Below are 273,699 nucleotides of genomic sequence, written 5' to 3' on the forward strand. Positions count from 1 at the left end.
AGGTTTAAAGAGGATACATAGTTACAGGTAAGCTCTGTGCCTCAGGACTACAGTGCATTTTGAGGCTTTGGGTATGGGCAAGGAGATTTGTTGCCCTGCTTCAGTTACACTCCAGATACAAATAACCATCTTTCCTCCCAGGATGCTCCCCTGCAGATCATAGTAGAAAGGCAGTTCACTGTGTGTTGCCTTGAACTCACTGTTAGTGGTAAAGCTTAAAGCCATTTGTGTATAGAGCCAGGATCCCACACGGTGTTCTTCCCTCATACTCACTCTTCAACCCATTATAAACTTCTCTGGCAAAGATCACCAGACACCTCCTAATTGCAAAATCAAGGTGTTACTATTCAGTATTTATCACACTCTGTCTGTGTCTGGCCTGTCCTTACTACCTCTGTCATTATGACAGCATTATGATTCCTCTGGCCATCTTTCTTCACTTAGGAAAGTCACCCTTCCTCGTGTACCATCGCCCCCCCCTCCAGTGACTCACCAAATCCTGCTGACTGTACACATCTCCTGATCCCATCACCTCATTTTCATTTGTTTTCAATTTTTTTGTTTAATATGTGTTTGTGTGAGTGTATGCCACCTATGTGCAGGTGTTCATGGGAGCCAGAAGAGGGCGTCAGATCCTCTGGAGCTGGAGTTACAGGCCTTTGTGAACCAACTGATGTGGGTTCTGGAACCTAATTCAGGTTCTCTGGAAGTACTCTTAACCACCAACCATGTCTCCAGCGGATCTTTCCCATTCTGTTTAAAGAATTTTAAATTATGTGTATGTGCGTGCATGCATGAGTGCGTGCATACGTGTGTGTGTGTGTGTGTGTGTGTGTGTGTGTGTGTGTATAAGTGTGCAGGTACCTACAGAGTCTAGAAGAGGATATCAGAGCCCCTCGAGCTGGAGTTAAAGGCAGTTGTGAACTAGCTAATATGGGTGCTGGGAACTGGACTCACGTCCTCTGGAAGAACCCCAGGTGCTTTTAACCATTGGGCCATCTCTCTAGCCTATATCTGTCCAATTCTTATGGGTACTGCTCTTTATGTAGGGATCATTGACTACTTATTCTTTTGTTATTTGTGCTGCGCAGGAATCCAAGGCCTCTTACATTCGGGACAAGTAGCTATAGGCTTATTTTTAACTTTTTACTCGTTGAGTTTTTTGTTATTGTTGTTTTGTTTTTGTTGTTTTGAGACAAGGTCTTAGTGTAGTTCAAACTGGCCTTGAACTAGCTATAGCTAAGCCTGGTCTGTAACTTCTGACTCTCCTGCACCTTCCAGGTGCTGGGATTACAGGGGTAAGACACCACACCCAGTTCCCACAGGTTTATTTTTGATGGACCTCCAGTTTCTTAATGCAGTCTGTTGGCTCCTGGGGTAACTAAAATATATTCCTCCATACCACTCTCAGGTGTGTGTAATTTATGGCATTGTATTTTAATCATCATATACAAATCTGTGTTCCTCATCAGAGAGGGAAATTCCTGAGGGCAAGAACCCAGTCTCATCTACTAGAACACCAGCTTGGGTGCGGCGGCGGCACAGGTAAGGAGTAGGTTTTCTGGGACACTGAACCATGAGGCTACTTTTCCACTTCATTCTCAGTGGCTCAAATGCAACTGTTTTACCGAGTCCAGCATCCTCGCAGAAGGTACCGGGACCCACGTCTTGAAGCTGCAGCGAACTAGGGATTCTCATTTTATTTTAGTGGGGTTCATTGCTGATAGGCTTCCCCTCTGCTCCTCTGCAACTGTGAACTAGGACAGACTTGATAAATGCACAGGAGGACCCTTGGGAGCCTTCTCTATCAATTTGACATGTGCAATTTGAGCTACTTAAACTCCTGTGAAGAAAGGTGCCCTTTCGTGTTAGGGCCTCTTTCCTCAAGTTCGGACAAGGCAGGGCGGGTAGCAGAGCAGGGGAAATTGTGAGAGCCACTTCTGGAGGGAAGGAGCAGCGCTTCAAGGGATGAAGAATAGCAGAGGACGACGCACAGGCGACGCCGGAGAGCAGCATTGCCAGCCAAGCTCGGGTTTCCCCATGGCCCCGCCTCCTTCACAAAGCCCGACCCTCTCTAGGGCGGGACTTTCCCCTCCAGCCAATTCTGGGAGCCGAACCCTGGCGGTTTGTACTCTTTCTTTCCAATGAGAAAAAAAGGAAGCAGCTTGGCTCCAATGACCAATCCGAGGAGGCGGCGCCTGGTTGTCAGGCAGGTTTGTAAGAGTTAGGGCCAATTGGAGGCGCAGCCACCGCTCGGCCCGGGCGCAGCGCGCAGGCGGCGGCGAAGAGACGCCGAGCGGGCCGAGTGCGGCCGAGCAGAGCCGGAGCCGGAGCGGGGCCGCAGGAGCCCGGCCGGGTGTGGACCGGCCGAGATGCCCTATAAACTGAAGAAGGATAAGGTGAGCGTGGCCTTTGCCCTTGCGCCTCCGCCGCGGGGCCTGCGCGGAGCTCTGGGAGGGGCCCGAAGCAGGCCCGGGACAGCCTCAGACTGACCCTCCGGTCTGGCCCCCCGCAGCACTCCCGGGGCCAGCCCCTGGGCCGCGCGGCTGGCGGCACCCCCAGCCCGTGCAGCAGCTGGGACAGCTCTCCCTCTTTGCCCCGGACAGATTCCCCCCACCTATGTCTCTTCCGTTCCTCTTTGCTCCTACCCCCGGCCCCCTCCAGATCTGCTCCACTCCCAGCTCACTCCCTTGCTTTCTCTCCCCGCCTTCCTCTGTCCCCGATCCCCCGCGGGTTTGGGACAGTCCTCATCTAAGACTGCATCTTCCTCCAATACTCCCTCCACCCCTGCCCTCTGCAGCCCCTTCCCTCTTTCCTCAACAGCCTATAAACGGCCTCTCCACAGTTCTGTACGGTCCCTTCTCCCTCCATGACAAGCCCCTGACCTAGAACCGCTCTGCTTTTTCTCTCCTCCGCCCAAATCTGGCCTAGGCCCCTCCCTCGAGTCTTCCTTTACACACAAACTTGTAAGCCAGGACTGAGCCCTTCCTTCTTTTGATGGAACCCCAGAACGTTGGTGCTGGAAGGGCGCTTTTGAGCACATGCATTACAGTCCCTGGTGGTACAGATGAGGAGACTGAGACTGAGTCAAGGGAAGGGACTTATCCAAGGTCACACATCCTGCTGGAGGCCCCGCTGCAATATCAGGCCTCCAGACTTGGAGGGCTCTTCTGTGCAAGTGCCTAACTGGCATCAGCTGGCTTCCATGTTCACCCTAAACCAGACACCGGTTCTGGTCTGCACAGGCTCCTCCCCTTATTCCTTAGGATAACCTTTGCATATCCTTTTTGCACCCGTGCTGGATCTCTCTCTTGAGTTATATTAAAGCAGGACTCTGCCTTGTTCTATTTCGTTTTTTCCTCTGCAGTCCTGCTACCCCTGGACATTCATACTTTGTCACGATGTCCTTCCACAGGCCATTTCTTTATCTTTTGCATTGCTAGAGTTAAACCCAGGATCTTGCACACGCAGAGCTTGTCCAGTACCACTGAGCTACACTCCCAGCCCTGCGGCCCTTGATTGATGGTGCCGCCTTTCAACCTCTTCTGTCTCCATGCCGCCCGCCTTCACCTGTTCCTCATCCCTGCCTTTCCTACCCTTTGTTTCCTGCTGTTGCTGAGATCTGACTCAGAGGTGTGGTTCCTCTGAGGTACAGACTTATCCAGGGATGCTAGGATACCAGTTCCAGCCTCCCCCAGCTTTTCTTGTCTTGGGGCTGGCTCTGGCCTGGTATTATGTCCACCCTCCTGAAGACCCCAGACGCAGGTGCAGGTTGCATTCACCTTCCCCTGGTTGCCTTGCTGCACTACCTCACCTTATCAATCAAACTCTTTATCCTGGGGCTGTTGTGTATTTGCCAGGTAGCTCTGATTATGGGTTGTCACTATAACTTCCCAGAGTCTGGAATTTAGAACATAGGGCTGGTGGTGACATACTAGGTGCTGAACCTCTAAAGGTGGTGAGCTGAGCAGAGTTGTGTGCCCTACCCAGTCCTGTCCTTGGGAGTGAGTTCGCCAATATGGTTTGGGCCATTCACCTGTAGAAACTGCACACTCAAATCGTTAACCTGGGAACTGAGGGTTGTGGAGTTCAGAGGAAGCAGTGAGCTTCTTACCTGTCTGTAGATTTTAGTCTGTGGACCATATCCTGTCCCATCTGTAGAAGACCTTTGTCCACTGGCTGGTTGAGAATTGGGGGTGGGGGGACACACACACATTCTTAGGCTTCCTTAGGCCATGAGTGATTTGGTTGAGAAAGGATGTTGGGAGGATCCGGATACATGGAAGCAGGCGTGCGGCCCTTGATGAGATTTAATCTCCTGCATTGGAGTTTGGGCTGCATTTGGCCTCCTTAAAGTTCTGAGGGGGAGAGAGATGACAATGTGACTGAGGTGTACCAGGATGGAGGCACAGAGACAGGTGGGTGGAGGCTCTTATTGCTCATCCATCACCTGTCCTCTTTCTCCTTTGTCTCTGTGGTCCCGGTCCTTGCTATATCCTTCACTGCTTCCTCTGAAGTCATCCTGAGCCTTCACTTGGGCCCACTTACAGACTCTGTTTGGTCAGTCTTGGGTGCGAATGAACTGGGGACAAGTCTTGTATTCCTCCTTGACTCTTGCTGTTTGGCATCTCCCTTACACATAGTAGGTAGGTGCTGAGTCCGTCTTTGGGGAGATTTGCATCCTTGTGAGACTGGATTTGGGTCTTTTGTTTTCCTGCATGAACCAGCCCTGCTCCCTCCTGTTTTCTTATTCATAATAATAGAACTAACCACTGTTAGGATTTTATGTGCCAGACATCAGGCTAAGCGAAGTGGGTCCTGTTTTTGTTTTTGTTTAGTAGTTGAGGACAGTGAAGCCCAGAGAGGCTAGCTACCTCTTCAGTCTCACAAGACTGTAAGAGTTGAGCGTAAAACAGTGCTGGCTCTAAACCCCAGTGCCTCACAACATGCGACAGCTGGGCCGGGCCCCAGTGTGTGCGCTTCACCTGTTCTCAGAAGACAGAGAGCAAGGCTTGTGGGCCCTGTTCCCCTACACCCACTCACACCCACACACCAAGGCAGCTGAAATCAGGCACATTCCCTGAGATGTTTCTCAGGCGTCGTGCTGAGTGCCATAAGGTGGGTGGAGGGGACAAGAAAAGTAAGCAGCTTATGACCAAGTATAGAGACCAGACTTGAGTGAAGACGGTCAGCTTTGTTGGCGGGCCGTGTCTGTCGTGTGTTGTCAGTCACCTTGGTGTTGTGTCCTGGCTGTATCTTTTCTTTTTTGTTCTCCACCACTTGCTCTGAGCAATTGACTGGAGTCAGTGTGGCCAGCCTGGTCAGCAGGCAGTGGGAGAGTACGCAGCCCAGAGAAGCCCCTTCCCCCTTACACAGAGCATCAAGCTGCTCCCCATCCGAGAATGGCTTTCCCTCTCCACCCCCAGAAAGCCTTCCCCGTTCCAGCCCACACATAACTCTCTTCTCCCTGAGCTCCGTTTGCCCCCATAGTCACAATCCTTTGATTTAACACTTCTTCCTGAAGGGGCTTGGCTGCTGTTGAATTGCAGACTTTCAGAGCTGGAAGTGATTTCCAAGGTCCTCCAATCCAGCTCTCATCTAAGGCTTGAATCCTTTTGCAACAAGCCTTAGAGGAGGTCATCCAGCCTCTGCTCAAATGCTCAGGACTGGGAGCTTTCAGCTACACTAGACACTCTGTTTCCATACAACTGCACTGTGAGAGTATCCATCCCTGCTGGCCTCAGCCTATCCGCTTTCAGTGTTGACCCATTTCTCTGGTTTCTCTGGGTTTGCGAGTGTAAGTTGTATCTCTAGTACACATGGCAGCCCTTCCTCGCTGGTTAAGCTTCATCTTGCTCCCCACCCTTCTCCCTTCCATTCCCTTCTATTGTTAACTATCCCAGTTTCTGCAGCTGTTGCACTTCAGGCTGAGCTTTTGAATACACTGCTAGAATGGGCAGCATTTCCCTTTACAAGTAAGGATTTCTTATTGGCCCTCCACAGGCGCATGCTCATCACTAAACCAGACCCACTCTAGCTTGGCTCTGTCAGGGCTGCCCCTCCACACAGGTGGACGGAAGTTCCCAGACCTCCTGTGGATGCCACAGCATTGATTTGTGCCGAGCGTGCAGTCAGAGTTGCATCCTCAAGTCTCTCACAGTCTCCCCATCCTGTCCCTGTGTGGTTGCTTTTATTTTGGCCCAGAGCATGGGAAGAGATGCTGGACAGGCCAGGGCTCTGAGCCAGTTGCCAGGTTCCCAAGGGAACCTTTAGATTGGTGCTCACAGTTTGTTAACAATTCAGGACTTCACCTCCATCTCTAGCCCACTGCATGTCGCCTGAGGCGTTCTTAACATTTCAGGGAGAACCCTTCTGATCCCTTAGCTTCCTGTTAAATACCTCTAGCACCCTCTTGTTTGGGTGCTGCTGATGACATCTATACAAATGCCTCTGGGTCTGTCTGGATGGCCCTGAGGGGAGAGAAGTGGTTTCTGCTGTGCTTTAACGTAGAAGCCTTTGGCACCTCGGACCAAGTTGCCCAAAAGCCAGTCTGAGCCGCTTGTTTTTGTTATTGATGCTATTCCAGTAAGCCAGCTCACCTTAGTTCTTTCCTGACGGAGGGAAGCCTAACCCAGTAACTAGCCTGGGGAGGAGACAGGGGAAGATGATTGACATTGGCTTCCTAACCAGACTCTAAACTCCTTGGAGGGGTTGAATCTCCTTTGTGTGTCCCAGGGTTGATACAGTAGGATTTTAAAATTTATTTTTTGTTTTTCAAGACAGGTTTCTCCTGTGTAGCTCTGGCTGTCCAGGAGCTTGCTCTATAGACAAGGCTGGCCTCACACTCAGATATCTACCTGCCTCTGTCTCCTGAGTGCTGGGAAGAAAGGCCTGCATCACCATGCCCGGCTGAATCAGCTAGACAGTGTGTAGTTAAAACAAAGACCTAGGAGGGGCTTGGAGATATAGCTCAATGGTAGAGTGCTTGCCTAGCATAGACAAGGCCCTTGGTTTGATCCCCAGTACCAAAAAAAGAAAGATTTAAGAGGTTCAGGTAAGGCCTCTCCTTTCTCGTGGCCTCTACTAACCCTAACTCCGTCTTCTCCCAGCAGGAACCTCCCAAACTTGCCAAAGGCACAGCCAAGCCAAGCAGCTCAAGCAAAGATGGTGGAGGGGAGACTGCAGACGAGGTAAAGATGTAGACATGGCCCGGGGTTCAGTACAGGTGCTGCCTGCAGCTCCTTGGTGGCTGGGGGTCAGGGTCTGAGGGGACAGTTCCATTGGCAAAGGCTCCTGCAGCTAGATTCCTGTGGAAGCTGTTTCCTGCCACTTCCTGTGTTGGGAGCTCCTTTCTCAGTGGCTGGGGGTGTGGCCAGTAGTGGAGCCCGGGCTTAGTGTGCTTAAGGCCTTGGGTTTAATTTCCAGCGTGTTCAAGTATGTGTCGTGCGGATGTCTTTCTTAGGATAAGAACCATGGAAAGGTGTGAGGTCTACTTATATGCATGCCTGTAAACTCATCATTTGGGAAGCTGAGGATCACACGTTTAGGATCAGCCTGTGTGACGTAGTTGCCTGACTCAAAGAGGGGTGGTGGTGGTGGGATGCTGGGAGGCTTGTGGTCCCAGGGAAAGGGGAAAAGTCTACAAGTGCTTCTCAGTATGACAAGTCACTTTGGTATGGATCTGGGTGGGGCAGGGGCTCGGGAGTGGCTGGTGTCCCTGAGTTGGGCAGTGTGTGACCAAAGGACAGTCAAGAACAGAGGTCAGCATAGCTCAACAATCTAGGGCTATAAAGCAATAAACAGGCAAACAAGACAGCCAGAGAGTAGAGGGGCTTAGGGAAGTTGAGGGATGTCCTTGAACATTGGCCAGTGGGGTGCTCTGTTTGCTGAATAGCCTTGTGAATGTGTGGGAGCTGCTGTCATTCTCTCTCTGCTTTTCCTTCCCACTTTTTTCCGGCTCTAATCTGTTCAGGAAGCAGAAGTCTTAGTTATTGGCTGGTCTTGTGCCTTTCCTGAGAAAGGAGATTGATTGACAAGTGTTTGTGGTTAACTATGGATTTAGATTTTCCAGGCTACTTGTTCCTGTCCCCTCTAAAAAGATCCAGTTAATGTTTGCATTGGTGACCATTGTTTCAGGACTTGCAAAGTAATCAGGAGAAGTAGGCTAGATTTCTTGCCTAATTTGCAGACCACAGCAGAGTTGTGACTCCGTCTCGGCTCTTGAACAGTAATCTTCACAGCCTGGACTGGTTCGTGTTCCCATCATGGTCTTCCCACCGGGCTGTGAACTGAGGGGAACAGCTGTATGTTGTATGGCTTCCACTTCATACCTAAGCACTCACTGTGGGTCACACCCTTTCCCAAGTGATGCTATTGATGGTCCCATCAGGACTTTCCACTGGGCAAGTACTTGAGAGTTAGTGACCAGTCAGAGCCAGGACTTACAAGCCCTCCCTTCCTCCTGCCTCATTAACATCCTTCTGGTTCCTAGGCATCCTGGGTATTACCTGCCTAGACAGGCCTGCTTTGACCACTCACCTCCATCCCCAGGGCATGGCGAGGGTCCCTGGGCTGTACTTCACACTGTGAGTTTCAGGAGATCTCCTGGCCCAGTGTGGGCGCCTGCATGCACTGTTACACTGGAAGTCACAGTAATGAAGGGTGGGCCAGTGCGCGAGACAGGCTGCTGTGCTTCCTCTAGTTCTTCAGGAGGCTCTGCTCAGGGACATGGCATTTGTCTTAGTCCCTCTAGAAAAGGGGGCTTCAGGTTCACCCTGGACTCTGTTTTATGAAAAGGGCTTATTTATATGAGGTGGCCACAGAAATTTTCCTTCTTAGTTTTTCAGAAGGTCCTCTTGTATGGATGTTGCAGAGATGCCGTGGCAGCCAAGAGCCAGGGTGGGAGGCCATGATCTTTTTTTTAATTCATGTATTTATTTTTTTTTTATTTTTGTGTATGGGTGTTTTGCCTACATGTGTGTCTGTGTACCATGGGCATGCCTGGTATCGGTGGAGGGACATCAGATCCCCAAACACGAGTCACAGGTGGTTGCAAGCAGCCATGTGGGTGCTGGACATTAAACCTGGGTCTGCTAGAACAGCAGCCAGTGCTCTAAATTGTTGGATGTCTCTCCAGCCCTGAGGCCATGACTTTTGTTTGTTTGTTTGTTTTTGTTTTTGATATTTTGAGATGGGGTTTCTCTGTGTAATATTCCTGACTGTCCTGGAACTAGTTCTTGCAGATCAGGCTGGCTTTGAACTCACAGAGATCCTCCTGCCTCTGCCTCCTAAGTGTTGGCATTAAAGATGTGTGCCATGACTGCTGGGCAGAGGTCATGGTTTAAAAGTACTGTTCACCGTATCTTTCCCTTGCCCCCCTTTTTAAAAATATTTATTTTTATTATGTGTACAATATTCTGTCTGTGTATATGCGTGCTGGCCAGAAGAGGGCATCATACGCCATTACAGATGGTTGTGAGCCACCATGTGGTGGCTGGGAATTGAACTCAGGACCTTTGGAAGAGCAGGCAATGCTCTTAACCTCTGAGCCATCTCTCCAGCCCCCCTTGCCCCTTTTTCTATTGTGCAATTTTGAACTCCTCTGGCCAAAACCTGACTGTGTTAAGCATTTGCCAGAATTGTTTTTCAATTAATCCTAATAATTATAGCACCTAACATTTACTTTATTGACCAGTTATTTTGTATTAGTTTTCCAAAGCAGCCAAAACAGATTACCATATATATAGCAGGTGGCCTCGGACAGCAGAAATGTATTCTCCTACGCTTTTGGAGGCCAGAAGTCAGGGTAGCAAAAACAGGACCTGAGATCTTTTTTAATTACTTGAAATTTCTGTGTGTGACATGTACACGTGTGTGCAGATACCTGCAGAGCCCAGGAGACAATGTTGTGTCCCTGTCATGTCCTCACAGCTGGAGTTAGAAGCCGCGCGCGCTGCTTCACATGGGTGCTGGGAACTGAACTCTGGCTCCTCTGCAGGAGCTTCTGAGTCATCTTTCCAGCTCTTGAGCTTCTCTTGTTCAGAATTTAAAAATCTGGGACAGGATGGTTGTGCTCATTTTAATCCCAGCACTTGGGAGGCAGGGACAGGCAGATCTCTGAGTTTAAGGCTAGCCTGGTCTGTGTTTTTGAGACCATCTCTCAATTTTGTTGTTTGTACATTTATTGTGTGAGTGCCAGTATTTACCAGCGGAGGTCAGAGGATGGGTCTTTATCCCCCATGTAGACTCAGGGATGGAGCTGAGGTCGTCAGGCTCAGTGGCAAGTGCCCTTTACCCCCTGAACCATCTCATTGGTCTCTTTTATTTAAATTTAAAATGTTTTCAATCTACTTTAACCTTTGTGTATGTATTGTGTTGTGTACAAGTATGTATATATGTGTGTTCACATGTGGAGGTGCATGAGAGCCTGAGGCTCTCATCAGATGTCCTCTTCAGGCTCCCCATCTTAATTTTGATGTCTTAGTCAGTCTCTGTGGGCCTGATATATTGAGGTGTATTCTCTCAATATATCTCATCCTAGAGTTGGCCATTTTGGCTAGTCAGATAGCCAGCTTGCCCTAGACCAGCGGTTCTCAACCGGTGGGTGTTAACCCTTTTGGGGTCAAACGACCCTTTCACAGGGATCTCATACACATATCCAGCATATCAGATATTTACATTAGGATTCTTCACAGTAGCAAAATTACAGTTTTGAAGTAGCAGTGAAATAATTTTACAGTTGGAGGGGTCACATCGACACGTAGCATTACAGTTGCAGCGTTAGAAAGGGTGAGAACCACTGGTCTAGGATTCTATCTATGCTCCTGGTTCTCGAGGATCGCAGGTGGGCATGGCAGGCACACCTGTGCTTTTATGTAGGTCCTGGGAATTCAAAACTGTTCACCATGATACTCTGCAAGCCATAGCTCCAGTCCTGTCCTAAGGTTCTAGGGAAAGGTTTGTCCTATGCCTCCCTGCTGGCTCCCCCACCTTCCCGACAGGGTTTCTCTCTGTAACAGCCCTAGCTGTCCAGGCTGGCCTCGAACTCACAGAGATTTGCCTGTCTTTGCCTCCCAAGTGCATCGCTACCACTGGGTGCCTTGCTGACTTTTGACAGTCCTTGACAGTCCTTGGCACCTCAGTTCCTCTCCTCACCCTCACACAGCATTCTCCGTGTCTTGTCTCTCTCTGAAGTTCCCTCTTAAAAGGATACCATTCATTAGGGATATCCTATCCAACTCAGTAATGCTCGTTGTTTTCACTTAATGGTGCATGTTAAGGCCATATTCAGAGATTCTTTGGGACACTGTTCAACCTGCATATATTGTCCCTAAATCTTTTTTTTAATATTTATTTATTTGTTATGTATACAATATTCTGTCTGTGTGTATGACCGCAGGTCAGAAGAGGGTACCAGACCTCGTTACAGATGGTTGTGAGCCACCATGTGGTTGACTGGGAATTGAACTCAGGACCTTTGGAAGAGCAGGCAATGCTCTTAACCTCTGAGCTATCTCTCCAGCCCCTTGTCCCTAAATCTTTGCATGCACACTTAACTGTCACTGCAGTCAGGCTCAGAGTGAACAGCACTTACCCCATGAATAAATGGCAGAGCTGGGATTCATAGGCTAAATAAAGTATTGTCTCTGAGACAAAACAGGAGCCTAGGGTGGAAAGTGGCTGTGAGAGGGCAGGTGAGACTCACTGTGTCGGCCTCTGCGTTTAAGGAGCTCCTCTTTGGGAAAAATAGACTCCAGCACACTGCTGTCTCGAGTCAGAACAGAGTCTGGATGGGAGTGGAGGAAGGAAGAAACATCCCAGTCTCCCCAACTGCAGCTCAGAGGCCACACACAGACGTTATCCTCAAACCACTTTGGTTTTATGGTCTCCTTTTTTCTTTCCAGTACTGAGGACTGAACCCTGGGGGTATCACTCAGGCAAAGCCCGTGTTCTGTCATGAGCTGTGCCCTCAGCCATGTTCTCTACTTTAAAACTAAGTTGAGTTGGATGTGGTGACTCATAGTAGTCCCTGCACTCCAGACGAAGAGGCAGGTGGATCTCTGTGGTTTCTAGGCCAGCATGGTCTATGCTGTCGGCTCCAGGCCAGCCAGGGATACATGGAGAGACCATGTCTAAAAACAAAAACCCACCAAAATCTAATCTGAGCCAGGTGTGCTCATTCGTGCCCTTGGAAGGCTGAGGCAGGATGATTGCTGTAAGTAATTTCAAGGCTAGCCTGGTCTGCACATTAAAGTCCAGCCCAGTTTAGGCTATAGTGTTTAAATACTATATAAGATTAATTTTGGAATTTCCCAAAGTTAAAACCCAACATCCATAGCGAGTCTGAGCTGGCCTCACTTTGTTCTTGTACCATCTGCCCTGGGTACTGGCCCAGTGGGAGTTACCTCCTAAAACAGCCAGCTCCCCTGGAGTATGACCTCGCTCCACTGGTCTGGACCAGCTTGATTTCCCTCTCCTAAACTCACATTAAACTCACATTTACTCCTTTTTTTTGTTTGTTTGTTTTGTTGTTTTTCGAGACAGGGTTTCTCTGTGTAGCTTTAGAGCGTGTCCTGGAACTAGCTCTATAGACCAAGCTGGTCTTAAACTCACAGAGATCCGCCTGCCTCTGCCTCCCGAGTGCTGGGATTAAAGGCGTGCGCCACCACCGCCCAGCATATTTACTCCTTAAGAGCTAAATCAAAACTCACACCTTCAGGGACTGAAGAGATGTCTCAGTCGTTCAGAGCCTTTGCTGATCCTGCAGAGGACCTGAGTTAGGATCTTGGCACCTATAGTGGGCATCTCACAACCACCCGTAATTCAGCTACACACAAACACACCCCATAATTTGAAAATAAATCTTTTGGGGCTGGAGAGATGGCTCAGCGGTTAAGAGCACTAGTTGCTCTTCCAGAGGTCCTGAGTTCAATTCCCAGCAACCACGTGGTGGCTCACAACCATCTGTAATGAGACCTGGCGTCCTCTTCTGGCCTGCATACATGGAGGCAGAATGTTGTATACATAAATAATAAAATAAATCTAAAAAAAAAACAAACTTTTTTTTTTTAAGTCACCTCTTGAGAGATGCCATAATTCTTCCAGGCAATTTGTAGCCCACTCCTCTGTGTTTCCACAGCCTTTGTGGCTTGCTCTGGTATTTCCCTTGTACCTTTAGCTGCCTCTGTGGCTGCCCCACCTATTGGTCTTCAGGCCAGGGCCTTGTCCTAGTCACCTTTTCCTTTGTGATGCTTAACAGGGGTGTTTAGAGAAGAAAGGGAGGATGGGGAAGAATTAAATAGGATTAGCTGGAGCTCCGGAGAGGACCAGGGTTTAAATTAAAGTGATCTTCATTTACTAGACCAGATAATTCGTGATACAGTAGATACAGCACGTAATCTGTGGTTTTTGTTTTTTGGGTTTTTTGTTTTGTTTTTGTTTTTGGATTTTTTTGTTTTAGTTTTTCAAGACAGGGTTTCTCTGTGTAGCCCTGGCTATCCTGGAACTCTCTCTCTGTAGACCAGGCTGGCCTCAAACTTACAGAGATCTGCCTGCCTCTGCCTCCTTAGTGCTGGGATTTAAAGGCATGTGCCTCTGCTGCCCAGTTGTTTTTTTTACTTTTTGCTTTCTTTTGTTGTTGGTTTTTTTTTCAATACAGGGTTTTCCAGTAGCTATGGAGCCAGTCCTAGAACCTACTCTGTAGACCAGGCTGGCCTCCGCCTGCCTCTGCCTCCCAAGTGTTGGGATTAAAGGCGTGCACCACCACCGCCTGGCAAAATTATTATTTTTTAAAATTTTTTTATGATTTATTTAACTTTATTTTATGTACATTGGTTTGAGGTTGTCAGATCCCCTGGAACAGGAGTTACAGACAGTTGTGAGCTGCCATGTGGGTACTGGGAACTGAACCTGTATCCTCTGGAAGAGCAGTCAGTGCTCTTAACCGCTGAGCCATCTCTCCAGCCCCAAAATTAATTTTTTTAAAGATACTTTATTATTTATTATGTATTGTTTATTATGTATTTATGTTCTGTCTGCATGTATGCCTGCAGGCCAGGAGAGGGCACCAGATCTCATTCTACATGGTTGTGAGCCACCACGTGGTTGCTGGGAGTTGAACTCAGGACCTCTGGAAGAACAGTCTGCTCTTAACTACTGAGCCATCTCTCCAGTCTTGATTTTTTTTTTTACATTTATTTGTATATTTGTTGTATGTTTGTACAGTGGTCATGGGACAGCTTGGTGACAGTTAATTATGTCTTTCTACCATTTGGGTCCTGGGGATTGACCTCAGGTTGTCAATCTTGGGGGCAAGTGCCTTTACCCACTGAGCCACCGTGCTAGCCCTTGTTAATTGTGTTTTGTACCAGAGTCTTGCTGTGTAGTCCAGGTTGGCTTCAACCTGCACTAATATTTTTGGTTTTGCCTTCTGAGTGCAGGAGTTATAGGCATGAATCTTGCTTGGTTCCATCTGTGCATTTTGTAATTAATTTTGAAATTAAAGTCTTGCTGTGTAGCCCAGGCTTGTCTCCAACTCTGAATCTTTCTGCCTTAGCCTCCTGCGTAACTAAGAGTAGAGATAGGTACAATTTTGCCCAGCTTCTTTTCCTACTATTTTATGTTCCATCTTTCTGTTAGAATACTTTTTATAGTGGGTCTGGGGATGCAGCTCAGCTGGTAGAGTGCTTGCCTAGCCTGCACAAAGCCCTGGGTTCTAGGCCCAGTGACTCATAAATAGTTTGGTGGTGTATATACTCAGGAGGTAGAGGCAGGAGACGTGGGTTACAGGAACGCTTCCTGAGTGGGTGTAGATTCTGTAGAAAGTATTTCAGATCTCTGCAGAGTCTCAGTAGGACTAGATAGGATAGTCAGGTATCCTTGTGTTGGCTGCTCACTTGTCTCCTACCCACCCAAGGACTGGAGGGTTTGGAATTAATGCTTGAGTGTGAAGTGAGTGGCTGGCATATCCACATATGTGCTTTCTAACAAGCATATGAAGGTAGACAAACAGGAGAAGGCCTCATGGGCCTTGGTTGTTAGGGACTTTACTAGATGGGCTGGCTGTCTCTCAGATGGTTCCTGCATTTGGGGGTCCTCTAGTAGTCCTTATGAAACTAGAATTGGGGGCGAGGAAGATGGTGCAGTAGATAAGGGCTCACACATAGCATGGAGTTCCATCCTTAGAACCATGCAAAGACTGGTGAGGTGCACACACTGGTAATGCCAGGGAACCTCCAGCAAACTGGGGTGGAGACAATTTCTTGTAGCTCCCAGACCGTTGAGCCTGGTGTGTGCACCAGTGAAGAAGAGACCCTGCCTCAAACAAGATGGATGGCAAGCAGCAACACCCTTGTCGTCATCTGACGTCCATGCGCACACTGTGACACTCATGTACTCACACCTGCTCTCTCACACACGGACATGTACATACACATATCGCACATATACAGATACACATAAAGCTAAACAAAAACTGGAATGAAGCTGGGTGGTGGTGGCGCACTTCATCGATCCACTCAGGAGGCAGAGGCAGGCAGGTCTCTGTGAGTTCAAGGCTAGCCTGGTCTACAGAGCGAGTTCCAGGACAGTCAGAACTGTTACATAGGGAGACCCTGCGAAAAACAAACATCCAAACACACAAAGCCCCCCAAAACTAGAGTGATCAAGTGGGATGAGACAGTCCCCTCAGCTGTACAGTCTGGTGTGGAAGGGACCCTTAGGGCTCAGATTGTTGGCTGCCTTTGGACATTTTTTCTTTTATTTATTTATTTATTTAATTTATTCATTCATTCATTCATTCATTCATTATGGTTTTTCAAGGCAGGACATTTCTATTTATTTATTTATTTATTTATTTATTTATTTATTTATTATGGTTTTTTTTCAAGGCAGGGTTTCTCTGTGTAACAGCCCTGGTTGTCCTGTAACTCACTTTGTAGGTCAGGGATCCACCTGCCTCTGCCTCCAGAGTGCTGGGATTAAAGGTGTGCGCCACCCCGGCCTGACCTTTTCCTAATTAATTAATTAATTTATTTATTTATTATGTATACAGTGATCCGCCTACATGTATGCCTGTTGGCCATTAGAGGGCACAAGATCCCATTACTGATGGTTGTGAGCCACCAGGTGCTTGCTGGGATTGAACTCAGGTCCTCTGGAAGAGCAGTCTGTGTTCTTACTGCTGAGCCATCTCTCCAGCCCCTTTATTTATTTGTTTGTTTGTTTGGTTGGTTGGTTGGGTTTTCAAGATGGGGTTTCTGTGTATTCTGTGTTCCTGACTGTCCCGGAACTCACTCTGTAGACTAGGCTGGCTTTGAACTCAGAATGCCACCACATTTTATTTTATTTTATTTATTTATTATATATATAGTGCAGGCCAGAAGAGGGCACCAAATCTCATTACAGATGGCTGTGAGCCACCATGTGGTTGCTGGGAATTGAACTCAGTACCTTTGGAAGAGCAGGCAGAGCTCTTAACCACTGAGCCATCTCTCCAGCCCTTATTTTATTTTTTAAAACGATTTATTTATTTATCTATATACATTGGTGTTTTGCCTACATGTATATCTGTGTGAGGTGTTGGATCCCTTGAAATTGGAGTTACAATTGTGAGCTGCCATATGGGTTCTGGGAACTGAACCCCCAGGTCCTCTGGAAGAGCAGCCAGTGCTCTTAACAACTGAGTCATTTCCCCAGCCCTGGACATTTTATTTTTAATCCATACAACTCTATGTTCTCTTGATATATTACTTAGACAGAGGTTGGAAAATTACTGTCTAGCTAACTTTTTCTTTCTGTGAAATAGGATCTTACCATGTAGCTCTAGCTGGATTGCACTATGCAGACCAGGCTGGCCTCAAACTCACCGAGATCCTCCTGTTCCGAGTGCTGTAATTGAAGGTGTGCACCATCATGACTGGCTGATCTAGCTAACTTCACTTCTTGTCAACAGAAAATTGAGATTCCGTGTTTCCCTCCCTGGGAAGAGCACCTTTTTTTCTGAGTGGCTTCCCAGTATGCGGTTTGTCAAGGTGCAGGAGGCCTTTGTCTGTCTTCCTTCCCCGTACTCTACTCTGCTGCTGCGGCTATACACAGCGTGCTGTGAGACAGCGGTTCTCAACCTTCCCAGTGATGGACCCTTTAGTACAGTTCTGCATGCTGTGCTGACCCCAGCCACTGCTCTAGGAACTTCTGTGGAGATAAGAGAAGGAGGGCTTGCAGAGAGGAGTCTTGGTTCCTGTTCAACCAACCAAACACCCATGAATGCTTGTTAGATGCTACTTCTGAGGGTGCCCAGAGGGTACAGATCAGAGCCCTGGCTTTCAAGAAATTCATCATCTAGTTCACTGGTTCTCAACATATGGGTCACGACCCCTTGGGGGGCAGAACGACCCTTTCGCAGGGGTCACATATCAGATATCCTGCAGATACTTATATTACGATTCATAACAGTAGCAAAATTATTTTTATGAAGTAGCAGCGGAAATGCTTTTATGATTGAGGGTCACTACAACCTGAAGAGCTGTATTAAAGGGTCTCAGCACTAGGAAGGCTGAGCACCACTGACTTAGTTGACGGGAATGAATGACACATGAATAGACTCAGCAAGAGCCGTCACTAGGGAGTAAGTGGTTACAAAGACAGTGGAACAGACAAATGGTTAAAGGAGGCTGAAGTGAGCCCCAAGGGCCACCGTGAGCCGATTCAGCTTTTTGGAAAAGGTACGATTCTCTGAAAGATCAGTGACTTCCTGGTCTCTGCATTTTCAAACAAAGGGGATAGTGGACTCGAAGGAACATTTCAGTGGATTGGCATGGGGAGGCGTTCCCAGGGTGCATTCCTAGGACCCAGGCACAGAAAAAAAAATGATTACAGGTGCAGTAGCAGCAAGAACAGCAAACACTGGAGCGCAGTTGCTGTTGCCAGGTACTCCTTGCTGCCTTTCTTACTGTAGCCCTATAAATGGGCACTGTTGTCAGCCTGATTTTACAGAAGCTGTGTACTCAGCTAGGAAGTCCCAGAGCCAGGGCTGAGTCAAGATAGTCCAGCTCAGGGGCTTTATTAAAGGTGTGTGCAGTGTGTGCAGTGTGTGCGTGTACAGGTTCCCAAGGAGGTTAGAAGGAGAGCTTCAGATCCCCTGGAACTAGAGTAGAGCTGCCTGATGTTGGTGCTAAGCTCTAAACTCCAGTGCTCTGAATCAGAGAGATGGCTCAGCAATTAAGAGCACTTCAGTGTACCCGGGTTCAATTCCCAGCACACACATGGCAGCTTACAACAGTTTGTAACTCCTATTTCAGGGGATCTGACACCTTCATATAGACATATATACAGGCAAAATATCAATGTACATAAAATAATTCTTAAAAAGCAGTGAGTACTCTTAATCCCTGAGCCATCTCTACCACCCCAGTAGTTTTGTTTGTTTTGTTGTTTTGGAAACAGCGTCTCATTCTTAACCTGGGCTGGCTTGGAACTCATGGCTATCCTCCTACCTTAGCCTCCCAAATACTAGCTAGTATTACAACTATAAGCCAACATGCTAGGCTTAATGTGTTGTTTGTTTTTGAGACAGGGTTTCTCTATGTAGTTCCAGCTGCCCTGGAACTCCTACCATAGACTAGGCTGGCCTTGAACTCAGAGTACCACCAGCCTCTGCCTCCTAAGTGCTGGGATTAAAGGCGTGCCACCATGTCTAGGCTTTAGTGTGTTCTTGAACATTCAGAGCCATAGATGAGATGAGAGTTTGGTTGACCTCAGGCAGGGAAACGAGATACAGGTGACCTTCCAACCTCTTCTGGTCTTCTTCCCTCAAGGTGTGACCTGCCCCTGAATGTAGAAAGGGAGACCCCGGAGTCGGCACACCTTACATTGTCTAGTGACACTGGCTCCTACTGGTCACAACAGGAGGTGTATGGTGCCTACTCTGTCGCCCTTCCTTGTGTTACCAGGATCAAACCTCCAGTCAAACAAAGTAGGATTGTTTGATTCAGAGAGAGCCAGATGACCAAAGTGGACTGAGCCACTGGACCCACCGACCTGCCTGAGCCAGACTCTACTGCCTTTCATCCTCTTGTATCCAGATAGAGTTCAGTCGTCTCAGGATTGATTTATTTTTGCTAGACTGGGGATTGAACCTAGGGCTAGGCAAACACACTGCTGTGAGCTATGTGTTTGCACCTTTTAGCTTTGAGTTGGTCTCCTTGGTTGCTCAGGCCTCCTCCTCCTCTGCTGCCACGCTCACTCAGTTTAGTGGGGCTTGTTGTTGCTCTGACAGGGTCTTGCTGTGTAGTCCCAGTTGATCCTCTTATTTCCACCATTCAAATTCAGGCATTAATAGGTGTATATAATACCCAGTTTTTGTTTTTTCTTTATTATTTTTAGGGAGGACAGCCAGAGCTACAGCTACACAGATAAGCAAAGAAAGATTGAATGTTTTTATGTGTGTGACTGTCTTGCCTCCCTCTATGTATATATGTATGTACGTATGTATGTGTACCATAGGCATTTTTGGTGCCATTGGATCTGGAACAGGAGTTATAGGCATTTATAGGCTGTTATGGGGGTGCTAGGCATCAAACTGGGGTTCTCTGGAAGTGTAGCCATTGCTCTTAACTGTTCTATCATCTCTCCAGCCCAGTCATTTTTCCTTTTGTTTGTTTGAGACAAAGTCTCACTATGCAACTCTGGCTTGCCTGGAACTTTGGAACTTGGTATGTAGGCCAGGCTGGCTTTGAATTCATCAATCTACATGCCTCTGCCTCCCAAGTACTGGGATTAGAGGCATGTGCCATCACCACCTGGCTAGGATTTTTATTAAACTAAATTTCTGGTAAGCTGCTAAGACTTAAGAATGAATGTGTCTTCCTCTTGAATTGAAGGGTATAGATATTCAGTAATCTGTAGTGTACTCAGTGAATTGTTAGAGTTGCCACACACTGGGCTACCTCCCAGATGTCCTCAAGACATAGTGTTTTTATTATTCAGAAGGTGCCTCGTGTCTCCTTAGTCAGCGCTTGTAGCTAAGGTTGAATTTTCCCCCACACCGAGGACTGAATTCAGCCTTACACATACTGGGCGAGTGCTCTACCACTAAGCTGGGTCTTTGGCCCTGCTAACTACTTTTCTATCCATCCAACCACTTTGCCTCCTTAAGACGTGAACATTTTGAAGGCTGTTAATAACACAGATAGGAAATCTTGGCCATTGTATTCTGGAGCTATATCCACAGTTACCTCTGTCCCTGGCTGACCTGGCAGGGACAGCTCACTGCCTCTCTACAAGCGTGCACAGACTAGGATGAGATGGCCCAGGCCAGGGTTAACAGATCTCTCTTATGTGCAGGCCCAGCCCCAGCCCCAGCCCCAGCCCCAGCCCCCGTCATCTAACAAGCGCCCTAGCAACAGCACACCGCCCCCAACACAGCTCAGCAAAATCAAGTACTCAGGAGGACCCCAGATTGTCAAGAAAGAACGACGGCAAAGCTCCTCCCGCTTCAACCTCAGCAAGAATAGAGAGCTACAAAAGCTACCTGCCTTGAAAGGTACTCCCGGATGGGCAGGGACTGATGAACTGGGCTTGGAGGCTGTGAAGATTGGTTTAGGAGTCTATCTTTGGGAAAAGAGTATTCTGTAGACATGGGGTTCAGCTGTGACAAGGTGCCAGGGAGCAGGATGGGACCAGGATGGGAGAGGAAAATCTGCACAGGCAGTGGGACATGCATGAAGAATGACTGCTGAGGTCTCCACAGATTCGCCAACCCAGGAGCGCGAGGAGCTCTTTATCCAGAAGCTACGCCAGTGCTGTGTCCTCTTTGACTTCGTGTCAGACCCACTCAGTGACCTCAAATTCAAGGAGGTGAAGCGGGCAGGACTCAATGAAATGGTGGAGTATATCACCCACAGCCGTGATGTTGTCACTGAGGCTATCTACCCTGAGGCTGTCACCATGGTGGGCATAGGGAGAAGATACAAGGGAGAGGGATGGGAGCCCCCGGGGAAGCCCAGACAGTGCTCTAAGTGGGGCTCACCCCTCAGTTTTCAGTGAACCTCTTCCGGACGCTGCCACCTTCATCGAATCCCACAGGAGCTGAGTTTGACCCTGAGGAAGATGAGCCTACCTTAGAAGCTGCCTGGCCACATCTCCAGGTACCAGGGCACTGGGACAGGGTGGGTCTGGCTATAGGACACAGGGTCCTTAGGACTGCAGTAAAGGAATCTCCCAGTCTTTGGGTCAGGTCTCAGTGAAGCTTCTCTCCTCCACAGCTCGTTTATGAGTTTTTCTTACGCTTCTTGGAGTCTCCGGATTTCCAGCCAAATATAGCCAAGAAGTACATTGACCAGAAGTTTGTGCTTGCTGTGAGTCTGAGCTTTCTGCCCTTCCCATGAACTGTAGTCTCCCATGCCTTTACCTGTGTCCTGCCTGTTTTTTCCTGTATTCTGATACACTGGAAGTTCAGCTGTGTCTAGTACAAGGCTTTCAAAGAAACTTCCAGTATAACTGGCGGGGCAGGGGTGTCGATGGCAACAACAAAGTGTCCCTCTCCACTCAGTGGAGTTTAAACGTGCACATCCAGATAGCAGGTTGTCCCTGTCCACTCAGTGGAGTATAAACGTGCACACCCAGATAGCAGGTTGAATGAGAGTAATAAAATCACTCTGCTTTTCAGAAACCTAACCCTACTCCCCAGAGAACTTGTGACCCCAGCCCATGCCTTCCTGGCTGCTGCCTCATTGTCTGCCTTTCCTAACCTCCTGCTCCTAGCTCCTGGATCTATTTGATAGCGAGGACCCTCGAGAGCGGGATTTTCTCAAGACCATTTTGCATCGTATCTACGGCAAGTTTTTGGGGCTCCGGGCATATATTCGTCGACAGATCAACCACATCTTCTACAGGTGAGGCGATGAGCCCAGGCTGGAGAGCACAGCATGCCCCTGCCTATGGTGGGATGGGAACAGGAAGGCAAGGAAGACTGCAGAATGCTGGAGGGGTAGTGTCAAGAGGGCCTTCTTCCCTTAGGTTCATTTATGAGACTGAACATCACAATGGGATTGCCGAGCTTCTGGAGATCCTCGGCAGGTAAGTGGGGAATGCAGATGCCATGGAAGGTTGGGGGGTGCTAACACTGGGCTGGAGCATAAGCCTTTGTCCTAAAAATGTCCCTTGACTTCTAGCATCATCAATGGCTTTGCCTTGCCCCTTAAGGAAGAGCACAAGATGTTTCTCATCCGTGTCCTGCTTCCACTTCACAAGGTCAAGTCCCTGAGTGTGTACCACCCTCAGGTAAGCTGCCTGCCTCTGAAGATCCCTCCCCTGAGACAAAGGGGAGGGAAGGGTTTTCTGCAGACACAGAAGGGTGGTGACAGTAAATCTGCTACACCTCCCCTTCCGTTCTGGGATTTCGTCTCACTGAGTACTCTCCTGAGAGCTGTGTTTTCCCTTCCTCCCTCCACTTTACAGCTGGCATACTGTGTGGTCCAGTTCCTGGAGAAGGAGAGCAGTCTCACTGAGCCGGTAATGTCCTTTCCGGGGCCCCGGTCATCAGCAGTGCTTGCCCATCTCGAGCTGTTGGTTTTGTTTCTGTTGTTTGTGGTACTGGCCAGCAAACCTAGGGCATCTCAAGCAAGAGCTTTATGACTAAGCAACGTCCCTAGCTCCAGTCTGTTAACTACTGAGTAATGCTCTAAGTGGGTGCTCAGGACTGGGTGATGCGGGTTCCTCTCAAGGCAGTCAGAACCTACATACTGAGGAAACTTATGATCCAAGCCAGAGAAGCCATGTGGTTAGCTGAGGGTAGGTGTGGGACGAGGCAATACAAAGGCTTCCAGGGAACTGTGCAGTGTTAGCAACTTTATCCTCACATCTTCTTCACAGGTGATTGTGGGACTTCTCAAATTTTGGCCCAAGACCCATAGCCCCAAGGAAGTGATGTTTCTGAATGAGCTAGAGGAGATTCTGGATGTCATTGAACCCTCAGAGTTCAGCAAAGTGATGGAGCCCCTCTTCCGCCAGCTTGCCAAGTGTGTCTCCAGCCCCCATTTCCAGGTGAGACCAGACCCACTGTCTCCCAAAGATGGCAGCGCAGGTCTTGAGCGCTGAGTTGCACTTCTCCTTGACAGGTGGCAGAGCGCGCCCTCTACTACTGGAACAATGAGTACATCATGAGCCTGATCAGTGACAACGCTGCCCGCGTCCTCCCTATCATGTTTCCTGCACTCTATAGGAACTCCAAAAGCCACTGGAACAAGTAGGCCACTGAGTGTGGGCTGATGTGGGACCCGGGTATTCAAAACTCTGTGGGTGTAGAACTCGAGACAGGGATTTCACCTGGCCACGCAGTAAGCAAAGCTGGTGCCCACCAAATATTACTAAGTGGGTCCTTGAGGAGTTGACTGGCAAGAAAAGGTGCCAATGAGACATCCTTGCAGTACCAAATAGCTGACCTGATTCATACCACAGCCTTGGAGACATTCTAGGCTGGAGGGAACTATGTGATATGCTTAAAGACTGTATAGAGTCCAAGTTGTAGAAAGGCTCTCCTGCAGAAGGCAGGGTGAGTGTGGTGCTGACAGTCCTCGTGCTACTGGGAGGCCATGGGCATGAGCCAAGGCAGGCTTAGGGTGGGGACCGCATTTGTAAAGTCCATCAGCTGCTCTCAAGAGTTGGCTGCTTCTGAGGTGTAGATATCTGTGAAAAGGACTAGTAAACGGAAAAGCTTTTGGCAGAGACGTGAAAACAAGCAAACTGGGTTGTGGCACGAACGGCAGGCTCTGGCCTCCTGCTCACCATCTCTCTCTGGATGGCAGGACAATCCATGGACTGATCTACAATGCCCTGAAGCTGTTCATGGAAATGAACCAGAAGCTGTTTGATGATTGTACACAACAGTACAAAGCAGAGAAGCAGAAGTGAGTCTCTCTTTCCCAAGAGGATCGTTACCTTCTACCTCCGGCTCACTGTCCCCAATTCCAACCCTACCGTTCCCTCCCACAGGGGCCGGTTCCGAATGAAGGAAAGAGAGGAAATGTGGCAGAAGATTGAGGAGCTGGCACGGCTTAATCCCCAGGTGAGGCTTTATGCCACTGCCCCGAACTCAGGCAGTCCTTTTAGAGTTGGGGAGATTCTGGAGGAAGAGTGAGGCAGATTGGCTCTGAAGTGCTCACCGTTTGTCCATACCTCTTGCCCTCTCAGTACCCTATGTTCCGAGCTCCACCACCACTGCCCCCTGTGTACTCCATGGAGACAGAGACCCCAACGGCAGAGGACATCCAGCTTCTGAAGAGGACAGTGGAAACAGAGGCTGTGCAGGTGAGAGGTTACCAGGGGCAGGGGTCAGGTTGGGATAGCAGTAACAGTTCTAAGAGAGAGAGGAGTTAGGCCAGCAGACACAGAGGAGAATCTTGGGACTGGTCACCATTCCTGGCCTTCTCCCTGTTCATACACAGATGCTAAAGGACATCAAGAAGGAGAAAGTGCTGCTTCGGAGGAAGTCCGAGCTGCCGCAGGACGTGTACACCATCAAGGCACTAGAGGCGCACAAGCGGGCAGAAGAGTTCCTGACTGCTAGCCAGGAGGCTCTCTGACCCTCCCCTCCCCACAGGGTTACAGCCCACTCAGCCCTGGGACTCAGCCCGGCCCTCCACCCTCTGCTCCTTATTGGCTGACCTGGGGCACAACAGCACCTCTCTGGCTACTCTAGAGGATGCAGGCACTGGAAGCAGGGATGCCCAGAGTGCTCCCTCTTCACCCCTAAATGTGTTCATGCCTCCCTGTGGCTAGTACAGACAGGCTGAGCACTGAGTGCTCAGTGCTTAGACAACCTGGGGGTGCCTGTCCCCCTGCTCTTAACCCCACAGCTACCTGAAACTGTTCTGAGAAACACAAACACAGGAATCACATGCTCCTTTCCCCTGCATCCTCATCTGAACTTGAGGTGTCTCTCCTCTCCCCTGCAGGGTAAAGCAGGAGATTGTCACCAAAGTTACATCAAGCTCCATTGGCCCTGGAGTGAAGAGCTGGAGGGGACCACCCCCCAGCAGCACAATAGGCCCCTAGCCCTAGCATTATGCAGGCAGGGAGTGGTGGTGTATTATTCCCTTTATCCTCTGCCTAACCAGGACAACACAGAGGCCAGAAAAGTATGTTATGGACACTAGATGAATATAGGGCCCAGTGGACCAAGATGGGGAGAATGAACCATCTACCTTGCCCCTCTTTGGCAAGCAGCAGTCCTGGGATCACAAATACAGAAGGGACCACCCTGTGGCTGACTGCTTTCTTTGTGCTGTTGGTTCCCAAAGTTATAAAGAGGGAAGCAGGAGCAGTGCCCCGAGCATGGCTCCCTGCGACACCTATTTATTTCCTTGTTAATGCTGATGCTGGGCAGGCCCTCACCTGTACCCTTTGGGCACTCAGAAAAGCAACAAGTGGGGAGGGCTGGACCAGGTTTCAGGGGCACAGGCAGTGCGGCTTTTGGCTGTGTACATAGGGTGCTTTATTCTCCACAGAGTGATACATGCTACAGTGGGTTGGGCTCGGGCCAATGTCCCCATATGTACAGAACCGAATAAAGTGGGTCTCTGAGAGGTCTGGTTTGCCTTGATGTGAAAGGGACATGGGAAGGTGTGTGTTAGAGCCCGAGCGGTGTCAGTCCTGTGCTGGTCTTGGCTTGGAATGTAGGGAGGTAAGGCAGCTCTCCATGTGGTTACTTCCAGGCAGGGGAGGCCTGCCGGGCTTGGAGGGCTTTCTGTACCACATCTTCCCACTGAGCGTCTGATATCTCCCGAGCCCAGGCAGGAACCCCTGGTGCAGGCAGGCTTACTCCAGCCATGGTCCTTTTCACCAGCTCTACGTGTTCTGAAAGCACAGCCAAAGGCTGGTTAGAGGATAGAGACAACGGGGCCGTTCCCTCCCTATTCCTTCAATTAACCTGGAACCCTTGACTCATGGAGTCACCAGTTTTACATTATTGCCACGTCTACCCATTCCCAAATCTAGCTAAATAGCATTTCACCTACATTCTGAAGTCTGCAAAAATTTGTTAACACACTTCCTTCTTTTTAAGGGTAAGATGTCCTCTGTTACTTTTCTTACTGGTTTTATTCCAGTCTATTTCCTTCTTAATTATTCCCAAATGAAAGGATGAGCTTTTTTACCTGGGTCCATGGGAATAGAGCTGTGGCTGCTCAATGCTGCAGCCCCCTCCTCATCTTCATCCTCACTCTCTAATGGTGGGTCTGGCAAATGAAGTCCCAGGGCCTGCAGAACCGGAGAGAAGAGAGTTTGCATCCAGCTTTTGGTACATTCTGTTTCACTTGCTCAGGAACAATTCCCTCCACCACACCTGGATCCGATCTTGAATGTCAGCAGCTCCATCTTCTCCTTCACCCACTGGTGCCAGTTCCACCTCTTCTTGTTCAGGGTCTTGATTGAGGGGTTGGTAGGAGTAGCCTGCTGGGCCTGCTCCTGTTTCCTCCTGCTCTTCCTCGGGTTCTTCACTGCTCCAATCCCCAGTTCCTTCTGTAGGACCCTGATGTGGCCCTAAGTCCTCAGTTTGATTGGGGAAGATACGTTCAGGGCCCATGGTGTCTCCCCCTAGAACTACTGCTGCCATCCGGGCAGGGGCTGCAAGGACAGAAAGGCAGGATAGGGACTGGATGAAACCGAGTCCGCTTTCAGCACGCGATTTGCAGTCTCCATTTACATTCATAAAACCCACTTCCCTCTCTCAGGGTCTTGTGTCTTCCTCCCCTCTCCCGTCTCTCACGCCTGCCCGTCTTAAGTTAGGGTTCTCATATTGAACTCGAGCCCACCAGTCTTTAACTTTCCCGATTCCGGGAGGGCTTCGGAAGAGACCCTTTCCAGACCCTCTTCCCCTCCCGTCACGCCCCTCCCCGGCTTAGTAACTGCAGGTCGCCAGACTACCCAAAAGAGCGCGTCCCCGCCCCTCATCCCCTCTCTCCGGGGTACCACAATACCGCCTGACAAGCGCCCTTCAAGCCCAGAGGTGCCCCTTCAATGGCCCCAGCTGCAGCGTCCCCTACCCGCCCCCACTGAGTCTCGGCGTTGGTGTTTCCTCGCGCCTCACCCTCTCAGAGCCCACAGCCGGACCCGCACCTTCACTTCCGGCGGGGCAGGACGTGCTGTGGCTCTTAGACCTCCAGCCCCGCCCCGTGCCCAAGACTGACGCAAGCGAAGACGAGAAGTCAACCTCTTGCCCCGCCTCCGCCATCCCCTGCCCAGACCACAAAGAACTACATTACCCAGTGACGCCCGGGATTGCGACGTGGTCTGCGCATGCGCACCCCCTCCAGGCTCCCAGCCCTGAGGTAACTTGTGGACTACAAGTCCCCGAAGGCGTCGGGCTCAGGGTTCCCACTGCACGTGCGCGTCCCGCTGCCCGCCGGAAGGACAGAGCCTGGCAGTGTTTATCTCGTTGGGGACCGAGGAATCGGTTGGCGCGCAACGGGTTGTAGGCTGCCAGCAGCGCGAGGAACCGTGGCCCCACCCCGGCCCGGCCTGGCAGGTAGCCTGGGATGGGGTGAGGGAGGAGAAGAATTGAGGGTCTGGCGACGCCCATGCCTACCGCTGGAGTCGCGGGGGGAGGGGCTGAGAAGGATGAGATGGGGGTGGGGAGGGAGCTAGGGGGATGCTGGGAAAGAGGAGTGTTAATGGACAGCGAAAGGTTTGGGGAAAATGGCCTGGAGACGGGTGGGAGAGACCTGGTGGCTGGAGGAGGCGTTGAAAGAAACTGGGCGAGTGGGTTCTGAAGAGAATCAGGAAGCTGGGCATAATGGCAGGGGGAGGGGGACAGTGTCGGGCGTTGTGGGGGAGGGGCGGATGAGAAAGGTGGAATAAAACAGAGTCATACTCAGAGAGAAACATCTATGGTTGGAAGGGGACAATGAGCGTTTTCTTCCCTTCGTGGAAGTAGACGAATGAACTCTAGTGTGGGCCTTGGAGTGATGGGAAGAGGAAAAGCATGAGAACCGCAAAGCTCTCAGGAGATGAAGAAGGGAAGAGTTGCAAGTGGAGGGAGTCATTTGCAAGGTGTCACGGAGGGGAGCGTACATCAGTGGATGGAAGGTTGAAAATGTAGTGGTGGAGATTGCGGGAGACCCAGAGATCCTGTTAGCCCCTGCCTTTTGCGTTAACCGTGGGATTCTTTATCCATCTCTCATTGGGATTGATAGTCTCATCTGTGCATTTTCATTTTTTCTGGACTTATTTCAAGGAAGAGTGCAGATGATAGGTTCTCCTTCCCCATACCCCCCCACTTTTTTTTTTCTTTTTTGAGACAGGGTCTTACTATGTAGCTCTGGCCAGCCTTGACCTCATCTACATTCCCCAGCCTCGCCAGTGCTGAGGTATTAAAGGCATGGCCCCCAACCACACCTTAAAGCTTTCAATGTGCTTTCTCCCACAAGCACAGAGAGTAACTTTTAGCGGCTGCTGTCTTAGGTTGAGAGAGGTGGCTCTTTAAAGCATACAGTGTAGGGTTGGGGAAAGTTGGGTAGGTAGCTGTGTCAAGCCAACTGAAAGGCATGTCTGTCTCTTGCAAGGGAACCTTGTTTTTCCTTCCCCCATCCCCCGCCCCTGAGGTTCTGCCTGTTTCTTCTTTCTGCCAATGCTTTTTGAATAGGGAGCAGATGATCTGCCCAAACTCAGCAGATATCTGCTGGCAAAGGCATTGCCAGTTGCCAAAGGATTTAACCTGAAAGAGCCCTCAAATGTGCCCATTATCACTAGGCTGGCAAGCTGTCTTTAAGAGGCCATGACCTGTCTCATGCTTGGGACCTTTCTCTTGTCCTGCCCAAAGGCATTTCTGCTCTCGTCCTCTTTCCAATGTACAACCCACCCCATCCCTCCTTTAGAGACCTTAACAGAGGAAGAGCTGTTGGAAGTGGCTTGTTCTCCTACGATAGACAGTCTGGGCAAGTGGCAAGGGAGAAGCCTCCTCTTCCCTACCCCAACCCCCAACATACACTTTTCTGGCTTCAGTTTCTAGTCCTGGCAGCAGACGAGCCACAGCTGTCAAAGGGACTCCTCGTGCCCGTGGAACCCTGGGTGACCCCAGGACAACGGATCAGCTTGACAAGAACTCCCTGTGAGGGGCTAATCAACCATGGTTACATGGAGTTCCCTGTCCTAGGTAGGGACACTATTCCACTTTAAAAGCCTGAAAGCTTTTTTTACTTTAAAGTACCCCTGCCAGCTCTCAGTGGACTGGCCGTGGCTGGCTGAGCTATTAATAGCTGTGAGGATTTTGAGATTCCTACCTTTAAGAGATGGAGGAAATTCTTAGAGAGGTGGGAATAAGCAGAGCCAGAAGCTAGAACACACCCAGTATGGGCAGGGGTTCAGAGACTGGGGGCTTGGAGCTTGTTCCAGGCCAGGGACAGGGTGGAGTTGACATGAGTAGGGGTAATCATGACCACCAGCTTCTGAGCTGGCAGTCAGGTGAAGGTAGCCCCACCCTTCACTGTGGGAGAACATAGCTTCTTGACCTCTGCAGCTCCCCTGGGACAGAGCCAGCCACCTGAGCTGTGACTAGTGTCCCTGTAGAGGGGTGGTGTGGGAGGGCCACTCGGGTGACACTTGGAGGCCAAGACTGGTCCAGGGCAGCCGCACCAAGCCGAGCAGAAGCCTTGTCTGAGGAACCTGTTGCCCCAACTTGTGTACAGGTAGCAGAGGCAGCAGGCCGTGCCGGGGGGGCATGTTCCTGTAACCAGTGACCCAGGGGATGTTACGGTGGACAGTGCATCTGGAGGGCGGGCCACGCAGGGTGAACCATGCGGCAGTGGCTGTTGGGCACCGAGTGTACTCCTTCGGGGGTTACTGCTCTGGTGAAGACTACGAGACACTCCGTCAGATAGATGTGCACATTTTCAATGCTGGTAAGCCAGTCCTGGTACCTTTGTTGGGTTTCTACGTCAGGGGAGGTAGTGGGCAGCTGAATAAAGTTTGGTGGTGGTCTCTGTGTGGTGGGGGGTTGAATAAGAATGTTTGGTTTATGGGCCGGGAGGTGGTGGCGCACGCCTTTAATCCCAGCACTCAGGAGGCAGAGGCAGGTGGATCTCTGAGTTCGAGGCCAGCCTGGTCTACAAGAGCTCGTTCTAGGACAGGCTCCAAAGCTACAGAGAAACCCTGTCTCAGAAAAAAAAAAAAAAAAGAATGCTTGGTTTGGGATAAGGTGGCAGCCTGGAGGGAGGTTCCCAAGGGCTGAGCAGAACTGTGCCCACAGTGTCCTTGCGTTGGACAAAGCTGCCCCCAGTGAGGCCTGTCGTCCGAGGGCAGGCTCCTGTTGTGCCCTATATGCGGTATGGACACTCAACCGTCCTCATCGATGACACCGTCTTCCTTTGGGGTGGGCGCAATGACACTGAAGGGGCCTGCAACGTGCTCTATGCCTTTGATGTCAGTGAGTATGGGTCTCAGATGATGCCTTGGGCTGGGAGAGTATTGGAGAAGGGAAGGCCAGAATTAAGGTGGGTATGTCACCTGACCTTACTTACTTTTACTTCTTTCAAAAGATACTCACAAGTGGTCTACACCCCGAGTGTCAGGAACAGTTCCTGGGGCCCGGGATGGACATTCAGCCTGTGTCTTGGGCAAGATCATGTACATTTTTGGGGGATATGAGCAGCTGGTAAGTCTGGAAAACACCACGGTTTTATACCAAAAAGAAGAGAGGAAAATTTAGCATGGTGGACTAGGCGGCTTTGAGAGGAAGGGTAGAGGGTCAGGGAGGTACCGTTGACGTGCCCGTTTCCCTCCTTTCTCTCGTCACTCAGGCAGACTGCTTTTCCAATGACATTCACAAGCTGGACACCAGCACCATGACATGGACCCTTGTGTGCACAAAGGTCTGCCCTTTGTTCTGTCAGATTCTTGGAAGTTAAATTATCTTTTCCTCTGTGAGCCCATGTTGACCCTCTTCCCCATCTCTCTGCTCCTGGCTAGGGTAACCCTGCACGCTGGAGGGACTTCCATTCAGCCACAATGCTGGGCAATCATATGTATGTCTTTGGGGGCCGTGCTGACCGCTTTGGGCCATTTCATTCCAACAATGAGATTTACTGCAACCGAATTCGAGTCTTTGACACCAGAACTGAGGCCTGGCTCGACTGTCCACATACTCCAGTGCTGCCTGAGGGGCGCAGGAGCCATTCAGCCTGTGAGTATCTGTTATTTTCTTGTGGACCCCCCCTGTGCAACCCCTTTCCCTCTTGACATGTCTTTGCCCTTCCAGTTGGCTACAATGGGGAGCTGTACATCTTTGGTGGCTATAATGCAAGACTGAACCGGCACTTCCATGATCTCTGGAAGTTTAACCCTGGTAAAAAGCATTACCCTTAGGGGAGGGACAAGGAACAGTTGAGGTGGGAGGGAAAGAAGAATCCTGGGTGAGGGACTGGGTTGGGCTGTGTGTGATGTCTAGATTGGCTAGGTATTGAACCTCTGAACTTCTTTTTAGGGTCCTTTACCTGGAAAAAGATTGAACCAAAGGGGAAAGGACCATGTCCCCGCCGGCGCCAGTGTTGCTGTATTGTTGGTGATAAGATTGTCCTCTTTGGGGGTACCAGGTTAGGAGAGAGGGGAGTACTCAGGAGCGGGCCTACGTCTGTAACAGAAGAGAGGGAGGCATCGGAGTAAGGGATCTTGTGGGTAGTTGTACCATCTCCTTCTTCCTCTTCCTGTCTCTACAGCCCCTCTCCCGAGGAAGGCCTGGGAGATGAATTTGACCTCATAGATCATTCTGACTTACACATCTTGGACTTTAGTAAGTACTTTTTTCTGAAGTGCTCCTATTCTCAGCTTCTCTTTCTGGGTAGTGACCAGGGTAGGACCTTTCCTCTTCTCTGACTGTCTTTCAACGCTTCCATTAAAGGCCCTAGTCTGAAGACTCTGTGCAAACTGGCCGTGATTCAGTATAACCTGGACCAGTCCTGTTTGCCCCATGATATCAGGTACAGCAACTCGTTGCAGAGGAGGGGTTGGTTGAGGGTGCAGGGCCAGCACAGGTGTGACTCAACTAACTCAGTCTCAGTATGCAAAAGACAGGCATTTCTGTTTGCTGGAGAGGAAGTTTTTGTGAAGAACAAGGGCATAAAGGTACAGCCATCATGTGTCAGCTGTATGAAGAAAACCTTTGAGTTTTTTGAGCCATGCTTAGAAGCTTTGCTTCTTTGTGCAGTTTGTTCTGGTGCTGTACTGAGATTGATTGGATATATCTCAGGGTTGACTGCCAAGTAGAAATTTGAAGAGTTGTAGACCCCAACCCCCAACCCCAGTTCCAAAATTGAGAGAGGTCCTGGGTTCTTGCCTCTGAATTCCAGTATTGAGTTCTAACCAAACCCCTAATGTCATTCACGAATCACTTACTCTTGTTTATTTTGAAATGGTCCCTGCTCGAGCCAGCTTATCCGTTGACCTGATGAGTCCCAGGCTGACTCTAGATTGACACAGGTGCAGGTGCTTCCTCCTGAGCACCTGGCTGCGCGTCTCAGAGTAGGGAGTGCTTCCTGAGTCTTTGTGGAGTGGAAGAGCTGCTCAAAGCATACTTTTAATTTGGTGGGGTGGATGGGAAAGTTCCTAGGCCCTAAAGTTTAGGGAGAACAGGAGGGAATCATGTCCTTAAACCAGCAAGAAGGGCGCTCCTGTGGGGTGAGGTAGAGGGGCTGCTGGGCTAGGTCTGTGAAGAGCAGGAGAGAGACGCTAGGATGTTTACTGAGATGGGTACACATAATCCAGGTGCTTGGACTCAGGAATCTGTATAAACATAAACAGGAAATCCACAAGAGCTTGGAGGTGGATGAGTAGGTGGTGTTGGATTTAGGGATGGGTGGGGTCTGGTGGTCAAACCCAAAAGGGCTGTAAGGAAGAGGTAGCTATGGGAAATTGGAGGGGCTGCTGTGTTCATGGCTTTGTCCAAAGAATTCTGGGCTTGCCATAGAGACTACCTCTTCTGTCTTCTCTGCCCGTCTTTGGCCTTCCAGGTGGGAGCTCAATGCCATGACCACCAACAGCAATATCAGCCGTCCCATTGTCTCCTCCCATGGATAGGAAGGTTCTGCTGCCTCCCCTCCTGAGCCTGCTCTTGTCTTCATTGTCCCTGCCCGTCTCACCTGCCTGCCCCTTTGGACCCTGGACTCAGTATACCTCCACGTGGAGTTGATGGACTAGAGGTGTTTTCTGTGCTGTGAATTCAGTGGGGAGTTGTTGGGGGGAGGGCCATTCTCCTCCTCCCTTGGGCCGAGGGCCCCTTCCCTTGGTGCTCTGTTCCCATTCACCTCCCTTCCACTGCTCCTGGACCTTTGCTCTGACCCAGGCCAGCTGGGTAGCCAGGCTGTGCTGGAAAGGGACAAGAGTGGGGAGAAGGAGAAGCCAGCAGTGTCGGAGCCTCAGGAGCTTCCCTCTCCCCGTGACCATCCCTCTCCCTGCTTGAGCATCTGCCCGGGAGCTGAGAGGAGCCTCAGCTGTTGGCATGAAACCCCCCCTTCCCCGGCCCTCGGGGGTGGGGACCAACAGACAGCTTCACCCATCCTCGAGCTGTTGTACCCCCGAAGTTCAGCCAGCTCTGGTTTTATAAAACGCAAAGCCTCTAAACGTGTCGTGTTTCTGGGGACTAAGATGGAATTGGAAGAGGGGCCACTTCAGGTTCTGGCTTCGCAGCCTCGCATTTGAAGAAACCCAATGGCACCAAGTGCCTAATCCTACCCCCTTCCCCCCCCCCCCCCCCCCCCGCTCAGAGAACCGAGATCTGACGTCTGCAGAGCAGCGCTTCTGCCAGGGCCCTTACCACATTGGCTCAGGCTTCCGGAAGGGGTGGGGCTTGGAACAGCGCATGAGCGGAAGTGGTGTCTTCTACGGACTACGCGAAACATGCGAAAAGCTGGTGCTAGGGCTAGGGCCCAAGGTTCCCACGGAGCCATGCAGAGCGGGAGCTTGGCAGACAACCAGCAGAAGGGTGAGGGCCTGGGGTTGGCGGGAGCGCACCGCATTCGGCTGCGGGAACGGAAAGCCACAGAGCGCCGCAGTAGGCGGGTGAGAGGGAGTGCTTCCGGCATTACGACTTCGAGGGAAGTTTCTTGGTTTTGTTTTCTTTAGAGCGTGGTGGTAAAGGGATACGTGGATACGTCTTAAGGTGTAGTCCTGGTCAAGTTCGAACTCTTGGCAGTCCTGTCTTCTCAGCCTCCTAAATGCTAGGATTCTAGGCATAAGCCTCCAGGCCTGGCCTGGGTAGCTTCGTAACAGTAGGATGAGGGCTCTTCCTAGAAGGCTGAGTAGAACGGGATGTAACAAATCGAGCCCTCATTGCGCTGTATGCAGGCACTTGGAGATAAAGAATAATCAAACAGCAAAGCAAAGAGTTCGTCTTATGCCACTTTCCTGTAAGAAAAGGTATTTAGAGCCGGGCGGTGGTAGCAAACACCTTTAAGCCCAGCATTTGGGAGGCAGAGACAGGCGGATCACTGTGAGTTCGAGGCCATTCTGATCTACACAGCGAGTTCCAGGATCAGCCAAGGTGGTTGCACAGAAAAACCCTGTCTCAAAACAACACCAGCCTTTAGCCAGGCGGGATAGCGCATTGCAGCTCTGCTTCCAGCACTCCCGAGGCAGAGGCTACCAGGTTTGTTGCACCAAAATGGCCTGTCTCTATGTTGAGTTTTGGGCTAGCTGAGCAAAATACAAGCCACTGGAGAGCTTTTGAGTTCAGGGGTGACATGATAATTACTGTGAAGTGATACAATCAGATTTCTTTTTGTGTGCAAAAGAAATGGGCGGTGGTGTCACATGCCTTTAATCCCTGCACTGGAGAGCCAGAGGGAGGAGGATCTCTGAGTTCGAAGCCAACCTGGTCTACAAGAGCTAGTACAGGCACCAAAGCTACAGAGAAACCCTGTCTCAAAAAAAAAAAAAAAATAGTTCCATGATAAGACAGGCTCCAAGCTACAGAGAAACCCTGTCTTGAAAAACCAAAAAGAAAAAGAAAGAAAAGAAATGGGCTGTGGATTGATTTACCTCTGTCTCTACAACAAGATATATCAATTAGCCAACATTATTGGAGAGTTGAATGTTAGTGTAGCACCATTACAGGGCAGCACCATTGCAGCCTGTGCTGCTCAGCAGTAGTAATAATGGCTGCTGCGATGGAGAATGTTGGAAAGGATGGGGGTAGAATGAGTCTTTGCTATCTGGGCTTGCATGCATGTGACTGTGTGCGCGCATGTACTACAGTGAGGGTGGAGAGGTCAGAGGACTACTTTAGTAATTCGTTCTCCGCCTAACCATGGTGATTCCAGTTGTCAGGCTTGGCAGGATGCCCCTTCATCTGCTGAGCCCTCTCCCGGCTGGTGAAGTCTGCTGCTGTTGAGGGACTGCCATGAGTTGTGTGACCTTCCCTTCCAGCAGACAGCTCTGACATGTCATTTGAGGAGCTGTTGGCGTTGCAGAGCCAAGGGGGACCCAAGGCGTGCAAACAGTTGGCTGGAAGAAGCGCTCCGAAGCAAAGCCCCCGACAGCCTGTGTGTGTTGCCGATAAGCACCGGTGAGGAGCGTGCCGTCGGAAAGACACTCAGGACCTTGACTGCGAGTCTGTTCTCGGGCGGGAAGACGCTGGTCTTTGACCAGGATTGCAGTGTACTTACCCTGACCTTTCATTGCTCCTTAGGCCTCTGGAAATGTCAGCCAAAGTCCGAGTGCCATTCTTACGTCAGGTTGTTCCCATCAGTAAAAAGGTGAGAGGAAAGGGCAGGGAGCAGCACTTCCTTAGAGAGAGGAGACTAAACAAGCTGTTTATTCTCAAAGGTAGCCCGGGACCCCCGCTTTGATGATCTGTCCGGGGAGTATAACCCCGAGATATTTGACAAGACTTACCAATTCCTGAACGATATCCGAGCCAAGGAGAAAGTGGTATGTAGTATGAAGTGGTTTATCTACTCCTGGGGGTGGGGAGCAGGAGCACATGTCGGACAAAATCTCTTGTTGGCTATACTCAGTTAAGCTAGGCTTAGCAGCACATATCTCTAATCCCTGTTGCTTTGGGATGTGAGGCAGGAAACAAGAAGAATTTGGGCTACCCTGGGCCATGAGACCTCATCTCCCTACCCTCCAGAAAAGAAGATTGAGTTACTTGGCAGCCTTAGTTATCTGATTTTGTGTTAATTTGTGTGAACTTGTTATAATAAAGCTTAGCACAGAATGTTAACTATGCTATTCATTTTCCTCGTGGAGCTTGTGAAAAGGCAGTTGAAGAAGCGCCGATCAGGGGAGGAGCGTGAGAAGCTGCAGCAGCTGCTTCGGCGAATGGTGAGGGTGCTAGTTGGAGGCTGGTGGTGGGAGCAGTCAAAGGCAGGTGTGATTCAGAGTCCCTCCTGTTCATGCCTCCATTGTGCCTCACCTTGGATCCTCAGGAACAGCAAGAGATGGCACAGCAGGAACGAAAGCAGCAGCAGGAACAGCGCCTGGCCTTGAAGCAGGAGAGGCGGGCTCTGGCACAGCAGGGCCATCGGCCCTACTTCCTGAAGAAATGTGAGTGGGGCCACGCTCTTGAAAGCCTACGAGGGGGCCAGTTTGTGTGCTGTTGTCCTGGGGTCCACGAGTCCTTTGAGGAGGACCTGTGATAACTGGAGGAAGTGAGAACAGTGGGGAAGTGGCACTTGGGATCCGACCTGTATTTCCCACTCAGATGATGTTTGTGGGTGGATTGGAGGGTAGCTTAGGTAGTAGAGTGCTTGCCTGCATTTATTAAGCCCTAGGTTTGATCTCTAGTACATAAAACAAGAATAGTAGATATGCTTGCAGTCTCAGTGCTTGGGCGGTAGTGGCACACGCCTTTAATCACAACACTAGGGAGGCAGAGGCAGGCAGATCTCTGTGAGTTCAAGGCTAGCCTGGTCTACAGAGTTCCAGGACAGGCTCCAAAGCTACAGAGAAACCCTGTCTTGAAAACAAAACAAAAGAAACAAAAAACCAGAGTTGGAGATTGTCACTTTTATCTCCGTATCGCTGCATCTCCACTGTTTGCCCATCTTGGTTCAGAAGAGTAAGACTTGAGTCATAAAAGGTAAACTTAGGGGCCAGGTTCCCTGCACCTGGGAGGAAGGAGCACTCAACATCTCTTAAGAGTTCAAGGCCGGGGGCTGGAGAGATGGTTCCCTTCAGTTCCCAGCACGCTCGGGGCAGCTCACAACTGTGTGTAACTCCAAGATCTGACACCCTCACACAGGCATACACGCAGGCAAATCTGCTGCCCATAAAATAAAAATAAATAATTTTTTTTTAAAAAAGAGAGGGTTCAAGGTTACCAGGCAAGGCCAACCTGGTCTACAAAGCGAGTTTCAGGACAGCCAGGACTGTTGCACAGAGAAATCGTGTCTCTAAAAACAAAACAATAACAAAAACTCCAGCCTGGTTTACCTGGTGAGTTCCAGGTCAGGACCAGGCTACAAAGAAAGACCCTGCTAGAGGGCGGGGGGGGGGGGGGGGGGGGGAGAAGAGAGAGAGAGAGGAAGAAGAGGGGGGGAAGAGGAGAGAGAGAGAGAAACTACTTTAGGCAGGGGTATTTGATAGCTCAGGGGTAATGCGACTTGCCTAGGATGAGAAATGCCCTAACTCTAGGGAAAAAGCTTGCTCAGTGGACTGGGGCTGTAGCTCATCAGTAGAGGCAAGGCCTCTACCATCAGCATCCATAGAGCTGTTTGATCACACACAACACAGTTATTGTGTGTCTTGTACACCGTGGCTCTTAACAACACGGCACAGCATAAGGGGTCCCGGATGTGGGACTGAGAAATAAGGTCTTCATCCTTTGCTCACCAGCTTGCTTTCTTTTTATCTAGCTGAGCAACGCCAGTTGGCCCTAGCTGAGAAGTTCAAGGAGCTGAAACGCAGCAAGAAGTTGGAGAGTTTCCTGAGCCGAAAGAGGCGCCGAAATGCGGGCAAGGACAGGAAGCATCTCCCTTTGAGCAATTAGTACTAAGGAACTGTCCCAGAGAGACCTGGGTCTGTGGGACAAGTCTGGGGTTGGCCAGTTCTGGTTCTTCCCTGGTGAAAGGCAAGCATCATACTCCCCCTGAACTAGGCTGCCTCAGAGGACTGGCGTGCTGCGCCCCTGGGTATGCTAGGGCTGTCCAGCCACAGAAGCCCGGCCTTCCGTCATGTCACAGTGCCTTCTCAGACTCGTTCATCATGGTCTCGTTCTCCTTCCATTCTTTCCTTATGACATGGGGTATGTTCATGGCTCCAGGGAAGGGACTTCACGGAAGACCCACTCTGACAACATGCTTGTTACTCATTGTTTTATTGTTATTTTTAATTGTGTGTATGTTTCTGTGTGTAGGGGTATGTGCACATGAATGCAGGGACCTTTGAAGGACACAAGCTTTTACTTCCCCCTAGAACTGGAGTTAGAGATGGTTGTAAGCTGTCCAGTGTGGGTGCTAGGTACCCAATGAGTCCTTTGCAAGAACAAAACACACTTGATCACTGAGCCATCGCTATAGTCCCCCACTTTTATTTACTTACCTATTTTTTTAAAAAATATTTATGTATTTATTATTTATACAATATTCTGTCTGTGTGTATGTCTGCAGGCCAGAAGAGGGCACCAGACCCCCATTACAGATGGTTGTGAGCCACCATGTGGTTGCTGGGAGTTGAACTCAGGACCTTTGGAAGAGCAGTTAGTGCTCTTAACCTCTGCACCATCTCTCCAGCCCTCTTACTTACCTATTCTTATTTTTTTTTTCTTGTATGTCTTTGTGAGGGTGTTGGATTCGGGAGTTATAGACAGTTCTTAGCTGCCATATGGTTGCCAGGATTGAACCTGGGTCCTCTGGAAGAGCAATCAGTGCTTTTAACCACCAAGCTGTCTCTCCAGCCCCCCCCCCCCCCCCCTTGTTGTTTGTTTGAAACAGGATTTCTCTATGTAACAGTCCTGGCCGTCCTGGAATTCACTTCATTGACCAGGCTGGCTTCAAAATCAGACATCTGCCTGCCTCTGCCTCCCAAGTGCAGGGATTAAAGTCTGCCTGCACCACTACCTGGCCCCATTTTGTTTTTACTTGGAGACCTAGAACTTACTGTTTTGGCATGCTGTGTGTGGTCTACAGTGCGAGAGATCAGATCAGGGCTCTCTCCATCTAAAATCTAGGCCCCGAGAAGATGTCTAAGTGTCAGTCAGCCCTACAGTCGCCTGACCTTCGGGAGAGTGGGATGTGGGAGGTAGTGAGTCCACGGTTTTCACGCATCTACCTGAGAAGGGACTTGAGTGTTTAACCATTGCCCCCTTGCCTCTGGGCCCATATCTAGTGAGGCAGAGCATCTGCGGCAGCAGTGTGTCTTGCTTCCTGGTAGGATTACGGGTATGTGTCATCACACCCACCTAGGACATTAAAAAGGAAGTCACCATGCTTGTATGTGTTTGTCTGGTTTAGTTTTCCCTGCTGTGTTAAAGCATCACAACCAAAAGCATTTGGGGAGGAAAGGGTTTATTTCATTAGCAGCTTGTTTGGTATGTCGGGAGAAAAACTCAAGGCAGGAACTGAAGCAGAGGCTGTGGAGGAACTCTGCTTACAGGCCAGGCCTCCTCTGCATGGCTGCTTCAGTCTGCTTGCTTTTTTTTCTTTTTCTCTGTGGTCCTGGCTGTCGTAGAACTCGCTTTATAGACCAGGCTAGTCTCAACTCAGAGATCGATCTGCCTCTGCCTTGCCAGGGCTGGGATCAAAGGAGTGCACTGCCATGCCTGGCCTCAGCCTACTTTCTTATACCACCTGCCCGGTGGCGGCACCACCACAGTGAGCTAGGCCCTCCTATATAGATCATCCATCAGTCAGGACAATGTTCGCCTAAAGGCCAGTCCGACGGATTTTCTCAGTTAAGGTTCCTTCTCAGAAAGAAGATCCTACTTGAGTTTGATAGAGTTTCTGTCCTGCCTGGTCCCACAGCCATTCAGTCCCAAAGAAACACACAGAGGGGGACTGGAGAGATGGCTCAGAGGTTAAGAGCACTAGTTGCTCTTCCAGAGGTCCTGAGTTCAATTCCCAGCAACCACATGGTGGCTCACAGCCATCTAATGAGATCTGGCGCCCTCTTCTGGTGTGCGGGCATACATGGAGGCAGAATGTTGTATACATAATAAATCTTAAAAAAACCACACACACACACAGGCCTGCATTAATTATAAACTTGTTGGCCTATTAGCTCAGGTTTATTATTAACTAACTCTTACGTCTTTTTTTTTTTTTTTTTGGTTTTTCGAGACAGGGTTTCTCTGCAGCTTTTTTTTAGAGCCTGTCCTGGAACTAGCTCTTGTAGACCAGGCTGGCCTCGAACTCACAGAGATCCACCTGCCTCTGCCTCCCGAGTGCTGGGATTAAAGGCGTGCGCCACCACCGCCCGGCTAACTCTTACATCTTAACCCATAATTCTTGTCTCTGGTAGCCACATGGCTTGGTACCTTTTATCAGTGAGGCATTCTCATCTTGCTTCCTCTTGGTCTGGGTGATGACTGCGGACTCTAAACCTTTCCTCTTCCCAGAATTCTATTCTAGTCGCCCTGCTATACTTCCTGCCTGGCTAATGGCCAATTAGCATTTTATTAAACCAATACAAGTGACAAATCTTTACAGGGTTCAAGACCATTGTTTTACAGTATACTTGTGTCAAGTCTGCATAAAAACTAGCTGGTATGATGGATATTTCTCTTAACACATAGAAGAGATTGTTTTTCTCCAACTGAAATTTTTCAGGTAAAGAACCATCTAGGATTTATTTTATTTTATGTGTATAGGTGGAGTTTCTTTCCTTTTTTTTAATGATAAATGAACTGAGAATTTTATTTCAAAATTTGATTATGTATAGTGTTCTGCCTGCATGTATCCCTGCAGGCTGGAAGAGTGCACAATATCTCATTGTAGATGGTTGTGAGCCACCATGTGGTTGCTGGGAATTGAACTCAGGACATTTGGAAGAGCAGGCAGAGCTCTTAACCTCTGAATCATCTCTCCAGCTTTTTTTTTTTCCCCCGAGACAGAGTTTCTCTGTGTAACAGCCCTGGCTGTTCTGTAACTTGCTTTGTAGACCAGGCTGGACTTCCTATTCCTTCTGAGTGCTGGGGTTAAAGGTGTGCACCACCACTGCCTGGCATGTTCCTAACTGTTCAGCCATCTTTCCAGTTCCTGTGGATTTTTGTTGTTGTTGTTGTGGCCAACCTGTCCCTCGAGTCATCGCTGGAATTGAAGGCCCATCTGCTCTCCAGGAATGGGTGATCTGGAGGAAGAGGCTCTCACCTGGTGCTGGTCAGGAGGGTGGGTTGTCCTTGGAGTCAGACCTGATACTCTGGATACAGGCAAATCAGCCAGGCCGTGGACTTAGGAGGACCCAGCAATTCAGGAGGAGTCAGTCATCCCGGGACTCTAAGACCAAAGCAAGTGTTGTGTGTTTGAGGGACTTCCTACATGGAATGAACTTGAGACACAACTGTATCACAGTGTGCTCCCTAGCAGGCGTTTAATACCTAGCATCATATGTATATGTGTGTGTGTGTGTGTGTGTGTGTGTGTGTGTGTGTATATGTTGCTAGATGGAGTGCGCCCACTGCTGGTGAGCAGTGAGTGAGCTGCACTGTGCCCGTGGGGCGGTGGCAATGCCGGGAAGTGAGGCGTAGCCTCGCCTGTGGACAGTGTGCAGGCTTGTGACTGGAGCCCAGAGAGGGACAAAGCTTTGGCACTTCGCCACTAGCTGAAGTGCATACTCTGGGTGTGCCCCATACTCTTGTAATTCCAGCACTTGGGAGGCTGAGATGAGTTTGAGGTTAGCCTAGGGTATGTAAGTTCTAGGGCAGCCTGGGCCAACATTGCAAAGTTGTGTCCAAAAAAACAAACAAAAAAATGATTTGGGCCATTAAACAGCCATGATATCAGGACTGAAGAGATGGCTCAATAGTTCAGAGCACTGGCTGCTCTTCCAGAGGACCTGGATTTAATTCTCAGCACCCACATGGCAGCTCACACCTGTCTGCAACTCCAGTTCCAGGGCTTCTGACACCTTCACACAGACACATGCAGGCAAAACACCAATGGATATAAAAATAAAATGTTATATATTTAAAAAAGGCATGATCTCTGCTTTTGGAGGAAGGCTCCCAGGTGGTAAATGACAATAACCCCCACATACCCTGAACCCAATAATGTTCTGGCCTTTCTGAGCAGTCATGGGCTAACAGACCAGAGGTATCATGGGACCAGGGCAGCAAAGCAAGATAGCCCTCTGCTAGAGCTCAGCCCTCACCCTCATGCCTTTTGTTTCTTCATTCCCAATGCTCTCTCCCAAACCCTGGCCTCCATTCCAAGTCTGTTCTGGGTCACATGCAGTTCCTTCTGTTTGGCCTTTGTGCCCCCCTCACCACCTGTCTCTTCCTGGCCCCCCCCCCCCCAGTTCTCTTACTTTTCCTGTCACTGTTGATCTTCAAGGGCCTGAGACTGCTTTCTCCTCTGTACCCCTGCTAAAATGGGTCTGCCTCTAGACTGTTCTTCCCTGGTCCAATGTGGGTGTGGCCAGGGTAGCCAATCCTGGAAGTACAGGCTTGCCCTGGGGGCTAGCTAGCGGCAGGAGCCCAAGGGCAGCAATTTGTGCAGCTCTGTTTGACTAGAGGAGGAGGGTCCTGTAAAGAGGGCAACCGCCGAACGGCTTGTGAGGAGCAGAGAGACGCTCCAGTTCCTTCTAGGTCCTGAGCCACCGTCAGTGGAAGATGGTCAAGTTTTGGGGTACCTTGTCACCCTCAGGGAATGGCTGTAATTGGCCCTGGGAAATAGTAGCTAAAGCAGATGTGGACGGGCTGGCAGGGCCTTCCTTGTGTTAAAGCTTCCATCTGTTAACTTGCCAAGATCCCTTAGCCACTCCTCTCCAGCTCTGCAGATGAGGATATGGAGCCTTATTTGGTAACCTGCCCAAATTACAAAGCATGTGGCCTAGTGGGCTTGGGTGTCCAACCTGCCAGGTCAGTATCTGTCTGAGCAGGAATGGAGATCCATTCTTGGCTGTTGAATTCCCCCTCCCTGGGCACACCTGGAAACTTCCTTTGCTCTTCAATCTCCCTTCCTCACCTTAACAAGACTCCTGATATGTCAGAATACTGCCTGAATGCCAGAGGACTTCCTCCCATCAACCAGACCCCACCCCCCGTGCCATTCACCTGTCTCTGGCAGTCACCACACAAGTCAGATCATCAAATTCCCAGGTTTTATTTTCTGTAGAAAGCCCAGCCTTACCTACTCTGGACCCTATTGCCAAGGCTACCGGAACGTGGAGAAGCTCTGGGTACCAGTGCAGGAAGCATAAGGGACTCCCCGGGAGCGGATTTGCAGGGTGTGGAAGGTGAGGGGTGGATTGGGGCCTGACGAGCCAGGGTTCAGGGACTCGGTGTGCGGCTCCATCACAGTTATAGGGACTGCATAGAACAGCATCTGCGGCCGGTCGTCATGGCGTCTCAGTGTGCCCTTGCCCAGGAGGTGCAGGATGCAGGAGAGGACATCCGTGCTGCTGCACACAGCTCCCTTGCCAAGGCTACTGACCAAGCCCCTGGGAGGACACGGGCCTTTCTGCCAGGCTTCCAGCACCTGAGATCGGAGAGGAAATAACAGGTCAAAACCACAGAGCCATCTGTCCTCCGTGCCAGTCACATGCAGATCAAGGGTGGCACCTCATGGCCATACCCATCACTGCTTACCAGACAGACAAGCTGGTCGATGTGCAAGCCCTCATCCCCATGAGCTTTGAGGATTCGCACAACAAGGCAATTTAGAAGATTCCGTCTCTTCTCCAAGTTCCGGCCCTCTTCATCTTCAGCTTTCAGGTACGTCTGAGGTGGGATGAGCCACACATTGCCCCTCCTTGGCCTGGGTTCCTCACTGTCGTCTCGAATCTTGAGCACTCCTGAAATAAACATTGGTCACTTGGTTGGGGAGGGCCCTGAGAAGCCTATCCCTGGCTCAGAGCTGTCTTCTTTGACCCCGAGTGTATACCTCCTGGTACATCTTTCTGTTCCTGAAGGTCCAAGGGGCCTCTTGAGGAGGTGAGGGACCCAATTGCCCGATTAAGCACATCTGGAGGGAGCTCTGAGAGCGCCAGCAGGCTCTCCACAGACAACACCTGAGAAGATGTGGGAAGCACTCAGGGCCTCCCCAGGGGTGAACTGGGGACGATGGGGGCAAAGGAATGGAAGATGGGGCACAAAGTGAGTAAGACGGGACAGGCCACCTTCACGTCGTTGAAATACAGCAGCAGCCACATCTGCACTGTGGACACATGGAGAAGCTGGTCACCAAACTGCACTTCTGCCCGGCCCTGCCAGGTCCACTGCAATCGTCTCTGTTCACCTTTCTCTGAGATGGGGTGGCTCTGACCTGGAGAAGTGCCAGGAGAGGGAAGGGGATGCTGCTGCCCAGTGTAGAGTCTCATCTGAGTGCATGCAACATTGCTGGAGGAGCACATGCGACATTGCCGGAGGAGCACACGCCCACTCTCATGTTCTGCTTTTGAGACAGGGTCTCTCTCCGTAGCTCTGGCTGGCCCAGAACTCGCTACACAGATCAGGCTAGACTCAAACTCTTAGAGATCCATTTGATTCTGCTGCCAGAGTTCTGGGACTAATGGTGTATACTCCACCATGCCTGGCCACACACCCACTCTTAAAGCCCTTTTTTTGTGGCCTGTCTTAAAAGTCGTCTTCTCTATCTCCCTAATTGCCACAGATGTTCCTGGGGTCTGGATTCCAACAGCAGCCCCATTTCCAGCTAAAACTTAAACCTCCTCCATTTTCTGTCAGATCCATCCTGTCCCCATAAGGGAATCTTCTCTCTTCTTTTCTGTACCCCCTGCACAATGGCACGCTGGGATGCCATGTTTGTAGCCACATAGGCTTCTAGCTTCAGCACTTACCCCAACTCCAGGTCCCTTTAGTAGCCTACCCTGTCCCCAAAGCCCAGCCCTCTTCCCCAGTTGCTTACTCTTGCTGTAGAAGTTGGAGTAGTGGTTTAAGGTCCCCTTCAGATATGAAGGCAGGCATGTTGTAGGATTGAGCATGTGGCAGACAGAGGTGACAGGCCAGTAGCGTGGAGACAGGACAAGCACACACACTTCTGGCATTGTCCCTTCATAATAGAGCTCCTCCTCCCCGTCCTCCTCCCCATCCTCCTCTTCCTCATCTTCCTCCTCCTCCTCTTCTGCCATAGCCACAGCTGCTCTCTCCCTAGCGGCCTCTTCCTTCTCGCTCTTCTGCTCCTTGCCACTGTCCTCATGGGCCACCTGAAAAGAAATAAAGTTCACAAATGCTGAAGGCCTCCTCCTACCTCCGCCCTGCTCGTCCCTTCCCCGAACACACCTGTATCTTCTTTTCCGTGTCTTCCAGCTTCAGGAGCTCCTGATCGAGCTGCTGGAGCTGGTAAACGTGGAACTGGCGCTGCAGCTCCTCTGAGATGCCCAGGCTCTGCAGCATCAGCTGGGGGAGGCGGTTGGGGAAGCAGAGGCCAATCTGCTCCATCACAGCCCCCTCCAGCCAGCTCGAGCCTACGCTCAGGAGACGGTCAGCCATGTAATGCCTGCAGCACACACAGTCGGGCTGGGTCTCAGTGGGGCCAGCTTGGCCCAGGTTTTCACTCTTGCTGGCCTGTATCTCAGACTCAGGCCCTCCCACCCAGCAGACAACCTGCCTCCTCCATATCCTACTCAACAGATCTAAACTCACTGGTAGTAATGCTCAAAGGTGGTGGCTATCTCCAGGCTAGAGAAAATCAGGACAGACTCCAGGCACCGCTGCAACTGTGCCAGCATCTCCATTCCCCGGGCTCCACCCATCCGACTGCCTTGGATCCGCTGGTCAATGTGCCGAGCAAACTGCTCAGTCACCTGCGTGGAGAGCACAGGAAAACCATGAGGGAGTGAGTCAGTGATGAGTGAGAAGGGCCGAGAAGGCAGGAATGGGTGAGCACCACCTGCACCCACCACCTGCACCCACCGCTCAGCCTCCACCCTCCTTTTAGGAGGTACTGGGGTGGAATCAGGATGAGGAAGCACAGGTATAACAACGGTACAGGCCTGAAATTCCAGCATCAAACAAGCAGGAGGAGCAGAGGTTTTAAGTCATTCTTTTGTTTGTTTTTCGTGACAGGGTTTCTCTGTGGAGCTTTGGAGTCTGTCCTGGCACTTGCTTTGTAGACCTGGCCTGCCTCTGCCTCCTGAGTGCTGGGATTAAAGGTGTGTGCCACTACCACCTGGATCTAAGTCATTCTTAGTCTACATAGTGAATTTAAGGCTAGCCTGGGCTACATGGACCTTTGAAAATGCTGCGTGTGGTAGCTCACACATTTAATCCCAGTACTTGGAATACATAGACAGGCTGACCTCTGAGTTTAAGGCCAGGAGGTCAGCCAGAACCAGAGGTACAAGTTGAGACTGTATCATCTATCTATCTACCTACCTTCCTATCTATCCATCCATCCATCTTTCTCTGTATCTCTCATCTATCTATCTTAACATGGTACATGTAATGATTTTTTTCCTAGTTTTCAATATATGGCCATATACAACTACTGCTGATCACAGCATCGAGACTGAGGTGGTCCACTTTGGGGAGGCAGGAGAAAGCTGAGAGGAAGAGAGGCAGGTGAAGTATGGGAGGAGCTTACATGGGCAGCTCTGAGGAACGGGAGCCTCAGCAAGGCATCAGCACAGCCATTCTGCATCGCTAACAAGAAGGCCGCTCTTGGCCCAAACAGTTCAGAGCTCGACTTCTGCAGCTTATAAAAAAGCTCGCAATAGCGTGGCACAAAGTCATCGTCCCTCCAGGATGAAGTCAGAAAGTTGTTCACCTGCAAGGAAGGAACAGGAGCATGAAGGGGCAGCCGAAATGGTGTGGTGACAGCGCCCTGCCCCCAACGCCACACTTGTTGCAGCCCACCTGTTCCTCTACCACAGCCCGCCAGCATCGGGTCAGGTTTCTCATGATACTGCTCGGAAGGCCCCGAGTGGCCAAGGAGCTCCAGTCATGGCTTCTATTTCTGCCCTCTACAGAGAGAGACAGAGAAGTGGCAGAGTCAGGGCTGACAGACCCTCAACTCCCTAAGGACAAGTCCTGACAGCCTTTCCCAACAGGCTGTCCCTCAAAGTGACCTTCCTGGATGGGGTGGCAAATGGAAGATGGGCAGACTGAGCTTGTAGGCACGAAGGGGGACAATCTCGGGGCTCGTGAGCTGGGTGGAGGCTCCTGCTGGAATCCGAGCACTCACTGGGCTGAGGGATGGCCACCACTGGAGCTGCTGCCTCACAAGGCTCCACGTGAACCAGCAAGTGGGTGAGACGGCGAACCCGGGAGGAGAAAGCAGCTGCGCGGCTCTGGGGGTTGTGGGCGGCGTCCCGGCACTCCAGGTACTGATCCAGCAGCCACCCCAGAGAGCTGGTGCTGTCCTCGTCTGGAGGTTGCAGGGGGGGGGGGAACAAAGCAAAGGATGGCTAGTCTCTGAGAAAGAGGAGATGTTGAGCTGAACAAGGGACAAAGAACAAGCAGACAGAAGGACACGGGAACAGGAGCAGTCCTGGCTGGAAAGAAAGGGGACAAAGGTGACAACAGCCTAAGGGCAGAGCCGAAGCCAGGTGTTTCTCTGGGTTTGCCCTGCGGTGGGCGGTACTGTGGGGTGGTTACCGGGAGAGGTGATGTTCTGCACCAGCGGGCTGACCAGGGCCTCCCAGCAGGTCTTGCCCAGTGCTTGGGCGGCCTCGTCATCAGGGAGGAAGCGATCAGCAAAATTCTGCTCCTGGCGCAGAGCCCCATTTAGTCTGGGGAGAAGAAGGAGGTGCAGGCCTTCTGGCTTACATTACTCAGTGTGCATCCTAACAGCTAGCCCAGCTTCCAACTCTATATTCCAGAAGAGCCCTGCCCTGCCAGGGGACGCCACTCCAGCCCTCAGAAGTCTCTCTCCCATCAGCTCCACACCTCAGAAGGCTTTGACCATCCCAAGCCCTAGACTGGACCTATCTCATGACATCCTAAGAACCCGGCCTACAATTCATTTCCCAAACCTGACCTTCCACACAGACACATGCAAGCTCTCATGTACCTAGAACTCAGGTGCAGGAGGCTCCGGCGGTCCTCTGCTATGTCCTGGCTCCATGCTTGTGCCCGAACCATGTAGAAGAGGCGTGTGTGCCGGCACAGCTGCTCCCGAAATACTGGCCAGAAGGTGGGTTTGGGGCCCAGGACCTCCAGTCCCCGGATGCGTGTGTCAATGCCGCCCTGTTGCACACGAGACCTGTTTTTGCTGGCCCCACACCCTCCTTGAGATAGGCTGGGTAGGTTACACTTCAAGCTTCATCCCTTGAGCTACCCCAGACCCAGGCTCAAGATCTATAGAGGGGGGCTAGAGAAATGGCTCAGTGGTTAAGAGCATTGCCTGCTCTTCCAAAGGTCCTGAGTTCAGTTCCCAGCAACCACATGGTGGCTCACAATCATCTGTAATCAGGTCTGGTGCCCTGTTCTGGTCTTCAGGCAGAGAGAATATTGTATACATAATAAATAAATAAATAAATAAATAAATAAATAAATAAATAAATAAAAAAGATCTATAGAGGAATCAGGGTTCAGGGCTGGTGTGAGGTAGTTTGGTGATAGAGACCTGGGTTTTATCCTTGTATGCTGGGGCTCAGAGACCTGTACCCGGGAGCCACTCCCCACACCCCAGTCCCACCTGCTGACAGCGCTTTATGCGAATCTGGATGATGGGCCAGAATCGTGTCAAGTTCTCCAGAAGGATTACCCGGCTGGCATACGGCATCACGTTGACCTGGTGAGTGGCAGAGAGGGCTGTCACCTCCACGTGTGTAGATGAAACTGCTAAGAACAACCACGTCAGCTCTACCCTCTTGCCAGATCAGTCCCTTCTCCACCCCGGGGACACGGGGCTCCTGACAAAGAGGCTTTAATGCCACTCCCACCGCTCCGTGGCTAATGCCATCGCACACGCTCAAGGACGCTAGACTCTAGTTTGCACAGGACTCGTGATGGGTGGGAGGGGTTAGGAGTTTAGAATGGCACAGGAGGAGAGATCCTGCAAAGGGTGGGCAATGGCATAGGGATCCCTACCGCATTGAGTTCTGTGTTAACAGAGTTGATGCTGTCACCCCCGCACACCACCACCAAGGCTGGCATGTAGCTGGAGTCCTCACCAGCCACCAGGAGAGTCAGCTGCCTGGGAGGGGGGAAGAAGAACGGATGGGAACTGGATCCTGTCATGTCTGCACTCAGGCCCAAGTGGCTCGGGCAGGACGGTTTCGCGTGGGAGCTCACTACCTGATGAGGACACCCTGGCGCATGTGCAAGGTAATGGAGTGAGAGCCAGCACTGCCGCTGGACTCCCAGTAGGTCTTGGGGTTGCGGTCTATCAGCTTGCTGGCCCGGTGTGGGTTGGAGGACACCTCCATTTTCTCCCAGTACTTGTCTTTCCTCATTTCCTCACTGGAGCCTGGGAAGCAGTGGGAAGGGGTGACGGTCTCAGTCAGGTAGGTATAGAGAGGAACATGGCTGACATTAAACGGTTCAGAGACAGACACTAACCCTGGCACAGATATCTGAGGAACACATCAAAGAAAGGGATTTGGATGGGCCGGTGGGTTCGTCTGTGGTCTTCGATCTGGCCCAGGACCATCTGGAGCCGGAACAGCAGAGAAAGGTGGGTGCATGGAGGGACATGAGACGCACGCAAACAAAGGGGGAGGAAAGGTGAAACAGTAAGGGAACGGGTGTCCCCAGGCTTGCTCAAGCCTCTTTCTACCCCCACCCCCACCCCCGCCGCCACTGCTCAGGATCCATGTTCTTCTGCAGCTCAGAACCACGGCTTCACCCTGCCCTTTCTCCTGACCTGGATACAGCCACCCAGGATGTTGGTGGTGAGTTTCCGGTAGAGGTGGGCATGCTTCTCACACTTGAACACCATGTCCCGCAGCTCCTGAGCCAACTCCAGTTTCCCTAGGTGCTTCTCCAGGGCCTTGGAGATGGCATCTCTGGCTCCCAGCTGGTTTAGTATCACCGCGTAGTCCCGGCTCGCCGAGGTCAGGCGATGCAGGAAAAAGATCAGTTCCTGGAGTACCTGGGAGGGGGCGCGAGGGAGCAGAGGATGAAGATGAGAGCGTGGGCTACGTGGACAGCTGTGGCGGTACATGCCCACTCTGCAGGGGGCTGAGCAAGACAGGGTGTGGCAGGAAGTGACAAGATAGGAGAGGCACAAAGTCAGGTGGAGTTAGAGAATCAAGTTACAAACCTGGGGGAAAGAGCCTGCTCGCACCCCTCCCCACCCTGTTCTGGCCCAGTGAGTATGTGGAGAACAGGTCCAGAGAACCCTAGGTTCTTTTGATTTAGGTGTGGTTCCCAAGAACTAGGCCCCAGCCCAGATGCTTTAGGGGGCTGGAAGGAAACGGAGAAGGCCTGAACTTGTGGACCCTCAGTAACTCTGGCTTGGTAACTGAAGGTGATGACTTGGGGCATTCACTAACACATAACCTCTGACCTTCTGAAGTCTACTATACCCAGAACTTCCTGTAGAAAAGTTCTGCCTCCTTCACTCCTCTTCCTCTTTTAAAAGTTTATTTATGTGCGTGACGGTTTGCCTGCATGTATATATTACTCTGTGTATCTGGTCCCGTGGAACTGGAGTTACAGATGGTTGTGAACTGCCATGTTGGTGCTGGGAACTGAACCTGGATCCTCCACAAAAGCAACAAGTGCTCTCAACCTACGAGGCATCTCTCCAGCCCCCTCCCCTTCCTCTTAAAGGAGCCGCTGGAGATCTTGTTTCTGTTTGCACAAGGAAGCACAGGACGAATGTAGAGATTAATAGAGGTTTGTTACCAGCAGGAGTGTGGTGGGGGACACTGAGAAAACAGAAATTAGGTAGAAGTCAGCATTCTCAATGAATACCTTGTTTTATTTTGATTTGTGAGCTTTGTGAATGTATTACCTATTTAAAAAGATAAAATTTCATTTTAAAAGCAAAACTTAACCCAAGAGCACAAAGGCTCTGTTGCACCCCCAGGCCTCGCCCAAGACCTCTGCCTCATTGCTGTCTTCCCCCTCCAGCACCTCTCCAGAGTGGGGCAGGCTTACCTCTCGGTCAGTATTGGGGGACCGAAGGCAGGCCATGCAGGCGTCCATGGCCTCATGCCAGGGTAGCAGCAGCGCCTCAGGGAAGGTCACCAGTTGTGTCAGGATTCTGAGGGGACAGGACTGGGACTTCAGAGATAGAGTTGGCCCGAGGCGCTCCTGTTCCCAAGCCTGCCCCTCCCAGCCCCTCACCTCAGCACAGCCAGGTGCAAGGCCTTGTTGGTGGCCGGAGTGCCCAGGCTCTGCATTAGTGTCAGGAAGGGCTGCGGCTGCCGCTGAAGCTGCAGCAGGCATGGTCTGACCTCGTCTTCCTGGGGAGTCTCAGAGCTCAGGGCTCGCTCCAGATCCACAAGGAGCTTCCCGGATGGGCCCAAGCCCTCCACCAGATGCTGCAGGGCAGGGCTGGCACTCTGAGACAGGGGTTCTTTGGCTACAGGAACAGGGGTGCGGTAAGAATTGGCCAGTTCCCAATACCCGTGTCAGGCAGCTTGTGACTACCTGTAACTCCAGCTCCAATTATCCGACACCCTCATTTGACTCCTAGGATACTCGCACTCATATGTATACCCCTCACATATACATATAACTATGAAGAAAATCTTACAGAAAAAACATGGCAACTCATGCTTGTGATTCCAGGACCGAATAGGTGGAGATGGGTGCCACCTGGGCTTTGCTGACCAGCTGGCCTATTTGGCAAGAACCAGGGAAGGAAAAAAGAAAAAGAAAAAAGCCGGGTGGTGGTGGCGCATGCCTTTAATCCCAGCACTCAGGAGGGAGAGGCAGGAGGATCTCTGGGAGTTCGAGACCAGCCTGGTCTACAAGAGCTAGCTCCAGGACAGGTTCTAAAGCTGCAGAGAAACCCTGTTTCGAAAAACAAAAACAAAAACAAAAACAAAAAAAAAGAAAAAGAAAAAGAGGGGGCTGGCGCTGGAGAGATATGGATCAATGGTTAAGAATACTGGCTGTTCTTCCAGAGAATCCAGGTTCAATTCCCAGCACTCATGTGGCAGCTCACAACCATCTGTTGAACTTCAACCCCAGGAGATCCGATGCTCTCTTCTGGCTGTGGTGGTCACTGCGTGCACACCGTACACAGACGCAGCGTATATTAAGAGGTTTGTTTTGTTTTGTTGTTTGCTTGGTATTTTTTGAGAGAGGGTTTCTGTGTAGCCCTGGCTTTTCTGGAACTCACTCTGTAGAACAGACTGGCCTCAAACTCAGAGATCTGCTTGCCTCTGCCTCCTGAGTGCTGGGATTAAAGGCACGTGCCACTACCCCCTAGCTAAAATAAAATTAAAATAAATAGAAAGATAAATGGTAGCTGAGTACTAACATCTGTAGTTGTCCTTTTGTGTACACACACGCACACTCAAACGCATGGGATTCTGGGTAGGTATGTCTTTCACACAAGATGGCACAACAGTTGGCAGAGACACCCTTCTGTTGCGAGGACACCTTCCTGAAGGCACCCACCTTCTGCACTAGCCAAGTCTTCGGATTCCTGAGGCCGGGCCTCAGCTTTGAACAGGAAAACATCTTGCTGGGCATCTAGCAGATATGGGTAGCCTAGCTGCCCTGCCAGGGCTTCAGGGCCATACTTCCTGTAGATGTAGCAGTTGAACAGGTCCCTCAGGGCACTGTCATCAAGTTGCTGAGGCAGAGAGAGCAGGAGGTCCTGGGCCAGTTCAATGGGTACGGTCAGCTCAGGTAGGATCTCATCGTACAGAACATGCTATGGGGAGAAAGTTACCCTGAAGGTTGCTGAACGGACAGATGCTGAGAGGCACATTGTAGGAACGGGGATCTCTACACACACTTCCGCCACTCTGAATCTTAGCACTAGCTCCCGCCAACACTTGTCTCTGAACACTCCGGACTCCTTCCCTGTGCCTTCCTGATGCTGTCTGACCTCGACTTTCCCCGCCCAAGCTTTTCCAGACCCGCTGGGACACTGCTGAGAAGTGCCTACCTCCCCATCCACGTTGTCCTGCAGGAGCTGCACAACTTGCTGACGGTCTTCTGCACTTAACTTCTTGATGAAAAAGAGGAGCTCCCACCACTCCGCCTGGGTCAGGTGCTCACTCTCTTCAGCGTCTTCCTCCTCAGGTACCACATAAGGCAGAGCAAAGAGCTCAGTCATGGGCTTCCAGCGCCTGGAGGGCGGGGCTGTGAAAACGGGGCGTGGCCATGTCACTGCCCACCCACCTAGAATGCTGCTTCTCTGCTCAGAACTGACCCCTCCCGGAGCTCACCTACGCCCAGTGCGCCACTGACCACTGCCCCCTGGTACTCAGCAGTCTCAACCACAACCTCAATGTCTTCCTCAAAACCCAGGATCTCAAGCATGTGCCAGTGTACCCAATAGGTACGGCCTGTTGACTCCCACAACACCTGGAGAGTGGGGGGAAAAAAGAGGGAAGGGGAACCACAGTCCATAAGGTAAGCACCTCGCAACAGTCAAACACTGGTATACGGAATATAGACAGCCTCAATTCTTCTGCACCCATTTTCCATCTATTCTAATTTTATATATCTTTCAGACTGGGCCTCACGTAGTCCAGACTGGCCTCAACATTGCTAATGTAGCCAAGGCTGGCCTTGAACTCTTCTTCTGTGCCTGGCTCCTCTCTCTGATATCACCTCACTCTATGCCTCCATCTAGCCCCAAACGGCTTATTTTCCTGATTCTGACCTATCAGTTTCTTCCTGGGTCTAAACCTCCTATACCCACATATCCCAAGCTCTCCAAGTAGCCCTCCTTTTCAGCTGTTGACCCCTTTGCCCTTTAGATCTTAACTGAGCTAGCTTATAAGCCCCCTGAACAAAAGCTATGCCCTACCCAGAGTAAATCTTTTGTCCCACTACGGGGAAGCCCTCACCTGTGCAGGGGGCACACCACTGTTGCTCTGTCGGAACTTGCCCTCATCCCCGGCAGTGATCTCTTCGTAATTATCCAGCATCCGTACCCGCATCCCAGGTTGCAGCATGTCCCGCACATACAAGGCATAGGTATTGCCACTTGCGAACTCAGTGCGGGGGCGAAACCGCCTTGACCTCCTGATAAGCTGGGTGTGGGGGCGGTAGAACTCTGAGCTGGCATCTGTGGGCTGAGGCTGGAAAATGGAAGAGGGGGACCGTGCCAACCTCCCTGGTCTGCTGAAGGCCCAGTCCCAGCGCATGGCCTGCACCAGTTCAGAGATCAGAGTGCCCATGGCCATACTGAATTCCAGTTCCAGCCGACCCCTTCCTGCATTCGACTCCTTGGGAACAGAGTTGTTCTGGGCTCCTTTCTCCCCGGCACTGCCACTCAGCTGGTCCAGGAGGAAGGTGACGTGCAGGTAGTGTTTCACCAGGGAGAAGAGCAGCCGTCCTGGGACCTGTAGGATACACTTTGAGCCTCACCCATGTCTTCATCTTTTGTCCCTCTTTCCACAGCATCCTCTGTGACAAGTGCACAGCTCCCACTACCCCATACCCTCACAAGATACCTGCGGTAACTGAACGCCCTCAAAAGACATGGGGTGTTCTGCGAGGGTAGCCTGTGCAAAGAGTGCCAGCAGTGCACAGCGGCTGTCAAAATCCAGGTGTTTTTCAATGGCCTCTTGTTGGCTCAATGACAGAAGGATCTGGGTCCGGGTCCCTGGAACCCACACCTCCAATCAGAAACAGCGCCCGAAGCTCTTTAGTTTTCTACTTAATAACAGTCCTTTGCCAGCGCTCATCGGAAATGACATATTTTGTTGATTCGCTTTTAGAGCCAAAGTTTACTATCTCTCTCTCTCTCTCTCTCTCTCTCTCTCTCTCTCTCTCACACACACACACACACACACACACACACCATGCAATGCAGCAGTCTAAGTTTTTCTTTTGCATAAAAAGCTAATGAATACGTTCTTGCTTAGTCAGTCTCCCCGCCCCACATTCCCCCAACCCCCTCCTCCAACTTTTTTACTTCCAACTTAAAGTGAAGGACAACAGAACCATTTACGTACTGATGAGGTCAGAAGCTCCTGTCACAGTGTCCTGTGAATCCCTGAGCCGACCCAGACCCTCTCCTGTTCTCCCTTCCTCCCCAAACTGCCCCTCACCAGCGTCGTGGGAGGACAGGGCTTGTATCATCCGGCCTGCACTCCAGCGGATCTGATAATCCGGACTTCTCAACATGTGCATGAGCAAGTCCAGGACTCTGGGGTCTTTGAAGACTCCAGTGAGGGGCTCGATGCTGGCATAAGCACTGAGTACATGGACAGTGTGAAGCAGAGGGGCCGGAGGGGCGGTGTCCACACACTCCTGCAGCTGACGAAGAGCCCTCTGAATCAAGGATTTCACGTCTGTCTCCATCTCCCCCAGCACAGATTTGTTGAGGGTCCCAGCCTCTGCAGACTCCTGGGAAGGTCCGATGACTCGGCCATCCTCGCCGAGCATCTTGTGGCAATTGGCATAGATCTCATCGTCAGACATCCATAGCAAGATATGCTCAGCCTTGCAGTCCACTTGGCTAGAGTCTCCGTCCCCATCATCTCCTCGCCTGAGGACTAGCCAGCGGATCTGGTACTCGGGGTGCCCATCGTGGCCTACCCGCTGACGGATTAATTCTTCCGGATATGCATGCAAACCAGGTCCCAGGGGCACCCTGAATTCCCTGTAGCGGAGTTCCCCCACCATCCTGGCACCTGAGACAGAAGGAAGAGAGAAAAGGCAAGCTAGAGTGAGACAGGAGGTCGGAAAACCAAGGGCTTCCAGGAGTTGAGGAGCAAATGAAGCAACAGCTGCTAGCCTGGGTGGGGTAACGCTGGGCCTGCTTCAGGCTGGGTGAGACCAGGACTGGGCAGAACACTGCGGAGATTGTTTTTCAAGAACAAATCTCGGCCTCCAGTGGGTTGGTTTGGAGGAATGACCAGAGGGGCAATGGCATAGGGCAATGTTGGATTTACAAATGAAGCCCAAGATCCTGGGACAGATAAAGGTAACCTAGAGAAAGGGGTGTGTGAAGGCACAGGATTGAGTCAGAGTGGAACGCAATCTCTAAATTTAAGCACTGTGTTTTGAGTCCCAAAGGCGAGAGCACAGACGGTGAAGTAGCCATCAGCAAAGCGCGATGGACTGGGAGAAGGGGTAGGAATGGCGACATCCATGAACACAGCAACTGCAGAAAGGCGCTAGGGAAAGACGCGGCGAGGTCAGGGGAAAGGTGCACCTGGGGTCCGATGGGTAAGGGGCACGGGGCTTGGTGGATGATAAGATAGGGAGCAGTCGCGGCGGGATAGGATGGGGTGGGTGGGGGTGGGGGTTAGGCCCAATACAGGAGAGTCCTAAAGCATGGTGGAGAAAGGGACGAGAGGCTCCGCAGGCGAGCGATCGGAAGCCTAGAATAGGGGCAGGGGCCGCGGTGGGGCTCTGGCCACCTCAGAAGTCCGCCGGGATCCTGGCGCGAGGCCTGTCCTTTGCAGAGCTAGGGACGCAGGACACACGATGGCGGCTGCGGCGCTGGCGAAGGTTTGGGCCCCGCCTGGGCCCCCTGAAGGGGTCTAGGCGCAGAGGAGGGGGCGTGCCTCTGCAGGAGGCAGGCGGGCAGAGGGCGGGGCCTGCGGGGACTTCGCGGCGGCGCCGGCGCACTGCTTGCAGGGCGGAGTCTGGTCCCGGCTAGGGCTCGCTGAAGTTCCGCTGCCAGTACTCCGCCACCGCGCGTTTCCGCCAGACTTAGAGGAAAGCCCGGGGCCGGGGGCCGGTGGCGGGCGGAGCCGCGGGTGCCACCTCGACGCCGCGGCCCTCCAGCCCCGCACCGCCCTTTCCTCTTCCTTTTGGTCCTCCTTCCTGCTGCCGGAAGTACTTTCCTGTTTCCCAAAGCTAGAACTGGAAAGGACCTTGCGAGGTCATTTCTACCCCCTCCCCATGCTGTCTTTTCCTATCTCTTCCCTCTATCCTTGTTTACTCCTCGTCCAGTCTGTACCCGCCCTCAAAAAGTGAAAAGGAAGTAACATTAAAAACAAGGGGCATTTTATTAGAGTTCAGGGTTATCAGCTTTGGGCAGCGACAGAGGGCAGCTTCACGTAGCTCTTCATTGGGGGCAGTGGCCGAATCTTTCGGCCAGCCCAGCCTCCCTTGCGTTGCCACAGCCCACTGTTAGGCCTCTTGCCCAGCCAGCGATTACGTCCTGCCTTGCCAATGATCCGCTGGTTATGATTAACGTTGGAAACCCGGCCTACAGTTGCAATGCATGTCTCCAGCACCTGATGAGAGAAGCAGATGAGAATGCACGTGGTGCAGGACAAGAGGCAGGCATAGCAGTGATGGGATTACAGCTCTGCTTGGTGGCTTCTTACACTCAGTGAGGAACGGGAGAAGACAGAGAACACATTCGAGAATACAAGTGTGGCTCTAACAGGATGAACTGAGTAGTTAAAGAAAAGGACTCCATCCTTTTTTGTTTGTTTCTGAGGTTTTCTTTTGGAGTCAGGGTCTTGGTATCTACTTCTGGCTGTTCTGGCACTTACTATGTAGACCAGGCTGGCCCGGAACTCAACAAAATCGATGAGATTATAAGCCAGTTCCAACTTGACTGTTCAGCCCACATCTCTCCTTCCCTGGTTTCCTGAAAAGGTTTCCTGTAGGCCAGGTGGCTTGACTTTTTTGACTCGGTCAGGAATGCTAGGATTACAGGCATGGACCACCATGCCCAGCTGGAAAATGGCATTTTGACTTACTGAACTAAGGTGCCAACCTGACAAGGCATGCTTAGTCAGGTGGGAAACTGCACAGACACAGCTGGAGGCAGTTCCTGGCATCTCAGACAGGGGAGCTGGTGAGGCACATTCCAGAAATTCCTTCTTTGTTGACCCCTCCCACTTGTGCCCGCAGATACCTGCATTTGCCTCTTAGAGGGCAGCTGGATAATAGCTGTTCCATTCACCTTCCGAAGCAGCACACCACAGGTCCCTAGGGAAGGAGGAAGCGGCTTTACCCTCCACATGAGAGGGAGGTTTCCATGGGTATCTAGGCCACAGGCTGCCCTTTGCCCTTCAGGAGTGCATGACCCACAGAGGACCACACACTAGGATTTAGGTTAAAACAAACACAGCAGGGCGGTGGTGGCACGTGCTTTTAATCTCAGCACTCGAGAGGCAGGCAGGCGAATCTCTTGTGAGTTCCAGGCCAGTGTGGTCCACAGACTAAGTTTCAGGACAGTCTCCAAAGCTAACAAAACAAAACAAAACAAAAAACAAACAAACCACCACCACCAACAAACAAACAAACAAAACCCTCAAAATACCAAACCGAACTAAACAAAAAACACAAAGCACATATTCCACATATTCATTCTTTTGTTCCTTGTGTTTGCCTGTCCGAGGAACAGATGTGATCCTAAGGGTTTGGAGGACAGTGATATCAGGTAACCCCAGGTCTGGGATGTGGGTAGATTCTTTTCCCATACCTGCAGCTCGGATATACTGCGCTCCTCGGCCAGGCTCACTTTCCACATTGTTGATGAGGGTCCCCACAGGTAATGCCCCAAGAGGATATGCATTGCCCTCCTGAGCTGCCACTGCAAGAGAGAATCTCATTAGCACTAGACCGTCTGCAGCTCCACCCCACGCACCTAGAAGTCATCTCTCACCTGCCATTCTGCCTATGTGGTTAGAGTTCAGGATTGTATCTCCTGCCTTCATGTTTTCTGTGGCAATGATCCAGCGTTTCCGGCTGCCCCCAGCAACCAGGGCTATGTCTGCAGACCTGCTCAGGATGATGGGCAAATAACTGGACCATCAAGAAGGCCCCCGTTTTCTGAGACAATACCAATGACAGTTCAGACCACACCACCACCGCCTCACATCCTAAACTTGCCTGCATGGATCATAGCGGACGACGACAACTTTCTCCTCAAAGGGTTCTGGCTTGGTCTCCTTCTCCGGCCGGAACCGCAGGAAGTCAATCATTCTATAATTTTGTTTGTGGCCCCCACCAATACCATGTACTCGGATGCGGCCTGGAGTCAAGACAGTTCAGGGATGGGATTCAGGTTAGTACAGCTTTCAGCATTAACTAAAATTACTAGTCTAAACAGTAGTACTCCTCAATATTATATCACAAACAGAAAATGACAAAAGGCTGGGTATAGATCAGTGCTGGAGAGCTTGCCTGTAAGCACTGAGGCCCATGTTTGATCTACAGCATGTGGATAGATGGGGGCCACGACATCCTTGCAAAAGGGATGGGGCAGCACATGACTCAATAAATATATAATGAATGAAACTGTATAAAGTCTTTTCAAGTTGTTGAATTCAATAAGTTTACACTGGACTCACATAATTTCAACTGTAATGAATTTTGGGAAGGTTGAAAACACCACAGCGCCTCCTGTGTTGAGCGAGTTCACTGTTTCTATGTGGCCTGTTCTTCAGTAATGAACCACATAAGGAGCACCTCAATGAATACTTTCTAATCGTATGTCTGACACATGACAAGCTGTAGGGTGCTACTATAGACACCCAGGATCCTAGTGCACTTGCCCCTTTCTCCCACCTGTATGGTCTCGACCCCCAGACTTCCTCATCTTCACAGGTTTGACTGTGTACTTGGTACGACTTTTCCAGGACACAAACTTGGCATTAAGGTCCACAGACGTATGCACCGAGCGCTGAGAGGGCAACGCCAAGGCCGAGGGCTGCTGAAGGGCATTGCTCAGCGTCTAGGATAAGAAACCATCTCTTCAGACAGACCAAGGTTAGCTGTAGGCCACTTCCTCCCAGAAGCATCTCAGACCACTGCCTTCCAACCTCCAGCTTTCACAAATATCAGCGCATATTTATCCATATATATACACACCATATATATCCAGGTGTGTGAGTGTTGAGCGGTAATCATTTGGTTCTCTCCCCTCTGAGATATTTCTTCTGTGTGATGTTCTCCCTTTCATCATCTTCCAATCTGTTTCAAGCTTTTGTCAGGAAACCTTTTCTGCCCTAAAGCCTTCCCTTCTGTAGAGCTGGTGAATGCCACACACCCATATACCACCATCAGCACCTTCCACCCTCTGCATCTTCCCCATAGTGCCACATATGAATGGAAACGACTTTGCTTTCCCACCTGCTGTAGTCCCAGGGCTTGGGTGCAGTTTGGTTTAGTTTGCAATATCAAATATACATTTGCCAAATTCTGCTACACTCAGCCTGAGAACTTCAGAAAAGCAAGATCGTAATTCCTTTTCTGTGGTTCACCATGGCCTGTTACTATTCCAAACTCTGCATTCTCTAATCTCGGCGACAAGCCATCCTTACATCAAAGTGGTCAAGAGCATTGGCTTTGGGGTGGGAGTGCACAGCTTGACCGAGGTCCGAGGTCCAATTCCCAGCACCATGACAAAACCAGAAGCAAGCTCTGAAGCCAGTCTAGCCCCAAAAGGTGTATGACCTTAGACTGCTGACCAGTTTTCTCATCTGCAAAATGTGCATAATAGCTTGGCTGACAGGAGCTCGTTCATTGCCGCCGTCTATTTTGCCTGGTTTACAGTAGGCACATGGCGTTACCACTGTGCAAAAGCACTTACACGCCAGTATCTGGTCTGACGAATCAGCCCTCTGAGAGAGCACACTTAGAAAGAGCGCCGGACAAGGCAAGTTTACCCAAGGTCACGTAATCGTGACATTACCAGGAAAGCGGATTACCTGGGCAGCCGGGAGCAGAGTCGGAGTCCGGGCGGTAATGACCGGGGATGCCAGGCTCAGAGAGCGCAGAGCACTAGTGAGCACGCACAGGGCCATGGGGACCTCCGGACTCAGCGCGCATTTACCTTTATTTAGAGCTTGGCGCTCTCGGATGACGTTTTATCTGTCACTGTCGCTTTCAGATGACGCAAGAGGCGGACACCTAATTGGAGCGCCGCGAGATACACACACACACACACTTCCTCTCCTCCCTAGACGATCGGGGGTTCTCAGCCAATTATCGGTGGCCGCTGAGGTCGCGTGACTGGAGGCCAGGCCCCGCCCCTCAGAGCCGTCAAAACAATTGCCTCGAGCGGCAGCCATGATGAATTTAAAGGGACAGTAGCCGCCAAGGAGGCAGCCGGACCCACAGACTACAGGTGAGTCTTCGGGAGTACCCCTGGGGCTGAGGGTTAAGATTTTACCAACTCTTATTTCCGCACTCAGGGACAAATGAATAAACCCCTTCCGACCAACCTCACAAAACTCCAGACTGACTCAAAAACTCCGCCCCCCGCGATTCTTCCCCGCCCCTCGGCGTCCAGACAGACAGCAGGACAGCCTGCCCCGCCCCCGGCTGGACCGCCCGACTCTGTGACCTCGAGCTTGTCCGCTGTTGGGTCTGGGTCAGCGTCTCTGCTCTCACCCGTACCTTCCTGCCCCCCAGCCCCTGCCTGTCTCACTCTGTTCGCAACCCGGGGCCCCAGCGCAAGTTAGCAACCTTAGGCAGTCCTGAACTGCAGCCCGGGCCAGGGTAGCCAGCGTTCAGCGCCTCTCCCTGTGACCACACAGTGCTCATCAGATCTGCTATGCTCTCCTGAACCAGCAGGCACTGGAGAGGCATCCTAAGGTACCGGTTAGGTGATCATGACAGACAAAGCCGTGAAGGGAGGCGATTGCAGAAATCCAGGTGGGACTCCTACCTAGGTCTCCCAGCTCAGCCCCTCACAGACACACCCCTGGCCGCAGGTCTTAGATTAAATCAGTCTTTCATTCCCTTATTGGGAGAAACTAACTCCTCGGGCCTGGAATGAGCAGACTGAGTTGAGGAAGAGAGGACATTAGCCCTAGTCTCTGAAGAACCTGTAGGCAGAAGGAGGGAGGGTGTTTGTCCTGGGTGGGGCTCTGTGCCAGGTCCTCTGGGTGGCTGTGAAGTGGCGAGAGAGAAGGGGGTGGGACTGCCGGACTTGTGGACTTTGGGCAGTGCCGAGCTTTCTAAATCTTTAGCTGCAGTTTCGAGTTTCTTCCGGGCTCAGGCCTGGGAGCCGCTTGAAGCCAAGGGCTCTGCTCTGTACTCAGGTAAGAAGACTTCCGAGATGAGTTTGAGGAAGTAGGAAGACAAGGCTGAATCCTGGGGGTGGCAAGTGAGGCCTGAAGGTTAGTTGGAAAGGAGCTAACCAGGTTGGGAGATGTTGGACTTTAACTCCTTTGCTGACGCAGCCTGAAGACCTTCAGCCTTCCAGATCCCCGTTGTGAGGACTCTCTTTCCTCCCCCACCTTTCCCATAACCTTGGGTCCTTCCCCTGTATTGGGACACTATTTTCTGCACAGAGTTTGTTCTCTTTTTGGTTTTGGCTTTGTTTTTGTTTCGAGACAGGGTTTCTCTGTGTATCTCTGTCTGGCCTGGAACTCACAGAGAGATCCTCCTGCCTCTGTCTCGTGAGTGCTGGGATTGAAGGCGTGCCCACCAGTGTCCAGCTGAGATTTTGTTGTCTCTAAGCCCGCTCCTGTAGCAGTTTTCCCGCACGCCCTCTGTGATCCTCAGAATGCTGTAGACCCCGCTCCTCTTTCCCAGCCCATGCTCTCTCAGTTGCTGAGTTGTAAATTCTGTAGCTTGAAGCACACCTGTTCATTCTACAGACCTTCAGTCGTTAATGCCTCGCTCACCGTAGTTTTATGTCTAGTGCTAGAGCGTCCACTCCCTTACTTGGTCTCTCTCATCAGCTTGGCCACAGGCTCTCCCATGCTCTTTTCCCTTCCCTTGGATTCCTGACACTCTCTAACCATGTGTCTTTCGTCTTTATCAGCTGAACTCTGTGGTTTCTCCCTAGCCCAGGCAAGACCCCCGCCCCCGCCAGGATGTCAGGCCTGGTGTTGGGGCAGCGGGATGAGCCTACGGGACACCGGCTTAGCCAAGAGGAGATCCTGGGCAGTACCAGGTTGGTGAGCCAAGGGCTGGAGGCCCTCCGCAGTGAGCACCAGGCTGTTCTGCAGAGCCTGTCCCACACCATTGAGTGTCTGCAGCAGGGAGGCCATGAGGAAGGGCTGGTACACGAGAAGGCCCGGCAGCTGCGGCGCTCTATGGAGAACATCGAACTGGGACTGAGTGAGGCCCAGGTGAGAGTCACGGTGAGGCCAAGGGTTCCAGTGTCCTTCGGCTTACTTGCCTGACGCACATTGAGGGTCACCTTGTCATAGAAACTTAGGTTTGTTCAATCATTAAATGTTTATTAAGTGGCTACTGCGTGCCAAGTCTTCTGAATGCCAGTGACACCTCACAGAACACAACAGTATGATTCTTTGCCATCTTGGATCTGATGTTCTAGCTGGGAGAGACAGCTAGGACACAGGTAAATAAGTAAATGATTGACTGTGGTAATTGCTAAGGACAGAAAGATAAAAATAAAGAAGTAGGGAGAGGCGATGCAGTTTTATGTGGTGTGGTCACAAAAGGCCTTCTCAGAAGGTGACATCTGAGCAGAGATCTGAGGGTGAGGGAGCGAGCCATGGAAGAAATGGGTCCCAAGCAGAGAGGATAAGTCAGAGGCCTTCCTCTGAGTCTGGTGCTGATGTGACTGTCTCCAGAGTGAAGGGAGACAGCGCAGAGAGTGAAGGAGGAGAGGGCTGGCCTTGGAGGTGGGGACAGATCCTGCGAGCTATCCTAGGCTCTTTGCTTTTCCGTCGAGAGAGATGGGAGTTATGTTCTCAGTGATGGGATTCAACCTGAGCGCCTCTTCCTTCTGACTTGAGAGTGGACAAGGGAATAAGGGCGGAAGCTGGAGATCCAGTGAGAGGGTTTTCTCTAGGTGAGAACTGTGGTTTGGCATCTGGTGACGACAATGGAGGTGGTGGAAATGGGGTTCAGAGTATCTTCTTTAAATTTAATTCGTTTATTTTATGAATACAGGTCTTTTGTCTACATGTATATAGATTATGTATGTGCCTGGTGCCCACAGAGGCCAGAAGAGCCCATTGGATCCCCTGGGGCTAGAGAGGTGGTTGTGAGCTACCATGTTGGTGCTGGGAATTGAACCCTGGCCCTCTGGAAGAACAACCAGAGTTTGCTCTTAATCACTGAGCCAGCTTTCCAGCTCAATGGTTCTCAACCTGTGGATCTCAATCCCTTTTGGGATCAAACAGCCCTTTCATAGGGGTTGTTTTGTATCAGATAAGCTGCATATCAGATATTTACATTCTGATTCATAACAGTATCAAAATTACAGTTATGAAGTAACAACAAAATTTTATGATTGGGGTCACCACAACACGAGGAATAATACATTAAAGGGCCACAGCCTTAAGAAGGTTGAGAACCGCTCCTCTAGCCCCTCTGAGTATCTTTTGATGATAGAGCTGTGGCTACTCACTCCTGCTTGTTGCTTCCTTGATGCCTCTCCTGGACGGGCCATCTCTCAGAAGGCCACTGTCCCCTGGGTGCTCTTCTCCAAGAGACTGTAGCTCATGTGACGTTCCCACCTAGGTGATGCTGGCTCTGGCCAGCCACCTGAGCACGGTGGAGTCGGAGAAGCAGAAGCTGCGGGCTCAAGTCCGGCGGCTGTGCCAGGAGAACCAGTGGCTCCGGGATGAGCTGGCAGGCACTCAGCAGCGGCTGCAGTACAGTGAGCAGGCTGTGGCTCAGCTAGAGGAGGAAAAGAAGCACCTGGAGTTCCTGAGGCAGCTGCGCCAGTACGACGAGGATGGGCACAGCATGGTGAGCACACACAGCCAGGGTTGGCTGGCACCACAGGCAGGGCGGCAGTCCCGCCATCCCCACCATCCCACGGGGATCACCAATGGCTAGTGTGTTCCCACTCGAAGGAATTTTATTTTCAGCCTTGATAGCAGCTCCAGATGACAGCAGGGGGAAACAATCTCGACTTGTTCAGTCAACTTTAATTCAATATGTACTCCCCTAGAGAGTCGGGTGGGAGTTCTTGTTCCCCCAGTTAGCAGGATGTGGGGTGAGATAAGTAGCTGGGTGACTCAAGCCAGGAATCTATGGCTGGGGAAGGCATAGCCCATGTTAGCAGGGGACTCCCGAACCATGTGTGTCTCTGGGTACAGAGGAGGAGAGCTATGGAAAGGCACCTGCCTTCTCAGGCTTCTAGCGTCTGTGCAGAGCTGGGCTCTTTCATGAGGACACTGGTGTGACTGGATTAAGCAGCGAGTGCACAGCCTGCACGTGGCCTAGTCAGCACAGAGGGACTTCCACAGAGATAGGTCCCTGAGGGCTGGGACGGTCATAAGGGTTCAGACAGCAGGGCAGGTTCACAGAAGTGAGTTATGAGTTGTGCTGGATTTTGACGGATCGTGTGGAGAAAGAGGAGCTTCTGGGCTGGAAGGGGGTCACACTTAAGGCTCCAAGGCCAAAGTGCTGTTCTGTCCAGGGACAGTGAAGAGATAATTTGCCTGGGACACACGGCGAGCCTGATAGGAGGGCTTGAAGGTTCTGTGTAAGGTCGTCATCCCTGATGGAGAGAAGTGCATGTTTTGTTTTGGGAATGTGTTAGATAGTAAGGCCTGGGCTCTAAGCCCACACTGTGCAAAGGGAAATGGGGAGCCCCAGGCTGAGCTAGACTTTGGGTACGTGTCAGTAAGAGCAGACATACTCCCCTCAGGAGAGACGTATAATCAGTGTAAACGCAGAGGGACTGGCACAGGGCTATAATCACCAGAGGTGCGCGTTGGAGGGAGGGAGGCTGAGAATAAGGGTGCTAGGGAGAGAACTTTCTGGATGAAAAGCAGAGTCATGAGATTTTGTCTAAGATGTCTCTGGCTTTTACATCTAAGAGACCTGTGTGTGGCTGGGTCAGTCACTGGTCCTTCCCAGGGGCAGAGTCCGTGCGCGGCTCGATCAGCCATTTTTCTTTCCCAGGGCAGAGGTTGGAACAGAGTCTTTTTGGCCCCCCTGTTGTTGATTTTGTGGCTTAGAAGAACCCCCAAGCCAGGTGGTGGTGGTGCATGTCTTTAATCTCAGCACTCAGGAGGCAGAGGCAGGCAGATCTCTGTGAGTTCAAGGCCAGCCTGGTTAATAAGAGCTAGTTCCAGGATAGGGTACAAAGCTACAGAGAAACCCTGTCTCGAAAAACAAAACAACAGCAGCAACAAAAAGGAAGCGGCCACTGTGGCTGGCATGCTGTCCTTTCTCTTCCAGGAGGAGAAGGAAGGAGATGTCACCAAGGATTCCCTGGATGACCTCTTCCCCAATGAGGAGGAGGAAGACTCCAGCAATGACTGTGAGTCTGCCTGTGGGGCTGCAGGGTGACAGGAGCGGCCGGAAGCTGCTTCAAGCAGTGGCCCACTCTGACTAGAGTCTCTACTTCCTCTGGGGACTGGGTGGGTCCCAGGCTAGGACATGAGTTCCCCTCCTCCTCTGTGCCCATCAACATTTAACGTGTCAGGCAATAGCAATTCCAAGACGACAGAGATGCTGGTTCCATCAGTAAGTTAACAGTCTAGTCTAGGAGGATAAACCTAGGCTGGAGCCACATGGATCCCCCAGCCTTTCCTATATGCTTTGCTGAGCATCCCTAGCATCCCGCATCCCCAGCATATGCTTATTGAGTAAATGTTAGCCTAGTGACTTACTGGGAGAATAAATAGGATTGTGATGGGCACAGGTGCAAGCAAGGGTGTGGGCAAAAGGACAACAGTGGTGGCAGGTCTCCTTTGGGAGCCTGGTGGGGGCCGGCAGAGAGACAAAGGGTGGGCAGAGGGGAAGGCATGTGGTAAAGGAAAAGGAGGAGTCCTCTGAGGAAATGGCCTGTCTTTTCTGCGGTGAGTTAGTGTCCCGTGGCCAGGGTGCTACAGCAGCCCAGCAGGCCGGATATGAGATCCCAGCAAGGCTGCGGACCCTGCACAACCTGGTCATCCAGTATGCAGCTCAAGGTCGCTATGAGGTGGCTGTGCCCCTCTGCAAGCAGGCACTAGAGGACCTGGAACGCACCTCCGGCCGAGGTCACCCCGATGTGGCTACTATGCTCAACATCCTGGCTCTGGTGTACCGGTGAGCACTCCTCTCCTCCACTGTCTATAATAGCTTACTTGCTGCCTCCCCTCCTCTCTGCTGGGCCTGCCAGACATACCTTGCAAGGCTGTGTCCCCCATTCTAGAACCCTCAGTTTCTCCATCCCAAACCCTTGACCTCAGAGAATACTAATCTCTCAGGCTCTTTGTTTCTCTGGCCTCTCTGAAGGGTGTGTGTATGTGTGTGTGTCTCATTCAGGTTGTTGGCTTTCTCTTGGGACGGCAGTGTTCTGCAGCCTGGTGTGTGCTATCCAGCTTATTCCTGCCCCCAACATGTTCCCTGATTTCAGGGGAGTCCCTAATCTCCTCTCAAAAGACCGAGGGAGGGAAGGAGACGGCCTGGGGACAGAGTGCATGCTAACAGTCGTCATTTGTCCTGCTTTCCAGGGACCAGAATAAGTACAAGGAAGCTGCCCACCTGCTGAACGATGCCCTCAGCATCCGGGAGAGCACCCTGGGCCGGGACCACCCAGCCGTCAGTATTCCTGGCCCACTCCCTCCCATTCATCTCCATTGTCTGGGTCTCTTAGTCCTCTGTGTGCTGCCCTGGGTCCACTCACTGTGGCTGCTATAAGGAGGCTTGAGCGTTTCCAGGCTCTGTCCAGCCATCTCAGTGTGTCTCCGTTTTCTGAGACCCAGTGACTCCTTTTGCATTGCTTACATTTTATAGTAGTGTATAGTAATTGTATAAATAACAGGTTTAATTATGACATTTTCTTAAAAAAAAAACCAGCCCTTTTTCTTCTATTTTAATTTTATGTGTATAGGTAGCTTGCCTGCATGTATGTTTGTGCACCGTGTGTGTACAGTGTACAGTGTGTACAAAGAGGGCATCAGCTCCTCCATCTGGGTGCTGGGAATTTAATATAGGTCCTTTGGAAGAGCAGCTTGCACTTAGCCCCCAGCCCCCAGTAGTCAGTTCATGCTCTTATGTAAATTACTCTGACCACGTTCATCCTCCTTATTCCCTCTTGTCCCCTTTGCCCCGTGTTTTCTTAGGATGTTAGAGAAGCAGTCTACCACTGAACTTTGACTAGACCTTTGATGCTCTTTTTTTTAATTTTTTCATTTTTATTTTTTATTTTTGAGACAGGGTTTCTCTGTAGTTTTTAGAGCCTGTCCTGGAACTAGCTCTTGTAGACCAGGCTGGCTTTGAACTCACAGAGATTCACCTGCCTCTGCCTCCCGAGTGCTGGGATTAAAGGCATGTGCCACCAACGCCTGGCGATGCTCCTTTTATGACAATGTTTTTTTTCTTGAAATTTAACTTATAACTAATATATCCTATCCATACACAAGATTTCCCCCAAAAAGTAACAGGACTAAAACGTAACTCCAGTGAGTATAAAAGACAGAGCGGCCGGGCTGTGGTGGTGCATGCTTTATTCCCAGCACTTGGGAGGCAAAGATCTCTGTGAGTTCGAGGCCAGCCTGGTCTACAGAGTGAATTCCAGAGCAACATAGAGAAACCCTGTCTTTAAAAAAAAAAAAAAAAAAAAAAAACTAGAATTTTTTTTCTTTTTTCTTTTTTTTTCTTTTTTCTTTTTTTTTTTCTTTTTCTTTTTTTTTTTGTAAAGAAAGAGTTGGGGCCGGGCGGTGGTGGTGCACGCCTTTAATCCCAGCACTTGGGAGGCAGAGGCAGGTGGATCTCTGTGAGTTCGAGGCCATCCTGGTCTACTAAAGCTAGCTCTAGGACAGGCTCCAAAGCTACAGAGAAACCCTGTCTCGAAAAACCAAAAAAAAAAAAAAAAAAAAAAAAGTTGAGTGGTGGCTCAGCACTTAGGAGAGTGCACTGCTCTTGCAGAGGACTGGAGTTTAGTTCCCAGCACCCAGGTCAGGTGGCTCACAGCAATCAGCATCTGCTACCTCTGCCTCTGGTCTCCACTTCATTAAGAGGGTTTTTTCTTTAATTTTTAAGATTTATTCTGTCTGCATGTATGCCTGCAGGCCAGAAGAGGGCACCAGATGGTTGTGAGCCACCATGTACTTGTTGGGAATTGAACTCAGGACCTCTGGAAGAGCAGTTAGTGCTCTCCAGCCCCTCATTAAGAGCTTTTTTTAAAAGGAGAAAGTTCTAGTAATAGACTTGAATAGGGACAGAATGCCAAGCATTTGGTGGTTGTCATAGTTGAGAAAATGAGCAACAACGTCTTCAGAAATGAGGTGCCCTTGTGAGAGCAGTTCCCTGTGATGTCACATTAGCTAGGCAGGGGTGCTGCATCTCAGCCGCACTGGGGTCTTGACCTCCTTCCCAGTGCTACCAGTGCTTCTGTGCGCGCACACACATACACGCTTGCACACACACTCACACATACAATACCACAGCTTTCCTGCCTCCCTTTGTGAATAGCACTGAAATACAGCCAGAAACCACCTTTATAAATTTTTAGAAATTCCTCTAGAGGGCGACACCATCACCCTCATAGAGTCCCAGCCATTCTGTGGTTTTCCCTTCTGTCCTCTGGCTCTGGTAGTAGACTGTGTCCTTTTTAGAGAGCGCAAGCACAGTCCAGAGGTCAGAGGACAACCAACTTCTTAGAGTTGGTTCCCCTCCTTTCCCTGTGAATTTAGGTCTGCAGGCTTGGCAGCAAGCACTTTCCTTGCTGAGTAATTTCATCCATATGGAGTCTGTGTCTCTTGTTGCCTTGGACTCTGTTGTGCATGGAGAAAACTGGAGATTGATTTGCAACACTGGTGTGTGATGGGGCTTGCCTTCCTTTGCAGGTGGCTGCCACACTCAACAATCTGGCTGTGCTGTATGGCAAAAGGGGTAAATACAAGGAGGCAGAGCCATTGTGCCAGCGGGCACTGGAGATCCGGGAAAAGGTGCCACACTCATCCTCATCCTCCCCTGTCCTCTACTGACTTCCTTCTTCCTTCTTTTCCTTCTGCTCCTCGTGTGCGCACACCCATAATCATAGTCTCTTGTCTGTTCTTTTGCTCGATCTCAGGTCTTAGGCACTGACCACCCAGATGTGGCCAAGCAGCTGAACAACTTGGCCCTCCTGTGTCAAAACCAGGGCAAGTACGAGGCAGTGGAACGCTATTACCAGAGGGCACTAGCTATCTATGAGAGCCAGCTAGGGCCGGACAACCCTAATGTAGCTCGGACCAAGAACAACCTGGTAAGGAAGGAAGAGACAGGTGGGTGGACAGAGGGGGAGGAAAAGGACTCCCACGTGGGTTCTGGACTCAGAAAACATCAGAATGGGGCAATACCTTTGCCATCTTCATGCCTATCTCCAGGGCTGCCTTTCAGGACGAATGGTCTGCTTCATTCTACTGCCAGAGGTTCCCGGTTATACTGGGAGTTGGATGGGAATAACTTTAACCCTCAGCTATAACAGGTTGAATGAGGAGGGTCTCAGGGACAGACACCAAGAAGTAGAACTCCCTGAGTCTGGCTGAGACCTGCTTCCTTCCACCTCTTACTCCTATGTGTCTGTTGTCTCTAGGCGTCCTGTTACCTAAAGCAGGGCAAGTACTCGGAGGCTGAGACTCTGTACAAAGAGATCCTGACCCGAGCCCATGTGCAGGAGTTTGGATCTGTGGATGGTGAGTGGTAGAGTCTGGGAAGGGGACCATACATATATTGATAGGGACAGCCGGACCCATCAGTGTAGCTCCATGGGCTGTGGGTTCTGGCTCCCCATAGTGCCCAGATCTGTTATCTTACCTCCTCACTCCGTATGTCATCCACAGATGACCACAAGCCTATCTGGATGCATGCTGAGGAGCGGGAAGAAATGAGCAAAGTGAGTAGGGGATCCAGCCCGCATTACCATCTCTGGCTTGGTCCTTGTTAGTTTAGCAACTCCCTTCTTGCCCCAGCCCTCAGTGTATAGTGCCTTTCCCAACCCAGTCTGCATCTTAGCCTGTGCTCACCTTTTTCCAGCATCTCTGTACTTTATCCCCAGAGACGGCACCGAGAGAGCGGCACACCCTATTCGGAGTATGGAGGGTGGTACAAGGCCTGCAAAGTAAGCAGGTGAGCTGCCAGAGAGACTGTAGTCTTTGCTGCTCCTCTGTCCAGGCTCCTGATGCCAGAGCCTGCTTCCCTTCGACTGTCTCTCAGCCTTTCCCCTGCCCCCTCCCCTGGCCTCTTCTGTTCTCTTGTTTTTTGTGGTGCTTAGGGTTTCTGCAGGGCCTGCGTATGCTTGCCAAGTGTTCTGCTGTTGGGCCACATTCTTACTCCACCTCTGAACCATTCTCCCTGCCTTCTCCCATCTCTCTGCAGCCCCACAGTGAACACTACTCTAAGAAACCTAGGGGCTCTGTACAGGCGCCAAGGAAAGCTGGAGGCAGCTGAGACCTTGGAGGAATGTGCCCTGCGTTCCCGGAAACAGGTCAGAAGCCCACAGCACAGGGCAGTGGTGCCTCTCTGTAATGTTGGCACTTGGGAGGCTGAAGCAGGAGGGAGTTCCAGACTAGCCATGTCTACTTAGTAAGATCCTGTGTCAGGAATGGATAACTCAGCAATTGCCAGCACTTGCTGCTGTTGCACAGGACCCAGGTTCAGTTCCTATCACCCATATCAGGCAGCTCACAACTGCTTGTTACTCAAATTCCACAGGATTCAATGCCATCTTCTGACCTCCATGGGTGTCAGCATACATGTGACTCACATACATTACTCAGGCAGACACACATACACATAAGATGAATAAATCTTTTTTTCCCTGCCCTAAGACAGACAGGGTTTCTCTGGGTAGCCCTGGCTGTCCTGGAACTCACTCTGTAGACCAGGCTGGCCTCGAACTCAGATCCTCCTGCCTCTGCCTCCAGAGTGCTGGGAGTAAAGATTTGTACCACCACACCCAGCCAGTAAATAAATCTGAGAGAGAGAGAGAGAGAGAGAGAGAGAGAGAGAGAGAGAGAGAGAGGAGAGAGCGAGCGCTGTCTCAAACAGAAATGACGGTCCAGAGTGGGAGCACCAAGAAGGAAGGGCCAGGGCATGAGGGACTGCTGCGTGTGCTGAAGAAGGTGAAGGTGAGGCGGTCTTGTGACTGTAGTGGTTTTAAAAGAATTCATCATCATCATCATCATCATCATCATCATATATAGTGTTCTGCCTGCATGTGTGCCTGCAGGCCAGGAGAGGGCACCAGATCTCATTATAGATGGTTTTGAGCCACCATGTGGTTGCTGGGAATTGAACTCAGGACCTCTGGAAGAGCAGCCAGTGTTCTAACCTGCGTGCCATCTCTCCAGTCCCAGCTGTGGTGGTTTTTAAGAATGTTTTCACTCAAAACTTGTCGTTGTTGTCATGGCACAGATTCGGATTCCTTTCACAGTTGGTATGGTAGCTCATGCTTGAAATTCTGGTATTCAGGAGGTCGAGGCAGAATTATTACTGTGAGTCTGAGGCTAGCCTGGGCTACATGATGAGTTCTAGGCTAACTTCAGTTACAAAGTTTCAGCCTTGTTTCAAAGACAAAACAGAGCTGGTAAGCTGGCTTGGTGGGAAAAGGAGCTGCTACACAGTCCGGAGGAGCTGAGTTCAACCCCCCTGTAAAAGTGGAAGGAGGGACGTTACTCCAAACACTCATGCTGTAGCAACGTGCATGTCTCTTTCCCATCACACACAATAATGATGAAATCGAGTGGGGTGAGTAAGTGTGGGGAGACAACCAGGAAGACCTAAGTTGGGGAGGCAGGGACAGGAGGATCCTTGGGGTTTGCTAGCCAGCCAGTCCAGCCAAATTGGCGAACTCTAAGTATAGTGAGAGCTTGTCTCAAAGAAGACAGTGTGAAGAGCAATTGGGAGGACAGTTGATGCTGCCTACAACAACGCATTCAAATACACACAACAGAAAACAGAACTGTAGAAGGAGCAGCGGGCTGTGTTCCTGCTGCCTGGCTCCCGGCCATCTGGCTAGCTTATGCCCCGAAATAACAACACACAAATTGTATTCTTTTAAACACTGTCTGGCCCATTAGCTCTATCCTCTTACTGGCTAACTTTCACATCTTGATTAACCCATTTCTAATGATCTGTATAGCACCACGAGGTGGTGGCTTACCAGGAAAGATTCTAGCCTGCATCCTTCTCGGGTTGAAGAATCATGGCGTCTGCCTCACTGCCTTCTTCCTCCCAGCATTCTGTTCTGTCTACTCTGCCTATCTAAGCTGCTGTCCTATCAAAAGCCAAGGTAGTTTCTTTATTAACCAATGAAAGTAACATATAGACAGATGACCCTCCTCCATCACAGAACAATGCAAACTTTGGAAGGGCAACTCTTCCCTTCCACAGGCCGGTGAGGTTGAGGCTTTCTCAGTTGCAGATCTCAACTGACTTAGTAAGTCATCCATTCACTCTGGGACACAGCTACACGTAAGTCTGTATTAGGATGCACTACAGCCACACAAAGCATGTTCTGCCCAGTGTTTGTGTCAGGGCCATCGTAAGGAGGGAAATGCTGTCCTTGCAGTACCTGATACAAAAAAAGATCAAAAGCCCATCCTGAGATTTGAGGAATACGAAGTTCTTTCCTTCTATTTTTTTTTCTTTTAAAAATTTTATGTTTGTGTACGTATTTTGCCTGCATGTGTGTCTGCATGCCAAATGCATGCAGTGCTCACAGAGGTCAGAAGAGGGCACTGGATCCCTGGCTCTAGAGTTACTGGCATTGTGAGCTGCCGTGTGGGTACTGGGAACATAACCTGTGTCCTGGAAGAGCCATCTTCCTAGTATCTCCTCCTCTTCCAGGGTACTGACCCCATCAGTCAGACCAAGGTGGCAGAGCTGCTTGGGGAAGGCGATAGTAGAAGGACCTCCCAGGAGAGCCCTGGGGACAGTGTGAAATTCGAGGGAGGTGAAGATGCATCAGTGGCTGTCGAGTGGTCAGGGGTAAGTCTGCTCATTGCCACTGCCCTGCCTATTCCCTTCTTGCTGGGCACTGAGAAGCTCTGAGGCTTCTTTCTCCAAGTTCGTACAGGGTATTAATCGTATTATCCCCACCACTTAGCCCATCCTTTTAGGTCTATCCCTGGGAATCTGCTTTTGAGGGGGCTCTTGTTTTCAGTCACTGGGTCTCAGGGACGGGGGCAGGTGCAGAATAGACGACAGGAGTAGACTTGGAAGCCAGGCTACATGGAACCCCATTTGCTCCTACTGCCAATCTCTGCTAGGATGGCAGTGGCGCCCTGCAGAGGAGCGGCTCTCTGGGCAAGATCCGGGATGTGCTTCGTAGAAGCAGTGAACTCCTCGTGAGGAAGCTCCAAGGGACTGAGCCTCGGCCGTCCAGGTACGTGACAAGCTTAAGATGGCAAAGCAGCCGCAAGCCTGTGGCTGCAGCTCCCCTTGGTGCTGGAGCAATGTCCTAGACGTGTCCACACGGAGGGACAGTGGACTAGCCTCAATTCTCTCATTCTCCCCTGTAGCAGCAACATGAAGCGGGCAGCCTCGCTGAACTACCTGAATCAACCCACTGCAGCCCTACTCCAGGTGAGCAAAGGGCTCCAGAAGCAGCTCCAGGGCAGCAGGAAGGGGAAAGGGTCACCTATGAGGAAGTTGACCTGGGAGACTGGAGCCCTTCAGGAGCCCAGCTGATGGGGTGGTACTGGAGGTGCTGGGCATCGAGGGGCAGTCTCAGATGCTGGGCACTGGTGGTGCACACTTCTAATCCCAGCACTCAGGAAGCAGAGGCAGGTGGATCTCTCTGAGTTCAAGGCCAGCCTGGTCTCAGAGGGAACCCCAGATTAGCCAGGTCGACTGCACAGAGAAGTCCTGTCTCTAAAAAAAAGAGCGAATGAGAGAGAGAGAGAGAGAGAGAGAGAGAGAATTAGTTAGTTTCAGGCTAGACAGTAGCAAGTTAATCAGGAGAGTACCAGCCACTGATGCCCTCCAAACTGGTACTTTGGAATTAGGAATAATTCCAGAATGATTTAGTTGCAGGTACCTTGAGGTCTTAGTAAGGAATTAAAACAGAACAACAGAAAAGGAAACAGCAATGCTATGTTCAACGCAGTGGCCCCTTGTATCGGCTCATGTACAGTACAAGCCAGTGCTCTTAGTTTCTTCCTTGTAGTTCCTCAGCGGACTGTGGCTAAGCAAGGCCCTAGAGTTTGGGTCCAGAGAGGCCTAGGACAGCTCCCGGTGCTCATGGGGTGGCTGATCTTATCTGTTTCAGGGTTCCCGGGGCCTCAGTGCCAGCACGATGGACCTTTCTTCAAGCAGCTGACGTTCAAACAACCCCCATGCTCCCCTCAGCCCTCACAGCAATTGCCCATTGCTCCTGTCCCTTCCCCAACCCAAATGGGAAGGTGAAGAAGGAGCAGTTTAAATGGAAGATTGCTGCCCTAGAGTCTAGGCTCCTTCCTCAGGAATGCCCCTTTGGAAGGGACTCAGGATATGTTCTCTACTTTGGAGTCCTCTAGAGTAGCTCACTGAGGCTCCAAAGTGGGTGAAAGGCAGGTATGCACCTCCAGGGTGTGCCTGCTGCTGGTTTTTCTGTCAGAGGGTTTGGGGCTGGCCTCTTTCATCCCCTGCCCTCTGCTGCCTCACTTCAGGTCCATGTATTTCACGATGTTTCTTTAATAAAAGAATCAGGTAACCTTTTGCTGCTTGAGTCTTGATTGAAGCATGGGTGTGTTAGGACCCTTGACAGGGTGAGGGCAATGGTACATGGGACAGCAGGATTGTTGAATCCTTGGCTTTTTCCTGTTTTCCTCCCTGTGTTTGTCCCCTCTGTAGTGGGGCCTGGAGGAAGGCATCTGGGGGATGGGGAAGGAGGCCTACAAGGAGAAGGTGCTGTGGACTGGGTTGTCAGGGACATGTGGTGGCCATGTGGCAGGACCCTGGAGTCCTGGCGCCACTTCTCCTGCCTGTGAGGCCCTCTGTGGCTTCCTTCCCTCCTCCCAGCTGCTTGGGGGAAGGGATGTCTAAGCAGGCCTGGGGCCCTCCAGAGCCAGAAGGGGGACAAGGTACTACCCATCCCCTCTTGCATACCCTGGAGGCCTGTCAGCAGCTGGGGCCCATCTTCTAAAGCTTGACTTCTCCTGACCCGCCTCCCACACCCCTTGCTGCTTTCACAACAAAGAAAGAATGTGGGGGTGGTGGCGCTGGGGGTGGAGGGTGCCTGGAACAAGGGCTGTGTTGGGCCTCCCCACAGCTGGAGATTTGGCCATGCCCTGACACAGCCCAGACTGCCTGGAGATGGACTTGGGATGAATGTCTGCCTAATAGCTTTCACTGGCGCCCAGAGTCCAGTGTTTCTACCTTGGGTTCAGATTCGTCCAGCGCCAAAGCTAACTCCAGTCACGCCCCTCCCCCTCTCTCTAGCTACATCTGTTCCGCAGGGCACCACAGTTATGCCCTCGTTGTCTTCTTTGTGGCAGCCTGTGACACCATGCTGGTCTGCCTCCCAGCTCTTTGGGTAGCTTGTCTCCACCAACTTGGAGAATACGGGGCATATACTATTGGTCTAGACCTCCACGTAGGTCCATAGTGACCATCTTTCCTAAGGATGGTCACAGAAAGAGAGTCACTTTGGTTCTCCTGCGTCCTGGTGGACAAACCAGGCGGTGGGCACAACATCCAGGTCTCTGGCACTCCCCTGGGACCGCCACTGTCCCCCCCCCCCCCATCCCTCTCCTGATCCTTCCCTCAATGGCCAGCTCCTCCCCTCGACGGCGAGGAGGGGGGGCGTCAGGGGGCGGGACGCCGTGCGGGCGGAGGGGAGGGGGCGTCGGGGGCGTGGTTTGGCGGCCGCGGTGGCGCGCGAGGGCTCGGAGGTACGGGGCGCGCGCGGCTCCAGCTCGGGACGCCTCGGGCTCGGGCTGCGGCTGCTGCAGCAGCCCCCGCGCTCCGGTCCGCGCTCCCGCTCGTCCGTGCGTCTTGAATCTCGCTGCTCCCCTGCCGCCCGCCACGATGGGAGCCCGCCCGCGACCTCTGCTCAGCACTCTGCTGTTGCCGCTGCTGGCCGGTGAGTCTCCCGAGAACCAGGGTTACCGAGCTAGGCTTTGAGAAGCGCGGTAGTCCCGGGAGCTGGAAGGGCCCTGGAGAGGTGGGCTGGGCAATTGGGGCAGTGGAGAGGCTCGTTGGGAGTTTGGGGATCCGGGGTTGGCGATGCCCCCTTGCGCGCGCGGTGCCCTGGGGCGCGGGGACGCGTTTGCTGCGAGTTCTCCCGGCCGGTCCGCCCGCCCGATCCGAGAGTTTGCTCGAGCGTTGTCTGGAGTCGCCAGCTACCGAGCCCTGCTGGGGAGCTCCTTTTTGGGGAACAGCGCCCTCCCATCCCGTGAGAGGGAGCCGACACCCTGGGAGTGTCCCGGGCCTTGGAGCCCAGGTGAGGGAGACCGGCCTGGGTCCCGATCCCGACCGATCTGACCTAGGGCGCGCCTGGCGCGGAGCTTTGTTACCTATACCGGCCCGACGCGCCCGGCTCCCTCCCGGAAAGTTCCGGGGCAAAGCTGGAACCCCAGATGGCCCTGCCCGCGAGGGCAGGTTAGACTGAGGGGTGCCTCATCTCCTCCAGCTAGGCCTGGGCCCTGAGCCCACTCGGTGCCAGGGTCGTATCCCGGGAGCGGAGGGTCCCAGGCTGTAGTAGTGACTAATGTGTTGAAGGCCTCTGCCAAAATCGGGCATGGCCGGCTTGCCAAGGTGCGGACGGGCTTTGCTCTGCTGTTTCCTGGATTTCCATCCTGTTGGTGCTCTGGGAGGAAAGAAATATCTGTCTTCCTAAGGGCAGAAAGGCAAAAAGAGCTCAACTCTGGCTTTTAGTGGAGGGCCTATGTACTTTGATGAGGGTGTGGCCCACATCTCCAGGGCAAACAAGGGGCACCACATCCTGCAGATTATTAGTTCCCGGCTGATCACACCTGAGAGTCAGTCACCACTGAAGGTGTTGGAGGTGATTTAACCGGAAATCGCCACACTACTCAAATAACGCATTCTGCTGGTCCCAGTCAGCAAGGACCAAATGACGGCTCCTCACCTTAGGAGACAACAATCCCGTCTGTGGTGTTCCGCCAAACAGCCCTCTTTAGGGGACATTCCGCCCATTCTGTCTTAGGTGATCACTTAACCATTCCTTTAAAGAGTGCCAGTCTGGCGGGCAGGGGCAGGGAATTGTCTGCTGTCATCGTCCTGACCAGCTGTTGAGGGCTTAGGGGCCAGAGAATGGAAGTCTCTCCCTCTCCAGTTATTAAAAAAAAAAGAGGTAAGCAGAGTCCAGAAAGAACCCGTCCTGGGAATTCCTAGCTGGTGTTCTGTATATGTGTGGTAGTTACTGCTCATGACGAAGTCCCACATCTGCTCCTGGAGGAAGTATGGAAGTTTTTTTTTTCTTTTAAACACAGACAGGATGAGGGTGCAGCCATATGGGCAAGCAGCTCCAGCTCACAGGCCTCCTGGGCTGCCTGGCGGGTTTTGGTGTGTGGCTCTACTGGCTGTGCCTGTCTTTGCTCCTGTGGTTCATCTTTATGAAGTCTGATGGAGATGGGACCCTGGCCACACCAGTTGCTGAATTTCTTCTGTGAGGACTCTGATGTGAACTTCAGCGATGGGTGTCCTGGGAAGGGGGTGTATGAGCCGGAAGTTGGACCGGAGGGAGTTGGGAGTATCTTGTGCTCTGCACAGAAACATTTTAATGAGGGCCTTAAATCAATTCTAGCCAACGTGCCTTGGTGTGGAACCCGTCCCTGGGCTGTGGCGCCTGCTGTTCTGGGGAAGTCCAGGGGCTCTACCCACCCCAGATGCATGTCTTCATGGGGCAAGGATTTCTTTAATAGATCACAGTACGTTTTTTCCTTCTTGTTTAACAGTATCATTAACTGAAGTTGTAGGCAGACCTCGATGTTAATAAGGCTGGGGCTAGGGGCCTAGCCTGGTCAGATTTGTGGATTAAAGCATTTTGAAGTTTGGGTAATTAGGCTGTAAATGTCTGAGTTACTCTCCAAACCTGGAGATCCCTGGTGTGATAAATACCCGGTGGAGGAAGAGAAGGCTTAAGGTTTGGAACCTAGGATCCCCCCCCCCCGCCCCCCCACTGCCATTTTTGAAGACAGAGTCTCTTTATATGCTCTCAGACTGGCCCTAGACTCATTGTGCAACCCTCTTTGGACTAGAACTCATGATTCTTCCGCCTCAGCCTCCTGAATGGCGAGACTAGAGAATAGAAGGTCCACACCTGGCCAAACCTGGATTCTTTTCTGTGTTGTTTTTAAATTATTTGTTACATTTATTTGTGTGTGTATATGTGCACACGTGGTGCTTGTGGAGGTCAGAAGACTGGAATCTGTTCTTTCCTTACACTATGTGGGTCCCAGGGACGACACTCAGTCTGTCATGCTTGGTGCCAGGTACCTCCACCTGCTAACCCCCCTTTGGCCGGATGTAATTTGTACCTGCTCTTCTTTCCCGTCCTGGTCCTTGTCTCTCCGGGCTTTTGTATCTCTGGAAACTGAATCCTCACTTTCTGGGATCTGCTGTTCTAAGGACTGGATTCCCAACATGCTGCAGCCTGTGATTCAGACCTGGTACTTGCTTTTATCAGTGGTGGCTTTAGCAGTGTGTGTGGGGGGGCAAAGCTAACCCTTCACATCTCGTGTGTGTGTGTGTGTGTATGCGCGCGCGTGCATGCGCATGTGTGCATGTGTGTGTGTCTGTGTGGTCAGAGCAGCAGTGACTCATGGCAGCGCTCAGGCTGTGATGCTCCTGTGATCTAGACAAGTTTCTTTTTCTCTTCACTCTTTCTTATTTTGGTTTCAAGACAGGGTTTCTCTGTGTAGCTCTGGCTGTCCTGGAACTTGCTTTTTTTCTTTTCTAGTTATTTTTTTTTCATTTATTTTACATACTGACTACACTTTTCCCTCTTCTCCTCCCGTTCCCTGCCCCTGGAACAAGCCTCTGCCTCCTGAGTGCTGGGATTGAAGGTGTGTGCTTGCGCCACCCCTGTATCTCCATCTTTACAGTCATCTTCAACAGTAAACAACCAACAGCTGGCCTGTTTGCCATCTCCTAAAACATCCTGTGTTCTCCACTCAAGGCAGTGCACTCTTGTGTGTGGCTTGCCTCAGGCCACCTCTGCAACTCCCGAGATCCCCAGAGTTTCCTGGAACCGTACTGGCCTTGGCCGAGCTGTGTAGCCAAGGATGCCCTCCTGTCGGTTGAATTACAGGTGTGCTACCGTGCGGTTTTATTCAGTACTGGGGTTGAAATCAAAGGCTCGCAGCATGCTAGGCAAGCAGTCTACTGACTGAGCTTCCATAGGCTCTCTCATCCTTGAGATATAGTCTATATTTTCGTCCCAGCTGGATTTCCCCTTGTAGAACTCCTTTAGCTCAGAATCTTATTTATGGTGGGTCCTTACCCAGGTCCATTAGAAAAGGGAAGGAAAGGGGAATGAACAGCCAGGTGGGGGGAAGGTCTGTGTGTCCAGTCCAGTCTCTCTGGGGTTGATCTGCTCCATCACAGCGCAATCAAGGGGCCAGACTCTCTTTCCCTGTTCTTGGTTGGCCTTTCTGATTTTTGATGTGGTGTTTCTGGGCATTGACAGCCGCCTCCGCGTGTGGAGCTGTCCTGGCCCGAGAGGGTATGGATGGAGAAACTAATGCAGCAAATGTGTGGCCAGACAGCCTGCAACTTTGCTACTCCAAAGAGAGCCCCAAGCCAGGTGACATTGGTATCCCCAAGTGAGTAAGTTAGAATCATAAACTGGTTTCTTTTTGAGGCTAGGCTGATTCCGACCCATGGTTTTCTTTCTTGAGCCCCTCAAGTGCCGGGAGAGCCGGGCTGCGAGAGCATGCTCAGCTGCTGCGTGTGTTTCCATGAGATCTCAGGAGTCGTGTGTTGACATTCTTCCTATATAATAGAAATTCAAAACTGGGTTTTCCTGTGGCAATCGTGTAAGAGGGGCCAACTTCGTATAGTATGTGAAAAATTTAAAACGCGCATTAAATAATTTTGTTTCTCTGAATACTTATTGCCATGATTCATGCATTTATTATTTTACTGTTTGTTTACTTATTTGTTTACTTATTGTATTTGTGGATGAATTTGTGGAGGTCAGAGGGCAATTTTGGGGATTTGGTCGTCTCCTTCCAACATGTGGCGCCGAGGGATTGGAACTCAGGTCATGTGGATTGGCTACAAGTGCGTTTACCCACGGTGCCATCTCTCCTGCTCCTGATGTGTAAATTTTAAAATTGCTGAACGTTGGGTTTAGTTTAAATTTGATTTTCTTAAGAAACTGATATATGCCAACTCTGGGAGGTTTGCAACATTAAATAATATGAGTTTTAACTCCTTTTAGAATTACTGCTTTTCCTGAAGGCGTTGTGTCTTTTTGAATCAAGAAAGGCTGTTGAAGGGCACTTTTCAGGACCCACTTGGTTCATAGAGGAGAGCTTTGCCGCTGGCTTCAACAGCTGTTGTGCTGTTAGGACTCACGCTTTCATATTGGGAATTCGGGGTGGGGGTGGAGGGTTGTGTGAGTTTGTATTTAAGCCCCCAGAGCTTCTGGGAGTCTCATCTGGGAAGGAGGGTTGACTGGTTACCACTGGAGCCAAGAACAGTTTAGGGCCAGGGCTTAGGTGTTTTCCTGAGGAAGAAAGGGTTTAAGCAGGGTTGGGTATCCTTGGTCTCAACTCCCTCTGCTTTCTGTAACCTCAGTAGCCGCCTCTCTGTTGCTGTGCCCAGGCGCTAGCTCTGGCTGGAGCCATGTGTCTGGCTTACAGGCTGGGCTGCGATTGCGGGTTCAGGCCCTCACTTGCCCTGGAGATGCTGCCCACCCCGCTCCTCCATTCTTCTCTGGCGCCCATCTGCTTAGCAGGGAAGCCCTACCATTATGGCCTGCTGGGTTAGCCTTCCATCCTGGGCTTCTCCAAGTTCACTGCCAAGTGCGTAAGTCACCCCTGCTGAGCCCCCTGGGCCTCGGTGGAGCTGGCGCTGCTGTTGCCGCAGCTAATCAGCGGTTGAGGAAGCCCTCTGCACATGTCACTTTTTCCACTTCCAGCTCAGGAATGCTGCTTCGAGCAGCACTGGGGCAGGCTGTCTTAGGGCTGCACACTTCCCGTTGGCTTGCCGTGTTCTTGTCTCCCTGCCTGCCTGAACTGAGCATGCCTGGAGTGGGAAGCACAGGGGCGTGGACTTTACCTGCTAGGTGTCCTGCTCGGTCCTTGCCCATCCTCAAGGCCGTGAATTATCAGGGTGTGTGTGACCTTTCTTAAGTGAACACGGAACTTCTGAAAATGGGGTTGCAAATTGCGTGGTAGGGATCCTGAGGTGGGGTGGCCCTCACAAGCAGCTGGTGAAGAGCAAAGCAAGTGTGTGCATCTGGGGAGGTAGGTAACTCAAGTTGTTTATTAAAATTTGAGTGGCCTAAGCTTTACTACAGACCCGTCAATCAGAATTATTGGGGGAGGGGCACGAAAGGATTTTTTTCTTCTTTATTTGTTTATATTGTAATTTTTGAATACCCAGTCCAGATTTCAAAGGGTAATTGCGTTTATAAAGAGCTTGTTAGAAAATTCTTACCTCGAGTAGAGGGAAAGATTCTTTACTTTATCTATCTATCTATTTTTTTTTTTTTTTTTTTGAGGTTTCTCTGTATAGCTCTGGCTGTCCTAGAACTCTCCTGTAGACCAGACTGGCCTCGAATTCAGAGATTCTTCTGCCTCTTCCTCCCAAATTCTGGGATTAATGACAAACGCCACCACATGAGACAGGTCTTTTCTTTTTTGAGATAGGGTTTCTCTGTGTAACAAACAGTTTTGGCTGTCTTGGAATTCATTTCGTAGACCAGGCTGGCCTCAAACTCACAGAGATCCGCCTCTCTCTGCCTCCCAAGTGCTGGGATTAAAGGCGTGCGTCACCTCCGCCCAGCTGGGATAGGGTATTATTAACAGGCCAGGCAAACCTCAAGCTTGCTCAGGCTGGCTTCAAACTCAGTTTTCCTGAGTGTTGGGATTATAAGCATGTACCATCATGTCTGTCTAGGGAGGGAGATTTGTCGGTCCAAAGTGGGGGTGCTGTTAGTCTTGAGGGGCTTGGGAGGAGAATGTGAATGGCTACAGTATCTGAATGTCTTCTAAGGCTGGAGGTGGCTTGGGGCAGCCGGGAGCCGGGGAGGAGACAAAATGGAAAAGTGTAAGCCATCTCTAAGGTGATGTAAGGTGGTGGCTCACACCTTTAATCCCAGCAGTCGGGAGACAGAAGCAGGCAGATCTCATGAGTTTGAGGCCAGCCTGGTCTACAAGAGTGAGTTCCAGGACAGCCAGGGCTATGTTGTGAGACCCTATCTTGAAAAACCAAAAAAAAAAAACCAAAAAAAAAAAAAACCAAAAGCAAAAGAAAGGTGCTGGATGTTTATCAGGTGAAGTATAATGAAAGACACCATTTGGTTAAGTACTGAGTAGAACATTCTGGAATGTATGGGATAGTAAGTCCAAGAAGTAGCAGGAGCAAATGGAGTGGGAGGGCCTCGGAGAGGAGAGAGGAAAGAGCTGACGTAGCGGCAGTCACGGACTTAGACTGCAGTTAAGGCGTCAGATGGGCTCTGAAAACTTGGGTGGCTGTTTGCCACGATTCCATAGCTTCTCTGTGTGGCAGAGGGAAGCACTGCTTGCTGACGCCGGAACCTATTTTCCACAGTCTGCTCCTCCACTACTGCTGCATAACCGCAACGGCCATGAACTGGTTAACCTTTCTGAGCCTCAGTTTCCCTGTCTGTGTAGTGGCATCACCCTGGTCACTGTTAACCCACCCAGCAATCCTTGAGGTATACAGGGGGCTAATGTCTGGAAGCAGCTCCTGTCCTGTCCTGAGGGCTGCAAACCTTTCCCCACTGTTAGGGTAAGTGTCCGTACCTAACAGTTTCTTTGTTTTATTTTTTTGTGGCACTGGGGTGGAACTCTGGCCTCATGATTGCCAGGCAAATGCTCAGAAGGGGTCACCGCTGTGCTGTACCCCAGCCCCAAAACCTGATTTTTCTAAAAGGGTCTCAACATTCCAATTGCAGTTTAGAAATGTGGGCACAGCTACTATTTCCTGGTGGGAACTCCTCTCTGACCCTGTCCTAAGGGGATCGTTACTGGTTCAGGGCCACCATCTCTCTCAGCACGCTGAGGTTCACCCTGGGAGTTGTTATTCTGGCTTCTTGCAGCCCAGAAAGATGCTAACGGTACCCAAAGGAAGGACTTCTGTCATCAGTGGCTCTGTGGGTTTCCCTAGTCAGCGGCTCTGTGTAACAAGTGGGAACTTCTCTCTGCCAGCCCGAGGAGGTGGGAGGTGCTTTGTGGTCAGGGATGGAGGCCTCCGGTAGGAGTGAGGCTCCTGGGCACGGCCTCTCCTTCAGGGGACATACTGGCTCTTTTGTGTCCCCCTTCTTGGGAGTAGGGGTGGAGGTGAAGCAGGGAGGAGGGTGCATGTATGCTCTGGGGACTGCTGGGGTGTCCCCACAGCCAGCTTCAATAGCGCCTCTGTTTGCATTCGAAATGGGTATCTATGGCTGGGGCGGTAGCTCAGTGGAAGGACACTCGCCTGTCACACACAGGGCCTTGGGTTCAATTCCCATCACTGCAAAGGAAAAGGGAAGAAAGAAAGTTATTGGGGTCCTTCCTTGCAGGCAAATGTAACCCTGGAGGAGAGCGCTGGACTTTGGCTCATTTGTGTTATCACTCTTGCTGGGCATTTTGAGTGGCGCACAATCCAGAGTTACTCATGGCTGTGCAGTTGGAACGAAGGCTTTGGAATCAGCTGCTCTGTCTTTCGTCCGATGACAAAGGATGATTTTAGTGATCTGTACACAGATGTTTCAAAGGAGCCCTCCTCATGACCTGACCGTTGGCCTGAAATATATAGTGTGGGGTGGGTACTACCACCTAAAGCCTATAACAGAGACTCCTGGGTGAGGTCCTGGGGCTGACCGTCTCTGTCTGGAGCTTCTGAGGCCCAGGCTTATTGGCTCCTCTCCTGCCGGAAGATTTTGCTGCCTGGCAGATGCAGGCTTCTAGCTTCCTGTGATAATGGCACAGAAAGCTGGCTGAGCCTGGAGAAGCAGCTTGGAGATTATCTCACATTCCGCTCTACAGCCTCAGGCTTCCCCTTCTCTCCCTGGGGACAGGCAATATACTTACAGTAGAGGAATTCCTGAGGTGTTTGCCACAGTCTTAGATGCGGGCTTTGAGGGTTCCAGCACGGCATCTTAGGGATACCCATGCCTTTTGAGCCTGGGAGACATGCGTTTGAGGGGATGTTTGATGGGGGAGTTGTTAATTTTTTTAAATGCCTTTTTAGTTGTTTGACGTGTGCTTAGGAGCACGGGCTTGTAGCATGGTGTGATGGACAGCTTGTGGGGTTTAGTTCTCTCCTTCCGTTATGACGGTCCCAGGGATGGAATCCGGGTTGTCAGGCTTGACAGCAGGTATCTTGACTCTCTGAGCTGCTCACTGCCTTGGTGCTATTTTGAGACAGTCTCAAGTAGCCCGTGCTCGCTTGAATCCGCTGTGTAGCTGGGGTTGATTGTAAATGGCTAGATCCTCCTGCCTCTGCCTCCCAAGTGCTGGGATGACTTGTATGTTGAGAGCATGTCCAGGGGAAGAGCTCTTTAGGTGGGGAGAAAATTGAGAGCCTTTCTTTGAGCACGGGCCCAGATTTATACCTGGTTAGTCCCATTTTCATTCAAAGTAGGCCTTGAAGTCAAGAAAGGCCTCGTCTGTAACAGCCCAAACTGCACCCTACTTTTTACAGACTGTCTTCTTTACCGCTGCTGACACTGGGTCCTTACCGAGGAGGCTCCATGTAGGTCAGACAAGGGTGGCTTTGGAGGGGTGAGTATGCACTTGACAGGTAAACTGAGGCACATAAATGTCTGCTCAGCACTGAAAAGGCTGGTAAGGGATAAAAAGTTGAGACCATAAATCCAAGTCTCAGCTGTGGCTTCCATGTCAGTCCCTGGGTACAGTCATCGTTACCAGAAGCTATGAAATGGAGGAGGTCTGGGGACGGGATTTTGCAAGCAGTGTAAGAGGACTCTGCTGCAGTTAGAGAGTGGAGTAAATTTTGTTCTTGCTGGACAAAGAGTGTATGAAGAAATCCCTTCCTGGAGAGATCTTTCGGATTCTGTCCCACCTCCTCCCTGCTTTGTGTATCAGACAATGGGGGTAAAACTTTCAGCGACCCATTCGGAGGTTCGTGTAGATCTTGCATGTTTTAAGAGATACAGTCAGATGCTGTCCTGAGCGCTGTGGTTTGCTCTGCTCATGAGTCCTTTTCTCTCCTGTTGGCTTGTGGAAGGCCAAGGCTGTAGGATGCTGCCACACTCCAGACCATGACTGCTTGCTAGGAGTGCACCTTGGGCTACTCTGGGCTAGATACCATATGGGTAGGTGGTCTGGGAGTCGAGTTGGTAGGTACAGTGCTCCGAGGAACACCTAGCAGGGGCCTGGTGACTTTAGAGTTGAGCCTTTTGACCTTAGTGAGAGTCAAGGTTGGACCAAAGGCTCTGACGTTCTGGGAGATAACAGGCTATGCGCCAGGAAGTTCCCTCTTCAGCTGAGCCCTTTTGCCTTCTAGAGGATTCTGCTGAGGTGTTTGCCCTTGGCATCTGAAATTCTTACGTTCCACCAGGAAGCATACATTCTGTGCTGTAAAGTAGCAACTCTGGGGGTCTGATCTGCTGGTTAGTTCACCTCTTAGGAAAACAAAGCCGAGCTGTTTCCCCGTCCAGGAAAGGTTCCTTCAGACCAGGGGGTCCTTAGAAGAGATGATAGGTTAGGGTGACATTTGAGAGTCCACGTCTGTTCCCTGCCACCTGAAAACAAAGCCCATTAAAAACAAAGAACACCTTGTCTTGCGAACAAGAAAGGAAGTGCTGGGGGCCTTACTCCAGCCATAAAGAACCCTTCATTTTCCCACTTTGCTTAATTTAAGAGATTAAACCAATCGTTAAACACATCTGCTTAAAGAAAATACTTAGTTTAGAAAACAGCTTGGGGAGACTGATGTGAGCGTCCCAGCTGCCCTGGGGAACTTGGGGAGCTGCAGAGGGCCCGAGGAACCTTCTCTCCCTGCCTTTTCCAAACAAGAGGCTTATATTTAGTAAATATTCAGCCTAATTTTGACAGTGACCCTCTTTGCTTCATGGTTCTTGTTTTTGGTGGTGGAAGATTTGCCCCTCTGTTACTGTGGGAGAGGATGAGGGCCTGGGCCTCCCATGCCTGCCTCCTCGGCCTTCTTTGTCTCCAAGGCCCTTTGAAGATGGGCCTGCTCTGTCTCCAGGCAGCAATTTTAGGCGAGTCTCTACTTGGGCCTTCCCACGAGATTTCCTTTTTCCAGGCACTCCGGTGCTGCTGTGAGCGACCCAAGGGGCAGGAGAGCGTGGGCCTGGTCTAGTCCAGGCGAGGGTGGCACCCCTTTCTGCCATTCCCACTCTGCCCGGATCAAAGGAGCCTCCTCAGGGAGTAGGGAAGTACCTCACCCAATAGCCCCACCAGTGAGTAAACAGCCAGGGCCTCTTGAAGCTTTTGAAGCATGGTGCTTCAGGCCCGGAGGAATGCAGAACATTGCATTTTAGGGGTGGACTTAGGTTTCCACTGCTTTCGGTATTTGCAGATTTGAAACAAATGCCCTCATTTAGCAGCAGGCAGGCCGGGCAGTAAACCGGGCTGTTTCAGGGCGTTTATGGCGGTCACAGGTATTTGTGGAGAGAGGGACCCCAGCAGGTCTGGGAGAGATAGAAGGTTTATGGTTAGGTGGGTTGGCTAAAGATCCCGCCAGGTCTCTGGTGGAGGAGTGTCCTTAGGTGGGCTTGCCATAAAAAGTTTTGCAGTCTCCTGCCCCTCCAGGAAGTATCTGTCTAGCAGACAAAGAGGTTTGGGAGGGTGTTTATCCCCTGGGGCTGATGCTAAGGGCCCCATCCCTCTCGCTTAGCTGCCAAAGTATCAGGTTTCCAATGAACCCTTCCTCCTCTCACTCTCAGTACTTGAAAGGATCGTTAAATGTGCTTTATATATAGTAAGTTGGCTGAGAAGTCCCCCCAGCTTCCAGCCGGCTCTGCCAGGAGGGAGGTGCTAGCAAAACCTGTTTCCCTTTTGTTGTTGCTGGAAGTAGAATCTGCAGAGGTGCAGCTGGCATTTAACGGGCCAAACCAGTGTCGCTGGCCTTTGATGGGCAGCTCAACCGCAAGGGTCTGTGGGAGCGCCCGCCCACCCTGTAGCACCAAGGAAAATGCCGAAATCTGTTCAGGAACTGAGCCCTGGCTCCATGGTTACTTTTAATAGTTTTTCTTTTTATATATTTGTGGGGAGGGAGACGAGCGGGGAGCTTTGCTTGCCCCAACATGCGTATAGGTCAGACGGTAACTAAGCATCCCGTTTGCTCCTCGTGTCAAGGGTTCCAGGGACTGAACTCATGGCTCACACAGCAAGTGCCTTTATGGGCTGAGCTGTCTTGGTGGTCTTTGCTCCATGGTTTCTTTACTAAGACCAAGTTACTGTTCCTCTGTTGTATGATGGAACTAGCAGCCCAGTCCCAGTGGAACTGAGAGAGACGGCACAGACCTAGTGTGCAGTGGCCTAGTGAGGGCAGGGCAGGGCTGCCACGAGGAGGATGATGGATTTATAGGCTGTTTTTGTCCCCACCCTCTAGTGACTTTGAATAGAAGCTGTTTCCTCTAATCTGACAGGTAAGTACCAAGTGAGGCTGAAAACCTGAGCTTCCTCTAAAGGTGTGTGTGTGTGTGTGCGCACATGTGCACACGTGTGTGTGCGTGTGCTCTCACTGCATGCGCGCGTGTGTGTATGAGTGTGGTGCGCACGCGTGTGTGGTGTGTGTTAGTGTGTATATGTGAGAGAGAGACACACATAGATAGACAGATAGGCCAGACAACACTGAAGCCCCCAGAATCATGAGATGTCCAGCCAAGGAAATGGGTGTTTCCTAAGCCAGCAAAACCGTTTGTTAAGGAAAGATTCAACCTGTGACTGCAGTCTTCATTTTAAAAGCTGGGCTGTTTCTGGCGATGACTGGAGATTCATTCCAGGAATGATTGTCCTGTGGGTGGGTTAGGACAGAGTGAGAACAGAGTAATTAGTAAATAAGCCAGGGCTTTCAGAGAGGGGCTCAGAGAGGTCCAGGATGAGCATCAGGGAGTACAGCATCTGGAGACCTGACGAAGGCCTGCCTAAGGTGGGCAGGAGGTGCCCTTGGCTCCCTTTGGTCACACTTGTGTGGGGTTGACCTTGACAGAGCTGGTATTGTCCATCCTGTTTTGGGTGCCCAATCTATTGGATTGCATCTTTACTCCCTTAAGGAAAGATAGCCCAGAAGTAGCCCAAAAGCTCAGGAAGGGTGTGTCCTGGGGGTCATACAGGGTGTTGTGTACTTGAGACAAATACTCTACCACTGCTTCGTACCCTCAGCCCTTCTGGAAACTCATGGGGTGAGCTGCTGTCATTAAAAAAAGCATTTACATTAGCTTTTGTTGGTGACACTGGGATGGAACCTGGAACCTTCCTCACGCCACGCAAACACGCTACCAGTGAACTACATCCAGCCTCCCTCCCCCTTTTCCTCTTGAGACTGGACCTCACTAAGTTGCCTGGGTTTACCTTGAACTCACCGTTTGTCCAGGCAAGCCCTAATGTGTAATTCTCCTGCCTCGGTCTCCTGAGTATCTGGAGATACAGACCTGTGCCACTAGGTTTATTTCCTACTGAAATTCTTAGCTTGGTTGAGTTCTGATTCACATAATAAAGAGATGGATGGGTTGTGGGGTGAAAAGAGAAAGGTTGCCCCTTTTGTCTGAGTGTCAAGGCCAGAACACGGGTCACTTCAGTAAGGCTTGGGTTCTCCACCAAATGAGGGGTTCCAGGATGGGTTTTTTTCTCTTGGTTTCAGAATTCTACCTCTGGGAAGGTGTTCCCCAGTAGGAAAGGTGATTTGATCACCTGGAAGGGAAGCATGTAGCATGCTGTTCTAGGGCCCAGGAGACCTGGAGTGCAGATGTGTATGTTGGGGTGCATGTGTGTGGAGGCCACAAGGGGCCGCTGAGCCCTCTGCTCTCATTCTGCCTTATTCCCTTGTCGTGGGGTCTCTCGCTGAAACTGGCTCTCACCAGAGCAAGGGTTTTAAGTGTGCAGCTATGGCCAGCTTTAAAAATTAGAGTGGCCGGACGTGGTGGTGAACGGTTTTAATCCCAGCACTGTGGATCTCTGTGAGTCCTAGGCCAGCCTGGGCTTTATAGCGAGTTCCAGAACAGCCAAGGCTACACAGAGAAGCCCTGCCTCAAAAAACCAATAAACAAACAAACAAACAAATAAACAGTTGTTAGGTGCTGGGGTGTCACGTCTGCACTAAGCCACTTCCGTGGCATTAGGAGTGTTTTGAAGAATCGTGAGCTGCATATGGTCTGTGAAGAGGTGAAGGTTTCCATGCGCGTTCCCTTTGATGCCCTTGGATGACTGACAGCTTACTTTCGGAGTGCTTCTAAAACAGTGGGAAGTCAGCAAGCCTGGACTGCAGAGTGAGTTCAAGCCGAGACTGGGTAGCGTGGTAAGACCATGTCAACATCAAAAGAACACCGAGAATACAGCTAAATGGGGGGGGGCGCTCTTGCGTAGCACTGTGAGGTATGGGGTTCAGTTTCCCATAAACAAAACCAAAAATCAAACAAGGTCAGCAGTGTTCAGTGGGCCCTCAGCCTCCATGGGCATTGGTGCCCAGCCCATCTATGTTCCAGTCCATTATAGTGAATGGCACAGAGGGATGTGGGGTGTAGCTCATTAGCATAGTGCTTTTCAGTGCATAGTAAACAAGGCCCTGGGGTCATCCCCTAGCTCTGCCAACCAAACCAACCAGCTAAGAAAAAAAAAAGTAAAAATAAATGCCATGATTTTTTGCATTGGGCCTGTGCAGTCTCCTGTGGATTTTAAACCCTGTGTAGATCACTTCTACTATCTAATACAGTGGAGTCATTATACTGCATTATTATATTATTCAGAGATATTATCAAAGGACCTTTTTTTGTTTGTTTGTTTGTTTGTTGAGTAGCCTTGGCTGTTCTGGAATTTTCTGTATAGGCCATGCTGACCCAGCCTCACAGATACCTGCCCCCCCCTTTTTGTGTGCGTGCACACACATGCTTGTGTGTATTAATGCTGAGTAGAGAAGCGTTTAAGAAAAGTGCAGCTGTCTGGTGAGGTGGCGCAGTGCTTATGAGCACTTGTTGCTCCTGCAGAGGACCAGCACCCACAGCCATCAGGAACTCCAACTCCAGGGGATCTGATACCCTCTCTTCACTGCAGCGTGTGCCAGGCATGCAATGGTACACACATATCTGTGGGGGGCAAAACACTTATGATCAAAAAATAATAAAATAAATAAACCTAAAAAAAATCTCTGAGGCGGGTTGAATCCGCAGGTATAGATTGCTAACACTGAAGACCCTGTACCTCTTTATTCAAAGATTGGTTTATTTTTATGTGTTTGAGCAGTTTGCATGGAGGTATGTATGTGCGCTACATGCACGCCTGATGCCTGAGGAGGCTAGAAGATCCCCTAGTACTGAAGTTATAGGCAATTGTGAGCTGCCACGTGGGTGCTGGGAACTGAACCTGGGTCCTCTGCAAGAGCAGCAAGTGCTCTTAACCACCGAACAGTCTCTCCGCTACTACCCACCCTCTTTAAAATTTTTTTTTTGAAGACAAGGTCACAGGTGATGCAGGCTGTCCTGACTGGAGCTCAGTGTGGCCAACGATGGCCTTGAACCCCGATCTGCTTCCACCTCCCTAATTCTGGGATTACATGTGTGTACCACCTACCGTGCCTGGTTGATAAAGTGCTCAGCCGGAACCTAGAGCTTCTGCGGGCTACCTGCCATCTTTCGTGCTGTCTACCAGCTGAGCTGCCTCCTCAGCCCAGAAGCTCTTTGTGTCTGACCACACCAGGCTGTGGATCCTTAGCTGTCCTGAGCTCAACTAGCTGCCTATTTTAGGTCTAGTGAGCCTGTTGCCTCCTGTACATCAGCGACTAGGAGAGGCCAGGAGAATTTGGGTGGACTTCTGTGGATCTACTGCCAGCTGCTGTTGCCATAGGTGAAGACAGGGGCAGCTGAATTCACAGTAGCTGTTCTGGGCCAGCCAATACCTCAGCCCCAGAGATGGGACAAGAATCCCTCTGAGCCCTGGCTGGAAGTAAATGGCTTCAGAGTTGCTCTGCAGACTCCTGACAAACTGAGAATTCTGCAAACAAGGTGTAAATTGGGTTATTTACACTGTCTGTGATGCTGTTGTTTCCAGTTCCTCAGGTCCCTGGCGTCAGTGGACTCCAGTGGGGGTGGGCACGTCCCTAGGGACATCCCTTGGATGCAGGATGTGTGGTGACCAGACAGGTCTTTGAGGTGCCTGGGATCCGTCCCTTTCTCAGATCAAAGAAATACCTTTTGTTGCCCCCCACCCCTTCACACTTTCCTCTCTGCCCTGGAGCAGAGTCGTAAAGAGATTGAGATGTGAGGGGCTGCACCTGGTCCCAGGGAGGGTGGGTCTGTCCTCCTAGGGCACTTCCTGCCTTCTGTCCCCATTGTCCTGTGCTTACAGGGGCTGCCTGGGCTAGCCTGGGCACTCGAGGCTCCGCAGGACTGGGCTGTAAGTTGATGAAGACAGCCACACAAAATTGGATCTCTCTCCAGGCTAGTATTTTGTTGTTGTTGCTGGATCATTTGCATTCATTGAAAGCAAATTCATTGAAGGGTGCGCGTATTTCAGGCCACAGGGCAGGTTTGTGGGAGCCTCGGATATTGTTGAAATGCTGCCCTGGAAGCCTCATTACGAATTCTTGGGGCCTTGGAGAGGGTGGGTGCAGCTCATTCAGCTTACTTAACTTCTGACTGCCTTGGGCATAGGCCAGCTACTAAAATATGAAAAATGTTTGCCCAGCAGCCTCCGAGCTTGGCCTGACTGCCCTGGCCAAAGAAAACATACCCTTACAATTCATTATGTAGCCTCCTCCTGTGTGATTGCTCCAGGTCCTTCCTCCCCTGGGACCTTCCTGAGTTGGGGGGCACAGCATGGGATAAAGCAGGAAGGTTCCTATACACCTTTAAGGGGAAGTTTAAAGCGAGCTCCGCCTGCACCCCACCCACCCCACCCCCTTCCCTAGTTTATTTCATGAGTTCCCTGCGGGCTCTTTAGGCTGTTTTGAGGGTTTCCTAATTTATTTATTTTTTTAAATGTGTATGGATGTTTTACCTGCATGTATGTCTGTGCCATGTGCCTCGTGTTGAGGAGGCCGGAAGAGGGCGAAAGATCCCCTGGAACTGGAGTTGTAGACAGCCGTCAGCCTCCACGTTCCCGGGAGAGCAGCTCAGTGCACTTTAGAGACTGAGCCATCCATCTCTGCAGCCCCAGGGTCTCCTATTTTAAAAACACTGCCACTATCACTTTGGGCTTGTCTGTCTTTAGGATCATTCCTGACTGGAATTTCTGTCAGAGGCTATGAATTTACCAGAATTGCGCACAAGTGTTTTGTGTGTAGAGTGTGAACATGTGAGTCCATCTGTAGGCGTGTGGTTCTCAGTGCGTTTTCACCGGCTCCTGAGTCAGGACTGTCACGGTAGGCATGTCCCGATCACACAGGCTCTGTGTGTGGAAGCGGGAGAGAGAGTTCAAGGGCGGGTCATTGCCGGGGAGCCCAGGTATTTATCACCCAAACATTCCCACCTCCATTACTAATAATCAAGACCAGCCAGCCGGCAGGAGCCCAGGCTGTTCCAGATGGTGTGGTGGCCGGGTGCCCATCCGGATCTCGCTCCATCTCTGTGGTCGCTTATCTCTCTTTGGGCACCACTTTAGCCAGTGAGTTGCCTGCTCCTGTGTCTTCCGCTCTGTCAGGTGTGTTCGCTTTCGTTGCTCCAAGTTGATGAGCTAAGGGATTCGGGTCAGCCTTGCCTTTGTTTCCCTACAAGCCCAACTCTTACCCCAAAGGGCCCCGTGGTTGCTCAAGTTGTTGGATTCCAAAGACCAGAATTCCCACCTTAGAGGGGTTTGCATTTCTTCCTGTGTCATGGAAATGATAATCCCCCTTGCCTGTGCTCACACTGAGGGCTTAGCCAGGCGGTTTTCAAAGGGGTTTTTCAAGTGTGTTGTGACTGTGGATGCCTGAGCTGCAAGGGACCCCTCTCTGGGACAGACTTCCTCACTCCTCAGTGGGTGTTCTTCACAGCCCTCCAGACGTGGCCAGAGCCACTGACTACTGTCCTCCTGAGTGTCTTTATCTGTGTTCCCTGCTTAGTCCCATTTTCCTGGATGTGGCTTGGCTCCTGTTATTTCTTTGGAATTCTGAAAAAAAAAAATCAATGTTTAAAAAAGCAGGGCTGCTGAGATGGCTCTGTGGGTCAAGGCACTTGCACCAAGACCGATGACCTTAGTTTGGTCCCCAGGACCTAATGGTAGAAGTTGAGAACCAGCTCCTGCAAGTTGTCCTCTGACCTTCGTGCATATGCCAGAACACTCCTACACACAACCTTCATAAAAATTAGAATAAAGGACTGGAGAGGTGGCTCAGCAGAGTGTGAGCTGCTGTTCTAGGGTCTCAGTTCAGTTCCCTGCATTCATGTCAGGTGGCTCATGGCTGTCCGTAACTCCAGCACCAGGGGACCTGACATGCTCTTGTAGAGGTGCCGAGCATCGCGCTAGCTGCATCTCTTCTCGCGCTACTCTCTCTCGCTCTCTCTCTCGCTCCTCTCTCTATCTGGCTCTCCTCGGTCTCTCTCCCTGCTCCCTCTCCACTCTCCCCTCTCCCTCTCCCTCTCCCTTCTCCCTCCCCTCACCCCACTCCCCCGCACCCTCCCTCTCAAACCACTTTGTAACCCAAACTTTGTGCCACACGTTCTTAATCCTAGTGTACCATGACGCGACACTGTCTCCAAAAGCATATTTCTTCCCTGAGAACTAGTAAGAGCAGGACAGTGGTGGTGCGTGCACTTTAATTCCAGCACTTGGAGGCAAGAAGGATCTCCTGTGAGTTCAAGGCCAGTCTGGTCTACAGAGGAGTTTCCAGGACATGCCAGGGCTACACAGAGAAACCCTGTCTCAAAAAAGAAAAGAAAAGAATATTAAAAAAATAATAAGATACGAACTTTGCAAACAAATTAGAAGCCAACAGTTGTAATCAGAGATGACCAGCAGCTGTGGAGAAATACGAAGGGGCTGGAGAAGAATGGATGGGTACCTGGTAGCTGCTGCCTGGGGACATGGCGTAGAGGAGAACGTGCTCACCATGAAAGACCTGGGTGCGAATTCCCAGTAGAGTGTGTTGTAGTCCCAGGTGGAGATGGGAGAGTCCAGGAAGCTGGCAGGTCCCCAACCTGCTATACACAGAGAACACCAAAAGACTCTTCTCAAACAAGGATGGTGAGCACTGATACCCAAGGTTGGCTGCCGACCTCCATGTGTGCACAGTGGCACACACGCACCACACACACACACACACACACACACACACACACACACACTCAGAGAATTTAAAAAAGAGGTCTGGCAAATGGCTCAGTGGGTTAAGTACCTCCCGCTAAGCCTGACAGACTGAGTTCAAGCCCCAGGACCACGTGAGAGAATATACTTCTGACAGTTGTCTGGCCTCCCCACATGCACGCTTGGGTGTGCACACACATAAATGAATAAACATAATAAAGAATTTAAAAAGAAATGTATTCAGCCGGGTGGTGGTGGCGCACGCCTTTAATCCCAGCACTCGGGAGGCAGAGGCAGGTGGATCTCTGTGAGTTCGAGACCAGCCTGGTCTACAAGAGCTAATTCCAGGACAGGCTCTAAAGCCACAGAGAAACCCTGTCTCGAAAAACAAAAAAACAAACAAACAAAAAAAAAAGAAATGTATTCAAGAACTGTTAAAATGGTTGAATAAATTAGTTACTATTAAAAAAAAAACAGGTTATAAGGTAGTTACTAACTATCCCCCAAACTTGTTATGTCAAGTGGATTTGGTGGTTTTGCTTTTTTTCAAGACACGGTTTCTCTGTGTAGCTTTGGAGCCAGCCTGTCTTGGAACTCACTCTGTAGACCAGGCTGGCCTCAAACTCACAGAGATCCACCTGTTTCTGCCTCCTGAGTGCTGGGATCAAAAGGTATGCACCACCACCACCCAGCTTCAAATTTTGTAAAAACGTTGAGCCCAGTATGCTTTCTAGGCTGGCATAGAGCCAAGAAGCAGATGGATAGCAGCCTGTGTGTGTCCCAGGGTTCCTAGAACCTTGTCCCCAAATATTGGTTGACAACACCTCTTCCAGGTGTTCTTGTAAAGTCTAATATAAGGAACTGGCAAATTAAATCTAATTCTGCATTAGAGGCTAAGGTGCCACAAACAAGGATGTAGACCAAAAAAATCTGTGGCTGCTTTAATCCCATAAAGACATACAGTTCCCAAAAGAGACAAAAAGAATATGAAATACAATTGGAATCCACTCCTGGGTTTTGGAAAACAACCCCAAATCTAGACAATGGTAATCATCTTGGGGGTTGGGGCCAACCTGGTGTATGGGGTAATTCCAGTCCAGCCAAGGGCTATATAGTGAGATCCTGTTTTCCCCTCCTCCTCCTCACAATAAAAATAAATGCGCTTTGCAGACTTTTTTTAATGTGGCAAATTCAATTAGCAACTCAAAAAATACTCAAGTCTCATCAAGAAAATTTACTGATTTGTCCAAAATCAAAATCTGTATAAAGCACTGGAGTCTAAGGATGTCACACTACAGTGGTGGACAGCATGTTTAGCATGCAGGAGCCACAAGCTCAAGCTCCGGAACCCTCCCACCCCCAGACTCCCAGCCAGCTATCAAAGGTGCAGGAATGGGGCTAGAAAATGCAGCTGAGCCAGGCAGTGGTGGCACACGCCTTTAATCCCAACACTCAGGAGGCAGAGGCAGAGGCAGACAGATCTCTGGGAGTTCGAGGCCAGCCTGGTCTACAAAGTAAGATCCAGGACAGTCAGAACTAAACAGTGAAACCCTGTCTTGAAAAACAAAAACAAAAAGCTGAGGCCAGGGGTGACGCCCCGTGCTGAGAACGCCTCCGTAGGGAATGTGTGCATCCCTACATTATTCTCTGTGTGTCCAAGACATGAGCCACTGTGATGCAATCAGTCTTACTCTCTTCCTCCAGGGTTTGAAACCAACTGAGAGGGTGGGAGGTGGGGAGCGCGGCTGACCCTGGCAGATCCGAGAACGCCTTTCAGTAACGATCAAGGCAAGGCTGAGTAATAAGGCCCAGTCTGAAGAGGACTCCTAGTCATCCTTGAATTAGGTGAGCTCACCCTTGTCATAGCGATGCTGAAGTCCTGGCAGCATTTGCGCGTGTGACAGCTGTTTGTGCTGAGGAGGTGGACCAGCGGTTAGGAACACTTGTTGCTTTTGCAGAGGACCTGGATCTAGTTCCCAGCACCCATGTGGCAGTTCACAGTATAACTCCATTCCAGGGGATTCAGTGTACTCTTCTGACCTTCAAGGGCAAAATACTAATATATTAGTCTATTGTGTGTATTCATATACAATAGAATAAATAAATACATCTTTAAAAAAATCTTCTTAAATATGCACTGACTGCAGCCAGGCAGAAACTGGCCACTCCCCAAATGGGAGGGAAGTCAGGGTAAAACATGGCCAGTCAGACCCCCGCCTGCTCTGACCTGCCCCAGAGGCTTGTGGAGGGAGGTGGTAGGTATTCTTGGGTCATCCTTCTTCTTGGAATGGGCGTGTTGTGATGTCCTTTGCTTTGTGAACTGAAGGTTTTAACCTTGAGGATCCTGGACACCTTGGGTGAGGCTCTGCGGACACAGCACACAGTCTGGCTTCTCTCCGCCTTCCCTAGCCACACTCCTGCTCAGGCAGAACCTTCCATCGCTCTCTGAAGAACAGAGTAGATTTCCCTCCGCAGACTTTCAAACAGATCAAAGTGTTTGAGCTAAGGGGTGAAGCAGACTCCCGCTTTCCAGGCCAGACCCTCCTGCTTTTTTCCGTCTTCAGAGAAGCTGTGTAAAGACAGAACAGAAACCTTCCTGTCCTCTTCACCATTGTATCCCAGCATGTAGAATGGCCCCTGGCTCACAGTGGGCACCTTAGTGCCCGTCAGAGCCAAGTGTGATGATTCGTGCCTGTAAACCCAGCACACAGGAAGTTGAGGCCGAGGCTCCACAGGTCGAGCCAGCCTGGTCTCTTTTGCTTTAGTTCTGAGCTACATTTCCAGCACCCAACCCTGTTCTGTAGTCCTAACCCTGGGGCCTGTGAATGTGATTTGGTTTAGAATTAATTTGCCTTTTACAAGTATATTCAGGTGAAAATGAAGTTACTGAGGCGGGCAGCTAATCCTGCAGAACTTCCCGTGTTCAATAAGAAGGGAGAGGGGCTGGAGAGATGGCTCAGTGGCCAAGAGCACTGGCTGCTCTTACAAAGGACCTAGGTTTGACTCATGGGACCTACGTACTGTCTCACAGCCATCTGTAACTCCATTCCAGGGGACCTGACATCCTCTCTTCTGACCTTTGTGGGCACCAGGCACATATGTGGTGTACATACATACAGGTTAAACACCCACACACATAAAATAAGGTTTAAAAAGTAAATTTTTCAAAGAGAAGAGATACAAACAGCCCTTGAGGGAAGATGGCGGCCGAAACTGGAGTCATGTTGGTGACTGCAGCTGCCACCAAGGGGTTGTCATGGGACACAGAGCCTCTGGAAGGAACCCACTGGCCTTGCTCTGAAACTCCTGGGCTTCAGAACCGGGACAGGACGCGTTTCTGTTGTTGAAGCACCTCGGTTGTTGCTGTGGCGACAGCCTTGAGGGCTGTGGGAGAGGTGTGTGGTGATGCAGTGGTCAGGGCCTCAGTGGCTGAGCCTGCCTCTTTCCCCGTGGCAGAGCTTAGCTTCAGTTCATTTCCGCAGTGGCAGATTCCCTCTGGGAAAGGCGAACTTTCTGTGGCAGCCGTTTGTCTTTTTCACTGGGGACACCTTGAGCAGGGCAAATGTCCATCTTGCCTCCTTTGCCGCCCTGCCCCAAAACAGTGTGACCATGCCCTCCGAACTTTCTGGTCTCAGGCTTTGTGTTTCCTATTTGTTGTTCTTGCTGGTGCTTGAACACAGAACTTCGTGTATGCTGGTCACATTCTACAGTGGGGCTTCATCTCTTGCTCTCTAGCTTCTGACTTTTTTTTCCAAGCCTAAAACCTTGTGTTAAAGATGTCTAGTTTTTTCTTTCTCTCTGTTTTCCCTGTTTCTATATCCCCTCCCTCCGACTTAGAAGCCCACCCTAAGAATCCTGCACGGCCCATTGTAGCGAGTGACGGAGCAGGCAAGGCTAGTGATCACAGTAGGCCTTCCTCTGGAACCAGATGACCTGAGACTCGACCCCTGCATTTTGTCTCTTACCGGCTTCGTGAGCTTCAGCAAGTAGCTTTGCTTCTGTGCCTCAGTTACCTTGTCTGCATGACGGGCATCATGGCACCACTTCCACTGGGTGGGCACGAGCCTTAACATGATAGGATGGTTAAAATGCTGGGAATGGCACCTGATGCGTCGTGAGGGTCAGCAAGTGTTTAGCTATTACTGTAATTATACGCTTACTTGTCTGACTCCCCCGCGGAGCTGAGACACTTAAAGACAGTAATTGTGTGCTTTGCATCTCCAGTGACTTACGAAGTACTTGGCACATGGTAGGCTCTAAATAAATGTTTGTTGAATTAATGATGATAATTAATGTAATTGCCTACCCGGAACCCATATTAGGTTTTGACCCTTTGCTGGTGCCACATGGAGTAGGGAGAACATGATAAGTTTTCTGGTGCAGTTAACATCACAAAGTAGCTGCCGTTTCCTGTACACCCACCTCCCATGGAGCCGCCTGCTATGGAATTGGGTGAGTGTGAGCACAGCTCGTACCTTCTGTGTGCTCTCTGTGGGGCAGGCTTGGTGATTATCTGAGACGTGCTGGTCCAGGGCTACGTCTGAGCAACCACTAAAGAAGTGCTGAAGGTGCAGCAGGGTGTATGGACATCAGAAGACGGTGAATATATGGAATAGGCATGGAGATGGTGTGACTACAGGATAGGTGTGGAGACAGTGTGACTACAGGATAGGTGTGGAGATGGTGTGACTACAGGATAGGTGTGGAGACAGTGTGACTGAGGAATAGGTGTGGAGATGGTGTGAATACAGGATAGGTATGGAGATGGTGTGACTACAGGATAGGTGTGGAGACGGTGTGACTACAGGATAGGTATGGAGATGGTGTGACTGCGGGATAGGCGTAGAGACAGTGTGACTAAGGAATAGGTATGTGGTGTGGGACAATTGTCTATATTCTGTCAATTATATTTTAAATAAATGCTGATTGGCTGGTAGCCAGGCTGGAAGTATAGGCGGAAAAACCAGACAGGAAGTAGAGGTGGGGCAATGAGAACAGGAGTATTCTGGGAAGAAGGAAGCTCTTTCCACTGTCCTGTCCAGACACCGAAGAAGCGGGATGTGACCTGCCCCGCTGAAAAAGGTACCAAGCCATGTGGATAACATAGATAAGAATAATGGGTTAATGTAAGTTATACAAGCTTATACGAAGCCTAAGCTAATGGGCCAATCAGTTTATAACTTAATGTAGACCTCTTTGTGATTTTCTTTGGGGGTGTACTGGCTGTGGGAAGCAGGCAGGACAGAAACCCCACCAAGCAGGCCCTCCATGTTACAGGTGTGAAAATGGTGTGACTGTGGGATAGGTGTGGAGATGGTGTGACTGTGGGATAGGTGTGGAGATGGTGTGACTACAGGATAGGTGTGGAGATGGTGTGACTGTGGGTTAGGTGTGGAGATGGTGTGACTACAGGATAGGTGTGGAGACGGTGTGACTGGGATAGGCGTGGAGATGGTGTGACTGCAGGATAGGTGTAAAGATGGTGTGAATACAGGATAGGTGTGGAGACGCTATGGCTACAGGATAGGTGTGGAGATGGTGTGACTGTGGGATAGGTATGGAGACGGTATGGCTACAGGATAGGTATGGAGATGGTGTGACTACAGGATAGTGTGGAGAATGTGACTTACAAGATAGGTGTGGAGACGGTGTGACTGTGGGATAGGTGTGGAGACGGTGTGACAACAGGATAGGTGTGGAGACAGTGTGACTATAGGATAGGTGTGGAGATGGTATGACTACGGGATAGGTGTGGAGACGGTGTGACTATGGGATAGGTGTGGAGACGGTGTGACTATGGGATAGGTGTGGAGACGGTGTGACTATGGGATAGTTGTGGAGACGGTGTGACTATGGGATAGTTGTGGAGACGGTGTGACTATGGGATAGTTGTGGAGACGGTGTGACTATGGGATAGGTGTGGAGACGGTGTGACTATGGGATAGGTGTGGAGACGGTGTGACTATGGGATAGGTGTGGAGACGGTGTGACTATGGGATAGGTGTGGAGACGGTGACTATGGGATAGGTGTGGAGACGGTGTGACTATGGGATAGTTGTGGAGACGGTGTGACTATGGGATAGTTGTGGAGACGGTGTGACTATGGGATAGGTGTGGAGACGGTGTGACTATGGGATAGTTGTGGAGACGGTGTGACTATGGGATAGTTGTGGAGACGGTGTGACTATGGGATAGGTGTGGAGACGGTGTGACTATGGGATAGGTGTGGAGACGGTGTGACTATGGGATAGGTGTGGAGACGGTGTGACTATGGGATAGGTGTGGAGACGGTGTGACTATGGGATAGGTGTGGAGACGGTGTGACTATGGGATAGGTGTGGAGACGGTGTGACTATGGGATAGGTGTGGAGACGGTGTGACTATGGGATAGGTGTGGAGACGGTGTGACTATGGGATAGGTGTGGAGACGGTGTGACTATGGGATAGGTGTGGAGACGGTGTGACTATGGGATAGGTGTGGAGATGGTGTGACTATGGGATAGGTGTGGAGACAGTGTGACTATAGGATAGGTATGGAGACGGTGTGACTACAGGATAGTGTGGATTCTTTTTAAAGAAAAAATTTAGATGATGGCTCACATCTTTAATCCCAGCACACAAGGCAGAGGCAGGCGAATCTCTGTGAGTTCAGTGTCAGCCTGGTCTAAATAGAAAGTTCCAGGACAGCCTGGGCTACACAGTGATCCCCTGCGGCTAGTGGACAGTGGGCGTGTGGTGAAGCCCATTGCGGCCGTCTGTCGTGTGGAATCATACTCCGGTCACCAGGCTTGTGGCAGATGGTTGTCCACTGAGACATCTTTTTTATTTCCTCCTTCCAAATTAGTTTAGAGAGATTCCTGAGGCTGTTAGTAATGAACACTGGGTCTCCAGGCTTTATTGGGTCTGGATTTGATTTTCTTTATTCCGTGTGTGTCTCCCTCAGTAGACATGTAACATCTGCTTGTCTTTCTGAGGTCAGCAGCCATCAGTAATCGTTCTAGAACCGTGATCTCATTAGAGGACTGTAAAATGATGACTCTCTATTTATTAGCTAATATTTCTATAAAGACAAATCTCCTGTTAGCTTCATTATATATCCTGGGATATAGCCGTTCTTTAGAAAGGAAAATGGCTGGCTGTGGTGGTACACACCTTTAATCCCAGCCAGCACTCTGGAGACAGAGGCAGGCAGATCTCTGTGAGTCCAAGATCAGCCTGGTTAACAAAGTAAGTTTCAGGCTTCATAGTGAGACCTCCTGTCTCAAAAAAAATAAAATAAAAAAGAAAATAGGGGCTGGAGAGATGGCTCAGCGGTTTAAGAGCATTGCCTGCTCTTCCAAAGGTCCTGAGTTCAATTCCCAGCAACCACATGGTGGCTCACAACCATCTGAAATGAGATCTGATGCCCTCTTCTGGCCAGCAGGCAGACACACAGACAGAATATTGTATACATAATAAATAAATAAATATTTTAAAAAAATAAAAAGAAAATAAATTTATATATTTATTACCAGTTTTCGCAATAATTAAGTTCTTTTTTCTAGTGTCCTTCAGCTTTTTCTAGCAATAAGACAGATACTTTTGGGCATAAAAAACAGCAGCATTAACAATACTGTTATGAATTTATGATTTTTGTTTGTTGATTTGGCTTGTTATTTTTGAGACAGGGTTGGACCACAGTGCCCAAGCTGAACGCAAATGCCTGATCTCTGTCTCAGGCTTCTCAAGGGCTGCAGCTGTTGGCACTCAGGGCTTTGGCATTGAACTCAATATGTTACCATTTCTCCCTGACAAAAACAACTTTAGTTAGTTTTAGTTAGTTTGTTTTTGTTTTTTTGAGGGGGGGTACAGTCCTTCATCGTTGTAGAGAGGCATGGGTGCGGAAAACTGAGGCAGCTGTCACCTCATGTCCACGTTCCCAGCAGAGAGATGGATGCTGGCACTCAGCTCGCTTTTTCCTTTTCCTTCAGTGCAGGACCCCGGCACAGGGGATGGTGCTGCCCACATTCAGGATGGGGTTCTGAAGGTCTGTTACCCCTGGCTGGAAACACCCTCATAGACACACCCACAGTCTGGTCTCCTAGGTGATTCTAAATCCCATCAAGTTGATTTTTACTGAGCTCTGCCTCTTGGGTGGAGACTAAATGTGTGTGTCTGTTGGTTGAGTGAGTAGGTCTGAGACTGTTCCACGTAGTTTTATGGGCAGGACCTCCTTGTGTTGGGGGAGGTGGCTCTCTAGGTCTCCCATGAGCTTTTCTTTCTTTCTTTCTTCCTTTCTTTCTTTTCTTTTCTTTTTTTTTTTTTTTTTTTTGGTTTTTCGAGACAGGGTTTCTCTGCAGCTTTAGAGCCTGTCCTGGAGCTAGCTCTTGTAGACCAGGCTGGTCTCGAACTCACAGAGATCCGCCTGCCTCTGCTGGAATTAAAGGCGTGCACCACCACCGCCCGGCTGAGCTTTTCTTTCTTTAGGTTTATTTATGTTATAGATGGTGGCACTTTGTGCTGTGGTACAGAAAGGAAGGACAGAGGACAGCCTGTGTAAGTTACCTGTCTCCTTCCACATGGGTCACAGGGGTTGGGTCAGGCTTGGCAGCAAGCACCATTACCCACTGAGCCCCTTTGCTAGCTCGCCAGTCTCTGAACTCTGGCTCATCTTCCGTGCACCCCACCCCCACCCCCGGGTTGAAGTTGTGAGTCTCTCTGGGTTTCCTGTAGGCCATTTGTCCTGGTCGTGGGTTTGCAAAGTAGAGGGCAAGTGACATCAGTGAGAAATGGAGGTCTCAAGAAGAAGTCGTGTTCAGTGCCGGGCACCTGGTATCCAGGACTCTCACTTGATCCGTCAAACCTTTTGGGAACTGTGTTGCCCAAGACTCAAGTGAGGCAGTTTCCTCCTTGGGAGAGGGTGAACTCTCGGTCGTTCTGATCACAGTTGTGTGCTCCTGGGGCCTGGACCAGGATGCCCTTGGGTTCTCACAGTTGAGCCCGGACCTGGCCTTCTCTGGAAGGTAAGCTGTGCTCCCTCCTCACCCCACGCTGGAATTGAACCCAGAACCTTGGATATGCTAGGCCAGTGACTCTACCACTGAGCTATACTCCCAGGCCATTTACTTACTTCCTTTTTTATTTTCATGTGTGTGGCTGTTGGTCTGCGTATAGTCTATATCTGGTGTCAAGGAGGTTCTGCTCCTGTGGAACTGGAGTAAGACAACTGTGAGCCACCATGTGGGTGCTGGCAACCGAACTCAGGTCCAGTTCCCAGGCCTTTTACAGTTTTGTTTTGAGACAGTCTTGCTAAGTTGACTAAGCTCATTTCAAACTTGCTATACAGCCCAAGCTCACCTTGAATGTAATCCTCCTGCCTCAGCTTCCCAAGTAACTCTGATTACCGGCCTGCGCCTCCATGCACAGCTGCCGTGGCTTTGAGGTGTGGTTCGTAAGGTCCTAGAGCTGCGGGTCTGCTGGGTCAAGGGTTCTGGAAAGTTGGGTAGAAATGGCCCCACCTTCATCTTGCTCCTGGCCTAATGGCTCAGACCACTTTTAGATGTCAGGAAGTGTAACAACATGGCACATTTCTTATGCTGAATAATGCATGAGGCCAGGGAAGGCATTGTATTCTTCCTGGTAAATAATTTACCAGGAGCCTCTAAATTGAGGGCTCTCCATTATAAACGTCGGAATCTTGCACAGGTGCGTGCCCCCACCACCGCTCTGTTTCCCCCATTGACAAAGCTATCACCTTCCTTGTGCGCTGTTGCTCTGGGGCCTGGGGCCAGCGACTGTTTGGGTCTAATGTCTCTCAGTCTCTGTGCAGAGTCCCTTCCTGGAGACCCAGGGCATATCTGCCAGGGGCAGTGAGAGTCAGTTAGGAGACCAGGGCCAGTGCTGTAGACACAGGGAGCCCTGTGTGGCTTGCAACTCCCCTGTCTTGTCTGTCTTCCTCCTGTGTCTCCCCAGCTGTTATTCCATCTCTGCCTGTGTCTTTCAGTTCACCCGTCTGTATCTCCCGCTGGTCCCACTTGCTCTTTGTCTCTTCCTCAGTCTCTCTGCCCCCTTCTCCCCAGCTCTGTCTGCTAGCTTCTCCCTGTCCCCTCCCCTCCCCTCCTGTCTCTTCTGGGTCTGCCTGTCATTTCTGGTTTTGCTGGTGTGTAAGAGGCAATTCTCTAAGAACCTAGGGACGCTTAAGTAAAGCCAGACCTTGGGGCCTTCCAGAGCCTGACTACAGACTGGCAGAGTGAGCACAAAGTAAACCTTAGGTCTTTTTTTTTTTTTTTTTTTTTTGCTATTCAAACCAGTTATTGCATCAGCTGCTCTGAGGAGCTCTTGTTTTTTGGGCTTTGTGTGTGTGTGTGCTCTGTCTTATGATGTTTGCCCCCAGGGTAGGCCGCCCTAGGCTGAGAGCATCTGGCCCTGTGCTGCAAGCTTTTGCTGCTTTTTAAAAATAACTTTAAGGAGTTGTTTCTGTTCTTTCTTCATCAGCTGATTTTTTTCCATCTTTTGTTATTGATTTAGAAATTAAAATCCTTACTTTGCCATCTTTAGCCAGAATGCATTTTCTAAATGATGTATTTTTAAAGTTGCTTTTGGGAGGCAAAGCGCGTGCGTGTGTGTGTGTTTGTGTGTGTGTTTTGCTGGGGATCAAATCCATAAAGTTCTCTCTCTCTCTCTCTCTCTCTCTCTCTCTCTCTCTCTCTCTCTCTCTCTCTCTCTCTCTCTCTCTCTCTTTGTAAAGTCGTGAGTAGTGGGGAGCTGGAGAGATGGCCCAGTGGTTAAGAGCACTGGCTGCTCATCTAGAGGACCCGAGTTCAGTTCCCAGCACCCACATCTGTGGCTCACAGCGGCCAGTAGCTCCAGCTCCAGGAGCTCTGGTGCCCTCTTCTGGCCTCTGTGGGCACCTGCACACTGGCATACATATGCAAACATAAATACAGATTTAAAATAAGAGGACACTGGATCCCTGGGGCCAGAGTTAAGGATGGGTTTTAAGGCTCCTTGTGGGAGCTGGGAAAGGACCTGGGCCCTCTGCCGGAGCAGTCAGTGCTCGGAACCAGAGCCGTGCCTCAGCCCAGCGATAAGCTGTTCGCCTGGCTGCATCCCCAGCACTGCAGAGAAAACCAATAAATAAATAAATAAATAAATTTAAAAGTCCTAAGTCATTGTGGTGTGGGAAAGAGTTTGTAATGCTAGCAGTACGATGGTGTTCGTCGGTCGCGAAGTGGATGGAGACATCCAATGACTTGAGGCTAACCAAGCAGTTGGCCCACCCAGGCCACAGGTGCCCCTCAGTCTAGTATGGGCGGGCAGGGCTCTGCCTTTGAGTGGCAGCTGACAGCAGCCATGCTGCACTTAATGACGTTAAAGGCTTTGCCCACCTCTGTTGTCACCATTTCCAGCCGCTGTGGCAGCAGAAGTGGCAGAGAGGAGAGTGTTAGATGGCTCAGGCAGAGCGCTGGGCAGTCCTGCCCCAGAGGATAAACCTTGCTCAAGCCATCAGCACTTCCCCGCGGCCCTGGTTTTCCTTCCCTCCATTGTGTCCACCGATAGATCTTTGAGGCAGGTTGTAAGGCAGGTGGGGTGACTCTTCTCTGGGAAGGAAGGCAGGCAAGGGCCTGTGTGTGAACTGACTTCCTCTAGAGGACAGCCCGACTGCCACAGGGTGCCCTGGCCTGCTGCACATGTGTTCACCATCACTGCATGCCCCGGCCGTGTGGCAGATGCAGCTTGCCGGAGGCCTTGCACATCATGACATAGCAGAGCAATTTCCTCACATTCTGCTCCCTTGGCTGTTGGGGATGTGGTTTGCAGAACATTTCTGAATATAAAAATAGGAGAATGACGATGCTCTAGTTCTCTGAATCCGGCTGAAGTCGAGCCTCTCAGAAAACTTTCGGAGCGAGGAGACTGGAGAACAGGAGGTGTGTGTGTGTGTGTGTGAGAGAGAGAGAAAGAGAGAGAGAGGGAGGGAGGGAGGGAGGGAGGGAGGGAGGGAGGGAGGGAGGGAGATCCAGGCCCCTGAGGATACCCATACCCAGACGCTTGGGGGGAACAAGGGTTCCTCTGCATGTAGGGAGGAAAGTGTGTCGTAAAGATTGAATGTCAGGGTGTGGACAACTGTGCTCAGCTGCCTGCTTGTTAAAAAAATAATTTTTGTTGAGATGGTCTCACTATATAGCCCTGGCTGTTCTGGAACTTGCTATGTAAACCAGGCTGACCTTGAACTCATGGATCCTCCTGCCTCTGCCTCCTGCATGCTACCATGCCAGGCTTAAGATTTATTTTCATGTATTTATTTATTTATGTGTGGGTGGGTGATGTATGTACATGTAAGTGATGTGTGTGGTGTGTATTTGTGTGTGTGGTGTGTGTACGTGTGTATGTGTGGTGTGTGTACGTGTATATGTGTGTGTGTATGTATATGTGTGATGTGTGTGTGTGTGTGGTGTGTGTATTTGTGTGTGTGATGTGTACGTGTGTATGTGTGTGTGGTGTGTGTGTGATGTATATGTGTGGTGTGTGTACGTGTATGTGTGTGTGGTGTGTGTGTGTGTGTGTGTGTGGTGTGTATTCAGGTGCCTACAAAGGCAAAAGATGTATCAGATTCCCTGGAGCAGCCTGATGTGAGTGCAAGAACCTTTTATGCTTCTCCTGCCTAAATGAGGACAGCAGGGTGCAGGTGAAGGCCGTAGAAAAGGAGCCTCAAAACTATGATAAATGGAAGTGAAAACTGCCTGTAGAGAAGATACAATACAAGACCATTTACATGTTAGAAAGACCTGTGCGCATGGCTGGAGAACTGGTCTCTTGCAGCAGACCTGAGTTCAGTTCCCAGCAGGCACCCGTGTTGGATGGCTCATAATCACCTCTAACTCCAGCTCCAGGTGCCCCCTCTTGGCCTGCGTTAGTACCTGCACTTCCATGCACACACCCACATACATACATGCATAGTTAAAAATAAGAATCTTTTAAAAAATACTTACATATAAAACAACTGTTATATTTTAGAATAATCCTAACAAAAGGATTTATATCGCACCCAACGGAATGGTTGTGGGGAGACTCAGTGGACAGAAAAGAAGCCATGGCTTTTCTTGGGTGGCTTCCTGGAAAGATGGACCTGAGAACCAGACGTGACCAGGAGCAGGCGCTCCCTCTGCCATTTAGGAAGAGACAAGGACTCCAGGGTCCTTGTCTATAAAAGCGAGCTGAGGGTCGCATGAACATGAGGACTAGAGTTCAGATCCCCAGAACCTAAAATCCCAGTGCACAGGAGGTAAGCTGGCTAACTACACAAGCTGAAACAAGAGTTCCTTGTTCAGCAGAGAGAGACTCCACCTCAATATATAAGGTAGAGGCTGATTGGGAAGGATAGCAGGTGTCAGCCTCTGGTTTGTATTCTCTCTCTCTCCCCCTCCCATACACACACAACGCATGCATATCACCCACATACATACATCACACAACACATGCATATCACACACGTACACACACCACACAATACATCACACACATATCACATACACATGTCATACACACATATACAGCACACATCACACACATACCAATACACAACACACACACTATCATACATGTACAGATAGAGAAATAAATACTGCTGACCAGTGTTGAAACACATCATCTTTCAGAGCCTGCAGAGGTGGGCAGGCTTCGTCACTGAGCGCCCTCTTCCAGGGTGAAGCCGTTTCCTCTGTCGTTCAGGGTGACTGCAGGCTGGATGTGACTGAGCGCCCTCTTCCAGAGTGAAGCCATTTCCTCTGGCGTTCAGGGTGACTGCAGGCTTCGTCACTGAGCGTACTCTTCCAGGGTGAAGCCGTTTCCTATGGCGTTCGGTGTGGTGGCTGCAGGCTTCGTCACTGAGCGCACTCTTCCAGGGTGAAGCCGTTTCCTCTGGCGTTCAGTGTGGTGACTGCAGGCTTTGTCACTGAGCGCCCTCTTTCAGGGTGAAGCCGTTTCCTCTGGCGTTCAGGGTGACTGCAGGCTGGATGTGACTGAGTACTTGGACTGTGGAAGAGAATTTTCGATTATATTTCATTTTATTTTTATTATTCTAAAACTTGGTGTGGTGTGGAGGGCATGTTGTTTTATTGTTTGTTTGTTTCATTTTTTTTTTTTTTTTTTGAGACACGGTTTCTCTGTGTAGCCCTGGCTCTCTGGAACTCTCTCTGTAGACCAGGCTGGACTTGAACTCACAGAGCTCTGCCTGCCTCTGCCTCCTGAGTGCTGGGATTGAAGGTGCGCACCACCGCCCGGCGGCATGATGTTACGTATCCCACTAGGTGCCGAGAGGGTTGGCAGAGCTCCAGAGCCCTGGAGTTGAAGTTAGAGGTGGTTGTGAGCTGCCGGCTGTGGGTGCTGAGATCTGAGCCTGGGTCCTCAAGAAGAGCAGCCCGTTCTTAACTGCTGAACCATCTCTCCAGCCCACATGGATTCCAGTTCAAATTAAGCTACATTTAAAACGGCCTCTTGTAAGATGGGGGTGGTATAAACAATCTGTTCACGGCATCCTTCTTCCAGATGGGAAAACTCAGGCCTGTAGAGAAGACCCACAGTGACTGTGGTAGATAAAGATAGAGCTAGACCACTATTTCAGGTGAGCTCAGCATTCATAGACTGATCTCGTCCCATATGTCAGTGGTTCTCAACCTGTGGGCCGAGACTCCTTTGGGGAGGGGATCGCTGATTGACCCTTTCATGGGTCACCTAAGACCATCAGAAAGCACAGATGTTTACACTGCAGTTCATAACAGTAGCACAATTACAGTTATGGAGTAGCATTGAAGATGATTTTATGATTGGGGTCACCAGAACATGAGGAGCTGCATGAAAGGGTAGGAGCACTGAGAGGGTTGTGAACATGGCCGTACATGCTCATGGGGCACTTTTCCTAATGTCCTATTCACCAGGGGGACACACAGAGTTATCATGTGTACAAATGTCAGCCCTCCACGTGGGTGTGGCATAGAGAAGCAGTTGAGGGTCTTATGAGGAGGCTGAGCCTAGGAGAGGGAGGGTCACAGCAGAGATGACAGATCCCTTCTCTGTCCCCAGCTGCCTCGGACCCCATGAACCTGCCGTGTACAGGGTCACAATTAATCCCTCCGAGGCCTGGCCCCACATTTGCCAAATGGGAGCCAAGTGTACAACTGGAGGCTGGGGTGGGGAAGCAGCCTGTGGCGTGGGGCCTCTGAGTCTCGGATGCTCCCCATCTTTGGGACTAATTTATTCAGAGCTGTGTCTTGGAGGCTGGCGGGGTGGTTACATTCTAGGAGGGCTAGAACCGGAGCTCCCTAACCATGGTTCTTCCTCAAGATCACACCACTTCACCCTGAGTTTTAATCCATTGCTGGTTCCTCGGAGACATGCACAGCTGTACGAGGGTCTCTCAGGATGTGGCACCTGTCAAGTTCCACCCTCCCTGTGGAAGACAGAGAACGCCACACCTGTAGTGTGGCCAGGGACTGTGGAGCATTTATGCCACAACTCTGCATGGATCCACATGGTACTAGACACGTGGCCTCCTGGGGGAGGACCAGCCCCTTAGGTTCGTCCTCAGTCACTGCTGATTGCCTTCTGTGTTCTGTGTTCTATTATCTAGCCTAGATGAGGGAGCCTGCTCGGGGGCGGAGGCCAACACACTGCGCTCCTGTTACCCTCTGCTCCACGGGGATGGATTGTTGGGGACAGTAGGGCTCCAGTTAGTGACCAGTCCACAGGCCATTTGTAGACCTGGGACATATAGAGAGGTGTGGGGTTTGAAGTTAGCTGTGGGCCAATGTCAGTGACCCTGACGCTGTGTGTTCTGTGCTCATCCTCAGACTTGGTGCCGAACCTGCACATAGTCCTCTTAGAGTAGGTGGGGATTTCAGCTCTAGCCACCAGTCCCAACCTGGGAGAGCTGGAGATGCCTGGGCTTCTGATCCATCCCTGTGCTTTATTCCCGCAGTAATGGAGACATAGTCCTCAAAAGTTCACCAGTGGGGCCTGCAGAGATGGCTCAGCAGTTAAAAAGCACTGGTTGCTTTTCTGAAGGACCTGGGTTTGATCCCCACACCCTTACAAACTCAGTGTGGTGGTACAGACCTATGATCATAACAGGCAGAGAACTGGAAGGTCAAGGTCATCCTCAGCTACATGGCAGGGGCCTGAGCAGTTGAGCGCTTGCTGCTCTTGCAGAGCAGTTGGTTTCGGCTTCCAGGACACGCGTGCCTCACAGCCACGTTTCACTCCAGGTCCGGGCATCTGATGCCCTCTTCTGGCCTCCACGGGCACCTGCATGCATGCGGCATAACTCGGACGCAGGCATATAAGTTTAAAGAGAAAGAACAGAATATGGAGTCTTATGTTGGGGACCATCCTCGTGTGGGGCTGGAGACTCACTGGCTCCCGTACCTGGAGCATCTGTGCTTCTCAAGTCGAAGGCTGCGTGTCCTGGCCTGTGCCCTTGTGTTGCTGCTCCAGAAAGGGCACGGAAACTTGGCACACTGGCCCTCATTTCTGTCGATATGTGCTCCAACAGGATCCGCTTTGGTCTGGTGTACAAGAGCGAGCCAGGTGTGTGTGTGACTGACTGGTGGGCCTTGGGGAGGTTCACCTCACCCAGGTTGTTCTTTGTGGCTGGGAGTTGAAATACCCTTTCCACCTACTCTAAGGGTTCTCCGTGTGATTTCAGCACCAAGTCTGAGGATGGGCTCACAGTCACTCTCACGAACACACACCACCATGTCAAATGCCCCTGGATGCTTGGGCTAGCAGGGCACATGGTGGCTCCGCCTGGTCCTGAGACACCCGACCAAAGAATGGGATTTTATTTAATAAGAGGGAGAGGAAGGAATTAAAATTATTTGGTTACATGCAGGTTCTGAAGCCTATACAGGTCCTAGAGGCTTTTTATTTCCGCCTTCATAATCAGAGGAATTGGCCCTGGGAGACGGGCAGTTGACGTGAATACTTGGAATGACCTAGCTCAGATTACTTTGAGCTGAAATGGTAAAGTGTTTTGTTGCTTGGCAGTGTGTAGTGGAGGCATATATGTGTACTCTCAATACTTGGGAGGCGGAGGCAGGAGGATCTCAAATTCATGATTGGCTTGAGCTGCATTGTAAGATCCTGTCTCAAAAAAACCAAGAACTGGGCTGGAGAGATGGCTCAGCAGTTAGGAGCATTGCCTGCTCTTCCCAGCAACCACATGGTGGTTCACAACCATCTGTAATGAGGTCTGGTGCCCTCTTCTGGCCTGCATGCATACACACAGACAGAATATTTTATACATAATAAATAAATAAATATTAAAAAAAAAACCCAAGAACTAAGGCCAGCTGTGGTGCTACCGTCATTTAATCCCAGCACTCAGGAGGTTGAGGCAGACAGATTTCTCTGAGCTCGAGGTCAGCCTGGTCTATTTACATCAAGATTCAGGCCAGTCAAGGCTACATAGTGAGACCCTGTTTCAAAGCATGCTCATGCACACACACACACACACACACACACACACACACACACACCTCTATGGTCAGGAGTGTAATTCCATGGTAGAACACTTGCCTGGCATGTTCAAGGCCCTGAGTTTGAACCCCAGTGCCACAAGACAAAATCCCCAGACTAAACTTACTGGTGCTCTTTGCTCCATGAAGCTAGTGTGTCAGGACGCATGTATGTGCACACACTCATGAACACAGACTGGTCTGGAGCTCAGAGAATGATCCAGGGAGTGGGCGTCAGACCAGGGTTGTTTATGGGGTACAGCTGGGTGTCGGGCAGAGCGGTGTGAAAGCTGGCCTTGTCCTGAGAAGTTGGGGCTACAGTGCAGTCATGTCTGTATAGTGCCTGTTAGAGACCCAAAGATAGGGCTTGGGAAATGTCCTGTGAGGTAGCCACAGATCGGCTCTGCTGGGGTCTCTGCCTGGTGGAGGGAGATGGCTCTGCCTGCATGTTGTTGTCAAGCTGCTTCTTGGGTCGCTTGTGCCCATGGGCAAAGTCCTGCCTGGCCAGTGTTCCTGTTTGGATGCTCCATGATGTCTGTGGACTTAGCAAATATGAATCCACATAGGCCTTGTACAGCCTGGATGGTAGCCTTGTGTCTTTATTGTTTAGTAGGGAAAAGGGTGCCGGGCTACAGCGAGGCCGCACCCCCAGATTGTAACAGGATGGGGCCACTTTGTGTCAGAAAGGCTGCCATGCGGCTCCACCACAAGGCCCAGTGATGGAAGACAGCGCAGCTTTAGGAGACTTAGGACCATTGAGTCACCAGAGGCGGCTTTTCCCAGACTGCAGAACTGAGGGCACCCTCAAGACAGAGGTAAGGGACAAAATGCACATCTTGAGATAGGTCTTAAGTCTCTGAAAGCCCGCTCTGTCATTGTTTATCACTTGGCTTTTGAGACAGGGTTTCTCTGTAGCTTGGAGCCTGTCCTGGAACTCACTCTGTAGACCAGACTGGCCTCAAACTCACAGAGATCCTCCTGCCTCTGCCTCCTGAGTGCTGGAATTAAATGTGTATGCCTGCACTGCCTGGCTGTATCCCATTTCCTACCATCTGCACAAACACCTGGGCCTGACATTGCTGCCAGGGATGCTCTGGTTCCCAGAAACATCAACGTCTATCACAAGCCATGCAGGGTGGCAGTCTGGGCACATTCCCATTGCCTTCTGAGTCAATGTGGGGCCACTGACCTGGGGTGCAGATAAGCCTGGAGGTTTTTTCTGCTGCTTTTTGAAACATTAAGTCTGTTTGGAACAGCCAAGCACTAACCAGACCCTGCTGTGGGCTGACGTCAGGACAGAGGCCCCTGAGGGGCCTAGCTTTGATGTTTCCCAGGCCATGTCATAGGGTGCGGGATGGGGCGCTCTGAGTGGCAGTCTGGGAATGCAGCATCTCTGGTCACAGCTCTAGAGCAGCTTAGCTCTGGCCCCTGGAGAGGATGTGGGGAGCGAGGTCAGGGTGACTGGGCTGCTGTCCTCTCAGATCTTGCGGCAGGTGGTCTGTGGTTCCTGTACCCCCAGGGCCTATTCCCTCGTCCTAGCCACCATCTGGTTGTCTTCTGCTCTCCGGTGGTGGTCCGTCTGCTGCCCCTGCTTTGGGCATATCCCTGGGCCGTGGCATGAGGAGAGTTTTCTAATGTTCTGAGAATTTGGGTCCTTGAGCAGGAAGGGAGTTCATGGGATTAACAATAGCTGCCTTTTACGAAAGGCAAACTCTGGCCAAGGCACGTCACATACATAGCTGCATCATGGCTCATAACATGGAACACATTGAACACATGGAGGACGACAGATCTGAGTCTGATCAGTCTGAATCTGGACACACACACATGTTTAAAAAGGAAATAAATCTTTAAGGAAAAAAAAAGTCTCACACAATCAGACTGCTCCCACCCCCCGCAAAAGGAAAAAATCTCCCGGGTTGAAACAGTGAGATGGTTAAATGGATAAAGGCACTGTCACCGTGCCTGATAAATGACCGGAGTCCAATTCCTGGAACCCATATGGTGGAAGGAGAGAACCAGTTCTAAGGGATTGTCCTCAGATCTCCGCCCACACAGACAAATCAATAAAACCATCGCAAACCGGAGGAGACAGCTCAGTACAGTGCTTGACACCCAGGCGTGAAGGCCTGAGTTCAGTCCCTAGGCCACATAAGAATCCAGGTATGGTGGCATATGCCTGGAATCCTAGGACCAGAGAGGCACAAGACAGGCTCCCTGGGAATCCCTTGGCCAGGCAGCCTGATCTACGTGATAAGTTCCAGATCAGCGAGACCCAGTGCCAGAGAGCAAAGATGGGGCGCTCCTGGGGGATGATACCTGAGGTTGACCTCTGGCCTCTTCACGCATGTGCACATGTGTACACACACAAGCACATGCATTTGGATTTTTTTAGACTCACGATGTTTTAAGCAGGTTTACAGTCTCGTGTTGCTCTGTATTCGTGCTGTTCTGAGGAGCAGGTTGGATACCCTGGCTACCACAAAGATCTCTCTGTTCTTTGGGGAGCACCTTGGAGTTACAGGTTGAAGGTCCCAAGATTTTGGTGAATTGTATTTACAGCTGAATCTACCTGTCTCAGGAGGTGGATGGCAAGTGTTCCTGATGTCAAGCCTGACCCAGACAGGAATTTTCTTCAGGTCTACCAGTATTCTTTGAGTGTCTGTGGGAGGTGTGTGTGCCGCACTACCTGACTCTGGAAACTGACTCCCTTTATAGGGTCAGGTATTTCCAGGGCAGGCTGGGAAGAGCATGGGTGAGGAGCTGGCTTCTTTGAGTTACTGGCCTGGCTTTGAACATGTGAGTTAGCTGATCTTTAGCGCATCTTTCATATTTCTGGGCATGAGCTTACTGTTCGGTTATGACACAGGGGTTGTACCGTGATACCTAGCAGGGGCAGGACCACACCCCTGCAGAGTATTCAGAAGTGTATAGGGGAGTGTCTGGGTTGGCATGGTAACTGGGGGTGCTCAACAGTGCCTGAAGGTATATTTGTTAACTGGCACAGTGGGAGGGATCACCCTGCTTGGTAGAGAATTTTCTTAGCCAGAGAACCAACAGGGCCCCATTGAGAAGTAACAAGGAGACTTTAGGACACCTCTAGCTCCCTGTGAATGTGTCAGGAGATGTGGGATTTGGGGAGACTGGGAGATGGACTGGTACCCAGCCCTCCTGGATCCTAGAACTTGTCTAGACATTGACTCTATGAGAAGAGAGAGTCTCAGCCTGGAAGAAGCAAACCCCATTCCAGGGCCCTTGGAGAGTGCTCGCTAGGTCGTGACTTCCCCAGCGACTTGGAAAGTGACCCTTTTAGTGTTGCCCTGCTTTACATGTTCCTCAGCCTGTTTCTTCTTGGTGCCTGGGAGCATGTCTTCCGTGTTCAAGCCCAGTGGCTCCAGGGCTCTGCACGGCACCCACACGGGGCAGGAACAAAGCCCGGTGTGTTCCTCCCGACATTACTCTAACCGTGCCACCCACGTGTCTAGCCCTGCCCTCCGCCTCCTCAGGCCATCTGCTCAGCACAGGTGTTGGATCTCCCCTTGGCTGTGGGGCCCCTCTTTGTTCCTGGTTGTTCCCCTAGTTGTGACCAAAGGTGGGTGACCATGGTGCGAGAAAGCAAACGTCTCTACATAGAAGTCTGTGGCTCTGGCTGCTCCTGGATTTTAGAGCTAGGAGTAGAGGACGTTAGGACGACCTTGGCATGTCTGCCGTGGCTTGTGTCCACTGCAAGGATGGTGTCTTCCCAAAGCATCGCCTTTGGCTCCAGAGCTTCTCTGACACCTCTGTTGCTGCCACTCTCGGGTGTTTCGGACTAAGTCACCGTCTTCCCACGATGTTCTTCAGGTCAAGGTTGAACCTCGTTCTGTGTCTTGGTCCTGGGTAATGGAGGGTTGGGTTGCTTGTAACGTCCCCTGCTCCCCGTTTAGCATCAAGACCTGGGATCTTTGGGAAGCCTGATGCAGTCAGGCCCTATCCAGACCTCGAGGCTCCCTTCCACACCTGCACTCTACAGGCACCAGCTGCCCACACCATCTGCTTGGCATTTACACGACCACTGTCATGTCTTGTGTGTTGGTCCTGTGCGTCCTCAGAACTCAAGGTCCCTTGACCAGAATGTGGTTTGTCTTTGGATTCTGCAGTGCCCAATGCAACTTGAGCTCCTCAGTGGATTGTTGGCAGCTCTAGCCTTGTCCTTTATCCTGTGTTTATCGGCCAGCTGTGTCCATAGCCCCTCTCCTCTGTGTTAGGATGGAGGTGTCAACTCCTCCTGACCCTGCTCCTCCCACACCTGCAGGTGCCCAGGCTGCGATCGTCTTCATCAAGGAGCCGTCTTCCCAGGATGCACTGCAAGGGCGCCGGGCGCTGCTCCGCTGTGAAGTTGAGGCCCCGGGCCCTGTGGAGGTGCATTGGCTGCTCAACGGAGTGCCCGTCCAGGACACGGAGCGACGTTTTGCCCAGGGCAGCAGCCTAAGCTTTGCAGCTGTGGACCGGCTTCAGGATTCTGGTGCCTTCCAGTGTGTGGCTCGGGATAACGTCACTGGAGAGGAAGCCCGCAGTGCCAACGCCTCCTTCAACATCAAATGTGAGAGCCCGTTTAGAGGGCGGGTACTGTGCCTGTGCATCCGGCACAGCAGCTGAGTCGGGGGAGCCTTGTGCCTCAGTTTCTCCTACTTTCAGTTGAACGGGGCAGGAAGAGTAGCTGTGGTACTGCTTGTGTGAGAAGAGGGACTTGCCTCCCTCCCTCTTGTCTCACTTTTCTTTAATCTCCATCTTCTGCGTCCCACCCTGTCCTCTCCCCTTCGTCCTCCAAGCCCCTCCCTTCCCCTTTCTTTGCTGTGTGCTGGACCCAGAGTCCCACATACGCCGAGCGTACCCTATTACCACAGCTATTTTCCCAGCTTCCCCCCACAGCTTCAAGTTCCATTTCTCTGCCAGAGGCTTTCATGGACGTCCTTGGCATGTATTGACTGTGACCTGCCAGGAACAGGGCCTGTGACCTGTGTCGGCCGTGGTCTCACCGTAGCTTCACAGTGCCTACCTGCATGTGTGGCTGCAGAGCCTGCGGGCTCCAGGGTGTCCTCCTCCCCTTCCACGTTTCCCTGTTGCTCTCTCTCACTGTGTGGCCTCTGCTCCAGGGATCGAGGCAGGTCCTGTGGTCCTGAAGCATCCAGCCTCAGAAGCCGAGATCCAGCCGCAGACCCAGGTCACGCTTCGTTGTCACATTGACGGGCACCCTCGGTAAGAAGCCAGGGAGAGTGGGAGACAGGCAGCGTCCGTGTTCATCTACTTTGCTTTATTCTGTAACTACCCTGGACCCAGATTTGCTCCTGCCCCTCCCCAAGGGCACCCACCAGCCTCTCGTGGCTGGAGAAGGTGAGCACTGCGAGGGATGGCCCTGGATTCTAGGAACAGACAGACCTGCCGTCTCTCTGCTTCTGTCCCTGCACGAATGTTTGTCCTTGTGCAAGTGACTCTCCTTTTTTGCCTGCATATGACCCCCATTCCCACGACAGGCCTACCTACCAGTGGTTCCGAGATGGGACCCCCCTCTCCGATGATCAGAGCACCCACACAGTCAGCAGCAAGGAGAGGAACCTGACCCTACGGCCGGCCAGCCCTGAGCATAGTGGCCTCTACTCCTGCTGTGCCCACAATGCCTTTGGCCAAGCCTGTAGCAGCCAGAACTTCACCCTGAGCATCGCAGGTGAGCCCGTCGGGGGAGAGAAGAGGGGAGGCAGAGCGAAGAGGGGCTCACTGCCCTGCCTGCTCACCCCTCAGTGTTTCCCCGTCCACAGATGAAACCTTTGCCAGGGTGGTCCTGGCGCCTCAGGACGTTGTTGTTGCAAGGAATGAGGAGGCCATGTTCCACTGCCAGTTCTCAGCCCAGCCACCCCCGAGCCTCCAGTGGGTCTTTGAGGATGAGACCCCCATCACTAACCGCAGCCGGTAAGACGTGGACGCGGACATTAGACTTGTACATCGTAAACTTGTATTCCTGCAAATTTCCAGCAGATGGCAGTGTGGCTGAAAAAACCCACAAAGGGAAGTTCTAGGAAGTGCCTTCTGTGATTCCCACATAGACACTCCATGATCTAGCCATGACTGTGCCATAATTACCTTCAGTTCTTGCCCACATGGTTCATCTGGGGTAAAAGTAGAGACCCAGGGGTAAGAACACAGGTGTTGCCAGAGAGGCCAAGCGCTGCCTAACCTAGACCCCGATCCTGTGTTTCGTCTGCGGCCTCCCCATCTCTTATGGCTGGACTGCTTGTCATGCTCAGTGCTTTAGAGGATATTGACACAGGCTAAAAGCCATGCCGTTATTCAGTAGGCTGTTTGAGAAAAAGTTGGAGATAGAGTGGAGATGAGAGTAGTAGAAGTAGCTGAGAAAGTTCAGAATACCAGAGGGGAGGCGGGTGCGGAGAGGAGAGGGGGCTGTGGTCACAGCCTTCATAGAAAGGGCCAAGATGATGCTGACATCACTGCACACATTCTAGGAGGAGGCAAATGTCTCTGCAACTTCAGCAAGGGTTTGTCCTTCTGTCAGGATGCTTGTCCAGACTGTAGGAGAGGAGAAAAAGCCTTTGTGGTGCTGAACATAATGGTGGTCATGGTGTGTGTACTGTAGGCACTGTAGGCTAGGGGCTTTAGTCCTAAGGACATCATCAGGCCATCTGATTTGGCTTGGAGGCGCTTGTCCTTGAAGCTGGGGTGCCTGCAGGAAGGCGGCCTCACTACCCTGACTTTCACTTACTTGCACTGCGTTCTGCCTGACCCTCCTTCCCCAAAATCGAGCTCTCTGCAGTTGGAAAGAGCCTAAAACTGAGTGTGGTGACTTGTGCTAGCGATCCCAATATGTAAGAGGTTGAGGCAGGGGGACGAAAAATTAGAGCTCAGGGCCTGAGGAGGCGGCTTGGTCGGTAAAGTGATCGCTGAGCAAGCATGAAGACCTACGTTCAGATCCTCAGTGACTGTGTGAGGATGCGAGGTGTGGCAGTGTGCAGGGAACCCTAGTGCTGAGGGGCAGAGATAGGTGGACCTGGGGCTGGCCAGCAGTCCAGCTGAAAAGGTAGGGTCCAGACATACATGTAGACAGAACACCAGTATACATGAAATAAAAAGGATTTTTAAAAAAGTGGTGCTGTGGGGCACACCTTTAACCCTTTCGGGAGGCAGAGGCAGGTGGAACCCTGAGTTCGAATCCAGCCTGGTCTGCAGAGTGAGTTCCAGGACAACCAGGGCTACACAGAGAAGCCCTGTCTTGAAAGACAAAAACAGGAAGGAAGGAAGGAAGGAAGGAAGGAAGGAAGGAAGGAAGGAAGGAAGGAAGGAAGGAAGGAAAGAGGCTGTCAAATTTGATAGTGCACACCTTGATCCCAGAATTCAGAAAGCAGGGGCAGGAGGTTCTATGTAAGTTCTAGGCCAGCTTGGTTTACATAGAGAATTGCAGGCCAGCCAGGAGAACACAGTGAAACCCTGCCTGAGGAAAAGAAAGAGAGGCGGGAGAGATGGCTCAGTTAAGAGCACTTCCTGCTCTTGCAGAGCATCTGGGTTTGATTCTAAGCCCCTGCGAGGCAGCCCACAACTGTCTAACTCCAGTTCCAGAGTATCTGGCGCCCTCTTCTGGCCTCTGCTGACACTAAGCATGCACATGGTGCAGATAGACACACAGACAAATACACACATAAAATAAAATGAATTTAAGAGCAAGAAAAGAAAATTACAACCTGCACATACCCACGAACAAGTGTACATATGCCCCCTTCCCACAACATAGGCCCTTACAACACAAAATGCTGTGACATCCTGTGTCAGAAGGAGGCCTAGGGCCGCTTCTAACAGTGCCCCCTTCCTCCACAGCCCACCTCACCTCCGCAGAGCTGTGGTGTTCGCCAATGGGTCCCTGCTGCTGACCCAGGTCCGGCCACGAAACGCAGGAGTCTACCGTTGCATTGGCCAGGGGCAGAGGGGCCCACCCATTGTCCTGGAAGCTACGCTTCACCTGGCAGGTGGGTCTCTGGTGTGGAGGTAGGCACTGTGTCCAGTGTTGGTGGCTCCTGGAGATTTAGGACCCTCATTTGGCTTAGCCACCAGCTTGGAGTGCAGAGAGAGGAAAAGGACTCTGGGCTGAAAGAGGATGCCAAGAGGAGCAATTGTGGCTGAGGGGGCACCCCGTCCCTAGATGCCCAAGGCAGTCAGGCAGTCTACCCTCTCCTCATGCCCTTGCAGAGATTGAAGACATGTTGCCATTTGAACCACGGGTGTTCACAGCTGGTGGTGAGGAGCGTGTTGCCTGCCCAGTCCCCCAGGGTCTGCCTACACCCAGTGTATGGTGGGAACATGCTGGAGTCCGGCTTCCTGCCTATGGCAAGGTCTACCAGAAGGGTCATGAGCTTGTGTTTGCTGCTATCGCCGAGAGTGACGCTGGTGTCTACACCTGCCATGCAGCCAACCTTGCTGGTCAGCGGCGACAGGACGTCAACATCACTGTGGCCAGTGAGTATTCGTTCCCTGAAGGGCAGGGAGATCTGTGTAGGAGCCTAGGAGGTCTGGGGTGTGGGTGTGATGGATTGAGGTTTCCTTGGTGTACACCGCTCCAGGTTCTGGGCTCTTGGGAATATTGGTCATCTGGCAGTAGTGTGCCAGACACAGAAGTAGAGGTGGTACACCAGAGGAAGTAAACCAGCCCCCCCCCCTCCACCGAGAGTAGTGCTCACAGAGGGTGAGCACTGTCTGGGAGTCTGGAGACCTGGATTCCATTCTGCACACAATGCACAGAGTAACCACTGGGATCATGTTCCCTGAGCTGTAGGGCTGTCTCCTTATCCATAACAAGATAGTTGGAAAGATCGAATGTTGCAGATGTAAAAGATCTCTCTCTTTCTCGGTGTGTGTGTGTGTGTGCTCACCTGTATGTGTGGAAGTCAGAGGTCAGTGTGCCTTTCTCTCATTATCCACTTTTAGACATGGGCTCTCACTGTTGAGCCCAGAGCTCGCTGTTTGTACTGGCTTCCCGATCGGGTTCCAGGATTCTTCCGTCCTTGCTGCCCAGTTCTGGGGTTCCAGATGTGTTCCACTGTAATGGGTCTCACACAATTTCCATAGCTGCAGACTAGATCCGCATGCGCATGTGACATGCATTTTTACCCACTGAGCCAGCTAGCCAGCATCTTTCTTTCTCTTTCTCTTTCTCCTCTTTCTCTTTCTCTTTCTCTTTCTCTTTCTCTTTCTCTTTCTCTTTCTCCTTGAGAACTAGCAGTGGTCAAATGACAGTTTTGTTGTAGTTCATTGTACTTCGCAGGCTTTTTAAAGCGACCTTGCTGTGGCTGGCATTGGCTCGGTGGGTAAGAGCCCTCATGTGGGGCTCACCACTACCAGTAACTCGAGTTCCAGACACCTGATGCTGTCCCTTAACCTCCACAGGCCCCAGGCATGTGGTCTACATTCGTCCTTGCAGATAAAACACTGCTCTGTGTAAAATAAAAACAAATAATTTTAAACATCTTTTAAAAATAAGACATCTTGGTGATTCTTCCTGTAGAGATAATGAAATTGGGCTAGCGATGTAGCTCCACTGGTAGAGTGCTCATCAGCTGTGCACAAAGCCCCGAGTTTGCCCCCCAGCGCCACATAAACTGGGAATGGTGGCCCACGCTTACAATCTGAGCCTCGGGAGGTGGAGTCAGGAGGATCGGTATTCAAGGATATCCTCAGCTGAAGGAATCCCTGTTTCTAAGTAAAAAATACTGACGCCTCAGAGGACTTAGTTCGATGCAGAGAATGTTTATGCAACAACATATAGACAGGTGCGAGCTGCACTGCCACCCTCACGGGGTTCGAGGCTCACTGCTTTGTGAAGGGCACTTTGGGACACTCAGACCCAGGACCTCATATTTATACATGTTCAGTTTGGGAACTGCTGGCCGTGGTCGGTCCCGAGGCAGAATGATGGGACTGTGCTGGGCACGCTCTGGAGAGACCTGAGGGATAGGAGATCAGTATGCACATGAGGCCAGCCACGCGAGGTCAGGGTGGAGAGTCAGGAGCCACGCTAGGTCAGGTGGAGATGCTGAGTGGAGAGTCAGGAGCCATGCTATGTCAGGTGGAGATGCCGGGTGGAGTCAGGAGTCACGCAAGGTCAGGGTGAGAGTCAGGAGCCACACTATGTGAGGTGGAGATGCCAGGTGGAGTCAGGAGCCACACTAGGTCAGGTGTGGAGAGTCAGGAGCCACACTATTGTCAGGTAGAGATGCCAAGTGGAGAGTCAGGAGCCACGCTAGGCCAGGGTCGAGATGCAGAGTGGAGGGTCAGGAGCTGGAGTTCCGGGACCTCGTTCAGTCAGCAGAGATCTCTTGGGTGACCCCTTCATGCTAAGGCATACAGTTCCCAGTTCTGGGAATGTGTCAGTAGGCAGCGCACACACATGCATCCCATATAGCTTATTTTAGCAGGAGACAGCAAACGTGAGAAACAACCTAGACTTTTAATACTTTATTTCCATCTATGTATATGGGTGTTCTGTCTTTGCAGCACATGCGTGCCCGGTGTCCACAGAGGCCAGAAGGGAGTATTCCCTCCCTAGGAGTTACTGCTGCTTGTGAGCTGCCATGTGGGTGCTGGGAACTGAGCCTAGATCCTCTGCAATGGCACCAAGTGCTCTTAATTGCTGAGCCATCTCTCCAGACCTCTAAATATATAATTTTAGGTTTCGGTACAACTACATAGAAAAATAACCGGGTGAATGATGAGGTCGGAGGGATGGGAATGGGGGAGACCTCTGTGGAAGGTGACGTTTGAGCTGGTAACTAAGGAAGAATCATGGCTAGCAGTGGGTGGGTGAATTGGGGGACAGAGCAGGCTGTGGGGCTTCAGTTGAATAAATGCTAGTGAGAGGGGCTAAGGTTGTGTGAGGTGTAGAGACCCGTAAGAACACAGCTTGCAGCTCTTGTTCAGGTGTCGCTTGCCCACCCATAACAAGCAGCTCTTAAACCTGGTGGTTTGGAACAGCCATTGAAGTGGGTAGGAGTCACCTTCGAGGGCTCAAGAGCACGGGGCTGTTGGAGGATGGTCGGTCAACTCACAGACAGTGACTACTAGCTGGTCTCTGATCGTCTTGTTCACATGTCTAGCTAGGCCAAGTTTCTTCACAATGAAACTGATGAAACTGGATTCTGAGAGGGCAAACGTATATTCTAGAAGGCAAGGCCAGTCTCAGGCCACCCAGGTTCCAGGAAGGGGGGGGGAGAGGGAGGGAGAGGAGAGAGAGAGACAGAGGGAGAGGGAGAGGGAGAGGGAGACTGCCTCTTGATGGAGCACGTGTGGTTGTGACATTAGCGAGAGATAAAAGGGGTCTCACAGGCTGCCTGCTGCTGCTGTCGCAAACACTGCCGCACCAGGCAGACAGCAAGTCCTTGTAGGCTTGTAAGTGGAAGACTGTTCTGAGAAAGCTGGAATGGCAGGGCCCAAAGTGGCGCCACCCCGACTAGCCAGGAGCTCACTGTGTAGACCAGACAGGCCTTGCACTCAAGAGATCCGGCTGTTTCTGCTTCCTAGGTGCTGGGACTAAAGTAATAAAAACATTTTTAGGAGTGTAATGGGAGCGGGGCATGGTGGGGACGCCTTCAGTCCTAGCCCACCTAGTGTACACAGGAAGTTTCAGGATAGCCAGGGCTATATAGTGAGACCCCATGTCAGAACAAGCAAGAGTATAAATAGGAGAGCAGTTAACGGATGGCAGCTATTGGTTGAGCCTGAACAAGAGGTAGTAGTGGTGAGCATGAGAACTGGTCAAAGTCAGGCCCGGTTTCGGAGCTTTGATAGGTGGGGTTGGTGTAGAATAAAGGTTATGGCCTCGAGGCCAGTAAGTCAGGACTGGACATGTAGCTGCTACATTTGGCTGGAAAACAGTGTTCCTTATTGAGAGAGAGAGAGGGAGGGAGGGAGAGAGAGAGAGAGAACGCTAGGCCAAGCAGGTTTTGGAGGGAAATGAGTTCTCCTTCCCTCCCTCCCTCCTTCCCTCCTTCCTCTCTCCTTCCCTCCCTCCCTCCCTCCCTCCCTCCCTCCCTCCCTCCCTCCCTCCCTCCCTCTCTCCCTTCCTCCGTCCCTCCCCTCCTCTCTCTTTTTCTCTCTCTCTCTCTTTCTTTCTTTCTTTCTTTCTTTCTTTCTTTCTTTCTTTCTTTCTTTCTTTCTTTCTCTTTCTGTAGATCCTGCTGTCTTAGAACCTACTCTTGTAGACCAGGCTGGCCTCGAACTCACAGAGATCCACCTGCCTCTGCCTCCCGAGTCCTGGGGAGACTCCATGACTGTAGGGTTGGGGTCGTCTATTCCTATAGTTGAGGAGTTTGTTCAGGGAACCATTTTCAAGGGCCGAGTCCATCCGCCACACTGTGACAAATGTCTGAGGAGTTAGGTATAAAGAGGAAGGATTGATGTTCGGCTCTGGTCTGTTGGCTCCATGGCTTTGGGCCTAAGGGGAACAGAATATTAGGGATGCAGCAGCCCGAGTCAGAGGCTACTCATCTCAAGAGAGTCCAGGAAGCAGAGAGGGGTCCGAGGAGGATGGGTGTGGGACACAGACGCAGGCGACTTGACCTGCAGACTCTCAGTGACTGCTTCTTCCACATAGCTTTTGCTAAAGTTCTGCCGTATTCCAGAATAGTGCCACCAGCTGGGGACCCAGCATCCGCCCATAAGTCTGTGGGAGCATTTTATATTCGAACTAGAACACTGACTGTGGCCTGGTATGATGTGATGTGAAAGAGAACCAGGATGGTGGGGTCCTTTTTTAAAAATAATTTATTTTTATTTTATGTGTAAAATGGTTTTCCCTGTCTGTATATCTGTGTACCATATGCATGTCTGCCATCTGTGAAGACCAGAAGAGGGTGCTGTACCCCCACAACTGGGGCTACAGATGGTTGTGAGCTGCCATGTGGGTGCTGGGAATCCAGGGCCTTTGGAAGAGCAGCCAGTGCTCTGGTGGGGCCTTACAGACCACACCTGCAGGCCCTCTGCCTTGGGGTAGCAGTCGATGTTACTTCTTGGAGCGCCTGGTTTCCTAGCTGGACCACAGGTGGAGGAAGGCACCTTGGGTGTTTACTGTGGATGAAATGAAGGTGTTGGAAAGTCTAGGTGTCATCCAGGGAGCCTGGTGTCTAGTTTTCTGGGACTGAGTCCTTTGGTTTCCGAAACCTGTTATTTAGCTTTTGCGGTTTCTCCTTGACACTCCAGCTCTACCCACGTGGCTAAAGAAGCCCCAAGACAGCCAGCTGGAGGAGGGCAAACCCGGCTATCTGCACTGTCTGACACAGGCCACACCCAAGCCTACTGTCATCTGGTACAGGAACCAAATGCTTATCTCGGAGGTGAGAGAGGATGGCTTTGTGTGAATGGAAGAGGTTTCCTCCACAGCCTGTCTTGGTGCTTACCCCAGAGCTTCCAAACCCCTGAGGCTGGTCTCGGAGATGTGTGTGGAGCCCTTGGGATTAGCCCTTTTTCATGCAAGTCTGTGTCCTGCAGGACTCACGGTTCGAAGTTTCTAAGAATGGGACCTTGCGCATCAATAATGTGGAGGTGTATGACGGGACATTGTACCGCTGTGTGAGTAGCACCCCGGCTGGCAGCATCGAGGCCCAGGCCCGTGTCCAGGTGCTGGGTGAGTTGGCGTACAAGACGTGCTGGGAGAGTACCTGACCTTTCTGGGCAGAGGAGCAATAGTGAGGGAGCAGAGGGGATGGCCCTGGCCTCTCTCCCTGTCTCAATTCCTCTTCTCCTTCCTCACCGACCCAGAGAAACTCAAGTTCACGCCCCCGCCACAGCCACAGCAGTGCATGGAGTTTGATAAGGAGGCCACAGTGCCCTGCTCAGCCACTGGCCGAGAGAAGCCCACAATTAAGTGGGTACGGGCAGGTGGGTACCATGTGACATAGACTACGGCAGGCAGCTTGTCATATGTGTGTATCTAAGGGACAGGGAAGTGTCCAGCCTGCACCCAGGATTGTGGGGGGAACCAGAAATGTAGGATTGATTGATAGTCCAGTAGAGAGGGGAAAGCTGTCACCACAAAGGGCTCGAGGACAGCACGGGACAGTGCAGATTGTGACTCCAGGCAGTGTGCTATCGAGACCCCTCTTTGTCAGCATCAAAGTAGCACCGACTCTTTGACAAACATGGAGGGGGGTGTGGACCAACTCCCATCTGCCATCCTTATGTCTGTCTTCTTTCTCTATTTAATGCTCTTCCATAATAATTTTTATGTATTACGTTTCCTGAGCAAAGACACACTTATTTTGTTTATTGTTGTTGGACATAGTGGGGCTCGAACCCACGACCTCACACACGCTAGGCAAACTGCCACATCGAGCTACATCCCTGGCCACTTTTTAAACTTTTTATTTATTTAATTACTTAGTTTAGGTTGCTTGTCATATATAACGTCTTGCTGTATAGTCTTAGCCGGCTTGACTTGGAACTCACTGTGCAGCCCAGGCTGACCTTAACTTAGGATCACTCTGCCTCAGCTCCCTGTGTTCTGTGATTATAGGCACCAATACACCTGACCTTTTTTGTTTTGTTTTTGTTTTTTGAGACAGAGTCTCACTCTGTAGACCAGGCTGCCCTCCAGCTCCCAAAGATCTACCTACCTCTCTGCTTCCTGAGGGTTGGAATTAAAGACATGTATCACGATGTCTGGAGCTTAGATGGTTTTTGTTGTTTGATTCTTACTTACGTACGTGTATTGGTGTTTTGCCTGCATGCATGTCTGTGTACTGTGTGAGCCCAGTGCCGCAGAGGCCAGAAGAGGGCACTGGATCCATTGGATGAGTTACAGATGATGCTAAGACTCAAACCTGAGACCTGGAAGAGCAGCCAGTGCTCTTCACTAATACAGCCATCTCTCCAGCTCACCCCTTCCCCCAACCCCACCTACACACACACTTTTTTTTTTTTTTTTTTTTTTTTTTTTTTTAGTAGACCTGACTGACGTGGAAGTTGCTGTCCTTGTAGACCAGGCTGTCCTCAAACATAGATCCTCCTGCCTCTGCCTCTTGAGTTTTGGGATTAAAGTATGCTACCACACTCAGCACTTGTGTGGTTTTTAATTTAACATTAATGTTTCACCTTGATAGTGTGGTGTACATAATATCAGTTTCAACTGCTGTAATGATAATCTCATTGGGTTCATTATCATTTACTAAAATATTCTCTATGAGTTAGAGACTTGGAATGTTAACCTCTCTTTTTATTGCTCTGATAAATCTCTAATCTCAAGGTTATTGAGGTTTATTTTTCTGGATTTAGGTTTGTTTTCTTTGGGAAAGAATTCCAGAAGTGGGATTTTATATATCTAGGTTATGAACATTTTTATAACCATCTGTACAGCTTGCCAAATTGTTCCTACAAGGCTGGACCAATTTCCCATTTGTGCCAGCTGTGGAAATGGAAGTCGGGTTGTGGCTTCTGCAGAGGACTACTCCCTCGTTCAGGTCTGGGATCTTTCTGGAAGAAGGGAGAGCTCAGGTGGAGCTACGATGTGGGATCAGGAGTGAGCCGCTTCTAGGAATGAGATGTAACAGGCAGTGAGGCAAGGACAAGGCCAGTCCTTGGCCCAGTCAGAAGCCTGTGAGCCTGGAAAATTGGGGAAATAAGTCAATAATAGGGGACTTTGAATTTGGACTTTGCCCCTGCGTAGGAAAGAGCGATGGTTTGTTTGGGGTAGAAATGAGTAACCGAGGGCCTTGTCAGTTATCCATGTAAGTCTAGCCCATCCCATCATTTCTCCTGATTGTCTCTGCAGATGGGAGCAGCCTCCCTGAATGGGTGACAGACAATGCTGGGACCCTACACTTTGCCCGAGTGACCCGAGACGATGCTGGCAACTACACTTGCATTGCGTCCAATGAGCCACAGGGCCAGATCCGTGCCCATGTCCAGCTAACCGTGGCAGGTGTGACCAGTGACCCGTGTAGCGTGGGAGCCGGAGTTGGCAGGGCTCGGGGAGTGCCAGCTCCGTGATGCTCTCTGGTCTTTCCCTGTTCAGTTTTCATCACCTTCAAGGTGGAGCCAGAGCGCACAACCGTGTACCAGGGCCACACAGCGCTGCTGCGGTGTGAGGCCCAGGGGGACCCCAAGCCTCTTATTCAGTGGAAAGGCAAAGACCGAATCCTGGACCCCACCAAGCTGGGACCCAGGTAGGTGGCCTCCCCTCCACACTGGCTTTCCCTTTCCTGCCAGGGCTGCTCCCTGGGGGCTGGCAGGTGAACGTTAACGTGACTTCTCTTGCTGCGGCAGGATGCACATCTTCCAGAACGGTTCCCTGGTGATCCATGATGTGGCCCCCGAGGACTCAGGCTCCTACACCTGCATCGCTGGCAACAGCTGTAACATCAGGCACACAGAGGCCCCGCTCTTTGTCGTGGGTACGGCCAGGAAAGGGCGCCCTGCACAGGAAGTGTAGAAGTCTCTCTCCTCTTCCATGTAGTTTGTATGTACAGAGAAGACACGCACACTGGGGGGACTTGGTGTCCTGGCTGGGCTGTCACTTACTTGACATTCCACAGATGAGATGCCTTGGGTCGGCTGAAGGATGCTCTTCCTGAAACGCCTTCTCTTGCACACATGGAAAGAACTTTTTCTGCTCACACTCTGAGAGGTTTCTGCTGAGAGCCTGGTTCCTTGAGTCTGTGGCAACACAGTACACGGTGCTCAGAGCATGCAGCAGGGGCATCTTGTTTATTGTATGTTGAGTGGGAGGCAAAAGAGAGGAGTGGACTGGGCCTTAGTTTCCCCTTCAAGGACCCCCCCCCCCACCAGTGATGTCGCTTTCTTCTACTGGGTCCCGGCTTCTGAAGGTCCCACCGCTTCCCAATAGCGTCAGAGGCTGGGGAATAGGGCTTAACACATGGTCCTTTGGGAGGGAAGCACTTAAGAGCCAAGCTTAGGGCTAGAGAGATGGCTTAGCGGTTACTGTTCTGTCAGAGGACCCAAGCTCTGTCCTTTCCATCCGTCATCAGGTGACTCACAACTGCCTGCAACCCCAGCTCCAGATGACCCCAGGCCACTGGCCACTGATGGCATCTGCACTCAGAGGCACAGATCTGCACATAGACACACACACACACACACACACACACACACACACACACAATTAAAAGTAATAACAAACAAGTCCAAACTTATAAACCAGGTTTGACAGTTCATTACTGTAATCCTGGATCTTGGAGGCTGAGACAGAAGGATTGTCATGAGTTCAAGGCTACATCGTGAATTCCAAGATAGCCTGGACTACAGAATGAGACATTGTCTCAAGCCAAAGAAAAGAAACAAAAACTCTAAGCTATTGCAAGCAGGGAGGGAATCAGGTCAGGATACAAGAGGACCAGAGAAGATGTGACAGGTTTAACAGCCCCAGGCCAGACCTGCCCTAGTGATCTCTGTCCCCGAGAAGTTGTGGCTGTGGCTGCGGATGAGAGGATTTGAAGGGGAAGGAAGTCCACAGCCTTTTCCACACTGCTTTTCGAGTTATGTATCTTGTGGAAAATGGAATGTGGGATCCCTTGGTTGAAGCTGTTGAGGTGGGACGTCAGTGTGTTCTCAACCTCTCCCTCGAAGCTCACCCGATGACTCATGGGACTTCTCTCTCCTGGGCTGCTGAAAGCCAGTAGACTGGCTGGCCACATGGGAACCTACTCTGAGCTGGTTGATAACTGGGATCTAAGGAGGGGCTTCCCAGGGTTAGCTCACAGTGCTGAGTCAGCCAGCACGGTCTGGTTTGCTTGAGTAGCCCCGGCTTGACCTTTCCGTGTGTCTCTCAGACAAGCCAGTGATGGAGGACTCAGAGGGCCCTGGCAGCCCTCCCCCGTACAAGATGATCCAGACCATTGGGCTGTCAGTGGGCGCAGCTGTAGCCTATATCATCGCTGTCCTGGGCCTCATGTTCTACTGCAAGAAGCGATGTAAAGCCAAGAGGTTGCAGAAGCAGCCTGAAGGCGAGGAACCAGAGATGGAGTGTCTCAATGGTGAGGACCCCCTCTAGGGGAGATGGGTCACATGAGCACATAGCGCCCCCCTGTGGCAACTGTGGAGGAAGACCCTAGTACTGCTGGAGATAGAGGGCTGGAGGCGGGGTGTGTGCCTTTCTGACTGCAAGCCTGGCTTCTGAACTGTTTGGCCCAGGTCTCCCTCACTGGAACCTCTTAGGCTAGCCTTCTCTCCCAACTCTTAAAGCACGGATACAGTTGGAATGCATATTCTTGCTTCAACTCTCCCCCTCCCCCCAGTAGTCAGCCCTCAGGGGCAATCTGTCCATCTTTTTCCTAGCCCCTCCCATCATCAGAAGCTCCCTGAGGACATTGCTGGTCTCCACACAGTGTAGGCATTTGCGTGATTTCCCTCTGCACACAAGGTTCAGTGCAAGCCACAGAGCTCGTGTGGGTTTGACATTCCAGGCCAGTGATTGAAATTAGATTCCCACAGCAAGCTGTTGTTGTTGCTCCTACTCACCTGTGTCTGTAAATGGCCACACTCGTGGGAATAGCCAGTTTTTGTGGAATGAAGCAAAGTGGGCGTCGTGGACGACAGCAGGAGATACATCGCCCCACGGGTCCTAGGGACTGAGCTGTGGTAATTAGGGTGTCTTATCTTAGGATATTGACCTGACCCCTTGTTCCAGGTGGGCCTCTGCAGAACGGACAGCCATCAGCAGAGGTCCAGGAGGAAGTGGCTTTGACGAGCTTGGGCTCCGGCCCCTCGGCCACCAACAAGCGGCACAGCATGGGTGACAAGATGCATTTCCCTCGGGCCAGCTTGCAGCCCATCACCACCCTGGGTATGTGGCCTTGCTTCAGGAGACTGGTCTGGAGGCTGGGTCATGGGCTGAGGTGGTTCTGACAGCCTAGCATGTTAGAGGTACCAGGGTGTACAGAGTCACCCCCTGACATGGTGTCAGTCCGGTATCCTGCCTGTCATATTATTTTCTTGATGCTTCATGAAAGTGGTCCTTTTTAAAAAAGAACTAAAGTTAGCCTTTCCCCTAAATTAGGGGAAAAATGTGAGAAATTATGGTTTTGTACTGATTTTTTTTTTTCTTAAGGTACCTCAATACTTAAGGGACCTGGAAAAATGGCTCACCTGCCTAACGGTGCAGCAAAGAGACCATCCTTGTGTCTCCCCCAGTCAGGGGCTCCCTCTGCCTGGGCGAAGGCAGCTGACCAGCGTGGCCCTCTGCCCACAGGGAAAAGCGAGTTTGGGGAGGTGTTCCTCGCGAAGGCGCAGGGCCTAGAGGAGGGCGTGGCCGAGACGCTGGTGCTTGTGAAGAGCTTGCAGAGCAAGGATGAGCAGCAGCAGCTGGACTTCCGGCGGGAGCTCGAGATGTTCGGGAAGCTGAACCATGCCAACGTGGTGCGGCTCCTGGGGCTGTGCCGGGAGGCCGAGCCCCACTACATGGTGCTGGAATACGTGGACCTGGTATGCTGTGGGCTGGAGCACTGCCTGGCAGTGTGCCAGCGGAGGAGGGTTCAGGGGCTGCACTCCTGAGGTCTTGGCTCTTGCTACCTGAACCCTCCCAGTTCTCCAGTACCCGCTGACCCTTTAACTGTGTTCAGTTTCTCCCTGTCTTCCTGGAGATCAGTCCTTAGCTCTGGGGTGTCTCATTCTCTACCCTGCCTTGATGCCCTTCAGGTCCTTGCGCCAACTGGGTTTCTTTGCTTTGTTATTTTTTTCGGCCCATAGCTTGTCACCACTTGAGAACAAGTTTGTCAGAACCTGGCAGGCCTCTTCTCCCTCCCTGTCTCCCTCCTTCCATTTCCTCTTCCTTCCCTCCCTCCCTCTCTTCTTTTCTCTCCTCTCCTCTCCTCCCCTCACCCAGTTCCTCTGCTGGCTCAGGTGTCAGCCCCACCACCAGCCTCTCTCCCCGAGGTTATCATTCCTGGAATCGCCCCTGCCTCTGCCATCCCCATCTTTGCTAGTCCTGGTCTCCTTGGCTCTTCCACTGCCAGAGTGGGAAGGGCAACTCGGACAAGAGAGGGCACCCTCCATATGGTCTATGCCCACCAGGGTGAGGACTGGGTGCACATTCAGGTCAGGGTTTGTCACTGTCTTCCAGCAGGGACCCTACAAGTGCTGACTTGGTTTGATCTTTAGAGCCCACCTCTGGCTATGTCTAACAGAGGTGTTCGCCCTTCCCTCAGGGAGATCTCAAACAGTTCCTGAGGATTTCCCAGAGTAAGGATGAAAAACTGAAGTCCCAGCCCCTCAGCACCAAGCAGAAGGTAAGAACAAGGAGCCAGATCACAGGGTGGGCCGCAGTAGGGGCACTCTTGAGCTTCCTTCACTCAGGCCTCATGCAAGTCCGCCTTCTGTGTTCATTAGCACAGCAGCCCCCTGAAATGTGTTTCTGTCCCCGTTTCATGGACCAAGAAACAAAGGCTTAGCGATATTAAGTGATGGGTTCTAGCTCTGTAGCCTGCAGGTAGCCTGTTGTTGTCATGCTGGCCTCACAGAGGTAGCTGCTCTGGCCCTTGCCCTTTTCTGCGGGAGCTTCTGTTAGAGCAACCTCCCCCCCGCCCCCCTCCCCCCGCATGCCTGCAGCTCTGAGCAAAGGCAGCAGTGAGCACCCCAAGTCCAGAGGCTGCTGGGTTGAGCGTGGCCTTGAGCAGACTTTTTAAACTTGTGTGGAGACTGTGACGTTGCAGGCTGAAGCACTCGGCGTGACACACACGGGAAGTGAGTGGGAGGCCTCGGTGGGAGATGTGGAAGACATCCAGGCCCTTAGGTAGACAGGCGGCTGTGGTTAACAAAGAAGGTTTCCTGGTGGAGAAAGCCATCTGAGTTCAGTTCTCAAGGACAGGAAGTAGCTGAATGACAGGAAGGGGATGGCTGCAGGAGAGGGGACCAAGGTAAGTGGCTAGGACAGGGATGGAGACAGGCTGACAGCTGAGTGTGATGTTTCATATCTATAATCCAGAAGTTGGGGCAAAGGAAGACTTGGAGGCTAAATTTAGTCTGGGATACATGGTGAGCTTGAGGCCAACTTGTGCTATATAGTGAGACCCTGACTTAAGAAAAAGAGAAAAGAAAGCAGACAGAAAGGAAGTCGGTACCTCTGTCTGATACCGAAGTGCTCTGACAGCCGTCACCTTTGCCAAACACCGTCCCGCATGGTCTTACGTCTCATCTTTAGTTTGATGAGCAAGTTTCCAGAAACTGGGATCCATGCCCTTCTAGAATGTAGAACCTGTCAGGTCAGACAGGAGAACCACTTCATGGATCCAGACTTAGGGGTAAGAGAGCTTCCATTCTTCCCAAGGACCCAGGATCCGTTCCCAGCATCAGATGACTCAACCTTCCCGTAACTGCAGCTCCATGGAGATCTGGAGCCTCTGACCTCCCCCGGCCCCAGCACTCAGATGTACAGACCCACACAGATAGGCACACACACACCGTTAAAGAAAGAATAAATCTTAATGAGAAAATGCAGGTATAGCCAGGCTTGGTGGCTCCTGTCTGTAATCTTAACACCCAAGAGACTATGGTACAGACATCCTGAGACTTTGAGGACAATACAGACTGCATTGTGAATCTCAGGCCAGTCTGAGAAAAAACAAAACAACAACAACAAAAACCATTTGCTATTATTTGTGTGTGTGGAGGTCAGAGAACAGTTTTGTGGAGTTGGGTCTCCTGCCACCTTCTTTTACCTCTTTTTTGTTTGTTTTAAGACAGGGTTTCTCTGTGTAACAACCTAGAACTCACTCTGTAGTTCAGGCTGGCCGTGAACTCACAGAGATCTGCCTGCCTCTGCCTCCCGAGTGCTGGGATTAAAGGCATGAGCCACCATGCCCAGCCCTCTTACTTTTAAAAAAAATATATATTTATTTATTTATTATGTATACAATATTCTGTGTCTGTGTGTATGCCTGCAGGACAGAAGAGGGCACCAGACCCCATTACAGATGGTTGTGAGCCACCATGTGGTTGCTGGGAATTGAACTCAGGACCTTTGGAAGAGCAGGCAATGCTCTTAACCTCTGAGCCATCTCCAAAGCCCCCCTCTTACTTTTATGGGGGTTCCAGGTCCTCAGGTTTGCCTTAACCACCGAGTCACCTCACTAGTCCACTATCTCATTTTCATTCCTCCGTGGTTGTATTGGGGTCCCCTTGGGGGTCCTCAGTGAATCTTTGTGCCAGGGAAGACACAGCTAGTAGCCAGTCACATGTCCTGTAATTTCCACAGGTCAAAGGGACCTCTCAACTTTTCTGTTACTCGTGTCTATTTAATTGCTACTTTCAAAAGTTTGTTGTTGTTATTGTGTGCTCGTGTGATTATAGCTGGGCATATGCCGCAGCTCCCCCCCCACACACACCATAGGCTCTGGGGACCTCACTCTACCTTCTGAAGCACCTTAATGGCTGAAGGACTTGAGACTGAACCTTGTGAACACTAGACAGGCGCCCTGCTGAGCCACCCACCCCATAGCTGCTACAGGGCCCCTGTGTCTCCTAGCATTTTCTTTCACTATTTAGATGGGACGACGAGGTGATAGGAGCATACATCATCTTCTTTTAAATTTTATCTATCTTCATGTGCATGGGTATTTTGTTTGCGTGTATTTATGTGTGCATGTGGAGGCCAGAAGGGGGGGTATCAGGTCCTCTGAAACTGGAGTTGTAGACAGTTTTGAGCTACCTCGTTGGTGCTGGGAACTGAACCCACATCCTCTGCAAGAGCAGTCAGTGCTCTGAACCACTGGGCCATTTCATTTCTCTAGCCTTGAGTCTTCTTCTGTAAAACATTTATAATTGGTGTTTCTGTGCGTGTCTGCATCTGCACGCACACCGGCATGCGGAGTTCAGAGGACAGCTTGAAAAAGTTGGTTCTTTCCTTCCACGTGGGTTCCAGAGACCAAGCTCAGGTCATCAGGCTTGGTGGCAAGTGCCTCTGCCTGCTGAGCCATCTCTAGCATTGTCCCCTTCTCCGGGAGCAGTCCTTAGGTCTCTTGGAGTCTGTCTTTTTGCCTAAATCCCGTCTTGGCCAGTCTTGGTATATTTTACTAGGACCTGTTGTATATAGCATTTAGTGCTTGCCTAGTGCTTGTTCAGTCCATTAGCCATGCACTTTTGAAGTGTCGATGCAGGGCTGGAAAGATGATGACTCAGCAGCTTGCTCTTCTGCAGGACCTGAGTCTGGCTCTCAGCACTGAGGACACTGAATGACATCAGTGCTGCCTGTAGCTCCAGTTCCAGGGGAGCTGGTGCATTGCTTGGCCTCTGCTGCCTGAGCACTGGAACTGAGGCCTGATCCATCACGCCTGATTTTTTGAGACAGACTCTATCACCAAACCTGGAGCTCACTGATTGGCTAGCCTAGTTGGCCAGGGAGCCCTTACGTGGGTTCTGGAGATCCACACTCAGGTCCTTGTGCTTGCACAGCAGGTGCTACCCACCAAGCCGTCTCCTCAGCCCCTTAGTGTAATAAACCTTTGAACAACCTCGTGGAGCAGGTAATAGATCCCGTTTTCTGGAGAAGGCAGCTGAGGCTGTTGTGTGGGGTTTCCTAAACAGCCCTCCAGGGGTACTGGGAGAAGTGGACAAGGGTTTGCCATGGTGGTTCCCTTAATCCCTGGTCCTGAGCTGTTCTGACAGGCTGCTTGCTCTCTCACCAGGTGGCCCTGTGTGCCCAGGTGGCCTTGGGTATGGAGCACCTGTCCAACAACCGGTTTGTGCACAAGGACTTAGCTGCTCGCAACTGTCTGGTCAGCGCCCAGAGGCAGGTGAAGGTGTCAGCACTGGGCCTCAGCAAGGACGTATACAACAGGTAGAAGGGCTTGGGGGGCTGCTGGCTCCTTCCAAAGAGAGAGGGGACAGAGGATAGATACAGTGTGAAGGGGTAACAAAGGGCTCATGGCTGCTTAGCTGAAAAGTGAAGGTAGGGGGGGTTGAGGGGTGGGCAGAGTCAAACCATCACCTCCTAAAGGTGAAAAATGGGGGGGCGCTGATGGAGGACAGAGCCTAACCATCCCCTCTCTAAAGGTGAAACGTGGGGGTTTCCAGGGGGGCAGAGCCTAACCATCTCCTCTCTAAAGGTGAAATGTTGGGGGGGGAATGCTGAGGGGGCAGAGCCTAACCATCCCCTCTCTAAAGGCGAAACGTGGGGAGGGGGGAATGCTGAGGGGGCAGGGGCAGCCATCCCCTCTCTAAAGGCACAGCAGGTTGCCAGAGTGGCTCCAAGTCACTGTTGGATATGACTTAAATAATTTATTTGTGCTTCATGCACATTGGTGTTTTCCCTGCTAGTATGGCTGTGTGAGGGTGTCAGATCTCCTGGAACAGGAGTTACAGACAGTTGTGAGCTGCCATGTGGTTGCTGGGAATTGAACCCGGGAAGAGCAACCAGTGCTTCTCTCCAACCCATGACTTTCCTGTAGTGATTGTGTGTGTGTGTGTGTGTGTGTGTGTGTGTGTGCGCGCGCGCGTGCGTGCTAGGTGGTGGCGGCACACACCTTTAATCCCTGCACTCGGGAGGCAGAGGCAGGTAGATCTCTATGAGTTTGAGACCAGCCAGGTCTACAGAATAAGTTCCAGGACATCCAGGGTTACACAGTGAGACCCTGTCTTATAAAACAAAAAACAAAACAATAACCAAAAAACAACACATACACCCCCAAAACAAAACAAAACCCCAGTATTATAATCCTGGAACCAGTTTGGTTTTAGAGGTCGGTGAGAGAGAGAATTTTTTTTTTATATTATTATGTTTACAATATTCTGTGTGTATGTCTGTAGGCCAGAAAAGGGCACCAGACCTCATTACAGATGGTTGTGGCCACCATGTGGTTGCTGGGAATTGAACTCAGGACCTTTGGAAAAGCAGGCAATGCTCTTAACCTCTGAGCCATCTCTCCAGCCCCAAGAGAGAGAATTTTTTATAGCTAGTTCATATGTCATTAACTGTGAACATGGCATATGGCTCCCTCTGTAAGTTCTTGAATTTGGGAGCTATTAGTGTATAGCCTGAGCTTGAAGGCTTAGCCACCACAGTCAGAGATGCTTTAGATTGCCTACATATGCCACTTTGTGGGGTACTCAGCCACCCCAGGTACAACCCACCCCAATGTGCCCAACTATTGCTTTGGTCTTACTTTATTATTAATTAAACCTTTTCTACTTTAAATTTTTATTTATTATTAATTTATTATTATTAATATTTATTATCAATATTTATTTATTATTACTTTTTTGCAGTGTTGGGGATCAAACTCAAGGTCTTACACAAAACCCCATCAATTTTTTTAATTTTTAATTTTTTAAATTTTTTTATTAAAGATTTCCATCTCCTCCCCTCCTCCTCCCCCTTCCCTCCCCTCCCTTCCACCCATACCCCCATTCCCTCCCCACCCCATCAATTTTTAAGAATTTGAAACAGGATCTTGCTAAGTGTCTCAAACTGACACTGTCTCATTGAACTCACTCTGTAGCCTAAAGTAAGCCTTGAACTCATGATCCTCCTGCCTCAGCCTTTCGAGTAGGTGGGGTTTAAAGGCTTATATCACTAGTCCTGGGTTTTTTCTTTTTTTAAATATTTTTTATGGTTTATTTAACTTTATTTTATGTGCATTGGTGTGAAGGTGTCAGATCCCCTGCAACTGGATCTTCAGACAGTTGTGAGCTGCCATGTGGGTGCTGGGAATTGAACCCGGGTCCTCTAGAAGAGCAGTCAGTGCTCTTAACCACTGAGCCATCTCTCCAGCCCGAGTTTTTTTTTCTTTCTCTCTTTCTTTTCTTTCTTTCTTTCTTTTTTTTTTTTTTTTTTGATTTACCTGTTTTTATTTTATGAGTGCTTGCTGGCATGTGTATATATGCACCATGTACATGCCTAGTGCCCGAGGTCAGAACAGGCTATCACATCCCTGAAACTGAAGGTAGAGATGGTTGTGAGCCATAATGTGGATGCTGGGAATTGAACTCAGGTCCTCTGGAAGAGTAGCCAGTGCTCTTAACCTTGAGCTATCTCTCCAACCCCTCTTAATGGGATATTTATTTATTATTTTACATGATGCTTTTTTGTCTGCATGTGTGTCTAAGTACCAGTGTTGTATCTTGTGTTCACGGAGGCCAGAAGAGAGAGTTGAGCTGGGCCCCTGAAAATGGAGGTTGTAAACTACCATGTGGGTGCTGGGAATTGTTTTTCTCAAGATTTATTTTTATTTCATGTGTGTAAGTGTTTTACCTTTATGTATGTAAGTGTGTGCCTGGTCCCATTTTACCAGCACAGGTGCCAAAAGAGGGTGTTAGCCTCCCTGTAACTGGAGTTACTGCCAGTTGTGAACTGCTGCTTATGTGGGTGCTGGGAACTGAACCCAAGTCCTCTGGAAGAGCAGCCAGTGCTCTTACCCAATGAGCCGTCTCTCCAGCCCCTCTTAATGGTATTTCTAAACCTTCAAACCTCACTCAAATGGATCCACTTCCAGAGTTGATCCAGCATACCCCTGTGCTCAGCGTACACATTACTGATTCCTTTGAGGTCGGTGTTTGGGGAGGCCTAGTTTGAGATGAGGCGGGGCCAGCCTTGGCCCTCTCTGACCTCCTTCCCTGTGTTGCTTCTCTGCTTCAGTGAGTACTACCACTTCCGCCAGGCCTGGGTGCCTCTGCGTTGGATGTCCCCAGAGGCCATCCTGGAGGGCGATTTCTCCACTAAGTCTGATGTCTGGGCCTTCGGTGTGCTGATGTGGGAGGTATTCACTCATGGAGAGATGCCCCATGGCGGACAGGCAGATGATGAAGTGCTGGCAGGTAAGTAGCCATGTTCCTGAGAGATGATTCTGGATGTGACCCCACCTTCCCCATCCCACCTCTGCTTGCTCAGCCCCCAGGGTTATTGAGCCTACCTCCTCCCTTAGGGATGGTACTTATCAGTTAGGAAGATCTGACCTCTCCAGCTGTTAAAAGTACGTAAATATATATGGGCCAGTAGGATGGCTCGCCAATAAATAATTTTAACTAGGTGTGGTGGTGCACACCTTTAATCTCAGTACTAGGGAGGCACAGGCAAGCGGATCTCTGAGTTTGAGGACAGCCTGGTCTACAAAGTCAAGTTCAGGAAATCCAGAGCTAGACAGAGAAACCCTGTCTCAAACAAACAAACAAAGTAGTTTTAAAAAATACTGAGAAGCAGGCTCAGGTTGAATGGGAAGTGATAGACCCTGGCTAGAATATGAGAAGCCCTGGGTTCTTCCCCAGTTCTACAAAACACAAAACTAACTTACTGGGAAACTTTCATACTGGATAGCAAATAACACCTATCTTCAGTGCCTCTGTCAGTAACTTCAGCTCCAACAGAGTGAACTGGGGAGCAGGGTTATCTCTTTGTCTATACGATATTTGCCATACTCCTTAGAATGTGGTACCCACCCATCATTGACCACTACTCCCCAGAGCAGCGACCCAAGCATGGCTGCTGGGGAAACTGCACACAGTCCGACAGGTATTGAGAAATCATTTAACATCCATGCTAACACTCTGACTCCTGTCTGCCGTGCAGACCTGCAGGCTGGGAAGGCTCGACTTCCACAGCCCGAAGGCTGCCCCTCTAAGCTCTATCGGCTGATGCAGCGCTGCTGGGCCCTGAACCCCAAGGACCGACCCTCCTTCAGTGAGATCGCCAGCACTCTGGGAGACAGCCCTGCAGACAGCAAGCAGTGAGGAAGCCTTGCAGGCTGTGCTTCAGGATGGCATGGACAGGGAAGAGCATCTCTTGAGGGGAGCCTGAAGCATGATGGACGAGAGTACCCTGTCCTTCTTGGCCTGGGGTCCCTACCCAAGCACAGAGCCACTGGGGAGGCTAAGACATTGGACTGGGCATCTTTCTTTGCCACCCCTTTCCTCATCAGGGACAGTATGGGTGCCTCAGGTAACCCCGACTTCTGGTCTGAGACTTCTTTTGGCCGGGTCCAGCTCTGCCACTCATCTGCCAATGTTGCCTAGGGAGGGCTGGGCTTGGGCCGAGCTAGGTTTGGGGAACTTCTTTACTAATATACGTGAGTTCCAGGATAGCTCTGGGCACACTGGACCAACAGGCCGCTAGGCTAATGAGTCCCACCTGGGGGTCTAGCGGATTGTGGAGGACATAGTAGTTGAGTCCTCCCCACTGTGGACTTGTGCACACAAACCAGACCTGTGCCCCCATCCCCTTTCCTCATCCCAAGTGCCTGGCAGATGAAGTGTTCAGGGCTTTTGACACTTATATAACCCGCCCTTTTTGTATGCACCGTGGGCGGCTTTTTTATGTAACTGCAGCGTTGGGTGGGTGGGCATGGGGAGGTCTGGGTGAACCCTAGAGGAATTGGGGAGGGTGGGCCACCCCTGCCTCATACTTTTATTGTTGTTGTTGTTATTGTTTGTTTTCTGTTTTTTTTTTTTTACACTCGCTGCTCTCAATAAAGAAGCCTTTTTTACAGTCTGTTTGTAAGATTCCACTTTCTTTGCTCATGAAAGATGTTCTTTTTTCTTCTCTTCGCTGATGAGAAGGGGCAGTGTGACTTCATTTCAGCTAGTCGGGTGTGGACAGGACTGGCTAGTAGATACTGGCCCTGCTTTCCAGTTTCCAGATGTTTTGTGATCCGTCTTAACCTGTGTGACAGCCGCTTATTCTTTGCCGGTGACTTGGTCCTCACACTCGGGATGTAGATGGACGATGGGGGACTATCAAAGAAAACAGGAAAGCTAGGAAGGCCAGGGCTGGAGAGATGATGGCTCAGTGGTTAAGAGCACTGGCTGCTCTTCCAGAGGACTTGGATTCAGTTCCCAGCACCCATATAAGCAGCAGTTCACAACTGGCAGTAACTCCAGTTACAGGGAGGCTAACACCCTCTTTTGGCACCTGTGCTGGTAAAATGGGACCAGGCACACACTTACATACATAAAGGTAAAACACTTATACACATGAAATAAAAATAAATCTTGAGAAAAACAACAAAAAAAAATGAGCTGGGAAATGGCTCAGTGGTTAAGATCTCGTGTTTATTGTTTTTGAAGAGGACCCAGGTTCAGTTCCCAGCACCCACAACACAGCTCACAACTATCTGTAACTCCAGTTCCAGGGAGCAAGGCTCCCTCTTCTGTTCTCAGGTATCAGGCATACAAATGACACACATACATACATTCAGGCAAAACACTGATATACACAAATTGTGTGTTTTTATATATGTAAAGAATATTATATATGTATGTAAAGACTATCTAGAGTGTATATATTATGGAGATATATTTGGAAAGTACCTCAGGAGGCAGAGGCTAGAGAATTGTGAGCTCCAGGCCAGCCTGAGCTACATAGCCAGGCTCTGTCCCAAAGAAAACAAATAAGAGCCCTCCATTGATAGAGTGCTTGCCTGGCATGCATGAAACCCTGTTAGATCTCCAGCCATAGACTGTAATCCTAGAATCTGGTTGGGAGAGGCAGGAGGATCAAGGCCAAGGACTGGATAGATGGCTCAGCCATTAAGAGCACACACTGGCAGGGCTGGAGAGATGGCTCAGAGGTTAAGAATACTGACTTTCCTTCCAGAGGTTCTGAGTTCAATTCCCAGCAACCACTTGGTGGTGGCTCACAACCATCTGTAATGAGATCCGGCGCCCTCCTCTGGCCTGCAGGCACACATGCAGCCAGAACACTGTATACATAATAAATAAATAAATCTTAAAAAAAAAAAAAAAAAGCACACACTGGCTACTCTTCCGGAGCACCCAGTGGCAATTCCCAGTACCCACCTGGCTGCTCACAACTGTCTCTAACTTCAGTTCCAGGGTATCTGGCCTCCATGGCACCAGGCATACACATAGAACACCCACATATCAGCTATATAAAAAAGGTAGCTCCTGGATCCTCTTCCGTGACCACTACCTCAGTCACAGCCATTTTCTTGGTGTTTCCTTCCCCCTGCCTGCATGGATGGACTCTGTGGCACCCCCCCCCCCACTGTCTCTGAAGGCCACCAGTTAGGACAGTCAGCCTTATTTGGAGGTAAAACTGACTAGTATTGTTAGTTTGTGTGTGACAGGAACTCATGTGCGGCCCAAAAATGATCTTTAACCCACTGCATAGCTGCGGTTGCTCTTGAACTCCTGATTTTCCTGCCTCTTCCTCCCAAGTGCTAGGATGACAGGCATGTGTCGCCATTCCCAATTCAAAATCTTAACCCTGATTTTTTGTGTAGCCAACATCAAAACCCATTTAACTCAGCTCTGCCTTGTTTGAGTTTTGCTTGAATGTAAGAGAAAACAGGTAAAAGTGTAATTCTGACTGGAAACCGTCTGGTGGTAGGTACAATGTACATAAATTACAATGTACTTTTTGTCCTAGACCTAGTCTAGAGCTAAGTAGTGCTAGTGCTTGCACCACGGCTTTCTAGAATCTGCCTTTCTAGGAAGGCAGTGGGGACAAAAGGCAGCATAGATGAAGTCATCCTCAGTAGGTCGAGACACAACAGAGTAGCCCAGGAGAAAAAGCAGCTCCTTGGAAGGAAGGAAAGCGGAGGACAGGGTAGGGTTCTTCCCAGCACCTCCCACTGTGGGTGTGAATGGGTACCGCCTTGCTCCCACTGTGGATGTGATGGGGGTACCACCTTGCTCCCACTGTGGGTGTGATGGGGTACCGCCTTGCTCCCACTGTGGATGTGATGGGGTACCGCCTTGCTCCCACTGTGGATGTGATGGGGGTACCGCCTTGCTCCCAGTGTGGATGTGATGGGGTACCGCCTTGGTCCACTGTGGATGTGATGGAGTAGCGCCTTGCTCCCGCTGTGGGTGTGATGGGGTACCACCTTGCTCCCGCTGTGGGTGTGATGGGGTACCGCCTTGGTCCTGCTGTGGGTGTGGTGGGGTACCGCCTTGGTCCTGCTGTGGGTGTGATGGGGTACCGCCTTGCAGTATAGGACTTAAAATTCTTTGGAAGCTGAGTGGGGCTGCTGTGGATTTCAGACTCTCCCACCTCCATGACCCTACCCCACTCTATCTGTGGCCCATGAATCCTTCCAGAATCTATGTATCTGACCTATTCTGCCTCTTAAGCTAATGCATTCCTAGGTTTAAGTACCTGTGGAGCAAATTAGAGGGGAAATGGGAGCTAAGAATGATCCTGGTTCCTGTTTTTAGCTCAGGCTGGTCTGGAACTCAGACCAATGCACGGTCATGCTCCACCACACCCAGCCCATGCGGGAGGTCTTTGCAGCTGGGTGTGGTGGCTCCCGCTCTTTCTGGGAGCACTAGAGGGTTGGAGTAGGGGAGGACTAGATGTTCAAAGTCATCCTCAGCTTTATAGTAAGTTCGATACCAGCCTGTGCTCTTTGTTTGTGTATGTATGGGAGAGGGTGTGAAGCCATAGGATAGTCTTGACTGCCATTCCTCAGAAGCTGCTCACTGTGGGTTTTCTTGTTTTTTAAAATTTAGTATATTTTATTTGTGTGTGTTTGCACAGTGTTTATGCGAGGACGGAGGACAACTTTCAAGAGTTGGTCCTTTCCTTCCACCATGTTGTCCCAGGGTTTGAACTCATGCTTGGCAGTAATTGCCTTTACCCACTGAGCCATGTCACCAACTTAGACTTGTTTTTAAAGACATTGTCTCTCATTCAACTGCCAAGTAGGGTAGCCTGAATGACCGGGGTCCCCAGGTGTCTGCCTGTATCCTCTCAACACTGAAATCGATACAAATATGTGCCACCATAGCTGCTTCCTGCCCCCCAGACAGGGTTTCTAGACTGGCCTCAAACTCTCAGAGAGATCTGCCTGCCTCTGCCTCCCAAGTGCTGGGATTAAATGCATGCACCACCTGCTTCTAATTTATAGCTGACTTTTTTGACGTGAGTTCTGGGGCTTAAACTCAGATCTTCATGCTTTCTAAGCAAGCATTTCACCGACTGAGCCGTCACCTAGGTCTTTAATCTTGTGTGTGTGTGTGGGGGGGGTGAGCCATCACCAAAATCCTTAATCTCGTGGGCTGGTCTATTACTAAGTCTATTATTAGTCTACTACTAAGACTAGCCTTTGGACCCATGATCATTCTTCTGGTGACCCTGCCTTGGCCTCCTCAGTGTTGCAGGCATAAGCCACCACATCTGGCTGACTTGTTCAAATACTTATGTTGATACCAGTACAACAAACCAATCACTTTATCTTCTTCCCAAGGGCACTTAAAGGAAACCCATGTCATTAAACACACCAGGATGTTCATTCATGGGCTGGGGAGATTTTCGACAGGCAGCTACACGTAACTAGCCCCAGACAACTATTGTGGATTCCTTTACTCCCACCCCCGTTAAATCTGTACTCAGAACCTGAGGGATGGGTAACAACGGCAGAGATGGGCCAGGTCTCTTGTTTCCAGGCGCAGGCCTACCAAAAGGCAGATAGGCTTCGTATTTCGTATATTTCGATACTTTGAGTAGTTTTGCTGTGTGGTCCTGGCTGGCCTGGCACTCACTACATAGGTCAGGCTGGTCCTGAACTCGGAGCAATCCCCCTGCCTCAACCTCAGGGAAAAGCTGGAATTAAATGTGTGCACCATCCCATTCAGCCAGATTTGAGTAATTTCTGTAACAGGCGTTCAAGCTATTTTCTCTATCTTGGAGCAAAGATTCAAGACTCTCGGACCCTTAACGTGGGCTTTGTAACGCCCACGTTTTAACCTTGACGTCTTTTCTCCTTACTCCTATCCTCACTGGCCCGGGTGTGCTGTATCCTCTAGAACACCCCCTTTCAGCACAGCCGGCAGCTGGAAGTCTTCACTGACCTCTCGCTCTCCGCCCTGCTCCCACCATGGATGGGAGGCCGTCTCTGCACCTCCTCCTCTTCCAGATGTGTGCCAAAGACCCCCCCAGTGGAGAGGATGAGGAATGATGTGACCTCGCTGCTAGACTTGTGGGAAAGTGTTGATCCTTTGAAAGGAGAGAAGGGGAAGTGGGGGGGGGGGGCGGGATGGGACGAGTGGAGCCGCTGGGCTGAAGGAGTCTAAACACTCACACTCCCTTGGCTCCAACCACTTTACCTTCCCCAGGAAGTGATGGAAGCGCTCCAGTCTATTCCTACACTCCTTCGCTGGAATTAGGGAGTGTTTTTCCTTATTCGCTTCCAACCCCCAATCCACTCAGGGGTTCCCTCTTCTCGGCGAGCCAGTATTCCAGTCCTCTCCTAGGCTTCCTCGGTGCCAGCCCCTCTCAATACTCCACCACGCTTCACCCCTTGGAGGCGGAGCTGGCTCGCCCCGACTGTTCCTTTAAGGAGTTGTCCCCGCCCCTCTCGGAATCGCGGTCTGACGCCGGATGACAGCAGCGAGTTCGGTATGTCTATGCAAATAAGTGTCCCCTTCGGGCCAATGGGGAGCGGAGGTGCCGGAAGCGCGGACCAATAGGGCGGGGGCGCTGGGGCTCACCATATAAGGAGCGGCCTCGCCATAAAAGGAAACATTGTATCTCTTTATATGGGGGGGGGAAGGGTTGGGGGATACCTCCGCCGCCAGCGCGTGGTCCCGGCCCCCTCCACCCGCGGTCTCGGCCGCGGCCAGCAGCCCCTGCCCCCCGGGGGACGCTGACGGCCGCAGGGCGCGCCTCCCCAGCACACGGACAGGGGGCGCTGCGCGCGGCCTGGGGCAACCCCGGCCATAGGGGCAGGAAAGTAGGGCCCAGGTCGGCCCGGGCGTGCAGGGGCCGTGGGTTCGCAGCGGCGGCCGCGGCAGCGAGAGCGGCTCCAGCAGCGACGGGAGTGAGTGCCCGGTGGAGCCGGGGAGCCGATGGCGGCGGCGGCCCCGATTCCTCGCTGACTTGCCTGTCCGCCCTCCTGCATTGAGCGCCATGTTACCGAGCCAAGCTGGGGCCGCGGCGGCTCTGGGCCGGGGCTCGGCCCTGGGGGGCAGCCTGAACCGGACCCCGACGGGGCGGCCGGGCGGCGGAGGCGGCAGTGGGACTCGTGGGGCGAACGGGGGCCGGGTTCCCGGGAACGGCGCGGGGCTCGGCCCGGGCCGTCTGGAGCGGGAGGCTGCAGCGGCAGCGGCGCCCACCCCGGCGCCCACCGCCGGGGCCCTCTACAGCGGCAGCGAGGGCGACTCTGAGTCCGGCGAGGAGGAGGAGCTGGGCGCCGAGCGGCGCGGCCTCAAGCGGAGCCTGAGCGAGATGGAGCTCGGCGTGGTGGTCGGTGGGCCCGAGGCGGCGGCGGCAGCCGCTGGGGGCTACGGGCCGGTGAGCGGTGCGGTGAGCGGGGCCAAGCCGGGGAAGAAGACCCGGGGCCGCGTGAAGATCAAGATGGAGTTCATCGACAACAAGCTGCGGCGCTATACGACCTTCAGCAAGAGGAAGACAGGCATCATGAAGAAGGTACCGGAGCCGGAGGTTGGCGCGCCCCGGGGGGACCCGGAGGGTGGGTGCGCGCTAGGGTAGCCCGGGAGCGAGATAGAGCCGAGGCGGAGGTGAGAGGCGGCGAGTCCGCAGAAGGTGTGTAGGAGGGAATGGTTGTACACGGGCCGAGCGAAAGGGGAGGGGCCGCCGGGGAAAAGTGGGGAGAGGGGAGATGCTGCGAACGTCCGGAATCCAGGGCTAAGGCGCCGAGGTGGGAGTGACCAGCGCGCGGGAGAAAGAGGGACCTGGAGGAGTGCAGGAGTGAAGAGGGGCCGGCAGGAAGGTGGATAACCAGACGCGGGGGTCAGCCGATCCACTGTGTCCTGGTGTGCGGGAAGGGTGGTGGGAAGGGGAGCAGAAGGTTTTGAGGTGAGCAGGCTGGAGTTAGATGACAGCAGGGAGCGAGCGTGAGTGGGAGGAAAGGTGGGCATCGCTGAGTTGTGCGGGCTTGAAGGACAGGCAGGGTTAGGGACCAGGTAAGAAAGCTGGGCGGGAGAACTGCTACTGCCTTGAGGACCGGCAAGCAGGGACCAAGTCCCGCCCTGGCCATGTGTCTTCCGTCGCTTTCTCTGGAAATCTCATGCTGCCCGCAGGACTGGCTACAGAATCACCGGTCTTTGGGACAAGTAGGGTTTCCAGCTCTAGGGCAAATCAGTGAATGCAGTGTTGGAGACAGAAAGATTTGTAGAGGTATCTTTTGCCAGTCGATAGCCTATGAAAAGTGGTGAGGATAGGGGTCGTCCTGGAGTCTAGGAGATACAGGAAGGGATGAAAGCAGAGGAACTGGAAGACAACCTGCAACCTGGGAACCAGTGTTATCTGTTCCTTGTAGAAGCTGAAACACCTTCCAAAGTGGGTTGTGCAATTTAGCAGGTGATCCCATCCCTGGGCTCATGGCAGAGTATCTGTTGCAAACATGGTCTCATCGTTTTGGGCACTATCTTATCAGTGACCCTGGATCAGGTTTTGGGAGAAGGTAGTAAGTACCTTGGGTCCTCCCTTGTCCTTCTATCCCAAGGCAAAGGAAAAGGGCAGTATAGCATTACAGAGCAAAAGGAGTTTGGCTGTGGCAACAGGTTAGAGCCTGTGCAGTGTCCTGGCAGGAAGCATGGACAGTTGCACACTTAGATGGCTGTTGTTACTAATGTGATGTGTGAATTCAGCGTGGTAGGATTTCACTGACAGTGAGGAGGAAGCGCATGCCAGGTAGTGTTAGGGGATAGCTAACTGGGTCTTTCTGTGTCCCCTCGAGGTTATATGCTCAATCCCTGGAAGCTATTTCTGTTTGCTTCGAGTGTCTGCAGTCCATGGGACAGCGTCTTCAAGGACATAGGTAGCTTTTCCGCTGGCAGCTCACTTTCAGATATCTAGATAGGACCCTGCTCCAGTCACTGGAGACGAAGGTCATCGCTGGAGATCACCACATAATTTCCCCAGGGAAGTAGAGAGGCGATTCTGACCTGCCCCTCTCCCTCCCAACTCCCCAGGCCTATGAGCTGTCCACGCTGACAGGGACACAGGTGCTGTTGCTGGTGGCCAGTGAGACAGGCCATGTGTATACCTTTGCCACCCGCAAACTGCAGCCCATGATCACCAGTGAGACCGGCAAGGCACTGATTCAGACCTGCCTCAACTCGCCAGACTCTCCACCCCGCTCAGACCCCACCACAGACCAGAGAATGAGTGCCACTGGCTTTGAAGAGCCGGATCTCACCTACCAGGTGTCGGAATCCGACAGCAGTGGGGAAACCAAGGTGTGTTGTTGGGGTCACCTGTGTAAAGGGAGGGAAGTAAAGAAGGTCCCTTTCCTTTCTTGGCCTAGTACAGGTAAACAGATACTCTTAGGGATGTGGAGTGGGACCAGTTAAGGGTCCTTATCCTAGGAGACAGGTGTCCATCCTCCATTCCTGACAGGAGGCCGTCCCCCAAGATAAGCGGGCGGCCTCCGTGCCCATATAAGGCCGGCTCGGGCTCCACGCCGGCCTCCCGCCCGCAGCCCGCCTGCCTGGCAAGGCCTTTGCATTCCTCCCGCCAGCTGTCTCCCCGCTGGGGGCGGGGGTGTAGCTTAGCCCTGCCCTCCTGGAAGGCTGGGAATAGGAAGGGAGCCCCCGAATCCAGGGTCCTGGGAACCCACTGCTGTTGCCAAGAGGCTGTCAGATTGGGCAAGGAACTACCATAATAGCGAGCCTCATCCCAGGTGTTCGGGATACCCAGGCCTGGGCTGTTAGGGAAAGCTCTGGCCTGCTACTAAGGATGCCGGCTCTAGTTACGCCGCCTCCCCCTTACTCCTGGTAAGGAGAGAGGGGCGGGTCTTCCTGCTTGCTGTCTGTGGAGCTCCACCTTCCGGGTGCTTAGCTAATTGACCAATGGAAGGAAGCGGCACTGTTTGCCTTAGCAACGCCTCTACCAACCAAAGGCCTTGGGGCCGGTCGCTTAGCAAACATCCCGGGCTGACCCACCCCGGGTTTTTGAATCAAGTCGGATCTGGGCCTGGCGGCTTGTTTCTCAACTCCTGGCTTCTTCTTCCTTACTCGAAGAACAGAGGCCCTTAGAGGAGAGAGTCAATACTCCAGGTTTCCCCTTGTTTTACTTACCTGTTATCTGCAATCATTTTCTGGTGTGTGTAGGCCTCATTTCTGTGCCTGTGGGTAAGTCCCCTGGTAGTTGGTCTTTGGCTAAAGTGCTTCACTGTCAAACCTTCATGAGCTTTCTTTTCTTTGAAAATCCCGAACCCTGCCATAGAGCATCAGTTCAGAACCGTAAGAACCCTTTTGAAGAGAATTTAAGCCCTACCCTCTCACGTTTTGAAGAGGAAATAAAGCTCATAAAAGGGAAGTTATCATCTCAGGGTCACCCAGACAGTCAGTGCCAGAGCTGAAAACAGACCATGACCGAGGTCCGTGCGGGTCCCTGGAGTGGAGAACGCGCACGAGCTCTCACTGTTTGTTTTGAGCTTGACGTAAGCCTAGATGCTTCTCTCTGAGTGATTTCAGGAATGTCGCCCCGTTTAATCTTAACAGCCTCCGAGTTAAGTAATTGTAGTTTTTCATTGTTTGTTTGTAATATTTATATTTTGAGACAAGATCTCTGTGTGGTCCTGATTGTCCTGGAACACATTATGTAGCCCAGACTGGCCTTGAACTCACAGATCTGCCTCCTCTGCCTCACAAGTGCTGGGATCAAAGGCAAGCGCCACCAAACCTGGTGTTATTTTTAAGCTTTGAGGCAAGGTTGCACTGCGTAGATGAGACTAGACAACCGTTAGGACGTGAGGCCACGCCATCGTACCCAACAGTGTTATGACTTGTGTGGTGCAAGTAAATGGTATAACTGGGGTTTTATGACTGAAGCCCAGTTTCTGCTTGAATTCTCAATTCACACAAAGCTGCTGCAGGGATGAAGCTCACTGCTCCATCTTTACTCTGGGTATAGGACACACTGAAGCCAGCATTCACAGTCACCAACCTGCCGGGTACCACCTCCACCATCCAAACAGCACCCAGCACCTCAACCACCATGCAAGTCAGCAGCGGCCCCTCCTTCCCCATCACCAACTACCTGGCACCAGTGTCTGCTAGCGTCAGCCCCAGTGCTGTCAGCAGTGCCAACGGGACTGTGCTCAAGAGTACAGGCAGTGGTCCTGTCTCCTCTGGGGGCCTGATGCAGCTGCCTACCAGCTTCACCCTCATGCCTGGTGAGTTACAAGGGGCAAGGAGAGGTTGGTTCTCCCTGGGACAGATTGAGACTATAAGAGTGACTTTAGGGCTAGCTCCAGGAGGACCTCTTTCTTTGCTCAGAGAAGGTGGACATGGGTTAGAGTCAAAGAGAATCCTCTTATGTCCAGTGAGATCCCTGCTGGTGGGGTAGGCAGTTTCAGCTCTTCAGTCTGGTCTGGTCTGGCTAGCTCACCCTTAGTCCTCTGTCACTGTGGGGAGATAGTTGTTCTGCCACTTTTCTGATGTGACTAGAGGGCAGCTTATGTCCTTGATGGGTTAAGGATAGCTCTGGGTCAGCTGAGGAAGATGGAAGTCACTTCATTCTGGATGTGAAGGACCTTTTCAGGTCCCAGGGGAAAGTGATAGAATTGGGAACCAGTGTGCGGGTCCCTGGGACTATAGTACTCCAGCATGTTTGGTGAAAGCAACAAACTGCATGGGATGGAGCCCAAGTAAAACACTGTGTCTTGTAGGTGGGGCAGTGGCCCAGCAGGTCCCTGTGCAGGCCATTCAGGTGCACCAGGCCCCACAGCAAGCGTCTCCCTCTCGTGACAGCAGCACAGACCTCACGCAGACCTCCTCCAGCGGGACAGGTATAACTCCTTGTCACCCCCCCCCCATGCCCTGCCTTCCTACAAGAAGTCTAGCAGAAGGTGCTTAGCAGTCTGGCTCCTGTACTGAGGACCCCAAGGGAATTTACTAAAGTAGGAACTGGGGTTTTGGTCTCAAGTTTATAGGAAAGCCAAGTGAGCGGGGCTGGGGTTTGAACCCTGCTCTGCAGTGGGGATGTGGAGTCAAGGAAGAACTAAGGAAGTGCTGGGAAATTATTTGGTCACTGCCATGGAAGAGGCAGTTGGTGTATTCGTCACCAGATGGGAGTGGCTGTGATTCCTCTCAGCTATCTCTGGTCATTTCAGGAATTAGAGCGAACTCTCACATGTAAGTTACTGTCGTTCCAACCTTACTACAGTGTGGTCTAGGGACCCAAGTACCTAAGAACTTGGGGTTTTCAGAAGCTCCAGTGTTACCTCAAACCCAGTGAGTCAGGATTTGCACTTTAACAAGGTTCCTGCGTTGGCTTTGGAGAAGTGATTGTCTCAAGGATGGACTGGTTAGGTGTAAGTTCAGGAAGGGGAGAGGAAGGAGCAGGTGGAAATGTAGTGAGTAGTGCAGTCCCGGGAGAGGGCCATCGCTGTGATGAAGGGTCTGGGAGCAGAGAGTCGGGTCCTAGCATCCCGCTCAGAAGAAAACGTCAGGCTCTTTTTCAGTGGATGGCAAGGAACAAAGAAGCAGTCTTTTGTCAGTTGTGACGCAGAGCGTGGTCCCCAGACCCTAGAGGCTGGACTCCTGGGGCAGGATGAGAGAGCAGTGGGATCAGCTCCCTGACGTGTGTCTGTGTTTTCCAGTGACGTTGCCCGCCACCATCATGACGTCGTCTATACCCACAACTGTGGGTGGCCACATGATGTACCCTAGTCCCCATGCAGTGATGTATGCCCCCACCTCGGGCCTGGCTGATGGCAGCCTCACCGTGCTCAATGCCTTCTCCCAGGCACCATCCACCATGCAGGTGTCCCACAGCCAGGTCCAGGAGCAAGGTGAGGGAAGGGCCAGGGCTGAAGACAGTAGGGCCATTTCTCCCTTCTACAGGCACTCAGATGTGCCCTAGCTCCAACACCGAGATGCATTCTCCCCTCCTATTTATGTCTCTCCCCAACGCCCACTTATATCCCTGCACAAATACACAGACTTGGATATTCTCACATTCACTGGACAATTGTACTTGTTCATGTGGACACCCACGCACACTTAAACCCTTGCACTACAGGCACCCTCATGCATTGCATGAGACACTTTGGGGCACACATCCTTTGGCACATGTCTGAAGCTCCCCAGTCACTTATGTATATCACACCTCCGCTATCTAGAGGTCCTCCTGAGCACGAAAATGAGTATTCCCCGTGCTTTCCAATGCAGGTGGTGTCCCTCAGGTGTTCCTGACAGCACCCTCTGGGACCGTGCAGATCCCTGTTTCTGCAGTTCAGCTTCACCAGGTAAGTGGGCAAGGTGGACCGCCCACCCCCTCTCACCCCATCCCACTCAGCCAGTCTTCCCTAGCCAAGGGGCCCATCTGTTTCTGCTCAGACCTGTGTTGGACGGCAGGCCAGTAGGGGGCGCATGAACCTGCTTGTCTTCCCTACTCCTTCCTCATACTCCTCCTTCCCTGCAGATGGCTGTGATAGGGCAGCAAGCTGGGAGCAGCAGCAACCTCACCGAGCTACAGGTGGTGAACTTGGACGCCACCCACAGCACCAAGAGTGAATGATCCGCCCGCCACCCTGGACAGACGGCCCAAGGGACGGCACCACTTATTTATTGTTGCCTTTTCACGTTTTCTTTACACACATTGACTGGCCGAAGGAGGGAGGCGGGGAGAAGGAGTGGGCAGCCACAGGACTATGCCCTCTCACTCCAGCCAAAGAAATGGGCCTGCCTGCCCTCCACCTGCCCTCCCTCACCCTCCCCTCTTTCCTGCTCCACCAGTCATGCTGTTGATGGTAGAGCCGTCCTCCCTCCTCAGACCCCTTGCCAGCTTGGCTCAATGTTTGCTATGAGTATTCGCTTACCCAGTGGGACTGTGCCCACCTTCCCACTCACAGGCCTTCTGTGGGACTGGGCGCAATGTCCCCCTCTGAGGAAGCATTTGGGGCCCTCTCTCCAGCCTCTTTGGTGACCTCTGGTTAGTTCTGTGTTTGCCACAGTCTGGGTCAAAAGAGCCCTGCCCCTGCCCCTCAGGGAGCCAAGTGGGAGAGATGGGGGTTTCTTCCCTCGTGCTGCCACCCTCTGCCCCCTTCAGCTCCTGAATGACTGGGCCTGTGCACTGGACAGGTTACTGGGGCCACCTGCCCTGCCTTGCCGCTCTTGGGTTGGAGGGAACCTCCCGCGTTCTCTCTTCCCATTTGTCTTCCCCCTTCTCCCAGCTGCTTTACTTAAAAGTTGATTTTGAACTTTTTATTTGAGGAGATGAAGTGAAAACAAATCTATAAATATATATTTTTAAAATATTTAACTTTTTTTTAATGGCGTTTTTCTCATCCCCTTCCCTGCCCAAACTCCCCTTTCCTGGGGAGCCCTTAGGCTCTCTAAAACTGGTTGGGCCCCTGGGGACAGCCACCCCATGAGCTGGGGTCCACCAGTGTGTATGGGGGGAGATTCTGGGTTTGCCCCACGTCCTGGGTTCTTTCCAGGAGAAAGCTGGGGGAGGGGCCCTCGGGCCATGCCCCAAAAGTGGGGGGAGGGTGACCCACAACTGTAGGCCTCTTTTGTCCTGTAGGGTTGTGACTAGGAAGAGGGAGACCAAAAGTGGGGTGGGGGGGAGACAGAGGAGATTTCATTTGTGCCACAGCATGGTCATTGCAGTCTTGCGTTACCCCAGACTTGCAGCTACCTGGGGCCCAAGTTGCAGTGAGCAGGATGGGGTCTGGGAGGTGGGGAGACACAGGAATGGGGGTCATATAGGAGCAGCTCTTGTGCTGAGCGCAGCAATGGAGAGCCAGAAATGGGCAGCTCTCCCAGGGAGTGAGCAGCTACTGTAACTTTTTTAAATTAAGACAAAAAGCCTTGAAGAAAATGACTTTATTTTTCTAAGTGTAACCTCAGTATTTATGTAATTTGTACAGGGCCATGCCCCACCCCCCTAGAACCTGCTTGGGGACCTTGAGGGTGGGCTAGCATAGGGGGAGGGTATTTTACCCTGTGTCAGCCAGCCTAAACCACCTGTTTCCAGTGAGGGAGCTTTTTCAGGATGGTACTTGGGGTGGAGTGTTAACCCTTGCTACTGCCCTCAGTAGGCACTTGCCTGCTTCTGAGGTTAAGTGAGGGGTGGGGAGGGGTTGTGCACAGCCGAGGTATCCCGGGGATGATCTGCTGACATGTTGGAGAACCTCCCAACCTCTAATTCCCATTGCTGTCTTCCCCAGCTGGGGATGCCACCATTCTGGGCTTTCTCCTGGAAATAGCTGGGGCCTTGGGTGGCTTTCAAGACTGGGGCATGGTAAATCAGGGGTCAGAGTGGGGGAGCTTGGGACTCAGGTCTGTAACTGCCCAGCCCCTTTCTCTGCTCTTGTCCACTCCACCACCACCTCTCACTCACCACTTCCCCAACACATAGGAGGAGATGTGAGTTCCTCCTCACAAAAGGTAGATCCAGTGAGTGAATCAGGCAAAGTGCTAGAACGCGTACTGTGTGACTGTGGCCTTGGGAGAACCTGCTTGTCGGGATTGAGGTGGCATTTATATGTGCAGCAACCCTTGGTGTTTCCCTTCCTAAGTGGCTCTGGGGTGTGTGTGCTTATGTTTGAGTGAATGTCTGTGTGAATGTGGGGTGTATGTGGGTATATCAGTGGTTTCTACTTCCCTGGGATGTTGACCCAGGAATAGTGGACATGGTCACATCCTATGTACAGAGCTTTCTTTTGTATTAAAAAAAATACTCTTTCAATAAATGTATCATTTTTGTGCACAGACTGGGGTCTTTGACTGTGTCTTTGGGATCTTTGCAGCATAAGGAGGGAGGAGGGAATGCAAACTCGCCTAAATTCTGCTCCCGATTGAAGAAATCTGGGCTAGGGACTTTCTTGCTATGCATGGTTTTGTTAGCAGCTCAGGGCAGTTCAGTGGTTTTACCTAAAAGTCAAAGTGGAAGAACTAACAATACCTAACGCAGGGTTTGGGTAGTACTGGGAAACTTAAGAACACAAAGGTGGTCAGAGGGTGGTGGGAATACGGGCTAACAATCCAGGAGTGGGTGCTAATCATAGGTGGATGAGGAAAATGGACCCCCGGTGGAGAGAGGTTGCTTCACACCTGACTAGCTGGAACGGACGCTGGTTGCGGACTCCTCCGGCTAGTACGCATGCTCCATTCACGCGCCGTTTTGCCACGCTCGTAGTGGGCCACGGTGGGACCCGTAGCCGCCGGGCCTGTGCGTGTACCCGGCGTGTGACCCGGAAAGGAGTTGTGGAGGAGGCGGGCCGAGCTGTGGGACCCGCTGCTGGATGCCAGTGAGGGTCGAGCCGGGCGGTGAGAGGTAGGAGCTCTGCGCCGACTGGTCCCTTCCCCTTCCCCAGCCTCAAATCCCTCACCCCCTCTCCCTGGGACTGGAGAGGGAAGTAGGGTCTCGCTGGTCCTGTCAGCTCGCGCGACCGCGCCCGCCATCCTCGCCCCCACCCCCACTCCCTAGACCATTCCCAGCTCGGTGCTGGGCCGGCTCCTCAGTCTCTGGAGTCTAGCACGGGCGGACGCGGTCACGCTGCTTTCTGTTGAGTCCCCGCGGCCAGGCGTCACCTTCACGCCTGGTCTAGGTCCTCCCTATGCCGTTCCCGCCCCCCAGGCCAAGCGGGTAACTGACTTGGTCCTGTGCTAATGAACAGCCGCTGTGGCATCGATGGTTAGCTCCTAGCCTTCCTGCCATGCTAAGTGGATCCATCCCCATTGAGGCTCACGTCTTACTTGATTGACTCCTTCTCTGTGTATCCTGACATGCCGGCCTGCTCTGTTCACCATTTCTTCATCGTGATTGCCTTCCATTCTACTCTCCCCATTGCACCTACACTGCTTCAAATCACACAAACCTTTTTTCTCATCATTTTATTCCCAATAATAGTCTGCCTCAATACCCATTCCCATCTGCTGCCTGCTGCCTACTGTCTCCATCAAAGAATAGTATTAGATTATGTAGTAATACACTTTTACTGAGCACTTACAGGCTTGACTATGTGCAGTTTTGTTTTTGTTTTTTTAAAAGATGGTCTTACTATGTAGTTGGGGTTGGCCTGGACCTTTCTGTGTAGCCCAGCCTAGCTTCAAAGTGGTGATTTTCTTGCCTCAGCCTATATAGGCATGTGCCAGCACACCATGCTTAAATTCATAGCCTTTAAATAAGAGATTTATGGGACTAGAGGTGTAGTTCAGTTGGTAGAGTGCTTTCCTGGCATCTATGAAGCTCTGGATTCAGTCCCCAGCACCCATATAGTTCTGACAACCTGACAACATCTATAACTATAGTTCCAGGGGATCTAAGTCCCTCTTCTGGCCTCCAAGGGCACCAGGCAAGCACAGGGTATACAAACATAAGGCAAAACACACACACACACCCCATACATAATATATAATAAATATTTTTTTAAAAATAAATAATAAATATGTGAATGAATGTTTTGTCTGTCTGTCTGTCGTATGTATGTATGTGTACCATGTGTATGCAGTGCCTTGGAAGTCAGAAGAGGGTGTCAGACCTCTGGAACTGGAGTTACAGATGGTCTTGAGCTGCCACGCGGGTGCTGGGTGCTGACCCTGGGTCATCTCATATGGTAGCAAGTGCTTTTTTTAAAAAAAAGATTTTATTTATTTATTATGTATACAATATTCTGCCTGCATGTATGCCTGCAGGTCAGAAGAGGACATCAGATCTCATTATAGATGGTTGTGAGCCACCATGTGGTTGCTGGGAATTGAACTCAGGATCTCTGGAAGAGCAGCCAGTGTTCTTAACCACTGAACCATCTCTCCGACCCAGCGGCAAGTGCTCTTAACCCCTGTGCCGTTTCTTCAGTACCCATAGCCCCCTCCCCCAGTGCTTGACCTCTCACACGCTAGGCAGGGCCACTACTTTTGAGCTCTAGCCCCACCCTCTTCCATTCCTGAAATGCTTCATCTCCTTGCTCTTTTCATTGCAGTCTCCTCTCATGGAATATATATCTTATATAGATATAGCTGCTTGTTTTATCCTGTCCTATACTTTGTCTTTTCTGCCCATGTTCTAAATTTCAGCACGCAGTCCACCAGTCACCAGCTACCCCATTCTGCTGCACGACCCCATCATGTTCTATGTGGTGGTTTCCTCTGTCACATCCTGCCTATCTTTCTCCCTGTGTATTCCAGGAGGTCAGGATGGTAGGGGAACAACGAACAGGGAACCTTATGGTACCCCTGGGGCCCCAGCTGCAGGCATACCCTGAAGAACTCATTCGACAGAGGCCTGGACATGATGGACATCCCGAATACCTGATCCGATGGCGTGTCCTCAAATGTGGAGAAGAGGGCAAAGTAAAGGGGGAGGAAGACAAGCTGGAGCACCTTCTCATGTGGCTGTCAGCCCCAGAGGTCTGTGCCAACTGCCCCATGCTCTTGCGAGAGCGAACACTATCTAAAGGACCTCAGGATGATCCTGCCGGAGAGTTGGGAAGCTTCCCACAAGATCCAGGAGACCTGGATGAGTTGGCAGTGGCAGAGATGGAGGCTGATGTGCGGGCACTGGTACGCAGGGCCACCCGGCAGCTGGCAGAAGGTGGGAGCTCAAGCCTGGTGGCTGCTGTGCTCCACACTGTCCACGTGCTGAGTGCCTATGCCAGCATTGGGCCCCTTGCTGGAGTCTTCAGGGAGACCGGAGCCCTCGATCTGCTTATGCGCATGCTGTGCAATCCTGAGCCGCAGATCCGTCGGAGTGCGGGCAAGATGCTGCAGGCTCTGGCAGCCCATGATGCTGGTGAGGGAAAGTGCGGGGGGCGGGGGTAGTGGGGAGGGAAGGGGGCACTAAGAGTAAGGAAAAGCTGGCAGACAGTTCCCAGCCATTGCTAATAAGTAGCAGCTCAAGGTAAAGGAAACATAATGAATGGTACACACAGGACAAAAAGACCTGGGGTTTATCTGTCACTCTCTGTGTGGTAGAGAGTAAAGTGGGCAGACTGGCATTTGTTGAATATTTGAGATGTATTCTTTGGTTATAAAATTAGTATGGGGAGGGGTTACAGCCAACTTAAAAAATTAAAATATCTGTACACAGTTTGGTATGGGGCACATGTCTTTAATCTTAGCTTTTGGAAGAGGCAGTTGGGTCTCTGTGAGTTCAAGACCAGTCTAGTCTGGTTAGAGATCCAGGACAGCCAGAGAAAACAGAGAAAAAAGTGTGTGTGTGTGTGTGTGTGTGTGTGTGTATCAGTAAACAGAATTTAGTAATTTTTAAAAAATACTTATTTATTGTATATATAGTATTCTGACTGCATGTATGCCTACAGGCTAGAAGAGGACACCAGATCTCATTACAGATAGTTGTGAGCCACCATGTGGGTACTGGGAATTGAACTCAGGACATCTGGAAGAGCAGCCAGTGCTCTTAACCTCTGAGCCATCTCTCCAGCCCTGAATTTAGTAATTTTAAGTTTAATAATGTGGTGTTATGTTTCAGTTCTGTATGTGTATATGTTTGTGCTAGGTTACATATAAAGTGTATTTCTTGCCTTGGGTCTCAGTCACAGAGAAGTTTAAAAGCCTCTGGGGAAGGAGAAGCTTAGGCTAGGCAGGGAAAAGCAGTGGGGATTGAGAAGATCTGGACTGTGTGTGGCTTGCAGGGAGTCGGGCTCACGTCCTTCTGTCACTGAGCCAGCAAGATGGCATTGAGCAGCACATGGATTTTGACAGCCGCTACACCTTACTAGCGTTGTTTGCAGAGAGCACCTCCACTGAAGAGCGCTGCATGGCCTTTGAGGGCATCCACCTTCCTCAGGTACTCTGCCAGTTGTGCAGGAATGCTGGGTACATCGCGCTATTTCTCAAGCTGTATCAAGGACTGTGGGCTAGCACCTGAGCACCCTGCAGGGCTAGTCAGAGTAAAGGGCCAGCCTCCCCCATTGAGGATTTCTGATACCAGAAGCTAAGGCTAGAATCTGGGGAAGCATACCAACCAGAGTTAGAATCTTTAGAACCCACGTAAAGCGGGGTGGTTTATGGCAGCCTGCCTCCAGTCCAGCCAGCAAGTGAAAGAGCTAGCCAGATCAGCTAAAATGGGGAGCTCTAGGTTCAGGGAGAGGTTTTGCATGTAAGGTGAACCGTGATTAGGAAAGATACCTGATGTCTATCTTGGGCTACTTCACTTGTGTGCACATGTACCCCACACACGAGTGTCACAGTGCAAACAACACACACAAATATACACAAAAGCAAATACAAGAATCTGTGTTTTAAGATAATTACTTTGTCAGCTAGAGAGATGGTTCTGTGGTTAAGAGCACTGACTGCTCTTCCAGAGGACCCAGGTTCGATTCCCAGCACTCATGTATTAGCTAACAATCATCTGTAACTCTAGTTCCAAGAGATCAGATTACCCTCTTCTTGCTTCCACAGGCACTAGATACAAACATCCTACACAGGCATACATACAGGCAAAATACCCATGCACATAAATAATGTTTTAAAAAGGTAATTCTTAGCTGGGCGGTGGTGGCACACGCCTTTAATCCCAGCACTCGGGAGGCAGAGGCAGGCGGATCTCTGAGTTCGAGGCCAGCCTGGTCTACAAGAGCTAGTTCCAGGACAGGCTCTAGAAACTACAGGGAAACCCTGTCTCGAAAAACCAAAAAAAAAAAAAAAGGTAATTCTTTTGTGTTTCTTAGACCAATCAACCTGAGAAGTGCAGGCTGAGGAGTGAGGCTTCCTCATTTGTCTGTAGAGGAAGATACTGAGGGGCAAGGAGATGACAGAGCAGGAGAGGACTTAAACCAAGGCTTGTGTCTTGCAGATCCCTGGGAAGCTGCTCTTCTCCCTGGTGAAGCGCTACCTGTGTGTCACTTCCCTGCTGGATCAGCTGAATAATAGTCCAGAGGCAGGAGCTGGAGACCAAAGCTCTCCATGTCTCACAAAGGAAAAGAACCGGGGCCAGCGGGAGCTGGAGTTCAGTATGGCAGTGGGCAACCTCATTTCAGAGCTGGTGCGGAGCATGGGCTGGGCCCGGAACCTTAGTGAGCAGGGCACTTTGCCACCCCGGCCATCCCGGTCCATCTTTCAGCCCTGCATTTCAGGCCTTCCACTGTTACTGCCCAACATTGTCACTACTCCCAGGAAGCAAGGGCGGGCCTTCCGCCATCGCTCTGAATTTTCTAGCCGTAGTGGTTATGGTGAATATGTTCAGCAGACAGTGCAGCCTGGCATGCGAGTTCGGATCCTCGATGACTACGAGGAAATCAGTGCTGGTGATGAGGGCGAGTTCCAGCAGAGCAACAATGGTGTGCCCCCTGTGCAGGTGGGGGTCAAACAGTGGTGGGCATAGCCTGAAAATACAGCTCAGTAGATAGAGTGCTTGCCTAGCATAGCTGAGGCCCTGGGTTTAATCCCCAGCACCATATAAAGCTGGGAATGGGTCCATGTTTGTAGTCTCAGCACTGGAGAGGTGGAGGCAGGGGGATTGGAAGTTTAAAGTCATCCTTGGCTACATAGCAAGTTGGAGGGCTAGCCTTGGCCACATGAGACCCTGTTTCAACAACAAAAAGACATAAAAGAGGGCCAGGCGTGGTGGAATGACTTTAAGCTCAGCACTCAAGAGGCAGAGGCAGGTAGATCTCTAGTTTTGAGGCCAGCCTGTTCAACATGGCAAGTTCCAGGACAGCCAGGATATATAGAGAGACCCGTAAATAATGATGATGATGGTGGTGATGATGATGATAAAGAGAAATCCCCCAGATGTCGAGTGGTTATTAAAACAAAAAATCTGTACACGAGGGCAGAGGAGGTTTGGTGGCATAGGTGGGCTGTGAGGTCACAGGGACTCAGGAAGCAGAATATAATATGCTGAGATGCCCCCATTGTTGTCAGCAGGGAGGATGCCAAGGAGTGTGGGAGTAGAGGCCATGAAGGAGAAAAGACAGGGCCCACTCGCCCCCCATGTTGTCAGGAAGCCGTTAGTCATGTGATTCCTGTAAGCTTAGCCAGTTGTCTGGTCAGAGGGCTGAGTCCTCTCAATTCTTCCCTTCTACCAGGTCTTCTGGCAGTCAACTGGCCGCACCTACTGGGTACACTGGCACATGCTGGAGATCCTGGGGCCTAAGGAGGCTACTGGGGATTCCGCTGCAGCAGTTGTGGAGAAGAGAGAAGGGGCCACTGTATCAGGCACAGGTGAGCCTTGGAGAGGTCGTGGGTAGTGTGTTTCAGAACCAAGGGGCGCTGGCTAGCACTAAGCCATTTCTCAGTGGGGCCTGCCCCAGAGGTTCAGAAACTGACTCTTCCTACATCCTTAGCATTTCCCTCCTGGGACCGGAAACCTCCATATGGCCTGTACTCACTGCCATATCTCCAGCCGGAGCCCCGGAAGAGTGAGGAGTCAGGATGCCTGACCCAGGCAGAGTGGTGGGAACTGCTTTTCTTCATCAAGAAGTTAGACTTGTGTGAGCAGCAGCCGATTTTCCAGAATTTGCGTGAGAAACTGGATAAGGTACCAGAAGCCTGAGGTATCTGGATTGAGGGATGTTGTGGGTTAGAGCTGGGCACTCCGGAGGAAATTCTAACCATGGAGTGTCACCTGGGTGGAGGGGTGTGGGCGGAGAGCTAATGGTTGAAGCCTATGGAGGTTCTACTAATGGAGGAGGCATACTTTGAGGGTCTAGCATGTAGGAGATAGGGGTGAATGACAGGGAGACACTTCCCATGATGTTCCTAGGAACTTTGTGTCATCCCTGAAACGAATACCCTTTGGATTGACAGGCCCTGGGTGAAAAAGCCCTAGGTGAGATCTCTGTACCCATAGAGGTGGCTGAGGGGGTGCTGCAGGTTCTCAGTAAGCGCTTTGAGGGCAGCAACCTCTGTGACCTGCTCAACTCCCAAATCTACACCAAGTATGGACTAATGCCCGAGGAACTGAGCAGCCTGTCTTCTTCATGGAGTCACTCCTGTACCCCAGAGCCAGAGGAGGAGTCAAAGTCGGCAGCCAGCTTCTCAGAGGAAGAAGCTGAGTCCTGCAAGGCCAACACTGAGCCCTCAAAGGCAGAGGCAGAGCCTGCCGGTGCAAAGACTGAGTCCTCCAGAGCCCAGAGTGACTCGCAGCTATTCAGTCAGCTGCTGGTGACAGAGGGGATGGCCCTGTCCCCTGGAACACAAGAGGCAGCTGCTGGTGAGCTGAGTTCTGGGAGGGGAAGGCAAGGGCACTAGAACAAGACATGCACTGGCCCTGATGACATGGGTAGAGTGGAGGGAGGGCCATGGAGGAAGGGCCCTTTCTTGGCAGAAAAGCCTTGAGAGCACACACGTGTCTCCACATGAATGTGATTATAACTGATGGCCCCCCTTTCTTCAGTATCTTTGGAAGAGAAGAGTTGGTTTCACAGGCATCTCCACCTTGAGTGTGATCTTTATGTGCTCTTGCTCAGCCAGGAGTGCTGAGCTGCCATGGTAAACACTGCTGCTAACAGAACCGGGCTTGACTTTAAAAACGTCCAGCTTGGAGGAGTCACCGTTGTTTTAGCTACTGCCTTTCCCTCACTAATTACAGAAATGGCCAGAGCCTTGCGGGGTCCTGGTCCACGCAGCGCCCTGGATCAGCATGTGGCAGCGGTCCTGGCCACTGTGCAGATCTCCAGCCTGGACATAGACCTGCAGCTCTCGGGGCTCTGTGCCCTCTCCCAGGCTGTGGAGGAGGTCACTGAGCGGGACCACCCGCTGGTCCGTCCTGACAGAACATTGAGGTTAGCATGTTGCTGAGGGAAGAGGTTGGATTGAAGCTGTAGCTGTTGAGGGTGATGGTAGGAGGGAAGGAAGGAGTAATGAAGTCAAAAGGTGGAAAGGCGGGGGATGAAGGAAATGTGGGGCCTGAGGAGCTGTGGAGCAGAAGACTGGGTGATAGCATGCTCTTTGAGTATTCCCATTAATTTACATGCATGCTCTCATTAAATCAGTCTGCCACCACAGAAACAATGATGCTGTTAGTATATTAGTATTATAGTTTACATGAAAAAACTGAGAATTCAGCTCATGAAAATGAAATTATTATATATCATTTTAATATACATTAATAATGAAATTTTAATATATAATTAAACATAATTATATATTATTATAGTTTACATGAAAAAAGCTCAGAATTCTGCAGATAGCAGAGCTAGGATCCAAACCCAGGACCTCTGGCCCTATTTAAAAATTTTTTTCAAGCCAAGTGTGGTGGCACAGGCCTAATCCTAGGACTTGGGAAGCTGAGGCAGGGGGATCATGAGCTTGAGGCCAGCCTGGGTTGCATGATAAAATCTTGTCTAAAATTTTTTTTCTCTTTTTCTTCTGTTCTTACTTTCTTTTTATTTTTCAAGTTTCTTCTGATTTCATTATTACACAAGTACACTCTCATTTTTAAAACGGTTCCTGTGAAGGAATATTGAATGAAAGCCTTGCTGGGATGTGGTGGCCCAAACCTATAATCACAGAATTTAGAAGTCAAACACATTTGAGTTAGCCCGGAAAGAAAGAGAAAGACTTAGAGTGGTCAGTAAGAGGAGAGGGGGGAGGAGGGGAAGGAGGAGCTCTGTAGTCTGAAGGGACACCAGCCTGGGCTGTCAGATGTAACCCTCAGGCCACCTATGTCACTGCACTGTAGGGACTAGAGGGATGTTTTTCCGAGGACCTGGGTTCACTTCCCAGCACCCACTTGCTCAGCTCACAGACGTCTGTGACTGCTGCTCCAGGGGCCATGATGCTCTGGGCTCCACAGTACCTGCCCCGAGTGTGCTTGTCCACAGTGTCACACACGTACAATCAGACATTTAAAATAAATAGTAAAACATAGGCAGTTTTTGTTTGTAAAGATTTTTATAATATTTTAAAGGTATAAATTAGATTTCTTAAAAACATGATGCATAAAAACATTAAAATTGTGTGTACTAGCCTGGCGGTGGTGGCACATGCCCTTAACCCCAACACTTAGGAAGCAGAGGCAGGAGGAGTTCTGTGAGTTCTCATCCAGCCAGTCTACAGAGCGAGTGCAAGGACAGGCAGGGCTGTTAAAAAACCAGAAAGAAAAAAGGAAAAAAATTGTGTGTATTATTTGGGAAATTGCATGTAATGTATTTGTATTTGTGTTTTAGCGTCTGTGGTCACACTCTGCTGTGGCATTTCTGTGTCCCCAGCCAGTGTCTTTAGAGGACTTTTTGGTGTCAGTCATGATTTTCACTGTTGCATAGAGCTATGATGTGGCTGCAGCCAGCTTCAAGTCTACTGCTGTACTGTCCGCATTTCTCGTACCATGCTAGCACAATATTGCTTTCTAATGGATCAGACTGGTGTGTGTGTGTGTGTGTGTACGCGTGTGTGTGTGCGTGCACTGTGCTGTGGCATGTATGTGGAGATCAGAGGACAACTTGAGCAAGCTGGTTCTCTCCTTCCACCGTGTGGCTGCTGCTCTAACCCAGGCCATCAGACTTGGCAACAGGCATGGTTACCCCCTGGGCCTTCTGGGAGGCCCAAGTCAACAAGATTTTGACTCATCAGTGGCTGTCTCTGTTAACTTCTGATGACATTAGGCATATTTGTGTGAATTTGTTTCTGCCTCCATAAATACCCTGTTTATGGCATATCATACCTTTCCCCCACTTTTTATTGAGCTCTTCCTTTTTTTCTTAAAGATTTAAAGGCATTCTTAAATTATTTGTTATCTGTGTTAAATATTTTGTTTGTTTTTAAACCATGTTAACTTCATTTTTGTGACCACAGGAAAATCACTTCTCAGTATAAGAAGGTGAAAACTAGGCGTGGCGATTCTTGTAGTCTCAGCCTCAAGGCAGAGGCAGGCAAGTCCTGCAAGTTCATGGCTAGCCAAGACTACATGGAAAGACACTGTCTAAAAAAAGGAGGAGGAGGAAGAAGGAAGGAAGGAGGGAAGGATGAATAGACAGAATTAGATAAAAATTATCCAAAAGGCTTTTCTACAGGGATATCCATCTAACACTTTGGTGAACATTCCAACTTCTGTTTTACCTTGTTCATAGGTATCATCCTTGTTAGATTAAGTAATTCATAACCAGTCCTGGTTTGCAGCTGGGTGTGGTGAGCATGTCTCTAATCCTCGCCCTGGGAAGCAGAGGCAGGAGGACAGAGAGTTTGAGGCTGGCCCTGTATCAAATAGAGTGACGTCCAACTACAGAAACAGCTGTGCACTTAGTCACTCTAGTTCATGGTTTGCTTACCGTAAGGTTCTGATGAGGTAGGTCAGGACTTGTGCTCCTTCCAAGAGGGTCTCTGCTTGGGTTGTTTCTCTGAGTAGTTCTGGCCGTCTCACCTGTGTTGGCCACTGTGTGACAAGGGTTAGCCTTCACCACAGTGTGACAAGGGCTAGCCTTCACTCTCAGGACTCGCAGCTCTCTGGCTCACAACCAACATTTTGATTTTATTTTTTGTTTTTTCTTTGAAAGGGAGAGTTGTATTTTGAGACAGAGTCTCATACTGCAGTGCCTGGACTGACCTTGAACTTGTGATCCCCCTACCTTCACATCTCAGTGTTGGGATTATATCTAGCTGGGATTGCAGACATAAACCTCCATGTCTTGCTCTATCAGTGTTTCTCTTGGACATTTTCTCCAGCTCGTATTGTTCCCTCTTAATCTTATTTGTAGTGTCTTTCAGTGTGCTAAAGTTTTTAGTTTGCTATAGTTTTCAACTTTTTATAGCCTCAAAATTTTTCTGTCATATTAAGAGAGTCCATTCTTGCCAGGCTTTGGTGGCACACACCTTTAATCCCAGCACTCAGGAGGCAGAGGCAGGCGGATATCTGTGAGTTTGAGGCCAGCCTGGTCTACAAAACTAATTCCAGGACAGCTAGGACTGTTACACAGAGAAACCCTGTCTCAAAAATTAAAAAGAAAGAAAGTCCATTCTTCAGTTTAGCTCGAAGCGTTCACATCATGAGTCTCACAACCTTCTGTAAACTCCAGCTCCTGGGGATCCAGTGCCCTCTTCTGGCCTCTGCACACGTGTGCATGCACGTAGCACACACACATAATTAAAAATAAAAATGTAAAAGAAATGCCGGGTGGTGGTGGCTGGTGGCGCATGCCTTTAATCCCAGCACTTGGGAGGCAGAGGCAGGCGGATCTCTGTGAGTTCGAGGCCAGCCTGGTCTACAAGAGCTAGTTCCAGGACAGGCTCCAAGCCACAGAGAAACCCTGTCTCGAAAAACCAAAAAGGAAAAAAAAAAAAAAAGAAAAGAGAAATGTAAAAGAAAGGTCCATCCTATTCCAGGATACTTTTTTGGCACATGGTGGTCAAATGTTGGCATCTCACTCAACCTCTCTTCATCTTAGTTTCTGAGAACGAGTCGCTCACTGAAGCCAGACCTCACTCATTTGGCTTGACTGGTTGCCCAGCGGCAAGCCCAGGGTTCCCCTGTCTCTGCCTCCTCAGTGCCCAGCTCTTTTTAATGTCGGTTCCAGAGCTCTAGATTCAAGTCTTGATGTTTGTCAAGCAAGTGCTTTACCAACTGAGTCATCCAGCCTCTGAAAAATATTTTATTTTTCTAATATCTATTATTTCTGTTTTTGTTTTTTGTATTCATTTCAAATTCAGCTGCAAATTTATTTTTGCAAATGGCATGAAGCAAGCCTAACCTTTTCAAGTGGATAGCAGGGTGCTGTCTTTCTAGGTGCTAGGAACTGAACCCCAGGCTTAGCATACACCAAGTACATGCTCTGTCCCTGAGCTACAACCCTAGCAACATCAGGGTGGGTTTGTTGTTTGTTTGAAGGATTTTTATTTTATTCTTTTGCATTTTGGCCTTTTAACTTTTGAAGATAAAGTATGTTTACCACACCATGCTTAAGGCTGCCCTTGGATTCTTGGCAGCTCTTCTGTCTCCATCTCCCAGATGCTGGGATTGCAGCATGAGCCACCATGCTCAGCTCCACCATCCACTTTTCAGTAGTCCGTTCTTGCTCACTGGCTGAGGCCTGTCTGCCATTACTTTAGTCTCCTCGTCTCTTTGGCCCCCGTGTTCATTCCAGAGTTTCAGTCAGATACTTTTGGTTATATTTGATTAACTAGGAACAAAGCTACTATGATTTTTTCCAAACAAACCTTGACCATTCCTATGTACTGTTCCCCCTCTTCCTGAATCTACCTGCCATTTTTTTTTAACTTTTAAGCCATTTGAATTGAGAAACTGGGGAGCAGTTAGACTGCAGAGGGGAGGGCTCAGGAGTAAGACTCAAGTCAGGAGACAGGTTGGGGTAGAAGAGCAGACTGAATCTGGCAGTTGGCAGGGGGTCAGAGAGCATCCTGTCAGGAAAGTTAGGCAAGGTTGCTTGGGATGGGGGATCTCAGTGCCTTCTCTCTTTCCAGAGAGAAGCTAGTGAAGACACTGGTGGAGCTGCTGACCAACCAGGTGGGAGAGAAGATGGTGGTGGTGCTGGCCCTACGCCTCCTTTATCTGCTCATGACCAAGCACGAATGGCGTCCACTCTTTGCCAGGGAGGGTGGCATCTACGCTGTGCTGGTTTGCATGCAAGAATATAAGACATCGGTTTTGGTACAGCAGGCAGGACTGGCGGTGAGTACACTGGTAAAACTGGAGAGAGCCATGAGTAAGACAGGTAGGTGGGGAGGATGACCACTGACCTTGGAAATCTACTGGACTGACTTAGACTACGTGGGAAAACACAGATAGCTCTAAGAATGGGCTCTGGGTGGTTTTGGAGCTTGAGTGCATGACTGGAGAAAGGTACAATGGAGTTTTTAAGAATAATATTCAAGCTGGCCAGTGGTGGTGCACACATTTAATCCTAGCAGTTGGGAGGCAGAGGCAGGTGGATCTCTGTGAGTTGGAGGCCAGCCTGGTCTACAGAGTGAGTTCCAGGGCAGCCAGGGCTACACAGAGAAACCCTGTCTTGAGAAACAAAACAACAAAAAGGAATGATACTCAATAGGTAGTGCTGGAGTCACCAGCTCTATTATGTAGTGTTCTGCCTGCATGTGTCCCTGCAGACCAGAAGAGGGCACCAGATCTCAGTAAGATGGTTGTGAACTGAACTCAGGACCTCTGGAAGAGCAGCCCTCTCTCCAGCCCCAGGCTACATCTTCCTAGTCTGTAATTGCACAGAGGCTTAGACGGGAGAAAGGGGGCGTGTGATCTAGGTGTGGCCTATGATCAGGGATTGACAAGTTAATAGGCATCACAGTCATATATTAATGGTGGTCTACAAATTCTTCTTGCCAGAGATAAGAATGACTCCCTTTTTAACAAGCAGGAACTTTCTTCAAGCCTCTGAGAGAATGGGGCTTTTGTCTAAATGCCTGACCTTGGAAAAAGGACTTTTTCGGGGACCAGACACTCCAATATAGAATATTACAGTTTTTTACATGGCTTGGTTTATCCAAATAGCTAAAGCTTAAAAGTGAACAAACTAGAAACTAGACAAGTGTTACTGTGAGCCTGAGTAGACCTTAGAATCTATAAATCGTGATTATCAAGTATACCTTATTTATCAGGCATATGTTACTATCTAAATTTTCTAGCAGCTTGGTGTTAACTTGTGTGGGAGCAGGCAGGGTTATCACGCTATACGTGAAAGAATAAAAACATGCCGCGCCATGGAGTTAGTTCAGGTATTTGGGCGGGGTGGGGGCATGGGGGGTGAAAGAAGAAAAGGCCTCAAGAGTGGGGATGTGAGAGGCAGGCAGACGAGAGGGACCGGAAGAGACAAGAAAGGCAAGAGAAGCAAGAGTGACAGTTGGGCACTATTAAGGAGGTTGAAAGCTGACATTGGGAAGGCACCCGGTCAGATGACATAACCTCCTCCCTTGCCGCTGAGGCAGGCTGGCCACTGCTGCCTCAGAGCTGGGAACTAGCAGTATGGTTCCACGGTGGCAGAAATTTTTTCCAAAGGATTATTTTTGTTTAAAGAGGCTGCCATTTTATGCGTTTTCATCCTTAAAATTTCTCAAAAGAAAAGGCACAAGGGAGCTCCCATAACACATAGCGAGGGTCATTAAAAGTGAAAGTAAAAGATGCTGGAGAACAGTGATCTGAAAGTCAAAATGCTGGAGCTTGGTCAAGCAGCAGTGACCGCCATGTGGTCGGCACTGTCCTTGTGAGTGGCTCAGTAGTAAAGGAACCTGTTTCCAAGCCTGGCAGCCCGCGCTCAGTCCCTGGAGCCCCGTGCTGAAGGGAGCCGACTCACACATGAGAGGGCTGCTAACTGGGGTGTGTTAAAGGAACAGGGGCTTGAGGAGAATACAAGAGTTTAGCTTTTAGGTGTGTTGACTCCTCCACACTTGATTCAGGTAGGTGTAGTCTGCAAGACTAGCATCCTAGATATGATGACAGAGGGTTTCTTTTGGGGGGGTGGTTTTTTGTTTTTTCTTTTTAAACTGAGTGGACCCCGTGTATAGAAATAACCCCTCCCTGAATTTGTGTGAAACAAAGGTAACACTGCCATTGCTCTGCCACCTGGCCGACAGCAGGGAAGGAAGGCCATGTCCAGAGACCTTGAGAAGATTGGCCGCCTAACCACTCATTACCGAAGTGCTTCCGCTACTGTGGTATGGGCATCGTGGCTGCATATGGCCTCATCTAGAGCCCTTCTGACAGTGGCCTCTCACAGTACAGTGGGCACACGGATAAGGACAAGGACAAGGACACAGGTCCTCTCAGAGCTGGCTAACCCAGGAAGGCTAGGACACAGTTCTGCTACAGAGTTATTTGGGTCTTCTCCTTCCAAAAGTAGCCAGACATTATCTAGACCACCGATATGCAAAAATATTTTCTGATTCCCCTCAAATTGCATGACCAAAAATATAGCATTTACTCCTAAATTCATATTCTTGCCCATGACAGAATTACAGCATTTTGCTTGTAGCTTGAAGTCTGTAGACTCCAGCTGTGTGGGCTACACTGGGGCAATCAGAAGCGGAGAGCTTTGTTTGGGGGGCCTGCACCTCTCCTGAGTTGTCCCGAGTGCTGTTCCTAGATCAGTTCATTCCCTGGGCATTTGTTTCAGAGAGACAGCCTTCCCTCTAAGGCATGATGTTTGTTTTTAACTTAGTTCCCTCTATAATACCAGCAAAGAAGATTTCACATCACAAGTGCTTTTCCTATAATTCCCACTATTGTGCTTGTGAGACAGCTGAACAGCTTTGGGCCAGACAGATGCTGGCCAAGGCCCGGGGGCATAGGTTTGTGTGGATATTGGTGTTACAGGAGTAGATGAGGTTGCCTAAGAAGAGGAGAAAGGAGAAAAAGGACTGTATTTGAGGACCAGGCAGAGGAATACAGAAAGAGAAATGCTGGGAGGCTGTGAGAGGAGGCACTCAGGAGAGAGGGGTGGGTGTCATCGAGATGGTGCGACCTCAAGGACTTGCTCAGAAGTTAGCTGCGGGCTGTCAGAGGGCAGCATCCTGTGGTGAAGAATCAGAAAGGGCAGCTTGGGAGCCTTGGTGTTGGGAGCCTATGGGAGAGAACATCAGCCTGTGGGTTTACTACCCACTCTTCAGTTTCTCTGTTTGCAACTTCCTCTTTGCTCCCCTCCCCTCCCCGCCCCTCTTGTGCTCTCCCATCCTCTTCCCCACTCCCCTCCACCCACATCGCCCCTTCCCTCAGGCCCATCACCCCCATTTGCCATAGTCCAGCTGTGCCAGAGCGCGACGTCTAGGCTGATGGCAGCTCCCTAGCTTCTTTTGGGGAGGGTCTGGGTATTGACCCCAGGGCCATGCACATGCTAAACAAGTACTCTACCACTGTGCCTATCCTTTGTGGATGGTTCTGTTCACCCCAACTCTGCTGCATTCTTCTTTCAGGCACTAAAGATGCTAGCCATTGCCAGTTCTTCAGAGAGCCCCACTTTTGTGACCAGCCGAGATTCCATCCAACCTTTGTTTGATACCCAGATGACCAGAGAGATCTTCGCAAGCATTGACTCAGCTACACGTCCAGGGTCTGAGAGCTTGCTCCTTAGTGTCCCTGCAGCTGTGGTCCTGATGCTGAACACTGAGGGGTCAGATACTATCCTTCAGACTCTAGATCCTTGCTGTGTCCCTAAGCCCCACTTCTCCTATGTCCCAGGCTCGTGTGCTCAGCAGAAATTGTACTTATGTTGTCCCCTTTGAGTAAACACTGGTGGCCTTCTCAGAATGTCACTGGAGGAGAGACAAAGTGGTTGATGTAGGGAAGGCAGAAAAACTAACTTTCATTCATGGGATTGGGAATAGTGGCCCAAGGTCCAATAATCAGGAGTTCTTCCTCAGAGGGACCACTGGAGCACCCTACAACCTAGCTGCACTTGTCTCCCTGCCTCTTGCATTCACTGTCGACTTCCTCCTAGGTGCTCCTCTGCAGTGAGAAATGGTCTGCTTCTCCTCAACCTGCTATTGTGCAACCATCACACTTTGGGAGACCAGATCATAACCCAAGAGTTAAGAGACACCTTGTTTAGGCACTCAGGGATAGCACCGGGGACAGAGCCAATGCCCACCACACGCACCATCCTCATGATGCTTCTCAACCGCTACTCAGAGCCTCGGGGAAGTCCTGAACAAGCAGGTACCCTTGTGGAGGGAATGTTCTGTTGACAGGTGACATGTGCCACCCTGTGACCAGTCCTTTACTGAAGGGTACAGGACTCTTCCAGAAATGACTGAAACCTTAAATGTTCAAGCTAGACATTTTTTTTTCAGGGTCGGGGAGTGTAATATGTATGAGGTTATGTGGCCCAGGCTGACCTCAAACTCAAGGGTTTCTTGCCTCGGTCTCCCAAGTGTTAGCAGTATCAGTGTGCAACACCATACCAAGTTAGACCCCAAGCAGAACTTCTGGACCCAAAGGAGGACTGCTGACGTCATAATAAATCCTCTGTGTTTTAAAAAACAGGTGAAACCCGAGACCTACAGATACTGAAATAAGCAACATGTGTCCTTGAGTGTGTGTAACAAAAGCCTCCAAACTTTGGAGGTGTCATTATAAGAGTATTGCTTATTATAGCTAGCATTTAATAGTAAAAGGAACTGACCGAGATTTGAAATGTGTTGTATTTAACTCAGCAATGTTCCTTATACTGTATTTTTTTTTCAAGTGTAGTTAGGTCAGCATTGGAGACCAGAAAAGAAAAATTCTTATACTTTGATAAGCTATGACATAGATATCCTCAATGTGGGAAGAAAGTTTAGGGGGTGGTTCCTCGGGTGTCCATTTCTTGGTTTGACTGACTTCTAAGGTGCCTCTCATGCACATTTTCCCTATGGTGTGTCTGGCCTACAGCACTGGAGAGCCCAAGCACCCAGGGTCAGGATGGATCCCCTGAGTTACTCATCCGCTCTCTGGTGGGAGGCCCTTCCGCAGAACTCTTCCTGGACTTGGAGCGTGTGCTGTGCCGTGAAGGCAGCCCTCAGGGTACCATGAGGCCTCTCCTCAAGCGCCTCCAGCAGGAAACCCAGCCTTTCCTCCTGTTGCTGCGGACACTTGATGCCCCTGGGCCCAACAGAACTCTACTGCTCATGGTCCTCAGGTAAGGGTCTATCCAGGCACCTATGCACAGGGACTAAGGGACTTCTGGAGCTTTATCTGTTTCCGTCCCCTTACCAGGGTCATGACACGACTGCTGGATTATCCTGAGGCAATGGTCCTCCCCTGGCACGAGGTCTTGGAGCCCTGCCTCAACTGCCTGAGTGGTCCAAGCAGTGACTCTGAGGTACCAGAGCCCTGGCAATGGTTGGAGGAAGGGAAGCAAACGTTGGGCACCATGTGCCTAGTGAGGCTGTAGCTGTTGAGCAGAGCATGTAGGTCTGAGGGTCTGAGTGCACTGGGGACTAGAGAAGAAGGAGAAGAGGAAGGCTGATGTCATCCTAAAGTCTTTGAACTTCCTGGAGTGACATCAGACAAAGGCTAGCTCTTGGGATAGTTTGGACAGGTAGAAAGAAGCCTGTAAAACCACTCAGACCCCGAACTGCCTGCTGGCTCTGGAGTCCTAGCACTTCAGTATGCTGTTCCACTATCCTTGACCCTTCCCAGCCTTGCAGACTTCCTTGCCCTGACACGTTCTGTTCCTTCCTTCTCTGGGTCAGGTGACTCAGGAGCTGATCTGCTTCTTGCATCGCCTGGCTCTGATGCATAAAGATTATGCAGTAGTGCTTTGCTGCCTGGGAGCAAGAGAGGCCCTCTCCAAAGTGATAGACAAGCACTCTGCACAGCTCCTGCTGGCCTCTGAGCTCTGTGACCTGGTGACAGAGTGTGAGAAATATGCCCAGCTCTATAGTAACCTCACCTCAAGCATTCTGGCTGGCTGCATTCAGGTGAGGAGGGGTTGTGGGTGTAGAGCTGAGAAAATAAACCAGAAGCAAGGGCTGGGCTCTTTGGAATCCTTATGTGGCAGAAGTGGCAGCAAATCTGGGCACATGCTCCCTAACTTTTCCCAACATGGTCCTATTCGAATTTGGCAAGAAAGGGGTTGAAGGCTCTGTTGCCTCTTGGCCCCCTTCTCTCTGTGCGTGTTTCTGATTTCTCCTCTGTATTCCCTCCCTGCTCCATGTTCTGGCTGCAGATGGTGCTGGGCCAGATTGAAGACCATAGACGAACCTACCAACCCATCAACATCCCCTTCTTTGATGTCTTCCTCAGGCATCTCTGCCAGGGTAGGTGCCCTCCTCCACTTTCCCCTGGGTTCCACCCAGCATCTCCTCTCCCTTCCCATTCTCCAGGCCTTTTCCTTATCTCTGACCATGCTGTGGTCTCCCCACCCCTTCCCACTTCCCCAGGCTCCAGTGTGGAGGTGAAGGAAGACAAGTGCTGGGAGAAGGTGGAGGTGTCCTCCAACCCACACCGGGCCAGCAAGCTGACAGACCGCAACCCCAAGACCTACTGGGAGTCCAATGGCAGCAGCGGCTCCCACTCCATCACCTTGCACATGCACCGTGGTGTTCTTATTAGGTGTGAAGCCATGTGTATGTGTGTGTTAAGTGCACCAGTGTGTCTCCCCAGAAGCATTGCCCCACAGCTCCATGAGGAACCCTGTCCTTGGGGACATTCTCAAACTCATTCTGTGTAGTGAAAGCATGGTTGGCACATTGGGCTGTCTTTGCTGTGCTGTGTAGACCCAGATACTGGTATTCTGACAGATACAGACGTCACCATCTTGTGCTCAGAGATCAACAATTCACTTACCTGTTCTTCCCATGAGTGTTTGTTCAATGTCAAGAGTGCCAAGTGCTGTACAAGGCTCTGGGGGTACAAGGACAATCAGATACAAGGAAATTGTAGTCTAGTTGGGGAGCCAGGCTAGCGAGCCGATCAAGAGAATCAGGCTTGATGGTGCATGCCTATAATCTCATCACTCAGGAGGCTGAGGCAGGAGAATCAAGAGTTCAAGCCTGGGCTACATATTGAAACCCTGTCTCAAGGGGGGACTAAAAGAAGCAGAGAAATTGCATAAAGAGAAAGAAAGCATCATGTCCAGGCACAGGGACATGGCTGTTGTCCCAGTCCTTGGGAAGCTGAGGTAGGAGGATCTCTTGAACCCAGGCAGAACCATTCAGGTCAGTGTGAAGAGGAAGAGCCAGTCGGGGAGAGAGAGGGAGAGAGAGAGAGAGAGAGAGAGAGAGAGAGAGAGAGAGAGAGAGAGGGAGAGAGGGAGAGAGAGGGAGAGAGAGAGAGAGAGATGGAGAGAGAGAGGGAGAGAGAGAGAGAGAGAGAGAGAGGAGAGAGAGAGAGAGGGCCAGGAGAAAGGATCCTGGGACCAACGAGGATCAGAGAAGGTTCCCTCGACAATGTGTTGACTGAGCTGAAGTTTGAACTTGAAATTAGCTAGGTAATGAGAACTCAATGATGTTCCAGACAGAGAGGCAGCATGCAAAGGGAGAAACAGGATGCTGTGTTGGTGCATTTTAAAAATGCTGTTAGGTGGAATGAGGGGTGCCTCCCAGGGGCAGGGTGAAGCCAGGCAGATTCAGACTGTAGAGTTTGTGAACTAGGAACTTTGAACTTTGTTCTGAAACTTGGAGAGTAGTAGTTGATTTTTTTTCTCTTTGCTCTTTGGAGACTCGCTAGCCCGCTCCCAAATAAATACAGGGAGACTTATTCTTTGTTTTGAATGCCCATCCTTAACGTGTCTTATTTCTAGCTAGCTTTTCTTAAATTAACCTGTTTACCTTTTGCCCCTGGGCTTTTATCTTTCTTTAGTCTATATACTTTTCTTTCCGTCTCACTCCATTGCTGGTCGTGTGCCTGGGTGGCTGGCCCCTGGTGTCCTCCTCTCCTCCTCTTCTCGCTCCTTCATCTTCTCTGCTCTCTCTGTTCTCTCTGTCTGCCAGCCCTGCCTATCCTTTCTCCTGCTCAGTTATTGGCATTCAGCTCTTTATTAGATCATCAGGTGTTTTAGACAGAGTAACACAACTTCACAGAGTTAAATGTAACAGTAACGCACACCTTTAATCCCAGAACTTGGGAGAGACACAGGCTGATCTCTGTGAGTGGGAGATGAGCCTGGTCTACAGAGGTACTTTCAGGACAGCCAGGGCTGCTACACAGAAACCCTGCCTCAAAAAACAAGCAAACAAACAAAACCATCATTAAACAGATGTTCCACATTCTACAACACGGAGTCCTCCAAGGTTTTTTTGTTTTTCGAGACAGGGTTTCCCTGTAGTTTCTAGAGCCTGTCCTGGAGCTAGCTCTTGTAGACCAGGCTGGCCTCGAACTCAGAGATCCGCCTGCCTCTGCCTCCCGAGTGCTGGGATTAAAGGCGTGCGCCACCGCCGCCCGGCTTCCAAGGTTTTTAAGAAGGAAAGAAACTAGCTTTGTTTTTCAGCTGATACTCAGGCTATTATGAAAATTTGGGTTGGAGACCAAAAAAAAAAAAAAAAACACAAAAAACAAAAAAAGGTTTTGGAAAGTGCATGTGATCTAGTAGAGAATGTTCAGTTCAGTGTTAAGAAGAGAGACTGTAGTGTGTGCAAGACTTGCCATTGGTTGGTGAGAGGACCTGTGGCCGGGTCGGTAGCCTGTTTCAAATAGAAAGGGGTGGGCTTCCGTGGACAGATGATTGTCCCATGTGGTCATGTTTGCCTTGAGGAACCTGCTAGTTATGACATGGGAATGTCTGTTACATGCAGAGCATGGCATTAATTTTTCATTCAATCTAGGGATTTAAGTAAAACCACTTTGAAGGGATATAAAGGGGAAAGCTGAGGGTCTGGGGAAGGCAGGCATGTCAGGAGCTAGAGGAGGAAGTTGGAGGATGAAGTGGCCCTAGTTTTCACTGACTCCTTTCTCTTCCCTCAGGCAGCTGACTCTGCTTGTGGCCAGTGAGGACTCAAGTTACATGCCAGCCAGGGTGGTGGTGTTTGGGGGTGACAGTGTCAGCTGCATCAACACCGAACTTAACACGGTGGGGACCCTTGTGCCGCCTCTTACTGTGTGCTCCCTGTCCCTCCATTTTTCAGTTTTCACCCCTTATCTTTTGGGTGGGGGAGACCCAGTCTCTAGGGAATGGCTCTCTTGGTCCCCTCTGGGAAGGCCTCACCACTTGAAGTGCAGCTGGGCTCAGTGCACAAGTAAGAATACGGGCTGTACTGGTCTGGATTGCTGTCAGCGTTGCTTCCAGCTCCACTGTTTCTGTTCTGCTTCCTTTTTATTCTGTGTCTAAATGTGTATCTGCGTATCTGTGAGTGTAAGTGCTCGTAAATGCCACGGAGGGCATCAGATCCCCAGAGCAAGGTTCAGGAAGTTGTGTGACACCAACATAGGTGCTGGGGGGTCAGTCTCAGGTCCTCCGTAAGATCAGCATGGTTTTGTAACTGCTGAGACCTGTGTCCAGCCCTGCCTTACTGCTTAGTGAGCTCTGCCTCCTCTCTCCTACCCTGTCAGGTAAATGTGATGCCCTCCGCCAGCCGGGTAACCCTCCTGGAGAACCTGAACCGCTTCTGGCCCATCATCCAGATCCGCATAAAGCGCTGCCAGCAGGTGGGCCCTGGAAGATGAGCAGGCTCTCCTTAGTGGGTGGGTTCTCCAACAGCTTCAGCAGGACATTAGCTAGGGCTCCTCGTTGGCCAGCTTGGAGATGGCCTAGAAATCTTGGGGATTCAGGGTGTGGAACATGTCTTTGGAGTACGGAGTAGCTCAGGTGAGAAGTCTGTATATACTGCAGGGTGGCATCGACACTCGGGTTCGGGGTGTGGAGGTGCTGGGCCCCAAGCCCACTTTCTGGCCATTGTTCCGGGAGCAACTATGTCGACGTACTTGTCTCTTCTACACAATTCGGGCACAAGCATGGAGCCAGGACATAGCAGAGGACCGCCGGCGCCTCCTTCAGCTCTGTCCCAGGTGGGTGCAGCACAGGAGGGAAGACAGGAACTGACACTGTAGGAAACAGGAGTCTGAGCAGTGAAGCTGCAGCTGCCCTTGAGGTGAAATTGACCACCAGCCAAGGGTGCTGGCAGAGAGCAGGAGGACCCTAGTAGCCTGCTTGGGAGTAGATCAGCTCTTGTGCAGAGGCCTCAGTGAAATTGCCTTTTGGCAGGTAGGGAGCCTGCCATTAATCTGCCATATGCTTTCTGTTTCCAGACTTAACAGAGTTTTGCGCCATGAGCAGAATTTTGCTGATCGCTTCCTCCCTGATGACGAGGCCGCCCAAGCACTGGGCAAGACCTGCTGGGAGGCCCTGGTCAGCCCGCTGGTGCAGAACATCACCTCTCCTGGTAACCACCCCACCCTACCCCCAGTCCCCACACCAGCCCCTCACAACAAGTCTTGGCCACCTGTGTTGATATTTTGGTCCTCTTGATTCCTGTATTTGTCCTTTAAGACCTGTTGCCTCAGTGTTCCTCTCTCTTTCTCAGGAGCAGTTCCTGAGAGTGACTTGAATCTTCCCCTCCACACCATCCCCACCCTGTTACCCTGCTCCCAGGCTCCAGCAGAAGCCGACTGTGGTGGGGAAGGACTAGAGCTCTGCTTCCTTTTTGTATACTTGAACCTGTGCCTCAACTCCTGTCCCCCTCTTCCCACAGAACCCATTCCTGACTTGACTTCTTTCAGATGCTGAGGGTATAAGTTCCCTGGGATGGCTGCTAGACAGGTACTTAGAGCAGAGGGAGAAAGTGCGGAGCTCCCAGAGTCAAGCAGTGTCCTTTGCTTCACAAGTTCGGCGCCTGTGCCACTTGTTGGTGCATGTGGAATCCCCTCCTGGGCCTTCTGAGCCATCTACACAGCCCCGTGAGTCACTGCAGCCTGCTGAGCTGGGTCTGTACTGTGGGGTTACCTAGCTCCGTCCTCTTCGGCTTCTCTCGGTCTCTGAAACGTGGTGACCTTTCCAGGAGACAAACACCCAAGACCCCAGGCTGGAGTGAAGCTCACTCTTGCCCCCTGTCTCCACAGTCAGCAAGAACAGTAAGAGCCAGGATGGAAGCCCCGTGCCATCCACAGTCTTTCCCAGCAGCAGCCTTAGGAACATCACCCAGTGCTGGCAGAGTGTGGTGCAGGAACAGGTAGGTAGATTCAAGTCTGTCGGGCAGGATGGAGCACAAGTGGTTGCTCCTTTATGTAGCTTCTTACTCTGTCATGTCAGGTCAGCAGATTCCTGGCTGCAGCCTGGAGGGCCTCTGACTTTGTGCCTCGTTACTGCAATCTCTATGAGCGCTTGCAGAGAGCAGGCTGGGAGCTGTTTGGGCCTCGAGCAGCCTTTACTCTGGCTCTGCGCAGCGGCTTCTCTGGAGCCCTGCTGCAGCAGTCCTTCCTCACCGCTGCCCACGTGAGTCACGCCAAGGGCCAGGCATGTGCATGCCCTCTCCCCTCCTTCTCCTTTGCCTTTGTGCTTCCTTCTTTCCCACTTTCCCACACTGATCCCTTTTCCTACTTTCCCACACTGATCCCTTGTCCATGGCTTGTCTGATGTTCATTCTGTTGTCCCTAGATGACTGAGCAGTTTGCTAGGCACATTGACCAACAAATCCAGGGTGGTTTGCTTGGTGGAGCCTCTGGAGTGGAAATGTTGGGGCAGCTTCAGCGGTGCCTGGAGCCCATCATGGTCCTTTCTGGCCTAGAGCTGGCCACTACTTTTGAGCACTTCTATCAGTGAGTCACATTCTGGAGAGGTTGTGAAAAGGAGACTTAGAGACCAGAGGAAGGGAAGATTGGAGTTAAGGAGAGATGAACGAGGAGGAGTGGGGAATTAAGGCATGGTGTTGGCTGTGCGTACTGGTAGAGATAAGGTGGGGCCTGTGGCTTAGGTGAGCTGTAATACAGAGACTTACTTCTTGAGGGGAAGGCTGGGCCTGGGCCAAGCTGGCCCCATTGAGACCCAGCCCGACTGTGTGTGCTGCAGGCATTACATGGCTGACCGTCTCCTGAGCTTGGGCTCCAGCTGGCTGGAGGGGGCTGTGCTGGAGCAGATTGGCCTCTGCTTCCCCAACCGCCTCCCCCAGCTGATGCTGCAGAGCCTGCGCACCTCAGAGGAGCTGCAGCGCCAGTTCCACGTTTACCAGCTCCAGCAGCTTGACAGGCAACTCTTGGAGCAGGAGGACCAGGAAGAATGGAGGCTAGAGGAAGCGGAGGTGAGGGCAAGGGGAAGAACAGCAGAACGGGAGAGCAGGCCCACTAGGAGAGCTCATGGGCTCATCCCTCTGCTCCTTAGGAAGAAGACCAGGTACAGGAGACCAGAAAGGAGCTCTCTGTAGAAGACCCGGGTCCAGAAGTTTCTGTACTGGTTCTGTCACCACGCTGTTGGCCCGTCTCGCCACTTTGCTACCTTCACGGTCTCAGACAGCTCCTTCCCACAGAGTTTTGTGATGCCCTGGGCCGCTTCTCCAGCTTCTACAGCCACAGTGAGGAGCTAGGGACAGGGACCTGGAGATGGTGATGCATTCTGGGTAGCAGCAGAGGAAAGGAGAGGCCCATCATACAGGAATGTATAGATAGGAAGGGGCTCTTTCTAGGTTTGGCAGTTTCTTAGGGGAGGGCCCTGACGAATGGGAATAGCCCATTAATGCGTGCTCTCTCCTTTAACTTCCTGGAAACTGGGCCTGTTTTTCTGTCTTCAGGTTGTGTTCACTTCGTTCTCAGTCTTAAGAACTTCTTTTCAAGTAAAAATATTTAAGACTATTTATCCCCCATCATTTAAACCACATTCTATGTTTTTTTTGGGAACATTTTTACTGGTATATAAGTAGTATTCAGTAGAAGGCTTAAGGAGTTTATATACCTCGATACAGCCATGTACCCATCCCCCAGATCAAGATGCAGAACATTCTAGCAACCAGCAGGCTTCTCCTTCATGTCCCCTTTCCAGTCAGTATCTTCTTTTTATCTTCTGTCTCCATGAATTTCTGCCTGTGCCTGCACATATAGTAGATGGGACCATAGCATAAGTTCTCTACTGCGTCTGCGTTCTTCACACAGCTGGGTATCTGAGAGCGGTCACTGGCAGCATTAGTTTTTGTCCTGTAGTTTGCTGGGTTCTGGTCTACTGTGTGGCTGTATATACTTTTCCTGTGCTTATGGGACACTTCAGATGCATCATACGGTTTTTGTATGTAATTTCAATCTTTATTATATGTGTGAATATTTTTCCTGAATGTGTGTCTGTGCACCACATGTGTGCCTGGTGCCTAGCAAGGATCCCTGGGTACTAGAGCTACGAATGGTTTAAGCCACCATTTGTCTACTATTAGTCCAACCCAGGACCTCTGGAAGAGCGTTTATTGTTGTTAACTGCAGAGCCTGCTCTCCAGCATTGTGTATGATTTTTTTTTTTTTCGAGACAGGGTTTCCCTGTAGTTTCTAGAGCCTGTCCTGGAACTAGCTCTTGTAGACCAGGCTGGCCTCGAACTCAGAGATCTGCCTGCCTCTGCCTCCCAAGTGCTGGGATTAAAGGCGTGCGCCATCACCACCCAGCTGTGTATGATTTTTAAATATTTATTTACTTTATCTGTTTTACTGCATGTATGGATGTATACCATGTGTGTGCCTCGTGCTTTCACAGGCATAAGAGGGTGTTCAGCTCCCTAGCCACCATGTTGGTGCTGGGAACTGAATCTAGGTCTTCTGCAAGAACATTGGCTCTTCGTTGCTGGAACAAATCTCTAGCCTTTTCCGTAGGATTTTATATATCATATGTTTCATATTGTTCACTTCTTATACATCTCTAATTTTTATTACTATTTTTTTATATATAGGGCCTATCAGTATAGCCATGATCAGCATGGCACTTGCTTTGTGTTACCAGACTGGTCTAGAAATCACAGATATTCTCTTGCCTTTGCCCGAGTGCTGAGACTAAAAATGTGTGCTGTTTGCCAATTCTTCAGTTTCTTAGTTCATGGAAAGTATATTTTTAAACCTCCAAACAAAGAGTTGGAAACATAGTTCAGTTGGTAGAGCACTTGCCTAGCACACAGAAGGTCCCGGGTATAAACCTCTGAGCACTACATAAACCATGCTTAGTGGTTCATGCCGGTAATCCCAGTCCTTGGGAGGTGGAGGCAGTAGGGTTAAGGAGAGCAGGGGTATCTTTACTTACATAGGAAGTTTGAGCCAGGCTGGGCTAGAGACCCCATCTGACAGATCAATTCAACTTTCTCAAACAAGTGTTTCTTTTGGTTTAGTAATTTTAAAGTTCTGCCTTCATTCTACTGTGATTAATGTGCATGGTTTCTGATGGTTTGAATCTTTACTGTATCAATACTTCACTTATGAGCTAGTGGATGACAGAATTTTATAAGCTGTGATTAGGGAAAAAATGTGTTCCTTGGTTTTTGGAATCAGGAGTCTACATATTTGATGAAATATGAACTTTTAATTGTTCACGTTATATACCTTACTAATTCCTGTCTGTTTCACCTACTACTGAGAGAGGTGAATTAAAATTTACCCTTATGGCTGTGATTTTTTAATGTTTATTACTATTTATGTGTATAGATACTTTGCCTGCATGTATGTCTGTGCACCACGTCCTGTAACCACAGAGCCAGAGGGGGCAACAGATGATCCCTGGGGACTAGAGTACAGATGCTGTGAGCCACCATTGCTCTTAACCACAGAGCCGTCTCTCCAGCTTTGTAATCATGTCAGGATTGGTTCACATTATTTTGGCTCTGCTCTTAGGTGCACATTTAAAATCATTCAGGAGTGCCATCTGTGCTATCAGTGATGGTGCACACCTTTAACCCAGCACTAGGGAGGCAGAGGCAGGAGGATCTCTGAGTTTGAGGCCAGCCTGGTCTACAGACCAAGTTCCAGGCTAGCCAGGGCTACACAGAGATACTTGGTCTCAAAAAACAAAAACAAACAATTTTTTTCTGGACTTTTCAATATGATAACTGTACCTGGCCATTCTAAGCACCTGAATTTGTAACTATGACTGAGGGACAGTTCACTTTAAATCTAGAATTGAACCACATGTAGCTAGTGGTTGTGTCGGTTCATTGTTTGCTGGTAAATTAAGCCTTGTTATTACTGTTTCCCTTTGAGACACTCATGTGCTAGCATGTTTTAGATGATGTTTCCCTCTGAGACACTCATGCGCTAGCGTGTTTTAGATACATGCGTTAGCGTGTTTTAGAATGTTTCCCTTTACTTTGGCTTTCACACTGAGAGAAGCCTTTGTGTTTGAGGCAGGTCTCATGGAGTCCAGGCCGGCCTCACGCTTGCTAGGTGGAAGACGAGGACCTTAATTGTTGATCCTTTTTACCTCTCAGTGCTGGAGTTCCTAGGGGTTTGTGTGGTGCTGGGCTCAAACCTAGGGCTTCATGCTGCACACACTGGTGCTCCCGCCTCTGCCTCCCTATTGCTGGCATGCACCAGTATCATAAAAAACCACTTTCTTGTCTTTACAAAAGGATTTATCAGGTGGCACTTCGGAGTGATTTTAAATGTGCACCTAAGAGCAGAGCCAAGATAATATGAACAGCTGGGCATTCATTTCACCAAGTGGGCTACAGCTCCAGTCCTTGGGTTTCTTCTTTCTCTTCTTACTTTCCATTACCTCTCTCCCTCTCTATGTATGTATTCATGTGTGTATACATGTTTGTGGGGAGGTGTGAATTGGCATGGCTATACATGTTCGTGTGTGTTATATATGTATGTATCCGTGTGTGTAGCATGTTTTTTGTGTGCAGGTGCATGTGGAGACCAGAGCTCAACATAGGGTGTGCTCTGTAGTTCTTCTGTTTTATTTTGGAGACAGGTCTTTCATTGACCCTGGAACTCACCAGTTTACCTAGACTGGCTGGCCGGTGAGCCCTGAGGACACATCCTCTCAGCTTCCCGGGTGCTGGGATCCTGAAGTCCGGAACATCAGCTCCTGGCTTTTGTGTGCTGTTGGGGTCCACACAGCCCACTGTGCTTCTCTGTCACACTCTACCCACTGAGCTATCTTCCAGGCCTAATTTTGTTTCTTGTTTCTACTTTTTTTTATTGTGGTAAAATATGTCTGGAATAGCATTTCCCATTCTAACAGCTTCAAGCATACAGTTTCAGACACCCTTCCCTATTTTTTTCCCCAAGACAGGGTTTCTTTGTGTTAGCTCTGGCTGTTCTGGAACTCACTCTGTAGACCAGGGGGAACTTGAACTCAGAGACATGCTTGCCTCTGCCTGCCTCTGCCTCCTGATTAAAGGCATGTGCCACTGCCTGGTCCCTAATTTTTTTTAAATTTAGAAATAATTTCAAGTTTACAGAAAAATTACAGTGGTAATGCAAAGAACACTCATGTGAGCTCTATCCAAGTTACCTTTTGTCAATACTTGGCTTTTTTTTCCTTTGGAAAAAAAAGGCCTGACTGTGGCAGTGACCAGGTACTCAGCATATGGAACTTGTAGGGAGGCCCCTCTGGTGGGTGTGTCACTGTGCTGGGTTTTGTTAGCACTGGCATTTTTTCTTCTCAAACGGTTTCCCTCTGTAGCCTGGACTGGGCTTCAGCTCCCAGACCCCTCGCCTTTACCTCTCAAGTGCTGGATGGGATTACAGGCATGTGCCAGCATACCTAACTCATTTGCCCTTTGCATGCACATGTGTGTATATCTATGTGAACACATACATGTTATTTTTTAGAACCATTGAGATAAAGTTGCCTTTTTCCTGGTCCTTTTCTCCTAAATATATTACCTAGGCACGAAGGTGTCCTGACACACGGGGAATGGTCAGTACCTTAGTTTACCTTCTGAACTGCGGTCTTGTCAGCTGACCCGTAGAGTAAGTCATCTGTAACTGCTCTCCACCCAGGAGAGCATCGAGGCTATGCCACTGCTGGCTTAGGTCTCAGGTGTCTTCCTTTAATCTGGAATAGTTCCTCAGTCATCTTTGTCTCTGAACACTGCCATGTTTTGAAGAATCCAGTCCTCTAAAACTTTAGCCAGGCTGTAGTGGCACATGGCTTTAATCTCAGCACTTGGGAGGCAGAGGCAGGTGGATCTCTGTGAGTTCAAGGCCAGCATGGTCTACCGAGTGAATACTAGGACAGCCAGGGATACACAAAGAAATCGTCTTGAAAAAAATTGTTTTTCAGTAGGTTGCTCACTTTGTGTGGGTTAGGACTCAGGCTCTGTGATCACCACACTGATAACTGTCAAAATGTTTATCTCCTGTCTCCCCGCCCCACCCCAGTTCTGGGTTTAAACTGGGGCTTTTAGCGCTAAGCATATGCTCAAAAACTAAAATTTCCATCCCCAGTGATGTTAAGTCTGAAAACCTGGTCAAGGACAGTTAACACTTGTTCCTTGCCTCTGTTAACAAGCGTAGCTTGTTACACAGCAGGCTAGTCATTCTCAGGGCACTTCCTTTATTCTCCCTTTAGATACAGGTTTCACATACCCCAGGCTGGCCTCAAACTGTATGTGTGTCTGAGGATGACCTTGAACTTGTGGAACCTCAGTCCTGTGTGTTGTGCTTATAGGTATCGGTTACTTACCATGCTCAGTTTTGTGCTGTATAGGGATGAAACCATGGGCTTCGTGCATGGCAGGCAAGCACTCTACCAGCTGGGCTACATTGCTAGCTCTCTTTCATATAAAATATTTTTACTAAAGGGGCTAGAGACATGGCTCAGCAGTTAAGAGCACTGGCTGCTCTTACAGAGGACCTGGGTTCAATTACCAGTGTCCACACAGCTGCTCAAAACCATCTGTAACTCCAGTTTCACAGGATCTGATGCTCTTTGCAGCCTCTTGAGGGGACCACACACACAAGCAGTGCACAGACATACATGCAGACAAGATACTCATACACATAAAAAGATAGATTTTAAAGTATTTTCACAATGATAAATTTCAAACATATACAAACAGCATAAATTCCAGAATACCAAGCTATGACCCAGCATCACGTTCTCCTCATCTTTCTAAAGACAAAGGTGCCATCACTCTCAAACTCCTTATCAGCTGTGCATGTTCCTGTTCCCCTGGTTGTCCCGAGTTTCTGTCTTATTCTTGCTTACTTTGTTTAGTGGGGATCCAAACGAGCCCAGGCATTGCTCTGGTGGTCAGTTTAACATCTTCAGTCTAGGTCCTGCTGTCCCCCTCTCCCTTCATGGCTATTTGTGAGGAAGTAGGGTTGCAGGATGTTAAGGGAGACCCGTGGATTTCCACATCAGAAGGCTCTTTAGTACAATCAATTTTTGTTTGTTGCTTTGGATTTTGGTTTCTGGGGATAGGGACTCAGGTAGTTCAGGCTGTGCTCAAACTCTGTGTCACCGAGGATGCTTTCAACTTCTGAGCCATCCGTCTACTTCCTAAGTGTGGGGTTGCAGGCATGTGCCACCATATCTGATGTATGTGGTGTAGACATGGGACCCAGGGCCCTGTGTATACTAGGGTCGGCATTCCACCAACCTAGTGCCATCCCCAGTTCCTTATGTCTGCCAAGCATTGGCACTTACGAAAAAGTGAACCTCTAGTTTGTCATTGCTCCTTCGTGTGTGAGCAGGATGCTGTCTCTCTAGAGAAGCTAGCTTTTAGCTAGCCGCTAGGCTCTTCTTTGCCAGGAAAGCCTGGGCCTGTGCTCTTCCCTCTAGATCTGTTTTTGTTTGGGGTTTCTTTTGTAGCTCTGGCTAGCCTGGGTTACTCTGTGTAAACCAGCCTGGCTTTGAACCAGAGATCCTCATGCCTCTGCCTCCTGAGTGCTGGGATTAAAGTCATTTACCACCATACCTAACAGCTATTTTTGTTTGTTTGTTTTTTAAGTGATGAGCTGATTCTCTGGAATACTCTAAAGATGATCAGTGAGGTCTTTAAATATATAGCAGTGTCGTCACAAACCCACAAACGTGCAATGCTACGTGTGTTCTTACACCTCGACCCTAGCCCCTTTATCCCCCACTCTCTGACTCTGTCTCCTTGACACTTCCCTAGGTCAGAACTACCCAGTCTTGGACATAGGACCACATCGGCGACTTCAGTGGACATGGCTGGGCCGGGCTGAGCTGCAGTTTGGGGACCAGACCCTGCATGTGTCCACTGTGCAGATGTGGCTGCTGTTGAATTTCAACAAGACTGAGGTTCCTCAGCCCCGCCTCTCTCTGCCCGAGTCTCTGTCCCCTTCCTCCCCCATTTCCTTTCCTCTTCACCCCATGGGCACTGTTTCTCCTCACCAGGAGGTGTCAGTAGAGACCTTGTTGGAGGCGTCTGACCTCTCTCCAGAGCTTCTGCAGCAGGCACTTCTGCCCCTTATCGCTGACAATGGTCCTTTGACCCTGGAGGAGGCTCAGCACTTTCCGCAGGCGGGTAGGTCAGAAGGGCCTGGGCTGAGCCTCTGAGGCATGATGGAAGGAGGACCAGAGGGTGGGGGGAGTATCGGGGAACGAGAGTGTGGTGGGACCCTCATTCATGTGTCCCTCCCTGTCCTTGGGTACCTGACTGGGGGCCGCATTCCAGGGATGCTGCGGCTTCGTGAGCCTAGGTCCCAGCCCCATGAAGAGGTCCTGTGGCTGATACCTCCTCAGACGTATTTCAGTGTAGAAAAGGATGAGGGCCGGACCCTGGAACAGAAGAGGAACCTCTTGAGCTGTCTTCTTGTCCGCATACTCAAAGCCCATGGGGAGAAAGGCCTCCACGTTGATCAGCTGGTTTGTCTGGTAGGCAGAAAGGACCACATCCTGAGGGCAGGGTCATGCCTGGGGTTGGAGATGGGACCAGAGGTCAGCACAAGAGAAATTAACCTCTTTCAATATGAAACATCCTTGGGGTGACATTCCCACCTGGTTCTTCTTGTTATGTGTGTATGACATTTGTATGTGTATTCTCGTGTGCAAGTGCAGATCATAGGACGACTTGTGTGTCTGTCCTCACCTTCCAGCCTTGTTTGGCACCAGCTTTCTTGTTTGTTGCTGCATGTGTAAGCGCCTGGCTCCTCTGTCTCTGTCTCCCTTCTCTCCTTTGGAGCACCTGGGGTTCACACATGCTGCTCTCCCAGACTTTGTATAGGTTCTAGGGATTCGAACTCAGGGCACACCTTTGAGGAGCAAGCACTTTATTCTGCTGCCTCTGCAGCCCTCCATCTGGGTTCTCTATCCTGACATGAGTGCTTACCATGTGTGTGATTGAGTAACTTGGTCCTCAACAATAGTATAAATAAAATTAATATGAATATTAACTTATATAACTACTAACTTGATGTTGGATATATGAGAAAAGTGAGCATGAGAAGGCCTTATCTGGTCTCATAACCAGTAAGAACTGGTGGTGCCAGGTATTGAACCTGTGCAGGCTGGCTCCTCGGGTAAGGGTGATCTACTTGTTTCTTCCCATCCAGGTTCTGGAGGCCTGGAGGAAGGGTCCAAATCCACCTGGGAGCCTGGGCCACACTGTTGCCGGGGGTGTGGCCTGTTCCAGCACTGATGTTCTCTCTTGCATCCTGCATCTCCTGGGCCAGGGCTATGTGGAACGGCGTGATGACCGGCCCCAGGTCCTGATATATGCTACCCCAGAGCCCATGGGGCCCTGCCGGGGTCAGGCAGATGTCCCCTTTTGTGGCAACCAGAGCACTGAGACCTCCAGACCTAGGTAGCCACCCCTCCTTCTATCCACTTTCTATGGGTGAGGAGGATTATGGGGCCAAAGCCCTGCAAAAGTCACTTGTATAAAAACATTTCCCTGATAATCCCAGCACTCGATAGCCAGAAGGAGGCAGATCTCTGTGAGTTTGAGGCCAGCCAAACAGAGTGACACCTGTCAAAAAAAAACAAACTAATCAAACAAAACATCACTTCCAGTCTGTCCTGACCATTTTCCTATCTCTATTTCTCCTACTTGCTAATTTTCACCCTCCTCTTCTCCATCCACACCCCCCCCCCCCCGCCGCCCAATGCCTTGCCAATCAAGGGTCTTGACGTCCGTCCCATCCTCCTGGAGCCAGCCCTTGGGCAGGGGACCCAGACGTGTTGACGTCACTCCTGAGCAGATTTGGTCTGTGCAGTAAATATTCGCAGAGCATTAGCCAAGCTACAGGAAGTTGTTCTGCTGGGGGGGGTTTGCTGGAGGCTGTTTGAGGTTGCCGGCACCCCTGAAACTTCCAACCTCAAGTGCATCCCCCCGGTGTGTTACTGCATTGTTGTTGGTCCTTGGTGCCTGCCTGAGGGGTGGAATGAGTTCTCTGACTTCTCACACCTTATGAGTGTTGTGTGTGGCCGAATGCTGGCTGACTCAGCCGCTCCTCTGATGCCCAGACTGTTGGTGCACAGGTTACGCTTTGCATAGGAAGGCTTTAGACGTTCTGCTTGCATTCTGAGTCATGGACTGTCCCCTTCATTAGAAGTCATTTACCACTCTGACCCCTGCCCACGGGCCTACAATGCCACCAGTCATTGTTCAGCCAGCCAACCCCACATCTACCCAATGCTTCTAGGAAGGGCTCTGCTCCCCCAAGAGGTTCAGGTTATACGTAGGCTGCTGAGACAGTGTAAGCACTGGGTCCTATGTGGGGAGCTGGGGGCAGTGGGAGCTTGTAGATAGGTAAACTGTGGAGACACTAAACCCTGCTCTCTCCCTCAGCCCTGAAGCTGTGTTGGCCCTGGCATCTCTACAGCTGCCTGCAGGCCGCACCATGAGCCCCCAGGAGGTAGAAGGACTGATGGCGCAGACGGTGCGGCAGGTGCAGGAGACGCTGAACTTGGAGCCAGATGTAGCCCAGCACCTTCTGGCACATGCCCACTGGGGCACTGAGCAGCTGCTGCAGAGCTACAGTGATGACCCAGAGCCCCTGCTTCTTGCAGCTGGGCTGCAAGTGCCCCAGGCGCAAGTCGTCCTCACGCGTCCGGACCACTGCCCTGTCTGTATCAGCCCCTTAGGACCCGGTGACGACTCGCCCTCCCTCTGCTGCCGGCACTGCTGCTGCAAGGTGAGCCACAGCCTCTCCTTCCCGGCCTCTCCACTTGGTTGACCCCAAACTTAGGATCTCCAAACTTTGATGATAAATTCAGGAAAGAAGATACGCTTGGGTGATGTCATACAAAGTGACTTTCCCTTTACAAGGAGATCAAGGGAGGCCTTCTAGGAGGTGACATCTTATGAGAGAGGGCTATAGCCAGAGAACAGCAGGCTGTATGTGGCGGCTAATGCTGTCTGTTTAGATGATTTGGGGAAACCATGATGGGTTTAAGCAAGGTGATGATATCTTATTTACACTTTTTTTTTAAGACAGGGTTTCTCTGTGTATCTTTGGAACCTGTCCTGGAACTCACTCTGCAGACCAGGCTGGCCTCAAACTCACAGAGATCCGCCTGCTTCTGCCTCCTGAGTTTGGGATTAAAGGCATGCACCACCACCACCCTGCTTTATTTACACTTTTGAGATAGCTCAGCAGATAAACATGCTTACCATGCAGCATGAGAATCAGAGTTCAGATCCCCAGAACCCACGCAGAAGCTAGTTTAGGTAAAGCAAGGGTAGGCATGGCAGGCTGCCTGTTACCACAGCACTCCAGAGGTAGAGACAGGAGCCCTGGGACAAACTGATGAGCTAAACTAGTCAGGATTGGTGAGCTCCAGGCTCAGTGAGAGACCCTGCCTCAGTGAAGAAAGTGAAGAGGATCAAAGATGTCACCAGATGTCAGCTTTGGGCTTATCGCCCCACATGAACAGACACATAAGTACCTGCACCCATACAGACACACCTGTATCCATATAGACACACAAACCCATACAGACACACAAGCACCCATATAGACATGACACCCATACAGACACACACCTGTACAGATACACATCCGTACAGACACACGAGCACCCGTATAGACACACCTGTATCCATACAGACAGGTAAGTACCCATACAGATGTACCTACACCCATACAGACACACAAGCACCCGTATAGACACAGGCACACCCATATAGCGTACAGACACACACACCTGGACAGACACACACCTGGACAGATACACATCTTTACACACACACACACCCATACAGACAGACACACACATACCTGTACAGACACACGAGCACCCGTACAGACACATGAGCACCTGTATAGACACACGAGCACCTGTACAGATACACGAACACCTGTACAGACACACCTGTACAGCAAACGAGCACCTGTATAGACACACACACACACCTGTACAAACATACACACCTGTATGTTTGTATGCACAACGCTTGCACACTCATATAGACACGAGCACCCGTATAGACACACACACACCTGTACAGACACGTGCACCCATACAGACGCATGACGCATGCACACCCATATAGACACACATGTACCCACCCACCAAAAACAAAGTAAACCCTGTAGCTGCTATGTGGAGAGTGTTGTGTAAAGACAAAGATGCTTTTTGGACTTGTGTGGTGTTGACAAGGCAAGTAGATGGGCTTTGATATGTTTGCAAGCAGAGCCCACAATACTCAGTGTGGTAGATGTACAGGCTTCAGGTAGGGGGATCAAGACAGGCCTGTTTTTGAGCTAAGCATCTGGCTGGATAGAATATGCCACTTTTACTATGTTTGAGAGGATTTGGGGGCAGTGTGTGGATGAAGGGTGGGGTGTTGAGTGGAAACTCAGTCACAGCTGTGTAAAGTCTGAGTATGTGCACTCACTCACTGGGCAGTGTGTGGGAAAGGCAGCTAGCCAGTGGGATTTGGGATTCAGTAGCAACACTACAGAAAAAGAGTAGACTCCCAGCAGAGATGCAGAGATAGGAAGCCTGCAAAATGTACCTGAAATAAACAAGTTGAGGTGGTAGTGGTGCCCATCTTTAATCTCAGCACTCAGGAGGCAGAAGCAGGTGGATCTCCATGAGTTCGAGGCCAGCCTGCTCTACAGAGCTAGTTCTAAGATAGCCAAAACTACACAGAGAAACCCTGTCTCAAAAAAACAAAGATTAATTAATTAAAAAGTTTCCAACCAGAGACACAGACAGGCAGATCTCTAAGGGGGAGTAAGGGGGAGGCCATTTATCAGGAGGCTCCTGCAGTGTGTTGAGGACACACAACAACCTGCTTTAGGGTGGGTGGCGGAACAACAGAAGAATTTGGGAGACAGAAATTCTGGTGCTGGTAACTAGGGTGAGTTGAGGAGGCTGTGCTATTGATCAGGACAGGGACACCACAATCAAGTCTGTCTGTAGGGACAAGGGCAAGTATGTTTAAAGGGTAAGCCCTTGAAGCCACAGCCTCAAGCTGGGGGAGCTGGAGCCAGGGAACTCCCTAGGTGTGCCCTGGTGCCAGAATAGAGGCCCAGAGCCTGGGGGAAGCCCTGTACTCACCTTAAGAAAAATCAGTGTCTTTAATTCATGTTTATGAGTGCATTGTTTACATGCCTGGTGCCTGCAGATGTCCTGGAACTGTGTGTGCTGGGAACTGAACCTGGATTCTCTTAACCACGGAGCCACTCTGAAGCTCCGTTTTCCCCTTCTTGCTTGTGCAATTGTATACTACCACGACAAATGCCTGCGAGAACTAGCTTAAGGGAGGAAAACTGGGCTTTAGTCTGCAGTGGCCGCCTCCACTGTTTTCAGCCTGTAACAAGGCAGAAACATCATGGTGGAAGGCCGGAGGATAGCTGCTCACCTCACGCTGGTCAGGAAGCCCACCAGGCAGAAAAGGACCAAGAGACAGTCACCCTTGAGAGGCACAACCCCAGTGATTTGTGGCCAGCCACCAGTGGAATAAACTGTTGGTCAAGACAGAACCCTCATGAGGCAGTCCCCTCACCAAAGCCTCAACACTGAGCACGGCTTCCATCAGGGACCAATCCCTAAGCCCCATATGTCCTCAAAAACAGCTGTGATTTGGTCCCATCCCCCAAACCATGGCGTCTGGAAGGCAGGGTCAGCTGCAAGGTAGGTGTAGGAGCCTGCTGTCTCTGGCCTCCCACGAAGCCATGACGTGTGTGAGGCTGGTGGCCAGGGCACTTGTCTGCATCAGCTCCTCCTCTGTCCTCTTAGTCTTGCTGGAACGAGTACCTGACGACCCGGATCGAACAGAACTTTGTGCAGAATTGTACCTGCCCCATTGCTGCCTGTCCTGCTCAGCCCACAGGAGCCTTCATCCGCGACATGGTCTCCTCCCCAGAGGTCATCTCCAAGGTGCCCTCCCTGCCCGCGGCCCCGAGGACAGGCTGGAGCCTCCTGCTCTCCACCATTCATAGCAACTTGCCTCTGCCCACAGTATGAGAAGGCCCTCCTGCGAGGCTATGTGGAGAGCTGCTCCAACCTGACATGGTGCACCAACCCCCAGGGCTGTGATCGCATCCTGTGCCGCCAGGGCCTGGGCAGTGGGACCACCTGCTCTAAGTGTGGCTGGGCCTCTTGCTTCAGCTGTAACTTCCCCGAGGTGGGTGCCCACTCCTTCCCTGCCTAGCACCTACACACCCACCCACACACCCATCCCCCCTCCACACACACACATGCGCGCGCATGAGGGGGCTTCCTTGTCCCCTGCTGCCTGACTGAGTTGGCTGTGTCCTCACACTCCCCCACCTAGGCACACTATCCCGCCAGCTGTGGCCACATGTCCCAGTGGGTGGACGACGGTGGCTACTACGATGGCATGAGTGTGGAGGCCCAGAGCAAACACCTGGCCAAGCTCATCTCCAAACGCTGCCCCAGCTGTCAGGCGCCCATTGAGAAGAATGAGGGGTGTCTGCAGTAAGAAGGGGTACAGGGGGCTCTGGGAGCATGATGTGGGGGAAGCTGGCAGTAAGGAAGAAATTCAAACTTACTGTGAAGTACAGCAAATCCATTGCCCTCAGTCACCGTCCCTCAGGGTCTCCTCTTGGATTCCTCCACCCAGGTTTTAAGTTCACTTTGTTGGGAAGGCCAAATCAAGGTGTCCTTAGCAGTGCTTGAGAAGATGGCACCTTGTCAGTGTGCACAGCCCCTGGGCACCCTGGGCACCTGTATCCAGAGGTAGGCCCCACTGACCAGCTCGAATCCTCCACAGCATGACCTGTGCCAGATGTAACCATGGGTTCTGCTGGCGCTGCCTCAAGTCCTGGAAGCCAAGCCACAAGGACTACTACAACTGCTCCGCCATGGTGAGGGGCTGGGCTGTCGGAGTCAGAGGCCCAGCCAGTCAGGACCAGCTGCCATTGGCCCTGGGACAGAGTTGTATGCCCTGAACAGTGGTAGAGCAGTCAGGACAAAGGTTCAGTGGGGACAGGCAGGAGCCTCTGAGCCTGAGATTCTGGAAACTCTGTACTGGAAGGACTGCCCCACCCAGGTGACCAAAGAAAGCCCAGGAAGAACAGGGCAGGGTGTTCTCAGCAGGTACTAGAGCAGAGCAGGGAGTGTTGAGTGGGCCTGCCCTAACTGTGGCCAGGGACAACCCTTGGCATTCCCACGTACAGGAAGGCTGGTGAAGGGACTGTCAGTCATCTGGTGAAGTGTAGAGGAGCCCCAGCACCCAGCAACCACTCCATGTGTCCTTACAGGTGAGCAAAGCCGCTCGCCAAGAGAAGCGATTTCAGGACTATAATGAGAGGTGCACTTTCCATCACCAGGCCCGGGTGAGCAGGGGGCGGTGGTGGGCGGGTAAAGTCAGGGAGCTGGTGACTGCATTGGGAGGGCCAGCTGGAAACTGCATGACACGCGGCCCTCACAGGCTGGGACTGCACTGTCCTCCTATAGGAGTTTGCTGTGAACCTGCGGAACCAGGCCTCTGCCATCCATGAGGTGCCCCCACCCAGATCCTTCACCTTCCTTCACGATGCTTGCCGGGCCCTCGAGCAGGCCCGAAAGGTTGTAGCAGTGGGGGAGGCAAACGGGAGAGGTATACCAAGGGGGCTGAGTGGGCTTGGATGGAGGAGCCAGAGGAGAGGAAGTGGAGGTGGAGTTGCCGGGACTCAGGCTGGATGCACTGACCTGCCGGGGTCTCCTCTAGGTGCTGGCCTATGCCTGTGTCTACAGCTTCTACAGCCAGGACACGGAGTACATGGATGTGGTGGAGCAGCAGACCGAGAACCTGGAGCTGCACACAAACGCCCTGCAGATCCTCCTCGGTGAGCCTGGCACACCGATGCCCTGCCATCCTCTCCCTTGTGCTAAGCATCCCATGCCCATCCAGACAGTTTTCCAGGGCCCGTACCTCCATCACTTTTCCTTTCCTCCCTTCATTCTGTGTGGCCTTCCCTCTCTCGGTCTAAAGCCCTTGACATAGGGTCCTGCGTGCTTTTGGCAGTCTGCACCCTGCCCTTGGCAGGTGAGCTCCATGAGTTTTGACAGCCATGCCCGGTACTTGGGAGATGCCCATAGACATTTGTGGGAGGAAGCACTGGATGGGAGAAGAGAGCGGGCCCTGTGCTTGCTCTCTGCAGAGGAGACCCTGCTGCGCTGCCAGGACCTGGCCTCCTCCCTGCGCCTCCTGCGGGCTGATTGCCTCAGCACAGGCACAGAGCTGCTCCGGAGGATCCAGGAGAGGCTGCTGGCCATCCTGCAGCACTCCACCCAGGTAGGGCCTTGCTCAGTCCTGCGGGGGGCAGTCTGCAGGGAGAAGGGGTATTAGGAGGCCTGGGCCAGTCTGCAGTGTCACTTAAACTCCTGGGGTTTCTTACAAAGGAGTTGGTTTCCCCAGATCAGGGTTTAGGGCCAGGTGCTCATCAGAATCAGTCAGCAATTTCTCAGACCAGACTCCTGCACAGTTGCTGGAGTAAGGGATCTCCAAGAGTCTTGCCAGCTCTGGTACACAGGTGTGGAGCCCAAACTATGAACCTTGTTCTTGGGTCATTTGCTGCCTGCTTAGTACTGGGCAGAGATTGCTGGGTACCCGCCACTGTCCTCTCTCCTGGAGCATCAGAGAGGTAACGGCAGGAGTGCTCATGGGAGGCCGGCTCTCAGAAACATCAGTGGAAGGAATGCCAGGCCAGAGGCTTGGTGCCCTCTGCTCTTCTGTTCCTCAGGCCTCTCTGTCTCCTTGTCAGGACTTCCGGGTTGGACTGCAGAGTCCGTCCGTAGAGACCCGGGAGGTGAAAGGCTCGAACGTGCCCAGCAATCAGTGAGTAGCTGGGCAGACCTGGGAGAGGGCAGCAAGGACGCAGGCTTCTCAGACTGAGTGTGGTGGCTCTCTCTAGGCCCCAGGGCTCCTTGGGGCTTGAAGTGGAAGATGAGGAGGAAGAAGAGGAAGAGGAGGAGGATGTGCCTGAGTGGCAGCACGAGTTTGATGAGGAACTAGACAATGACAGCTTCTCCTACGATGAAGAATCTGAGAACCTGGACCGAGAGACTTTCTTCTTTGGTGATGAGGATGACGACGATGAGTCTTATGACTGAGGGGGACAGGAAACACCTGGAGCGCCCCAGGAAGGGCCATGGGTGGGGAGTTCACCCTCCACTGTCATGTGAGAGGGGATTCCCAGTGTCTGCAGTACCTTCTGTTTACTGAATAAACTGCTTTTTCACATACGTCTCTGGAAGCAGGCCAAGCACTCCCTTGGTGTTCTCAGATGCCCACTCTCTTTAAAATAACCTTTTAATAGTGTATGTGCGCTTGTGTGCGTGTGAGTGTGCACATGCTGTGAAGGTGTGTAGGGGGTCAGTTCTCTTTTCCATGTAGGTGCTTGGGCTAGAACTCATGTCTTCAGGCTTGGTGGGAAGCACCTGCACCAGCTGGGCCATCTTACCAGCCTGCCTTCATCTTTACTGCTTTCTTTAGACTTCCAGACTTTTCTATCCTCGGGAAAACCCCAAGCAGACTCATTTGGCCTAAACTCACAAAGGGAAGCACAGGTAAGATGAGAAGAATGATGGCCCACCCACCTGCCCTCCTCCCAGGGACCCAAAAGGCATGGCAGGGTACCCTCCTCTTGGGGACTACTTTAAAGGGTCTTTCTGTATCCTGAAGTGAAGTGGGGCGGAAAAGGGATGCTGCTTAGGGCCTGTCCCACCCCTTCCACTCTAGATTTTTTTTTTTTTTTTTGATTTTTGAGTCTAACTATCCTGGAACTCACTATATAGAACACATTGACCTCTAATTCAGAAATCTACCTGCTTGTGTCTCCAGTGGGCTGGGACTGAAGGTGTGTGCCACCACATCCGGCTAAACAAACCTCCTTTACTACTGAGACTGTGGCCAGAATGATTCCAGAGAAGTGAGGGGGAGGGGCGGGCAGATTTAACCAAGTGGGCCAGGGCCAAAGAGAAGGTTCAGCAGGTAAGAGCACTTGTTGCTTTTGCAGAGGTCATAGGTTCAGTTCCTAGCACTCACATGGTGGCTCATAACCATCTCTAATGCCAATACCAGAGAATCTGATGCCCTCTTTGGCCTCTGTGGGTGCCAGGTATGCATTTGGTTACATACATGCACACAGTCAAAACACACACAGAAAATCTTAAATTTATTTTAATAAAGTCGAGTTAGGTCATGTGCTTGGTTTACTGGAGGGAGCTTTCCCCCCAGGAGAATAAGCCTCAAAGTATCGATCAAGCATGGCATCCACCTCTCCTTCTGTGTAGTCCCACACCTGGATCCTCGAGCCATCTGCTGCACCCCGAATCATGGCAGAGAGCACTGGGGAGAGGGAAAGTAGAACTGACCCTACGTTCCCCACCGTGCCTCCTGCCCCAGCCCCCTGGGAAAGGAAGAAATGGGTTTGGGGTTCCCAGAAAGCCAGGAACCGGTAAGCCACCCCAGGCTGGGATACTCACCTCGGCCAGACTGTGGTCGGAACAGGCACAGAATTTGCTTACCAAGAGCTACTGCCCAGCCTAGTTCATAGCCAACACCCAAGGACGGTTGTGTCACTTCAGCCACAACCACTGGAAAGAAAGGTAAGATTTAATACCTGGCACTTGGAAGCACAACGGGATGAGTGTATCTGTAGTGGGAAAGGAGTTCCTTCTAGGTATCCCAGGAATTAGCATCACAGAGGAGCCTGCACGGAGGAGGGAGGACTACTTACCATCTGCCTGCCGCAGCCAGGCCAGGTCTTGCTCATGAATGAGCTGGTCGCCCCCAGCAGCCTCTTCTCCTGTGGTTAAGGGAAAGCTAGTCAAGGATGTTCCCACCCCATCAGTAGCCGGAACCTTGCTGCCCTTAATATCTCCTCCGCTCAGGGAAGGCAGAGGGGGCAGGTGTGTGCTCCGGTACCTCCCAAGGCCAACCCAGGAAAGGAGTCTGTCAAAAGGGGTGAAGAAGGAACGGCCACAAGAAGAACCCAATCCTGTGCAAGGTGGCACTAGGAATCCAAGCAACTGCGCTTGCTCAGAGGGTCAGGCTCACAGCTTCCAGCTTGAATAAATGCTACTGTTCAGGACAATAAGGCCATGCTGATGGCAGAGCAGAAACCCCTGTCAAAAGAGTTCACTTGTGATCTGAGGATAGCGACACATCAATAATCCCAGCCTCAGGAGGCAGAAGCTGGCAGACCTCCGTGAGTTCCACGACAGCTAGGGACATACAGACAGACCCTGTCTCAAAACCAAGAGAAGCCAGAAGGTAGTGACACACGCCTTTATTCCCTGGAGGCAGAGGCAGGCAGGTGGAGCTCTGATTTTGAGGTCAGTTTGGTCACCTGGAACAGAGCCAGTTCCGGGTTTCCAGAACAGCCAGGGTTATTCAGAGAAACTGTCTCAAAAAGAAACAAAGAAGTAACAAGCTGGGTGTGGTGGCACTTGAGCAGCAGAGGCAGGAGAAAGGAGAGTTCACCACCATCCTCTGCTGCACGGCCAGTCTGAGGTCACTGGGTTTACATGAGAAACCCAGTTCTCAAAAAAAGCAAGAAAAGTAACAAATGAGAAACAACAACAAAAAGCAGATTAGAAGGCTTTCCCCAGACTATTGCACTCGTTTTTCTTTGAGACACTGTCTAACTATTGTAGCCCAGGCTGGCCTGGAACTCTACCTGCCTCAACCTCCAGAGCTCTGGGATTGGAACTGAAGGTTGAGGCCTATCAACCAAATGCACCATGAGCTTGCCAATCACAGCATAAACAGGTCCTTTTCAATCCCCTAGCATCTTGTGATTCTGTTATTATTTTTAAATATTTATTTATTATGTATACAATATTCTATCTACATGTATGCCTGCAGGCCAGAAGAGGGCACCAGACCTCATTACAGATAGTTGTGAGCCACCATGTGGTTGCTGGGAATTGAACTCAGGACCTTTGGAAGAGCAGGCAATGCTCTTAGCCTCTGAGCCATCTCTCCAGCCCGATTCTGTTATTACTATTATTGTTATTATTATTGTTATTATTATTATTTTGGTTTTTCAAGACAGGGCTTCTCTGTAGTTTTGGGGCCTATTCTGGAACTAGCTCTTGTAGCCCAGGCTGGCCCCGAACTCACAGAGAGCTGCCTGCCTCTGCCTCCCAAGTGCTGGGATTAAAGGTGTGTGCCACCACTGCCTGGCCTTTTTTTTTTTAAAGGTTCTCCCACAATTGCTTTAGATGCTACAGCTTCTGAATCTGTTTTTGAGTAGGACACAGGAAAACCACTTCAAAGTTTTCTGAGCAGAAATGTGAGTTCTAGATACAACTTTAAAAAGTGGGAGAGTGAGTGGCAGGGGTCCAGGCCAACCCATCAAAGTCTCGCTGGCCATATGCAAGGGTGGATAGCCATATACCTACGGGTGTTGGCATCGCAGCTCAGATGGAAAGGGATCCTGGCAGCCTGGAGCCAAAGAACACTAAGTGTTACAGCTCGGGTGGAAGAGTGACCTGGTGATCGCGAGCCAAGGAATACCACAGGTCATAGCCTAACAGCTTACAGCCCAGCTCCATGGAGAGGTTTCCCAATGTAACAGCTCGGCTCCCGCAGGGGAGGGTTTCCCCAACGGAAATATCTGCAGTTCTGCTCCGCTCCACTAGGGGAAGGTTTCCCCAGCGCAGTGTTACAGCCCTGCTCTGGCGAGAAGTTACTTCTCTCCTCTGCTCCATTCCCGCGAATAAAGGTCTCATCCAAACCTCATTCATTTATTGGGACGGAAGAATCCGGAGAGTGGCTGCCTCTGCCAGGGTGGAAAAAGGCAGAAAGAAACTGAACAGGTCTAGGCTTATATAGGGCTTCTTAGGAGTGGAGCTTTTGCAGGGAGAAAGATTTTCAGGGTGGGAATTGGTCTGATTTCAGTCCCTTGAGCCGAGATTGGCTAGATCTCATCCTCAGGGATTGGTTGGTTTTCTGCTTAGTTGGTCAGAGGCAGATTTGGCTCTGGTTTCAGGGCCAAAGTGTGTTTCTTTCACGGGCCTTTTGGCTCTAATTTCAGTGCCAGGGCGTATTTCTTTCACTAAACTCTGATTCTTTAGCCAAGGTGTGTTTCTTTGGCACTGGTTTCAGGGTTAGGGTGTATTTCTTTGGCTCTGGCTATAACGCCAAAGTGTGTTTCTTTGACTGGTCCTTTTTCCCTACACCGGGTCTGGGCTCTCATTGGCTTTCAGTGTGCTGGGACTGACATGGCCAGCTCCCGCCAGAGTGCTGGATGGGGTGTGGACTTGCAGGAGTGTAAGCCAGGGCCTTCCCCAGCCAGAGGTCCTAGCCTGCCAGTATCCTAGGCTACAGGTCCTTTAACTTTCAAGTCCTGAGCCAGTCAGTCCCCTTAACCTAAAGACCCTGTACCTGCAGGTCCCCAGTCCACGGATCTCCAGCTCGGCCGCCTCACCTCGCGGGTCCGGCTCTGCAGCAGCCACGTGCTCAGTGAGCACCTTTCCATAGCGCCGCAGCCGCGATACGATCCGCGCATACAGTGCCTGGTCCTCGCGCCCACCGCGGATGCTCCCGCAGAAGTACACGGAGCAGCGGCTCTGCTCCGCCACCTCCGCCGCCATCGCCGCCGCACCCGCCGGCGCCAGAGGGGGGGGGGGGGGAGGGAGAGAGGGGGGGGGGAAATGCGACTGGCGGCGGAAACGGGGAGCGCCTTTTGCAAGCTTGCTCTTCCCGGATTGGCTGTTCCTGCAACCCGCCCCTAGCCTCCTCCCCCGAGACCTGCCCCTCCCCAGCTCCCAGCTGCTCAAGCGGTTCAGGGCTCAGCCGGATGCCCTCAAGCTCTCTAGTGGGTCCTTGGGAAACTGTGATAGCTTCTCACTAATCTTTTCACAATTTAAAAAATTGTTAATTTGTTTTTTTAAACATTTTATTGTTAGCCGGGCAGTGGATTGCACACACCTTTAATCCCAGCACTCTGGAGTGAGGGAGGAGGATCTCTGTAAGTTCGAGGCCTACAGAGTGAGTTTCAAGAGCGCCAAAGCTACACAGAGAAACCCTGTTGAAAAACAAAAACAACAACAAAAATATTCACCATGTATGTACTGTGTTTTAATCAAATCCACCCCCATCTCTCCCCTCCAATCCCTCCTCTATCCCCTATACCAACCTCGTGTACATTATTATTATTATTATTATTATTATTTTATTATTTTATTATCGTGCAAGTGTTTTGTCTGTGTGTGTGTCTGTACACTGTGGTGCATGCCTGGTGCCCCAAGAGGCCAAAAGAGCACAGTGGATATCCCGGAACTGGAGTTACAGATGGTGTGAGCCACCACGCAGGTGCTGAGAATCAAGCCAGGGTCCTCTGGGAAAGCAGATAGTGTGTGCTATTGACCACTGAACCTTCTCCCCAGACTCCCTAAATTTACTACTCACTGAATCCATCGGGTGTTGCCTCTGTGTGCAGGGGTACGGAGCTGTCTACTGGAGGAAGAACAGGCCGTCTCTCAGGACCTGCATCCCTGAAGAAAAACGTCTCTGTCTGCCCCAGCTGCCCTTCATTGTCAGCAACTCCTAGCTACTGTTGTGGCTTCCCTTCTCCACACAAACTGGGACTTGGGCCAGCTTGATCTTGGGCAGGCAGTCACATGACCCCGTGTCACGTCCAGGAATCCTGTTTCATGACAGTCTGTTCCCGCTGTCTGTTACAGTCTTCCCACCCACTCTTCCGGAATGATCCCTGAAGCTTGGAGGGGTGAAGGCCCGTGAAGATGGCCCCCTCATGTCATACCCTCTATTAATCTGTATTAATGAGCTCTGTGTCGACAGAGTGTATTAAAGCACTCTGCACAGTACCGGTTGTGGGACTCCTCTGTCAATGTGGATCTGCCACAAAGAAGCATGTCTGATGAGGAATGAGACATGCACTAATCTTGTGGGTACCTCCAGGGATAAGAAACTGGGCAGACTCTCCACCACCTGCATGGCCACCCTCTCCAGATCTGCTCCCACCTCTTCCTGCCACGATCTGTTAGTCACTTTGTGGCTGTGCAGAGAACACTGAAGAGATGGGAAACCCTCAGTGACCCCATCTTAGCTGGGATAAAACCAAAAGGGAAAACAAAATACAATCCAGTGGCCCACAAGTTAGAGAAGAGCTGTGGCCACCAGGCTTTGGTAACTCACATCCGTGGCCATCACCAGCCTGGCCTGCAGAGGAATGCCGAGGCTATCAACAGCCTGGATGGATGGATGGACCATGGACGGATGGACGATGGACGGATGGAGGGCCCCACCTTCACTGCCAAACTAACAGCTGAAGGAAAAGAGTCACCGCTGTCAGCCATATAGCAACCGGTGACCCACCAGGCCCCACTTAGGAGTCCTAATTCAATGGCCCTAGCTAAACTAAATGGTCACAAAACCAAACCAAAAGTCGTGAATTTAGAAAAAGCCATTGGTGTGTAGGGAAGAGAGAGGTGGGAAGGAGATTAGAGAGAGTAAGGGGCTGGGTGATGCAGGAGCATGACCTTAATCCCGGCACTCAGGGCAGAGGCAGGTGGATCTCTGTGGAGTTTGAGGCCATCCTGGTCTACAAAACGAGCATCTTGGTAACTGCTAGCAACTCTTTTAGAATGTGTTGGCAGGCGCTAAGGGGAGCATCAAGGCTTATAGACAAGCACTCTACCAACTTGACTAGAACCCCAGTCCTAGATCCCAGATCCTGTCTCAATTACTTCATAGTACGAACGTGCTCCTTGCCACTGCAGGGGTCAAGAGACAGATGTTCAGGTGCTAAGATTAAAGTCATCCACTACCACCACCCAGCTGAAAAGGTATTATTATTTATTTTAAAATTTTTATGTGTATGGGTGATAGGCTTGGATGTAGGTCTGTGAGTCATGTGGGTACCTGGTACCCAAGAAGGCCAGAAGAGAATGCTGGATCCTCTGGTACTCAAATTAAAGGCATTTGCAAGCCACCATGCGGGTGCTGGGAGCAAACCTGGGTCTTCTGCAACAGCAGTCATGCTCCTAACTACTGAGCCATCTCTAGTCCCATCATCTTTCTTTCCCCCTCCCTCCCTCCCTCAATCCCTTCCTTCCTCTTCCTCCCCCCTTGAAGATTTATTTTCTTGCCAGACATGATGGCCACACCCCTTTAACCCCAGAAATTCAGGAGATGCAGGCAGACAGATCTCTATGAGTTTCAGACCAGTCATTGCTATAGAGTGAGACCTGTCTTGCTTTTGTTTTAAGATTCATTTTCTTTTTATGTTTGTGAGCACTGTGATTCCATGTATGTATGTGTGCCACATATGTACAGTGCCTGAACAGACCAGAAATGGGCAGTTTGTCCCTGGAACTGGAATGATAGGCAGCTGAAAACAGTTGATGTGCGTGCTGGAAACTGGGCCTCAGTCCTCTAAAGAACAGCAGTGCTCTATATCACTGAGGCATCTCTCCAGTCCCTCCTAGTGTGTGTGTGTGTGTATGTATGTATGTGGTATGTAATGTGTATATGGTATATGTGCAGTGTGTGCAGTGTGTGTGGTGTATTGCAGTGTGTGTGGTATGTGCAGTGTGTGTGGTGGATGCGTAGTGTGTCTGTGGTGTGTAGTATGTGTGATATGTGTGCATTGTGTGGTGTATGTGCAGTGTGTGCAGTGTGTATGTGATGTGCAGTGTGTGTAGTGTGTGCAGTGTGTGTGGTGTGCATGCAGTATGTATGTGGTGTATGCAGTGTGCATGGTGTGTGAGGTGTATGTGCAGTGTGTGTGCAATGTGTGCAGTGTGTATTGGTGTGCAGTGTGTGTGGTGTCTGTGCAGTGTGTGCAGTGTGTATGTGGTATGCAGTGAGTATGGTGTGTTTGCAGTATGCAGTGTGTGCAGTGTGTATGTGGTATGCAGTATGTGCATTGTGTGTGGTGTGTGTGCATGCTGTGTGTGCACAGTGTGTTGTATGTACAGTGGGTGTGTGGTATGTGTGCAGTGTGCATGGTGTGTGTGCAGTATGTATGTGGTGTGCAGTGTGTGTGGTGTATGTGTGCTGTGTGTGCAGTGTGCACAGTGTGTGGTATGTACAGTGTGTGGTGTGTGCAGTGTGCGTGGTGTGTGTGGTGTCTGTGCAGTGTGTGTGTGGTGTATGCAGTGTGTGTGGGTGTGTAGTATGTGGTGTGTGCAGTGTGTGCAGTGTGTGCAGTGTGTGTGTGGTGTGTGCAGTGTGTGTGGTGTGCAGTGTGTATGTGGTGTGCAGTGTGTGTGGTGTGTGCAGCATGCAATGTGTGCAGTGTGTGGTGTGTGCAGTGTTTATGTTTGTGCTGTGTGTATGTGGTGTGTGTGCAGTATGCAGTGTCTATGTGGTATGCAGTGTGTGTGTGGTGTGTGTGCAGTGTGTGTACAATGTGTGTGCTGTGTGTGGTATGTACAGTGTGTGTGTGGTGTGTGTGCAGTGTGTGTACAATGTGTGTGCTGTGTGTGGTATGTACAGTGTGTGTGGTGTGTGTGCAGCGTGTGTACAGTGTGTGGTGTGTGCAGTGTGTATGTGTGCGTGTGTCTGTGTGTGTAGATTAGAGGACATGTGGGGGTAGGCTTTCTCCTACTTCAGTGTGAGTCTCAGGTTCCAGTTCAGGTTGTTAGGCTCACAGGAGGGATCTACTTGCTGGCCCATCTCACCAGGGGCCCCATATTATAATAGTCTTTTAAGTCTCTAATATACAAATCAGGGCACCTTTTTAAAGTTTTGTTTTGTGTGAGACATCCTTGGATAGTGAGGAACTGTGGAGAAGGAGCACTGAGGACACCATGGGCAGTGAGGGACTGTGGAAGAGAAGCACTGAGGGAGAACACCATGGGCAGTGAGGATCTTTGGAGGAGGAGCACTGAGGGAGGACTCCATTGGGCAGTGAGGATCTTTGGAGGAGGAGCACTGAGGGGGGACTCCCATGGACAGTGAGGAACTGTGGAAGAGGAGCACTGAGGGAGGACACCATAGGCAGTGAGAAACTGTGGTGGAGGAGTGCTGAGGGAGGACTCCCATGAACAGTGAGGAGCTGTGGAGGAGGAGCACTGAGGGAGGACTCCCATGGACAGTGAGGATCTTTGGAGGAGCACTGAGGGAGGACTCCCATGGGCAGTGAGGATCTTTGGAGGAGCACTGAGGGGGGACTCACATGGGCAGTGAGGATCTTTGGAGGAGGAGCACTGAGGGGGGACTCACATGGGCAGTGAGGAATGAGCCTTCATGCTCTATTTGGTTTTGGGAAGACTGAGCCCCAGCTGCAGAACAGGAAGAACTGGAATTATGTGTGCAGTGCTCGTGGCTGTGCAGTGAAGTGACCCGTGCTCACACAGAAACAACACATGCAGAAAGTTCCTTCCAGTTTATCTTCACATCTTTGTCATTTGACAGCCAGACTAGATGTGGAAGAAGCAGCCAGATATAAAAACCAAAAAGCTAGACTGAATATGGTTGACCAGCTGGTGTCAGGTAGTCTAGGGTCAGCAAGCAGTGGGCTTGACATTGGCCCCAGCTTGCCCCTTGTTGGGGTCCAGACCACAGCAGACCATCTCAGGCTGAGCCTGGCTGTGTCCTGGGGCTGAGAGGGCAGAGTCAGAACTCCATAACGCTGGTTCACAGTGTTTGACACGCAAAAAAGGCTGCTCCTGCACAGGGCATGAATTTGCTTCCCAGGCAGCTCCAGTTCCTGGGAACCCAACACCTGCTTTTGGCCTCTGCCATCACCAGGCAGGCATATGGTGCTCAGACATCATACATACAGATGAAACAGCCATACACACGTGTATGGTGCTCAGACATCATACATACAGATGAAACAGCCATACACACGCATATGGTGCTCAGACATCATACATACAGATGAACCAGCCATACATATGCGTATGGTACTCAGATATACATACAGATGAAACAGCCATACATGAATAAATAAGTGAAAAACAAAACATCAGCTCATTTGTTAGAATGGATTTTTTTTTTTTTTTTTTTTTTAGTTTTTTCGAGACAGGGTTTCTCTGCAGTTTTAGAGCCTGTCCTGGAGCTAGCTCTTGTAGACCAAGCTGGTCTCGAACTCACAGAGATCCGCCTGCTTCTGCCTCCCAAGTGCTGGGATTAAAGGCGTGTGCCACCACCGCCCAGCTAGAATGGATTTTATTAGAAGAAAATTGTGAACCTGGTGTGGTGGCATATGCCTATAATCTCAGACTTCAGAGATGGAGGCAGGAAGATCAGGAGTTCAAGGCCAGCCTCAGCTACATAGAATATCTGAGGTCAGCCTGGGCTGCAGGAGGCCATGTCTCAAACAATAACAATAACAAAGCAACAACTAAAAATCAACCCAAAATGATAAATAAGTGTTGGCTGAGTCATGAGGGGCCGGATCCTCTGGGCACGGCAAGCGGGGATGTATGATTTAGAAGCTATGAAGAAAGAGTGAGGTTTCTCAGAGGATTAGAAAGAGCTCCATATGGGCCAGGGATCAAGGCTATCGGTGTGTGAACTAAGGAATTTAAATCAAGGGGCTGGAGGGATGGCTCAGCAGTAAAGCGCCCTCACTGCTCCTTCCAGAGGACCAGAGTTTATATCCCAGAACCCACACGGTGGCTCAGAACCGCCTGTGACTCCAGTTCCAGGGGTTTAGATCTGGTTTCAACCACGCACCAGGAGTCTGCATAGACTTACATGCAGACATAAAAAAAATAAGCAGAATCTTTTTTTTATGTGAAATTTTTTTACTGTGTGTGTTTTGAAACAGGGGTTCTCTGTGTAACTGTGGCTGTCCTGGAACTCACTCGGTAGACCAGGCTGGCCTTGAACTCACAGAGATCCGCCTGCCTCTGCGTCCTGAGTGCTGGGATTAAAGGAGTGTGCCTCCACTGCCCGGCAGGAAATCTTTTTTTAAAGGCATTTGAATCGAACTGTTGCGCAGCACATGCAGTTCATGGGCTCTGCGGTGCCAGGCACAGTGGATCAGCACCAGTGAGTGACGCACGGCTGGAAAAGTGTTCAGAGAAAGACCAACGGTAACAACAACAAAAGCAAAACCAGAAAACTAAGCCCAAAACCCCAAACAGCAATAACAAAAACAAGAGCAACGCTTGCTCCTAACCACTGAGCCCACCCCTCCAGCCACAAGATCCTGACATTTGTTTTATTTGTATTTTTTTAAACAAATTTAAATGCTAAGTATGGAAATAAACAGAAAAATATATGACTGATTGTCAGAAGATAAATTAAAATTGAATTACCCAGAAATTACTCAGACAATGAAGTTAGTAGATAAGTACATTAAAACAGTAATAACCACTTCATTTTTTTTGAAAGTTATAAGAAAAATCGGATGTAATTAAGAAATGTAGATGATCTGGGAAGGGGGGATGGAATTTCACCCAGAGCCTTGAGCTTGCAAAGTAGGTATCCTACTACCTGAGCTACATTCCACAGCCTGTGAGTCGTAGAAGACTTTTTCGAAAGACAGGGTCTCATTCTGCAGTCCTTGCTGGTCTGGAACTCACTATGTAGACCAGGCTGATCTCAAATACACAGATATCTGCCCACATCTGCCTCCCTAGTGCTGGGATTAAAAGTGTGTACCAGCTCACTGGCTTTTCCCCTCCGTTCTCATTCTCTTTCTGTCTCTTTGTCTGTCTCATGTGTGTGTGTGTGTGTGTGTGTATCTGTGAGTGTGTGTGTGTGTGTAGTGTGGATGTATCTATATCTTTGTGTGTGTAGTGTGGATATATCTATATCTTAGTGTGTATCCCTGTTGAGTGTGAGTCTGTGTGTATCTGTGGGTGTATCCCTGTGTGAGTGTGTGTGTATACATGTGTACCTGCATGCCACGGAACATATATGAGGTCAGAGGACAACCTTGCTTCTCTTCTTCCACCATGTGAGTTCTGGGGAGTGAAGTCAAGCCGTCGGGTTTGCCCACAGCTCCTTTCCACACTGCCAGTCAAGGTCCTGCATTTGACAGAAAACATGAAGAATTTGTCTTTTTGAGTCTGCTTGTTCACTTAACATGATAATTTCCAGTGGCATTCACATTCCTAAAAGTCATGATTTCATTTTTCTTTTTAAATGTATTGTTATTATTACTAATTATATACTAATGTGTGTGCATGATGTATACACAGGAGTGTGGGAGTGTGTGTGCCAGGTTGCATACATGCTTTGTGAATACGTGGGGGCCGGAAGACAACTTTTGGGAGTTGTTTCTCTCCTTCCACCATGTGTTCTAGGGTTAGAACTTAGGTTTTCAGGCCTCCAAGGAGAACACTTTTACCCGCTAAGCCATCTTACCAGCTGTGTGTGTACCTGTGCACAGGTGTACGCACAGATGTGGAGACCAGAGGATCTCCTCTTTAGTAGCTCTGTGATGGGCTGTCTTCTTTCACTGAACCTGGAGCCAGATTGGCCAATGAGCTTTGAGGCCTCGCCTCTCTGCTTCCCCAGGGCTATGACTGAAGATCCACAGCTCCTGGCGTTTTACACAGGTGCTAAGATCCAAACTCAGGTCGCTATCCTTCACACTAAGTGCTCTTACTCCATAGGGTGCTTATAGGAGATTAAATGAGCTAGTGTATCTGGCAGGTGTAGCTACTGCTATTATTGTTGTTGCTGAAGATGCTCCCTCTGCGTTTGCTGAAGATATAAGCGATGGAAGAAGGAACCGAGAGATGCAGGGCGTAGAGTATATTCAGAGAATATTGAGTAATACCATCTGTCAGAAGAGTAATAGCCTTATGGGCTCATGTTGAGAAGTTTTTAATGTCACAATAAAGAGTGTGTATCTTGTTTGGTAAGCAATAAGAAACAATGACAGAATTTGTCAGTAGTTGGAAGAAAGGGCCAAAGAAAGAGAAGGTAAACCAGGAGAGAAGGCACGTGCATGATGAGGAGAAGGTTACAGGTGGCGTTTCCGAATGTGGGGTGGTGTCAGAAGAGACCATGACAGAGACATATGGCAAGGATGGGTACAGGTAGAAGAAGGGCTTAAGAAGGAAGTACGATGGCTATGTAGAGGATGGAATCGGGGGTCAGGTGAGGCTAAAGGAGTAATGGGCATGTTCTGGGAATTGGGGGAGATAAAAGGTGATGGAGACAAGTAAGGTTTCTGGGGACAGGTAAGGAACCTGTGGGCAAGTGAACTGCATAGATGAGTTAAGAAGGCCTGGTAGCTCTTACAGGATCATCTGAGAGTGCTCAGGCAGGGTCTGGGGGGGGGGGGCAGAGTGGAACGTGATGTCAGAAAAACGGCAGTGATGTAAGGGCTGGGCGGTGGGGCGGTGATGTCAGGGCTGGTGCTGATGCTGGCGGCGCAGTGCATTGTGGGCAGCTCCCCACTCCGCTGCTACTGCTGCTGCTGCTGCTGCTGCTGCTGCCGCCCGCCGCCACCGTCGCCCGAGGAGGATCCGGGCCGGGCCGGGCCGGGATGGTTGGGGTCGGGAGGCCGCCGCCGCCGCGGGAGAGAGTGGGCCGCCCCACGCCGCACTGAGCCGCCCCGCCCCGCCCCGGCCCCGGGGGATGCGCCGCCCCGTGCCGCTGTCTTCACCGCCGCAGCCGCAGCCGCAGCCGCAGCGGACACCGAGCAGGTGAGGCGGGGCGGGGCCGGGCAGGCGGGCTGGGGTCCCTTCTGGGGTTCATCGGGCCTCCCGCCGGGCTCACCTCCACGGCTCGGCTACCATCCAGCAGCGGTCTTCGTCGCTGCCGCCAGGAGATGGGACGCTGGCCTACACTGCCTGGGCCGCAGCCTGAGGCCTGGAGCCGCTCCCTGCCCCCGCACAGACCCACCCTCCCCAGCCCATCCTTCTTGCCTCCCCCACAACCCCTCCCCCAGCCCTTGTCCCTATGATTTCCCTCACTCTCCTGTCATCTCTGACAGGTCATCCAGCTGTCTCTAGACCCTCATTCCCATCCTCAGTTCCTCCCTTCCACCCACCAGTCTCCCTTTTCATTCTCCAGCTGTGCCCAGAAGCCCCTCCCGTGGTCCCTGCCACCGTGATCTCCTGTCTCTTGTTTTACCTACCCCTTCCCCTCATCCTGTCACCCCGACAGGCCCTGTTCCCCGCACTCTCCTCCTCATATCTTTTCTCCTGTTTCCATTGCTCCTCATGGCTTTGCCTCTCCTGTCCTGGTCTCTAAGATTCCTCACACCTTACAAGCCACACATCAACTCTTCTGTTTCCAAACCACGATATGCTTCCAAACACTTACCTCTCTCTCTGTCTCTCTCTCTCTCTCTCTCTCTCTACTTACCCCACATTCTCATGCATACACACAGGCATGCCTACACACACACACACACACACACACACACACACACACACACACAAAGAGACCTCAGAGGACAGTAACCAAGCAGCCAAGCTTGTCAACCCAGTCTGGGATGGATAACTTGGGTCCACGGAGCATCCTCTGGGAAGGGTGGTGGATGGGGTGGCCAGGTCTTTCCCCCTCCACCAATTCCAATTTTCCCAAGTATCAAGTGTGAGCCACACGCAGATTGTCCTCATCCACCTGCAGAGCCCACCAGACAGGACTGAGGTCCCTCCAGTTCTTCAACTTTTTAAAATTATTATTATTTTTTCAGTACTGGAAAGTGAATGTAGGACCTTGTGCTGATTGAGCTATATCAAGATATCTCAAATGCTGATTGAGATACAGCAAGATCTCTCAGTCCCCCTTTGGGGTACCTTTTATTGACTCTGTGTGTGGAAGGTGTATGCATGCCACCGTGCACATTGTGGCCATCAGAGGACAAGTTGCGGGGGGTCTGGTTCCCTCTTTTCAACACACAGCTATCAGGAACCAAACTCGGGCTATCAGATTAGATGGTGAGGGTCTTTTCCCACAGGACTGCCTTGGTAGGTCCCAGCCCCTTTTTATTAAAAAGTACATTTTTGGTGGTGTTGGGAATTGAAGCTGATGCCTTGACCATGTTGGATATGTACTCAAACACTGAGTTTCCTCCCCAGCCTGAATTTAACTCTTTTCCCCTTTCCCCTGTGCTGGGGCTGGGGCCCATAGCCTTCTACACACAAGGATTAAACTACAGCACAATTCCAGCTGAGGCCTCCTCCACACAAGTTTGATTGCTTCTCCAGTCTTTTTTGCTTAGTTTTGGTTCTGTTTTGTTTTCTTGTTTTCAGCCAGGGTATCTTGTAGCCCAGGTTGGCCTTGAACTTGCTGTGTAGCCAAGATTAGTCTCGAATCCCTCATCCTCCTGCCCCCCCCCAAGAGTGCTGGGGTCACAGGTGTGTGGTACCATGCTCAGCCGCCCCAGTCTGGTCTCGACCTATATTCCAGAACCCTACTCTGGTTCCTCTCATCTAGTCATTGTCCTTCCTGCCTTGCAAACTCTTGGTAGCCCATAGCCTTGGCATTGTGTGGATTGGGGAAAACAATTCAGCTCAGACGTTTCAAAGAAAGCTAAAAAAGAGTGGTAATGTCTTTCCCCACGGAGATGCTTTCTCTTCATATCCCCGGTGGAGCACTGTGGCCTGGAGATGTCTCAGGTCCCTTCCAGCCCACCCTGCCCTTGTCAGGGTGTCTAGACGCAGGATCTGAGAAGTTAGCCATCTCAAGGAGTTTCAAGTTCATGAGATAATTGTAATGTCTTTTCCCCCCATTTACAAAGAAGTTAGCCACAATTAGTAATTGTGGTGTTCCACCCCATTTACAAAGAACTTAGCCCCTTCCGGCCTCTCCCGTGCCCAGTCCCCAGCCTGAATGATTTCCTTCACTCCTGTGTGTGGTTCTCTAGGGTCATGGTTAGAGTGTGGCACAGAGCACATAGAGTATCTCTAGATGAAAGATGAGAAGAGAAGATGCTGGTTCCCAGTCCTGGGCTGGCTTGGCAGGAATGCCAGAAAGTCACCTTTGCTGGTCCCTTCTCTACACATGTGCACATAAAGCAAGAATCCACGCATACAGAGGGGTCCATGAACACAGCACACACATATTTGGATAACTTGTGTCTTAGTCCTCTGATGCTTGGGATACTGTTCCCATGTCAGCTTTTATCCACTTAAGCACAGCAGAAGCTGCCTTCCTCCTGGCTGACTCCACATAGATGTGGAAATGGACTTACTCACTCCCGCTGTCCCAGACCTGTGGTTCTCTTTCACTCTGCCTCCCCTCAGACAGCACCCACTACTCTGCTCGCCCCCAGTTCAGTCTGCCTTGGCCCCTGTGGAGTGGACACTGGGATACTATTCCTCTGAAGTCCACAGCTTGAGTCCATGGTCTTGTGGTCACTGTTGGCACCTATCCTGGCATACAAACCGGGAAGTCTTGTGGCTGCCAGCGAGGTCAGTCTCCACTCGCTACAATCCATGTGCCTTCATGCCACCCTCAAGGGGCTGTTGCGCATGTCCTCATTTTTCTTGATGGTCACATCTCTCTGGTTGGCTGGCCAGCCACTCTGATGAGGGTATCTCATGGCTTGCCCGTAGGTCTTTCCATTCAGTCAGCAAAGCACAGCTCCTCAGGAGTTTTGTGACACTGTCTAGGTGTGGATGCTTGGGACCACAGGTAGAAAGAGTGACTCAGGCTTGTCATTCTTTGGTCTCAGCCTAGGATGCCCTCTGGCTAGCATATCTTCCTCTCATTAGTTTGGAATGTCTCTATGGTAAACCAATGGCTTAGTCACACATCACTGCCCTCTCCTGTTTTCCTCGCGTGTGTCCTGTTGCTGATTTTCACGCCTCCCTTCCCCTGACCTCCATCATATCCTCCCCCAGCATCAGCTCCCCCCACCCCACTCCGGATTGCCAGCAGGATGGGGTTCTTTCCACAGCTGTCAGGTGGTCTAGGGGGGCAGCCAGGCTGTTTACTGCCCTTCCTCACTCTCCCAGGTAGATGGCCCCCCAAGGGCAGGCCCTGCGGACACCCCTCCCTCCGGCTGGCGGATGCAGTGCCTAGCGGCTGCTCTTAAGGACGAAACCAACATGAGTGGGGGAGGGGAGCAGGCCGACATCCTGCCGGCCAACTACGTGGTCAAAGATCGCTGGAAGGTGGTGAGTGAGTGACCTAGCTGGGCAGAGGGAGGGGTCTGGGAAAGGAGAAGCAGAGATCTGGAGACTTCCCAAGACTGGTGCCCTTGAAGCCCTTACCCTAAGTGGGAGGTGTCCTCGATCTCCTTTGCATACTGATCAAATGTTATTTTTTGTCCACACATTCTCCCAGTACCTTTTCTCCAACCCGGCTCCCTCTCACCCCTTCCTCGTGCTGGTCCAGCCTAGCCTGAACAACTCCTGGTTGGATGCCTAGGTGTGAGCTGCAGAGCCCGTGGTGCGGAGGAGGATGGTGGGGGAGGGGGCTCCTTCTCTGCCGCACCTTGGGGAAGGACATTGAGTGAGCATGTGTTCCTCCGCTTCCGCAGAGGACGGAAAGGCTTGGGTCTGAGGGAAGAGGCCCTTCAGGCTGCTCCCACCGCATCCGCACTCCCTCTTCTCCATCTACCCTCCTCCCTTCCCGGGTTCCTGCGGCAGGTGCAGCACGCCGAGACTCCATCTCCCAGCGTGCCCTGTTCCTCCAACCCAGGACTTCAGGCTCCTGGGCCTGCTGGGAGTTGTAGTCCGAGTTTCTTTGTCGGGGGAGAATGATATCCTGGGTGGGAGGGGGCCGCGTAAGGGTTGGAGCAGTGGTTGTGTCTAGGGAACCAGTCTCGACCAAATCCTTTTTTCTCCATCGCTTTAAGGCACCCTGGTGTTCTCTTTATTGTAGGGCGGGGTGATGTAGGATGGTAGAGTGTGGGAAAAGTGTGTGCGACTGTGGGGTCTGCGCGGAAATGGGGATCCAGAGGGGAAGAAAGAACCATAGAGGTCAGATTTTTTTCACTGTATAGAGTTGTGTTCTTGTGTGCGCGTCCCTGTGCTCTGGTGTGGTGAGGCTCAGCTTGCTCACTAGGGGTGCTGGGTTGGAGAGGAGGGTGGGGTCTGGGTGCCGGTGGATCTCCATGGCAACAGTCACCCGGCCGCGCAGGTCATCTAGAGGTCCAAGAAGAGCATTTTCAGGAATTGGAAGTTGGGGTGTTAGGGAGGAGATTCTTAGGGCCCCCGAAGGGGGATTCCTGAGAGGAAGAGTAACTGGACAGAAATGCAGGAGGAGCCAGGGCAGCCATAAAAGGAAGGGGTGTTTGGCAAAGTGAGAAGCGCCCCTTCAAGACCCCCGGGTCCCTGGCACATGGACTTGGTGTCTGGCAGATGGCAGACTGAATAACATTTGTACTGAAAAGGCGAGAAAAAGACTGTTCACACACAGAGTTTAGACTAAAGACCTTGTTGTGCTCGGTGAAGGATGGAAGTGCTCGGGGAGAGAGGAGACAGAGGGAGGGGGAGGGGCCGTGGAGGGGGCAAGTACGCCAGACCTGGACTGTCTTTCTGTTCCTTCCCTGGAGAGCTAGAGAGATGGGGAAGGATGGGGCTGATGTGGGAGTGAGGGAACCGGAAATCATGGATCAGAGATGGACTGCAACCAGGAGAAATGGGGGGTCAGTGATCTAGGATCGCTGTAAGTTGGAAATAAATTTCTTTGCCCTAAAAAAATAAAAAATAAAAACAGTAAGTTCTCGAGGGGTGATCCTTGCAAGCCACATAACAATCAGCAGAAATAAAAATCTCAGTGTTTGTTCTGTGCCTTTTAAAAATAATTTATTTTATGTGCATTGATGTTTTGCCTGCATGTGTGTCTGTGTGAGGGTGTCAGATCTTGGAGCTACAGACAGTTGTGAGCTGTCATGTGCATGCTGGGAGTTTAACCCAGATCCTCTGGAAGGACAACCAGCCCCGTTACCCCTGAGCCATCTCTCCAGCCTCTCTGGACATTTCTCGTCCTCAGAGGCTGTGAAGGTGTCCTCTGTAGGTTACCTCGGGAACTGTTGGAATAGATACAGCCATTACCAGCATGCCTGTTTCATAAATGTGATTAGCTGACTTGCCAAGTTCTGTGATCAGAAGGCAGGCTGAGGTCTGTCTGCTGCCACAACACAGTCAGCAAAACTCAGCCCATGCAAGAATTGGAGTCTGGGAGCTGAAAAGGTCTTTGTGGCTTGTTTCAATTCGACTCTCTCTTATTGAGTAGAAAAAGAAGAGGCCCAAATAGTTTTTGAAACTGAGATGACTTTAGGTTGTCCAGAGTGGAGCCAAGAAAAGGGTGTCCATCTCAAATAAACTGAGGCTCCATTGGGCTAGGCTTCTTCTCTGCTTTAGAGGGGGTCCTTTGACGGGGGGGGGGTGGGTGGGATCATTAAAACATACAGAAGAGGAGAACTGGCCTGAAAGGGTCCGAAGGGGATTCTCAAGGGTCTGCCTCGTGGACTTCATGGGCCTGGGTGCTTTTGGCTCATGATACCGTCTTACTACCTTAGGGTAGTAAGAATAGCATTTTATGGCTTCATTGTTATAGAAAGTAATACGTTCATATTCTAGACTGAGTTTTTCTCTGTGGCCTTAAAGTTCATTTATGTTTTGATTGTGAGCCTAGCCTTTAATGGCTGAGCCATCTCTCCAGCCCCACTGTGTCTTTTGATGAATAAGTATGTCGTCATTACGGAGCAGGAGGAAAGGATACTGGGTGAATGAATGAGTGCACAACTAGACCCCTGCCCTAGGGATGGGTGGCAAATGGGGAAAGAAATCAGCTCAGTTTGAGGAAAAGGCCAATAAAGAAGCTGAGCCCTGGGAAGCTGGGGAGTAGGTGTTAGGTATGTTCCAGCCAGCAGGGATTCTGGTGGCTTCAGCATCAGCTCCTGCACTTGGCAGTGCCAAACGGCCCATGTCCTGGAAACTTATGGGTTCTACGCTCACAGGTTCTGTCTCCAGTTTAGAGAAAATGCAGGCCCGTTATTTACAGCCAAAGCATTACAGGCCCTGGGCCCTGTGGCTTTCCCATGTGCACCGTGGGGAGTCAGATGGTCCTCACATGTGCTGTGGAGCCTGGGAAACTGTGGTGATGCCTGTGAGCCCTGTCTCACCTACCCTGCCGTCTGTGCCCACACAGCATGCTGTGAAAGGGTGTAGACAGGTTACTGGCTCCCAAGGTTAGCGCTCCCCTGGGTCATCCCCACCGGGTTGTTAGGCTTCTGTTGTCCACTTAGCCTCTGTCAGAGTAGGACAGTGTTTGCTTCTCTCTGCTCTTTTCCCTTCCTCTTTCCCTGTTTCCTACCCTGGCTCAAGAAACTTCCCCCTTCCTCATAGCTCTGGCTTCTCTTCTGTCCTTTACTGTTATTATTATTTTCTTTTTACATTTATTGATGTGCGGTATGGCTCTGCGTGCTATGATGTGTGTGTAGAAATCAGAGGACAGCTCGAGGCAGTTGGCTTGCTCCTTTTATGTGGGTCTTAGGGATCAAACTCAGGATGTGTATGTGTGCAGGAAGCACCTATACTTGCTAAGCTCCTACCCATGTTTCTCTCCCTCTCTTTTTTCCTCCCTCCCCTTCTTTGGAGACAAGGCCTCAAATATCCCAGGCTAGCCCTACTATGTAGCACAGGCTGGTATTGAGCCTTTACTTCCTTCCCCAGTGTGCACCACCAGGCCTGGTGGATATGGTACTGGGGATCAAGCCTGGGGCTTCATGCATGCCAAGCAGGCACTGTCCTAACTGAGCTACACCCCTGGCCCTGCTCTCCTTTTAGAGAAGAGATGCAGGATGACCCACAATCTCTAAAACTCTGTATCACCAGGGCTGTTTCCATGTCTGCCTGAAGCCGCGTGTCTCTTCTCTTCTGCTCCTATTCAGATACCTGTCTGGTCCTGTGTGTGTGTGTATGAGTGTGTGTGAGTGTGTGTGTGTGAGAGTGTGTGTATGTGAGTGTGTGTATTGAGTGTGTATGTATGAGTGTGTATGAGTGTGTGTATGTGAATGTGTGAGGATGTATGTGAGTGTGTATGAGTGTGTGTGAGAGTGTGTGTATGTGAATGTGTGTGAGTATATGTGTGTGAGTGTGTGTATGTGACTGAGTGTATGTGTGTGAGTGTGTGTATGTGTGTTAGTGTGTATGTGTGTGTGAGTGAGCGTGTGTTGGAAGAGATCTATACTCATGGGCTGAGCTGTATGTCTCAGAGGAGAGGAGGTGTGGGCACTGACTGGGTTGGGCAGGTGGGTCCTCCCCTTCAAGAATACATCCGCCCATCAGTGGAGAATATGACCCGCAGAAGTGGGTTAAGGAGCTGTGCAGCTTGACCCCTGAGCACAGTTCTCTCCCTCATCCACAGCTGAAGAAGATCGGGGGCGGGGGCTTTGGTGAGATCTACGAGGCCATGGACCTGCTGACGAGGGAGAATGTGGCCCTCAAGGTGGAATCCGCCCAGCAGCCTAAGCAGGTTCTCAAGATGGAGGTGGCTGTGCTCAAAAAGCTTCAAGGTATCACCCTGGGGCTGATGCATGGGAAGGAAGAGGCGAGGGAGCCAGGATCTAAGAAAGATGGGGCCAGAGCTTAGGAGAGCGATGGGGGAGTCTGTGGGCGATGGCCAAGTGAGTCGGGTCATGGCTTACAGACAACAGTGGGGCCAGAGTGTTAGAAGGCAGAACTAGGGTGTGTGTGTGTGTGTGTGTGTGTGTGTGTGTGTGTGTGGTGGGGCACACCAGAGCCTGTCTGTGGCTGGTGAGGAGGAAGAAATGGGACTTGGGAGGCCCTGTTTCTGTGCCCTGCAGGGAAGGACCACGTGTGCAGGTTCATTGGCTGTGGCCGGAACGAGAAGTTTAACTACGTGGTGATGCAGCTGCAGGTATGTCCCTGGGACCTGTCCTCCTGCCTCTTCCCCCCCCCCCCCCCCCCCGAGAGCTATCGTGTGACTTGGGCGGAGCATGGGGAGAGGAGGCTTCCGTTCCTGATGCCATGGGTAGAGGGTAGGCATTACCCTCTGGGGGCAAGGCTGGGTGGCCGGCATGGTGGCAGCTGCAAAGTTCCCCTCCTATCCAATCTTGTCCATCTCACCCACCCCACCCAGGGTCGGAACCTGGCTGACCTGCGCCGCAGCCAGCCGAGGGGTACTTTCACGCTAAGCACTACATTGCGGTTGGGCAAGCAGATCCTGGAGTCCATCGAAGCCATTCACTCCGTGGGCTTCCTGCACCGGGACATCAAGCCGGTGAGCAGTGTGCCTGAGCCCTCCTGTTGCTGGAGCCCGGCTGTTCCACACCCATGGCGGAGCCTCTTGTACTTGAGCATTTCTTGACCACACCGAACCCCAGCTCTTCTTTCTCACCTCTTGGCCATGCCAGGCCAAGTGCCCAGCCCTCATCTCTGCCCTCCATTCTGCATCTCTCGCCCACAACCCCGTGTAGTCCCTCAGTCTAGAGGTGAGGTCAGAGAAGCCACCTGACTTTCTGTGGCATCTTGGATCTTGGTGCTAGAAAAATAAAGTACAATCCTCTAACTTAAAGAGCTAAAACTGGGTGAACGGCCTAAGAGTACACGGCAAGAAAAGGCACAGGGCAGCTGATTTTGAGCCAGGCAGCCATACCAAACCCCTCTGCCCCTGTAGGGAGCTGAGGGTTTGGAGCAGGGTGGACCAGCACTCAAAACCTGTTTTCACCAGTTCTGTGATTGAGGGGGCATCTCACCCCTTCAGCCTTTGACCCTCCCTTCCAGTGTCTCTAAATTAAGGATAGCCATACCTGCTCTATTGCTGAGATGTGACAGCTGTACTCCTATGAATGTGGGTGGATGTAAGATCCATGGGCTGGGGGCCCGTCAATGCTGGCACAGCAATGTCTCAGTGGGTCTGGGGGCGCTGGACCCCAGTTCACAGCTGCTGTCTTCCCACAGTCCAACTTTGCCATGGGCCGGCTGCCTTCCACCTACAGAAAGTGCTACATGTTGGACTTTGGGCTGGCCCGGCAGTACACTAACACTACAGGGGACGTCCGGCCCGTGAGTACCACTAGGCATGAGGATGGTGGGGGCTCTGAGGATTCTCTGGTCTGGGAACACTGTTCTCCTTGTGGCTGCCTAAGCAGGCTTGGGGTTCTTTTTAGTATCAGTACATCCCACCCTGGGATGACAGCCTGGGGGTGACAGCCTGGGCTTCTGATGAGGTGGGCAGTTAGTCTTGGTGGTGGGAGGGTTGACAGTATGGCTGAACTGTTGTCTCCTTTTGCGCAGCCTCGGAATGTGGCCGGGTTCCGGGGGACTGTTCGCTATGCCTCGGTCAATGCCCACAAGAACCGGGTGAGTGAGCAGCACAGCCTGAGTTAAGGACTAAGGGCAGAAGGACAAAGTTGGGTATAAAGTGGGCTGTGGATGTCGAGGTGGGGAGAAAAGAAAGGGATGTGGGCTACAGCCAGTCAGCCCCTGAAACTTGGAGTGGGAGGAAGGTGTCACCGCTGGCTGCCCGTGAAGTCCTCTTCTCTTCTGGGCTCTTCCATCATCTCTCTTCCCACTGAAAATCCCTGCTGAAGGGACAAAACATGCGCAGAACCATTTACTGTGGTGTCTATGTGTGCTGAGGTGTCGGGCAAGCCACAGTCAGAGAGATCCCAGCTTTGTCTGTCTGGGTCGGGGTGTCAGATGTCCCCAGAAAAGGGCCCACCACCCCTTCTCAGAGGAGGGCGTGAGAACTGCAGGTGACGCTCTCCGTACCTCTCAGGAGATGGGCCGCCACGATGACCTGTGGTCCCTCTTCTACATGTTGGTGGAGTTTGCAGTGGGCCAGCTACCTTGGAGGAAGATCAAGGACAAGGTGAGGCTCCCACCGCTGGGTGGAAGAGGCAGAGGGTCAAACAGCTGGGCCTCACCTGCTGTGTCTGCACCCTCCAGGAGCAGGTGGGGATGATCAAGGAGAAATACGAACACCGGATGCTGCTGAAGCACATGCCCTCGGAGTTCCATCTCTTTCTGGACCACATTGCCAGCCTTGACTACTTCACCAAGCCTGATTACCAGGTACCCCCAGCCTGGGGCATGACTGAGAAGCTGCTAGCCCCCTAGCAGTGGTGCCCCCGTGTAGCCTGGCATACTTCAGGGTTGCCCCTGCGTCTGTCCCTTGATCTTCTACCTGCACCAAACTGTTTAAAGCAGTCTCTGCTCAGGCTGTTCAAGAGCCAACCCTCCCCAGTATAAGTAGTGTTCTTGTGTTATCACAGTCAAGCGTCGGAGGCAGGGGCATGGTCATACACACCTTTAGTTCTAGCACTCGGGGCAGGGGGCAGATGTCTCTGTGAGTTTGAGGACAGGCCAGCTGGGTGACATAGTGAGACTCTGGGAGGGGGTGACCGTCACAAGTTTGACAGCAGAACTCTGCAGGAAGCTAACTGGGATGATTGTTCATAGATGGGAAACTGAGGGGAGATAGACATTGTGGTTAAGAGAAGGGCTGGGCTCAGAGACAGTGATGCATCGCTTGTGGACAGGGTACAGGCCATCCTTAAAATGCCACTGAATGACCATTGTAAGAGTTCACTTCCCAAACCTGGACAGGACCTCCCCTTCATACACCTGGTCCTACAGCATGGCAAACAAGATGAGATTAAGTAAAACTCAAAAGAAAAATGACCCAAATAAGAGACCCAGTAAACACGAGACTCCCAAGCATGCTGTAGCAAATTACAATGTCTGTTGTTTTTGAGACAAGGTCTCATGTAGACCAGCTGTCCTCAAACTCAATATGTAGCTGAAGATGACCTTGAACTTCTGACCCTCCTGCCTCCACCTCCCAAATGCTGGGATTTTAGACGTGTGCTACGGTGCCCAGTGTTGTGCTGTGTCTGAGACTGGACCCAGGGCTTCCTGCATGGCAGACAAGCAGACATTCTACCAACATAGCCACATAACCAACCTCAGTGAGCTTTTCTTTTTTTGTAAGTAGAGGGTGTATGTTCTAAAACAGTGATTTAAAAACTAGTGTTGCCAGGTGTGGTGATACTCAGCTATAGTCCCAGAACCCATGAGGCAGAAGCAGGAGAATCATGAATTTGAGGCCAGTCTGGGCTGCACAGGGAGACCCTGTCTCAGTAACAACAACAACAAAGATCAGGTCTAGGAAAATGCTGCATTGGTCAACAGTGCATGCTGATCCTGCAGAGGACCCAAGTTCAGCTCCCAGCACCATGTCAGGAGTTTCACAACTACATACAAGCCCAGCTCCAGGGAAGCTGACAGCATCTTCTGGCCCACGGCACCTGCATTCATGTATATGCTCCCCACTCACATATACACATAATTAAAAAAAACATAAACATACAACGCAAAGTCAAGCACATAGTATAATGTACTGCATATAAATGTGTGTCACATTGTGTATGTGACTGAGGATGCCAGCATCACCACACCCTGGAGTACGCTGACCACAGTCACAATGACTGTGACGTGACCAGGTGATAGGAGTTTTCCCAACTTGTCAGTTACCTCACGGCACCACCCTCATCGACATCACTGTGGGGAAGGATGCTTGCCTGACTCTGGGTGTAACCCTCCCCGCGACATCACTCCTCATGGCACCTGTCGCTCTGTTTGGAGACTGTAGACGCACATCAGGCTTTGCCCAGAAACCGCTGTGCACGAGAGACAATGATGCCCACTGCAGGGACTCGGTGTCAGTCAGCCCAACCATGAATGACCTGGGCTGCTCAGAGGTTTTGTAGCCACTTGCTATCTCTTGAACCCAGCACCCCAGTTGCCGTTGAGCTGACTGACACCCCACTCCTTGCCCTGGCTCGGCCTCATTGAGTCCCTTGGTCCACACAGTTATACACAGTACACACTGAGCCCCGTGATGACTGCCAGAGGTGAAGAATGGGCACAGAAGCATGTAAATAATGCAGAATGAGGCCCTGTGCCCAGGGATGAGGGGGAGCTGTAAGGGAGGGTGAGGCGGGTGTCAGGGAGGACGGATGATGGGGGAAAGGCACCCCATCAGAGGCAGCAGCCTGCAGAGAGGCCTAAGACCACGAGGGAACCCAGTGGTTCAGGGTCACTGATGTGCCTGTTAAGATGACAGGAATGGCGGAAGAGTCTGGAGACTGTCCTCAGGGGACAGGTCTCGGGGGACTAGTGTCCATCTGGTGGGCATAATCCAAGATGATAATTTGCATAGTGCTTTGTGCTATGTTTTCCTTTAAAACCCATGTGCCCTTCTCCTTCCAGTGCTCCCTCTAGGCCTGTCTCTGACCCGGAAGTCCCCATCTTCCCCCCACTGCTATCTCAGCCATTGCCCCTTCCACCTGGCTAGCCCCAGGGTCACCTCTCTATCCTCCTGCCACCCCCACCCCCTGCAGTTGATCATGTCGGTGTTTGAGAACAGCATGAAGGAACGGGGCATTGCTGAGAATGAGGCCTTTGACTGGGAGAAGGCAGGCACTGATACCCTCCTGTCCACAAGCACCTCCACCCCACCCCAGCAGAACACCCGGCAGACAGCAGCCATGTTCGGGTGAGTCTGAGTGGGGGCATCATGGTGCGTGGGGTGGTCATCAGGAGGCCAGCCCCTCTCATCCTCCTTGGACCCTGGTTGTGTCTTCATGCTGGGTTCTTGAGATATTATCAGTAGTCTGCTCTGAATCTGAGCTGGAGTGGGTATCTTCTTGGAGCTTTTCTGTTGTTTATTTTCAAGACAGGGTTTCTCTGTAGCCCTGGCTGGCCTGGGACTCGCTCTGTAGACCAGGCTGGTCTCAAACTCACAGAGATCCGCTTGTCTGCCTCCCAAGTGCTGGGATTAAAGGCATGCGCCACCACCACCTGGCTCATTTAGATCTTTTGACTAAGGAAGAGATCCTGGGTGAAGCGACTGGAGCCGCATAGTCTCCCTTTCTCTTGTAAACGACGAACATGTCTATCTCACATCCAGATGCCACAGGCTCAGAGGGACATTGACCCCTGTCTTCACAGGGCCTCAGCCAATGCTGGGATGTGGCCAGTGGTTTCAGAACCATGTGAGGCATATGGAAGGTGTCTGGGGAGAACCCTGACTAAAGGGTCCCACCTCTACCAGTCAGGGTTCCTGAGGGAAACAAGACTTATAGAATGAATATATTTATTAAGATGACTTATAGGCTGTAATCTAGCTAGTCCAACAACAGCTGTCTATCAATGGAAGGTCCAAGAATTGGTAGTTCTTCAGTCCACGAGGCTGGATGTCTCCGCTGGTCTTCTTCAGTAGACACTGGAATCCTAGAGTAGGCTCTAACGCCAGTGAAAGAATGGATTTGCTGGTGACAGCAAGAACAATCAGGCAGAGGAGAGCTTCCTTCCTCCGTGTCCTTTATATAGGCTAAAGGCAGAAGGCGTGGCCCAGACTGAAGGTGGATTTCTGACTTCAAAAGGTCTGGATTCAAGGTGGATCTTCTCACCTTAAAGACAGGTCCAGGTTAGAAGTGGGTCTTCTCTTCCCACTTCACATGATGTAAGAAAACTCCCTCACAGGTGTGCCCAGCCGTTTAGGTTTTAGTTCAGTGCAGATGTGGTCAAGTTGGCAGCCAAGACTAGCCATCGCACCACCTAATCCAGGGCCCCCTAATCCAGGGCCCCCTAATCCAGGGCCCCCTTTGGGAGGAAGGTGTCACAGAAATTGCTGGCACAGCCGGGCGGTGGTGGCGCATGCCTTTAATCCCAGCACTCAGGAGGCAGAGGCAGGCAGATCTCTGAGTTTGAGGCCAGCCTGGTCTACAAGAGCTAGCTCCAGGACAGGCTCTAGAAACTACGAGGAAACCCTGTCTCGAAAAACCAAAAAAAAAAAAAAAAAAAAAGAAAAAGAAATTGCTGGCACACCACAGTGGCCCAGTTCTGTACTGAGGTGACTCGGAGAAGTGGGGCATGAGGGTACATATCTAATTGCAGGATGAGGCAGGAGGATTATGAGTTTGAGACTAGCTTGGGCTACACAGGGAGACTTTGTTTTAAAAACGAATTTAAAAGACTGGGGATGTGGCTCAGTGGATAAATCACCTGCAGCCCAAGCGTGAGGACCTGAGGTAGGGTCCACAGAGCCCACAGAGAGGACACACAGTAGTGCACCCCTGTAATCTGTGTGTCCCTATGGAGAGACAGGTGTAGGGACAGAAACCCCCTGAGCTTGCAGCTCAGCTGACCTGATACACATGAGAACCTTACCTCAGTGGACCTCGGGGGCCAGCTGGCCAGTCAGTCTAGCTGAAATGGCGAGTTCCAGGTCCATTAAGAGATCTTGTCTCAAAACACAGGGTGAGGGCTAAGTGGGGTGGCACACACCTTTGATCCCAGTACTCAGGTGGCAGAGGCAGGCAGATCTCCAGGAGTTTGAGACCAGCCTGGTTTACATAGCAAGTTCCAGACCAGCCAGGACTACATAGTAAGACACTGTCTCATAAAACAAAACAAAGAAATGAATAACAACAACAAAAATCCAAAGTGAAGAACCTTAAAGAAAGACATTCCCATACCAACCCTTGGCCTCCACATGCATGCACACATGCACACAGGTGAACACACACACACACACCCCACAGCTGCGTCTCAAGGTGGAAGGAGAGCCAGCCGCTAAGGTTGTCATCCAACTGCCACATGCATACGGTATCATGTACTCTTGTGTACACACAGAGATAAAAATAAACAACAAAAATAGAAAGAAAATGAAATGTATTAAGGAGCTGACACATGGAACTTAAGAGATGGCTCTGCAATTAAGAACACTGGCTGCTCTTGCAGAGGACCTGGCTTAGATTCCCAGCATACACATGGTGGTTCACAGTTGTCTGTAACTCCAGACCAGGGGATCCAGTGCCCTCTTATGGCTTTCTCAGGCACTGCACGCACATGGTGTATATACATACATGCAGGCAAAACACTCATACATATAAAAGTAAATGCATATTTTTTAAAAGGTCTCTGGATAAGGAGTATATAGGGTCTTTTCAGACTTCTCTGGGGTCTGGAAGGAGCCAGACACTGACAGCGGACTGCAGCAAGGGCTGGGAAACCCATGGGTCTCCCGAAAAGGAGGGGCTCAGTGGGGATGTGCCAGTCCCTGCCAATGTGAAGATGGTCTGGTCTCAGAGGCCTGTGGGTCAGGGATGGCAATAGTGTGTCCACTCTGGAGATTTCCCCAGGGTCTGTGCTGGCAGGAAGTCAAGGAGAAAAAAAGGACGTCCCTTCCAGTCTTACCCATGACTCTCCTACTCTCCCCAGAGTGGTCAATGTGACTCCAGTCCCAGGGGACCTGCTCCGTGAGAACACTGAGGATGTGCTGCAGGGCGAGCACCTGAGTGACCAGGAGAACGCACCCCCGGTCCTGCCTGGGAGACCAGAGGGCTTGGGCCCTGCTCCCCACCTTGTCCCCCACACTGGGGGTCCTGAGGCTGAAGTGTGGGAGGAGACAGATGTCAACCGCAACAAACTGCGCATCAACATCGGCAAAGTAATTGCATCCAAGCAGAAGGGTGTGGGTAGCCTTCCCCATCTGGGTTCCCAGCCCTTGGCCCTATCCTCCCAAACCACCACCAACCCGCCTCGTGTCTCTTTTAACGTGAGAAAGCCTCTGACCCATAGCCAGCTTGTGAACCCCAACTCACAGTCTCCTCTCTTCTACAGACACCCTGTGTGGAGGATGAGCAGAGTCGAGGAGTAGGGGTCCCCGGTTCCCCAGTGCGTGCCCCCCCAGACTCCCCAACAACCCCAGTACGGTCTCTACGCTACCGGAGGGTCAACAGCCCAGAGTCGGAGAGACTATCTACAGCAGCTGATGGGCGGGTAGACCTGCATGAGAGGAGGTGAGTTTATAGTCAGGGTCAGGGTGACAGAGGCCTTCTGGTCCCATCTGCCCTCATCAGCCTGGCTGGTCCATGGAAGGTCATATATGAGGCAGTAGTTGGGGAACTCTAGAAAGCATGGTGAAGGCTGCGCTTGACCTGGGGTCAGGCTTAGCAGAATTGGTCAGTTGGCCTCTGGTGTGGCATCTATGGAGGAAAGGATGGGACAGGCCAGTGTCTGGACCCAGATATTGGTTCTGCATGACGTTTTCCTAGATAACAATTCACAGATGCCCGAAGAGCAGCAGAAGTAGGCTCCTTTGACCTGCAGGCAGAGAGCCTGAGAGAAGTGTTAAGGGACTGCAGGTGGCAGGGTGAGACAGATTTGGGGGCCTAAGAGGTATGAACTGAGAGCAGGGGGACCCAGCAGGAATCTGGCTGGTGAGAGGAAGCGTTGCGCGGGGGGGGGGGGGGTGGCGGCGGGGGTGGCGGGGGGCGCTGAGGGAATTGGCTTTTGGAAGGTGGGAGGAAGTAAAGTTGGCTGTGGGTGGGTTAGCCAGGCCACCACCTGAGTGGAAGATGGAAGTCACTGATTTTCCTTAGCATCTGAGGACCTTTATCCAGAGTAGACCAGGGCCTTCTCGGTACTAGGAAAGAGAAAAGAGGCTCTCGGCCATGCAGGAAGAGGGCATCCTTTCTGATACCCACTCAGTATCTTTCCTAATGACCTGCACCAGCCACGGCCCCTCCCCCTGGACCTTGCCCTAAACTGTCCTAATCTTCCAGATCGGACATGATGTCAGTTTGGGGGCTAGACAAACCCAAGACAGGTCTGGGTCCCTCAGTGTGTGATAGCACACACTCAGTTACCTGGACTGTCCTGCCAGGCAGCAGCAGAGTCCTCATCTTCACCCGTGGCAGCATGGAGTCCCATGGACATGGAGAAGTAAGGAAGGGACATAGTGGAGACCAGAGGGCAAGTGTCCCTAGTTTGGAAGAGCTACCCGCTCAGGAGGAACTTGGAGCAGCCGGAGAATCCCTGGCAGTTTTTCCCGAGAGCGGCAGGAAGGGGTGGGTGAAGAGAGTTTCTGCTACAGAAGGTTTAGGATGCTGCAGATACGGAGAGAGTAGGATGGCTTGGTGGTACTTGGGGCACAAGAACAGATAAGGCTGGGGTGTCCCAATTCTCACCCTTGTCTTCTAGACAACAGGAACACACACGCGCAGAGTTCACTTCCTGTTTTGTTACCTTCTGTCCTTCCTGTCCCTCAGAACAAACTGTGCTCCCAGGGAATGTGAGCATCTACGTACAGGGAGTCCCAGGGCGGCCTCTGTCAATGATGTTTTATTTTAAGCCTTACTAACAAATCGATACAAATACGGTGTAGAATGGGTTAGGCGGTGGCCATGCAGGCAGGGCGGGGTCTTTTAGAAAGGCAATGGGAGCTCTGCTCCACGCAGCGCATCTCCGCGCACCTTCCCTCTGCAGCGGAGTCACTGACCGCTAAGGGGCCCCCATCAGGAGCCCAGACCCCACATGGTGCTTTTCTTGGTGTTCTGGGGCCAACACGTCCTCCTTATGTAGCATCTTCCTTTACCACACACAACCACATGGTATAAGAGACACCCTCCCTTTGGGGCTGCTGCCACACCGAACAGAGACCTTTTGAGTGTTGATTGAGAGTCAAAGGCACAGTTCAGGATGATGACAGAAGTCCCAGCAGGATCTGAGTTTAAACGTTAGAGGACCCCAGGCCCTGCCAGGCGAAGGTCACAGTCTATCTGTAAGGAAGACAGATAAACCAGCCGGTCTGAGGTCCATGGTGTGGTGGGGGCTCGGGGTGCCTTGTGGGGGCAAGTAACTGTCCATGTAGGAAGGGGGGGCTCACCACAGGAAGTTTTTTAGAGTAAGGTCGGAGAAGAGGATGGAGGCACAGGCCTTTGGGCTGAGGGTAGACTGATAAAGAAAAGCCAGTGGGGCCGGGCGGTCACGCACGCCTTTAATCCCAGCACTCAGGAGGCAGATGCAGGCGGATCTCTGTGAGTTCGAGGGCAGCCTGGTCTACAAGAGCTAGTTCCAGGACAGGCTCCAAAGCTGGAAAAGCAAGTGGATCTTACAGACCTGGCTAGGTAAAGAGCAAAACGGTTAGGTTGAGAGGCCCTGGGTACAGCTAAGGGATGCAGACTCAGGCTTGTGGCTAGGGCCTGCAAGGCCCAGCCTGCCTGGAGTTATAAAGTGCCAGCTGGGCAGGACCAGAGGGTGTCAGAAGTGGAGCCGAAGCCATCTGTAAACTCAAGAGTCAGAGCACATTTGCCCTGGGTGCAGCAGGAGGGAGCCACAGATGGAGCTAAGTACCTGCTGAGTGTTGGAAAGACTGGATTCCCCAGAGTAGCCCAGAGGAGATGGATGGATTCATTTTCTGCATGCTCATGTTCCTGGAATATGGTAAGCATTAAGGAATATTTATTTGTTGAATGAATGGCAGGTGGATAGATCAGTGAAGTGTTTCTGGAAAGTGATGTTGATGGAGTTGCACTCTTGATGTGATGCCCTTGGGGCTTCAGAGGTCAGCACTGAGCTCCATTCCGGTAACTCCTACAGGTCACGGATGGATTTGCCTGGCTCACCCTCACGACAGGCCTGCTCCTCACAGCCAGCTCAGATGTTGTCAGTGGACACAGGCCATGCGGACAGGCAGGCCAGCGGCCGCATGGACGTGTCAGCCTCTGTGGAGCAGGAGGCTCTGAGCAACGCCTTCCGCTCGGTGCCGCTGGCTGAGGAGGAAGACTTTGACAGCAAGGAATGGGTTATTATTGACAAAGAGACAGAACTCAAGGACTTCCCTCCTGGGGCCGAGCCTAGCACATCAGGTACCACAGATGAGGAGCCCGAGGAGCTGCGGCCTTTGCCCGAGGAGGGTGAGGAAAGGAGACGCCTGGGGACGGAGCCCACTGTCAGGCCCCGAGGACGTGGCATGCAGACGCTGGCAGAGGAGGACCTGCGGCAGGTGCTGCCCCACCCTGCACCACCTCAGCTGAGCCAGGCTGATGGCCGGTCAGAGACATCCCAGCCACCCACACCTGGCAGCCTTTCCCACTCTCCCCTGCACTCGGGACCCCGCCCTCGACGGAGAGAGTCGGACCCCACGGGCCCTCAGAGACAGGTAAGACTTGTGTATGACTCTCCTATCCCGAGACCCCTAGAGCCGTGCAGGCAGGCCTAGTGTATTCCACTGTAGCCCCTCTGGCCTAGGAACCCAGCAGTGACAGGGCCATGGTGGAGACAGACAGGTGTATGTGGGGACAGACGAGGCTTAAGTTATGAGCTAAGTCTCATGAGTCCAGCTAGGTGACAAAGCAGGAGAAAGGCCTCCGGGGCTCCAAGGAGAGCATAGACAGACCTTGTGGTGGCAGTCTTCAGCACAGTACCAGTGAGGGTGTGAAGCAGGGCCTAGGGTAACTCATCGAAGGATTTAAATAGGAGTATGACACTGTGGTGGCTTTGAGACTTTAGAGATCCCGTGGGCTACTTTGTAGTAAGTGAATTGAAAGGGTAAAAGCAGGAAGGCCAATGTCTTCAGTAGCCAGAGTATCCTGGTGGCCTGGGCCAGGAAGTAGACTATGACATGGGGCAAGGCCGATGGAAGGAAGGGCTATGGTGAAGGGCAGGTTGCGGGGTGGAAATATCTCACTAGATGCCTGGGACTCTGATGGCAGCAGTGCCATAGCTGAGTGGCTTTGAGGGCATATGTGTGGATTCAGACTGGACGCAATCATCTCTTGCTAGCTGAAGGATGGCCATGTTGTATAACCCATTGCTCAGGAAAGAGATGTCATCTGGTCTCATAGGAACCATGGGAGTGGGTGCCAGTACCCAAGAGAACCATGCAGGATAGGGAGGTCCAAGAGCTGGGGCAGAAACTAAGAAATGCTCTTAGATACACACAGAGGGACGAGAGAGAGAGAGAGGAGTCCTTAATCCTGACCCGGGAGGGACCAGAGCAGGGGAGAAGAAATGGGGAGAGATGAGCAAAACCAGGGTGAGAGAGCATTGATGGCAGCCCATCGTTCCCAGCCGGGGGATGCTCCAGGGACTGAAGTGTGATCAAAGCCCTGGGTTCAGTTCCCAGGGCCACATAAAACTAGGGTGTTGGTGCACACTCCTGCAATTCCAGGACTTGGGAAGTTGGGGCAGGAAGACTGGAAGGTTAGGGTCGTCCTAAGCTGCATAGCCAGCTCACAAGAATAGGCATGTTGGGAGCCCTGTCTGGCTGCAGTGGTGCCTCCTCCTCTAGGTGTTTTGAGGCAGGGTCCCACCATGTAGGCCAGGCTGGTTTCCAGTCCTTTGGACGGCCTTCAGCTTACGGACCTGCGCAATCGTACATAGTGTAGATGAACAGAATGAAGAAGTATGGAGAGAGAAATGATTTGGAAATGCTTATCTGAGGATCGGAAGCATGCCTCCCTGTGGTAATGGTGGGGCGTGTGTGAGTGTGTGAGTGTGTGAGTGTGTGAGTGAGTGAGTATGTGAGTGTGTGAGTGTCCTCTTAAGGACACCCTGTCAGAACAGGATTGTGAACCCACCGTTCTGGCCAAGCTCCTCTATATGGGATGCCAGCTGACCTCTGACTGAGAAGTGACCGTCAGCTCTCGCACTGTCTCAGAGCCTGCAGCTTGTTGCACTTGGTGATCTAATGGTGGAGCTGTGTGTGGTGCCTGGGTATAGCCCAGGAGCTGGCTTTGACACTCACTCAGGTTGGGATGGCCTGGGTGTAAAGGGCAGCTCTAGTCATGTCAGGAGGTCCTTTCTAGAAGTGGTTCTTTGATCCCCAGTCCCAGAGAATATTTATCTGGTCTTGCCTTGTACCTGTATATAGTAATAAAAAACTGGGGACCATGAGTCCCCACCCACAGAGGCCCTAGCTCCCTGATGAGGAGGCTTCACTCTGGCAGTACGCGGGCTGGTATGATTCAGCCAAGACCACTGTTCCCACAAACGGCTCTGGGGAAAATGGGGGCAAACAAGATGTTCTCAGAACTTCTCATGCCCTCTTCTCCCTCATCAGCACCCCATTCCTAAGGGACTGGCACAATGGGTGGGGTCCCCAGGAAATACAGAATTGGGACAAGGTCGTAGACAGCGGTCCTGGAGTGGAGGGAAACACAGATAAATGTCGGCTCTGTTCTGTTGTTCCTTCCTGGTCACTGTGGGTCTCAGAACAAGAGGACCAAGAATCCTTGCAGGTTGCTCTCTCCTGCAGATATTGTGCGCATCCTAGGTGTCGGGCTAATGCTGGGGACTCTTTCAGAACCAGCGACAGGCCTGCTGTGCAGTCATGGAGTATGACATGAACAGGGAAGTGAACTGTGTCTGTGGGGAAGAGGGGTGTTTGCCAGTCTCGGTTTCCCCATGCCATGCAGAATTGAGGTGCCTTAACATTCTACAATCACGTGTGTATTTTTCTGAGCCCCCTGATCTTGAGTGTGCTTTGGTGTGTGGATGTGGACATATGTGCACACATCACTTCTCTGGGAGCTTCTAGGGGAACCAGAGCAGGGAGGATAATGACAGGAACGGTGGTGATGGCAGCCAGCACTGGTCCAGTATACACGGTGACCTTGACTTACCAGGTGGGGAAACAGCCTCAAAGCAGTAACCTACAATAAATGAGCAAGCTTTCTGGCCTGCCAACAGTAGAGCTGGGACACGACACCAGGCAGCTGGGTCAGCGTCTCTGTTGGGAACCCAATCTAAGGCATGTGTATCAAACACTCAGAGTATCAATGCAGGTCAGAGAAGCAGACGGTATGCGCAGGGTCAGAGCGCTTGGAGCAGTCCAGTGCGTGTGTGTGCGTGCACATGGCTGGCACACCAGCTGGCTAGGCTCATTGGCAGATGTGCCTGAAGGCATGCCAGTGTGCAGTGTTTTTGGTTGCCTGTGGGTGAAACAGATGGGACAGGACATGTTCCGTCTGTATTTCAGGACACCAGGGTGAGGTAAAACCTTTGTTCTCCAAGGCAGAAGGAACAAACCGGACTGGCGTGTATTCACTTCGTTGTTGGAGGGGGGAGGCATGCTTTGGGCTAGGCTGGGGCTGTATGCTTTGTTACACATTGAGATAAACCTGTGAGAGTCTTTCCTATTCCTGGATGGCTAGGGAAGAACTCCCCCACCCCATCCTCCACCACCTTTCCTCGAGGAATTCCTCCGAGACCCGGTGTCGCACGCTCTGAGTTTGATGTGTGAACTGTCCCTGTAGAAGTCATTACCGCACAAACACAGTTACCTGTCACCAACAGCCGTGGGAGCAGATGTGGAGCTAGGTACCAGCTTGTCCCTTGGTGTGCATAGTGTGGCTCCCTTCTCAGGGGGTGTTTCAGGTGCAAATTGGCAGGAGCCAAGGAGACAGCTCAGCTTGGGCAAAGGGAATGACTTGGGGTTGGCTGTCTGTGTCTTGGCTAGATGTCTGAGGTCAATAGCACAGCACATTAACACTCTACACATATAGACATTTGCTGGAAAGCCACCCAAACACTACCGTGTTACAAGCTGGACAGCGTCCTGGGCCTGGGAGACAAGGATTAGCAAGGGCTCATTCTCAGTCCTCAGGTCAGAGCTTGCAGTGAAGAGGAGTGGGCTGGGAGGACAGGCTGGAAGATAGGCAATTACAGTTAGGGCCATCAGGAGGATGAAGAACTTTTGTCTGCTCTAGGGCCTTGTGGGGGGAAGCTAGGATGTGCTCACAAAGGTGACTTCATACTGGGTATTGAGGACAGATGGGTGGTCACAGTGAGGCTGGAGCAGAGAGCATGCTGGGATCCAGCTTCAGCTTCTAAGACCTCTTTGATGGAGAACAAACTCTGATATTGTACTCAAGGCCCCCCATGTGCTCTGAGAGCAGCTGTGGGCGCCTTAGCCCTCTCTCACTGCAAACTAGAAAATAAGGAGCTCAAGCTTGGCCCCCAGAGAAGCTGACAGAGGAAGCAGACTGGTGTGGGGTGGAGCAGATGAAGAAGTTAGAATGTTCTCCTTGCCTCCTCGCTGAAGGAGGTCTCTCGTGACTCCCTTCCAGCTGACATCAGCAAGGCATACTAGAGCAGGGTGGCTCCAGCCCCTTTCCCCTCTCCTCCATCACTCCCCAGAGTTGGCCTAGCCAGTCAGAGCCACCGAGAGAGCCAGGGGTAAGGAGAGGCAAAGTCTGTGGACACCAGGCCACCATGCCTGTTTCCGTGTGCCTGGAACGTGTTCCCTGTTCCCCTGAAGACAGGAGGCACAGAGATAGGGCTCCTATGGCCACCACCAACTTTGGTAGCTGCCCTATCCCAGCTCAGCAACCCTGTGGGGCTGCCATTCTGAGGACTGTCTTCCATGGGCTCCCGAACACACAAAGTCCCTCACGGCTGTAAGTGACAGAGCTGGGGTTAAGACATTCTTGGGCTGACGCTGGAGGTGATGCCTCATGCATAATCTTGCTGCTGCTTGGAAGGCAGACCCAGGAGGATTACTAAGAGCTAGAGGCCAGCCTGGGCTAAATAGTGAGTTTTAGGCTAGTGTGGGCTACAGAATGAGACCCTATCTCAAAAACAAAACAAAACAAAACAAAAACCAAAAAGCCTTCCTGGTAGAGGTTTTGCCTAGCAAGCACAGGGTCCTGGGTTTGGTCCCCAGAACTGCAAAACAAATAAAACACTCTCTTGACTTCTTGCAAATAAGTCGTTGAGTATTTGGACTCCAGAGTCCACCCACACTGTCCCTGAGACCCCAACACTTCCCATAAGGATGCTGAGGGTGCCAAGGAGGGAGCAGCAGCTGTTTTAAATCTCTTGAGGAGGGCTGGGGGTCATAGCTCATTGACAAAGCGCTTGCTTAGCAAGCAGGAGACCCTGGCTGAAGCTCCAGCACCGCAGATACGTTAAAAATGATCTGGAGGCGTGTGGAGTGTTGGTTAGGTTAGCGGCCGTTGGGTGGGGGCTTGACTAAAAGACCAACAAAAGGGCCTTCCTAACAGGAAGGTTCCAGCCCAGTGGGAGCCCAGTGCTAGATGGGGCTAAGCCCAGAAGGCTTCAGGGAGGAGGTGAGTGGACGAGGTCTCTCGCTCAGAGACCGCGCTGTGAGAGGAGGAGGTGGGCAGGGCGCTGGCAGTTCCGAGGCTGGACCTTGGGTGGGCAGCCTGCAGCCCCCTCCTCCAGCGCCATCCGCCCCCTGCCAGGGACGCCGGTGCCGCAGGGGCTGTGAGCGGTGGGTGGCCCCCGAGAAGAGCTGTCCAGTCTGTGCCTGATGCCTCTTTTTCCTCCACTCTCTTGGTCTCTTTCAGTTGGAGGAGGACAGACTCTCGGGGCACTCCCTCCCGCGGTACAGCCCCCTGCGACGACTGGCGTCCTCCGTGTTCTCCTCCTCCACGCTGGAGACGGAGCACTACCCTCACCCCGGCGGCGGCGGCTCCTCGGGCTCCTCCGGTTCCCTCATTCAGCGCAGCCGCTCGGCCGAGAGCAGCCCCGTGCGTGCTCCCCATCGGCGCCACGCGCCCCTGGCCGCCGGCAACCACAGACTCGTGCCCTCGGTGCTCCGCATCTCGCGGTCCCAGCTGCAGCAGGTGTGGGCACGGTTCACCCACAAGACCTAGGCTGGGCCCCCCCCCTCCTGGAGGGGGCAGGTGGGGGGGGCTGGGGAGCAGACAGAGAACCATGGTTCCTTCCCAGGACGCAATAATCACAAGCCACACAGCCCATCCCACCCACGTGCAATACGCCCCCTAGAAGGTCGGCCCGAGATACTGTAAAACTCCCGCCCCACCAGAGGCTCTGTCCCCAGAGACTCTGTCCCGGGTGGGCTCCTTTGCTAGGGGCCAGACAAAATGGTGCAGGGAGGGGTGGTGTGCTGGCGCAGTTGGACAGGACGGGGGCTCTGAAATGGAGCTACCAGCGGCTCCAGAGTCCAGGGGAAACCAAGGTGTGGGGGAGCTGAGGGGCAATCTGGCTGTGGGGTCAGGTTCTGTTTACTCTGTGTCTTGGCGGGTCTGGGTCGGATCCACCCCTAAGGGGTTGCCTGGAGCCGAACCTTAGCAGATGTGCGCCTGAGTCTGTTTAGTTGACCTGGAATAGGAATGTGATGGAGGCTGGTCAAACCCCGCTTGGGCTGTGGTTGGGAATGTCTGTACTGAGTGATGGAGCGTGGACAGCCTCGCGACCTAGTGAGCATTTCCCATGGCACCACCACCAAGTCAGAGTCCCTTTTCTTCCACATCTTACCCCCCAGGCGCAGGCTGGGTTCATGGGGTTCATGGTCACCACGGCATCCCCAAGACCCTATGTGTCGCTCCCAGAGAGACTTGACTGCCCTGTCCTCAGAGCTGGGCATGGCTAGAGGGGTTCCCAACGACCTGCAGGCAATATGGAGAATGGGATAAAGGAGATTCTGGGCACAGAGACATCTTGTCTCAGAACAGGTCCCAGACAGACAGCTCAGATCTGCCTCTCTCAGGGGACTCCTCCTGGGGGTACCCTGGGTGTGGTGCAGACTGGACACAAGGTAGGCAGACAGAAGGGGACCTAGACACTCCTGGGCAAATACCCGACTGTCCTCTTACCCCTTTGTGCACTCCTCAGTTCCCCAACCTGTGTCACTGCAGGGACCCCATCTTTTCCTATCTTCAATCCTGCCCATGCCAGCCAGCCAGGCTTAGGGAGGCTGCCAAAAAGGGTAATGCCTGGCTGGGGAGGAGAGGAGGCTAGAGAGTTTGCAGACCATGTTTGCAGGGATGCATTACTTATGTGAGTGTGCTAATCCATGCGTGTGTACACAGCAGGGCTGTCGGGTGAATGCTCAGGCTGTGTCGCTTACAATTCCAGAGAATGCTATTTACATAGATCCTGGTATGACCAGCACCTACTGAAGTTACACGGTGCTGCGGCTGTGCGTGCATGCGTGTTTGCCTGCGTGTGTGTATGTGTGTGCGTGTGTGTGTGTGTGTGTAGTGTGTGTGTGCGCGCGTGTGTGTGCCTGCATGTGTATGTGTGTGTGTGCATGTGTGTGTCCTTGATAGCTTCCTAGGTCCCTAGTCTTACTCTGCTCTACTCTTCTCTTTATGTATTTTCTCTCTGACCTGTTTCTTCCCAACCATGTGGCCCATCAATTTCCTTAAATACTCCTGATTTTAGTAGCGGTCTTAGGGCCCCTGAATCATATGGGGACGCTTATATCTAGTGAGCAGTGGCCAGGAGTCGAACTCTCCACATATGCACATGGCCAGCATTGTGCTATGGTTCAGCAGCCTGATAGTGGTTCCTACAGTTTTAAACTGGGCCAAGAGCATCTTTTCCATGTAGCAACCAAAACCAGACTCTATTTCTAATTATATGTCATCCTCAGGCCAGGCTGCTCACTTTTGAATGTCCTCAATCCCAGGGCTCTTGTCCTCTTGGCTCTTCTGGATGGCTTTGTCTTCTGCCCAGGCAGGAGTTGGGGGAGGGAGTCCAGGGAGACTCCTTGAGAAAGAACAGAAACACAAAGCACAAAGGAGAGGGACGGGGCTACACAGCAGTCCCTCCCTGCTTCCAGCACTGCTTCCCCCTCCCCTTACCCTTTGCCTTCCACACCACCCTTCCCCACCCCGGTGATGGCAGGGGTTCTCTTCGTTAGCCTGCTCCCTAAGACAGCACTGGGATTTCATGGCATCAAGTACTTTGCTATCTGGCATTCCTTCCCAGAGTGCTCCACCACCAGACCGGAACAGAGTTACACCTCAGTGACTAGAATTGTCCCTGAGGTGTTCCGAGATCCCCAAGTGCCTTAAGGCTTATCAAAAATAATGGCTTGACTTGAGCCTCAGTTTTAGCATTATATACATAAAACTGTTTCCCAAGCTTCTAGGGATGGGAATCTGTCCCCACCTCTCAGTCACAAAGGACAACTCTTGTAGGAAGGCAGGTGTCCTTGAAAGCCAGGCCACCATTCAAAATGTCTGGCCCTCCAGAAGGCATCCTTGTGAACTGGCCTCTGTGGTGGAGGACTTTGTAAGCTCACCAGCGGTGATCTTGATAGAGCTGTGTTTGGGGCGGGGTTACTCTGACCTGTGTTAGTTAGAACAGGGTCGTGTGGAACTGGGTGGAGGGCTGCACGGTCTGGGGCCAAGTCTCTGGGTCCCATGCATGGAGGGATAGCTGAGAGCCTATAGTGGTGTAGAATTTCCCAGAGTGTTGGAAAAGTGACTGTCCACTGGGGGGCGGACACAGCTTCTCCAACGTCAGCTTCGCCAGTGGACAGCACTCCTGGCCACGCTCAGTGTGGTGTTTCTGCGCTCACACCCTGCACACAGTTGTGTCTGCAGGCATTTTGTAGTTCATCTCATCGTCACACCGTGCTTCCCACGTGCCAGGCCATGATCTGAGCACGTGAAAAAATTAACTCACTTGAACCCCATACTAACCTATGAGATAGATCTCAGTGTTACCGCCTTTAATAGATTAATCATATATTCCCTTTACAAGAACATAAGTTAATAGAAAAGCCACCTGATGCTGAGTAACTGAGCTCTTGTTCCCTGGGAATCTTTAGCTATTTTAGTCTGGATGTCGTTTTCCTGCTGATCCCCTCTGCATCTTTCCTTCCTTCCCAGTCACACCGTCATGGGACTGCATTCAGCTCTGAGGCAGCCCAGAGCAGCGGGCTCAGTTGTCTAGACTCTGTCTTCAACCCACGACCACCATTGATCTCACATTGCCCAAGGGTTGGATAGCAGCACTGAAGATTAGGTGGGCAGACTAAGATACTGTAAGACCCCTGACTTTAGTCCCGCTGGAGGGGTCAGGCTCAGCAGAAATTGGCATCACTCGATGAGCACTGACAGGGGACTTTGAGAGGGTGCACCAACTCAGACAGGAGGCCAAACAGTGACAGTAAATTTACCATAAATCAAACCCCCACTCTGCAGCTCAACCAGCTGTTGTCACTGTCTTCCAGTCTTTGTGTCTTTGTGACCTCTCCCGTGCCCGTGCGTGCGCGCACACACGCACACACACACACACACACACACACACGGCAGTTTCTGGGAAGAGAGAGTCACTAACTTCAGTGACTCTGAGAAGTCCTCACTGCAACCTCTGTCCAGGATCGCAGCTCTTAAAGCAACTCAAGCCAGGCAGCTGCTTAGAAAGGTAGCTGCTAGTGGGGCATGGTGGTGGTGGTGGTGGTGGCGGTGGTGGTGGTGGTGGCGGTGGTGGTGGTGGTGGTGTGTGTGTGTGCGTGTGCGTGTGCGTGTGTGCTAGTGTGCATGTTGCCGTGGTGAACTCTGTGTGTGGAGCCATTGGATTTTTTCATTGTGAGTGGAGTAGATAGGGCCAGTGTTTTCTAAATGGGAAAGGGTGTGTCCTGAGGACTGTAGGTCAGTGAAAAATGCTATATTAAATTCTTCGTAATTAGTACATACCCCATACACTCAAGGCAGCTTGGGTCACAGCAATAACCACTCAGAATCCAGCCCAACACTAACCCTGAGCCTAATAATCTCTCTCCTCATGTCTAGTTAGAGGGAAAACAGAGCCAGTCCTTCTCAGTGGGTTATAGGGTGTCGCCTCTAAGCCAGCCTGGTCCCAGCACCCTCCTTCCTACCTCTGTCCTCTGCCCTGTCTTGGTCTCTTTCTGGGGGCAGGGCGGTGCTGTCTGTTCAGGCAGGGGTGGGGGAGCCTGGGCCGCTGAGGATAGAAGCTGTCAGTGTTAACGTGTGGTTTTGGGAGAAACCATGCTTGGGGAGGATGCGTTTCCCATTGGAGGTTGGGGAGCTCTGTTGAGGCTGGGGACACAGATGATTGTTCTCTGCTGTCCTTGAGTTGATATGGCAATTGGGGTACAAGTGTAGACATCTAAGGGTAATTTCTGCTGTACCTCAATCTCCACTTAGATATGAGACACTCCTAACTGCAGGGCAGGAGCCATGCCCACCCCATACCGTCTGACATTTAAGGTATCCTTCTCCCTAAGGGAGAGGCCCCAAGGCTGAGGACCATCTCCCTCAGATAACCCCACACATACTCAGTGGACTTCCCAACCTGGGAGGCCCCTGAGCCCACCTAAGAGGTGGGGGAAGGAATTGGGGTACCTTCCTTAGCCCTCTCCTTTCCCTGGATTTTCCTTCACTCCACCATTTGCCCTCGGATCCTGCACAGGCTGTCGGTGGGGAGAATGACCACCCACGCACACGCACGCTCACACTCCGCAGCCTCGCGTACACTTCATCCACTCTCCGGACAGCAAACTTAGCAGCCCCGACCCAGAGCACATCCGAACCCCTGTTGCAGATTTCTAACTGTAAGGGACTTCTGTTGCCCGCTCCAGCACTATCCCCGCCCCGGGGCCCGTCTTCCTACCCACCCCACCCCCAACCCCTGCAGCCGCCGCACCTCGAATGTACGTTCGGTTTTTTTAACCAGCTGCTACTTGGCGTACCCCAGGTACCTCCGGCCTCGGAGTCCCCACCCCGCCCCGCGCCCCGCCTGGCCGGGACCCCAGCTGGTCTCCGCCCCGCCAAGCTGCCTGCTGCTAAAATTCTTCTCTTGGGTTAGCGCCCCCGCCGTCCGCCTTCGCTCACAGTTTTGTTTGCTTTTCATTTCTGCCGGCTCGCGGCCGTTGGATCCCTGGCCTGTACGGCAGGGTGGGGACGAGTGGGGGACTCGCCCCTGAGTGCTTCCAGGGTTAGGGTGCAGACCAGGGGCGGGAGGGGGAGGGAGTGTGGGAAAAGCTGGCTCCAAGAGCCCGACCCCTCTATCCCTATTCCGGTTACCTCACCGCCCATAGGGCTGTCCCCACCCTTGGCCTTGCAATTGGATGCCAAAGAGCCCAGAGTTGAGGGGGGAGCCAAACTTTGAGCCTAGGTCTCTCAAAGCCACCCAACCCCACTCCCTTTTGCCCATGTCCAGTCCGTGTCCCTTGTCCCATCCCACCCCATATGCTACTAAGGGCCCTGGGGGGCTCCCCAAACATGCCCCCACTTCCAACTCTCCCCTCACCCCTATCCCCGAAAATAAAACTCAGGGACCAACATCTGCTTCCTTTGCACTTGCTCCGTCGACCCCCTCCCCCAGGTGGAGGGGCTTCCGTGGGGGAAGGGGCGGGTTTCAGGGCCCCTAGAGTTGACAGTATTGACAGAGGGGCTGGCCCCTGCCCCGTGAAAGGTGGAACTGGTGGTGTGGGGAAACTCAGCCCCAGGACCTAACTGAGCTCCCTCCCTACAAACACTCCTTATCCCCCTCCCGGGGATGGGGTGAAGCGAGGGATGGGAGGGTGGTTGACAAGAAGACCCTCCCGGAGGTCTCCAGTCCCAGCCGGTTTAATCCTGAGCACCCCTCCCTCTCATCCCATCTTTCCCCAACCCCCTTTTGTATTGCAATAATACTGTATTATACGCTTGCACTATTCCCTTACCCTGGCCAGCCTAAGCATGCACGAGAAACTCAAAACCACACACACGAAGATGGGACGCTTTTTCTTTTCTTTGTTTTCTTCGTTTTCTTTTTCTTTTCTCCTTTTTTTCCTCTTTCTCTCCGGGGTGCGTCCTCCTTAGTGTATATAGCGGCGTCAGGGGCCCCGGACCCGGGTAGAAAAGCATGCACTGAGCCCCCCACCCCCACCCCAGACTGCGAGTACTGTACAAATCCAACACTTGAAACCGACACGCACACGCGCGACGCCGCCACGGGGGTGGGACACGGACACGCACCCACGCGCACACGGCTATGCACGGGCGGGGGTGGGGGCGCCCCGCCGTCAGGCATCGCTGTGCGAGGGATCTTGTGCCTTTTAAAGTCCCTGTGTGTTCATGCAGACAATCCGGAGAGCTTGTGTACTACCAAATCCTGATTAAAGACGCCTTCCAGGAACTTTTGCCTTGGCCTGCTTTCTTTCACCGCCCCACTCAGGTCCGTGCGGACCTCAGCTCCGTGCGGACCTCAGCTCCGGGGGCAGAGTGGTTGGGCTGCTTGTCTGAAGGACTGGACAGGCTGATCAGCTGGGCCCGAGTTGCCTCTCCCCCCTCCCTGCCCCTCCTTTCGTGGGAGAAAGTGATGAATGGCCTCTGGTCTCTGGGATCCAGCTTCTGTTGCTAACTGGTCAGAAAGGAATGCGATTGGAAGTAGGTTAGGTCTCACTTGCGGGAATGCCTGAGAGCCCCCGGCCGAATGAGCGCTGCTGCAAGTCCTTGCTCCCCTTCTGCCCAAGGGAGGGAGTGGTCGGCCAGGGAAGGGACAGCACCCGTGCAGATTTAGCTTAGGGCATGGAGGCAGTGAAAGGCCCCGACCCTAAGAAGGCCAGAACCACAGAAGTAGGCGTACTCTCCTCTATGTCCTCCCTCGTTTGTCCCTCACCTTGGCTGGGCAGAAGACAGGAGCTAGTATGTTGATGACTCGGGAACTGGCTGGGACAGGTTCTGGCTAGAGGGTGAGTTCCTCCCGCTGCTGAGGGGGAAGCAACATTTTCCTTGGGCTGGAAAGGAAGTGGGAAGTGAAGGGTCAGCGACTACCGAAGTTCCTACTCCCCAGGGGCTTCAGAAGCCCCTCCCCACATACTTGTTGGCTCTGGGTCCTAGAGCAGATGAGGGGAGCATGTGGACACTGAGATCTAGTCATGTGTGTGAGGTCTGAGTAGACCTGGTAGCCTTGTTTCTATCTTCCTCCTCCCTGGCCAGAGTAGCCATCTTGAGGGCGGGGCTTCTTTCGGGGGGGGGGGGGGTGAAGTGGAGGGAGAAACACTCATGGGGAGAGCAGGTAGACTGAGGCAGGCCAGTGAGGCAGCAGATGTGGTGGAAGAGCTGACAGTGACTAGGTGGGCTTCATGGCCTTTCCTCTCAGGCCTGGCATTGCTGCGTGGCTGGGGGCCAGGGTGGAGGAGCATGTTCCACCTTCCCGAACAGAGGCAGAGATGTGGGGCATTAGGCAGCCCTAAAAGCCACAAATCCCTCCCCTGGTCAGTGTGGGGGAGTGCCAGCTAACCCTTTTGCTTTTGTTGCTCAGCCTGTTCCATACCCCCACAACATTGGGACTTTGAGCTGGAGCATATTTCCAGGTATGGCTTGGCCAGGGTCCAGGCAAGAGAGTCACCTCATGCACCCTGTGTAAGCTTTGGAATGAGCTGGAATGAAAGGCCTTTAGGGCCATTGTCACACACTCTCCCTGGGACCAGGTCTAGTCATTTCCCCTTCTTTGCATGTGGCCCTGAGGGAGTGGACATTGACTTCAGCTGGCCTTTAACTTCAAAGGGGAGAGCTTCAGGCCTCAGGGAACAGTGGAGGGAGCAAGAACCTGGGGCTTTTGCCCTCTCTGAGGATCTAGGCTTGAATGGGCTGCTTCCCCCCCCCCCCCCCGGGTCATAAAGCAGCCCATACCACCTTCTGAGGAACTTTGGACCATCCAGAGCTGGGGTTTTTGTTTTGTTGCTTTTGAAACAGTCTCACTCTCACTATGGGGTCTTGTTTGGTCTGGAACTTACTATGTAGACCAGGTTGATCTTGCACTCACAAGAGACCCCTGGCCTCTGCCTCCTGAGTACTGGGATTGAAGGTGTGCGCCACCATGCCCGGCAACCAGGGAGCTTCAGATCGTCAGGATGAGTGGTGCCAGGGCGGGCCTGGGAGTCTACACAAACAAGGGAGAATCATAAAGGTCACTGCCCTGGTGAAAGATGTGCTCTCCTGAAGCCAGCTGCCACTCGCTAGCACGCTCAGAGCTGGGCTGCAGCCTGCTCACCGTGCTACCTCTCCCACAGTTTCCTCAGGCTCCCATGGCCGAGCACACAGTGTCCTGGACAGCAGCAGACTGGTAGCTAAGAGGGCAAATAGCTCACTAGCCATCCGGGGAGAGGCAGGAAGAGTGCTCTGCTCCTGTCTGAGGCAGGAACTCCTTCCTAACAGGATAGTAGTTGGGAGAGGGGTCAGGAGGATTTAAACAGAAAACCTAGTGTACCCAGGCTAGTGTGGGTGGCCCTGATCATGTTGGCATAGCTCTGAGATCTACAGCTTCTTCCCCCACCTCCAAATGCAGAATGTCCTCCATTCTCCTGTGTGTGAGACAGGCACTAGGGGGAATTCAGGGTCTTGACAGCCCTTGTCAACACATTTTCCAGTTTGACCCAATGCTTGGTCAGTGCCTCTTGCTGCCTTGCTGGCCTGGTTGGCCCTCAGTTCTCCTCCTTCCCAAACAACTAGGGTAAAGGGGCCCAGATGGAAGGTGAGGACTTTTCCTGGGTTATCCAGCTGCTGGGAGGGGTGGGTGTCACCCGCATGGAACCAGGTGTAGGAGAAAGGTGATCCTAACAGAATCATCCAAGACCTCAGAAATGGGATAAGAAAAGTCAGCAGTTGTTCAGTAGGGAGGTGCTGAGGGGTTGGGCGGGTCTGGCGCTGAGTGGGAAGGCCTGCATGAAGCTCCCAAATATCTTCCTGTCCTTGACTGTCAGTGCATTTGCCAGGCCGTGATCCCCATGGCCCCTGGGGCAGCTCTGCCCGCTCGCCCAGCTGGTCTCCGTAGCGCTAACACTAGCAAGGCGTATCATGGGGGCACAGCACAGTCAGTGCCTTGGTGTGTTTGCTGGGTGAGTGGTTGACATGAAGAATGGAAAGATAGTGTGGACAAAAAGAAAGCAGCTACTGAGGACTTCAGCAGGGATGTAAAGAGGACAGTGACCAAGGCTACCCTGTCTCTGCACAGGTGTTTACACAACAGTGCACACATGAATGTGGAGGTCAGAGGTCAAGGTCAGGCATTTTCCTCTATCACTTTCCAACTTACTTTAAAAACAAAACCCTGATTTATTTTTTATGTGCGAGAGTGTTTGCCTGCATGTATGTATGTGCACCATGTGTGCCTGAGGCCCACAGAGGTCAGAAGAGGGCACCAGATTTCCCTGAAAGTGGAGCTATGGATGGTTGCGAGCCACCACACAAGTGCTGGGAACCAACCTGGGTTCTCAGCAAGAGCAGCAAGTGCTCCCAGCTGCTGAGCCATCTCTCCAGACCCTCCACCTTATTTTCCAAGGCAGGGTTTCCCTCTGAATCTAGAGCTCATTTATTGGTTAGACTGATAGGTCAGCCAGCTAGGGAAATTTCCCTGTCTTCACCCCCACCGCAGGCTATCTCCACCCACCTCCCAGGCACATGCCACTACATGCTGGGTTTTTGCTTGGGCACTAGTGATCAGGTCCCCATGTCTGTGCAAGCATGTTATCACTGAGCTCTCTCCCCACTCCCTCTTTTGGTGTTCTTAAGACAGTCCTTGAATTCACTAAGTAGCCCAGGTTGCCTGCAGACTCCCAGCGATCTTCCAGCCTCGGTGTCGTCAGTGTGAGGGTTTACAGGTGTGTGCCAGCACACCCGCCCCAGGCTGTCTACCTGCACACCTGCCCCAGGCTGTCTACCTGCACACCCGCCCCAGGCTGTCCACCTGCACACCTGCCCCAGGCTGTCTACCTGCACACCTGCCCCAGGCTGTCATCATCTATCTACTATTACTCCTGCACTGAGTCCTCAAAGACAGTAGATTATGCGGCAGACAGTGGAAGCTCAGGAGGGGAAGCCACCAGTTGGGCGGATGCTCAGCCTTAGAGACCCCTGTCTCATTCTCCGCCAGCCTCAGAGCCAAATGCACCGATGCTATTGCCTGGGCATCTTCTTTGCCTACACTCCAGAAGTCATGGTGAGGTTGGAAGGGGTCGTGGTCCGTAAACCAGGGTGAGCAGAACAAAAGGGAGTGGGCAGATACTCTGAGCTGTCTGCAAGCCTGCTGCCTCTGTGACCCCCTTTATGCTCAGAACCTTTGTGGGGGTGTGCATTACACCCAGTTCTTTTCCTTGTGTGGTGATCCCTTGCTCCACTCAAATCAATGTATGTCTGCCTTATTCACTACCTGACTCAGAGATTTCTAACATAAAACGCAGCAACCAGGACACTTTGTGTGTGTGGAAGCTGGAGATCAACCTTAGTCATCATTCCTGAGCAATCCAGTGTGGTTTTTGGGACAGGGTCTATCACTGGGTCTGGGACTTGCAGATTAGGCTAGGCTGGCCAGCCAGTGAGATCCAGAAACCCACCTGTCTCTGTCTCCCCAGCACTGGGATTACAAGTGCACACCACGCACCTGGCTCAAACTCAGGTGACAAACACTTTACCAACTGAGCCATCTGCCCCCAGTCCCCACTCTTTAAAAAAAATAATTGAAGTATAATTACATCATCCCCTCCCTTTCCTCCTGTATCCCACCTTACTCTTTTACATTGATGGCCTAGTTTCTTTGACTATTATTTTTATACACACATGCACACACACACATGAATATAGAAATATAAGCTGCTGGGTTTATTTAGCATTGCCTGTCTGTTCAGGGCTGGCTGCTTTGTATCAGATAGGCAATCAAGGGAGCTGATCCCTGGGAAAGAGCAATTCAGCCTCTCAGCTGTCTTTAGTTGTCTACAGTTCTCTGTTTAGGGGTGGATCCCCATGACCCCCTGTCATTTTAAAAACACAGTCGGGGATAGCTCAGGCTGACCTCAGGGTCACTCTGCCGCCAAGGCTAGCCTTGAACTCGTGCTCTGCTTCCCGAGAGCTGGGGTTCCGAGTGTGTGCCACGGAATGAATGAACAACAAGAAAACCCTCCAGGGACTTCATTTACAAGAGAGAGAGCCAGAGAAACACGGAGGAGGATCTGGCAAACAGGGAGAAAGGGAAGCTGATGAACAGGAAGGCTTTGGAGAGCTGCTGAAAGACAACTGGGATTTGTCATTTGAGGACCCAAGTGTGAGGCACATGACCCACCAAGGGAGATGCTGCTAACATCCGATGGCTAGAGCTTAAATGGGGCAGGGGTAGGGAAGGAGAAGGTGGGAGGTAGGGTGGGGGTGGGAGACGTCTCCTGTGCCACGCCAAGCCAAGGATGGCTACCGTCCTGCGTGCACCATCATGACCGCTGCAGAGATGAATGGGATTTGAGTGTCAGGAAGTTCAGTCAGGCAGTTGTAAGGACTGGACTGAGACAACATGTTGGTGGCTGGCTGCGGAATACCGTCTGCGGATGCTCTGTGGGGGCAGACACTGAGATGGTTACATAGGACTGTGGTGTGGGAGGGGCACAGTTATTTCCCTTGTCAGGCTTCTGGTCTGAATGGACTGTGTCCTGTTTAGGAAGACAGGCTCGTGTGTTAAAAAAAAAAAAAAAAAAAAAAAGCCCAAGAAAGTGCTGCCCTGAGCACCGCCCCTCACTGTGGATAGGCCTGCTGTAGTGTCGAGAATGGCCTGTGGAAACAGACAGAGGGGACGGGGTGTGTAGGAGACAGGCAGTTCTGCCAAGGAGGCCAGGAAGAGGTTCAGCCATGATGGGGTTGCCAAGGGCTCCATGCACAGAGAGGAAAACTTAACTGAATTCCTGGGAGCTAGGACTGAACGTAGTTCTCGCTGACAGGCCAGAGGGGCCAGAGGAGGAAGAGGGTAGTGCTCCCGTGACCCTGCTCGCACCGCAGTGTGGGAGGATGGCTGCTACAGAGGCCGCATCCTGGACGTCTGTGAACATAGAAAAGTCCCAGAAAGTGACACAGCCTCCCCTCCTGCCCCCGGTTTCTTTTGGCTATTTTCATACCCTAAAGTTGACTTTGTCTGATGAGGGGAGGAGAGGGCAGGGAGAGAGAAGAGTCACTTGGATCTGTCCCTCAGACCGGAATTCCCTGAGCCTTACTGGGAGCCAGGGATCATTCTAGGGCCTGAGGACCCATTGTCTACCTTCTGGCAGGTATCCCTGGTGGGGGGGGGGTCTCCTGATGTAGGGTACAGGTGAGGCCTCCTGGGGCCCAGGAGGGTGGTTGACCTCAGTGGGTCCCTGTGTGTGCCCCTTACAGGTGTTCTCTGTGGCGCCCCCACTTGAGGTGAATGGACTCCCACGAGCTGCGCCTCTGGGCTTGCCCTACCAGGACTTCAAGAGAGACCTCTCTGATTATCGAGAACGGGCACGGCTACTGAACAGGGTCCGGAGGGTGGGCTTCTCGCACATGCTGCTCACGGCCCCACAGGTCCCCTTGGCTCCCCTTCAGCCTCAGGCCAATGGGAAGGAGGGAGAAGAGGAGGAGGAGGAAGAAGAGGAGGAGGAAGAAGAAGACGAAGAAGAAGCGGAGGAAGAGGAGGAGGAAGACGAAGAGGAAGAGGAGGAGGAGGAGGAGGAAGAGGCAGGGGCCCTGGGGGAGGTACTGGGGCCTCGGAGTGGTTCTAGTAGTGAGGTCAGCGAGCGGAGCACTGAACGGAGCCAGGAGGGGGCCCCATCCACACTGCTGGCTGATGATCAGAAAGAGGCCAGGGGCCGGTCCGTGGCTGATGGGGACCTGGAGCCTGAGGAGGGCTCCAAAACGCTGGTGCTCGTCTCCCCTGGCGACATGAAGAAGTCGCCAGTCACTGCCGAACTGGCCCCTGACCCTGATCTGGGCACCTTGGCCGCGCTCACCCCTCAGCATGAGCAACCCCAGCCTACTGGAAGTCAGCTGGATGTATCGGAGCCGGGCACCCTGTCCTCCATCCTCAAGTCTGAACCCAAGCCCTCAGGACCTGGAGCAGGGCTTGGGGTTGGGCCGGTGGCCACTGGTGGGGCGGTAGCAGTCACCTCCTCACCCTTCACCAAAGTCGAGAGGACCTTTGTTCACATTGCGGAGAAATCCCACCTCAATGTCATGTCTTCCGGAGGGCAGGCCTCTAGGCCAGACGAGTTCAGCACTGGGGGTGAGCTGGGCCTGGAGTTGCTCTCTGAGGGGGGCACTGCAGAGGAGGGAGCCCCAGTGCCTCTGGAGAATGGCCTGGCTTTGTCAGGGCTGGATGGAACTGAGACGGAGAGTTGTGTCCTGTCTGGCTTTCCGGGGGAAACACCCTCAGAAGTAGTCACGGACTCGTTGCCCAATGGCGCAGCCCTTGCGGAGGGGCAAGCTCCAGCATCCCCACTGGAGCCAGTCACCAAGAAAGGGACCACTGTCTCCCCCAGCCGCCATGCTATGCCAGGTTCTCGCCCCAGGAGCCGTATTCCTGTCTTGTTGTCTGAAGAGGACACAGGCTCAGAGCCTTCGGGCTCCCTGTCGGCCAAAGAGCGGTGGAGCAAGAGGGCTAGGCCCCAGCAGGACCTGGCACGGCTGGTAATGGAGAAGAGGCAGGGTCGCCTGTTGCTGAGGCTGGCCTCAGGAGCCTCGTCCTCCTCTAGTGAGGATCAGCGCCGTGCCTCTGAGACACTCTCTGGCACCGGCTCTGAGGAGGATACACCTGCCTCAGAGCCCACAGCAGCCTTGCCTAGGAAGGCTGGGCGGGCAGTGACCATCCGGAGCCGGATTCCACGCCCCATCGGTGTGCCCACGCCTGTGGAAGGGCAGCAGCTTCCTGGCAGACCCCGTGGTGCGGCTTCAGCGGCTGACGTGGCCATCACCAGCAGGTGAGAAACCATACCGTGCCAGGACTGGTTGTGGGCAGAGTGGCCAAAGAAGGCTTCCAGGGACTTCTCAGAACCAACGTTAGGGGCTATGACAACTTCCAGATACCTCTCGGGTCTACCATCTCCCATCTGGGCACTGTGTTACTTGTGACTTAAGTGTCCAGCGTGATTAGCGGGGATACTGTGAGGTGGGACCAGGGGAGGCTGCAGGAGACCAGAGAGCCTACATAGTCCCTGGTATGCCATGGGATATTGGAAACCAAAGGGTAAAAGTCTTGGGCCTCCAGTAACTGGCATGAAATAGTATTTTGTATTGATACTAACATAAGCACATTCTAGATTAGAATGCAAAACCCATGGGAATTTTAAAGGTGACTCATGACTCTTAAGGAAAACCTCCAGTCATAGCCCCAAAGGTCCCGCACTGCAGGGTGGAACACCCGCATCTGTGCCTGGCCTCTTCCATCGCTCCCAGCTTTGAGGACGCAGAGCTCAATGCTCAAAGACATTCTGAAAATGTCTCCTTGTCTCGCACCCCATCCTTTTCTCTTGCCCTCTGCCTCTCAGCAGGCTCCAGCTACAGAAGCCCTCAGGGTCGGCCACTGCTGCTGACCTCCGTCCCAAACACTCCGCGAGCCGGGGTCCCGGCCCAGTTCGCGCCCAAGTCTCCAAGCCTGCAGCGCCCCGCAGTCCCGGCCTCCCCGCCTCCACCTCGCGCCACCCCAGCGGGTCCCCGCGGAGCCAGTCCCTGCCCCGCAAAGAGAGCTCCTCTCCGTCGCGTCAAGCCCGGCCCAGCGCCCCTCCCTCTCGGGGGGTCCTCCAGGCCAGATCTCAACCCGAGGCTCCCCCAGGGGCCCCAAAGAAAGGACCCAGAGGGAAACAACTGCAGACTCAGCGCGCAGCAACCAAAGGCCGGGCGGCAGTCTCGGAGGGTCGGCCCGGGAACAGATAGTGACACCGGCCTGCGGCTCTCTGCGGCGCCCCCTACCCTCACCCCGGTCCCCACCCGCAGCTGGCCACACTGGAGCAGCTTCCAGCACAGCCTTACGCGCCCGCGCGCCACCGCGGCCCCAGCTTCCCGCCTGCACTCGCCAGGACGTACGTGAGCACGCGTCGCGCCCTGCAGCCCAGCCAGCCCACTTTCCCCGAAGGGTGCGTGTCTCGGTTCGTCTCTCTGCGTCCTCCCTCCCTCCCTCCTACCGCCCCTCTGCAGGGACAGGCTCACAGCAGATCCTCTGCCCCGGGAAGGCTCAGCACTTATCGCCTGAAGACTCAGCTTTTAGGGCCTGTCCCCTTCTTCCACCAGGTCTTGGCTGATCTCTATGCCCCCCGCCCCAGTGGCTTACATCTGCTTACACCTCTTGCGGCCCACCTTGTCCTCATCCCCATCTTCTTCAGCTTCCAACCCTACCTAACAGGAGAAACAGCCTCAAATTCCAGAAGTGTGCGGTCTCTGGACTGCCCAGTCTCCTAGGAGCCTTGGTGGCCATGAAAGGCCAAGCTGGGATTGGGAAAGTGGGAGTCAGAGGTCATTGGTTTATTTAGGCTTAAGGGACACCTCTGTTCTGGCTAAAGTCAGCTCTATGAGAGGCACAGGTTGTATGATTCTCGAGAGGGGTTGCTGCCTGTGTCTCCCGATCTTTCCTGAAAAGGAATGAATGGGACCTCTGAAAGTTTGCAGCTGCCTCCCTGTGAGTGTTTCCCAGTGGGAGTTTGGAACGGGGCTTTGCGGTTACTGGCTCTCTGGTTCTCTGGACCCCTTGCCATCAGGAATTCCTTCCTCTGTCTAACCTCAGCTTCACTCAGCTCTCCTCTCAGAGTCCCACGCAAGTGGGGTGGCTGCTTATCGCCTTCTGTGTGTTCGTCATCTGAAGATACAGGGACTCTGTCTGGTCATCCTGCCATCTCTGCTGTGGGCAGTGGGGTGGCTCAGGGGTCATCTCCCTACACGGGCAGAGAAAGCAGGATGAGGCAGACTGGCTCCCTGAGGCAGAAGGTCCTTCTCACTTTAGATTGTGTGTGATGCTAACTGGTGCCCACCCCCACTCCACCCCAGTTCACCCTGGGCCCCTCTTGCTCTGAGCCAGCCCACACAGCTGAGCTGCTCTGAGCCTGACATGGGGCCTCCTCCTGCATGTTGGCTTCTGCACAGCTCGCCCGCCCACCTCATCAGGAGCCTGCTAACATCTGGGGCAAGCAGCACCCTGACTGCAGAAGGGATAGGCAGCCTCTCCTGTCTGGGGCAGGGACTGCATGCATGCCTCCTATAAAGCACTCCCAGCCTCTATCCCTGTTCTGGTCCTCCTGTCTTTCCCTGAGCCACAGAGAGCAAACCAAGACATTCAGGAGAAAGAGAGGCCTCAGAGGACCAGTGGTCTGGCCACGTCTACACCCAAGATGACCGACTGGGAGCCGCTTGGAGCCGACTGAACTTCTCATGGAGTTCTGAGGGTCTGGGCAGTTGCTTCCATGCCAAGAAGGCAGCTCTGCAGACCAGTCTGGGGAGGACACCAGGGTGGATAGTCTGTGTGGTCTATCCCACGCTGATGTAGAAGCTCCCAGAACACTCAGGAAACCTCTCTGGATTCAGTTATCTTTGTCACCCCGAGGCCCCCTCTAGTCGCCCTCTAGTCCAGCAGAGGAGTAGAGGGTTCACTTCCTCCTACCCAGGGCTTTTATGAATGACAATCAGCTCATGCCAGGTGGGGACCAGGGCGTGACCCTTGGTGCCCAGGTCCTGGACCTGCTCCCTGCCACCAACCGAACCGTGAATGTAGGGCTCCCCACGGTCTCACTTCTGCTGGAGGACCGACAGCACCCTGGTTTGGAGATGGGAGGAAAGGGAGGCCTGAGAAAGCCCCAGGCTCACCCCACCCCCAGCTTCACCCAGCGCTCAAGCTGGCGCAGAGGCAGAATCCAGTCTACCCTTGGGATTCCAGACCTCCACAGGGCTCCAACCAACCTCAGGCCTCTGAGTCAATAGTCTCATCTGACGAGGAGGAAGGAGGGACAGAGGACCAGCAGGGGTGGGTGGTGAGGGGACTAAGTGCTTCTTCTCCCAGGAAGGAACCAGGGTGGAGGAAGCCAATGTCCTGCCCCCAGCCGAAGCCTGCTCTTTGAACATCATCCACCCCCGCAGTAGGCCCTTCAGGTTCCTACCCCTCCTCTCTGATAGTGTCCAGCGACCACCACCATCCCTTATGTCCCCATCCTGACTGCTTAAGTCACTGGCTCAGATGTGGGGTGTGTTCACCTTAATGCGCCTTCCCTCCCCAGCCGTACCATGTGCAGAGGGGCACAGGAGAAGGGCCCTGCCCCAGGCACACGGCTCTCTGGCTTCCCAGCTCCTCCTGAGGGATCTGGCTTGCTCAGTCTCCTGAGCCCCTTGGGCATGTGTTGGGGCACAGGGAGTTGCCCTCCCCCTCCCTGGGAAGTAACAGAAGAATGTTTACATGCCAAACAGAATGTACCAGTCCTTGGCCACCCCTCCCAGTCACTGCATGGCCTCTGCCCACCTGTGCCCGCCCACTCCCCTGACATCAATGCCTTGGAAGTCACTGTCATAACTAGATGGGGTCTCGAAAGGGAAGTAGCCATTACACCATTAAAAAGCCTGTGGACCTTTTTGTTGGCCTGGACTCTTTTTCCCTTTAGGGAGGGCAGGGCAAAGCCCAGCCCCTGAGGGTGGGGGTGGGCAGGAGAGAAAATGCAGGATGGTGCCAAGTGGGCAGAGATGTCAGCTCCACAGAAAAGGAAACGGAAGTGTAGGTCTGGTATAGGTAATTTGTTCAGGGTCTCACAGAAGGAAGAGCTATCCTGGCAAAGCTTGTACCCGGCTCCTTGGTTGTCTTTGCTGAAGGCTGTAGACTCATTTGGGCTGGCACGGAGAGAAGACAGAAGCAAAACTATCATTGCCCTAGAAGAAGCAGATAGAAGTGAGCTTCTGGAGAGGCAGAAGGCGTAGCGGCTCACAGGCAACAAATGCCATAGCAAACCCCGCCCTGACCAATGCTTGTGATTTGGCCTCTGCCCATCTGCAAGTTTATCCTACGGGTACACTCACAAAACGACACACGTCCAAAGTCACCCACCGTGTCTGCAGAGCCTGTCTACGCATCTGAAACCCAAGAAGAGAAATTAGTGGGAGTTTGCCTTGGATGGTACACGTTCGCTTGGTATCAGCGCGCAAGGGAGAAGCCAGGCTCGGTGGCCTCAGGCCTGTAATCCTAGTAGCCACAGGACCTAAAGCAGGGGGATTTTTTGAAAGTTCAAGGTCAGCCTTGACCACACAGTGAGTTCAAGGCCAGCCTAGGCTAAATGCAAGACTGTCTCAAAAAAAGAAAAAAGAAACCAAAAGCCATGGCAAGCTATTTATATTTATTAATTTCACTTCTACATGTTTTCAGTGAAATAAAAATTTTTTTTTGAGACAAAGTCTTGCCGGGTAGCCCAGGTTGGCCTCAAATGTGCCATCCTCCTGCTTCAACCTCCCAAGTGCTGGGATCACAGGTTTGTACCACTATGCTTAGTTAGGTGGTGTTACTAATGTCTTTGATTATGAGACACTGCTCTTGATCCTATTTATAATATATGGACTATGCATGGAATTACTTTTCTTCCTTTAAAAAAAGTATTTCATCTATCTTTCTTCTGTGATGGCAATGGTTTTGGTAAGAGATTGTGGACCAGAAAAAGAAATGACTCAAGCAATCTTAATGGCTGATGGTTGGGATTGTGGTACATCGACAGGGACTCCACTGTGGGTGTCGTGGGATTCAAACTGAAGGAAGCAGCTCATGTTCTTACGGGCCAGTCCCACAGCTCAGAAATGTGTGAGGCCATGAGGCTCTTGGAACAGCAAGGCAGCTGGATGTTGAGTGTCTCCATCCCAACAGGAGATGGGCTGGATGAGGGAGGTTTACATGGGGAGACACAGGAAGTACCCTTTGTATTCTGAATCCTAAGTTCACCATAAGTGAGTCTTTTGCTTAGCGGACAAAAACTGGTTTCTCGCCAGGCCTGGCTCTGGGCCACAAGGCTGGGAAGTGAGACCATCCAGGTTAGAAAACCCACTCTCCCTGGGGTGCTGCTCTTGGCTATCCAGAACCTCAGCCTCCTGGGACCCCTTTTCTCTAACTTGAATGCCAGTGGACTCTGGGGCCTTTGGCAGGGCCCGATGTACTTTCTCTTTCCTTCTTGTCTAACATGTCCGGAGCAGGACATACTTGTAGTAAATGCTAAAAGCATATCAAACACAGACAACCCTGTGCATGACCCTGACCAGCGAGAGCCCTGTGAGCAGCTTGGTGTGGACCGTCACGGACTTTTTTTATGTTTATAACAATACCTATCTCTCTCTGTCCATATATATTTCTTATAAATAAAAGAGGAGCATATTATATCTACTGTCCAGAAATGTGGCTTTGTCTCCAGCAGTGTGTACTGCAGTGCACTTCCTCCCTGACCTGCGACACCGGGATCAAATTTAGAGTCTTCTGCAGGCTAGGCACGTGCTCTCCTGTTGAGCTGTCTCCAGCTTCACTCCATTTCAAAACTGTTATTGTTAACTTATAAAATAGGCCAGACAGCGGTGGCACATGCCTTTAATCCCAGCACTCAGGAGGTAGAGACAGGCAGATCTCTGTGAGTTTGAGGCCAGCCTGGTATACAGAGCAAGTTCCAGAACAGGCTCAAAAGCTACACAGAGAAACCCTGTCTCAAAAAACTCAAAATAAATAAATAAATAAAATAAAAAATAAAGAAAAACTAAAACAAAAACATGCAAACATACATATTTGTATTTATTTAAATATACAATATATAGATGTGTGTGCGTGCACACATGTGTGCCAAAGTGTCCATGTACAACTTACAGGGATCAGCTCTCTCCTTCTACCACGTGGGTCCCCAGAATTTAAATTCAGGTGGTCATTGCAGCAGGTGCCTTTACCATCTGAGCCATCTTTCCCACCCTCCTCCATCTTTTGAAAGCTATTTTGGGCTCAGTGGTGGTGGGTCACGTCTTTTTTTTTTTTTTTTTTTTTTTTTTTTTTTTTTTTTTGGTTTTTTGAGACAGGGTTTCCCTGTAGTTTCTAGAGCCTGTCCTGGAACTATCTCTTGTAGACCAGGCTGGCCTCGAACTCAGAGATCGCCTGCCTCTGCCTCCCGAGTGCTGGGATTAAAGGCATGCGTCACCACCGCCCGGCTGTGGGTCACATCTTTAATCCCTAACCCTAACCCTAACCCTAATCCCAGCACTCAGGAGGCAGAGGCAGGCAGATCTCAGAGTTTAAGGCCAGACTGGTCTACAGAGCGAGTTCCAGGACAGGCAGGACTACACAGAAGAAACCCTGTCTCGGAAAAAAAAGTATTTTGTTGTTATATAACTTACATACAGCTTTCCAACTTAAATCACACAACTCAGTGTGTTCCAATTTCCACAATCAACTAACTATAGAACATTTCCTGCCCCTCATCATTCACTGTTTCTACTTCACTCACAGCCTGAGGCTATCACTAATCTACTTTCTGTCTATAGATCCACCTACTGGGGGCTTGGAAGGTAGCTCATTTTGGTAGAGTGCTTGTCTATCATACGCAAGGCCATGGGTTTGAATCCTGGCACTGCATATACTGAGTATGTAGAAACACGCTCAGAGGGCAGAGGCAGGAGGATTAGAAATTCAAGGTCATCTTCAGACTGGTAGTCAGTTTCCAAGCCAGTTTGGGCATAGGAAACTTTATCTCAAAACAGTAGCAACAACAAAACTCCAACTGCTGATTTTAGACATTTTATAAACATAAAATCTATATATAAAATCTATAAAATCTTGTGATCTTTCAGTTAGCATAGTTTCATTGTCTTTATAATTAATAAATAGTATTCTACACAACGCAATTTACTTTTCCACTCATAAGTTGAGGAACTCTTTGTATTGTCACAAATAATGCTACTAAGTGAAGTTTTTGAGTGTGTTTCATGACTGCGTGTGTGTGTGTGTATCTCTGTGTATGTTGCATTGCTAGGTCATGTGATAATGCCACATTTAACATTTTAAGGAGTCACTAATTTTCCATTTGTACCAACAATGACAATGACCCCAGTGTTCTTTTTTAATGACTATATAATGTCATATCACACAAACATTTTGTATCTAACTTACCCAGTTCCCTGTGGGCTTCTCACGATGCTGTGTCCCACACATGCCCCGTGAACATCATGGTTCTGAGGTCCCCTTCTTCCCAGAATAAGCAAACAGATGAAAAGCAGTATTTTCTTCTACTTTCAAATTGCTTATTATTGATTGATTGAATGAATGAATGCCACAGATTATGTGTTAATTATATTGATATCCATAAATAATTCCCTCAGCCCATATCTTTTCTGAGATAGGGTTTTGTGCAGTCAGAGTGGCCTCAAACTCTCTATGTAGCTAATGGCGACTTTTGCATGTCTGTTCCCCCTGCCTCCATCCTCTGAGTGCTGGGGTTTAGGTGTGCTCCATCACGCTGCTTCCCTCATCCCATTTATCCAGCAAACTATCTGGACCATTGCTGAGCTGCATCTTCCCAGAGGTCTCCTGTGCAGGACAAATGAGGACAGTGGCTGGGGACAAACTTCCATTTCCCATGTGGTATGTGCCCTGACACCTGAAGCTCAGCCTGGGAGCACGAAGAACGACCCTTTGTTGGATGTGCCTCTTTAAAAAAAAAAAAGATTATTTTCTATGTTTGAAAGTTTTCAAGGAAGCTGAACTGTGGCGGCGCAAGCCTTTAATCCCGGCACCTGGGAGGCAGAGGCAGGTGGGTCTCTGTGAGTTCAAGGCCAACGTGGCCTATGTAGGGTAGGTAGCAAGTTCCAGGAACACCAGGGTTATAGAGATACCCCCCCCCCAAAAAAAAGGTGTTCAAGGGACTGGAGAGATGGTTCAGTAGCTGAGAGTATTGGCTGTTCTTCCAGAGGACCTGGTTTCAATTCCCAGAAACCATGTGGCAGTTTACAATTGTGATGCCAACTGTAGAAGAATCTGAGGCCCCTTTCTGGCCTTTGCAGGCTCTAGGTGTGCACAAGATGCAAAGACACATGCAGGCAAAACACCTGTACACAAAAAAAAGTTTTATAAATGAAACGTTGGGTGGAGTGGTGGCCACTAAAGCGTGAAGATCAAGTCAGGTCCTCAGAATGCACAAAAAGCCAGCCACTTACTGAGCATCTGCAGTCTCGGCTGCCCTGAGATGGGACCAGCTGGCATGGCACACCCTGTGGTGAACAAGAGATAGAAAGTGAGGGCTAATGTCCCAGGATGTCCTCTGACTTCCACATATGTGCCTTCACTACACACACACACACACACACACACACACACACCATACACACGCACACACCATACACAGACACACACACACACCATACACACACACACACACACCATACACAGACACACATGCAAAGATTTAAAATTACCTTTCAAAATACATATGTACAAGATAAAACAAACTAGTCAGGTGTAATGGCACATGCCTTGAATTTCAGGAGGCATAGATAGGCAGATCTTTGTGAATTCAAAGCTAGTCTGGTCTTCATAGTGAGTTCCAGCCCAGCCAGGGCAATATATCACCCTGTCTCAAAAAACAAGCAAATGAATGAATGAGTAAACTATATTTTTAGGGAATAACTGTGTAGCAAAATATATTTATACAATGTATTTTATAGGATACAAAAATTATAACATCAAATCCAAAGAGAAAAAGAAAGAAAAGTAAACACTTGAGACTGCTGTGACAACTCAACATAGAGTAGAGAACCCTGATGGCTCTTTGGCCTGGAGAGGGAGGGAGTGGGGGTATGGGTGGAGGGGAGGGGAGGGAAGGGGGAGGAGGAGGGGAGGAGATGGCAATTTTTAATAAAAAAATAAACTGAAAAAAAAAGAACCATTGGTGAAGTGAGTCTGGAGGACCCAAGGCAGATGCGTCTGTACTTCCTAGCTGCCCAGGGTCTTGTCTTCGGCGGCCGCTATTCCTGTCTTGCATGCGTCTCTGTCAACTGTCCGGCATTCATGAGGAAGACTGGCTTATCATATTTGAACAGTGAGGAAATGTCAACCATCCGTGGGTCACCAGGGCAGGGTTCTGACAGGAGCAGCTGAATGGAGCTAAGTGATCTCAGGGTGGGGACAGTCTCTACATGGAGGTCAGTAAGATTCTGGGGTGGGAGACGGTCTTCACCTACCTCTTGTTGGTGAGATGAGATCATTTAGATAAATCCTTCTGCCAGAACAGCTGTTGGAGGATTGGAATCAGAAATCAGATCTGTAGAGGTTCAAACGAATACCTCTTGGGGATGGTAGCTGCCAGCTGGAGCACATCTTTCTCTCCTGAGGTTTTTCCGTGAGCTCACAGATTACCTGCTTGCTCCTCATCCTGCCAGCATGAGGTGCCTGGGTATCTGTCTTCTGCTGTGCTGCGCTCAGCATACCTGAAGCAGAAGGAATTGCGGTTTCAGGTTTCTCAGAAAGAGTCGGCTGGGCTTCCCTGCGCACCCTCGCCTCAGCTTCCCTGCGCACCCTCGCCTAGCCTCAGCACCACCTGCATCTGAATGTGTCTCTCGAACCAAATCCTGGACAGATAAAAGTGGGCAGCTGAAGAGGATGGGGCATTCCCAGCTGAGGCAGCAGCATGAGCAATGTGCACGGGTGTGTGTTACAAGGAGAGGGCTCCTTGTTTGTCCCGGCCACCCGGCTAGCTTACACCCGAAATAACCACACAGAAACAGTATTAATTAAAACACTGCTTGGCCATTAGCTCTAACTTCTTATTGGCTAACTCTTACATATTTAACCATTAATATGTGTATCGCCACATGGCAGTGGCTTACTGGAGATTCTAACCGGTGTCCATCTGAGGCAGAAGATACATAGCTTCTCTCTGACTCTGCCCTTCTTCCTCCCAGCTTTCAGTTCTGTTTTCTCCGTCTACCTAAGTTCTGCCCTATCAACTAGGCCAAGGCAGTTTCTTTATTCATTAACCAATGAAAGCAGCGCCACCACAATCTTCTTTCCCTTCCCAGACTTCAGCATGACATTGTGAGTCAGGAGCATTGGTTCAGGTACCCCTTTCCTCACCCTGCAGCATGTATCACAGGCTCTCAGGCCGACTCTCTGTTGGGGGGGCATTAGCAGCTACAACGTGATCGGTGTAGTGATCTGTTCTGTCTCTTTAAGAGACAAGCCACACCCACCTCCCCCCACCTTTCTGCTGAGGCAGGCAGATCCTTCCTGCTTGCAGCCTGAATCTTTTCCTTTTTCTGCCTCCCTCTTGAAGAGGTAGCTTCCATCTCTCCATCCTCTCTCTCTCCCTCTCTCTCTCTCTCTCTCTCTCTCTCTCTCTCCCTCTCTCTCTCTCTCTCTTTCTCTCTGCTCTTCTCCCTCTCCCCTTCCCCTCCATACTCCCATAACCCACTAAATAGATATCCAACCTCATTCTGCATGGCGTGCCTATCCGTCTATTTCTCGCCCACCATTGTATGGTTCCCTGTGGTGTGGTCTTGTGGCATGCCTATCTGTCTGTCTCTCCTTGTGGCCTGCTGCAGCCACACAGGAAACTGTGCTGTCCCCACCTGGAACTGGCTGCTCTGGGGCCCACTGCCTGACCCCACTCAGGGACCTGCAGCATGTTCTCATGGCCCAGGCTGCCTGCCACCACATGGCTCGCTGCCTGCCTCCGGGGACCTGCAGCGTTTCTGCAGCTGCAGCTGCTGGGGATCCTGCAGCTTTTTAAATTAATCCCTTACAATCAGGGCTGAAACCCTTCTGCTGGATGTGCCAAGCCAGACGTTCTGGAAGCCATCTTGCTTGATCCTTATCCTGTGAAAAAACACAGACATCTTAACCCCATCTTAACACAGAATCGGGTCCTTTCCATAATTCAGTGCAAGGGTCCCTCTACCTTGCTTTAGCAAATGTCGCCTTGGAGACATCATGCCAAAATGTGTCCGTAGCAGATTGCTCATGGACATCCACATTCAAGAAGTTTAGCATAAAAAGTGCATGGCTCAAGGTATTATGTGGCATTTGAGGATATATTTCTCCTGGTTTTAATTTTTGAAGTTGTGTTTTCAAGGAGCCATGGGCATGTTCCACAATCCCTTGTCCTTGAGGATTGTAAGGAATACATGTTTTATATCTGATATTCCATTGGGAACAGAATTGCTGACTTGCTTTACTAATATTTCCAGATGCATTACCCATCTTTCTGATCTTTGGGGTTCCCATACATGAGAGGCATTTTAAGCAATGAGTTATTACATGCTGAGTGGCTTCCCAAGTTTGTGCAGTGGCCATCAAGAATCCTGAACATGTATCAATTGTCACATGCACATATCTTAATTTGTCAAACTCCACAATATGAATAACATCCATTTGCCATAAATAATTATGAAGTAGTCCTCAGGGATTTACTCCCAGATGAGGTACAGGTAAATACTATGGGTGTATACCACATTCACTAACAATTTGGTGAGCAGCTTCTCTTGTTGATCTAAATTGTTTTCTTAAACTTATACTATTTGATGATGCAGAGCATGTAATCACTGAGCAAGCTTAACCTGATATAAGGCAATTACTTTTGTAAGCTTCTCAGCTAAAGCATTCCCTTCAGCTAAAGGACCAGGAGATCTGAATGCGCTCTGCTATGCCCTACAAAGCATGGCAACCTTCTTTGCTGTATGGCATTTTGAATTTGCTGTAACAGCATCTTATCTTGCTTATTTCTAGTCCCAGTATATGGAACAGTTTCTAGGACTTGAAGAACATTAAATATATATTGGCTGTCAGAATGTAGATTAAATGCCTTATTTCCAAAAAGCTGAAATACTAGCAACAAACAGCTCATAGCTCAACTATTTGAACTGAGGCTGCTTCTGTTTGTCCTTCTCCATTAACAACATATGCAGCTGTTCCATTGGAAGAACCATCTGTAAAAATTAACATCACATCCTTTAAGGGAAGTTTAGGAAAAATAAAGAAATGTAGTTATGCAAATTGCAACAACAGATCTGATGGGAAGATATTATTAATCTGGCCTTCAAATTGAGCAAACGCAATTACCCAAGAATCACTATTTTGAAATAACCAATCAGTCTGTTGCTTAGTATAAGGAACATTGATCATAGCTGGTGTTATGATCTGCTGGCCTTGTTTGTCAGATCCACCAAGGTCTCTCACCCACCACCTCCCAGCCTCCCACCTGCCTGGGACCCATAGAAGCCTTAGGTGGTGGGATTGGCAGTGCCAGGCCCACTGCCGCGCCCCTCAGGGAACTGCGCCACTTTATCTAAACCATTACAGCTGATTCTCTGCCAAAATATCTCGTAGATTTCATCCTGCTCTTATTTTGAAGCTAATGCTGCTTCAAAATAAGGGTTTAATACCTTAACTTGTGACACAGGAAGGTGTAGCCATAAAAGTAAACCATTTTGCCATAATACTGCTGTAGAAGTAAGTTTTGTAGGCAATATACATGCTTGCCAAGGCTGATCATAATTAATATAATGTACTTGCTGTTTTTGTATAGTATGCTCTACCTGTGTGAGCACCTGTTTGGAGCTTCTGTAAGCTGTCTAGTGGAATCTGAATCACTGTTCCCTTTAAGGATTTTACTTAGTGGCTCAAGATTTCCCATAGGAAATTTTAAATAAGTTCAGCCATTGTTTTCTTAAAAGTTTGTAAACTATCTTTTAATCCAAGTTGCAAGTCTGCCTAGCTGACAGACCTAACTTGCTCATTTACATTTTCACAGACACCCGTCTGTGCCAGGAGCTGCAGTTCCCCCAAGGCTACTTTTTTAAACTGGGATCTGGGCTTGAAGCTGGGAAATGCATGGGGTGCAAGCCATGCTCCCTCAGCCTCTTGTCCATCCTGCCTGGGTACTCAGGACCAAGTAGCCGGTCCCTCGTTGCCTGTTCTGCCTGAGCAGGACACAGGCTACATTCAGTGGTCCCAGGATCCCACTACAGATCCCAGCTGGCAAATTTAGCTCAGGTTCCGGTGCTTGCCATTGTAGTGGCTCTGAAACTGCCTTGTGAGACCATAAGCTTAGGCAGGTATAGCCATGTCAATTTTTTTAATGATAAACTGATTGGCCCATTAGCTCAGGCTCTTATTAACTCTTATAACTTACATTAACCAGTTATTCTTATCTATGTTAGCCACATGGCTCAGTACCTTTTTCATTGGGGCAGGTCAAATCTTCCTTTTTCTGTGTCTGGGCAGGACTGGGGAGGAACGGGCTTCCTCCTTCCCAGAATTTTCCTGTTTTCATTGACCTGCCTCTACCTCCTATCTGGTTGTCCCGCCTCTACTTCCTGCCTGGCTAATGGCCAATTAGCATTTATTTAAAACATAATTGACAGAACATAGACAATTGTCCCACACCACTTCCTCTTTTTTTTTTTTAAAAAAAAAAAAAACAAAAAACAAAAAAACAAGAACATCCATAGTCCATTTTTTGGGAGTGTGGGTATAGTTTTCCAGGCTACTTCCTGCTGGTTTGGGGTGCTGATCATCTTATGGGCACCTAAAGAAAATTTAGAGTTATGATCAAGTCCTCACTGGAGTATCCTGTGAGTCTTGTTCATCTCAGGCAGCATCTTGAATCTGTTCTGGATGTAGAACTCAGAAATATGGGCCATCTGTTCCTACTGGAGATTTCTCAGGTGGTCTTCCTTGATCAAACAGGATTTTTCTTAACTCAGAATGAATCCACAGCCTCTCATTTCCTGTGGAAACAAAAGCAGAATCTTTTATTCAAAGTAACATACCTTTTGACTTCAATTTTGAAGCCAAGGTATTTTAAAAATACCTATCTTGGATTAATTTAGCAGCATTTATAAGCAAATATATTTTAGCAGCTGTTGCTCTTTCCTCAGCATTCAAATAATTCAAAGAGAGCATAATAACATACAGTACCAAGATTCTCTGTGTATTTTTCATCTTTACGTGGCTTTATTTTAACCTCTATTTTTTAAATTTTTACTTTTACTTTTTGAGACAGGTTCTCTGTATATCTTTGGCTATCCTGGAACTCCCTCTGTAGACCAGGCTGTCTTTGAACTCACAGAGATCTGCCTACCTCTGTTTCCCAAGTGTTGGTATTAAAGGTGTGTGCCACCACCCACCCAACTACTCTCTTTCTTTTCTTTTTTAAGGACTTTAACCTTTTTCTTTATTCTCCCAAGCTTGCAAATATTTTTTTTAACACACTGTAAACCACTTAGAGGTTTTCTTCATCTTCAAATCTCTCTTTACTGTATCTCTCTCTTTTTCTGACCATGTGAGTCTTTAATTTGCTAAGCAATATGGAGAGGATTAAAGCTGTGGCTTTGATGGCTGCACTCCTTAGCTTTCTGAGATTCCAGCCTCATAGCAGAGGTACTGGCTGTAGCCATGTTTATTGCCACAACTCTATGGTGTTTCAAGGTCCCTGCCAGCAAGCAAGCTGCAGCATTCTGCTCACAGACCACACTCAAATGCTCTGTATCTGGACCTCCTGCCTGAAAGAGTCAGAGTTTGCCCGGGCAGAATGGCCCAGAAAGCCAGCATTTTAAAACAGTGTGGCTTTTTTCCTGCTATGGTTGAAAACCAAAAAGCATGGGGTCAGCTTTTCATCAATACCATTTAAGTGTTTTGTGGCAGGACATCTTAAAGAGCTGCAGGGTCTTGCAGCTAAAGCTGAGTCAGGAAGCCTCTCTTAAATGAGAGCACTTGCCTGTAGCAAGCTGAGCAGATCCAAGAAATTGCTGCTACCAAGAAGCCATGCTTTACTCTATTCTTTTTCATCTAGAATTACTTCCCAAGCTCTGTCAGGCTTTATGTGGATGCAGTTGTCCACGTGGGCACCATCTATTGTCTGAGTTTCTGTCCTGCCCAGTTCCCATGGTTGTTTAGCCCCAAAGAAATCACACAGAGGTCTATATTAATAACTTTTTCAGCGGGATAGGTCACATCTTCCTTCTTCTGTGTCTGGGCAGGACTAGGGAGTGCCATGTCAATTGTTACTATCCTTGCTTTTTTATTTAAATTTTATAATCATAAAATAAAGAGAATTCCTGATTCCTCTCCTCTGTTAAAAGCCATAGATTTATCCATTATAGGTCCCTTGCTTCATGGGCCAAATAGCCCCTAGGCATTTCCACTGACTGACTCTGGTTGCTGACCGTGGGAGATATAGCCCTTTAAAGTCTTCTGTCTCCTGCCTTTCCTGGCTCCATCTCAGAGCATGGGTCAGACTTAGAGCTGCCACTATCTCAGAGGTAACCTGGGCCATTGCTGGGCCAAAGGCCACATTCCCTTCACAGAGGCTGTGGCTAGGTGACCAAAGCACTGCCACCTGCTTGAGCAAAGGCATGGTCTCACTTTGACCTCTCCAAGTCCCAGAGCAGCCTGAAGGTGCCAGTGGGGGGGGCAGCAATATACTATTTACAAACTCTAAAAGATCTCTGTATTAGTTTCTGCTCCACTTCAGCTCCTCTAGCTATCAAAATACATCCAAGCAACTAACTGTACAGATAGTTGAATATTACTTCCTTGTCCCATATTTACAAATATTCACAGTTTTACTCCAGATTTTATGCCCCATCTTTCTCTTTCCTTTTTTATTATCTATTATCTATTTCCAAGGTCTCATTATTCACCTCTACACCTGTGGTGCAATTTTCTTGTGGGGTCCCTCATGTACTCCCTTGTATGTCTGGCCACACTTCTGTGCATTTTGGGGTTCACAGGTCACCCCCACATTGTGCCATAGGTCGGGGACCAGCTGTGACAAAAATACCACTTGCCAGGGAAGGGCATGAGGATTTAGAAATATTAGTAAAGAATATGAAGACATGTGTGAAAATAATAAAACAGAAAAACACAGGATAGTATCAGGAGAGTTCCAGTGAATACCGAAATCGCCCGTGTTTAATTTCCAATTGCTTAAAATACCCTGACCCCAAGAGGTAGGGGTAAGACAAAAAAACTGTATTAACAAGATACAGGGAAATGACTAGACCAATTGAAGGTCGTGGGCTACATCCATAATGTTCTGTTGCTAGGACAAAACTGTGGAGGCCCCAAAAGGCCAAAGGTCAGAGAGCTTGGGACTTGTTTTTAGTTCCTTCAAGGTTATTGTGCTTCTACCTCAAGCAAAGGCCCCACCTAGATTTAGGTCAGAGAGTTCTGCTCTCTCAAGGTATTGTCAACGGGTGTGGCAGTTGCCAGACCTTGTGCTCCAGGAATAGAGAAGTAGATCTGTTCCTACCTCAAACAAAAGTCTAAGCATCCAACTAAGTTCCAGTTCCCTTTATGGAGATAACTTGGGATTCCACCCAGGGAGTGGTTTGCCTACAGAACTTTTGATTTAGGGTGTGAGTGTGACTTGTTTTGTTCTAGCAACAGAATGTTTAACTGTGAATGTAGCCTGTGACCTTCAATTGGTATGTTCATTTTCTTGTGTCATGTTAATGCAGTCTTTTGTCTTACTCCTACCTTTTGGAGTCAGGGGTATTTCAAGAGGTGGGAAATTAAACGTGGGCCAATTTTCAGTACCTACTGAGAAATTCCTTCCCGATACTATCCTGAACTGTGCATAGTGCAGGCAGGAACTACCATATTTATAGTAATAGCACAGCTTAAGTTTTAGACTGGGCAGGCAACAGGTGGTACCTTATTACCCCTATGAATGGCACACCTTAAGTTTTTTAAGAAGCACTTAGCATTTTAAGAAGTGCTCCTAGACAGTAAAGAATTATAGATTCACAATAGGACAGAATCAGACATAAAAGACCTCTAAATGGGTTACAGTGGTGGATAAATGTACATAGGCTTGGGAGAGAGAAGAAAAAGAATATAGAGAGTCATAAAATAAAGTTAATGCTTTAAAAAGAAGGGTAAAGGACCTCCTACACCGGGGTGGAGGGGAAACCTGAGAAAGCTGGGTGCTGGTTACATCCTGGCATAGCTGGTTTCTTTGATCCTGTCTGGTGTTTGTGGTATGGAAATATCTGGTGTTTCTTACACCTGTTTAAAATATTGGCAGGACAGAGGACAAAGTTAAGTTTAGGTAAAAAATTAGGACCAGGGAATTGAGAGGGGTGTATTTGACCTGTTTAAGGTGGATCCTTTAATTCAGCTCCCTGGAACTCACAAGAATATTTTGCATTTATGAAAACATAAGTTTTAAGCAGCAGCATATTTACATATTTATATCAGAATGATTGTGACAGGGGCTGGAGAGATGGCTCAGAGGTTAAGAGCTTTGTCTGCTCTTCCAAAGGTCCTGAGTTCAATTCCCAGCAACCACATGGTGGCTTGCAACCATCTGTAATGGGGTCTGGTGCCTTCTTCTGTCCTGCAGGCATGCACACAGACAGAATATTGTATACATAATAAATAAATAAATAAATAAATATTTTTTAAAAAGATGACTGTGACAGATATTTTTTGCATAATGAAAAGTATCTTTAAGACTATGAAAGGCAGCATTCCCAGAGAATTTTGTTAACTTTTATCTGTCCTCACACCTTTATAAGTTGCAGGTATACACTTTAATAACTTGTATTTGTATTTTACTGAAATTTGTTTGGTAAGGTTATCTTTTTAAACTAACAATACCTCTCAGCGTCAAACTGCATCAGAGATCTTAGAGAAGGATTAAATTTTACTTGAGTTATTGATTAAAAAACAACAGAGAACTTACTTGGTTGTCTACCCCTCTTCGGGGTCCTCCATGGTCAATGAGGGTTGTATTTTTCTTTTGCTCTTTAGCACAAGGCCTGCCAGGCTCCAGAAGATCCTATAGGCTAAGAAATCTGTAGGAAGACAAGCCTACCTTGACTTGAGCAGCTAGGTTGTCGATTCCAGTGATTCTTTTTTTTTAAACATTTTTTTAATTTATTTATTTATTATGTATACAATATTCTGTCTGTATGCCCACAGGCCAGAAGAGGGCACCAGACCCCATTACAGATGGTTGTGAGCCACCATGTGGTTGCTGGGAATTGAACTAATGACCTTTGGAAGAGCAGGCAATGCTCTTAACCTCTGAGCCATCTCTCCAGCCCGATTCCAGTGATTCTGTCCACTGTCTGGAGATGTTCAGTTTAAGTAAGAAGGTAGTTTTGCCCAGTGGGCAGTTTTGGCAGTTGAAGCAAATTGTGGATGGACATTGTTTTGTGTCCATTTGCCTATTTTCTGTCTTCTTTGGAGGAAGTAGAGTGCTGCTCTAGGAGCCAAACTGTCTCTTTTTGTTATGAAAAGTACTTTTCTTTTCTTAAATAATTAAGCATTTAAATGCCATATTCCTCAGATCTCTGAGCAGTTGAGGGCTGTCTATCAGGTATAGATGAGTTATAACTACAGTATAGAATCTGCCTGGAGAGCTGGGTCTGAGCTTGGCTGTACTGGCTCTCAACAGGTAAAGCAGGGTTGGATTAAGAGACTTAAAAGTACATACCAATTTAAAACACGAGACTTATTGCTTTGTAGTCTGGAATGAGATACAAGGAACAATTATAACATTTAACAGTAAACATAGGTGTATTTAAGTTTTATGTATGCACACACACAGTGAAAAGGAATTGGGCAAAGTGGATGTTCTTGGTGGCCCCTACCAAAGACATGCCACTGCGTAAACCACACATGTAACACAGTCAGTACCAGGGAACCAGGCAGGGAATACCTCAGTAAAGATGGCAGGACTTGGTCACCTGACCTGGATCTCAGTTAAGATGGCAGTGAAGTCACCTGACCTCAGCCAAAATTGTGGCAGTCACATGTTGTATGGAGAAGCCACTATTTTTGAACTGTGGGAGTTTTACTTAGAGGTGTGATCTGCCCTGTTGCCAAGCTGCCATGTCACAAGCCATGGTGGGGAGCAAAGGCTGGAACTGAAAACAGCTGCCTCATAGATCCAACCAGTCTGGTTGGTAGCAGTAGCAGGGACAGTTTGAGGAAAAGCAGAACTAGTGGGACACCAGCAAAGCATAGTTTGAAGGTTTATATCATTGCTGAAAACATGAAAACCTGTGAAAAACACCGCAGGGCCTGTAGAAGAGCATCCTCTCTCTATAGGCAGGGTGTTAAAGCCTGACTGGCTCCAGTCTGGGAGACTTGGAAGCCAGAGAGGCTTAGAGGCTCCAAGCCGTCTCTCTCTCACAGCAGGGACCACTTACAGGTGGTTCAAAAAAAAGAAAGGAGAAAGAAAAATTTAGGGAGACCCTGGGCCCCAAACTGAATGCACCACACAGTGTGTGCAGTGCTAGCATGGGAGGACCAACCCTGGGTTGTCTGGTTACGTTTTTTAGCTATGGGAAGCAACCAGAGATGAATGTTAGTGAAGGGCTCAACTGTAGCCGTGAAGGTTGTGGCTGGGATCTGGAAGGGGAAAACTCACCACCAAAGCCACTGGTGTGCATAGAGGCCGGCGTTCAGGCAGATAGAACGCAGAGTGGTTGTAAAGAAACCTGGTTCTGGAGCCCAGGGTTCCATTTGTCCTCCGCTGGCTAGCCTGCCCACAGGCAGGAGGGAATGTGGAGAGCCTGGCCGAGTCACAGCACCAGTATTATGATCATTGTAACTGTCATTCTCAATGACATTAGAGAAGAGTGCTGCCGTGCTGAGTGGGGTCAGGAAAGATGAAACCAGTACAAATTAGTACTAAATTTCTCCCTGAAAAAGGCTTGCATGCTTAGATTTACCAAGAGCCAAGGTAAAGAGGGAGAGGTGACCACTGTGCTATTATTTATTCAAAATTATTATTACTATTATAGCATAATAATAAATCACCAAAATAAAACATCTGAACTAGGCATTGCAGTTCTTGCCTTGAATCCCAAACTTGGGATGTAGAGACAAGAAGATCACAAATTCGAGGTCATCTTAAGCAACACAGTGAGTATAAGGTTAACCTGGACTACACACTGCGTCTGCCTGCACACTGCCGTGCTTCCCACCATGATGACAATGGACTAAACCTCTGAAACTGTAAGCAAGCCACCCAAATTAAATGTTTTCTTTATAAAAGTTGCTGTGGTCATGGTGTCTCTTCACAGTCATAGAAACTCTAAGACAGGCAGAAAGTCCAGGTCTTTAGCTAAGCCTCTTTTTGCCTCCCAAGACCCACTTGTGACCCCTTTTCAACACATGCACACACACATGTTCCTTCAGGTTTATATGACCTGTTTGAACCTTCTTGTTGATTCTGATTCCGAAAGGGCAGAACTGTCTGAAGAACCTCTGTGTCCTGTCAGGATGCCTGAGCTGTGCTAGACTAAGCAAACATCTGTGTTTTTATCACCCTGCCCCGCCCCTCTTTCCTGCCTCCTAGCGACAGGGCCCTCAGGGAATGACCCAACCCTCACTGTGGGTGGCCCTCATTGTCAATCAGCACCTATCAACTCTGCAGATCGAGTCCTTCCTCTGAGCTTTCTCTGTGTGTGTCTGGGGGTTCCTGGAGCTGACTGGGATATAACCAGCCAGCAGCTTGGGTGTGTGTGTCTGAGTTCCTGGGATATAACCAGCCAGCAGCTTGGGTGTGTGTCTGAGTTCCTGGGATGTAACCAGCCAGCAGCTTGGGTGTGTGTCTGAGTTCCTGGTGCTTTTTTGACTCTGTGGTTTTGACACTGTAAAACCCTGATGGAGGAGGGTCATCTGTCTGTGTTACTTTCATTGGTTAATAAAGAAACTGCCTTGGCCCTTTAATAGGACAGGAGATTAGGTAGGCAGAGTATACAGAACAGAATTGTGGGAGAAAGAAAGCAGAGTCAGGCAGACACCTCAGGCAGTCACCATGCTTCTCCTACCCAAGACAGATGGTGGCTAGAATCTTCCCGGTAAGCCACCACTTTATGGTGGTACACAGATTATTAGAAATGGGTTAATCAAGATGTGAGATTTAGCCAATAAGAGGCTAGAGCTAATGGGCCAAGCAGTGTTTAAAAGAATACAGTTTCCGTGTAATTATTTTGGGTAAAGCTGGCCGGGTGGTGGGATGCAGCCCGCAGCTCCTTCTACACAACCCCAATGTCCCCACCCTGTCTTTGGTTTCTTTATATGTTCAAAGTGGGAGATAGTTTAAATCAGTGCTTTGCAACTTTTGTCTTGTTTTGTTTGAGACAGGGTTTGTCTGAGTAGCCTTGGCTGTTCTAGAACTAACTCTGTAGACCAGGCTGGCCTCGAACTTACAGAGATCTGCCTGCCTCTGCTTTCCAAGTGCTGGGATTAAAGGCATGCGCCGCCACCACCCAGTGCTTTGCAACTTTTAAAAAAAATATAGTGGCCTTTTCTCAAAGGACACCTAAAGGAGCCTTGGCATTTGGAGAATCAACTTAGGATATGTGTGACATTGTTGGCTTCTACCCTGCTTTTGCTACAGGGTAGGTGACTTAGTTGTCTATTATTTCACTGAAACCATAACCAAAAGCAACTTGGGGAGGAAAGGGCATATTTCAGTTATACTTCTACATTGCTGTTCATCACTGAAGGAAGTCAGGGCAGGAACTCAAACAGGGCAGGATCCTGGAGGCAGGAGCGGATGCAGAGGCCATAGAGGGGTGCTGCTACTGCTTGCTCCCCATGGCTTGCTCAGCCTGCTTTCTTATAGAACCGAGGACCATCAGCCCAGCGATGGCACCACACAGGATGGCACCACCCACAATGGGCTGGTCCCTCCCCAAATGATCAGCAATTAAGAAAATGTTTTATAGACTTTCTTGTCTACTGTTTAGATATTATGAGTCATTTTCTCGGTTAAGTACAGGTTATGACAAGTTAACAGAAAACTAGCTGGCCCAGTAATGAGAACCACTGGAGTGTCAGCAGGAACAAACCCTTCTCGCAGGTACATGAACTCTTGGCAACCCTGAGGAAACCACCACTCCACCAGCTTCTCTAGGATGTTCTTGAAAAGAGGCAGACTGGGTGGCCAAAGAGTGTTCCTGAGACCCCAAGAGGGGCTAGCACAGTCCCAGGGCTGACTTAGGTCAGAGCATCCTCTCCGTCCATGGGTGGGAGGTATAAGGAAAGCTTGGGGTTCAGTGGATGACTCCCTTACATAAGGAAGTCCAGCCCTCATCCTGAATCCTGGGCTGTGGGCCAAGCTCTGCTTTGGCTGCAAATAGACAAGGTTAACCAAAAAGTCACAGTACAAAGGCCATCCAGGACACCAGACACGGTGTCCAGGGGACCTCCTCCTCTTAGATAGCCTGAAGCTCTAGTAAGTAGCTAGGGTCTCTGTGTCTCCTCTACACCCAGCTGCCCTGCTATGCTGGTCCTTGGCTCTCTTACCTGGTTTCTGAGGCTCAGTGTATGAAGGCCAGATCCATAGACACTATGATCTCTGATGGATGGTAGCCCTTCCCTGTAGGCACTAGACTAGCAAGGTAAGATCTGTAGAAGTATGGATGATGGGGGAGGGCCCAGGCCTGGGCCAGCCCCTGGGGGCTGGATTCTGGCTACAGACTCTCCACTCATCAGTATAACTATTTATACCTCCGGAGTCCAAGGGTCCAGGTGTCAAGCAGTTTGAGCTGTGCTAGGCACGACAGAGGGACGCCTGGTGGGTGGGCAGCATGGGCTTTGAAGAGCTCCTGGACAAGGTGGGTGGCTTTGGCCCCTTCCAGCTGCAGAATCTGGTGCTAATGGCCCTGCCCCGGGTGCTGCTGCCCATGCATTTCCTCCTGCCCGTCTTCATGGCCGCTGTGCCTGTCCACCACTGTGCTTTGCCTGGTGCCCCTGCCAACCTCACTCACCAGGACTTGTGGCTGGAGGCCCATCTACCCCGGGAAACTGATGGCAGCTTTAGCTCCTGCCTCCGCTTTGCCCATCCCAAGGCTCTCCCCAATACCACCTTGGCGACAGAGGCACACACCTCTGGGGAGCCTGAGGGTGAACCCACCACAGTACCCTGCTCTCAGGGCTGGGAATACGACCGCTCAGAATTCTCCTCCACCATTGCAACTGAGGTACCTGAGCCCAAAGGGTGCGGGATATGTTAGTGCCTGTCACTACCTTGGGGGTTATTGTATGGGTGTGAGATAACCTTCCTCTGCTCTGAGAGTTCTTGCTTGCCTGTGTGTAGAGTCTATGGATGGAAAGCCCTGAGTTGAGGTCTGGGTTTGGACTGAGAAATTCATCTCTTATATTCACTGGGAGCTGGGGAGCTGATGAAGGCAGGGGAGGGCTAAGGTGGCTCCAGGGTGTTGGACAGAAAGCTGAGGAGGATGTCCTTGCAGTAAGAAATGGATAAACTACAGAGGCCTCCATTTCTCCCCGTCTCCCTCATTTCCAGGACTAGGTCTGAGATTTACATGATTCATCCAGAAAGGAAGGGTGGGTGGAGTCTCCCGGGGTCGGGAATGGGGGAGGGAGAGGACAGCAGGATTCCTGGGCAGTGGTGATGGTCCAGGGAGAGGCAAAGCCTTCCCTTTCTGCTGCTGAGGTTGCTAGCCAGGGATGGGATATCTTCTGGAATGTCAGAGTTGCCCTGGAGCCTGGAGAGGAGAGACTGGTGCTGGCTGGAGAGGGACTCACGCACATGAAACGCCCCTTCCTCGCCTGTCTGCAGTGGGACCTGGTGTGTGAGCAGAGAGGGCTAAACAAGATTACATCCACCTGCTTCTTCGTCGGGGTGCTGCTGGGGGCTGTGGTGTACGGACACTTGTCTGACAGGTTAGATAGGCACACGATAAATAAGGGACCAGGCTGAGGGGGCTCTCTCCCGATGGGATCTGACCTTGCACGGTCCTTTGCAGGTTTGGCCGGCGCCAGCTTTTGCTGGTGGCTTATGTGAGCTCCCTGGTGCTGGGCCTGGCATCTGCGGCCTCAGTCAACTACATCATGTTTGTCATCACCCGAACCCTCACTGGCTTAGCCCTGGCTGGTTTCACCATCATTGTGTTGCCACTGGGTAAGGTGGATAAACATGGGCAAGGCTTGCAGGGCCGGTGGGAGGCTGGTAGAATTAGAAGGGCCCATCTGGCCCTTGCTAACTGTCTTCCTGTCTCCGATGGCTCCTTGACTGGGTCTAGAGCTGGAATGGCTGGATGTGGAACACCGCACTGTGGCTGGTGTCATCAGCACCATCTTCTGGACAGGAGGAGTGCTGCTGCTAGCACTGGTTGGGTACCTGATACGGAGTTGGCGGTGGCTTCTGCTAGCTGCCACCCTGCCATGTGTCCCAGGCATCATCAGCATCTGGTGAGAACTGCAAGCAGCTGGGAGTGACAGATACATACAACCAAGACAAAATTAACTAGACTAAGGTTCTAAAACAGGCTGAGGAGATGGCTTAACTGGTAAGAACACACACTGGAGGACCCAAGTTCAATTCCCAGGACATACATCAGGCAGCATGCAAGCCCAGCTCTAGGGGATCAAACACCTCTGGCCTCTGTGTACATATGTGCACACATACAAACATGTACACATGCATATACCACACAATACACACAGAGAAAGAAACTAAGAGATGCAGAAAAAGAGTCAGGGACCAAGAGACAAAGCAATATCAAGAGAAGCCAGAAAAACAGAAATCAATAGAAAGAAGATGGCACAAGACACAGGCATGGTGAGACAGAGACTGAGCCAGAGAGAGGTAGTGATAACAGACCGGAATTGAAAGGCAAATGCCAAGGGTCCGATGAAGACACACAGGCACAGGTAGTAAGAAATAGACAGGAAAGACAGTGGTCAGAGTCAGACACTGCCAAGTGGGGGCTGGGGTTTGCCTTCAAGGGACAAGGATGGGACACAGCCCGCATGGTGGTGGAAACTAAGGCAGAATGGAGGGCCTGGCAAAGTGGGTGCTTTATTGCCTCCTAATGGGGAACTGTGTATCAGTATGTTTCTCCAGCCCTCATCCTGCCTCTTCCTGCCAGAAGTGTTGGCTGTGTTGGGGTCTAAGGTTTTGAGGGTAAGATAAATTCAGTTGAGTAAGCAAAGGACACCTTGGAAGACTGGGAAGTGGGTTCTAGGCCTGAATAACGAATCAGGGAAGAGGTAGCTTTGTTTTTCAAGACCAGGGTTTCTTTGTGTAGCCCTGACTGTCTTGGAACTCACTTTGTAGACCAGGCTAGCCTCAAACTCATAGATCCGCCTGCCTCTGCCTCTGAGTGGTGGGA

General features: G+C 51.0%; 13 protein-coding genes across 36 annotated transcripts in view; 9 read left to right on the top strand and 4 right to left on the bottom strand.

Moving 5' to 3' along the window:
- The first annotated feature begins 2,245 nt into the window (after nt 1–2,245).
- Ppp2r5d (protein phosphatase 2 regulatory subunit B'delta) lies at nt 2,246–25,580 on the top strand. 4 transcript variants are annotated; one of them, XM_038341260.1, is made up of 16 exons: nt 2,246–2,399; nt 7,110–7,190; nt 20,341–20,539; nt 20,747–20,946; nt 21,033–21,143; nt 21,261–21,353; nt 21,760–21,890; nt 22,015–22,074; nt 22,170–22,278; nt 22,456–22,509; nt 22,870–23,040; nt 23,115–23,242; nt 23,802–23,903; nt 23,989–24,061; nt 24,187–24,303; nt 24,441–25,580. In XM_038341260.1, the coding sequence occupies exons 1-16, from the start codon at nt 2,373–2,375 to the stop codon at nt 24,576–24,578; spliced, it is 1,794 nt and encodes a 597-aa protein (XP_038197188.1). In that variant the 5' UTR covers nt 2,246–2,372; the 3' UTR covers nt 24,579–25,580. The 4 variants fall into 4 exon arrangements, with proteins under 4 accessions (XP_038197188.1, XP_038197190.1, XP_038197189.1 ...); XM_038341262.2 differs by having other exon boundaries at nt 20,347–20,539; XM_038341261.2 differs by having other exon boundaries at nt 7,113–7,190.
- Mea1 (male-enhanced antigen 1) lies at nt 25,466–27,226 on the bottom strand. 4 transcript variants are annotated; one of them, XM_038341272.1, is made up of 4 exons: nt 27,112–27,226; nt 26,339–26,619; nt 26,151–26,253; nt 25,466–25,851 (listed from the first exon to the last, which is right to left on the bottom strand). In XM_038341272.1, the coding sequence occupies exons 1-4, from the start codon at nt 27,224–27,226 to the stop codon at nt 25,700–25,702; spliced, it is 651 nt and encodes a 216-aa protein (XP_038197200.1). In that variant the 3' UTR covers nt 25,466–25,699. The 4 variants fall into 4 exon arrangements, with proteins under 4 accessions (XP_038197200.1, XP_038197201.1, XP_038197202.1 ...); XM_038341273.1 differs by having other exon boundaries at nt 27,083–27,219; XM_038341274.1 differs by having other exon boundaries at nt 27,039–27,138.
- Nucleotides 27,227–27,364: 138 nt separating this feature from the next.
- Nucleotides 27,365–33,603, top strand: Klhdc3 (kelch domain containing 3). Of its 2 annotated transcripts, none has more exons than XM_038341264.1 (12): nt 27,365–27,520; nt 28,996–29,146; nt 29,679–29,891; nt 30,239–30,415; nt 30,528–30,643; nt 30,789–30,860; nt 30,958–31,171; nt 31,247–31,333; nt 31,472–31,580; nt 31,704–31,777; nt 31,886–31,964; nt 32,994–33,603. In XM_038341264.1, exons 3-12 carry the CDS (start codon nt 29,738–29,740, stop codon nt 33,058–33,060), a joined length of 1,149 nt encoding a protein of 382 aa, XP_038197192.1. In that variant the 5' UTR covers nt 27,365–27,520; nt 28,996–29,146; nt 29,679–29,737; the 3' UTR covers nt 33,061–33,603. The 2 variants fall into 2 exon arrangements, with proteins under 2 accessions (XP_038197192.1, XP_038197193.1); XM_038341265.1 differs by lacking the exon at nt 27,365–27,520 and adding an exon at nt 27,649–27,679.
- A 206-nt stretch (nt 33,604–33,809) lies between these two features.
- On the top strand, nt 33,810–38,296 carry Rrp36 (ribosomal RNA processing 36). Of its 6 annotated transcripts, none has more exons than XM_038341267.2 (7): nt 33,810–33,964; nt 35,410–35,545; nt 35,669–35,735; nt 35,806–35,910; nt 36,232–36,306; nt 36,411–36,528; nt 37,839–38,296. In XM_038341267.2, exons 1-7 carry the CDS (start codon nt 33,880–33,882, stop codon nt 37,970–37,972), a joined length of 720 nt encoding a protein of 239 aa, XP_038197195.1. In that variant the 5' UTR covers nt 33,810–33,879; the 3' UTR covers nt 37,973–38,296. The 6 variants fall into 6 exon arrangements, with proteins under 6 accessions (XP_038197195.1, XP_038197194.1, XP_038197196.1 ...); XM_038341266.2 differs by having other exon boundaries at nt 33,811–33,964; nt 35,407–35,545; XM_038341268.2 differs by having other exon boundaries at nt 33,836–33,964; nt 35,301–35,545.
- A 4,929-nt stretch (nt 38,297–43,225) lies between these two features.
- Cul7 (cullin 7) lies at nt 43,226–56,903 on the bottom strand. 2 transcript variants are annotated; one of them, XM_038343459.2, is made up of 26 exons: nt 56,554–56,903; nt 55,141–55,821; nt 54,637–54,788; nt 54,028–54,525; nt 53,401–53,539; nt 53,118–53,314; nt 52,622–52,880; nt 51,338–51,575; nt 51,149–51,254; nt 49,908–50,135; nt 49,604–49,694; nt 49,340–49,511; nt 49,133–49,238; nt 48,738–48,833; nt 48,111–48,286; nt 47,696–47,829; nt 47,283–47,465; nt 46,955–47,061; nt 46,683–46,865; nt 45,743–45,903; nt 45,380–45,596; nt 45,006–45,303; nt 44,257–44,402; nt 44,022–44,148; nt 43,727–43,932; nt 43,226–43,616 (listed from the first exon to the last, which is right to left on the bottom strand). In XM_038343459.2, exons 2-26 carry the CDS (start codon nt 55,811–55,813, stop codon nt 43,293–43,295), a joined length of 5,217 nt encoding a protein of 1,738 aa, XP_038199387.1. In that variant the 5' UTR covers nt 55,814–55,821; nt 56,554–56,903; the 3' UTR covers nt 43,226–43,292. The 2 variants fall into 2 exon arrangements, with proteins under 2 accessions (XP_038199387.1, XP_038199389.1); XM_038343461.2 differs by having other exon boundaries at nt 55,237–55,821; nt 56,554–56,902.
- Nucleotides 56,904–57,123: 220 nt separating this feature from the next.
- Nucleotides 57,124–60,968, bottom strand: Mrpl2 (mitochondrial ribosomal protein L2). The gene is made up of 7 exons (XM_038342872.1): nt 60,811–60,968; nt 59,669–59,834; nt 58,991–59,132; nt 58,764–58,879; nt 58,581–58,691; nt 58,011–58,084; nt 57,124–57,378 (listed from the first exon to the last, which is right to left on the bottom strand). The coding sequence occupies exons 1-7, from the start codon at nt 60,904–60,906 to the stop codon at nt 57,166–57,168; spliced, it is 918 nt and encodes a 305-aa protein (XP_038198800.1). The 5' UTR covers nt 60,907–60,968; the 3' UTR covers nt 57,124–57,165.
- Nucleotides 60,969–61,133: 165 nt separating this feature from the next.
- On the top strand, nt 61,134–75,656 carry Klc4 (kinesin light chain 4). Of its 7 annotated transcripts, none has more exons than XM_038342072.1 (17): nt 61,426–61,759; nt 62,149–62,226; nt 62,901–63,186; nt 64,550–64,780; nt 66,224–66,305; nt 66,856–67,075; nt 67,483–67,570; nt 69,820–69,921; nt 70,047–70,220; nt 70,551–70,650; nt 70,798–70,850; nt 71,013–71,083; nt 71,333–71,441; nt 73,805–73,945; nt 74,227–74,342; nt 74,479–74,542; nt 75,228–75,656. In XM_038342072.1, exons 3-17 carry the CDS (start codon nt 62,929–62,931, stop codon nt 75,276–75,278), a joined length of 1,860 nt encoding a protein of 619 aa, XP_038198000.1. In that variant the 5' UTR covers nt 61,426–61,759; nt 62,149–62,226; nt 62,901–62,928; the 3' UTR covers nt 75,279–75,656. The 7 variants fall into 7 exon arrangements, with proteins under 7 accessions (XP_038198002.1, XP_038198000.1, XP_038198001.1 ...); XM_038342073.1 differs by having other exon boundaries at nt 61,426–61,699; XM_038342074.1 differs by lacking the exons at nt 61,426–61,759; nt 62,149–62,226 and adding an exon at nt 61,134–61,229.
- A 1,187-nt stretch (nt 75,657–76,843) lies between these two features.
- Nucleotides 76,844–141,289, top strand: Ptk7 (protein tyrosine kinase 7 (inactive)). Its single transcript, XM_038342536.1, has 20 exons — nt 76,844–77,021; nt 117,289–117,576; nt 118,130–118,232; nt 118,508–118,698; nt 118,790–118,940; nt 120,855–121,003; nt 121,224–121,490; nt 126,225–126,358; nt 126,513–126,648; nt 126,783–126,902; nt 128,791–128,940; nt 129,034–129,184; nt 129,285–129,412; nt 130,808–131,011; nt 131,665–131,820; nt 132,226–132,458; nt 133,181–133,261; nt 136,655–136,806; nt 139,603–139,781; nt 140,530–141,289. The coding sequence occupies exons 1-20, from the start codon at nt 76,967–76,969 to the stop codon at nt 140,688–140,690; spliced, it is 3,189 nt and encodes a 1,062-aa protein (XP_038198464.1). The 5' UTR covers nt 76,844–76,966; the 3' UTR covers nt 140,691–141,289.
- Nucleotides 141,290–146,484: 5,195 nt separating this feature from the next.
- Nucleotides 146,485–155,611, top strand: Srf (serum response factor). Of its 2 annotated transcripts, XM_038343685.2 has the most exons (7): nt 146,485–147,348; nt 148,857–149,123; nt 150,802–151,063; nt 151,559–151,678; nt 152,492–152,683; nt 153,063–153,139; nt 153,316–155,611. In XM_038343685.2, exons 1-7 carry the CDS (start codon nt 146,830–146,832, stop codon nt 153,409–153,411), a joined length of 1,533 nt encoding a protein of 510 aa, XP_038199613.1. In that variant the 5' UTR covers nt 146,485–146,829; the 3' UTR covers nt 153,412–155,611. The 2 variants fall into 2 exon arrangements, with proteins under 2 accessions (XP_038199613.1, XP_038199614.1); XM_038343686.2 differs by lacking the exon at nt 152,492–152,683.
- Nucleotides 155,612–156,042: 431 nt separating this feature from the next.
- On the top strand, nt 156,043–196,690 carry Cul9 (cullin 9). Of its 3 annotated transcripts, XM_038342470.1 has the most exons (42): nt 156,043–156,174; nt 158,028–158,631; nt 159,494–159,648; nt 160,660–160,848; nt 161,053–161,160; nt 161,894–162,029; nt 162,152–162,345; nt 162,615–163,020; nt 163,399–163,591; nt 168,222–168,429; nt 171,675–171,871; nt 172,199–172,416; nt 173,131–173,377; nt 173,455–173,560; nt 173,934–174,161; nt 174,410–174,500; nt 174,624–174,795; nt 177,145–177,250; nt 177,730–177,825; nt 178,010–178,185; nt 178,426–178,559; nt 178,897–179,073; nt 179,236–179,345; nt 179,426–179,608; nt 179,771–179,931; nt 180,182–180,410; nt 180,491–180,680; nt 187,200–187,345; nt 187,442–187,571; nt 187,722–187,921; nt 188,599–188,849; nt 189,837–190,182; nt 193,238–193,378; nt 193,461–193,625; nt 193,776–193,939; nt 194,235–194,328; nt 194,725–194,799; nt 194,921–195,031; nt 195,174–195,291; nt 195,607–195,740; nt 196,210–196,283; nt 196,360–196,690. In XM_038342470.1, exons 2-42 carry the CDS (start codon nt 158,037–158,039, stop codon nt 196,556–196,558), a joined length of 7,353 nt encoding a protein of 2,450 aa, XP_038198398.1. In that variant the 5' UTR covers nt 156,043–156,174; nt 158,028–158,036; the 3' UTR covers nt 196,559–196,690. The 3 variants fall into 3 exon arrangements, with proteins under 3 accessions (XP_038198398.1, XP_038198397.1, XP_041911614.1); XM_038342469.1 differs by having other exon boundaries at nt 160,660–161,160; XM_042055680.1 differs by lacking the exons at nt 156,043–156,174; nt 158,028–158,631; nt 159,494–159,648; nt 160,660–160,848 and having other exon boundaries at nt 160,888–161,143.
- A 915-nt stretch (nt 196,691–197,605) lies between these two features.
- Dnph1 (2'-deoxynucleoside 5'-phosphate N-hydrolase 1) lies at nt 197,606–201,092 on the bottom strand. Its single transcript, XM_038342482.1, has 4 exons — nt 200,884–201,092; nt 198,187–198,255; nt 197,933–198,043; nt 197,606–197,795 (listed from the first exon to the last, which is right to left on the bottom strand). The coding sequence occupies exons 1-4, from the start codon at nt 201,047–201,049 to the stop codon at nt 197,647–197,649; spliced, it is 495 nt and encodes a 164-aa protein (XP_038198410.1). The 5' UTR covers nt 201,050–201,092; the 3' UTR covers nt 197,606–197,646.
- Nucleotides 201,093–213,361: 12,269 nt separating this feature from the next.
- Ttbk1 (tau tubulin kinase 1) lies at nt 213,362–249,495 on the top strand. Its single transcript, XM_038343643.1, has 14 exons — nt 213,362–213,469; nt 217,671–217,818; nt 218,110–218,183; nt 218,406–218,546; nt 219,227–219,331; nt 219,563–219,628; nt 220,047–220,139; nt 220,217–220,342; nt 222,673–222,827; nt 225,557–225,785; nt 225,959–226,137; nt 228,719–229,280; nt 246,982–248,543; nt 249,114–249,495. The coding sequence occupies exons 1-14, from the start codon at nt 213,362–213,364 to the stop codon at nt 249,493–249,495; spliced, it is 3,930 nt and encodes a 1,309-aa protein (XP_038199571.1).
- Nucleotides 249,496–270,736: 21,241 nt separating this feature from the next.
- Slc22a7 (solute carrier family 22 member 7) overlaps nt 270,737–273,699 on the top strand; it is a 5,918-nt gene continuing 2,955 nt past the window's right edge. The window contains exons 1-5 of one of the 2 annotated variants that reach the window (XM_038342977.2): nt 270,737–270,960; nt 271,201–271,542; nt 272,145–272,248; nt 272,332–272,486; nt 272,608–272,776. In XM_038342977.2, coding sequence (XP_038198905.1) covers nt 271,219–271,542; nt 272,145–272,248; nt 272,332–272,486; nt 272,608–272,776 — 752 coding nt within the window. In that variant the 5' untranslated portion in view covers nt 270,737–270,960; nt 271,201–271,218. Of the gene's footprint in view, nt 270,961–270,989; nt 271,543–272,144; nt 272,249–272,331; nt 272,487–272,607; nt 272,777–273,699 lie in introns of those variants that run through there. The other variant, XM_038342976.2, reaches the window with a different exon arrangement.

The sequence above is a fragment of the Arvicola amphibius genome, chromosome 9 (genome assembly GCF_903992535.2).
Source record: "Arvicola amphibius chromosome 9, mArvAmp1.2, whole genome shotgun sequence".
In the NCBI taxonomy this organism is placed as follows: Eukaryota; Metazoa; Chordata; class Mammalia; order Rodentia; family Cricetidae; genus Arvicola; species Arvicola amphibius.

What these genes read in the sequence shown, in the direction of transcription:
- Ppp2r5d (XM_038341260.1), top strand. Translation starts at nt 2,373, where the DNA reads ATGCCCTATAAACTGAAGAAGGATAAG. An exon ending in ATAAACTGAAGAAGGATAAG is followed by an intron (nt 2,400 to 7,109) that starts GTGAGCGTGGCC and finishes GTCTTCTCCCAG; the next exon opens with CAGGAACCTCCCAAACTTGC. An exon ending in AGAGCAGTCTCACTGAGCCG is followed by an intron (nt 22,510 to 22,869) that starts GTAATGTCCTTT and finishes TCTTCTTCACAG; the next exon opens with GTGATTGTGGGACTTCTCAA.
- Mea1 (XM_038341272.1), bottom strand. Translation starts at nt 27,226, where the DNA reads ATGGCGGAGGCGGGGCAAGAGGTTGACTTCTCGTCTTCGCTTGCGTCA. An exon ending in CTGCCCCGCCGGAAGTGAAG is followed by an intron (nt 26,620 to 27,111) that starts GTGCGGGTCCGG and finishes CTGTCCTTGCAG; the next exon opens with CCCCTGCCCGGATGGCAGCA. An exon ending in ACATTCAAGATCGGATCCAG is followed by an intron (nt 26,254 to 26,338) that starts GTGTGGTGGAGG and finishes CCGGTTCTGCAG; the next exon opens with GCCCTGGGACTTCATTTGCC.
- Klhdc3 (XM_038341264.1), top strand. Translation starts at nt 29,738, where the DNA reads ATGTTACGGTGGACAGTGCATCTGGAGGGCGGGCCACGCAGGGTGAAC. An exon ending in GCTCTATGCCTTTGATGTCA is followed by an intron (nt 30,416 to 30,527) that starts GTGAGTATGGGT and finishes TTCTTTCAAAAG; the next exon opens with ATACTCACAAGTGGTCTACA. An exon ending in TGTTTGCCCCATGATATCAG is followed by an intron (nt 31,965 to 32,993) that starts GTACAGCAACTC and finishes TTGGCCTTCCAG; the next exon opens with GTGGGAGCTCAATGCCATGA.
- Rrp36 (XM_038341266.2), top strand. Translation starts at nt 33,880, where the DNA reads ATGCGAAAAGCTGGTGCTAGGGCTAGGGCCCAAGGTTCCCACGGAGCC. An exon ending in TGTGTTGCCGATAAGCACCG is followed by an intron (nt 35,546 to 35,668) that starts GTGAGGAGCGTG and finishes ATTGCTCCTTAG; the next exon opens with GCCTCTGGAAATGTCAGCCA. An exon ending in AGCAGCTGCTTCGGCGAATG is followed by an intron (nt 36,307 to 36,410) that starts GTGAGGGTGCTA and finishes TTGGATCCTCAG; the next exon opens with GAACAGCAAGAGATGGCACA.
- Cul7 (XM_038343459.2), bottom strand. Translation starts at nt 55,813, where the DNA reads ATGGTGGGGGAACTCCGCTACAGGGAATTCAGGGTGCCCCTGGGACCT. An exon ending in ACACGGAAAAGAAGATACAG is followed by an intron (nt 45,304 to 45,379) that starts GTGTGTTCGGGG and finishes ATTTCTTTTCAG; the next exon opens with GTGGCCCATGAGGACAGTGG. An exon ending in TCGACCAGCTTGTCTGTCTG is followed by an intron (nt 43,617 to 43,726) that starts GTAAGCAGTGAT and finishes CTCCGATCTCAG; the next exon opens with GTGCTGGAAGCCTGGCAGAA.
- Mrpl2 (XM_038342872.1), bottom strand. Translation starts at nt 60,906, where the DNA reads ATGGCCCTGTGCGTGCTCACTAGTGCTCTGCGCTCTCTGAGCCTGGCA. An exon ending in TGGGGGTCGAGACCATACAG is followed by an intron (nt 59,133 to 59,668) that starts GTGGGAGAAAGG and finishes TCTTGACTCCAG; the next exon opens with GCCGCATCCGAGTACATGGT. An exon ending in CCACATAGGCAGAATGGCAG is followed by an intron (nt 58,692 to 58,763) that starts GTGAGAGATGAC and finishes TCTCTCTTGCAG; the next exon opens with TGGCAGCTCAGGAGGGCAAT.
- Klc4 (XM_038342074.1), top strand. Translation starts at nt 62,929, where the DNA reads ATGTCAGGCCTGGTGTTGGGGCAGCGGGATGAGCCTACGGGACACCGG. An exon ending in CTCGGACCAAGAACAACCTG is followed by an intron (nt 70,221 to 70,550) that starts GTAAGGAAGGAA and finishes TGTTGTCTCTAG; the next exon opens with GCGTCCTGTTACCTAAAGCA. An exon ending in AGCGGGAAGAAATGAGCAAA is followed by an intron (nt 70,851 to 71,012) that starts GTGAGTAGGGGA and finishes CTTTATCCCCAG; the next exon opens with AGACGGCACCGAGAGAGCGG.
- Ptk7 (XM_038342536.1), top strand. Translation starts at nt 76,967, where the DNA reads ATGGGAGCCCGCCCGCGACCTCTGCTCAGCACTCTGCTGTTGCCGCTG. An exon ending in AATTAAGTGGGTACGGGCAG is followed by an intron (nt 126,903 to 128,790) that starts GTGGGTACCATG and finishes TTGTCTCTGCAG; the next exon opens with ATGGGAGCAGCCTCCCTGAA. An exon ending in TGTCCAGCTAACCGTGGCAG is followed by an intron (nt 128,941 to 129,033) that starts GTGTGACCAGTG and finishes TTCCCTGTTCAG; the next exon opens with TTTTCATCACCTTCAAGGTG.
- Srf (XM_038343685.2), top strand. Translation starts at nt 146,830, where the DNA reads ATGTTACCGAGCCAAGCTGGGGCCGCGGCGGCTCTGGGCCGGGGCTCG. An exon ending in CAGCTTCACCCTCATGCCTG is followed by an intron (nt 151,064 to 151,558) that starts GTGAGTTACAAG and finishes TGTGTCTTGTAG; the next exon opens with GTGGGGCAGTGGCCCAGCAG. An exon ending in GACCTCCTCCAGCGGGACAG is followed by an intron (nt 151,679 to 152,491) that starts GTATAACTCCTT and finishes TGTGTTTTCCAG; the next exon opens with TGACGTTGCCCGCCACCATC.
- Cul9 (XM_038342469.1), top strand. Translation starts at nt 158,037, where the DNA reads ATGGTAGGGGAACAACGAACAGGGAACCTTATGGTACCCCTGGGGCCC. An exon ending in GCATAAAGCGCTGCCAGCAG is followed by an intron (nt 177,826 to 178,009) that starts GTGGGCCCTGGA and finishes TATATACTGCAG; the next exon opens with GGTGGCATCGACACTCGGGT. An exon ending in GGAGGCTAGAGGAAGCGGAG is followed by an intron (nt 180,411 to 180,490) that starts GTGAGGGCAAGG and finishes TCTGCTCCTTAG; the next exon opens with GAAGAAGACCAGGTACAGGA.
- Dnph1 (XM_038342482.1), bottom strand. Translation starts at nt 201,049, where the DNA reads ATGGCGGCGGAGGTGGCGGAGCAGAGCCGCTGCTCCGTGTACTTCTGC. An exon ending in TGCAGAGCCGGACCCGCGAG is followed by an intron (nt 198,256 to 200,883) that starts GTGAGGCGGCCG and finishes CCTTAACCACAG; the next exon opens with GAGAAGAGGCTGCTGGGGGC. An exon ending in CCGACCACAGTCTGGCCGAG is followed by an intron (nt 197,796 to 197,932) that starts GTGAGTATCCCA and finishes CCCTCTCCCCAG; the next exon opens with TGCTCTCTGCCATGATTCGG.
- Ttbk1 (XM_038343643.1), top strand. Translation starts at nt 213,362, where the DNA reads ATGCAGTGCCTAGCGGCTGCTCTTAAGGACGAAACCAACATGAGTGGG. An exon ending in ACGTGGTGATGCAGCTGCAG is followed by an intron (nt 218,184 to 218,405) that starts GTATGTCCCTGG and finishes CACCCCACCCAG; the next exon opens with GGTCGGAACCTGGCTGACCT. An exon ending in GACGTGGCCATCACCAGCAG is followed by an intron (nt 248,544 to 249,113) that starts GTGAGAAACCAT and finishes GCCTCTCAGCAG; the next exon opens with GCTCCAGCTACAGAAGCCCT.